Here is a 265,770-nt window from a genome sequence, read left to right on the forward strand (position 1 = left end):
CAACCTGAGCCTTCTTACCTTTTCCTCCGGCTGCTCCCACCCAGCCCCCTCCAAGTTGGGGAGAATGCTTATCCGGCTTCAAAAATTTCCACAGCCTTCCCCAGCTCCGGGCGTTTCTACCTCCCTTGTGTGCTGCAACGTGAGCTCCCCATCATTTTATTTTAGGCTCTATGGGCACAGACAGTCTTGTTTATTGAGCCCTGACTTTCACATGACAAACGCACAGTTTGCTAACGCTCAAGCCCTCGAGCTTGTACCATTGCACGTACCCACGTGGGCATGCCCGGAAACAAGGCGGAGTGAGGGTTTCTGTCCCTCCGGAAAGTTTCCTCGGTGCCCTTTTCGGGCAGTCGGCCTCGCCCCCTGCCAGCAGTGGATCAACAGTGGGTTTTTGAAATGAGAGATAGACAGACAGACAGATCAGATGGGGGGGGGGGGGGGCTGATTTGTCATGCGTGGCCTTTGCCCTCCCCTGTGGTGTAGACATTTCCACCGCGGCCACTTTTCGGCTACCAGGAAGCTGGAAAGGAAGGTAGCAATCAGCGTGCACGAGACAGGACGAGCTGGCCGCCGCCCACGACTCCCCTACGGACGCCCTAGCTTCTGGTTTCTCTCCCCCAGATTACTTCTACGTGTTCTAGAGCTTGGTGGAAAGGGAGCTGTGCCGCCTGCACGCCTCCGTGACCGACTTCTTCCGCACAGCACGCTGCATTCGTGCACGCCGCCACGTCTAACGGTAACGGGTCCTCTTGCTTCGCTACAGGATATTTCGGGGGTGTGGGTTGGGGGATGGCCCCAAGAAGAGTTCACATCTTTTCTCGTGTTGCCCCTTCCCCTCCCGGTCCACACTCGCAGCTTGAATAAAACAAACGGGCGTCCCTGTCCTGGGGGGGGACAAGTTTCCCGCTAATCACGTGGCGGTCACCACTCGATACAGAACGCGAGCCTTTATTGTTGAGATAACACTGCGGATTTCACGCCCTCTACCCTCCTATCTTTATTAACGAGCACGCTTTGCTCTGCAAACTCTGCCACTAACATATCTCTGTACTTATCACCGGTTCCAATCACACCTTTCCTAAGGCATGTGTTCCCTGGTCCCAGAAACGTGGGTGTCTCCTACATCCGTCCCCTGGCCCAGGAAATAGATTTCTAATCGTTTTGGTAGCTTCAACCCAAGGTGACATTTACCCTGTTCAGGCACGATCTGGTGTCACCATCACACATGTCCGCCCCTGCTATCTCAGAATGCACCCTGAACTTCGTCTGTCTTACCTGTGCGGTGGGTTAGCAAGAACAGTGGCTGACAGGCCCCCTCTGGGTATCTGGAATGCCCAGCAAATCTACTCTCAGGCACCTGGCCTAGGAAACTCTTGCCTCGTATAACTGGGAGACATACACACTAATGTTCTCAATGGCAGGAATCTGGAAGGTACACAAATCCAAATCCGGGGACAAATATGTTCTAGAATAGTCCCACAAATAAATGCCAAGCAGCAGAAAACTCACAAATGACAACAACATCAAAAAAAAAAAAAAAAAAAAAAAAAAGGTCTCAGGAGTATGGGACACCCGGCTGGCTCAGCGGGTGGAGCACGTGATTCTTGATCTTGGGGTCCTGAATTCGAGCCCCACGTTGAGTGTGGAGATTACTTTTTAAAAAAGTCTTAGTGGGGCGCCTGGGTGGCTTGGTCGGTTAAGCGTCCGACTTCAGCTCAGGTCATGATCTCATGGTCCGTGAGTTCGAGCCCCGTGTCGGGCTCTGTGCTGACAGCTCGGAGCCTGGAGCCTGCTTCGGAGTCTGTGTCTCCCTCTCTCTCTGCCCCTCCCCTATTCATGCCCTGTCTCTCTCTGTCTCAAAAATAAATAAAAAACGTTAAAAAAATTAAAAAAAAATAAAATAAAAAAGTCTTAGAGATATAGAGTTACAGACTATGTCTTTATGAGACCATATTTATGAAATGAAATTGGCTTGGCACCATTAGCCACTGGGGAATTGCCCAAAAGCCCCAAAGAGATACGACTACCACAGGCCATTAGAATGGCTGGGATAAAAAAGGCTGACAATACCAAGTGTTGGCAAGGAAAACAGTTTAGTGGTTTCTTAGAAAGTTAAGCAAATACTTACTATACGACCCGGCAATCTCACCCCTGAGGGCTCACCCAAGAGAAAGAAACTCTTGGGTTCGCACAAAATCTGAACAGGAGCGTTCATAAAAGCTTTCCTGGTAAGAGACCAAAAGCTGGAAACAACCCAAGGGCTCTTCAGTGGGTGACCGGAAAAACAAATTCTGGACCGAGCGAATAAAAACACATAAAAATAAAGTATGGATTAATCCACGCAAGGGAATACTGCTCGGTAATACGAAGGAATGAGCCGAATATGCACAGGGCCTTGAGTGAATCACAAAGGCATTTTGTCTGACGAAAAGAAGGCGATCTGAAAAAGTTACGTGATGCAGGGCTCCATTTATAGGAGGTCTCTAGAAGAGTATATTCATAGAGACAGGAAGTGGGTGCCAGCGGTGGGGGCGGGGCAATCACTTAATGGAGGGGAGCCTGGGTGGCTCCGTGGGTTGAACGTCCGACTTCGGCTCAGGTCACGATCTCACATTTTGTGAGTTCCGGCCCCGCGTCGGGGTCTGTGCTGATGGCTCAGAGCCTGTCGCCTGCTGCGGATTCTGTGTCTCCCTCTCTCTCTGCCCCTCCCCCACCCCCACTCTGTCTCTCTCTCTCTCTCTCTCTCTTTCAAAAATAGATGAACATTAAAAACAAAAGAACAATTACTTAATGGATACTGGGTTTCCTTTTGGGACGATGACACTGTTTTGAAACTGGGCAGAGCTGATGGCCGCGAGACATTGTGAATATATTGAGTGCAACTGAAGTGTTCGCTTTGAAACAGTTCATCTTATGTTGTGTGGATCTCATCCCTTCCAACGACACTACATTTTGCCCTTGGGTCGGCCTTTTATTTCGTTGTCCTCTATTTCCGTTAATACATCTCTTTGGTGGAAATACTGTGTGATGGTGAGCTATGTACGGTGTCTCTCTTTTCTTTTCTTTTTTTTAGTTAATTTTTTTTTTTTAACACCTATTCGGTTTGGAGAGAGAGTGTGAGCGGGGGAGGGGCAGAGAGAGAGGGAGACACAGGATCCGAAGCAGGTTCCAGGCTCTGAGCTGTCAGCCCAGAGCCCGACGCGGGGCTCGAACTCACGGACTACGAGATCGTGACCTGAGCTAAAGTCTGACTTTAACCGACTGAGCCACCCAGGCGCCCCAGGCGTTGTCTTTTTTACTCAATTTTTTTTTCTCTTTTTTAAATTAGGGCAGCATGTGCATAGTTCAATGGTTTTTAGTATAAAATTCACTGTGCTGTGCAGGCATCACCACGATCTAATTCTGGAACATTCCCATCATTCCAAAAAGAAACCCCATCCCCAGCAGCAATCAGTCCCTGTTCCTCACCGCAGCCCCCAGCCCCCACAAATCTGCTTTCTGTCTTTTGCCACCAACTTCTAACTGTATTAATAATAAAATACCTCCTGAGGGATGAATTCAAAATGGGGTTTTGATACGCTATCCTAATCACTCTGATCAAAGTCCTAAATTCAAGGTTTCTGGAAAGAGCAATGACTTTTTTTTTTTTTTTTTTTTTTTTACAGGGGCAATTAAAAAAATCTCAGGGCTTGGCAAGATCAGATGGGTGTGTGCAGATTTTCCCCTCAAGGTTGGCATCCTAGACGACCTTCGATTTGTGGAGGCACTTACTGGTCAGTCTGATTTCTGTGTTTCTTATAAAGCATTTGAAGTATTGTTGGGATCATCTCGCAAACGAGGAATCCCTTCAAGACTTGAGGTCTTGAAAAACTCCTTTCAACCCTCTGGGCCTCAGTTTCCCCTTTCCTCCTTTGGCACTAAAGCAGGGCTCCGCAAACTTTTTCTGTAAAGGACCCGATAATAAATATTTTCAGCTACTCAACACTGGCTCGTAGCCAGAAAGCAGCCACAGCCCGTATTCAGACAAGTGAGCGTGGCCGCGTGCCAATAAATTGTATTTATGGACACTGAAATTTGAATTTCGTATCATTTCTGACGCCAGAAAGTATTATTTTCTTTCTTTTGTGATTCCTTCCTCCCTGTCTCTCTCTCTCTCTCTCTCTTCTTCCTTCCTTCCTTCCTTCCTTCCTTCCTTCCTAAGTAAGCTTCATACAACACAGAGCCCAACACAGGGCTTGAACTCACAACCCTGAGATCAAGACCCAAGCTGAGATCAAGAGTCAGACCCTTCACTGACTGAGCCACCCAGGTGCCCCGTCAGAAAATATTCTTAAATTTTCTTCAGGCATTAACAAAATGTAAAAACCACTCTTAACTTGCAGGCCGTGCAAACACAGGTGACAAGCTGGGTTTGGCCCGTGGGAAGCCTACAAGGAGGGAAGAGGGCAAGGTTGCAGCTTAATTATTTTATTTTATTTTTTTAAGGTTGAGGTTTGAAATAGGATGCCAGAGAAAGTGGCATTTGGTCACAGGCGTAAGAGGTGGGAGGATGTCCCGCGGGGATGTGGGGGAAGGGTTTTGAGGCAGAGGAAACAGTCCGCGCAAAGCCAGTTGGATCCCCGAGCCATTTTCCAACCACTGGCAGAAAACGAGGTCAGCCTTCCAGGACGGCCACCCATCCCCTCCTCGTGCGCACCACACGGGGACTATTGTTTTTATTTTGTTTTTGTTTTTGTTTATTATTATATTTTTTAGAGAGAGAGCACGTGAGCGAGCAGGGGAGGGGCAGAGGGAGAGGGAGAGAGAGAGAGAGAGAGAGAGAGAGAGAATATTAAGCAGGCTCGAGGGTCGGTGCGGAAACGGAGCGGACCCCGGAGGCTTGGGTCTGGCGGGCAGGCTGGTTAATGCGCAGCGAGGGGTTCTGGGAGGAGGGAAACCCCCAGTGGGCGGCAGGTGTCAGTTCCTGTGGGGCAAGCCCCCCCACGGTGGCCGAGCTCAGGCCACCCAGGTGATGTCGCTGAGCGCGGAGTTAGACCGAGGTGCCACCGCGCCCGAGCCTTCCCTGCCTGGGACTCCAGGCCTCCCGGGGAGCCCGAGCCCGCATAGCATCATCCGTCCTAGTGCGTTACTGGGACGCAGCAGCCGGCCCTTGCAGAAGTCAGATGACATGACGCGGGCCGAAATACTCTGGGGGCACAAAGCACGGCGTGCGCGCAAGGGTCCGGATACAAAGTGTCTGCAGGAGTCTGCAGGTGCACGTCGGAAGGGCCTCTGGAAAAAAAATAACAAGGCCGTTCACGTGTGTTCGCATCCGTAACCCTAGCTGAGGGCGATGTCGTGCACGGTGGCAGAGGAGGAGCACGGACCCGGGAGGGGAAAGCGCTGGAGACCTCGTCCCGGGGCAGGGGGCAGAATGAGGGCGAGGAAGGGGCCAAAGAACGAGGACCTCGCCCCGCCCCGCGGAGATGCTGGGGAGGAGGTGGGGAAGCACTTGCTGCTAGAATCCACTAGAGGGCGCGCGGGACTGGGAAGCCGACCTCCGTGTCCCCAGCCTCAGGCCTGGCCCGGTGGGAAGAGAGAGAGAGGGGGTCCGCCGAGGATGCTGGGTGACCAGAACAGGAGGCGGGGGGGGGGGGGGGGGGGGGGGGGGGGTGTGGCCTGTGTCTTTGAACCTGGAGAGCCTTTCCTATGCTTCCAGAGTTGGGGGTTTGGAGGACAGGGGCTGACAAATTAGGGCCAGAGTCTGCAAACTTGTTTTTCTTCCTTCCTTCCTTTCTTTCAAGTTTGTTTATTTTGAGAGAGAGGGAGAGAACGAGTGCGGGAGAGGAAGAGAGAGAGAGAGAGAGAGAGAGAGAATCCCAAGCAGGTTCCATGCTGTCAGCACAGAGCCCGACGTGGGGCTCGAACTCACGAACCCCCGGAGATCATGACCTGAGCCGAACACCAAGAGTCAGACGCGTAAAGGACTGAGCCACCCAGGCGCCCCGGCAAATTTTTTCTTCAAGGGCCACAGAGCCGAAAGTTTAACCGCACTTGTCTGTCTGCCAGGGGCTCCGCTCTACCCTTCCAGCTCCCACACTACGGCACACAGCACCTCCCCAGAGGCACGGGGCTCTGTGCCAGTGACGTTGTGGGTTTGGGAGGCTGAAATTTGAATTTCATATAATTTTCCTGTGACACGAAATAACTTTCTCTGCCATGTTTTTTCAAAGGCATTTAAAAATGCGAAAACCGGGGGCGCCTGGCTGGCTCAGCCCGGAGAACACGTGACTCCTGGGCTCGCAGCCGTGGGTTCGAGCCTCACGTCGAAAAGCAACAGATGATAGTAACGAATGGCCGGGCAAGAAATACAGAGTGGAAATGTTTCTTTTTTATTGGACATCCCATGTATAGCCATTCCCATACCACAGTCCAACAAAGTACAGAGAGTAATGGACGAATATCTTTCCATTCCGGTGACGATTTTCTTTTAAAGTGAAACATACCTCGGGGCGCCTGGGTGGCTCAGTCGGCTGAGCGTCCGACTTTGGCTCAGGTCACGACCTCGCGGTTCGTGAGGTCGAGCCCCGCGTCGGGCTCTGTGCCGACAGCTCGGAGCCTGGAATCTGCTTCCGATTCTGTCTCTCTTTCTCTCTCTCTCTCTCTGCCCTTCCCCTGCTCACGCTCTGCCTCTCCCTGTCTCTCAAAAATGAGTAAATGTGAAAAAAAAAATTGTTTTTTTTTAATGAACATGGGTAGCTGAATCTCTGTGTGTGTTCTAGCCAAATGTATGGCACAGAGTTCTCCAAATTCTCTTCCAAGTAGGATATGATGTTTACCAAAGGAGCTTGTGTAAAACTTTTTTTTTTTTTTTTACTTTTAAGTCATCTCCATACCCAACGCGGGGCTCGAACTCACGAACTCATGAACCTCGAGATCATGCCGACTGAGCCTCCCAGGAGCCCCTGTCATGTTTCCTTTGAAGGTAAATGTATCAGGGGCACCTGAGCGGCTCAGTCAGTTAAGTGTCCGACTGTTGGTTTTGGCTCAGGTCACGGTCTCACGCTTCGTGGGATCGCGCCTCGTGCAGGCACCATGCGGACGGCCCGGAGCCTGCTTGGGATTCTCGCGCGCGCTCTCTCTCTCTCTCTCGAAATAAGTATATAAAACTTTCCAAAAAATGCATCGAAGGAAAAAGGCTTGGCACATTCTTCAACAGTGTCGAGAACTTTGTTTTTTTCTTCTTCTTCATTAAATTGATTTTAGAATGACAATCAGGGACACGATGATAAATTGAGACGGATGTCGGATGCCCCAAAGAGCAGGTGATCGCAGGAATGAATGCAACATAAAGATAAGTATTGTTCAATCCTGCCAAATGTGGGGGTGCGTAGGCTGGGCGACCTTTCCAGTGTTGTCCAACCTGGCGAGTGGAGGCGGGAGGTGTGGGGGACCAGCCTGCTGCGGGAAGGGAGTTCTGGGCACAGGTTCGTAGCGCGTCCCAGTGCAAGAGGCGGGACACGGGGCTTTCCGACACCCTTCTCACGCGTGGGTGGGCTTGGCCTCTAATTGGTGGGCTTCTCCCTGTGCCCGAACTCCTGGGCCCGTCCCTCCCATCGAAGGCCAATCCTGATCAGATTCTCCCTGGGATTAAAGATTAACCCCCATGTTTGGCCTTTGCAGGAGGCTTATATAACCTTCGAGGTCAGTCGTCACACTTTTCCGGACGGGGTCTCAGAGGGGAGACGCGATGTGGTGTCCCGGCTAAGCATACTGTGCCGAGCTTGGGGGGGCGCTGAGGTCCTGGGGCACGCAGGCCAGAAAGCCACCGGGCACGAAAGGGGAGAGTAAGTTAAGGACTGATGAGACCCGAGGCTGCTGTCCCAAGTTGGCCGAGAGCAGCCACACTTATTTGGGGTCCGCGGCACGTGCTGGATTGCGGGGCTCATTCCGCGGGTGCGTCTGGAGCCGCCTTGATGGTGGGGGGCCATCGGTGGCCGACACAGACACGAGCCCCTTTCCAGGTGGGAACAGAGGGAATGGACAGGTGATCAGAGCCCCCGCCCCCCGCCAGGTGCTCTGCTAGGGTGGCCGGGATGCTCAGGATGGTCCCTGAGGGAGGTGACCCTCGGGCAGAGGCCACCAGGCGTGGGTTTGGGAACATCTTTGAGAAGGCCTTGTGGGTTGAAGGACGTGCCCTCCCCAACCCCCCCCCCATTCAAAAGTTGGAACTGTAACCTCCAGGACCTCGGAATGTAACTCTATTTGGAGAGGGGTTCTTTAGCAAGGTGATCAAGTTCAGGTCATGAGGGCGGGGCCCCTGATCCCTAGGACTGGGTGTCTTTTACATAGAGACACAGGGAGAAGGCAGGGTCTACACCGCAAGGGGAGGCCTCGGAAGGAGCCAGGCCCGCCCACACCTTGATCTGGGATTTGCAGCCTCCAGGGCAGGGAGACACTCAATTCCGCCCTTAGGCGCCCTGTCTACGGGACCTCCTTCGGCAGGCTGGCGAAGGTGAAGGGTCAGGACAAATTCAGGGTCTGGAGACGTAGAAATGCCTCTGCACCCCCGCACTGTGGGCTCCTTTCCAGAACGCCCTGGGGTGGAGCCAGAGGAGACACGCCCAGCCCCCCCCACCCCCCACCCCGAGGCGACGGGAAGGAAGCTGGGATGACCGCATCCACAGCCAGTGGAGGCCTCCTTTCCTGTGAGAGCGTCGCTGTGACCCTTGGAACCGCCAGCCATAAAGCAATCACCAAGATTTGATGGGGGCTAGACATGGAGGAGGGGTGGGGACGGACAGAGCCCCCCCCCCTCTACCCTCAAGGCCCTCAGGGGGCACCGCCCCAGGGGCTGCCCATCCTCCTGGAGCTGGGGGACCACCTGCCTGCGCCCCAGTTAGGAGCGAGCCCCAGACGCCAGGCTTGGACAGCAGGGCCCCTGACACACCGGGCCTCCCAGCCCTGTCCATGCACACGTCCCACCCAGACCCCCACAGAACCTTCCAGAGCCATCGACGACTGGCCATCGCACCTGACCATGAGCCATCTCACCCTGGAACAGGCCCCCAGCACCCCTGCCCTCGCCTCCCCCCCTGCGCGCAACGCATTTCAGCCCCACGGCCCCTCCCTCCCGTCCCTCCTATCTCCACACCTGTCCTGCTCTGGTTTTCTTTCCATGGTGTCTTTATCTGACTTACTCACTTGCTTATGTGCAAGTGGTCTGCCCCTGCGGGAACATCAGCGTGCGGACGGGGGGAGGGTTTGTCTGGTTTGCAGCCTGTGCATAGCAGATGCTCAATAAACAGTGACCACAAGAATAGACGAGTTCTCGGGCACGGCGCCCTTCATCCTTTAGGGAAGCCGGAGGGCGCCCACCCCGGGCCAAGCTCTCCTCCCTTGTGGCGCTCAGAGACCACATCACCTGTGGCCACCCACCCCGAGGGCCTGGAACTTCCTGGACACGCTGTGGCACGTGATGTAGGAGGCACCCTGAGGATTAGGTGGTAATCATCAGTGGGCATTGCCCAAGAGGTGGGTCAGAGTCCCCCTGCCCCCCAGCCCCTGGCCTGCCCCTGCCACACCCGTATCACGAGGGTTTTACTCACTGCCCAGCCTGGCGGCACACCAAGGGAGGGTCCTGGAGGAGGAGGAGGAGGAGGAGGCGGAGGAAGGGGAGGAGGAGGGAGAGGAGGAGGGAGCAGAGAGTTAGTCAAGGGCTTGCTGCTCCCAGAACCCCCCTGCCTCTTCCTCCCAAACTGATCTTAAAGGCAAGTGTAGAGAGAACCCCCCCCCACCCAGGGAGAAGTCAAAGGAACGGGGAGGTGACATGGTGGCCGGGGACAAGCCCCCGCCTGGAGCAGGGAGCCCGGGCGTTGTCCCCGCTGTGGCTGACTCATGGAGTGGCACAGTGAGTCACGACCCCTGATTAGCCCTTCGGTCCTCGTGTGCAAAACGGGACCCGCTGTCCTGAGCAGATCTGTGTTGAGGCCAAAGGGCCAAGGCGGCCGGAAAGTGCCAGGCAGGCTTCTGCCCGCGTGTCCCGGGTTTGGAGCACGACGGGTTCCTTACGGGTGCACGTACTGCTCGTGATGGAAACTGACACAAAGAGCACAGGTTTGGGGACCTGGGTCCGTGGAGGTTCCTTCTTAGCCCCTCACGTGCTTTAATTTATGGGCTCCCGCCAACACCTCGGTGTGAGGAGGGCCTTTACCGCCTTTCACAGACAAGGAAACTGAGGCAGGGAGAGGCAGAGTCATTGGCCCGGAGTCACACAGCTGCACGGCAAGGATGTGAAGCCAAGCTCTGCCCTGGCCCAGCACCGCCTCGTGGAACAGTCACGCATCATGTGTCAGGGGCGCCCTGGGGGGCTCAGTTGGTCAAGCCTCCGACTCTTGGTTTCAGCTCAGCTCGTGATCTCACGGTTTGTGAGGTTGATCCCTGCATCAGGCTCTGCACTGACAGCACAGAGCCTGCTTGGGATTCTGTCTTCCTCTCTCTCTGCCCCTCCCTCGGCCTCTCTCTCTCTCTTTCTCAAAATAAATAAACCTAAAAAAATGTTCACGTGTCCTGTGAAAATTTCTAGCAGCTACATATAAACAGCACAAAGTAAAACTAAGTTTTGATTTAATAATATAGCCTGCTGGGGCGCCTGCGTGGCTCAGGCGGTTAAGCCTCCGACTTCAGCTCAGGTCACGATGTCACAGCTCACGACTTCGAGCCCCGCATCGGGCTCTGTGCTGATGGCTCAGAGCCCGGAGCCTGCTTGGGATTCTGTGTCTCCCTCTCTCTCTGCCCCTCCCCTGCTCATGCTCTGTCTCTCTCTCTCTCTCTTTCTGTCAAAAATAAATAAACATTAAAAAAAATTTTTTTAATAAAAAAATAAAAATTAAAAAAAAAAAGTCGGTTTGTGCACCGAAGCCGTTCCATAGGTACTAACAGCGGTCCGTGAACAGAACTGAGTATAGGTTTTCACAAGTAAATCACAGTGAAATAAAATTTCAACGTCACTTTGTCAGTCACACTGTGTACTTCGGGTGCTCTGATGACCGTGTGACGTGATCCCCGCGTGTGGGGCCACGCCGGTCTCATCCACGAAACCTGTGAATTACAGAGCACTTGTTCTCTAAAGGGCCAGATAGCAAATATTTTCTGCTGCAATGACTCAACTCTGACATTGTAGCATGAAAGCCGCCATAAACAACAAGCAAACCAAAGGGCATGGCTATGTGCCAATAAAGCTTTATTTACAAAAAACACACGAGGGCCGGAACGGGCCCACGGGCTCTAGTCTGTCAACCGGGCACTAAGCTCTGTGATTCTGTTCATACATCTTTGGTTGTTTCTTCTGCGAGCACCGATTAGGTGGCTCCTGTGTGCCAGGCGCTGGGGACACTGCATGCGGACACAGGTCTCGTCACAGTTTAGCAGACAGTCCTAGCTGGAGACTTTCTAGCTCTTCACTCCTCTTTCTTAAGGACCTGGACCGAGGTTGATGCAGAAGAGGATCCAAAGGCATTTTTGTTGGGACACCTGGGGGGAAGGGGGCTCGGTCGGTTCAGCGTCTGACTCTTGATTTCGGCTCAGGTCATGATCTCACGGTTGTGAGATCGAGCCCCACATCGAGCCCTGCATCGGGGTCCACAGCAACAGCACAGAGCCTGTTTGGGATACTCGGTCTGCCCCTCCCCTGCTTCGACTCTCTCTCTCTCTCTCTCTCAAAAATAAATAAACTAAAAAAAAAAAAAAAAAGGTGTTTTTTAAATGACATTTTTTGTTACTAAAACAGTGAATATATATTTTTTAATGTTTTAATGTTTATTTTTGAGAGAGAGAGAGAGAGAGACAGAGCACAAGCAGGGGAGGGGCAGAGAGGCAAGGAGACACAGAATCCGAAGCAGGCTCCAGGGTCCCAGCTGTCAGCACAGAGCCTGACACGGGGCTCGAACCCACAAGCTGTGAGATCATGCCCTGAGCCGAAGTTGGATGCCTAACCGACAGATCCACCCAAGCGCCCCAAACAATGAATATTTGTATCCCCCAGGAGGTGTCTCTGTGCCTGGCACAGATACTCAATAAACGGTTGTTGAATGAATGCGTGCCCTGATAAATAAATAAAATCTGTGGTGTGTCGGATGATCGTAAATGGCTGCGAAGAAACATAAAGCAGGATGGGGGGGGGTGGAGACTGAGGGGGAGGGGAATTGCAATTTTAAGGAAGGTGGTCAAGGGGGCTTCACGGAGGAGGTGAATTTGAGCAGAAATCCGAAGGTGAAAAGAGCCAGCCACAGGGAGATCTGGGAAAAGGAATTCCAGGAAGCGAGGACAGCAAGTGCAAAGGCCCTGAGGCAGGACGAGGCCGCGTCAGTGTGAGGCCGGTGTAAGGACTGTCGCCGCGTCATAGGACGAGGACCCAGGAACGCGGCAGGCAAGGAATGAATGTGTTTTGAAGGCAAAGCTGCCAAGGCTCACGGGTGGATTTTAATGAACATGAGTAAAGCCCACAGAGATAAAAATACGTACAGGCGAGTGGGATGTTAACGGAAGGGCGTAAGGGGCCAACATTCGGGAAATGTCTAAACTTATGTTATGTTATGTTATGTTATGTTATGTTATGTTATGTTTTGTTTTATCTTATTTTACTTTATTTTATTTTTATTTTATTTTATTTTATTTTATTTTATATGATTTAAACAATTGCACAGGCTCAGCTACAAACTAACGTTAATCTCATGCCATGAGATTAGACTGGCAGTAATTCAGTTATGGGACCTTGACGGTCAAGAAACAGGGAGGAAAAATAACCCAAAGGTGGGTGAGTAGGAAAGAACCTTTTGTGGCAGATTCAGAACTTGCCAGAGCTTCTTGGGTACCCATCATGCCCTGAGTAGTGTCAGGGGAGATGAGAAGACCGCCTTCAGGGGGCTCGGTCTAGTTGGGAAAGGACGAGGCAGACGGGTGAGAGCAGGGAGCAAACACCTAAGGAGAGGGTGCTAACGCGGGTCGCCGTGATCCACGCTCCAGCGTGTGGTTCGAGTCGGGGAGAGCTCTGTGGGCAGAATTAAGTAGCGAAAGTGAATAGCGTCCTGTCATACTCCCCTCCCTGCCGTGCAAGGGTCTGAAAATCAACTCGAAATTTTAAGCCAAAAGAGAATCCACCGGCTCACATGGCTGCCCTGTGTCTGGAGCCCAGGATGGGATTTCAGGTATGGCTGGATCCAGGACATCGGCCCGTGTTGTCTGGGCTCGATTACCCTCTAGCTGCTCTGCTGTGTTCTGGGCGGGCCTCATTCTCCCAGCCTCCCAGAGTGGGGGTAACGACGGCCAGCAGCCCCAAACCTACATTCCTTACAGGTTGGCATCCCCGGCGTGCCCGGCGTACCCATTCTACAGATGTGGAAAGAGGAGGTTCAGAGTGAAGTGACAACCCTTGTGAGGAGGGAAGGTAGAGTTCACACACTCGCTGGCCCATCTGATTCCAAACCCTGGGTTCTTCCCGCTGAATCGTACTTCCTCTTATGGACCTGTCCTCAGGCTGCAGACGAAATGGGTAACATTTTCTCAACTTCAAGAGTTCCCTGGGGGGGCGCCTGGGTGGCTCGGTCGGTTAAGCATCCGACCTCGGCTCAGGTCATGATCTCACAGTCCGTGAGTTCGAGCCCCGCGTCGGGCTCTGTGCGGACAGCTCAGAGCCTGGAACCTGTTTCGGATTCTGTGTCTCCCTCTCTCTCTGCCCCTCCCCTGTTCATGCTCTGTCTCTCTCTGTCTCAAAAATAAATAAACGTTAAAAAAAAATTAAAAAAAAAAAAGAGTTCCCTGGGGCGCCTGGGTGGCTCAGTTGGTTGGGTGTCCTGACTCTTGATTTCGGCTCAGGTCATGGTCCCAGGGTCGTGGGATCGAGCCCCGCAGCCAGCTCTGCACCGAGCGTGGAGTTGGCTTGAGATTCTCTCTCTCTCTCTCTGTCTCCCTCTGCTCCTCTCCCCCACTCACATTCTCTCTCTCTAAAAAAAAGAAAAGAAAAAGGAAAAAGAAAGAAAGAAACACACAGAGGGAAGGATTTGCCTTGGGCAAAACGTTAAGGGCTGATATAGATCTGAGCTGCGATGGAGAATGTAAATGTTCCCAGGAGAAACAATGTACCCACCTAACATCTGTCATCATATTTGAACTGGATCTAGTTATACCTAAGTAACACCTGAGAGGGGTGACTTTTGCCCTGGGAGGAAAGCTAAGAGCTAATCTTGGAGTTCCATTGCCTTCAAGTTCCATGAGAAAACGTAAATGCTCCCACGAAAAGGGACATATGAGCTCGATATCAGTTATTCACCTTTTACTAGAACTATTTATACCTAACAAACACGGAGGGGGGTGGGGATGAATTCTGCCCGGGGCAAGAGCGTTAGTGATGAGGCCTAGAAAGCCCTTCTCCTCTGGGAGCGCGCCCAGCCCTGAAAGCTGTCCCAAGTCCCACCTCCTCCGGGGGTGGTCTGTAACCGTCCCGCAAAGCGGCGTCTGTATTCACGTCTCCTTTTTTCACTCACGCAGGGCCTCCTGTGTCCCGCACCGTCCTTGTTCACTAACCTGGTGCATTTTCGATGGGGAGGGTATTGTCTTCACGGGGGGCTGAAAACCGGTTGTGTTATATCCTTGCTCAGGGGCCATGCTAATAATCTTCTCTGTATCGTTCCGATTTTAGTACACGAGGCGAGCACGAATTTTTACTTTTATTTTTTTTTAAATAAAAAATAAAAATAATAATAATAATAATAATAAAAAGTTTAAAAAAATAAAAATAAATAAAATAATAAAAAAATAAAAAAAAATTTAAATTAAAAAAAAATTTTTTTACATTTTTTTTAACGTTTATTTATTTTTGAGACAGAGAGAGACAGAGCATGAACAGGGGAGGGTCAGAGAGAGAGGGAGACAGAATCTGAAACAGGCTCCAGGCTCTGAGCGGTCAGCACAGAGCCTGACGCGGGGCTTGAACCCACGGACAGTGAGATCGTGACCTGAGCGGAAGTCGGACGCTTCACCGACCGAGCCCCCCAGGCGCCCCAATAAGTAAACATTTAAAAGTAAAGAGAACAAAAACAAGGTGGGGGGGACTTTCAGCACCCCAAAGAGTCCCTTCGCGCCGCGGTCCCCGCTACACCCCAGCAACTGCTTTCTGTTCCCGGTGACGCTTTGGCCTCCGTTCTGGATGTCGTATGGGTAGCATCGCGCAGCGTGCGTTCTTTGGTGACCGGTGTCTCTCGACACGACGTCCCCGAGATTCACCCCTGGTGCGCGTATTCGCGCCGTGTCCCCTCTCATGGCTGAGTGTGTCGCTTGGCTCGGCCGGTTTGCTTATTCCCCTCCCGCCGGGCATTTGACGTGCCCCCCGCTCAGGACAACTCTGCGTCAAGTTGCTGCGGACATTCACACGGTCACGTTCAAGGCTTGGCGCGAACGTCCCTTTCTTGCCGCGAACACAGGTTTGCGTCGCTCTTAGACAAACCCCCAGGAGCGAAATTGCTGAGTCATCAGGGACAGGCGCGTCCAACCACCCAATTTCCCAAACCGGGTAGATATGACCCCCATCAGCCATGCGGACTCCGCTGTGGGAAGGTCACGTCAGAGTCCGGCCCAGCCTTATCTTACTTGTTCAGATAGCTCTTCATTGGGGGATATAAACGCCTTCTAAAGTCCATAATTATAAAAACAAATTTTTTTTTTTTTAAATACAAACATCCTGGGGAGGGGCCCTACGGGGTCTAAATCTACAGGGAGGGGGGAGTGACTGCTGCCAGTCCCCTCCCTCCGGCGGGTTTGGGTAGGAGGAGGAGGGAGAGCTCTGTCTCCAGGGCACTGAGGTCCCTAGGGCCGCACCGAGAGGGAGGCGGAGGCAGGAGAAGCTTCTAGTCGAACCTCACCTGCTTCATGCACCTGCTGTGTAGGCAAAGCGCCGTATACAGCAGAGGCCGAATAAATATTATGACTGGGGATCACTCAAGCCAAGCGAAGCCAAACACGGCCCTTAAAAGAGCCAACACGGTGGTTACAGAGGCAGAGAGGAAGTGACACAGATTGGGAGGCTTAGGGAGATAATGGCACCAGCGTCCAGAGGGGACGGTGATTCAGAGACACCCCCCCCACACACACACAATGCCACCGGCGTGGGGGCTGGATCACTGCCTGGGGCAGGGGGAAGGACTGAACAGCTTCCCCGGCCCCACCCCCTCCGTGCGGGGAGCTCCCCTGTCCTTCCAGCCACAGGCATCCCCAGACGTGGTCCCCTGTGCCCTGGGGGAACAGCTGCTGTACCACATGAGGCATGGCACGTAGTAGGCCCTCATTAAATGTTTGTTCCGTGAATAAATGATGATTGGTCTGTTGAGAAAAAAACACACTGGGAGGGGAATTTCTTGGAAGCAAGGAGGGTGTTTCAGTTACCCCTGTGACCCTAGTGCCTAACGTCGCGCCTGACATACAGAGGCTCACTTTAGTCTTCCATTCACTGAGCTCCCAACACCTTCCTGCTGTATTGAGTATAAACAAAACCCTTCACCGCAGCCACCCCCCAAGGCTCCCTGATCCCCGCCTCCCCTCCCTGCCCTCCCCTCCTCCCTCTCTCCCCCTGCTCCAGTCACATGGGCTTCCTCCCCGTTCCCCCCAACAGGCCAGCCCGGGTACTACCCCAGGACCTTTGCGTGTGCTGTTTCTTCAGCCCGAAACACCTTTCCCCCAGATCTTCCCATGGCTGGCTCCTTCTCGTCCTTCAGGGTTGTACTTAAATGTCACCATCTTAAGGGGTCGCCTGGCTGGCTCCGTCGGTAGAGCACGTAGCTCCTGATCTTGGGGTCCTGAGTGCAAAAGCCCCCACCCTGGGTTCAGAGCTCACTTTTAAAAGTGGTGGGCACGCAGGAGGCGCTCCGTGAGCGAGAGCTGATTGAGCACCACTGTACCGGGCACTTTCCTAGATGCTGGGGGCCCAGCAGAGAACAAAAGAAACTCCATTCTAGCCCACAAGGCCCTGGGGGGGGGGGTGGGGAGGGGAGAAATGAGGGAAGACAAAAAACCAGGGAAACAAACGAGAAAATTTCCAACGGTGAGGGGTTCCGTGACAACCGTGATGTCACTAAGAGCCATGGGGCACGGCTCCTCTGTTGGGGGCAGGGGTCACCCACCGCCTCTCAGCCATCTGGGCTGGTTCACAAATAATCGAACACTTATGAACCTGTGAAGACCGTCCAGAGTCAGAGGGGGAGGGGAGGGGAGTTAGTCCTGGGCGGCGGGAACAGTCAGTGTAAAGGCCCTGGGGTGGGAACCAGTTTGGCTCAATCCACATTCAGTGAGTAAATGACCCATAGAAGATTCTAGCAGGAAGGGGGGGGGGGCGCTGCTCAAGTTTGTCTGTGGAGGGCTTGGAGGGTGGGTAGGAGGTTGCCAGCCCCGGGGGAAGGCAGCTTCTGGCAGGAGGGGGCGACTTCAGCAAAGGCCTGGGCCGTGCCTCTTGGCTTTGTCCTGTCCCGAGGGTGGACCGGACCCAGTCAGGGGCCCTGGGCTCTCCTGGAGCCCAACGTCCCGGGACTCAGAGGAGAAACAGTCCCTGGAAGTAGGGGAGAGGTCATGGCAAAGCTGAGGCACCCCAGACTTTGGCCTTTGCCCACTGCAGGCCAGGAAAGCACAAAACATCGAGATAACGGTCTTCCCTCCCTTCCCCCAGCCTGCCCTGGTGCCACTGGCCCTGAACCCTGTCCGTCGTGCCGGTCCCCCAATCGGCACCCGGGGACGGGCCGGGACCTCCCCACGCTATTTCAGCATCTTTTGGGGGCGGTTACAGAGCCGCAGAGAGGAGCGCGGGGAGCCTGGGAGCCCGGTTGCGGGGTGAGCTCCGGATCTGGGCAGACTCAGGAGGCGGCTGGGGGCAGAGCTGGCCGGCCTCATGAATGGGGATTTAGCAGCTGGAAAGGTGAGCCGTGCCCGGGGGGCGGCCACGGGAGAGGGAGGTCTCAGCCAGGAAACCGTCCCCAGACTCCCAGAGGTGGAAGGAGCCTCGCGCCCCCATTGCACGGATGGGAAGACCGGGGCTCGGGGCGAGCGTGCCACGGGGAAGTCCTGCCTCCATCCTGGGGCTGCCCTTGTCTTTCCTCCGGGAGGGGAGAGTAGGGATGGGCAGGGGGGAGAGGGAGCTAGTTTCATCGGCCCCCCCCCAGGGGTCCACCAGGCTGCTCCCCTCCCCCCTGCCCCCGTGCCCGCACCTTCTGGCACTTTTAAAGAAATCAGCTCCCATGCCCTGAGGAAGCCCGTGTCAGCTCCTGGCCCTTCTGGAGAAGGAAACTCCAGGGGCAGCGGTGGGCCGGCCTGGGGGCTCAGGGGGGGTGGGGGGCGGGGACTTGAGGCCCACGGCCCTCGGGGTGGTGTGCAGATGGGAGGTGGGAGGAGAGGGGGCTGCGTGACCCTCACGCCTGTCCCCTCCGTGCCCCAGATGGCTTCCTCCACCGGTCCCATGGGCCCCATTGGCAGCCTGGAGCTCCTGGACCTGCTGTTTGACCATCAGGACGGCATCCTGAGACACGTAGAGCTGGGCGAGGACTGGGGCCACCTCGAGGACCAGGTGAGGGCACGCCAGGCCTCAGACCGGGGCCTCGCTCAGCTCCGTGCAGCGCTTAGGGCTCACGGCGCCCGCTCTTAGCAAAGCACATCCTTGTGCTGAGCCTCTCAGCCACCCTAAGGGGTGGCTGACATTAGCTTCTTACAGGTGGAGAAGCCAAGGCCCAGAGAGGGGCGGTAACTCGTCCAGGGTCACACAGCAGTTTGGGGGTGGGTTTGGACTCCAACCCGGGGCTTGGGCCTCGGGTGGTACCCGTGCTACGAGATTGTGTTGAGGCTCCAACAACCCCAGGGGAAGGAGCGTTAGCTCGTCAGTCTGGCAGAAGGGGTAAGTGCGGCCCAGAGAGGATCAGTGGCTTGCTCAGTCACACAGCAATCAGGAACAAAGCATAGAGGGTTTAAAAAAAAATTTTTTTTTAAATGTTTGTTTATTTTTGAGAGAGAGAGAGACAGAGTGCTACGAGGGGAGGAGCAGAGAGAGAGGGAGACACAGAATCTGAGCCATCAGCACAGAGCCCGACGCGGGGCTCGAACTCACAGACCACGAGATCGTGACCTGAGCCGAAGTCGGACGCTCAACCGACTGGGCCCCCCGGGCGCCCCCAGCATAGAGGTTTTAATGCCCACCCTTCTCTCTCTGCCCCGGCAGGTCCTGCCCGGCCCAGACTCAGATGATTTCCTCAACTCCATCCTGGCTTCTGGAGACTCAGTGCCCAGCTCCCCGATCTGGTCTCCCGCAGCCAGTGACAGTGGCATCTCTGAAGACCTGCCCTCCGACTCCCAGGACACCCCTCCACGCAGTGGGGCAGCCACCACCCCCGCGGGCTGCCCCTCCTACCACCCGGGAGCCCCCTGCCTCGCTGGGCCCCCCGGACCAGTGGCCCAAGTGCTGGACGCGTCTGTGGCCATAGACTTGGGTGGGTCCTCCTTCTTTGTTCACTGCCCTTGCCCGTGCCAGGCGCTGGGCGCCCACACTCACACACAGATGCTGTCATGGGCCCATTTCCCGGACGGTGAAATGGAGTCCCCGTGAGGCGAGGCCGTGAGTCACAGCTGCTGAGCTGGGCTTCCAACCACATCTCTGTACCTCGATGCCGGGACCATAGTAGACGTTCAGTGACAGGGCGTGAGGTCCGGGGACCCCAGGCCTCAGACGCTCCCCTCCTGGATCTGGGGAAAACTGGCCCGATGCAGACGACACCCCTCCCCGCCGGCAGGGCCGTCCTCTGTCCCTTCAGCTCTTATTAGACTCGCTGGAGAGTTAACAAAACGGAAGCTCAGAGAGGTTTGGTCGCTTCACCAAGGCCACACAGCTCTGCACAGTCGGGATAAGAACCGAGAGCTGAGCACCCCCCCGGAGTCTGTGCTCTGGGGAGCACCTTGCCTCCAGGCTGCCGGGTGCCAGGGGGAAGGGAGCCACAGGTGAATCAGACCTGGGCGAGGACCAGGGGGAGATAGGGCCAAGCCGGCTGGAGACCTAGCCTGTAACCCTGGCCAATAACAGCCGGTCCCTCCTGGCTCGGCAGTGGGTCCCTCAACTGCCAGGACCCATCAGTGGGTCCTGATGAATCGGCTTCCCGTTTTCCATCGGAGGGAAGACCGAGGCACCGGTCGGGGATGCTCCCCTCAACCCGGGGCCTTGGGGCCCTAGCGCGTTGCGGTCAATCCTGGCGGCCTTGCTGGAGGAGGCAGGTAGAAGCGGGGAGCTCAGGGGCCCGCGCGTCACCCCTCCGCGTCTTTGTCTCTCCATCTGCCCTGCTCAGAAATGTGGAGCCAGGGCCTCCGTCGTGAGGAGCGGGCCGAGTTGGCCGACCTGCCTTCGAGCTGCAGCCTCACAGTGAAAGACCTCCTCCTCTCGGGCGGCGGCGGCGGCGACCTGGTGAGCAGCCCGGACCCCACGCCCCGGAACTTCAGCCCTTGCGGGGCTGCCGGGGTTCGTAGGGCCCCGATGCCTCCCATTTCGGAGACGGGAAGACTGAGTCACACACGGGGTGGGTCGTCGTAATAACGTTTTTTAAAACAGCTGAAACTTACCAAGTACCTACCACGGGCCACTCTTTTAAATGCCTTAAATGCGTCATCTTTTCCCGTTATTATTATCATTATCGGGGGGGGGGGCAGGGGAGAGGGGCAGGGGGAGAGAGAGAATCGCAAGCGGGCTCTGAGCTGCCAGCCTGGAGCCCCGACGCGGGGCTCGAACCCGCGAACCGCGAGATCGTGACCTGCGCCGCGGCGGGGCGCTGTTTCGCCCACTGGGTTCCCGGATGCGGAAGTGCCGGCTCTGGGGGCTGGTGCTCGCTCTCTGCGGCCCCAGGGCCAGCGGGGGCCCCACAGCAGACGCGCCCACAGTGTCCCAGGTCCGGTGTCTCTTTCGCCCCCGGGGAGGCTGTTTCCCCGCCCCCCCCAGCCATGTCCCCCTCCCCCCCTCCCCCACAGCAGCAGCATCACCCGGGGGCCCCTCACCTGCCCCGGCCTGCGACCCAGCACTGCCAGGAGCTGGTGCTGACAGAGGACGAGAAGAAGCTTCTGGCCAAAGAAGGCCTCACCCTGCCCACCCAGCTGCCCCTCACCAAGGTGAGCCCTGGCCCCGGGCCTCGCCCCCTTTTCTGCGGCCACCCGCCCTCGAGTGTTAGGACGCGTCCGTCCCTGGAGCCCCGAAATTCGTCCTTGAGCCCAGCTCAGCGGGCAGAGCCCCACACCCGGGGGGCCAAGGGTGGCCTTTCGGGCAGCAGCGGTTTGGGCCCCGGGAGGCCTCCCTTGTGCCTTTCGCGCTGCCTCGTAGCCCCTGGCAGGCCACAGCTCCCAAAAGGGGTGACCTGTGCCCCCTCCCCCAAGCCTCGACCCGCACACGGACTTCGACTGGGCCGCGCTGCATTTTTGTGAAGGCTTCAATCGGTCGCCAAAATGTCTCTGGCCAGGAGTGTTCACACACTGTTTCCATGGCCGTGGCCCCCCCTACGCCCACACTTCCGCCCGCAGCCCCCGCCCAGCCTGTTTCTCGCTCAATGTCAAGACCTGGGTTCGCCATCGCCACCGGAACGTCCGCGGGGCCCCAGAAAGGCGCTGTGCCCAGACATGGCCAGAAGGTGGCGCACTCGCACCAGCGCTCAGAGTGTGGCCGCCGGTTCCTACCTGGGACTGGGATCTGGGAAAATCCTCAGGGCCCGGGACCCCCCACCCCCCACCCCCGCCCACCCCGGAGACTTTGCACGAGTTCAGGGGGACGAAAGCGGTCTTCGAGTCATGGGGAGGCTGCCCCCAGCTCCCTGGGTCTGGGAGGGCTCCCCCCGGAGCAGCAGGGGTGAGGTCATGGGGGCCAGACAACAGGGTGGACCCTCCCCCACCCTACCGTGTCACTGTGCAGTATGAAGAGCGAGCGCTGAAAAAAATCCGCCGGAAAATCCGGAACAAGCAGTCGGCCCAAGAGAGCCGGAAAAAGAAGAAGGAATATATTGACGGCCTGGAAACTCGGTAAGGCTGGGGCCCCCGGGGTGCCCTTCTGGGGTGCGGGAAGGGGACCGAGACCCAGGGAGAGCCGTGCAATGGGGCTAAGGTCACAGTGTGGGGGGGGGGGGGCTGAGAAAATGAGAGGTTTCCTTTCTCTCTCGGGGAGAGGTCATTTGTCATGTGAATTACAAGCGTGGGAAGATGCCCGGAGATGGCAGAGGTCAGGCTCCGGGTCCCTTTATCCCCTGGAATGTGAGTCACCAAGAAAGGAGGATGTATTACCCATCTTGCCCTGGGGCTCTGCCTGGAGCTGGGGTGCTTACCCCCCTGCGTGAGCCCCACGGGTCCTCAGAGCTGCCGTCGTTTCCTTGATGGTGCGTGTTGTGTGTGGCAAGGACAGAGGAGAGATCGTTCTCGGCAGAACATCCGCCTCCGAAACCCCGCGCACCCCACTCTCACCAACTGCCGCTCTCTTAACTCTTGTAAGGGGACGGGCTCCTTTGCCTTCTTTAACAGAAGCAAAACGCGCGAGCAAACCCACTCTCTAAGCCGGGAGTGGCCTGACGGAAGGTTCCAGGTCTACCTGGGTCTTCTCTTTCTTCCCATGTCAGTTTTGGGATGCCGCACTTGTCCGGGAAGCTGCTCACTGCAAACGCCTCGACATCCAATGGTTCCCAGTTCTCTCGTTTTAGTTTGCTAGGCTCTGTGCTGTCGGCAGGGGAGGGACGGGGGACACAGGGAGACCCAGAATCCGAAGCAGGCTCCAGGCTCCGAGCTGTCTGCACAGAGCCCGACGCCCCGGGGCTCGAACCCACAAACCGTGAGATCTTGGCCTGAGCCGAAGGGGGACGCTCAACCGACAGAGCCACCCAGGCGCCCCTGCCTTCTTGATTAATCTTGCCAGAGACTTATTTATTGAATTATTCTTTTCAAAGCGTGGCTTTCTGGCTTTTACCTCCTACCCACCTGTGCTTCTGTATTCTTCCACTTCTGCTCTTAGATTTGGTATGCCCCCCCACCTTGATGTTTGATTTTGGAGGGGGGGTTGCTATGTTGCTCTCTTGCGAACTTTCAACACGTGTGCGTCCAGCTTGTTGAGCTGCGTGGAGGTTGGCGAAGGTCTGTCCCTCTCCGCACTGTGTTAGCTGCACCTCTCGAATCGTGATTTACACAACTGGCATTACCATCTGGCCCTTGAATCTTCTCTAATTTATGTCCTGGATTCTTATTTTTATCCCATGAGTCATCCAGAAGGAGGGCCTTTCCGTGGGGGTGGGGGGGTGTGCTCTCTTGGCTGGGACATATCGTCGTGCGGGGATTTGAGTATTTCAATCCCACATCTGGGTGGTCTGGGGCCAGACCACGCCCACAGATGGATACAGGTGGGAAAGATGGGTCCCCCAGCCTGGATCTGGGAACCCCCGGATGGACTCGGTCACCACTGTCTTAGTCCTCAGATGCAATCTGCGAAGCCCCTGATCAGCTTTATCTCATGTTGTTCTCCCAAGTGCCCTGTGAACTAGGTAATCGTAGCCCCTTTTTACAGGTGAGGGGACTGAGGTCAGAGAGCAGAGCGGCTTGAGGTCACAAGGGAGGGTGAGGACTGTAACCTGGTTCCCCGTGGACTCCCCATCACCCTCCCACTCAGTCTTCTGGAGGCATCGCTGCCCGAGTTTGGCATTCCACGGCCCATCCTCGGGGCACAGACCGGAGCGATGCCCCCACATCAGTGCAGACGTGGGGGCCCTGTCCACAGACTTGCTGGGTGGCTTTGGATGAGTGCCTTCCCCTCTCTGGCCTTGGGTCCCCTGCCTGTAAAATGGGGCCCCCCAGGGAGATGTCAGCCGAGCTAGTTGGTGACGCACGGGTTCTGGAGGTCACTGTGGCATTGTCCCTGCAGGATGTCAGCCTGCACCGCCCAGAACCAGGAGCTTCAGAGGAAGGTCTTGCATCTGGAGAAGCAGAACCTGTGAGTCTCGGTCCAGCTATGGGAGAGGACAGGGGCGCTGGCCCCCAGAGTCCCTTGCAGGAGGGGGGACAACGTGGGGGACAGCCTCTGCGATGGCAAAGCACAGCAGGGGGTAGGGGCTCCACCTAGCAAGGGTGTGGGCTGCACGGAGGAGGGCACTTGGAGTTGGGGAAAGGCGTCTGCGGTGGAGGGAACGGCAGACGGACGGCCAGAGGCCGGAAGCACGGCGCGGCCGTCTGTTCAACATTTGTTTAGCATCTCGTCTGTGCCAGGCATAGTTCTGGGCACTGGAACCACAGCACGACACAGACAGCCTCCCTACTTAAAGAACTCATGGTCTGGTGGGAGACGGACTCAAGGCAAAGGGCAATACGTAAAAGATAATTCACATAGCGATAGCCACTGAGGAGAAGAGTGAAGCAAGGTTAAGGCCCCGGAGAGCGAGTGGGGGGGGGGGGTGGCGCTACTCTGGGCAGGGAGGTCGGATGTGATAGCTTTTGAGATGAGACCTGATGGATGAGAAAGAACCAGCTACAAAAAGATCTGGGGGACTAATGTCCTTGGTGCAGAGGGAACGAGCCTGTGCAAAGGTCCTGGGGCAGAATGGGGTCTGACGCGTTGGAGTTACAGCCAGGAGGCCCGTGTGGCTGGAGCAGAGTAAGCGAGGGGGAGGGAGAAGGAGGAGGAGGAGAGGGCAGGTAGGGAGTGGGGCAGGTCATGCGGGGGGCTTTGGGGGCCACGAGGAAGACTTGGGCTTTGACCCCAGGGGCGTGGGAGCCCTGGCAGGGTCGAGAGAAGCCTGCTCACGTCTGAAAAGTGCCATCTGGCTGCTGCTTGGAGCGTGAACCCTAGGGGAGCAAGAGAGGCCTTGGGGGTCCAGAGTAGAGGCTGGGGTTGGCATTTTGGTGAGAGATAATGGCAGCCTGGGTCACGGGGGTGGGGTGGCAGAGAAGTCGGTGGGTTCAAGTGGGTGGGATGTTCAGGGAGATTTGTTGAAGCGACGAGGGAGAGTCTGGGACTTTAAAGACCATCCCATGAGGGATGGATGGGATTCAGACGTCAGCCGGGCTGGGGGGACCCCGGAAACGGATGGGGGCCAGATCACGGCCCCGGGGGGCTCAGCCAAGGCCTGCCCGTTCCTGCCAAGGTCCCTCTTGGAGCAGCTGAAGAAGCTCCAGGCCATTGTGGTCCAGTCCACCAGCAAGTCGGCCCAGACAGGCACCTGCATAGCGGTAAGTCCCGGTCCCCAGGATGACGGGCGTCCTCGGCCTTGGCAAAGGGGTCTGGGTGGCGAGATGAGCGCAGTGTGAGCCCCCGGTGTCTTCTGGGCCTCGGTGTCTCTGCTCACGGGGTGGGGGAGGGATGGGGTGACCTCCCCCGTCTCCGCCAGGTCCTGCTGCTCTCCTTTGCCCTCATCGTCCTGCCCTCCATTAGCCCTTTCGTCGCCAGCAAGGCCGAGAGCGCCGGAGACTACGCGCCCGTTCGAGGTAGGTGGGCCGGGGAAGCTGTGCCCTCAAAACCCCTCTGGGCTGCACCATGGACACAATCCCCTTGGTTCCCTAAGCCCCTGCACTGGGCCTCTGGGGCTTGGCAGGGGGAGGGGGGCTCCTTGCTGCTACTCCCTGAGACTGGGGTCAGAGAACGGAGGGACTCCAGTCCCCAAGCCCGTCCCTCGTGACCCTCCCAACCCTTGCTCAGTTTTCTCCAGAACTTTGCACAACGACGCTGCGTCCCGTGTGGCCCCCGACGCCACACCAGGCTCCGAGGTCCCAGGACCACGGCCCAAAGCTGGCGCGTCCCAGGAAGGGTCTCCAGGCAGCCCCAGGGCAGACTGGGAAGCTCAGGGCAGGTCGGCTCTGGACAACTTGACGGAGGTGTTGGACAACTCGACCCTGATCGCAGACAACTCGACGGAGAAGCTGAACCGGGCCACCCTGCTGGACTGGACTGCCCCTGAGCCAGCGCTCAGCCCTGGGCGCGGGGGACTGGAGGCAGCAGGGGAGGAGCTGTGAGCACCGTCCGGACGTGCCCCCGGGCCTCTCTGCTTAGGGGCCCTTCTGTGGACAGCAACGGGCATGGGGGTGAGAGGTGAGACCCTGGCGGAAGTGCCACGATGGAGATGGCACAATGTCACAGCCACACGCCCGCGGACCCAGGCACACACCGGACACGCTCAGACACAGGACAGGCGCAGGGCCACGAAGCCCGAGAAATACACACCCAGGCAAAGAAAGGAACGGGCACATACAGAGTGATCCACAGACTCAGACAGACACACGCACACACCACGCCTCGACAGCTCCCCTGCCCCGGGACTCCTTCCTGTCCCCTGCACGCTTGGCTGAGTCTGCGGGGACCCTGGCCCCAGAACCGCAGCCCACAGCCGCGCCTCTTTTCTAAGATTGCAGTGATCCTTAATAAAGTATTTTGACAGAACACGTTGGCACAAAGCGTTGTCTAGGGCTCCTCGGCTCTTGGAAGGAGCATCTGGGCCAGCCTCGGAAGGGAGAGTGGGGTGCGCCCCCCCCCCCCCACCCCGGGTGGAAAGGCTGCCGGCCAGGCGCCGGGAGTGTCTTCAGCACCTTGGAGAGCGGCCTCGAGCGGTGAGCGCGGCGCGCCTGGAACCCGAGGTCTCTGGGGGCCTCAGGAGGCCCTTCGTCCCGTCCTCGGACGATCTAGGGCAGCTGCCTTCCTGGGAGGGGGGCCGCGCTGCCCTCCTCGCTCGTTCTACGGACGAGGAGACCGAGGCATCGGAAGTGAAGGGATCTCACCGGAACCCGGCTGTGCCCGCGCTCTCCTAATGCGCCCCGCCCCACCCGCTTTGCGCAGGTGCAGGGAGGTGGGGGGCGGGCTGGGAACGAGGCCCAAGGCCACTGGCAGCTCTCATCGAGGGGCTCACAGCCTAGCAGTGGGGGGAAAATATCCAGAAACCACGCACAGGAGTATATAATCACAGAGGGCGCCAGGAGCTCCCGCTGCGGTATTGCCCTCCTCCTCCACGGGCCCCCCCCCAGGCCTGGATTGCAGGGAGGCCCAGGCAGACTCCACAGGGGGCAAGGGGACCGTGCATTCTGCACCCCCTGCCCCGCTCTCCCCGGGACTAGGACCCGGCACAAAGTCGTGGATGTTAAACACAGACTCAGATGCAAGAATTTCTGCTTTTATTGCATTGAAGACTTTTCTGGAAGTCTGGAGGAACCAGGTGGACACGCCTCTTTCTCCCTCTAGCCCCAAAGGCAGTGCAAGCCTCTATTGTCTGTGCCCCCAAGAAGTCTGGCTCCAAAAAGGTGGCTCTGCCCCCCCTTACCTTCCCGGAGGGATCATGAAGGCGATTTGGGGGAGGCAGGGGATGGGGAGTGTGAGGGCCCCGGGGCAGAGGGAGTTAACTCTTGCTTAGGCTGGGAACTAGGGAGGGCCTGGCCACACCTCCCCAGAGCATCCTGAGTCAGAGGCTGGGGCACAGGGAGGAGCAGGTGCCTGGGGTCAGCTCCAAGGTCAGCGTCCAGGGTGAAAATGCTCCTCCCCAGGCCCACACCACAGGCCCCTCAAGATAAAGAGACAGGCAGTGGGGGGTGGGCCTGCCCTGGGGCCTGGAGCCCAGCTCTCAGCACCCTGAGGTTGCCCCCCACCCGCAAGGGCGGGTACAAGTAACAAAGTGAGAACAGTAAGAAAAGATGACTCCATGGTCTCTACAAAAAGCCCCACCCTCCCCGGGCCCCCTGGTCAGCTGGGAACCGCTTCGGCCTTCACCCTCTTGGGGGGCCTGTGGGGTGCAGGACTGTCCAGCGGCTCCCTCTTGGGGCTGGTAGGCCCAGAGCCGTTGTGCTGGGTACAGGGCTCGGCGGAGGGCTCCGGCTTGGGGCTGGCGGGTGCTGGGCCATTGAGCTGGGTGGGGGCCTCCTCCTTGGGCTCCAGCTTGGGGGCAGGCGGGCGAGGCAGGGGGGGCAGCGCCCTCTCCAGCACTCGAGGGCCGTCCCAGGCGGGGATCTCCAGGCCCAGGTGCTCCATGAGCCTGGTCATGACCTCATCCACATAGCCATGGATACGCAGGTCGGCGTGGCGGTCCTGCGGGGGGGGGGGGGGGGGGGCAGGGTGCAAAGACAGGCCAGGCTTAGGCAGGGGGGTCTGGACGGGAGGAGGCTGGAGCAGGGGGTACGTCAGGGTGGGCTCAGCACATACGTGCTTGGTGGGCTGAAGGTTGACAATGACCAGTCGACCTCCTCGGCGCTTGGTGGCGAGTGGGAGGTTCCCGCTGGGCCGGATTTGCAGGGAGGTGCCCAGGGTGATGGACAGGTCTGCGTTCCTGGGACAAGAAGGGTGAGACTGAGCCCCTCCACCCCCCCCCCCCCAAAGGTCTCGGCAGCCCTACTCCTGCCCCACAAGGTGCGAGAGGCCGCCAGCCCCTCCTGGCTCGAGCCCCAGTGCTCCACCAGCCGCCTGGTGCTCCGGAACACGCCCAGACCAGCCTGGGCAGCTCGCTCCACACCCTTCTCTGCTCTCAAGGGCGCCCACGACCTGTGCCAGCTTCCCGTCCGCCCGGAGCAGCCTCCCCACCCGGCCAGAAGCAGGGCTGCCGATGCGGGCGTGACCTCCGATGCTTGGGACTCATGGGCCAGAGGCATCCGCCTGCTGAAGCCTGTTTCCCTGCCCGCCGCAGGAGACTGGCGTACAGGGTGTGAGAAGGCTCTGTCACCAATGGGGCCAGCGAGGCCCAGTGAGGGTGCAGCCACCCCTTTCGGGGAAGCCTTTCCTGATGGCTCCCTCCCGTGCTGGAACCTCGTGGTCTGGGCTCACGTGCGGTCAGACCTGCTGGCCTCGTCGGCGAGGGTGAGGTCCCGGTCAGGAAGGGCGTCTTCCCAGTCCAGGATGGTGTCCTTCAGCTCACCCCTGAAGGGGGGGGGGGGAGGGGGATCAGATGGAGACGCGCATCCTCCCCTGGAGCCCGGGCGCAGCAAAGGGTCACTTACCTGCAAGCACGCAGCCCCCTGGCCTTGGCCACGGTGCAGAGCCGGCCCGTGGCCTTGAGGCCCATACTGCCCACGACGGTGTCCCGGACATACTGCCTGTGTCGGGGGAGGAAGGGGGACCCGCAGGGGTTGGGTCAGCCCACCACCTGCTCCCGGGGCACCCGCTCAGGGGTCCCACTGGCGTGTCTCTTGTTCTTTTGGGGGGAGCTGTTGTCCCAGGGGAATGGGGGGGGAGGCCGCACGGCAGACTCTAAGCACAAGAAGACATCCCACAAACCCAGAGCAGGGGACGGGGGCCTTCCACAAAAGAGCTGGCTGGGCCGCACCCCAAAGCCAACAGCATGGAAGCAGAAGGGGCAGGGAGCATTCCAGACAGAGGAGCCTGAAGAGATGTGATGACGACATGCAAAGCGTGACCCTGGGCGGGATCCCGGACGAGGAAACAAAAAAACCAGAAGCCACTGGGAACACGGGCCAGGCCCTGAGTGATCACACTACCCTGACCTCCTTTACAGCTCGCTGCGGCCGTGCCAACGGGAGAGCGCAGCTCCTGGGAGGGAGGTAGGGTCTCGAGGCTTCTGGGGTCGTGGGCGAGGCGGTCTGCCACTTACCCCTCAACAGCACAGCAAGTACCAACAAAGTGTGGCAAAACGGTAACCTCTGTCACACTCTGGTATGGGTAGAATTGTGTCCCTCCAAAAAGATCTGTTGGGAGTCCTGACCCCCCAATACTTTAGAGTGTAGCCTTATTTGGAAACAGGATCATTGCAGATATAGAGTCAAGACGAGGCCACACTGGGGTAGAGTGGTCTCAATCTAACAGGACTGATGCCCCTGTGACAGACCCAGACACACAGCGAGGAGGCCACGTGACAACGGGGGAAGGCGGGTGGTTAGCCAAGGACTGTGAGAAACATCCAGAAAACACGAGGAGGCAGGAAGGAGCCTCCCCCACAGCCTCCCTTCTGGACTTCTCGCTTCCAGGCTGGGAGCTGTGGGGCACCTGGGTGGCTCAGTCGGTTGAGCACCAGAGATCGGCTCAGGTCACGATCTCACGGTTCGTGGGTTCGAGCCCCGCGTCGGGCTCTGTGCTGACAGCTCGGAGCCTGGATGGAGCCTGCTTCGGATTCTGAGTCTCCCTCTCTCTCTGCCCCTCCCCTGCTCGCACTCTCTCTCTCTCAAAAACAAAGCATTAAAAAAAAAATTATCAGGCTGGGAGCCGACAGATTTCTGTTTTACGCCTTTCAGCCTCTGGCTGTCTGTTACGGGTGCAGGGGACGAACGTCCCTCTCCGGGAGGAACTCGTGCCCCCAGCCTCACGGGCTGGAGGCTCAGGCCCCAGCCCTGCCCCTCCCTGGGTCCCTGGCAACGTCCGAAGCGACTCACAAGGCCCTTCCTTGTGATGGGAAGCGAAGCAGTAAGCGGCCCGGGCTGTCCACGCCTCGCCCCCCCGCCCCGCCCCCACCCTCCGGTGGCACTCACGTCTTACACTTGGCGCATTCCTCCACGAACATGTTCCCGTGAAGCTCCGCCAGCTTGTCCCTACGGAAGGAGAGAGCCACTTGGCCACGGCGTGGGATTCTGGTTCCTGAGGCTTCGGGCAGAGCACTGAGCCCTCCTCCTCCAGGAAGCCTTCCCTAAGCTTCAACCTTAGGATCAGCAGATTCCCTCCTTCCAGGGCCTCTGGACTGCTGCTGACCCCACCATCCACAGCCTTACAGATGGCCCAACCTCTCTGAGCCGGAGGGACTGCTGGCCCTCATGGCTGACCCTACCTCTGCACATGGGCAGACCATTCCCTTCACAAAAGCCATCCACAATTGTGTTGGAACCACCAAGTGTTACCAGGGGCTGCAGGACAGGAATTTTCATCCCCAGTTTGCAAATCAAAAGCCCGAGAAGAGGAATGTGGGGTCAACTCCGGGTTCCCTTGGCTTCCCAGCTGTGTGACCTTGGGCAGGTCGCTTAGCCTCTCTGGGCCTCAGTCCCCATCTGTGAAATGGGACCACAGTGTCCAGCTTCTGGGTTATTTGGAAGAACAATGATCAGAGCTGGAAGGCTCGTCCCCTGGCTCCCTCTGTCACCTCTCAAATGTCACAGCCTCCCTGACCTAACTGGTAGAGGCTTCAACTCCCGCCCAACTTTCCCCTTTGGGTCCACGGCAAGGATCACCGCCTGACACAGAATTTACTTGGCTGGTTTGTCTCGTCTTCTGCCTGTTTCCTCCCTCCTACATGATTCCCGGGAGGGTAGAGCTTCTGTCTGTCCTGTGCACTCTGTGTCCTATGTCTGGAACAGCATGTGGGCACACGGTGGACGCTGGGTCAAACAGTTGTTGGCTGTGACCCATCTTGCTCCTGTCCGCACACAGCGGGTGCTGGGGGATTAGTGCTTCCACACACACACACACACACACACACACACACACACCGGTGACGCAGTGAAGGCGTGGGCGGTGCGTGCCAGGGATGGCGGGGCACACGCGGGTGTGCAATCCACGGTGCAGGAGGTCAGAGGCACTGCGGTCCCCAGGTGGACTCCCGCCGGCCCCCCCCCAAGGCGCTGCCCTCCGCCTCCGGGAAGGAGCGTGCCAGCGGGTGGCTGTGCCCCACTCCCGATCTGCCGACGCGCCCCCACCCCACCGTGCTGTCCGGCTGTTTGGGGACACAGACGTCGCCGGCTTTCCCCACATGCCCGTAAAAGCCCTATCCTCCCGTGCCGCTGAACGTACTCACTACACAGTGAGCAAACGTTTGCTTCTGTTTCTAGAAATGTCTACACAGGTCCCGAGGGGCAGGCCTGTAGCCACGTGCCTAGTAAATCGGCCTGACCCGAAGGATAAGACGCCAGTGGTTCCGGTCCAGACCGGAGCCCGACGGTAACCCTGAGCCAGAGGGGGCTGGAGGCTTAGTTAGTTCCTGAGGTACTTACATGTCGAAAGGGTGAAGTCCCCAAACGTGGCAACATCTCTAGGTTGTGAGAACTGCCAGACTTCTAGAGAAATTTTATCTTTGGGGGCGGGGGGGGGGGTCAGGGCTCCTGGGTGGCTCAGTCAATTAAGCGTCTGACGATTTCGGCTCAGGTCGTGATCTCACGGTTTGTGAGTTCGAGCCCCTCGCCGGGCTCTGCACTGAGTGTGGAGCCTGTTTGGGATTCTCTCTCTCCTCCTCACTCTCTTCCCCTCCCCCACTCACTCACTCTCTCTCAACATAAATGAATACGCTTAAAAAAAAAAAAACACCTAAAAAAAAGTCAGTCCTTTGCCCTACTAGGGTTCACGTTCACTATGGAGGCAGTAACGAGGGATATGAAAACCCAGCTACGAACATTCTAAATTCTCAGCACCCTCCTCCCCACTCCCAATTTCCCCCGGCCTCGCCCCGAGGGGGATGTCATAGCGGCCCGTGGCCAGGCTGTGGGGCTGGCAGCTGAGGACCCGAGGGCAGTCTGGGCCATCTTCCGGGCCGCCGGACGCCCCGAGTGGTCAGGGCTGGAATCACCCCCCCGGGACCGGGAAAGGGCACCCCAGTTCTCGATCTGTGCCCGGGCAGCTCTGATGACACAGGACAGCTCTGGTTTCTGGGCTCCCACCCAGTGCCCAGCGCTGCTCCCGGCTGCCCCCCTGCATCGGCCCATCAAAACCCCCCCTTTTACAGACGAGGAAACCGAGGCCCGGAGGGCGCAGGGCCGGACGCGGGCGTCACCTGGGGAAGCCGGAGCGCACGTGCAGCCCATCCACGTTCTGGCTGACCAGGAAGCACAGGAGGCCCACGCGCTCCAGCTGCACGAGTGCCATGTGGGTCTTCGTGGGCCGCGCGCTCTCGAAGGTGGTGTCGAATTTGGGGGCCAGGCCCCGCTCCTCCATCGTCCAGACGCCGTGGGGGCCCCTGAAGGTGGCAGGCGGGGAGAGACACGGAGAGTCGGGGATCAGGGAGACAGAAAAAGAGAGAAAAGAGAGAAAGATATTTGCATTAGGAGCTGATGACCCCTAATACCAATCCTCCCATCTTCTAAGGTAAGAGGATCCCAATAGGCAGGCAGGTCCAGCGAGCCCAGGCAAAAGACTACATTCCCCAGGATCCCTTGCAGCTAGGTGGGGTCAGGTGACCACATTCTGGCCAATGGGGTGTGAGTGGAATGTGGCGCCACTTAAAGGGACACATCTGTAAGGGCAGGGTCTTTCCCGGCCCGACATCCCCCAGGGGGGGATGGCAGCAGGTGCGGCCTCAACCTCCCCTCCGTGCCCACAGACCTGAAGTCGGGGATGCCCGAGGCGGTGCTGATGCCGGCCCCCGTGTGGAACACCACATTGGAGGACTGCCAGACCAGCTGCGCCAGCTCCCGCACCTTCCGCTCCAACTCCTCCGGGGGGTCGAAGATCTGTCCGGGGACGGAGCAGAAGGGAGGGGTCAAAACATGTCCCATTGTGGCAAGGTGGCTAGCCACAGATGGGGATGCCCCTGCCTTGCCCAGGGCGGAGAAGTGATTGGAAAAGGTTGCTTGTTCTCATGTCCCTCCTCTGCCCACAGGCCTCCAAGGCTCCTGCATCCCTCAGGGTAGAAACCTAAGTCCTCCCGGTGGCCTGAGGCCTTACACGACCTGCCCAACTCCTCCCCCTCTCTGCTGCAGCCACTCGGGGCCTCCTCACTTTTCCTCCCAACACGCCAGGCCTGGTGCTGCCTCAGGACCTTTGCACAGGCTGTGCCCTCTGCCTGGAATTCTCCCACATGGCTCTTCCCTCATCCCCTTTAGGTCTTGGCTGAGAAGTCCTGTCACTTGCACACCCACGTTCATGGCAGCATCATTTACAACCGCGACAACATGGAATCAACCCCAGTGTCCACCGACGGATGAAGGATAAACACAGTGCGGTCCATCCACACACTGGAATATGATCCAGCCTCCAAAAGGAAGGACCTCCTGGCACCTGTCGCCACGTGCATGGATCTGGAGGACACCGTGCACAGTGACAGAAGCCAGACACGGAAGGACGCTGCGCGACCCCACGCACAGGGGGTCCCTAGAGGAGTCCCGTCCACAGAGACAGAGAGCAGATGGTGGGAGCCAGGGGTGGGGCAGGGGGCGGGGAGTCCGTGCTTCACGGGGACAGAGTCTCAGTTTTGGGAGATGGAAAGTTCTGGAGATGGAGGGTGGGGGTGGCTGCACAACAGCGTGAACGTATCCAGTACCACTGCGCTGTGTACTTAAAAAATGGGAAGATGGTACCTCTCACGTTGTGTGTTTCGCCACAATAAAAAAAAAGGAAAAAACAGAAGTCATCTGAGTGGTGCCTCCTGGGCCCTGGTTTCAACGCAGCCCCGGCTCTCCTCGCGACTCCTAGCCTTACGGGTCTCCCTGAAACTTGCTATCATCTGACTTATTGCATTGACTTGCCCTTTGTCTGTCTCCCCTCTAGAATGAGGAGTTTTTGTGTGTCTCGGTCCCTACTGGGGCCCCAGGGCCTAGGAAGTGCCCGGTGCACAGTAGGCGCCCCATAAATGTTTGTGGAATCCAGCTAATAGACTGGCAGGAAGAGGAGAGGGACTTCCGGGGGGATTCTGAGGGCTATTAAATACCTCACAGACCAGCCTTTGGGGGATGGGGGCAATCTTCCCCCCCACCAGCTTCCAGAAGGGGAGAGGGGACCCAGAGGGAAGGACTCGCCCCAAGTCCTGCAGTGGGCGAGGGGGTCTTTTCTGACACGTACCTACGATCATCCCGCCTAGAATCCTTGTCCACCACCCCCAGGATAAAGTGTCAGCTCCCCAGCCCGGCACGGGAGGCCCCTCCGGCCCTGGCTCTGGAAACCTCTGTGGCCTAGTTTGGTCCCCAAGCGTGTTTATTTCCATCTCCTCGCCTTCGCCCCTGCGGTGCCTTCCGCCGGCAACTCCGTCCCTGGCTTCCCCCACCAGAGAACTTCAGGACTTTCCACCGACGCGGGCCCCTCCCTCTATCCCGCCGGGCCGACCCGGGGCTGGGGGTGGGGGGCTGTTCCAGTCCCCGGGAGAGCAGGGGGCGTCACTTCCCGCCCCCTCCCCACTGGGAAGTCCCTCCCATTGTCTAGCCTCAGTGCCTCCCGAGATTCCCACAATGCCCCGCTCCTGCCCGGCCCCGCCCAGCCCGTGGCGCTGGGGGCGGCCTTCGGGCCGCCGGGCCGCGCTCACCTCGGGGAGGCCACACTTGCCCTTGTCCGCGTACGGCGACAGTCCCGCCGCGTAATTCACCGACATCCTCGCCGCCCCAACGGGAACAATAAAGTTTCTCTTGTTGAGGCCGCTTCCGCCGGAAACGGGGCAGGGCGGGGAGGAAGGAGGAGCCGCGTTCCGCCCTGCGCGGCCAGCCGCTCCCTCCAAGGCGCATGCGCCTCGCGTTGACGCCGCAGGCGCCATCTCAACTGCTGGCAGAGAGGAGCCCGCTTCCTTAGGTAGCGGGAAACGGGGCCAGCCGTCCACGTGAGAGTTCTGCAGTCACCTCTAAAGTGAGGGGCACAAGCGGCCGGTGCTCCCCTTTCTTCTTTTTGCAAATGAGTACATTGAGGTCCCCACGCCTCTCGGGACGACAGAGAGCTCGTGCTTCTAGTCAAGGCTCTGTCTGCTGCACATTTCAGAAGTTTACAAAGTCACGAATACCCTGCGGGGGGGGGGGGCGGGATGTGGGAGGGTCTTGGACGCCGCCCTGAATTACCCGAACGTTATCCAGGTGGGTGACAGTCTCCACCCAGCCGGACTGGTGCACCGCTAGAGAAACTGCTCAAGGCCATTGGGGCTGGTGGCCTTGAGGATGCATTTAAGAAACACGTGTTGAGCACCTACTGAGTGCCCGGGAAACACCGGGGAACAAAGGCGGCACCTTGCGGCGAAGATGGACACAAGTGACCGGGCAGTGGTGACTTAGACCGATTAAGGTGCCATGAGGGCCCCGAGCCATATAAGGGAGCTCAGCCTGGGTGCCTCCGGGAAGGCTTCCTGGAGGAGGCGGTGTTGCAGCAAAGATCCAGAGAGTGAGTAGGAGCGAGCAGAAATGAGATGGGGCGAGTGAGCCGGTTGGGAGTGACATGGGGCGCAGACAGGGCGCTGCTGGCGAAGACACAACGAGGACAAAGGCTAGGAGGAGAGGTGGAGGGTGGTGAGAGAACAGTAGGTGTCTTCCCGCCTGAGCTCGTCGGCCAGCAGGCAGCCCCGCAGCCGGCTCGTCTCCTCCCTCTGTTCACCCCCGGCCCCCTGGGGCGGCTGCCCTCAGAGCCGATCGGGTGTCAGAGCTGAGCGCTTGGAGCTGCCGGTGTGACTGGTGGCCCGGCTGGGAGCAGGTAACTGGAGCCCGCCGTGGGCGCGGAGGCCCGGTGCTGGAGTCACTGGCGTTGCGGGAGGTAGGAGAGGAGGAAGTGAGGGAAGCTTGGGATGGAGACCCCCGCCTTAGGGCCTCAGCCTCTTGCCTTGGAGCCCTGGTGTGTGGGAGAAAGGAGAGGTGTGTGTGTGTATGTCCTAGCTGTGCTGCTGAGCTACCCAGACACCCTGACCACACACACACACACACACACACACACACACACACACCTCCCACTTCCCAGCCTTTGCACTGTCTAGGGCACTTACCTTCCTTTAACGGCTGCCGCCCTGCTCAGCCTCCTGCCTGGCCACTAGGTCCTGCTTTATATATCATCCCCTCTTCCAGAAAGCCACTCTCGTCCCCCAAGCCCCTGGCTTCCCTCCTGCCCTGGCAACCTGTGGACTCCCCTTGGCTATCTTATTACCTCCTGCTCTAGGTTTGATTGAGACAGAGGCAGAAGAGAAAGGGTGGGGTGAGTACAGTGTGGGTAGGGTGATTGGTGGAGGGGTGGGGGAATGAATGGGTGGGCAGCGGATAATAGGGTGGGTAGGTGGAAAAGTGGATGGATGAATGCGGGGGGGGGGGGCGGTGGATGGATGGGTGAGTAGACAGATGGGAGGAGGGCTTCAAGAATTCACAGGCAGGATGGACGGGTGTGGGACATGCCTTCATAAAAATCCCACTCGGGGCGGCTGGGTGGTTCGGTTGGTTAAGCCTCCGACGACGCGTGACTTTGGCTCAGGTCACGACCCCGCAGTACACGGGATCAAGCCCCGCGTCGGGCTGCACGCTGGCCGCGCGGCACCTGCCTGGGATTCTCTCTCTCCCTCCCTCTCTCTCTCTGGAAATAAATAAACTTAAAAAAAGAAATCCCACTCAAAAGAGGAAGGAATCCCAAACAAGCCTTTGTGCCAAGAGGCCTCAGCTCTGGGCCTGGCCCCCAGGGGCCCCTCATTGTTCAGGAAGATGGTACCAGCCCAGACCACTTCCAGCCTACGAAGCCAGGGCTGGGGCACAGGAAGGGACCCAAGTAGGGGTAGGGGAACCCAGTTGGGGGAGTTAGAGTTCAGCCTGTGGACGACAGGCAAAGCTCATCAGAACACGGGATTTTGGAAATGGGCTGTGAAGGGTGAATAGGAGCTTACCAGAGACAATGGAGAAAAACGGGCACCCCGTGCAGGAATAACCACGCAGATGAGAGCTTGGAGACCGGAAAAGGCTTGAGCTGCTTCAGCAGGTGTGTTTCCTGCACACCTACTATAAGCTAAGGACGCCACTGAAAACTGACCACGAGTTGGTCAAGAGGGGATTGTGTCCGTCTTTTTAAGGGTGAGGAAAGTGAAACTCAGAGGGGACAAGAGACCTGCCAGAGGACACACAGCAGTCGGGATGGGGCGTCCTGTGTCCCTGTCCTGCTCTAGGGTCTGAGATGGCCCAGGGAAGAGGAAGCTGTCCTTCTGAGAAGGGGGAGGCAGGTGGCCCTCCTGCTCACGGGGTCCCTCATTCCCACCCCACTCTGGTGCTTTCCCAGGTGGCCTGGGCTGAGGAGAAACGCCAGACGCTGGCCATGAAGACCCTGCGGGCACGATTTAAGAAGACAGAGGTGAGTCTGAGGCCGCTGAGATGCTCGGTGCCCCCCATCTTCAGGCCCCTGTGCCCCGGGGCCTGGCCGAGGAGCCCCTGGGCCTTTGGAGCATTGTCCTCTGCCCCTCATCGCATCCTTTTGGTGGCTTCAGTAGGGACCAGGCCACCCCCCTCCCTGTTCGGACCCTCCTGTGGTTCCTCACCACCCACAGGTTCAAATCCCCCCCTTTGGCTTCTGTCCCCTCTCCTCCCTTTCCTGTCTACTGCCCCCTGCTGTCCTCATGTCCCCACTGCTTCCTGTTCAGTTTCCAGCCCCTCCTGTTCCCTCCACCAGGAAGCCCTCTCCTGCATCGCTGCCTGTCCGACCCTCCACGGCCCCCACCCTGTTTGGCTTCAGTAACACTCTTCTTTGTCCCGAAGAATCTCCATTCTCCCAAGCTCCAGTGACCGCTTGCTTTTCTGAGGACTCACTTTCCTGGGGGACCCCCATCTCTTGCTTTTGAGGGGTTCGTTCAGCAAATGCTTGCAGGAGGCACTGTGGTGGGCGTTGAGGAAATCCCTGCCCCTGGTGGAGCGGACAGCTGAGTGGGGGGTGATGGGTACTAAACAGGATAAACAGCTGAAAAGGCATGTTTGTTGCCACAGAGACCAAGAAAAGGAAAGGGGACTGGAGCATCTAGGGCAGGGGAGATGGCTGCAGTTTGAAAGCAAGTTGTCAAGAAAGGCCTCAGCAAGGAGCTGATAATCGAGCAAAGATTAGAAGGGAAAGAGGGAGGGAATTGCATGCGCATATTCCAAGAATTGCATCCCAGGCAGAGGAAGCAGGCAGTGCAAAGGCCCTGAGGTGGGCCGGAGCTGGCTCCCCATGCAGCCATTCCTTGGACTGTGAACTCCCCAGGAGAGATGCTCTGTCTTCAGTCGTACTCACTCCTCCCTGACACCCTCCCCCCAAGTCCAGGGCACAGACTGAGAGAATCCAGGGTTAGAACCCCCTTTTGTGCCTGGCCTTGGTCACGCGTGACCTCACCCTCGCCACAGGAAGAAACCAAAGTCTGGAGAGGTTAACTCGCCTCTCCCAGTCACAGGACCGAGACCCAGGTCAGCTGGCTCTGCTTGACTGGCTGGGTGACTGCGGGCCTGTCACCAGTCCCCTGTGGCCCCCTCAGTTTTCCCAACTGACGTTATTCATTTGTTAGTTATTAAGCTTAACGTCGCTTTTCCTTTCATTTATTTGAATTTAATTTTTAAAAGTTCAAATGTAACGTCAGTGAATTTGTTTTTATTTATTTCACCTAGCTTGGGTTTTATTCATCTTTTTTTTTTTTTTTTTTTTTTAACGTTTATTTATCTTTGAGAGAGAGAAGGACAGAGCGCGAGCAGGGGAGGGGCAGAGAGAGAGGGAGACACAGAGACAGGAATAAATGGCTCATTAGCCCCTATCAAAGGTGGCCCGGAGTCAGCCTGATTCATTGTGGAAGGATCCTAAAGTTCTTCATCCTGTTTGGAATCAGTTCCTAAGTTGGACTGTTCACACTTACCCCCCAAGAACTCCTGAGATGTTGTAGCCGGTGGTAAACCAAAGCGTATAATCGTTTAATTTCGAAAGGCAAATTATATCAAAATCAAATCCTTCAAAAACTTTGTGCAGTTTAAAACAAAAAGACAAAAAGCAAACCCAGACTCCTAATTTGGGAAGTGGGTGTGTTGGGGTCTCACACAGGTATGGGGGTGAGTGGTGGAGGGCAGACAGGTGTTAGAAACCTCAGACCGGGTGTGTGGGGGGTGGGGGTGGTGTCTGGGAGGCAGGGAGGAGCCTGCGGAGAGAGGCGGGAGGGCGGCAGGGGGGGCGGAAGGGGGAGAAGCTTGTGCTCCATCCCCCCCACCGGGCATCTCGCTGTCCCTCCCTCCACCGGAGGCTCCAGTTTCTGGGCAGACAGCTGGAGTCAAGTTCAGCTTTTGTTCTGCCCGCTCCCCTGAGGGAAGAAAGCAAACACCCGTGACTTCGTGACTGCAGACGCACAGACACCCCCTCCCCCTCCGCACCCCACCCCCCTTGTCTCTCGGGGCTTTTCATTCCCAATTCTCAGGACACAGTCCAGCCACCACCCTCTTGCTCAGTCCTTCCCCACTCCTTTCTGCTGCTGCTGCTGCTTTTTTTTTTTTAATGCCTATTTTTGAGAGAGAGCGTGAGCGGAGGAGGGGCAGGGAGAGAGGGGGACAGAGGATCCCAAGCGGGCTGTGCCTGGGACAGCAGAGAGCCTGATGCAGGGCCCGAACTCAGGAACCGAACCGTGAGATCATCACCTGAGTGAAAGTCGGATGCTCGACTGACTGAGCCACCCAAGCACCCCGCCCCTTCTGCTTCTTTATTATTTTTTTAAATGTTTTTATTTATTTTTGAGACAGAATGAGACAGGGCATGAGCAGGGGAGGGGCAGAGAGAGAGGGAGACACAGAATCCGAAGCAGGCTCCGGGCTCCGAGCTGTCAGCACAGAGCCCGACGCGGGGCTCGAACTCACAGACTGTGAGATCCTGACCTGAGCTGAAGTTGGACGCCCAACCCACTGAGCCACCCAGGCGCCCCCCAGCCCTTTCTGCTTCTTTAATACCAGCCTTTTCTCCAAGGCCCCAACACATCCTGATACCCGCTCTGAGCCTTCTTGGAACCCTTCCAGGCCTCAGTTTTTCTATCTGTAAGATGGGATTTAACTGGGAGCCGTGAGCCTAGTCCTGGGCTTCCCCCCCCCCCCCCTGCCTCTCCCTTATTTCAAGTTTTAGAAAAATCCCACAAGCAAGAAGATCGGAGTTTTTAGAAACCCATAGATTCCCAGTTCCTCAAGGCTTCCTGGAAAGTCTGTCTCGCGTGTTCATTCCCCAGAGTCACTATTTCTTTAATTCCTTCAACAGACATTGATGGGGCACCTACTATGCGCCAGGCCCTGTTGTAGTCACTGGAGATGAGGGCCAGCTTCACAGGACCTTCACTCAGAAGGGCCCCAGTTTGGTTTACTGCTCTCTTCTCGCCATCTTGAAACTCTCAATAATTTTTGAACAGGAGGCCCCCGCATTTTCATCTTGCAGCAGGCCTTGCAAAATCTGTACCTGGTATCTATCAGCTGCGGATACAGTAGTGACTGAGGTGGACAAAGATCCCTGCCGGTGCGGAACTGACATCCTAGGGGGCGGGGTTAGACCAAAGGGAAACAATGTATTCGGAAGGTACCAGTGTGGCATCAGCTAGTAAGAACAGGGAGGAAAAAAAAAAACCGGCTAATAAACCCTCTTCGGGCGCTGTCCAGTGCAGACGGTAGGAGAGGAACAGGCCTTGTAGACCGTGGGGGAGGGAAGGTGCTCCAGGCAGAAGGCACTGAGAGCGCCGAGGCCAGAACCAGAAAGGAGGCCACTGTGATGGGTCTGACCAGAGGAAATGGAGGGGAGATGGGCCCAGGAAGTTGCCAGGGGGTACTGTGTAGAGCAGGGGTGGGCAGATTCTCCCTGTGAAGGGCCAGGCCGTGATATTTTTGTCTTCAAGGGCCCTCAGACCTCAATTCTGCCAATGCAGCTTGAGAGCAGCCATTGGCTGCTCTGAATGGATGGGCCTGGCTCCGCCCCAAGAAAACTTTTATTTATGGACGCGCAATGTGAATTTCATGTCATTGTCACGTATCACCTCACGAGATATTACTCTCCTTTTGATCTTTTTTTTCCCCCAGCCACTTAGAAGTGTAAAAACTATTCTTAGCTCTTGGGCCACAGGAAACTGGGGGAGGGGGGCTGGGATTTGGTCCCGGGGACCAGTTTCTGTAGAACCTCTTGGGCCCTGAGAGCAGTCTGGATTTTACGCCGAGTGAGGTTGTGGAGGCTTTTGAGCAGGAGGAAGATGGGAGCTGACTGGGGCTTTAGGAAGCTGGGAGACAAGGGCAGGGGCTAGGAGACCAGGTATCCCCAGATGGAGCCTCCAGTGACAGGGCTGGCCCACAGGCAAGATTGGGTACGTTGATCGAGTTTGCAGGGTTGGCTGGTGGGTTGGGTGCGAGAGACAGGAGCCCTCAACACCCACCCCTCCCCAACTGCTTATTACCAAACCCTCCATCTTCCTGCCCCACCTCTCCTTCCTCCTGCGCAAAGGTGTCTAAGAAGAATGCCAGACAGATCTTGCCTCCCGAGCCATGTCTGGGGACATCTGTGGTGGTCACATTGGGGGGTGCTCCTGGCTTCAAGTGGGTGGGGGCCGGGGATGCTGCTCAGCCCCCACGGCACCCATGCCAGCCCCCCAGCAGAGAACGATCTGGCCCTGAAACGTCCGCGGTGCCTGAGTGGAGGAACCCGGCTTTACGCCGCCTGTTGCATTAACCGTCCCATCTAGCGGTTGGGGAATTGAGACCCAGAGGAGGAGCGTGCCTAGGCCAAAGTCACAGTGTGCAGAACATGACCAAGCTGGACTCAAGCCCCCTCCTCCTGTCTGCAGTCACTGCTGTAAACTCAGGTCCTGGAAGGCCATCGCTATACTCACCCCTACTCTCCCCTCTCATCCCTGTGTCCTCCCCCCTCCCCACCTCTGCTGGCGCCTTTGTGAATTTGCAGCCACATCAACAGGGTGGGCCATTTGGCAACCTTTAGTTGCTCCCCTGATGTCCCACATTCCTGGTTTCCCCCTCCTCCCAGGGACACCCCTCTTCCTCTGCCCTACCCTTCAGTTATGACCCTCATCCAGCTGGTCCTGGATCAGGGCACAGGTAACCGGGCTGGTTGAGGCGAGCGGTAACTTCACGATTCCTCCTGAACGTGATCTTGTCCTTGCCACCCCCTAACTCGGGGGGGATCCTGGCCGTCCTCTAAATTTCAGCTCAGATGCCCTCTCTTCTAGGAAGCCCTCCCGGACTCCCCAGGGTCAGGAGTCCTCTCTGAGCTCCCAGCCGGCCTGGACTGCCCCCATCGCAGCCCCAATCACCCTGGTTCATCAATCCACGGGTGTACCTGTCTCCCCAGGGACCCCAGTGATAACAGCGGCATCTGTCTTGTCGCCACTGGGCGCCAGGCCCAGTGCAGCACCAGGCATCCCGGTAGGACAAGCAGAGTCAGTAAATGAAATTCACATGGCCCAGAGGGCCTTGTGAGTCATTCATTCGCTCAGCAAACGTTTATCAACTGTCCCACCCCACCCTGGGGTGCCAGGTCTGTGCCAGGGAGGCCTCAGCCTGGCCCTGCGGTCAGGGGGCTCCCAGTCTGAGAAAACAACCAGCGAACACAGACCCTACCAGCCCCTTGGGAGGAGCTGTGTCCACTCTGCTTTCCAGTGATTTAACTGACCACCTACTATGGCCTGTGTCCCAGGATTCAGCATTAGACATGCACTTGGGCGCAAGCACACCTTTGACGAACGAATCCGTGTTTATCGCGCGTACCGGGCACCAGTGAGGGCTTTGCACAGAGTACCTCATTAGTCCTCTCGCTAACACCGCGTGCAGTAGCTACTGTTTGTTTTGAACCCCATTTTCCAGATGAGGAAGGCGATGTCCAAGGCAGGTAAGTACCTTGACTGGGTCGCACAGGCGTTAAATGTGAGGGGCCTGGGTGCAGGGCCCTGGTTTCAAATTCAAGTTCGTCAGACTGCTGGGTCCCACGGGTGCAAGAGTGAATGAATGATGGCAAGGCAGCAGTGGGAAGCTGCGTCCGCCGCCGAGAGGGCTCAGGCCGGAGTCACCTGCGACCCGCAGCCAGCTCAGACGAGGCGGAGACGACGCAGGCGGATCCCTGGAGATCCAGTGGGAGCCCGCGGGGGCGAGGGAGGCGGGCCTCGTTCGCCGCATCCCCCTCGCAGCAGGAAAGTCAGGTAGTGCCCGGGCGGCACTGCGCCCCCAGAGCCTAGCCCCCCCCCCTCCCCAGCACAACCCCTACCGTGGGGGCGCGGCCTCCGGGAGGGGGCGGGGCGCGCGGGCACCCCGGACCCTGACTCCTCCAGGCCCCCTCCAGCCCCTCCCTCCGGGTCCTTCCTGCCCCGCCCCCGGCCTCCTCCAGCCCCTCCCTCCCGGTTCCTCCAGCCCCGCCCCGGCACGACCCCTACCGTGGAGGCGGGGTCTCCGGGAGAGGGCGGGGCGCACGGGCAGGGCGGTGGAGCTCGGGCACTCCGGACCCTCACCCCTCCAGCCCCGCCCCCAGACCCCCTCCAGCCCCGCCCTCCGTGCCCTTCCAGCCCCACCCCCCGGGCCCCTTGAGCCCCTCCCCTCGGGTCCTTCCAGCCCCACCCCGAGCCCCCTCCAGCCCCGCCCTCCGTGCCCTTCCAGCCCCACCCCCGGGCCCCTTCAGCCCCGCCCTCCGTGCCCTTCCAGCCCCACCCCCCGGGCCCCTTGAGCCCCTCCCCTCGGGTCCTTCCAGCCCCACCCCGGGCCCCCTCCAGCCCCGCCCCCGGGCCCCTTCAGCCCCTCCCTCCGGAGGCCTCTACCCCTCCCTCCGGGTCCTTCCAGCCCTTCCCTCCCGGTTCCTCCAGCCTCTCCCCAGCACGATCCCTACCGTTGGGGGCGGGGGTCTCCGGGAGGGGGCGGGGCGCGCGGGCATTCCGGACCCTCACCCCTCCAAGCCCCGCCCAGACCCCCTCCGGCCCCTCCCCTCCGACCCCCTCCAGCCCCTCCCCCCCCCAGTCACCTCTGGCCCCTCCCTCCGCCCGACCCCCACGACGCCCCCTGCCCCGCCCCGGCCCCCTCCAGCCTTTCCCCCCGACCCCCTGTCCCTCTCTCCGGCCCCCTCCAGCCCCTCCCGCGGGCGTTCCTGCTCCTCCCTCCGGGCCCCCCTCCCAACCCCCCGCTCCGGCCCGGTGGCCTCCCGGAGCACCGAGCCGGGCACCTGGCGCCCTGGCCGCCATGAAGCAGCTGTGCGTGTGCGCCGCCGCCTCCTGCGCGGTAGGGCCAGGGGAGGGGGCGCGGGAGCGGGCGGGGCTCGGGCCCTAACTCTCCCCTCCCTGCCCGCCCCTCCCCGCCCCTGGCTGGGCCAGGACCGGACCCCCGCCCCCAGACCCGGGAAGGACCGGCAGTGAGGGGGGTGCGGGAGGAGGGGGGCAGAGGTCGAGGGATGGATATTTGGGGAGACATGGGGATGTTTGGGGAGGCAGCTTTGAGAACAGAAGGGGACACTGGAAAATGTAGAGGGCATTTGGAGGGACAGTTTCGGGGACCCGTTTTGGGTGAGTTCATTTGAGGGGATAATTTGGACTATGTTTTAAGGAACCATTTTCGGGAAAATATAGTGACATTTGGAGTATAATTTCAGAGAACATTCAAGGGATATTTTTGGAAGGACATTTTTAGGCCAGATGTTGGGGTCATTTGGGGGGATGATTTTGGAGAAACTTCGGAAATTAGGGGAAGACGTTTTGGAATGTGTTTCACGCTACGGTTGTTTAGAGCACGGATCTTGGGACATTTAGGGGACAATTGTGGCATTTCAGGGACCGTTTAAGAAGGATAGATGACAGATGGTTCTGGAAGACATTTAAAGGGACCCTTTTAGGGGTTCCCATGGGAAGATTTTGGAGGTGGGGGTGATGTTTGGAAAGGTGGCTTTCACTAAAGGGCTGGCTGGGGACAATTTCTGGAAAGATGCCGGGGGGGGGGGGTATTTAATGGGACATTGATGGTAGTGGCTGTTGTGTGGACCTGGGAGCGGACGCTGGGGGATGTAGGCTTGGGGGACGCTGTCTCAGACCCCCGCCCAGGACTACCTCCCCCTGCAGCTGCGGCTTAGCCCCGCTGACCTTGGCTCCTGCCCGCCCTGTGGCCCCTGCCCCATCCCGAAGCCGGCCGCCAGAGGCAGGCGCCAGGCAAGTGCCCAAGGGCAGGCAGTGAAGCCTGGAGCCCCGGCCAGGGGGGAGCAGGGAGGGGGCCGCGATCGCCCGGCCCCACTCTCCTCTGGGTGTGCCCTGTAGAGCCAGGAGTGGGGCAAAAGCGACGAGCGACTGCTGCAGGCAGTGGAGAACGACGATGCTGCACGGGTGGCCGCCCTCATCACCCGCAAGGGGCTGGTGCCCACGAAGCTGGACCCCGAGGGCAAGTCCGCGTGAGTGCCCGCACCCTGGGGGTGGAGGGATGCGGGGCGGCCATCCTGCAGCTGACCCCTGGCCTCCGACCTCCAGATTCCACCTGGCTGCCATGCGGGGAGCAGCCAGCTGCCTAGAGGTGATGCTGGCACAGGGCTCCAACGTCATGAGCACCGATGGGGCAGGTACTGCCTGCTGGGCCCCAGGGGAGGGATGAGGAGCTCAGACCGGGGGCTCAGCCCGCAGGTCCACTCAGGTCCCGCTCCCTGGCTTCAGCGACCTGCTGAAAAAGCGGGGGTTCCGTTCAGTGCCCCCCACCCCGGGAGGCACAGGGACTTGTCGGGCTGCAGTGAACAAGAAAAAAGACTGTATGTAGCTGGCAGCAATCAAGGTGAGTCGACAGCCCGTGGGCGGGAAGTGGCCAGGACCCAGATAGTGGTTAAGGCAGAGGAATTCGCTGGAACAGAGGATTCCCTGAGCTTGCGAAGTACCTGGGGACGGGCGAATAACAAGTAGAATTTGGGGGGAAGGGGGAGGCAGTATCTGACGTATGGGGAGTAGCTGGGGTTTAGGGGTAGCTGGGAGGAGCTGGAACCAAAGGAGAGTCTGGGTGTACGACCTAGCGAGGGCTCTGAGGGAGTGTCTGATACAGAAGGCGTGGCCAAAGGGAGTGGCTGGGGCTCTGGAAGTAACTAGGGGGGGAGCATAGCCCTGGCTGAAACTTCGGGACATCGTAGGAGGCACAGGCCGCCCGTGGCATAGCAAGGGTTTGTGGATTAGCGGGAGCATATGCAACAGCGGGATTCCGAGGGACAGGGCTGCAGCTGCATGTTGTCCGGCACGGAGGGTGGCTGGGGACGTGGACCGTGGCTGGGGCAATAGGGCCTGAGAAGCGGGGGGCTGTGGAGTATAGTCGAGATGGGAATGTCTGGGACACAGACTAGCTGGCGCCTGGAGAGTGTCCAGCTGCGGGGAGTAGCACGGTTTGGAGAAGTGCCTGGGGTTTGGGGCGTCCACGGGACACAGAAAGTCCTCGCAGATAGTTGACACAGATTTGGGGAGCAGCCAGAAGCTCCTTGAGTATGTGGAACCCTAGCGAACCCCCCCTGCCTTTCAGGTTACAATGCCCTCCACCTGGCGGCCAAGTATGGGCACCCACAGTGCTTGGAGCAGCTGTTACAGGTCATTCACCCCCTCGTGTCAGATACTCCCCTAACGGAGATACTCCCTTCCCCTGGCTACCCCTGACTTCTAGCAGTTCCCTGAACCGCGCCCCCCCGCCACCAGCTGCTCCCTGAACCCTGGGTGTGTCTTAGCCTCCTTTGCTCCTGAGCCCCAGCTACTCCCTGGACAACCAGATACTCCCTGAGTGTCCAGATACTTCACACACCCGAGATATGCTCCCAACACCAGGTATCTCCTGAGCCCCAGCTTCTCCTCAAACCCTAGGTGGTGGCTACAGCCACTCTCGGAGCTCTCGTCAAGCCCCCAAGCCCCCAGCTGCTCCTGAACTCCCAATGAGTCCCTCTGTCACCAATTTGCATGAAAAAGCGAAGAGAGTCACTTGGGAGTCCATGAAGAGGTGGGGTCCGCGGAGGGGGCACGGGGGAGGGAAGAGATAGGTCGGGAGCCTGAAATACAGCAGAGCCCAAGAAGGGGCAGGTCCCAGTTCCTGGAGAGCCTCCAACGACCCACACCCCTCCCTCCCCAGGCGTCCTGCGTGGTGGATATCGTGGACAGCAGTGGATGGACGGCCCTCCATCATGCAGGTGGGTGCAGCCCAGCTCCGCCCTGCCCACCATGACCCAGAGGGTGCTGGGCTGGGGATGATTCTACTCCGGGTCCTGGGGGACTGGCCGTGAGCGTTCTGCCTCCTTCCTCCTTTTTCCTCACCGAGTCCCTGCTGTGCGCGAGTCCCCCCCGGGCTCAGCATTAATCCTCAGGAACACTTTGAGCCCCAGTCACCCCATCGGACAGGCAAGGTGGTTGAGGCTCAGCCACGAGAAAGCGGGGGAGGCTCAGCCACGAGAAAGCGGGGAAGACTCAGGCCGTCTGACCCCCAAGCACCAGGCCTGGGCGAGAACGATGGTGGTGGTAAGGACAGTGACCAGAATGTACTTTCCTAGGGAGTCTCAGGAAGGGCAAAGATCCAAGCATCCTTCATAGTCCTTGAATCCAAACTCCTTCCTGAGGGAGGCCAAGGGACCCGCCCGCTTGAACCAGAACCCGACCCGGCATCTGTCCACCATGCCCATGAGATCAGGGAATGACTTTCGCTCATGACTCAAGAAATGCCTGACCTTTTGGAAACACAGAATAAGCTGGGATTTGCTTTGGGGGTTTTAATCGTGGGTTGAAACTTCCGGGCAGTTGGCGTGTGCTGCCACCTAGTGGTCACACTGTGGAAGCTCAGCCGGTTATTTCATTCAATAAATATTTAAGTTCCTGCGATGTGTCAGGCTCTGTTCTAAGCACTGGGATTGCAGTAGAAAACCAAATGCCGTCCCGCCTCGAGCACACAGCAGATAATCAGATAGGCCTTCTTGACATTTCTTTCTTTCTTTCTTTCTTTCTTTCTTTCTTTCTTTCTTTCTTCCTGAGAGAGAGAGAGAGGGAGAGAGGGAATCCCAAGCAGGCTCTCAGCTGTCAGCACAGAGCCCCACGCAGGGCTCGAACTCACGAACTGTGAGATCATGACCCGAGCCTTGACCGACTGAGCCCCCCAGGCGCCCCTCTTGTTGACATTTCTAGTGATGGCATGAAACCCTTCCTCCTTTGCGGCTCTGGACCCACAGTCCCCCCCTTCCTTGACCTTACAAGGCTGTTTCTCGCTTCACGGCTCCTAAGAAACCTCTACCCTCTTCCTTTTCACCTTCGAGACTCAGAACTCAGGTCAAACCCCATGAAGCCTGCCCAGGCTCAGCTGACGTCTGACCCCTCCAGTGAACATTACCAGTCTCTGTATGAGGCTTGGCCCATGGTAGGCACGTACTGCAGGCTAAAGCGAAGAGAGGAAATGCATAAAAATTAGCCCAAACTTCCACCTTAAAAGAGAGCCATGATGGGAGGTGGCAGGAACTCAGGGCAGGGAATTAGCAGACCTGATCCTAGCTCTGTCTCTTACCCTACCGGCTGACCGTGCACCTGGGTGGGCCTCAGTTTCCTCATCTGTAAAATAGGGAGGCGTACCTTTGCTATTGCCCTCCCAGGGAAGGTAGGAACTTCTGTCACAAAATAAGGGATAAGAATCACACCAGGCGGAAGGCCCGCCCCCCCCCCCAAAAAAAAATGTCTAAACCTTGCCCTACCTACCCTCCCTCTTTTTCCAGCGGCTGGCGGTTGCATTTCCTGCTCAGAAATCCTTTGCTCTTTCAAGGCACATCTGAGTCCCCGAGATCGGGTGAGCCTCCGGGAACTTTTTGGGAACCGTACTTGAGGTACGCTGTCACCAAGTGGCAGCATCCCAGGCGCCCGTTAAAAAGCGTCAAAAGGGTCTGGAGTGAAGTTCAGGGGCAGTCGTATGGGCTTCCCTACCTCCCAAGGTCGGCCTCTCACATTTTGTCTCGTCCTTCCCCTGATTCCCACCAGTCAGGTACAACGCCCCTTATCATAGCCGCTCAGATGTGTCACACAGATCTGTGCCGCCTCCTCCTGCAGCAGGGGGCTGCCGCAAATGACCAGGATCTGCAGGGCAGGTGAGTATCTCCCATCCCAGTTGGTCCCTTGTATGCCGTGTGACCTTGGGCAAGTCTCTTAGCCTCTGTGGGTGGGGGATCTAGTTGCCTCTTCCCCTCCCCCACGCAGCCTGGGTATGGAGGAGGGCCTGGGGGTTTGAGAATGCCCTCGCTTCCTCAGCAGCCCCCTCTCCTGGCAGGACAGCCCTGATGCTGGCCTGTGAGGGGGCCAGCCCCGAAACAGTGGAGGTGCTGCTTCAGGGCGGGGCCCAGCCGGGCATCACCGACGCCCTGGGCCAGGATGCTGCCCACTACGGCGCCCTGGCGGGAGACAAACTCATCCTGCACCTCCTGCAGGAGGCAGCTCAGCGCCCCTCACCACCCAGTGGTATGCACCCCCACCCCCCCCCCCCTCCCCAGGCGCCGGCCAAAGCGAATCTCCTTCCCTTTCTCCGCTGGAGACAGTTTCAAGGTATCCCTCTTTACTGCATCGTAGAAGCATGCCTCCGCCGATGCTGCTCAGAACAGTTTCGAGGGTCCCCGGAGCTTTTAGAATAATCTGGGGGGTCCACTCTGCTTTCCTGGGTCATCCTTATGCTCGGATATTTGCCTTTCCTAAGAATTGGCACCCCGTCCCTGCCCCATCCTGGAGGTGCCCCTGTCCTCCCCTTTTGAGAGTTTCAAGGTCCCTCCTATCAGCAGCTGCAAACGTAGTCGAGTCCTACTTTAAAAGTCCTGACTCTTGGGGAATTGGGAGCCCACCCCTGCCATAAGTCCCTTGGGCTCACTAGTGCCCTTCCTAGGGCTGGGAAGAGAGTCCCTAAAACGGAGTGCCTGACCCTGCTTCCCTCTCTTCCCTGCCCTCCTAGAGGATGACTCAGGCGAGGCATCGTCTCAGGTATGGATCCCTAAGCAGTGAATGAGTCGTCCCTCTGCACACGCTACCTTCCCCCTGGTCCCAAGCTTTATGGGGAGAGAAGAGGTGGACTTCTGTCCCAGGGTTGTGACCTAGGAAGATCTGTTTGGGATGAATGCTTCCTTCAGGGTATGCTGTTACCAAGTGATAGCAGCATCTACAGCATAACTCTCAGAAGTGGGTGAGAACACTGGGGGGGGGCGGGGGGACGGGGCCAAATCATGGGGCTGGGGCGGCGTGGTAGAGGGAACCGAGTTTGGTGAAGTCAGGGAAGGAGGCAAGTCCGGCCTCTTTCTCTCTCCCAGCCGTGTATCATCTCAGCTCCACGGGGAAAGGGAACTCGTAGACAATTTGGTCTGGTACCAAGTACCGAGGCACAACGAGACGCTGGGGGTAAAGCATAAGATCTGGAACGTTCCGGAGATGTGGCCCCTTTTATGCTGGGATAAGTGAGGACCGGGGAGAGGCAGGGTCTTGCTCGGGCTCACACGGGAAGTGAGGGCAAGGGCTGAGGTTGATGGCGGATAGCGGGGCCCTGCTGGCCCGGTGTCTTTGGGTGAGAGGCTGGCAGGTTCCCCACGGGCTTCCTCCACCCCTTCCCCCAGAACTCTGTGTGCAGCCACGAAAAGCGAGGGGCCCCCAAGAAGCGGAAAGCGCCTCAGCCCCCTGCCAGCATCCCCATGCCGGTGAGAGGTGTCCCGGCTGTGGGGGCGGAACAGGGGCGGGCGGGGGGGCGGGGGGGACAAGGTCTGGCTCAGATATGGGAGGGGACAGCCCTTGGGCCTCATGTGAAGATGGCGGGTCCCCGGGTTGGGGGGAACAGGATGATCGCGATGCCTACGAGGAGATCGTGCGGCTGCGCCAGGAGAGGGGCCGCCTGCTGCAGAAGATTCGGGGCCTGGAACAGCACCAGGAACGGAGGAAACAGGAGGTGAGGGGCCCCAGAGACACAGGCCTGGGGCTCAGCCTGGGGCGGAGTGCAGTTTTGTGGGGAAGACTCCCCCTCTCTCTCCTAGCTCCCTCCTCCCTCCCTCCCCCCCTCCCTCACTCTGCTCCAGCCACACGGGCTCCTTTTGGCTCCTCCAACACGCCTGGCCTGGTCTTGCCCCAGGACCTTTGCACGTGCTGAGCCCTCTGCTTGGAACACGCTTCCTCCAGATGTTCCTGTGCCTTCCTTCCTCTTTTCCTTTGGGTCTTTGCTCAGAAACCGCTTGCCAAAGACGCCTTCCCTGTCCACCTTATATAAAACTGTGACACCCCAGATTTACTTCCCAGTTCCCTTCATTTTTTCTTTCTTTCTTTCTTTTTTTTAATGTTTATTTATTTATTTTGAAAAAGAGAGTGAGAGCGGGCATGTGTGAGTGAGGGAGGAAGGGAGAGAGAGAGAGAGGGAGAGAGAATCCCAAGCAGGCTCCTCACTGTCAATACAGAGCCCGATGTGGGGCTCGATCCCACAAGCCACGAGATCATGACCTGAGCCGAAACCAAGAGTCGGACGCTCAAGTGACTGAGCCCCCCCAGGCGCCCTGAGTTTCCTTTATTTCTATTCAAAGCGCTTACTGCTATTGGACATGACGTACATTTTATTCATGGTCACCCATTTGACTATAAGCCTGTGAGCAGAGCCATGGTTGACCGGGATGGGCTCACAGAAGATGCTTGATGAATATTTATTGGATGAGCGAATATTTGAGTGAGGCAGTGAATGAATGAGCGGCCCCAAACAGGGTCTGACGCTGAATAAATACTTCGTGATGAGTCAGGGGGCAGAGCAGTGCCGGGTGCGCAGGAGGTGACACAACAGACGTCTGTGGTCGGTCGGGATGGAGGGCTACTAAGCAGAGGCGGGGAGGGGAGGTCCTTCTACCCGGATTCAAGCCCCGTCCCCTCTTCTTCCCGTCAGCTGCCAGAGACAGAGGCCAGCTCCCTACACAGCCTGGAGAGACAGGTAGGTGGGAGCCGTGGGGAGAGCCAGCCCCGCCAGCCGCCCCCCAGCGTCTCCTCCTGGAGGCTGGCCGAGCCCCCCACTGCCCTCCTTCCAGGTACAAGAGCTGCAGCAGCTGCTGGCCGAGAAGCAGGAAGAGAAGGAGAGCCTGGGACGCGAGGTCGAGAGTTTGCAGAGCAGGCTGTCCCTGCTGGAGGTGGGCGGGGCCTCTCCCCTGCCGGAGGTGGGCGGGGCCTCTCCTGCTGCGGCTACAGGACAACCACACCAATACATATACGGTCTCTCACGCGCACAGCCACACTCCCAACAATCAAACGCGGCGCAAACGTGCCATCACAGGCAACACGCCCACAGACACACGGTCCGGACACAAAACGGACACGTCTCAAAACGCGTAGTCTGTACGCACAGAGATGAATGACCAGGGTCATCCGCGCGTGGCCCTGCCCGTAAAGCTGGCAACCACAGCAAAAGTCTGTGAATGCATAATCACACACGCACCCTGGATACACTCAACGTGTGCCCAACAGACGCTTCTCATCCAATCACACGCGGACGACAGGGCCACAGATCCGTGTACATGCACGTGTATTCTCCAAAATACGTCCGTTCGCAAACATAGGTACATACACAAGCATGCCCGCGCACACGGACACACACACGTTGAAACACTCACAGACACGCCAGACTAAAACACAAGCACAAAATCACACGTATCCCAGGAGCTCACACGGGAGAAGCGGGGGGCGGGGGGGGGGGGCACGCTACACGCACGTGCTCACCACAAACCCACAAACCCTGAGCCACCTGATCCGGGACTCGCGCAGACACGTGACCCCAGCGTGGACTCGCAGACCCTGTGAGGACACAGCCCACACACCCAGGCCGCACATATGACTCCAGTCAGTGGGCTGTGGTCGCGTGTTTGGGCAGCGGCGGGGCTGATCGCCGCTCCTCCCCGGGGGCCCAGCGTAGCCCCACGGCACACAGTAGGCACTGAGTAAACTCCGTGGGCCAAACAGATCCCGTCTGATGCCCGGGGGCAGTGTGGGAGATGTGCACACCCCTGTCCACTCTGAATTTGGGGAGGGGAGGGGGACAGGACCCGAGCTGGACCCCGTCCCTCCCCCCAGAATGAGCGGGAGAACACGAGCTATGACGTGGCCACCCTGCAGGATGAGGAGGGTGAACTGTCTGACTTTCCAGGTGAGCCCCACCCCGTCCTCCCTCCCTGCCCACCTTGTCCCTGGGGTCCCCGGGAAACGGGGCCTTGACCCACAGGCACGGAGAGAGTGTGAAGCTGGGAGGGAGGTCGGCCCTCCTCCACTGCTCCAGACCCCCAGCTCCCGTCCCCGTGGCCCAGGACCCTTGGGGCTGACTCTGTGCGCCCACCAGGGGCCGAGGCTCTGCTCTCCAAACGGCTAAGCCCCTCGGCCCAGGAGCTCTTGGCCTCGCTGCGGGAGCAAGTGGCCGCACTCACCAGAGAAAACCAGGAGCTGATGGAGAAGGTCCAGGTGGGGAAACTGCGGCACCGGAGGGTGGGGTGGGGACAGATCTGAGGACCCCAGGGATCGTCCCCGGGGGGAGGCGTGGGCACGTGGTGAGTCTGAGGGCAGGGAAGGTGGCGGCAAGGCCGCTTGTGCCCCCGTGGCCCCAAGCTCCCACCGGCTCCCTGCTACCACCTCCCAGATCCTGGAGAGCTTTGAGAAGGATGAGATGGAAGTAAACGGGTCAGCCGAGGTCATCCCCCTGGCCCTCTATGACTCTCTCCGGGCTGAGTTTGACCAGCTCCGCAGGCGACACGCCGACGCCCTGCGGGCACTGGAGCGACAGGAAGCACAGCGCGGCCCTGGAGAAGGGGAGGCGGCCCCTGGGGAGGGCAAGGGCACGGGAGTCAAGACCACCAGGGACGACGGGCCAATGGAAATGGAGCTTAATGGCACCACGGCTCCGGGAACCAAAGTTAACGGAGGTGAGGCCACAGACGACGGGGCTGCAGGAGATGAAACCGTGGAAGCGGCATCCACGGGGGCCGAGGCCACGGAAACAAAACCCACAGACGCCGAGGCCACGGAAACAAAACCCACAGACGCCGAGGCCACGGAAACAAAACCCACAGACACCGAGGCCACGGAAACAAAACCCACGGGGGGCGAGGCTGCAGAAACAGAGGCTCCAGAAGAGGGAGGAAACCCAGAAGCCGAGGCCACAAAGCCAAAAGCCGAGGAAGCAGAGATGAAGGCCGCCGGAGTGGGTGAGGTGGAGGCGGAGCTTCCGGGCACAGAGACCACCCCCGTGGAGGCCACAGCCCCGAGGGGCCCCCTGGGCGCCGTCCTGCACCCTGGTGCTGCGGAGGCCTCAGAACAGCTGCAAGCGGAGCTGGAGACCAGGATCCGAGGCTTGGAGGAGGCCCTCCGGCAACGGGAGCGGGAGGCGGCCGCCGAGCTGGAGGCGGCCCACGGCAAGCGCCAGGCGGCGGAGGCCGAGGCTGGACGGCTCCGGGAGCGGATGCGCGAGGCTGAGGGTGGCGGAGCCTCGTGGGGGGGCGGCGGCGGCGGCGGCGGCGGCGGCGGGGACGCGGTGCAGCTGCGAGCCGCCCTGGAGCAGGCCCGCGAGGACCTCCGAGTCCGGGACTCCCGGCTCCGGGAGCTGGAGGCGACCTCGGCCCGGCTGGACGAGGCCCGCGCTGGCCGCCTGCTGGCCGAGGAGGAGGCCCGGGGCCTGCGGGCGGAGCTGGCCCGGCGGGAGGAGGTGCGGCTGGAGCAGAGCCGGGAGCTGCAGGTGCTCCGCGAGCAGCTGGCCACCGCCGCGGCCGCCGGGGAACAGCAGCGGGCGGTGGCCGCCGAGCTGGGCCGCGCGCGGGATGCGGCCGAGGCCCGGGCGGCCGAGCTGGCGGCGGCCTGCGAGGAGGCCCGGCGGGGCCTGGCGGAGCTGCGGGAGGCCTCCGAGGCCCTGCGTCAGTCGGCCGTGCCGGCCTCCGAGCACCACCGGCTGCAGGAGGAGGCCCTGGAGCTGCGGGGCCGGGCGGCCGGCCTGGAGCAGGAGGTGGTGGCCACCGGCAAGGAGGCCGCCCGGCTGCGCGCCGAGCTGGAGCGGGAGCGCGCGGGGAGCGTGGCCCGCCTGGAGCACGAGCGCGTGGTGGGCGCCTTGCAGGCCGACGTGGCCCGGCTGGAGGGGCAGCTGGAGGAGCTGGCGCGACGGCACGAGAAAACCAGCGCTGAGGTGTTCCAGGTGAGCGCGGCCGCCGCACCCCCACCCCCCTGGCCTTGGCAGTCTGACCTGCGGCCGCGGGGCGTGGCCACCCCATTGCTTTCGATCCTATAGACCCTTGACCCTCGGCGGCGTTTCCAGGTGGCTGGCCGACCCTGCAGCCGTTCGGATCTCTTGGGTGGTTCCGTTTGTGTGTCTTTTTAAAAACCTTTGGGCCATTTTGACCCCATCATTTGTCTTTTTTTTTGTTTGTTTGTTTATTTCCTTTTGTTTTTAAAATTAAAAAAAAAGTTTACTTACGTTTGAGAGAGAGACAGAGTGCAAGCAGAGGAGGGGCAGAGAGAGAGGGGGACAGAGGATCTGAAGCAGGCTCTGTGCCGACAGCAAACAGCTCAGTGCAGGACTCGGTCCCACAAACTAGGAGATCATGACCTGAGCCAAAGTCGGGCGCTTAACCGGCTGAGCCGCCAGCCCCATCATTTTTCGAAAGGTTAGGGCTCTCTGTGGTTTGTGTATGAAACCTCCGTGCACCCAAGGTCACAGTGTCTCTCAGAAACGTTGTTGCTTTAATTCCAGTCACATTTACCCTTCATCTTTGAACGGTGTGTACGGTGTGAGGCAGGGATTGGGGCCCACTCGTTGTTTTGTAACCACTGACGGTTTTACCTGACATCCATCTTCCCCGCTGGTTCAAAACATCCTGTGGTTCCCAGCGGGCTGTTTAGAGCTTGTCATTTTATGATCGTTCTCAATGCTTAAGCCCGAAAGTAGGAGGATGTTACACCCAGAGGCTTTTTTTCACTTCATTTATTTATTTTGCGAGAGGCAAAGAGAGAGTGACTGGGAGAGGGGCAGAGAAAGGGAAAGCAGGAATCTCAAGCTGTCAGCACAAAGCCCAAGGTGGGGTTCAAACTCACAAACCACGAGATCATGACGAGCCAGGATCAAGAATCAGAAGCTTAACTGATTGAGCCACCCAGGCACCCCTGCCCAAAGATTTTTTTCATCTAATATTTTGAGCCCAGTAGATGTTGGTGCTGAGTTATTGTTGCTTTTCTTTCTTTTTTTTTTTTTAATTTTTTTTTTAACGTTTATTTATTTTTGGGACAGAGAGAAACAGAGCATGAACGGGGGAGGGGCAGAGAGAGAAGGAGACACAGAATCGGAAGCAGGCTCCAGGCTCTGAGCCATCAGCCCAGAGCCTGACGCGGGGCTCGAACTCACAGACCGTGAGATCGTGACCTGAGCCAAAGTTGGTCACTTAACCGACTGAGCCACCCAGACACCTCTGATTTTTCTCTCTTAATTGTTAAAGTGTAGCCAGTCTGTACTGAGTAGAACCTCTACCTATTATCCTTGTTCCCCTGGAGCCAATATTTCTATAAAGGCCAAAGTTCTCCCAGCCTCCAGCCCACGACCAGTTTTTGTGAAGCTGACATTGCTCCGATCTTGGTATTTTTGTGAAAATGCAGTCATCGTTTGGATGTTGGTTTGCTTTTCCTCCAAAGCCTTCTGGTTTTCTTTCCTGTTGTAAGAAATCTATAAACCTTCACGACACGGAACGAAAAAGGAGCATCAGTAATGACGACAGTGCAACGACTCAAATATAGCACTTCCTGTGTGCCAGGTGCTATTCTAAGCAGATCTCCTGTATTTGTTCATTTTATCCCCGTTATCACTCTGTGAAGTGGGGGCTGTTATTACCCGTATTTTACATATGAGGAAACTGAGACACAAAGAAGTTAAGTCAGTTGTCTAAGGCCACACAGCTAGCAGGTCAGAAGTCTCTGGCAGAGTCAGAAAGTTCATGGTGCCCGGGAAGAACCAAACTGCCCTGAGTCAAAGTCCTCAAGGTCAAAACGGGCTTGACTGTCCTCAGGCCAGAATAGAAGCATCAGAAGACTCTGGGTTCCAGGCACCTGGGATCCACATGTCCTTGCGGTCACACATGGGCTTGGGCTGCAGGTCCAGAGGGAGGCGTTATTCATGAAGAGTGAACGTCACGCGGCCGAGGCCCAGCTGGCCACGGCAGAGCAGCAGCTGCGGGGGCTCCGCACCGAGGCCGAGCGGGCACGCCAGGCCCAGAGCCGTGCCCAGGAGGCCCTGGATATGGCCAAGGAAAAGGACAAGAAGGTGCGTCCCCTTCTCCTGTGCTCACTTGAGGGGTTCCCACTCAACAGAGGTTGGGGGAAATCCAAGAATGTCCCAGATGAAAGAGTCTTGGGAGGTCATCCCATTTTCCAGATGGGAGACGGAGGCACAGAGAAGGGAGGGCACAACTCAGACACACGGGCTACTGTTGTAACTATGAATTATAACTACAGTAACGTTTATTGAGCACTTACTGCATGCTGGGCCCCTGCCATGCCTTTGACATGGACTACGCATTTAATCCTCATATCAGCTTCCCATAAGATTGGTGCTTTTATTGTCCCCATTTGCGGAAATGAGGCACAGAGAGGTGATGCCACTTGCCCGAGGTCACACAGCCATGCAGTGGTTCGGGCAGCGTTTGAACCCAGGTTCCCAAGTTCTGGTCTTGGGACCAGATGTTCTGGTCCCGGGACCAGAACAGCGATGGCTAACAGCAGCCTGTGGCCATTGGGTGGAGCGGTTTTCACACCCTATCGCTTTTCCTTCCCTTCTAATCCCGAAAGCCAGAAGGCATCCTTATTCCTGTTTTCTAGATGAGCAGGCCGAAGGTCTGAGAGGCAAAGTGAGCGGCTCAAAGTCTCACATCGTGTCACTGGACAGCGGATGTGACTCCCAGAGCCCCAGGTGCATTGGCACCGGGTCACCCAGCCCTAGCTCACTGTGTGACCTTGAACAAGTCAGTCGACCTCTCTGAGCCCAATCCCGCCTCTTGCAAAATGAAAATAAAATTGTGGTAGAGATTATGGTGGATTTGTTGCAGGGTCTGTCCCTCTCCGCACTGGTGACACTCGGGACGGGTCACCGGGGAGCCGTCCTGGGTGCCGTGGGGGCTGAGCAGCATCCCTGGCTTCCACCCCCTCCATGCCAGAAGCACCCCTGGTATGACAACCACAGATGTCCCCAGACATCTCCTGGAGTCCCCTGGGGGCAGAATGGCCCCCTGGTTGAGAACCTCTGATCCACAGTAGAATAGTACAGCTCTGCATTTATTGAGCACCTGTTGTCTGCCAGGCAGAGTTTAGACTTAACCTCTGTTCAGAATCACAGTGACCCTCCAAGGTGAGAATTGTGTTTCCCCTTACATTACAGAGCAGGAAACTGAGGCTCGGAGGGGTTGAGTCATCTTCCCGAGATCTCCTGCAAGAAGGGGATAGGGAGGGGACCCAAACCCAGGGCTGCCTGGCCCAGCGCCCCCGCCCCCCCCCCAGGCCAGGCTGCTTTTGGCCGCCCTGGAGAGGTCCAAAGCCCCCACCCCCCACGCCCGCCCAGGCTCAGGGTGCCTTGATGCCCCCTCATGCCCCGCCCCCCCCCCCCAGATTACAGAGCTGTCCAAGGAAGTCTTCAGTCTCAAGGAGGCACTGAAGGACCAGCCGGCCGCCCCAGGCCTCTCGGAGGTGGAGGCCCTCCGTGGCCAGGTTAAGGCTCTGCAGGAGCAGCTGGAGGTGAGGGCACAGGGCAGGGGCCCCCGGAGAGGGACGGGCCGGCGGCCACGGGAGGAAAATTATTCAGCATTTTAGCAGCCGTCACCCTGGTGCGGGGGCTCTGGGTCTCCAGGGCGCGGTGGGGCGTGTTCTTGGGGAGGGTGGGTCCCGCTTTCTGAGCCCCCCTCCCCCATACCCGCAGCAGGCTGCCAGGGACCACAGCGCAGTGGTGGCCTCGTATAGGAGCCACCTCCTGTATGCCATTCAGGTGAGTCCCGCCTCCAGGGGGAGGCTGGTGGGGGGAGAGCTTCCGGGCCTCCAGGGGTGGGGAGGGAGGGAATGGGAAGACGGGGAGTGCCCAGGCTCTCTCTCCGCCCCCTCCCCACCCCGCCCCCCACCCCCAGGGTCAGATGGACGAAGATGTGCAGCAGATTCTGAGCCAGATCCTACAGATGCAGAGGCTTCAGGCTCAGGGCCGCTGAGCATCAGAACACTGGCCTTCCGCCCGCCAGGCCCCGCGCAGGGGTGTCCGGGCTCCCGCGCTGGCCTCCCAAACTCGCAGACCAGCCTGGGCCTTCCCGACCGCCCCTGGCTGTGTCCACTGCCCCACTGGCCCCCCTGCACACACTGGCCAGTGTCAAGGCCGGCCCTGACCGTCCCCCGCCCCCACCGGAGAATCTGTGGTCCCCTCTCCCGCGTCCTGTCTGTCCTGTCTGTCCCGTAGCCAGGCAGCACCCCGGACCCCAGAAATAAAAGCTCTTGGAGCCAAGGATGAAAGTGTGTGGCCTGATCGCTGCCCCCCTCAGGGAGGGGAGGGTGGCCACGAGCAGGGATGAGGAGGTGAGGTGCTCACCCCCCCCCCGCGCCAACCACATGGTCCCCGGAAGGAATGCTGTGTTCGTGGTGTCGAAGCTCATGAGGAACAAACCACCCAGATGTCAAGTGAAGACAGGATCCGCGTCTGCCCGGCCTGTGTCACTTTCCTCACCCTGAATCTTGCCTTGCTGGGGGCACCCCACCCCCAGCCTCCCTGCCCCTGGCAAGTCCCCAGAAATCCCCTGGGGTTTCTTGGATCTTTCTAGCTAAGGCAGGGGAGGCAGGAGTGTGGCTTGTCCCGGGGGTTTCCTTGGGTGTCCAGGGAAGGCACCATGTCTGTAGGGGCTCAGCCTGTCCCTTGGGATCCCTGTGGCTCTGATAAGGTCCGCAGGTGGGCCTCCATCCCCGGGGCCTGCGTTTCTGTCTCTCTGTGGCCTGGCGTGTGGAGCCCTGGCCAGGGTGGGTCCCCACCACTGCGGTCGGGCCTCTCTTCACCCTGTCTCCTTCCCTAGGTCTCTGTCTGTCTCTGTGTCTCTCCTCTGTTTCCGCCCCTGTCTCACGGTCTCCCATCTCTGTGTCTTGCTCTCTCCTCTCTGTGTGTGTCCCTGTGTCCCTCCCCACAGTGTTCCTTTCTCATCCTTCTCCATGACATTGTCCCCCTCTGGGGGTTTCCCCGTCCCCGTCCTCGCTGCAGGCGGAAGGAAGGACTGGCAGCCGGGCTGTTGTGGGAAAGGCCACGGGGTCTCCACTTCTCTCTTTCGTGGCCTCCTCTCCTGCCCGCACCCTCGGGGCCTCCAGAGCCCCGCTGGTGGCCGCGATAGTGAAGGGACCTCCTCCGCCACCACCGCCGCCCCAGCCCCTGCTCAGCTCTCCACTGGCCCCGCCAACTGGGTGGGGGAGTCATATCTGGGGAAGGAGAAGCTGGGGCTTTGACCCGGGGGCTGTGCTTCCCCCCTCGGGTGGGACTCCAGTCCCCTGCCTCCCCAAGGTGCTCCTGCCCCAGCTCATGACAGCAGAGCCCGCGGAGTCATGGCCTCAAGACTCCTTCTGGTGCTCGCCCTCTGTGTGGGCTGCTCACCCTGCATCGGGAGAGAAGGTATGTGGGACCCCCGGGGGCCTGGGAGGCCAGGGCAGAGGGACGTTCCCTGGGGCCTGGAGGTTGCCTGCCATGGAACATTCTGAGCTGGGGTGGGAGCTCACACACCTACTGGATACCCGGTGCAGGGGGGGAGGCCGTTACCATCCCATTGCACAGATGGGGAAACTGAGACACAGGATGAGTCCCACCGCAAAGTGGCACCAGGAAGCGGCAGCCACAGCTTGGATGGAGGAAGAGAGACGGAGGGAGGCAGGGAGGGAACGAGAGACGTTTTAATTATAGCATCCATTTCACTTGCTTCGAAACAAAGTTGTTACGAGAGGGGCCACCCAGGTCCCTTTTGAGGCTCCTTAAACCTCAGTCTGGGGCACCTGGGCGGCTCAGTCGGTTGAGCGTCCGACTTCGGCTCAGGTCATGATCTCACAGTTCGTGGGTTCGAGCCCCGCGTCAGGCTCTGTGCTGACAGCTCGGAGCCTGGAGCCTGCTTGGGATTCTGTGCCTCCCTCCTTCTCTCTGCCCCTCCCCCACTTGCGCCCTGTCTCTCAAAAATAAATAAAACATTAAAAAATTAAAAAAAAATAAACCTCAGTCTCCCCATCTGGAAAATGGGCTAATACTTCCTTCCCAGGTGCTAGAGAAGGTGGGAGATGAGGCAGGTGCCTTTCACTCACGCACTCATTCATTCATTTCACAAACCTTTATTAGGCACCTACTGTGTGCCTGGCGGGGAGGCTGGCGCCAGGCACACAGTAGGGCTCGGACCATCCCCAGGGTGACTTTGAAAGCTCACCCTGCTCCCTCTCCCTCCGGGGCCCCAGCAGCCCCCACCCAGCCCAGGGTGCGGTGCTGGGCCTCTAGGTACCCAATCGCCGTGGACTGCATCTGGACCCTGCCGGCCTCTCCGCTCCCCACCAGGCCCACTTCCTTCATTGCCACGTACAGGTCAGAGTGCTAGGGGGGCCTCCGGGGGGGGGGGGGTTTCCTGCTGGCCCTGAGACCAGGACAGCTGGAGGCTTAGGGAGACCTGAAACCCTCGGGACTCTGGAGCAGCACCAGCTAGGGGAAATACACTTCCTAAAATACAGATTGTGAGTCACGTGCCTTGTTTAAAATCTTCGAGAAGCCACGTTTAAAAAGGAAAGGGAAATTGTGAAGTTGACTTTGGTATCTTACTTCGGTAACGTCTAAATATCCCGAGGACTTCTCGTTTAATACGATGGGATGTAATTTAACATGCTTATGTACGATCCGTGTATTTGCGTTTATGATAGAAGTTAATATTACTTAAGAGGATTCAAGAATAATTATGTGAACGTGTAGTCAATATTTTAAAAATTAAGGAGATATTTCACATCGTTTTTATGCTTAGTCTTCTTTGAAATTCCACATGCATTTTACACTTATAGCACGTTTCAACTCACGTGCTAAACATTCACTGGAAATTCTCGGTCTCTGGTTATGTTTTATAAAATTTGTGGCTGGGAAAATCGATTCACCCAACTGGGAACTTGACGTTGAGGGTAGATGAAATAAATTAGAAACACACCCTCGGTTGCACCAGCCATCTTTCAGATGGTGGAGAGCCACTCGTGGCCGGTGACCGCTGCATCCAACAGCGTGGTCGGAGCCTGTGGAATATTCTGGAAGGCTCTGGAATGTTCTGGAATGTCTCTAGAGTCTGAAGTCTCAGGGCCTCAGAACTCAGCAGAATCAGGATCTTCTTATTTCCAAACCTGTGATTCCATAGACCTTGGGATGTTGCAATTCTAAGGCTGGAACTTTGACATTCCAGAAGCCTGTAGCATCCGAACCCTAGCATCTCCCTGTGGGGCGGTACCCCTGGCCCTGGGTCACCACAGGCTCTGCGATGTTGGGGCGAACGGCTCCCTCAGGGTCACCCAGCCAACAGCAGGATCCCAGCCCGTGGTCCTCGAGTGCAGTCCGCACGGGGTCCGGGGCACAGGCGGGCCGGCAGGAAGGGCCGAGGCCCTCATACTGTCCCTGCGTGTCCAGGCTGGGCGTGGCTGCCCACGGGGAGAGCCGGCCCTGCCTCCAGCTGACACCAGAGGCCACCAGCTGCACCATCCCAGACGTCCAGATGTTTTCCATGGTGCCATACATACTCAACGTCACGGCTGTGCAGCCCCGGGGCACCAGCAGCAGCTTCGTGCCCTTTGTTCCGGAACACATCAGTGAGTGTGGGCAGCGATGGGGGGTGTGGAGGCCATCAGCTTGCTCCTGCCCCTCCCCCCTCTCACCACCTGCCTCCTGCCACCCATCCTGGGTCCCGTCAGCCCCACCTTTGTATTTCTTCGAGAAGAGACCCACTTTTCCCCATCCTGAGCCCCTGTCTGGCCCTGCACCGGGGTCCCAGACTCCAGCCCTCACCCCCACAGTCCGTCCTCCCCACAGTGGCCACCAGAGGGTGCACACGAGCCTCCGAGTCGGGTCCAGCCCTCCTCTGCCCACAGCCCTCCAGGACTCCCAAGTCCTCCTCCCCTGGATCCCCAAGGCCCCGCGCACCTGCCGCATCCCCTCCCTGCCCTCCTCCCTCTCTCCTCCTCACTCCTTCTACTGCAGCCACACGCGCCTCCTCTGTCCCTCCAACACACCAGGCAGGTCCTGCCCCAGGACCTTTGCACTGTCTGTGCCCTCTGCCGGGAATCCTCTTCCCCCAGATCTCTCTGGGGGAGTTCACTCCCTCACCTCCTTCAGGCCTCTACTCATCTTCTCAGTGAGCTCCTCCCACCCCCGCCAACTCTCCGAGCACATTGCTGGATTGCAAACCCTCATATGTTGCTGGTGGTTATTAAGAAAGTCTAGGGGCACCGGGGGGGGGGCTCACTCAGTTAAGTGGTGATGGTTGCACAAGTCTGTGAACGTACTAAAAACCACTGAACTGGAGACACTTCAGGAAGGTGAGCTTGGCGGTGTGTGAATGACGCTCAGAAAAGCACTGCAACCCATTCTCCTCCTGCGGGCACTCTCGATCTTTCTTCCTTACCCTTCACGACCTACGGATTTGCTTCTTGTTCCTGGTCTTTCGCTCCAGGGGATTGACTGAGCTCCAAGAGGGCAGGGGTTGGGTTTGTGTTGTGTCCCCAGTGCCCAGGCCACCGCTGGACACTCAGTAGACCGTCGATAAGGATCTGGTTGCGTGAAGGAGGGAATCTTCCATCCCTTCCTGACCCCGCATCCTGCTTGCCCATCAGTCAAACCGGACCCTCCAGAAGGCGTCCGCCTGAGCCCCATCCCTGGGCAGCGGCTGTGGGTGCAGTGGGAACCCCCCCGGTCCTGGCCCTTCCCGGAGACCTTCTCACTCAAGTACTGGATCCGATACAAGCATCACAGATCTGCCCGCTTCCGCCAGGTGAGGAGGACGAGGGGAGGAGGGGAGGGTGGTCCCCGGGTAGAGGGCACCGCGGGAGCAGGCGGGCGCTGGGGCCTCAAACGCAGCCAGTGCGCCACGTGGGGGCAGCCCCGGGATTGGACTCCTGGCTGTCTACCCAAAGGGGCGGCAGATGGGAACGCGAACAAATCTTCGCACATACACGTTCACGGCAGCGCCGTTCACAGCAGCCGAAGCGTGGAAACTGCCCAAACGTCAACGGATGAATCAGAAACACACAGGCGTCCACCGCGCACGCGCGCACCCAGAGATGCACGCGTCCACCGCGCACGCGCACCTCCCCGGGTCGCGAGCAGGAGCGAGGCGCCCCCACCCGCCGTGCAGGGAGGGAACCAGACACGAGAGGCCACGTGGTGTGGGCCCACGTGTGTGAAACGTCCAGAACAGGCTCATCCATGGACGGGAGGGGGGCTCGTGCCTGCCCGGGGCGGGGGGGGGGGGGGGGGGGGGGGGAGGTTGCTGATGAGCCCGTGGCTTCCTTTTGGGGCGATGGGATGTTCTGGAAGGAGAGTTGACGGTTGCACAACAGTGGGAAGGTACTCAATGCCACTGGATGGTATCTTTGGATGGGTGAATTTCATGTCATGTGACTCTCACCTTGCTTGAAAACAAATCCGTTGTTTTGCATGCGTACAAAGTGAAAAAACAAATAAGGGCAGGGTACTGAGAAGGTCAGCTGTGTACCAGACAGCCTGGGAAGCGGGGACCAGGAGCTCAGGGCTTCTTCAGTCCTGTCCCGTAGGCCTTTCTGGGAAGATGGAAATGTTCTCCGTCTGCACCCACAATTGTACCGCGAACCACACGTGTCTGCAAGGGGGGGGTGGGTAGCCAAGGATCTGGCCTTTTTTTTTTTTTTTAAGTTTATTTATTTATTTTGAGAGGGAGAGGAAGGCTATGCACGCGCGAGTTGGGAAGGGGCAGAGAGAGAGAGAGAGGAGAGAGAATCCCAAGCAGGCTCTGCACCGTCAGTCAGGAGCCCCACGGGGGGACGGGGCTCCAGCTCCCAAACCGGTGAGATCGTGACCTGAGCTGAAATCAGAGTCAGATGCTTAACCGACTGAGCCACCCAGACTGAGCTAAGGAAGTGGCTTTTAAGTTTTATTTAGCGTTCATTAATTTGATTTTAAATATTTTCGCAATCCTTAAAACTGAGACAGAATTTGCATGCCATAAAACTCGCCGTTTTAAAGTGCACAACACCATACGAAGCCAGTGGCTTTGAGTGTATTCGCAAAGTTGCGCAACCTTGAATCTAAATGCGAAATGTCAATCACCACATCCTGCGACCATCAGGACAGGTCAGGGCAGAGCCGAGAGGGAGCCAGTCAGGTCTGGGGCTAGGAGGTTGCCTCTGGGGGCTGGGATGGGTCGTCCTTGAGGATGAGGGGGACCCGGCAGGAGGAAAGGGCCAGGAGGAAAGGGCCGGCTCTGGGAGGGAGGGTGGGAATATCAGGCCAGAGAATTGCTGAGTGTGTGCCTCCCTCGTGCCCATGGGTTGTCGTCTACGGAGGTGGCCAAGTGAGAATGTGGAGAGGTCAGTGCCTCGGCAAGAAGATTTAGTAGATTTCCCGACAGAGGGGGGCCCTGGGGCAACATCAGGACGGTCAGGAGGCAGAAACGGGAGCCCGGCTGTGCCTCTGTTGGGATTTCCACGGAAAGGCAAGGCAGGACGAGGTAGACAGCTCGGGGTTGGCGAGTCTGAAGGGCTCTGGGCTGCACCAGCCCCAGAGGCTTTGAGGCAGGGGGAGTGCCGGCTTGAAAGAGAGAGGAAGAGGGGTGTGAGTCCAATCGGCGGGTTTGTGGGTTTGTACGTGAGAGGCAGGCTCCTGGCCTGCTTGCGAACTCTGAGACTCGGCTGACCCTGGTCAGCAAGACGTTGAAGATCTCGAATCAGAAGATACCGAAAACTTAAAAACAAGGTTAACCCAGGGGGCCAGGAGGGAGCCCGGAGGGGGAGTGGGGTGCTGGGGTCTGGCTGCTGAGACAGCCTGGGGGCCCGTGCAGTCCCCCAAGGAATCCTGAACCCGGCGGCTCTGGGGCCAGGGATGGGGAAGGCCCAACGCGGTGGAGGGGCCACAGAGGACGTGTTTTTTGGATCGGGTGAGGGTCTGGGTCTTGCAGTTCTGTGCACAGCGGCCCCTCCCAGCCTTGTCCTTCCCACTGACCTGGCCCTCTCTTCTGCTCTCAGGTGGGGCCCATTGAAGCCACATCCTTCACCCTCAGGGCTTTGAGGCCCCAGGCCAAGTACTGCATCCAGGTGGCCGCTCAGGACCTCACCGACTATGGGGAAGTGAGTGATTGGAGTCTCCCTGCCACTGCCTCCATGATCTTGGACAAGTAGCAGGGCTTTCTAGGACCCCCAGAGGAGGGGTTGGGTCCTTGACGTCCAACCCTCCCCCTTCCCCACTGCCGCGGATGGGACCCAACTGGCCTGGATTCGCTGCTGCTGAGTTGCTGGGCCACTGTGGACAAATCACTTTGCGCCCCCCTCTGAGCCTCAGTTTGTCAATCTGTGAAATGGGGATGTACTTCTTTCTTAGACCCCAGTACAGGGCTTTATGAACTGTGAACGTGTGATGTCTTTTATTGTTTAACTAGAAAAAGACTGTTGTTGCTGGAATGAGGATTCCTCCTCCCTTCCTTCAGTAGACCCAGATGAGACCCAGAGAGGAGAGAATGGAGTGGGACACACACACAGCGACTCCCAGCATTTATGAATGGGGTCAGGGCTGGAACGGAGGCAGAGCCTGGGGATGGCGGAGTCCTGGGGCTGGGGGCAGGGGTTCTGCCTGGGATAGAGGGTGGAATCCGTTCAGTTCAGGCGTTCAGACCACCTACCTCCTGAAAAGCTGCCTGGGGGTGAGCCTCATTGTGGATGGACACAAAAATGACATGAATCTGGGAAGACTTCTCTAGGAGGGGGCAAAGCCTTGCGGACGAAGACCAGAGAAAATCCACGGACTTGTTTGTGAATTTCACTCGGAGGTCACCTTCTCCGAGAAGTCTTTCCGGACCACGTCGTCTATGGCCAGCAAAGTCATGGCCCCCCAAAGATACCCAACTCCTAATGCCCAGAATCTGTGAATACAGTACCTACCATGGCAAAAGGGATTTTGCAGGTGTGATTAAGAATCATGAGAATCCTTAATTTGACGATTAAGGATCTTTTATTAAGTTAATGAACACCGAGGCGGGTTATCCTGGATGATCCAGGGGGCCCCAGGATAATGACAAGGGCCAGAGGGAGAGAGAAAAGGTGACGTGACAACAGAAGCAGAGGCCAGAGTGATGCCAGGCCATGAGCTGGGGAATGTGGGTGGCCCCTGGAAACCGGAAAAGTCAAGGAAACACATTCTGCCCTGGAGCCCTCCTCCCATCCACTTTAGACTTCTGACCTCCAAACTGCAGGCTAGTAAACGTGTGTGGTTTTAGGACAGGGAGCTTGTGATAATAACCTCGCAGCAGCGACAGGAAGCTCATACACCATCTCAGGGAGCCCTTCTTTCCACTGTCCCAACACTGCCCTGTTGCATTATCCCCAGATCCCTTACCAGGTGTTTGGGTGTGGGAGCTGGTGTATGTGTGTGCAGGGGATGTGTGTACGGGAGCTGGTGTGCGTGCATGTGTGTCTGTGTCTCTGGTGTGTGCAGGGCAGGTGGCTTTGGAGCTGGTGTGCGTGCACGTGCAGGGGAGATGGGTGTGGGAGCTGGTGTGTGTGTGTGCGCGCGCGCGCAGGGGAGGAGGGTGTGGAGCCTGGTCTCTGAGTGTCTGCCGGGGACTCCAGGTAAACTTGGACGGGGTGGCGTCCAGGGTGCTCCTCTGCGGACACGTGCAGCCCGGGGGCGCTGACCCCAGTCCCCAGGTGAGCGGCACGGGAACACGTGTGGGTCCCCGCAGCCCAACACACAGCCTAAGCGCTCAACGCCGACCTCGGTATTCGCGCCAAGAAAGAGCAAACAGTAGGGAATGTCGCGAGCAGCGGCCACGGCGCGTCACGACGGAATACTTAGGAGCCCCTGCTCACCTCTAGGGGGCGGAGCGCCTGCCTTGAACTTCCAATCAGCCGGCTCCCGGAGCTTTTGTTGCCAACTTCCGAGGTTGCAACTCGGAAGAAGAGAGAGCCGGAGTCGGGTCTTGACAGGCGGGGATCTGAGCCAATGAAAAGGGAACCTGCGTATGCTCCAACCAATAATAGAATGAAGGAAGTGACGTCAGCGGAAATACGAGGGACGGTTAAGGAAGTTCGGCGAACCCCGAGCCTAAGCGGTCCTCTGGCCCTTGTGGGAGGAGTAGGAGGCAAAGATGTCGGAGCGAAAAGTTTTAAACGTAAGTATTTGGTGACTGGGGCTTTCTACCCGAGAGGGGACGTCTCGGAGCTCCGGCCTAGGTGGGCCTCCTGTACTTTCCTATTGGAACCTTTTTCTTTTCTCCAACGATCTTCCGCAGGGCGTGGCTTTCAGACACCTCCCAATCACCTTCTGTGAGGGGTGGGCCTTCGCGGTTTTTGGGGGCGGAGCTTAGGCTATTTACCAGGTCACGTCCTCTGATTGGATGTTCCGAAGGGAATTAGCCAATCATTTCCCCTGGGTGGGGGGGTTCGTCTTGAAGAGTATCGGTGTTTTCCCCACGCCACGCCCCAGGGCCGTGGCTCCCGGAAGCCCCGCCCACATACGGGTCTGGCTTTGCTCAGCCCTCGCGTTCTGCTGGCGGGGGAGCCTCCTGCCTGTATTGTGAAACGGGGACTTTTGTGAGGTGGAGGGGGGCTCAGAAGTCAGCATGCGGCTTCTGGAAAAGAGAGCTCTTGAATTTCCAGTTCTTGTCCCCACCCCCCACCCCTCAGAAATGTCAGGGGGTGAGCTCCCCAGCCTGGGGGCGGGGGGGGGGGGTAAGTCCAGGATGTCAGGCCAAGAGCCCAGATCTGCAGGGTCGGTTTGATGCTCCTTCCTGCGGCTCAGCGTTCTAATCTTTTAAACATTCATGTTAGGAATGCACCCCCAGCCCCTTCGCAGTCCAGTTCAGGTGCTGGACTTCGTGTCCCTGAAAGTCCTCCATCCTGAGGATCCAACTGGGAACCGTTTCTCTAATTTACTGGTGGATAGTTCTACGCGCCGGCCGTTGCGCGAGTGGCACGCACATCGCATCAAGGAGGCGGACGGGTTATGTCCATTCAGATGAGAATGAGGCCCAGAGAGAGGGGTGATAGCCACGGGGTGGAGGAGTCCAACCCAGGTCCCTGGATCCGTAACCTATGCACCACTGTACCACTGTTTCCCCCAGAGTCCCGTCCCCGCAGGGACTCAGTTTCCTCCTCTGTGAAATGGGGACGTCGCACCCCGTCTCCTAGAGTCTTTGCAAGGATTCTGTGGGACATGGCAGGTAAAGTGCTCCACGTGGCATCTGGCGCCTAGTAGGTGCCCAAAACACAAGCTGCTGTGTTTTCTGATTGTCCGTTGAAGTTGTTTTTATAACCCCAAACTGCCTTCCCCGTATGCCCCACCTCAGCCTCCCGTGCTGGGGTTAAGACAGCAGAACTGAGGCTGCCGTCGTCAGAAAGGCAGGCTGGCGAGGGTGGACCTTGGCTGGCATCCGGGAACTTGAATCTCAGGCTGGTTCCCACTGTTCCCTGATGAGAATGGTTCCCTGGGCTCAAACTCCGTACGAACAACGTGGTCTACGCTGCGCGTGGGCCCTCCTCCTGGAGTCTAGAACGTCAGAACCTGCGAGGCCGTGGGGCCTGCGTGAACTTCCCTCCGCGAAAACCCTGGGCGCTGGGTCCCCGTGAGCCTCCGTGGGAGACACCGTCTCACGTGTGTTGTCGTATTTCATTACTGGGGTAATCAAGCACGTCCTGTGTGAGCCCGTTGGGAGAAGACCCTGGAACAGTGCGTCTAGTCTCCCCGGACCCCCCCCCCCCCCCCCACACACACACACACACCCTGTTTCCTTTGCTGATTTCTCTCTGTGTCCTTTTGAGTGGTTGCCATAAGTACGAGCGTACGCGGAGTCCTAGGAGCCGTCACACGAAGTCATCAAACCCCAGGGCGGTCCTGGGGACCTGGGTCTGGCGGTCCCCAGAGCCCTTCCCTGTGGCTCAAACAGCTCCCTGCTGCTTTCACTTCCCACAGAAATACTACCCGCCTGACTTTGACCCGTCAAAGATCCCCAAGCTCAAGCTCCCCAAAGATCGGCAGTACGTGGTGAGGTTGATGGCTCCCTTCAACATGAGGTGAGTGCCCCCCCCCCACCCCGTGCGCCTCTTCATGTGCCCCCCCACACATGACAACCCAGTGAGCACGTGACTCGACCAGCCGTCACCTTCCTCAAAGTTCAGGATTAACCCCCCCGGATCTTGATCATTGGTAGTTAAGTGTGTTAAGCGGAGATGGGGCCCTGGGTACTAATTCACCTCCTCACAACAGCCACGCTCCTTCATACCCCAGGACCTTTGCACGGGCGGTTCCTTCTGCCTGGAACCCTCTTCCTTCTTCTCTCACGTGGCTGGTGCTTTCTTCACGCTTCAGGTCTTAGCTTAAATCTCACCCCCTCAGGGACGCGTGGCTGGCTCAGTCTGTAGAGCATGTGACTGTGGATCTCAGGGTTGTGAGTTTGAGCCCCACATTGGGTGTAGAGAATAACAAAAAAATAATAAGTAGCTTAAAAATATGAATATTAAAAAAACAAGAAACCTTTGGGGCACACGAGTGGCTCAGTCAGTTAAACATCTGACTTCGGCTCAGGTTATGATTTCAGGGTTCGTGACTTCACGCCCCGTGTCGGGTGAGCTCGAACCCCACTTGGGGTGAGCCCTGCTTCTCTCTCTCTCTCTCTCTCGCTGTCTCTCTCTTTCTGTCTCTGCTCCTCGTGGGATTCTCTCTCTCTTTCTCTCTCTCTGCTCCTTGCTCACTTACGCGCTCCCTCTCTCAAAAAATTAATTATTTACTTATTTTAATTAAATCTTAAAAAAACAATCTCACCTCCTCGGAGAGGCCCTCCTGCCCCCCATCTGACCCCTTCCGTGATCCCCTCTCCCTCGCAGTCCCCAGATCTTGCCCTCTGCCCTGCTTCCCAGCGACCGCCTCCCCAATGCTGAGTCCTACAGATTTTCACGTTTCCGCATGTAGAAGTTAGATATACCGACCGTCACAGACCCCTGGTTGAGTGAAATTCAGCGTTTATATATTGTTAGTCTGTTTCTCGCTCTCCTTCGTTCATTCGTTTTGTTTTTAATTCAGCAATCACTCTGGGTGCCTGCTGTGTGCCAGGGCCCAGGCTGGGCCCCAGGGATGCTGCGGGGAAGGAGACCGGCAGAGCCCCTGGCCCGCGGAGCCCACAGTCAGAAGCGGTGGAGATAATAACCCAGTGTTCGGGCACATTCACGCCCGGTGTACATGGGACGTGTGAATCAGGCATGAGGGAGGGTGACTGAGTAGGTGTCAGGAAGGGAGGCTGCTTAGCTGATGTGGTCAGGGACACGTCAGAAGACACGCCAGCAGGGCTGGGGTCTGAAAGGTGAAGGGTGTCCTGGGCTCTGTGAAGTGCAGGGCAGAGGCCCGGAGGCGTGTGGCTCCTGTGGCTTCCCTCCTGGTGGCACCGAACCTTGTGGAGGCTAGGATGCCCCATGAGCGCCAGCCAGGCTTCTGGGAGCGTGTGACTGGCGAGTCTCAGAGGGTCTGGATCGTCCGGGTGCTTCCCCAGAAGGGGACCCTGGGACCAAGACCCAGGCAGGTAGGAGGAAGAACGGGCAAGATGGGGGGAATCTGAGGCAGGCTGCCGTGGGAGGGAGGGAGCTCCCCGTCCCTGGAGGTATGCAAGCAGCCATCCGCCAGAATGCCCGAGCATCCGACCGCAGGAACCCGGGTACCGAGCTGGCACAAGTCCCCCTGTCCCGCCCCACAGGTGTAAGACGTGCGGAGAATACATCTACAAGGGCAAGAAGTTCAACGCGCGCAAGGAGACCGTGCAGAACGAGGCCTACCTGGGCCTGCCCATCTTCCGCTTCTACATCAAGTGCACGCGGTGCCTGGCAGAGATCACCTTCAAGGTAGACGCCAGCCGGGCTGGCCCTGCCCCCTCGGGGGCTCCCCGCCCACCCTCTCCCCCCAGGGAGTCCCCCTTTCACTTGATCCCCAGGAAACAGAGGCATTTTGGGGAGTTGTAAGGGCAGAAACGCAGAAGCAACCCACATGTACAGTAACGAGGGACTCGGGGAGCTAGTGACCATGCGGTGAGGAGCTGTACCGCCGGTGACCCTCACGACTGTGCGAGGATTTGGGGGGAGGACGAGGAGAGCCTCCCGCTCTCTCTTCACGTCCTTACGTACTATCTTCTCCCCATACGTTCTTCCCTTTGGGTTAATGAACAAGATTTGGGTAAAATGAAGAAAAAGGACATTGAAAGAATTACATATTTTGATGACTTTGTATTAAAAAATATTTTTTTAACCTTTATTTTTGAGAGAGAGAGACAGAATATGAGCAGGGGAGGGGCAGACAGGGAGGGAGACACAGAATCCAAAGCAGGCTCCAGGCTCCGAGCTGTCAGCACAGAGCCCGAGGCCGGGCTCGAACCCACGAATGGTGAGATCACGACCTGAGCCGAAGTCGGACATCCAGCCGCCCCTAAATTTTTAAAAATTTTTTTAAAGTTTATTTTATTTGCCTTTGAGAAGACAGCGCTAGTGGGGGAGGGGCAGAGAAAGGGAATCCCAAGCAGGCCCCCCCCCCCCCACGCTGACGCTGACGTCGCGGGAGCCGGAGGCGGGGCTCCCACCCACGCACGCGCTGTGAGATCACGACCCCCACCGACCTCAAGAGTCGGACGCTCGCCTGGCCGAGCCACCCAGGCGCCACTGTATGAGTTTGTTTAAAGACCAGAGGCACTGTGGCAAAATGTTCGAAACCGGGCTTCCTGGTGGAGAATTTCAGGCGATTACGTAGCGAGGGGGACATGGAGGGCGGGCGGGTCCCCGTATGAGGTAGACACAGCTCAGACGGGAGTACGGGCCCCGCACCCGCAGATCTGGCCCCCTCCTCTGCCCGGCCGGGCCCCGTGCGTGGAAACGGTCGCTCGGAGGTTTCTTGTACGGCGTCCAGGAGAAGCGCTGCGCGCGCATGCGCGGAGCGATCACCCTCTACCCGGCCCTTTTTGGTTTCGCGCTGCGTAGACGCCGTGTAGATTTCCGCGTTTTCCCCAATGCCACCTTTCCAGCGCGGGGGTCTCGTCCAGGAGCCCAGCTTACATTTCCTCCCTCTCTCCGTTTTATAAATGCAGACAGGGGCACGCTGTGCACGGACGCGATATGTGATTTAGAATTGTGAAAGGCGCGCGCACACACAGCAGAGGCATACGTGTGCGCGCACATGCACACAGCAGACAGGAAGACAGGATGTGCGCAAAGACCCAGAGACTCGTATTTGCAATCGCGGGGAGGGCGGCAGGGGGGCAGAGGGCGGGTAGAGAGAGGTGTGAAAGTCCAGGCTACAGAATTTGGCAGTTTTGGCGAAGAGGACAGGAGCTCTAGAAAGCACCAAACGAGCCGAGTGTTAAGAAAAGGAGGGGCGCCCGAGCGGCTCAGCCGGTTAAGCCTCCGACGTGGGCTCAGGTCGTGATCTCAGGGTGTGTGAGTTCAAACCCCGCGTCGGTCTCTGTGCTGACAGCGCGGAGCCTGGAGCCTGCTTGGGATTCTCTCTCTCTCCCAAAATAAACTAACTAACTAGCTCAACAAGTAAATAAACTTTTTTAAAAAAGGAAAGAAAAGAACAGGCGGGAGGAGGAGTGAAGCATGAGAGAAGGTGTCCCGGGCTGCGGGCTGTGGGCTGCCAGGATCTCTTGACGCCCAAGGACACAGGACTGACGTCTGTCCTCCCCCCCCCCCCCCACACTCCCCCCGCTTTACAGACAGACCCAGAGAACACAGACTACAGCATGGAGCACGGGGCCACCCGGAACTTCCAGGCGGAGAAGCTCCTGGAGGAGGAGGAGAAGCGGGTGCAGAAGGAGCGGGAAGACGAGGAGCTGAACAACCCCATGAAGGTAGAGCCCCCGGGCCGCGGCCCTCCAGGTCACCCCCGCCACCCCCTCCCTGCCGCTCGCGCACCCTGCGTGGTCCCGGGGCTGCGTGTACAGGACCCGACTCCTGGGATCCGCTTGCTAGATTGGCTGCCAGTCACCCTCCGGGAAGAGAGCTCATCCAGGGCCTGCCCTGCCGCCCGAGCCCCCTGATCTGGGTCCGGAGCACTTGGGCCACGTGTGGGAGCAAGCCCGGGGCGGGGGCCACCTGGCAGGCAGCAGTGGGCGGCCCCCAGGAGCTGGGAGCAGCCCCCCCATCCAACAGCCAGCAAGACAGCGGGGCCCTCAGTCCCTCGGCCGCAAGGAACCGATTCCGCCAGCGGCCTGAGCGAGCTCAGAAGAGCAGCCTGGGCCCCCGGTGAGACCACTGGCCCTTGCCGTCAGCCTGGTGAAACCCTGCCGGAGAACCCAGCCGTGCCGCGCGGCACCGGCCTCCTGGCCCACGCTAGCGGGCAGACGGGGAGATTCGTGCTGTTTTAAGCCACTGAGCTGGTGGCAGATGGTCATGCAGCCAGAAGAAGGTGATACAGGGAGGCAGGAGGTCGGACTGGAGAACACAAGGCGCCGTGTTAGCGCGGGAGACTCTGATGGCCGCGGGCCGTGGAGCCCAGAAGCGTGGGAGGCACCGTTCTCTTGAATGTTCGCTGGCTGTGTGGCCTTGGGCAAGGCACTTGGCCTCCCTGTGCCTTGTGTTGCCTTCCTCAGAAAAAAGAGAGCATCTGTGCCCCTTCCGATCTCCCCGACCCGCATGATGCCGGCTATTCCTGCGCCCCTCTGCCAGGTTTCTGAGCTGCCGCGGGGGACCTGATGCGACGGGTTCAGCAGGGTGGCGGGGGCGGGGAGGCGGGCTTGCCTGCGTGGTCGCGTCCATCCTTGTCCGCCCACACTGGCCCCGGGGGTTACAGCCTAGCGAGTCGCCCCAAAACTGCAACTTTACCTAAGAAACATCTGTGATCCTACAGTTTCTGAGGGTCAGGAGCCCCGGGGAGCTGAGCCGGGGTGGGGGGCTCTGGCCCGGGGTCTCTCATGAAGTCGCGGTCAAGCCACATCTTCTGAAGGCTCGACCGAGACACCAGAGGGGCTGTTTCCATGCTGGCGCCCTCAGGGAGCTGGCAGGGGCCTCCGTCTCTGCCACGCGGGTCCCTCCACTGCACTGCCCGAGCCCCCCCCCCCCCCCCGACACTGAGCACCCGCACCACGCAGCACCGCCCTCCCCAAAGCGAGGGATCCAGAAAAGCGGGAAAGGCGCCGCCCTCAGAGCGACAGGCCATCATTCCGTCTTGCTCTGCTCCCTAGGAGCGGGTCACGGAGTGCGGCCCACACTCGCGGGAAGGGAATTCAGGCTCTGCTCTTTCAAGGGAGGAACCTCGAAGAACCGGGGGATATACTTTCAAACCCCCAGGACCGCCACTTCCCAAAGGCTCAGCACAGGGTCACGCGGCCAGGAAGCGGCCAAGGGGGGGCCCCACACCCGGCTGTGCCCGGCTCCGAACGCCCCTGTCTCGGAGACGTGGGCTGGCCTTGCCCCTCCGAGCCTCGACAGAAACGGAGCTATCGCAAGGATTAAGTGACCTTCCGTTTGGAAACATCTCAGCCTGGCACACAACAGTGGCTCAGGGTGTCCGTTTTTAACCTTTTTTGTAACTATTTTTTCAAGTGGGCTCCGTGCCCAGCACGGGGGTTCAGGTCCCAACCCTGACATCCAGCCGCCCGCCCCACTGACTGGGCCGGCCGGGCGCCCCTCCTCTTTGCTATATACATCATTTCATGCTGGAGCCAGGCTGGCAGCCGAGGCCGACTGGCCCCACCACTGACCAGCCACACGGCCTCAGATGACCACTCCCCGTGCCCGGGCCTCGGTGTTCGGAGCTGTGAGATGGGTGCGGCTCGGGCAGGAGGCCCCCGAGCGGGCGCTGTGGATGGAGGCGGGGTGGGGGTGGGGTCTCTCCCGGGCGGGTGCCGAGCCCCACGGCCCCCGCAGGCGCACGCAGCCCGTGTCCTGCCCGCCAGGTGCTGGAGAACCGAACCAAGGACTCCAAGCTGGAAATGGAGGTGCTGGAGAACCTGCAGGAGCTCAAGGACCTGAACCAGCGGCAGGCGCACGTGGACTTTGAGGCCATGCTGCGGCAGCACCGCCTGTCCGAGGAGGAGAGGCAGAAGCGGGAGCAGGAGGAGGACGAAAGGGAGACCGCGTGAGTCGGCCGGGCGGGGCCGGGCGGGGGCCAGGGTGCTCTGACCCCCCTCCGGCCCTGCCTCTGCCTGGAACACCCCCCCTTCCAGGTCTTCCCGGGCTCCCTCAAAGGCCGCCTTCTCCGGGAGGCCTCCCCCATCCCCCCGCGTCTCACTTTCTCAGGGCGTCTGTGTCGGGGTCCCCAAGGCCCCGCCCAGGTTTGGTGATCTGCCAGGAGGAGCCTCAGGCCCGGCCTGCTGTGTTCACACTTTGTGCACGGCACCTACCACCGGGGAACCTTCTCCCGGTTTATGGCCTCCCTCCCTCCCGCCTCCAGAATCTGAGGTGGCTGGGTGTCTGCATTCGCAGGGCCTGGGACAGGGGCACGGAGTAGGTCCCCGTGGCGTGGGCGGGTCGGCGATACGGTGATCCGCAGTGAGAAGGGTGTATGTTTATCTGGCGCTTGCTGAGTGCCGGGCACTGGTTTGAGGTCGTCCTGATCGTTCTGGCAGTCGAGGGACTGCGGTGTGGGGCGCTCCAGGCGCGGTCCCGACCGAGTCACCCGGCCAGGGTTCGGGTTCAGGTAGCTGGTGCCATCGGCCAAGCACTTAACCACTCGCTGTCCTCCGTGGACAGAGATTTTTTTTTTTTTAACGTGTATTTATTTTGAGAGAAAGAGGGAGCACAAGCAGGGGAGGGGCAGAGAGAGGGAGAGCGCGAATCCCAAGCAGGCTCCATACTCAGTGCGGAGCCCGACGCGGGGCTCGATCTCACCGAGGTCAGGACCTGAGCCGAGAATAAGAGCCCGATGCTCACCACACTGAGCCACGCGGCACCCCCAGAGGAGATTGTTTTTAAGGCATTTGTGTGCCCCCACCCCGCCTCCGGCACTCACGGGTGTCAGGAGGGGCAGCGCGCCCCGGCAGGACGTCCCAGGCCCACGTGCCGTCCCACAGGGCCCTGGTGGAGGAAGCCCGGAAACGAAGGCTGTTGGAGGACTCGGATTCAGAAGAGGACGCTGCTCCTCCTGCCCCGCCGCGCCCGGCCCCGCGGCCCAACCCCACCGCCATCCTGGAGGAGGTGAGTGCACGCCCGGACCTGCGCGTGTTCTCGGGTTAATCTGAGAGGGTGGGCCGGGGGTCGGCCTAACCTGGTCTCCAAAGGCCAGACCGCGTGTGTCGTAAGGGCTCAAGTCCGCCGTCGCAGCCCCAAACAGCCCTGGATCTTGCGGGAATGAGTGGCCGTGGTCACGTGCCGGTAAAACTTCACGGTCAAGACGGGCTCTGCTTTACCGGCCGCTGCTTCAGCCGCTGCAACAAGTGAGACCCTCCAAGGTGGAGACCTAAGAACTCCGATGTTTGCCTGTCAGCCCCTCGAAGTTGTTCATTGGCTGGACTAACCTCCTGGCCACATGCAGCTGCAGAGAGCCCGGGAACTGGGGCCTGTAGGCGGCCTGTGCTGGCAGAAAGGAGGGGAGAGAAGGATGTGGCAGGTGGACTTTGCACCACAGCTGTCTTATCCACCAAGGTCAAGGCCACTCTTTTTTTTTTTTTTTTTTTTAACGTGTATTCATTTTTGAGAGACAAGAGACAGCACGTGAGCAGGGGAGGGGCAGAGAGAGAGAGGGAGACACAGATTCCCAAGCAGGCTCCAGGCTCTGAGCTGTCAGCACAGAGCCCGACGCGGGGCTCGAACTCACGAACCGTGAGATCGTGACCCGAGCCAAAGTCGGACGTTTAACCGACTGAGCCGCCCAGGCGCCCCTAGGCCACTCTGGTTTGTTAACTGAAGAAGGGGGTTAATGAGGGAAATCGTTTATTTTCATTTAAACGTATCCGTGGTCCGGCTTACTAGATTGCAAACCCCGCCAGTGGATAGGACCCCAGGTGACAAGGGTTTCAGCTGCACAGGGGTTACTTTTCTCTCCAGCGACAGTTGTGCACAGCCATCCGGATAGGGAAGGTGGCCCCACAGCACGGGGCCCAGGCACCTGCCTTCTTCCTGGTTCTGCTGTCGGCGGGGGTGGGGGGAGGGGGAGGGGGGGTGCCCTCATTGCATGGTGTCCCAGTGCCACCTTCACATCCTGGCCGGAGAGGAGAGGGGCGGGCAGGGGAGGGGGACTTTCCGGGGCCGCCGCACATCCTGCTGCTCACATCCCATTGGTCAGAGCCGAGCCACCTGACCACATCCTGCTGCAAAGGAGGATGGGAAAGGTAGTCTTTCCGTGGGGTAGCCATGCTCCCGCTGAGTTGCCCCTGACGGTCAGCAGAGAGAATGGTTCTGGAGGTCGTGCGCTGTCCTCCGTCAATCTTTGAAGGCTTCATTGATGTCCCGTCCCCCCCAGCCCCGTCACAGGCGTCTTGTTCACGCCTAGTGTGACAACCGACTTTCCTTTTGCACAATATGCCTCCGTCAAGACTTCCCAAACCTTCACCGAGACCCTTACGGAAGCTCATCTGTCCGTCCCTGTGTCCTTGGTTCAGTTTAGGGGCAGTGAGCGCAGCTGGCAGGGACGGGTTTCGAACGAGTGCTCACAAGCGCGGGCGCCGGCCTGCTGTTGGGGGCCGCGTGAGACCGTTCAGTGATGCCGGGTCAGAAAGCTGCTCTGTCCCCCGCTGGGCCGCGTCTGTCCTGGTCGCCGCTCTCGGGGCCCCGGCCAGCACGCAGATTGTGACAGGGCCGCCCGAAGCCCCCTTCGCATCTCTGCCTGTAGCTCCTCCTCCTCGCTCTGATGTCAGCCCGGGTCCCCTCTCTGAGGAGACCTGTCCCCACCGCCCTGTCAACAGTGGCTGCCGTTCTCTCCACTGTCGTGCCACGCTGATGTCCTTCTGTCAAGACGGGTGTTGTCCTGGTGACCTACTCTTGTCCCTCCTCCGTCCTCCCTCAGATGGTGGGCCCCGCGAGGGCAGCTACAGCACCAGGCTCAGACAGGACCTCCTGATCCAGGGGATTCGTTTCTCTGTTTCAACATAACTGACAAAAGGGGTTCCTCCCAGTACGATTGAAGAGCTGGATGTGAGGCTGAGCCCCTTTCTGCCTTCCCCTAACTAGTCCCGAAAGTGGGTGCCTCCGTTTCCCCTCTTTCCATCAAACATATTGATAGAGCATCTTCCTGCCAAGAATTACGTGTGGGCACTGTGGACCCAGTTGTGAACAGGACAGGAGCCCACAGCATGGATGGATGGGGGGGGGATACGTAATGAGGCAGAAAAGGGTGAAAGGGTGCTGGGGGTGTGGAAATACAGCACTCACTTGAGCTTGAACTGTGGAGAAAGGTTTCCCAGAGGAGCCAGTACTTGGGTGGGTATTGAAGGGTGAGTAGGAGTTCGCCAAACGCATTAGAGGAAAAGGGGCATGGCAGGTGGAGTGAACGGAGTGAGTAAAGGCATGGAGGTGAGAAGGTGTGTGACTTAGGATGTGCGGGAGAAGGGGGGATCTGGGACAGCTCACCCACTCGTGTCCCCTCCACTTACCCCCAGGCTCCAAAAGCCAAGAGGAAGGCGGAGAGCTGGGAACGGAGCGTCGGCACCCTTGGCAACAGGCCCCCGCTGTCGGGCCTAGTCGTGGTGAAGAAAACAGATCCGGGTCGCAGCACCAGGCAGGGCCAGGCGTCACCCACCCCCGGTAGGTGCTCCGGGGTCCCGGGATCCGAGCGCAGCACCTCAGAGGGCCGCCAGGTGGCAGCAGCGCCCCCAGTGCTGCTGCCGCGCGCTGGGAACCCGCGGAGGGGGGCGAGGGAGGGGCGCCCCCTACCAGGCGTTCTCGCCTCTCTCCCAGGCCCCAGGAAGAGCGGGAAGGCGGCCGACCCTGCACCCTGGACGCCCGGCACCTCCTCCCTGAGCCAGCTGGGGGCATATTCGGACAGCGAGGACAGCAGCGGCAGCAGCTGAGACCCCTGCCCAGGCCCTTCTCTGGGTCAAGGTCAGGTGTCCGTAGTCAGCTGCTGGTCGGCAGGAGGCCTTGGCACCAACCAGGGCCATGAGCGGACGAACACAAATGTTCTCGGAGGCTGGTCGGGCCAGCGAGGGCTTCCACCCCCGGACTCGGTTTCTCCCCTGTCCCCCCCACCTACCAGCCTTCGGGGCCCTCGGGGTCCCTGGCTCACGCTGCCGCCCTCCTGGCCCTCCTTCCGGGGCTGTGGCATCCCTGGAACAGCCCTCGGCTTCCAGCAGGCTTTTGCGGTACTCCCCGGCCTCCCTTGGATGGCAGGGAGGGGTGGGCGGTGTTTGGGGCCCGCCCCTGTTGCCCCGCCCACGCGCTAGCTCCGCCCCTCCTGCCCCGAAACCTGCAAACCAGTGAAAGGAAGCTGCCGCCTGGCCTGGGCCCTTCCGCCGGCTTCTGAGGCGGGGCCGCGGAAGCACACGTGGCCAGCGTGGGCGCCTGGCTCTCAGAAGCTGTGAGTCGATCAGGGTTTGTTGATCGGCCTGAGTTTGGGGATGATTTGTTATGTAGCGCTAGATAGCTGACACGGTCACGTGACTAGTAAACCTGGTTCCAAAGCTCACGTTCTTTCAAGGCTGCCGGCTGTCAACTCTGGTGTAATTCTCTTCTGCTTCAGCCTCGTCTAGTCGAAGGCCCTGTGTTCCCACCAGCTTCCTTCACAACCTGACACCCCCCCTTCCCCCATCTCTCCTGCCGCTCCTCCCGGGGTCGCGGACGTCAGCCCTCCTCTCACTCATTCACTCGGCATTTGATAACGAGGCTTTGTGCTTCTCGCTGTTTGCGAGATGAAAAGCCCCCACTTTTTCTTTTAATTAAAAAAATCCTTCTAATGTTTATTTTTGAGAGAGAGCGAGAGAACACGAGCGGTGGAGGGGCAGAGAGAGAGAGAGACACACACACACACACACACACAGAACCCGAAGCAGGCTCTGAGCTGTCCGCCCAGAGCCAGACATGGGGCTCGAACCCACAAGCCGTGAGATCGCCACCGCGGGAGCCACCCAGGCGCCCTGAAAAGACCCCGCTTTGGGGGGTCTGCTTTCTGCTTTCCTACGATGGTTTGTGTGCTTTAGTGTGACTTGAGGTGACCTGGGATCCAGCCAGGGCTTCCGATCAGGACCCGGGGGCCTCCGCTGTGAAGACAGGGCCGGTGGGGGGCGGGAGCCTGCTCACCCCCGCCTGGCGAGAAGTGGAGGCTGGAGCGTTTACACCCCGGAAGTCCACGCGTGCTGGGAAGCTGCACACCCCCGCCAGAGGCCGGCACTGCCTGCTTTCCCCACACTCCGCGACGCCCGCGACGCCCCCGACGTGCCTGTTCAGACCAGCGGTGAGGGTAAACCGTCCAGCCCGAAGAGGGCAGGAGGCTGGACCTCTCTGGTTCGCTCCGATTCCTCCCTGCAGACGTCCCCGTTCTGGGGCCACCCTACTTGTAGCCACGTACACGTGCCATCGGTTACCAGGGTGAAGAGTATCGACTCCATCCTCCCGCCTACCTTAGCGAGCCACGGTCGGTGGGCCAAACGTGGCCCACAGCCTAGTTTTGTAAAGTGTTATCGGCACATAGCATGGCTGCTTCGCTCTGCAGTGGCCGAGTTGAGTAGGGAGGACAGGGACTCTGACCCGCAAAGCCACCAGGTCAGCCCACCCCTGCCTGGGTCGCCCAGCTCTGCACTTCCTGCTCCGCTCCCCCAGCCTCCATGGGAGGGTGGCCGGGACCCCTCCTCACCCCGATCCCCAGGCTCACGCTGTGCCCGCGGCCCTGCTGCCTGAAGTCACCCTGAGGACGGCCGCCAGCCGCCCTCTTCTCAGTGGCGCACTGGACGGAGTACGCGGGATCCGGTTGGGTGAGTAATGGGAGCGAACGTTCGTGAAGGACTCAGCATTTGCTAAACCCGTGCCAAGCTGTTGGGCAGATCTACTCATTTAAGTTTCTGAGCTCACGTAGCTTTTTTTTTTTTTTTTTTTTTGAGCGCCTACTTTGTGCCCAGATCTGTTTCAGGCACTGGGACAATGGCAGTGAAGAAAAAACAGTCCCCACTCATAAGGGTGACATTATTTTTGGAAGATGGGGGATAAGATAGTAAACCCACCTAAATATAACAATAAGGTATGAAAGGAAATACGTGTGTGCCGGAGGCCGTGACAACTCTGGGCGAACACACAGCAGGGCGAGATGGCGGCCTGAGGGGTTGCCGGCCCGAGGTGTGTTTATTACCACCCCCCCCCCCCGTATATGCTAATGCCGCCTAACAAGATCTCTCAAAAGGTAGCAGCTGAAAACAACAGAAATGTGGGTGTGGTTCTGCCGGGTTCTCTGCTTCAGGGTCTCGTGGCCGCAACTGAGATGTTGGTCGGGGCTGCGGTCTCATCTGAAGGCCCGTCTGGGGCAGGATCCCCTTCCAAGCCCGCTCACGTGGCTGTTGGCAGGATCTGGCTCCTCACAGGCTCTTGGGCGGAGGCCACCCTCAGGGCGCTTGCCTACAGGGACCTCCGACAGCCAGCTTCAGAAAGCCACCACAGCAGGAGTCTTTGAGAAGTGGTATCCCATCACCTTTGCCCTGTCACTCTGGCCGCAAGCAAGCCGCAGGTTCCGGCCACGTTGACGGGGAAGGGATTACACATGGCTGTGACCACCAGCAGCTTGGGGTCACTGGAGGTCCGCCGAGGGTCTACCTGCCAGGCGCCCTGTCAACAATGAGCTTTGCAAGGGTAGCTGTGTGGACAGGTGTATCCTCAGCACCTAAGACCATCCAGGCACTAAGTAGGTGCTCAATAGATGTTTGTGGCCTAAGTGGGTGTCTCCCCATTCACAGAGGAGGGAGCGGAGGCCCACAGTTCTGCCCGCTCTGTAACCCCTCCCCACCCCCCACTTCGCTGGAACTTTCTTCTATTTCCCTGCAGGCCTTCACGCCTCGTTCTCCCACCCTTTGGCCTGGGAGCAGGTCTGCTCTTGGCCCCGGTTCCCGTGGGGGTGCCCAGGGTCCAGCGGCAGAAGGATAGCATACATCAGTGTCTGGTGTATGTGTGTGCTCGGATCCTGCAGAGCCTCGACCTGCCTCCTCTCCCCCACACCCCCTGCACCCCCCCTCCTGCTCTCCAGAGCCTGCCCTTCCCCCTTTCCCCACGCACTCGCTTGCTCGCTCACTAGCTCCGTGTCTGTCATCCTGGGGAGCTGTCAGGCCTCATCCAGAATCTCCTCCATCAATCCCCTGGGGGCTGCGGTACATCAGAGGAGTTGGTGGGGGTGCCCCCCCCTCCAAACAGCCCGCTCTGCCTGAGCCTGGACTGCACAAAGGGCCCATTTCCCAAGCTCTAACTGGCTCATTCCCGTGAGGGGAGGCTCCTTAGCCAAGGGCTCAGAATGAGCGAGGGACAGGGCCTGGGTTTGCAGCCGCAAGGCTCCAAGGCTATACCTTTAATGACCACGCTCCGCGGCGACTCCTGCAGACAGAGCCTCCAGGGGCTGGGCCGTGCCCCTCCCATCAGATTGGCCACTCGTGATGACACAGCTGTGTCTCTTCCATCGGACTAGGGGCCTTTGAAGTTGGGACCATGCCTCCCCCATCAGATTGGGACTCCTAAAGAGAGGCTCCCGTCTCCTCCATTAGACTAGGGGCACCTAAAAGCAGGGCCACATCTCTCACATCAGAGTAGAAGCCCCTGAGGTCAGAGCCATACCTCCTCCATCAGACTGAATGTTTCAGAGCGTCAGATCATGCCTCCCCTATCAGACTGGGAGCCTATTAGGCAGGCACCTATCCTCCATCAGACTGAGTCTTCTGAGGTAGGAGTGTTTAGGCCTCCCCATGAGCCATCCCCAAGGGTCCTTTCTTATCCTGGTGCCTTGGCTCCCTTCCCACCTCCAGACTGGCTGCTCCATGAGACAAGAGTGACGGGACAGCTCCCAGCCAGGGACCCCATCTGGCTGCTTCTTAAGATCCCATCCACCTAAAGCATATACTGAGCACCTACTGTGTGCCATGCAGTAGAGCATTATTTGGCCATCAGACGAGCGAGGCGCTCACACCTGCTACAACGTGGATGGGCCTTGAAAACGTGACCCAGACACAAAAAGCCACATAGTGTGTGATTCCTTGTGCGTGAAATGGCCAGGGCAGTTCACCCCCAGGAACAGAAAGTGCATCAGAGGTGCCGGGGCCAGAGAAGTGGTGAAAATAGGCAGAGGCTGCTGATGGGGATGGGGTTCCTTTTGGGGGTGATGGGAATGTTCTGGAATTCGTGCTGCCGGTTGCACGATCTTGAGAACATGCCCAAACTGAAACGCACACGCCAAGTGGGTAAACCGTAGGTATGCGAACTGTATCTCAAAAGGAAAAAAACAAAAACAAAAAACAACGTGCCACCAACGGTGTCCCGAAAGCGCTCAACAGAGGTAAGCGGTCATTGTCCCATCTCAGAGACGGGAAAACAGTTGAGGTCACCACCCAAGGTCAGGAGGGCTGGGATTCCAGACACTGAGCCACACCCAGGAGATGCCCCTGATACACTGCCTCTGGGACCACGGGTGCTGGGGGAAGGGAGGCACCCCCAGACCACCCCACCTGCTCCCCACCGTCCACACAGCGGGCCCCCTCCTCTCCCAGTCAAAAAGCGGAAACCCGAGAGTTCATGTGGCTCTTCAAGGGCACGCCGCAAGGTCGCCAGACCCCCAGCCTGGCTGTCGGCATCCACCGTCTCCCGCTCCTCCCTCCTCCCAGAACCCCTTCCCCGCTCCTCTCCTTAGGACGAGGCGGGGGCCGGCCCCAGGAGCAGCCAGCTCAGAAGCGCAGGAAAGTCAAACGCCGTTTGATTCTGCCTCCGGGGCCTCTAATTGCTATTTCTGACACACGCTGTAATTAGAAGGCCCCTTTCAAATATTTATACCTCAGACGGCTCGTATTTATCCGACCGGGAGAGGGCTCGGATTTGATGAGATCTGTCAACGGCTCGTCCCCGAGCTGGGAATTGCCTCGCGGCTGACAGAAAACAGGACAATTACCCGCCGTGCTCCCCGGCAGTCCCTGGGGGGGGACGCTGCCTTGTCGCTGATCGGAGAGGGTGGGGCGGGGTGGGGGCGACCGGATGGGCTGCAGGAGGAGGACCGAGTTCAACAGGTTCATGTGGGCCACACGGCCAAAGCAGAAAAGAGGAAGGCCCATGGGGGCCTCTGCTGCGCCGAGAGGCTTTGCCTCGTCAGCTCTGGACCTCAGTTTCTCGGCCTGCAGAATGGGGCTAACGGTGTGCATGGGGGCGGGAGACGGGGAACCACTAATTCCACAAAGACACTCTGCTGGGTCTCCAGAGCCACCCCGGCCAAACCAAATCAGGCAATGAGCTTGCGGGCTGGCTCTGAGCAAGTCCTCCCCCTCTCTGTGCCTCGGTTTTCCCATGGGGGAAAAAAATAACTCACTCCTTTCCCGCAAGCCTTCCTTGAGCTCCCTGGGGGGCTTCCTGTTAGAAGCCCCACTTTTCAAACCGGGAAAGCAAGGCACAGACAGCATAGACCTTGCTCGACCCACTGTCGTTCTCCAGGGGCATTTTCAACTGTCAGCTCCGGACTTCTCTCTGATCCTCCCCACCCCCCTCCCAGCCACAGGCACCTGCCCGCCCTGGGGGAGGGGGGCACTGGGAGAAGGGAACCTGGAGTCCCATTCTTCCCGATCACCCCTCTCTTCCTTCAGCATTAGCGGGAGCTGAGCAAGCCCCCTTGTGAGGAAAGAAAAGGCCTGTTTGCTCTGGAATTGGCCAGCAGCACACCTCTCTGCTCCCCTTGCCCCAGACCTCTTAGCGTCCTCACCAACCCCCCCTCCCCGCCCCGCACCCCCCCTCCCGGCCCCCGACAGCCGCAGCTGCCAACAGGCAGCCAGGCCAGGCGAGACCCCTCTCGTCTCCGTCCCCCTCCCTGCCTCCACCCCCAGAAGCCACAAAGGGACAGATGCTGAGGACACGCGCCAGGCACAGATAGCATCTCCCTTCCCACGGCCAGCTGCCCCAGCCCCCTTCCCCCAGGCTGCGATTGGTCCCCTGGGGTGGGGGGTGCAGAGAAGCGTCCTCTTGGGAAGGGGACGCCAGGCCCCCGTCCCTTCCCGTCGCCCCTCGCCTGCTTCCGCGGCATCAATATCAATTTCAGCCAGTGACCTCTGGAACAGTCTGCTGGTCAGTTGCGCCGCCAGAGGCTGGCTCAATTTCAACCCTCAACGGTGGTGGCTCTCACCCCCTCTGCCGGTCAGTTTCACCCCTTCTCGCGGCCAAATCCAGACCCCCGTCTCCCGGCCAATTTCCACCTCGCCTCCTCTCCGCGCCCCTCCCCTCCCCGCCCCGTCCCCCGCCTCTGCACCTCTCGCTCTCGTGAGCAAGGTCAGTCCCGTCTGTTCCCACCTCCCGCGCTCCACGCTCGCTCCTGCCAGCCGCGGTCCTCCGGGTCAGTGTCCAGCTGCCGCGGCCTCGGCCCCGCGACTCCCGCCCCGCACCCCCCCTCCCAGCGCGGGCAGCGGCTCCCCTCCCCTCCCAGAACAGCTGAAGGTCTCAGTCACCTCGGAGGGGGGCGCAGGGGGAGCGGAGGGGGCGGGGGAAGCCGCGGAGGGGGAGGCGGGGAAGCCTTGACGTCGCTGCCCGGGACGCGGCTGGGGGCCGGCAGGGGCTGGGGCGTCCGCCCGCGCGCCCCCTCCCCAAAGTCCCACCTCCCGGCCGCGGCGGGTAAAGTCTCTCCGAAAGCGTGAAGGGGGATTGGAGGAGGTTTTATTTCCCTTTGTGCCGGCGGCTGGGGTGGGATCGAGGCGGCCGGGCCGGGGGCCGCGGGACCCGGGCTCCCCCCGGAGCGGAGACGAGCGCAACAAAGGATGCGCCGCGCGGAGGTCACCGTCCCCGTGGCCCAACTTTGCGCGCGGCGCCCGCGCCCCGGGGGAGCCCGCCCGCTGCGCTGAGCACCCAGGCGTCCGGGCTGAGCCGGGGCTGGGGGCGCCCGCGGGCGGCGCTGGCCCCGACCCCAGACCCCAGAAGGGAATCCCGGAGCTTCCCGGAGGCGGCGGGCGGCCGAGCGGCGCACGGGAACCGCGCTTCCCGCGGAAACTCCGCGCGCTTCCGCGGATGCCCCTCGCCCTGGCCCGGCCACCCGGCGCTCGGCGTTCAGGGCCCTGCGGGGCGCCCCCTTTCCGCGCCGTCCTTGCCGAGCCGGGCTAAGGTGGACTTTTGCTCTCCTTCCTCCTCTTCCTCCTCCTCCCCCCCACCCGTCTCCTCCCCCATCCTCCCCGGGAACTCTTCGGAGAAAGGGGGCATGTGGGTCCCCCTCTGACCGTGGCCAGGTTTGGCGTGACACACGCACAAATGGCCAAGTGGCTACGCGACTACCTGAGCTTTGGCGGTCGGAGGCCCCCTCCGCAGCCGCCCACCCCCGACTACACGGAGAGCGACATCCTGAGGGCCTACCGGGAACAGAAGAATCTGGACTTCGAGGACCCCTATGAGGACTCGGAGAGCCGCCTGGAGTCGGACCCCGCCGGCGCCGGGGACTCCAAGGGCCTCGGAGACGCCAAGTACGACTCTCCCAAGCACCGGCTCATCAAGGTGGAAGCTGCAGACACGGCCAGAGCCAAGGTCTTGCTGGGCAGCCCCGGGGAAGAGGTGCGTGGCTGAGTCCCAGAGGTGGGGTGGCCCCAGGAGACCGCGGGGCCGGGAGGGCCAGGCTGGGCTGCCTGGATTTGGGGAAGCTTGTTTCATGGGGAGGCCAGGGCCCCAGCCAGGCCCTCCTCAGTCCTCCACCTGCTGAATGGAGTTTGATATCTGTGCCTTCCCGGTGCACGGCGCTGGTGGTCCCACTGCCTCTCTGGCCCCGCTTTGTCCCCCTGTCCTCCTGTCCCCTGCTCACACCTCTCGTCCTCTCCCCCCCAGCTCCCCAAACAGATCCGAGGGGGTCACCGCCGTACCGCCCTGCCGAGCCCTGGGACATCCTCACCACTATAAGTGCCCCTCCTCCGCTATTTTCCCATTTCACAGAAGTAGACGCTGAGGCTCACAGAAGCATCTGGCCCAAGGTTGCAGGGCCCTAGCTCAGTAGAACTTGACCCAGACCTGCCTCCAATGCCCATGCTTTTTTCAGTATTTTCCCTAGAGGATGAGGGAGCCGGCCCAAACCCTCCGTGGAGACCAAGAAGGATTTGAGGAGGGTTGCCAGAGACTGTGTGAAGAGCCCAGTGGTTTAAGAGCACAGAGAGAGGAAGGAGGGGGCGGGGATTCCGGGAAGCAGACGACCCTGCTTCCTACTCGCCTGCTGTGTGACCCTTAGCAAGTCACTTACCCTCTCTGTGCCTTGCTTTCCTCATCTGACAAGCATTAACTATTATTGAAGGAGGGAGGCAGGGCTGTGTGTCAGAGTCAGAACTGCAGGGAGGCAGAGAGGAGGAGAAGCTGGCGTCTGTGCACAAATCCTGGTGGGTAGGTGGAGAGGACTCCCAACCCCGGCGAAAATGAGCCACGTGGAGCGGAAGGGTTAGATGATTCAGAGAGGGGCGCCATCCCTCCAGAGGGGGTGTCCGCCGCTGGGCTCAGTCTCCCCACTCCCCTCGGGCCACTTCCTTACTTCTCTCTCCAGTCGGAACTCGACACCGAGTACTCAGACCCCTTCGATGCCCAGCCTCACCCGCCACCTTCAGATGACGGCTACATGGAGCCCTACGATGCCCAGAGGGCCGTGAGCGGTGAGTGGGGGGGGGGGGTGAGAGTTTGGGGGCAGGTGGCAGGGTCCCTGGTGGGTGCGGGCACTGACCAGTGTTCTCGGCCTCCCAGAACTGCCGTGCAAGGGGGTGCAGCTGTATGACACCCCCTATGAGGAGCAGGACCGAGAGCCAGGAGATGGGCCCCCTTCTGGAAGGAGACCTCGCCAGAGCCGGCTGCCTCAGGAGGATGAGCGGCCAGCGGATGAGTATGACCAGCCCTGGGAGTGGAAGAAAGACCACATCTCCAAGGCATTTGCAGGTGCCCCTCCGACCCAGGCCTTGCCCTTCCACGGGCCCTGAATGTCCTCACCCTTCCATTTCTTGATCTGGTCTTTTCCCCCTGCTTCAACGTACAAAATAGACCCCAGTCGCCTGCCGCCGTGATAGTTTACTCATTCTCACTGAAGTGTGAAGGACTGATAACCATACATTTCTCTTCCTAGGAGAACTTGTATCTTCCTTGGGAGCAGAAACATCGTTAGAGGGCGATGGAACCGACTCTTTATCCTCAGTGTTGTGCAGGGATAGGCTAGGCCTGGGTTTATGTCACTCGCTTGAGACTTTATCTTTCAGTCTCAGTTGCCTTACCCCTCAAACGGGGGTCATTCTGGCACCTACAGAACAGGGCGCGTGCGAAGTGAGTGGTAGAAAGTGCTGTTGGGGGAGAGGGTAGCATTTCTTAGTAACTGTCATTAGGTGGGCTTGGGGTCAGGTCCTGAGTGGGGGAAGCATGGCCAAGTCTCTGACCTCAGTTTCCTCTTCTGTAAAGAGGGTAACCGTACGGTCAGCTTTAAGAAATAAAATAACGTGGGCCAGAGAGAGTTGTGCAAACCCAGCTTGGCCCCAGAAGTTGTGTGACCTGAGGGACGCTGGGGCTCAGTGCCTCACTCTACCTGTCCATGTCTGGGTGGGGGCGGGGCTCTAGGCTCCAGGACTTGGCCAGAATCTACAGAATGACCACCCCTCCCCTCTAGCCCCGCCCCTTGCTCTCCGATTGGTCCCTCGTGGAGCTGCCCCGCCCCTGCAAGCCAGCACACCTGAGTGACCACACCCCTTTCTTCTGAAGGCCGATTGGTTGCTCCTGCGCCAATCCTGCCCCAGCCCTTAAGCCCGGCCCCACCTACTGGGGACTCTGATAGGTTGCCCAAGCTGGCACCGCCTCCCTACTGAGAGTGCATTGGCTTGCCCCGGTCCCGCCCCTCCCGGGTGGGGGTTGGACTTAACCGTTTCCTCTCTAACCCTCCCCCTCCCCCCTCCAGTGCAGTTTGACGGCCCGGAGTGGGAAAGGACCCCAGGCTCGGCCAAAGAGCTCCGGAAACCCGCACCCAGAAGCCCCCAGCCCGCAGAGCGCGTGGACCCGGCCCTGCCCCTGGAGAAACAGCCGTGAGTGGGAAAGCTCCAGTTGGAGGACCCTCCCCATCCCGTACCAGCTGCAGATTCCTGGGACTCATTCGTTCACTTCAGTTCTTTCCTCTGCCCATCTTCGCTGGGGACCGGAGCCTGCCCCCGTGACAGACACCTAGCTAGGCCATTCCCCCTGGCATCAGATTCTGGGTTCACGTCTCTGCCCTGCGTCTCTTGGCTGTGCAGCTTTGGGCAAGTCGCTTAACCTCTAGGTGCGCAAGCTGGGGGAGTCCGGGTCCTTTCTGTGCCTCTGCAGCCTAGCGGTTCCTCCGGGAAGTCCCTGACAGCCCGCCGAGTCCAGCCCTGAGGGCACCAGCCTGCATGTTTGTCACGGTTGTTCCCAAACCGTGACACAGAACTGACTGGTGAAGAAGGGGGCACCGGGGAGAAGGGTCTTTCTTTGCAAACAACCGCCGAGTCTGTTGGGCGCTCGTCTGCCTTTGAGCCCCCGGCTCGCCACCGCTAACCTCTCCCTGAGCACATTGCAGGGAAATATTCGGGAAAGGTTGCTACAGGTGGGTGGGGATACGGGATGTGGCAAGTCTCGTGAAAGCCCCACGCAAGTGGTTCAGTTTGAGGGATTAGGGAAGGGGACACAGGACACTGGGGACCTCGCCTGGGGAGGCTGTAGAGATCAAGGTCAGGTGTATCTGTTGAACTGGGGGGAGCGGCTCCCCGAGGACCTGGGCTCAGCTGCCTGGAAACCAGGCTCCCCCTGAGAAACCCCGGGGGGAATTTTTGTCACTTGTTTGCCTGGAGGTCACAAGTCCCTGAATCGGCTGTGCCTGCACCAGGCCCCAGGGTGCGTTTGAAGGGGGATGACCCTTGAGGAGACATCTGTCCCCACCCCCTAGGTGGTTCCACGGCCCACTGAGCCGGGCCGATGCCGAGAGCCTCCTGTCGCTCTGCAAGGAAGGCAGCTACCTCGTGCGGCTCAGCGAGACCAGTCCCCAAGACTGCTCCCTGTCCCTCAGGTGAGACCCCAGCCCCCCTGGAGGGACCGAGGGTCGCAGAACTGCCCGCCTCTGGCTTTCGGGTTAATTCGGTGGCAGCCAAGCCTGGGGCCAGCAGCCAGTGGGCGGGGCTTTCGGGGCTGTGGGGGGTGGGGGAGGGCGGGATTCAGGAAAGTGGAGGGGATTTATGGGACCAGTGGGGCGGGCCTTGTAGGGCCAGAGGGCGTGGTCTCCAGTAGATCTAGGATGCGGGTGAGATGTTTCCTTTATTTTTTTTAAGTTTATTTATTTTGAGAGAGAGAGAGAGAGAGAGAGAGAGAGCAAGCGGGGGAGGGGCAGAGAGAGAAAAACGAGAGAATCCCAAGCAGGCTCCAACGAGGGGCTCGAGCTCACGAGCTCACTGTGAGATCACGACCTGAGCCGAAATCGACTCGCAGTTCAACCGCCTGGGCCACCCGGGCGCCCCCAGACCTTTCCTTCCAACTCCTCCAGTCCAAAAGTTGAATTGTATCCGTTTGTGTTCATCGGGGCCAGACTCTCCCAGTGGCCCTTATGGGCATTTCAGTTGGAGATCCCGACTCTACGTGCGTCTCTAAGATTCTAAGTGTGTCGGATTATAACAAGCCCCCAAACTCTGCTGGGCATCCGAGCGTGAGATCCCTAAAAGAACAAGGTTGAAGAGAGCTTGGAGAATAGGTTTCAATCCTGCCCCTGCCACGAGCGCTTCCTTCATGCTAAGGATACAATGATTCTGAGGTTCAAGGTCATTCCATTGGGCAGACAGTTTAGAAAGGAGAGGGACCCCCCGACTGAAGGTTAAGCGGTGGGGAGCCCCGGAAGGGTAGGGCACGGGCTCAGAAGGTTTGTTGAAAAAGCACAGCCTGTGTTCCAGCCTGCCTTTAGGCTCGCAGAGCCTGAGCAGGTCTGGGGTGATCAAGCCGCTCTGCGATGCCTGTCCCCCAGGGGCAGCCAGGGCTTCCTGCACCTGAAGTTCGCACGGACCCGAGAGAACCAGTTCGTGCTGGGTCAGCACAGCGGCCCCTTCGCCAGCGTCCCGGAGCTGGTCCTGCATTACAGCTCCCGGCCGCTGCCCGTGCAGGGCGCTGAGCACCTGGCCCTACTGTACCCGGTGGTCGTGCAGACGCCCTGAGCCCAGGAGCTTCAGCCCCTGCCCTGCACCGCGAGGGCCCAGAGTCGCTGCTGGAGGGAAGCCGGAGGGAGACGCTCGCTGCCCCTCCAAGCCCTGGGCCTTCATCGGGGCCGCTTCTTGGCCCTCTCCCGGGGTCTAGGGTACAGAACTGCGTCTCCCAGCCCTCCTCTGGCCTGGAAAATAAATAAGTTATTGTGCGTTTCAAGTGTCCTTTCTGGGAGGCGGGGATCGCGGCCCCAGGGAAAGAAGGGAGACGGGTCTCCCCCACCCCGGCTGGGGGATGGACCACAACTAAGAGGGCTTGAGGGAAACAGGGAGAGTGAGTATGAAGTCAGATGAAAACCCGGAGAGAGCCGATCCCGGGCAGATACAAAGATGGAGAAACCGAGGGAGGGGGGGAGGCTCTCAGGCCAGCCCTGCCCCCACCCGGCCCCTCCTTTCCGCCGGGGCGGGCAGCCGTGGCCCGGATGCTGCTGCGAATGGACATCTGTCCCCATGGAAACAGCAGAAATGGGGGAGGGGAGCCGGTCCCAGCTGGTGTCACTTCAAGGTGACAGTGGAGCCAGAGCCCCCGGGGGCTGATAAATTCCAGGGACCCCCATGTCCCGCCTCGCCATCCATCTCCAAGCCTACCCAGGGAGGGCGGTGCCTCCGGCTCAAGGCGCCCGGTAGAGGTTGGGGGCATCACTTCTCTGCTAATTGGACGTGACCCTCCTAGGATAAGAGGAGGGAGCTGGCCTGTCATCACAGAGCCCCCTCACCACAGCGGACCCCTCCAGGCGTCCTGGGGCTCAGGGGCCCCCAGACGACCGCTCCGATATCTTTAACGCTCCCCAAGTCACCACAAAATCTGCCTTTCCTTTCTTTACGAGCCTTTGAGTGCCCAGAGGGCGAGGGAGGAATCCAGCCTCCTTGTGAGGACACGGGTCTTGGGCTGTGCGGCTGGGCTCCCCGACCCCTTCTGGAAATCAGTCACATTTTCACGTGGCCACTGGCGGGGGGGGGGAGGGGGGGAGTGGGTGTCTTTTCTGGGTTCCGATCCCTCTTCAAGGAGCCCTCTTGGCTTCTGCTGCCCAGAGGGGCGTGGGTCAGGGGAGACACCGACTGTAGAGATGGGGGGACCCGGGCTGGGGCTGGGGCAAGGCTTCTGGGCCAAACGTGGCTGGGGGTCTGGGGGTCTGCGGGAAAGAGATCGAATAGACCCGTCTGGACCTCCGTGGGGATGTCCAGCACCTTCCCCTCCACTGGCCACGCCTCAGTCTTCTCTGGGCGCCCCCGGGGCTGGTAGAGGACGTTACCCTAGAGAGGATCCCCTGCACGGGTGTGGGGGGGAGGGAGGGATGCCACAGACTAACAGGGGAAAATCCCAGGAGACCGCCTGGCTTTCTCCAGCCTTCCTCCGCTTCTGCAGAACACGAGTGTTGGGGCCAGACTTCTCCCTTTATTCTCCGTCTCTCCCCCCAACCCCGCAGCCCCACCCGCGCTCCTTCCAGAAGGGGCAGGTGGGGCTCCCGCCGCGGCCTCGCCAAGTAGCTGCAGTTCCCGCCTCCGCCACGCGGGGGCAGGGCCGCCGGCGGAAACCGCCGGCCGTCCTCCCGGCTACCTGCGCGGTTACCTGAGTCCCCGCGCCCGCGGCCACGGCCACGGCCACGGCCACGGCCCCTGCCACCGGCGGCGCGACCAGGAGTCCTGAAGAGGGGGGTGGGCGGGGCGGGGCGCAGGGGGCGGGACTCGCGGCGGGGGGCTCACCTGGGTGGCTGGAGGTGTGGTTCGCGTTGGGCAGCAGGCGGTCTGCAGAGGAGGAACCTGCGTGTCGCGGGGGTGGGGGTGGGGGTGGGGGTGCTCACCTTCGGGTCCAGCCTCCACCCTTCAGGGTCACAGCCTCCCTACCCCACGTGGGACCTCACGATTCCTCCCCTGCCGTGCTGCGGGAGTCGGGGCAGGTGCTCGCTCAGAACCGGTTTCCTCTTCTGAAAAACGGGGCTACCCACCTCTGTCTTGCTCGGTTATTGCAAAACAGTCGCCAAATGGATTTTTTTTTTTTTCTCGCCATGAGCCCCATCCCCCTGGTCGTGAGCTCCACCGTCCCCACCGTGAGTTCCACAATGCTGGCGATGGGATCCGACGCCCTCACGACTCCTGGGTTTTGAGCTCAATCCTGGTGTCTAGCCTATTTTGCATACAAGGGAACTGGGTCTCAGCCCCGCTTTGAGCAAAAGTGTTGCTCACCTCAGCTCCCCTTTCTCTCTCTGTTTCGGGGGGGGGGGGGGGCGAAAGAAAAAGAAAGGAAAGAAACGAAAGAAAAAGCTTACACTGGCCTGAACTTGTGAGTCTGGCCGAATGTAATCCACATAACAGATCGAAATAATCGCTGACGTTTCCTGAGGACTTATCATGTTCCAGACCCGGTAATAAACTCTGTAGATATGATTACTTCAAACTCACCTAACCTAACCCATCGCTGAGGAATCAGGCACAGAGGGGTCAAGTTACCTGCCCAAGGTCACACAGCAAGTGACCGGCCCAGTGGGGCTTTGTTTCCAGGGCTGTGTAATTGATGTGAACTCCAGCCAAAGTTGCTGCGACGAACATGAGGCCCAGTGCCCCCGACCTCTTCATCTTGTGTGTTCTCACACTGGAGTTGGTCCCTCCGGGCGGCCGAGAAGCTGTTCCAGAAGCCGTTCCGGGGTGGGGAAGCCAGCTGTAGGGAGCTGGACGCAGGCGTCACGTTACTAGAAGGTGGGGACAGGCAGGACAGCCTTAACGTACCGCCCTCCTGCCAAGGGGAGCGGAATGGGCATCGGGCCAGGAACTGAGCAGGCCGGGAGAGCAGGAGCCCTGGGTCAGCTTGAGTGTCCCTGCCCCGTGCAGGGCTTGGCCCAGAGCGAGGAGACCTGCAGAGTGGGGAGAACCTACGCGCTGGGCTCTCCAGAAAGCTGGCTGCACGTGCCTGGACACGTGTTAGCCTTCTCTGGGCCTCAGTTTTCTCATCTGTGACCGGAGGCAGCTGGCTTGACCGATCTGCGAGGTCCCTTCCAGCCTTGAGAGCCCATGGTTTTCCACCTGGATTCTAGAATTCCCTGCTCTTACACACTCTGAGACTGGAAAATCCTAAAAGCCTATGCAAACTATCTAAGCTACTGCCGTGCTAAGATTCCAGAATCGTCTATTCCTTTATGTCAGTGTTTCCCAACCCGTTTTCATGATCAGCCTCCTGAAGAGCTTTTATTTTTGATTTTTAAGGTTTATTTATTTATCCTGATAATTTTTTTTAACATTTATTTATTTTTGAGAGACAGAGCATGAGCGGGGGAAGGGCAGAGAGAGAGGGAGTCACAGAATCGGAAGCAGGCTCCAGGCTCTGAGCTGTCAGCACAGAGCCCCATGTGGGGCTCGAACCCATGAACTGTGAGATCATGACCTGAGCCGAAGTCGGATGCTCAACCGACTGAGCCACCCAGGCGCCCGTCTTGTATTTTTATTCATTTTTTTATTAAGTAATGTCTATGCCCGATGTGGGGCTTGAACTCACAACTCCAGGATCAAGAGTTGCATGCTCCGTGGGGCGCTCGTGCTGTCTCTCTCTCTCTCAAAAATAAATAAATACACTTTAAAAATTAAAAAAAAAAAAAAAAAAAAAAAAAAAAAGAGTCGCATGCACCACAGACTGAGCCGGCCAGGCGCCCCATCTGTATGTTGGATATACTTTAATAACACATTTTTAGAAAGATTCTGGGATTGTTTTTAATCTGAATTCCAGAACTATAAATATTCAAGAGTCTTTATGATTGCGATATTCTGGAAGAGGGCTCAGCAAACTGCAGACTGTGGACCAAATTAGGCCCCCTGCCTGTTGTTTTTTTTTTTTTTTAAATAAAGTTTTATTGGAACCTAGGCCCGCACATTCACGCATGTCCAGTCTAGGGCTGCTTTCCGGCTACCACAGCAGCCGGGAGTGGTGGCAACAGAGAATGTCAGCTCCACAAGGCAGAAAATAATTACTCTTGACAGAGTTTTCTGAGTCCTGGTCTAGAATGATCCATTCCAGCATATCTTTGGTTCTGTGATTCTAGAATTTGATGTTCTTGAGTTTGCAAGGTCTCTGTAAGAATCCGATCTGAAGGATTTCGAATTTAGATTTCTAGGAGTTTGAGATTCTAGGGTCTTAAGATTCTGTAAGTCCCAAGGGCCCACATCTTCCCTCCACTTGCCTCCTACCTTTGTCGGCCACACGCTTCGTGCCATTGCCCTGAGCCATCTCCAACTCAGGAATCTCCACGGTCACCCAGCCCGTGTGGTCCCTGCTGTCGTTGAGGGTCCCGAGGTCCCCGCAGGTTGAGGTTGCCACGCGACTCCCAGGAAAGCTGCCACCGGGGCCCGCGGACCCCCAGGCTGAACCTGCCTTTGGTGACATGTGAGTCACACAAGAAGACACCGTCCTTCTTCCCCCCAACACGGAGCTGCTGCCCCCAGGCTTGGGACTGCACCACCCGGCGGGCCAAGGTCACCTGGCTGTCCTCCCTCACCTGCGGCAGTTTGGGACCCTGCTGCACACTGAGGCCTGCAGTTCCTTGCAGGACTAGGGGACACAAGACGTGAGTAAGGCCTTTCTGTGTGTGTGTGTGTGTGTGTGTGTGTGTGTGTTTATGGGACTTACTCTCTTAGCCCACACAGGTGACACTACATGATCTTTGCAGGGTCACTTCTCACTGAGGCACACCAATCCTGCCCCGCGTGTGCCGGGTCCTGTTCTGGACACCACAGACACAGGCACAGAGGTGACGGAGACAGACAACCATTCCTGCCATGGTGGAGCTGACAGAGAGAGAGACCCAGGAAGTCGTGCAGTGAGAATCACAATGGAGGATAAGGATGAGATGAGGGAGAATCTGGTTGTGGAGGGTGGTCTCGGAAGAGGTGATGTTTGGAATGGTAAGAAGTAGCCAGTCGTGTGGGAAGAAAGGGAAATAGGGAGGAAGAGCGCTCCAGGCAGAGGGCGCAGTCCATGCAAAGGTCCTGGGGCACGATCACTCCTGGGAGGTTAAAGGAAGAGTGAAGAGGCCCTTGGGGCCGGAACAGAGTGGGCGCGGGGGAGACAGGGTGGAAGCAGAATCAGAGAGGGGATGGCCTATACAAGGCTTTGGAGGCCGCAAGGTGGGGTCTGGCTGAGGTGGGCAGGTGGGCATGTGGAAAGCAGAGAAATTTGCTTTTTAATCTTTATTTTAACAGTTTATTTTGAGAGAGAGAGAGAGAGCACAAGTAGGGGAGGGGCAGAGAGAAGGAGAGACAGAATCCCCAGCAGATCTGCGCCATCAGGACGGAGCCCAATGCGGGACTTGAACCCGCATGAGATCATGACCTGAGCCAAGATCAAAGGTCGGACACTTAATAGACTGCCACCCGGGCGCCCCAGTTTGCTTTTTAATCTGAGTGTGATGGGAAAGCAGGGGAGCGGGGAGGAAACGGGGTTCAGTTTAAGTGTTAAAAAGGTGGCCCTGACTGCCCTGGTTAAGGACAGAGTGTGGGCTGGGAGGATCAGGGCTGGCTGTGGGACGAGGGTCCAGGAGAGTGGCGTCAGGATCTGGACCCTGGGGAAAAGCAGACAGAATCTGAATAGATTTTGAAGGTTGCCCCCGGAAGGGCCGAAGAAGGACAGAATCAAGAGAGGGCGAGGTGGCCGATGGCCAAGGCTTTACCCTCAGGGACCGTGTGAATCAGGTGGCTTTCGGCCAATATGGAGGACACTGGCGGAGAAGCAGGGCTGGAAGAGAAGAGAAGAGTTTGCTTGGGGCCAGGAGAAGTCTGAGGTGCCCGTCAGACCCCCCTGGAATGTGTGCGTTTGCATCAAGTGCCTGGCCTTTGAGATGCCATGACAGCTGATGCTGGAGAGATGAAATCTGGGGAAAGGTGTTTCAGGTGGAAGGAACAGAAGGTGCAAAGGCCCAGAGGTGGGATCAACCTGGGCGTGTTGGGAAGGGAAAGAAAGGAAGAAAGGAAAAAAGGAAGAAAGAAGGAAAGGAAGGAGAAGGAAGGAAAGAAGAAAGAAAGAAAGAAAGAAAGAAAGAAAGAAAAGGAAGGAAGGAGGGAAGGAAGGAAGGAACAAAGAAAGAAAGAAAGAGAAAGAAAGAAAGAAAGAAGAAAAGAAAGAAAAAAGAAAAGGAAGGAAGAAAGGAAGGAAACAAGGAAGGAAGGAGGGAAGGAAGGAAGGAAGGAAGAAAGAAAAGGAGGGAAGTGAGGAAGGAAGGAACAAAGAAAGAAAGAAAGAGAAAGAAAGAAAAGAAAGAAGAAAAGAAAAAAGAAAAGGAAGGAAGAAAGGAAGGAAACAAGGAAGGAAGAAGGAAGGAAGGAACAAAGAAAGAAAGAAAAGAAGAAGAGAAAGAAAGAAAGAAAGAGAAGGAAGGAAGAAAGAAAGAAAGAAAGAAAGAGGAAGAAAGAAAGAGAAGGAAGGAAGAAAGAAAGAAAGAAAGAGAAAGAAAAGAAAGAGAAGGAAGGAAAGAAGGGAGGAAGGAAGAAAAGAGAGAAAGAAAAACAAAAGGGAAAGAAAGAAAAAGAAAGAAAGAAGGAAGAAAGAAAGAAAAAAAAAGAAAGAAAGAGAAGGAAGAAAGAAAGAGAAAAGAAGAAAGAAAAGAAAGAGAAGGAAGGAAAGAAGGGAGGAAGGAAGGAAGAAAAGAAAGAGAAAGAAAGAAAAAAAGAAAGAAAGAGAAGGAAGGAAGGACAGAAGGAAGAAAGAAAAAAAGAGAAAGAAAGAAAAAGAGAAGGAAGGAGGGAGGGAAGGAAGGAAAGAAGGAAGGGAGGAACAAAGGAACAAAGAAAGAGAAAGAAAGAAAAAAAAGAAAGAAAGAGAAGGAAGGAAGGGAGGAAGGAAATAAAGAAAGAGAAGGAAGGAAGAAAGAAAGAAAGAAAGAAAGAAAGAAAGAAAGAAAGGGAAGGAAGGAAAGAAGGGAGGAAGGAAGAAAAGAATGAAAAAGAAAGAAAGAAAGAAAGAAAGAAAGAAAGAAAGAAAGAAGAAAGAAAGAAAGAAAGAGAAAGGAAGGAAGGGAGGAAGAAAGAAAAAAGAAAAAGAAAGAGAAAGAGAAAGAAGGAAGGAGGGAAGGAAGGAAAGAAGGAAGGGAGAAACAAAGGAACAAAGAAAGAGAGAAAGAGAAAAAAAGAAAGAAAAGAAAGAGAACAAAGGAAGGAAGGGAGGAAGGGAGGAAGAAAAGAAGAAAGAAAAAGAAAGAAGGAAAGAGAAAGGAAAGAAAGAAAGAGAGGAAGGGAGGGAGGAAGAAAGAAAAAAGAAAGAAAGAGAAAAGGAAGGGAGGAGGGAAGGAAGAAAGAAGGAAGGGAGAAACAAAGGAACAAAGAAAGAAAGAAAGAGAAAAAAAGAAAGAAAAGAAAGAAAGAGAACGAAGGAAGGGGGGAAGGAAGAAGAGAAAGCGAAAGAGAAAGAAAGAAAGAGAGAAGGAAAGAAAGAAGGAAAAGAAGAAAGAGAAGAAAGAAAGAGAAGGAAGGAAAGAAGGGAGGGAGGAAGGAAGAAAAAAAAGAAAGAAAAAGAAGGCAAGAAGGAAAGAAGGAGAAAGAAAGAAAGAAAGAAAGAAAGAAAGAAAGAAAGAAAGAAAGAAAGAAAAGCCAGCAGGCCAGCCAAGGGCAAGAAAGAGAACGCGCAGGAGCGTGTTGCTGAGAGACTGGTGTGCAGGGCGTGGTGTGAATGTTCTCCTAGGGCCCCACTCTGAGGATCCCTGCTAGAACCTTCAACCCTTGTTTTGTGATGTTTTTTGGTTCGTTTTTTTTGTTTAAGTTTATATATGTATGTTGAGAGGGGGGCGGAGGGGCAGAGAGAGACAATCCCAGGCAGGCTCCGCATTGTCAGCGCATGAGTGGGGCTTGATCCCACGAACAGTGAGATCACGACCTGAGCCTAAATCGAGAGCCGGGTGCTTAATCAACAGCCCCCGGTCGCCCCGAACCTGCAACCCTTGGAAGGTTCTGCGTATCAGAGAGAAACAGGCCGTGTCTAGCAGAGCAGAGGGAGAGGTTTCCAGGGGTTCTGGGCCAGAGGGCAGGCCGCCGCGGTGATGGACAACAGGAAGGAGGGCAGGGGGGAGGGAGACCCCCGTCCTCACCCCAGAACTGCACCAGGAAGACCAGCGCTGTGCCCAGGGGCTCCATTCCTGGCCCATCGGGCAACCCCCTTCTCCTGGCTGGTGCGCACCCCCCATTCAATTCGACAGACCTCTGGCCACAATCTCCGCCCCTGCCACAGGGGCAGATGTGACGCCCAGGCCAGGCGGTAGATGTCAGTCAGGTGACCCATGCTTCTTAGGGCTCCACTTCCTCCCGTCTGTTGCCTCAGTTTCCCCCAAGATTCGTTTGGTTATTTATTTATTTATAATCTGAAAGGCAGCACGTGTACGTGAATGGGATAATGCGTCCCAGTGAATGGAAATCTTTCTGGCAGATTCTATATAAGCACACCTGAGCCGGGGCGGGGGGACACGTTGGAAGGTTAGGTGAGGTGGGGGGGGGGGGGCAGGGAGCAGGCAGGAGAGGCCTGAGCCTGGATTGAAGATCAGAATCCCAGCTTCAATTATTTTGCCCCCAAAATGTCGTCCTTTGAGGTTCAAAGGAATGGATTTGTGCTGAGGGTACCAGGTCCCCCAACGGGTACAGGGCGGGGGTGGGGGGGGGGGTTCCCCTGTCCCCATAGCTGGCGGAGAAGTTTGGGGGCCCAATTGAGGGGGTTCATAAGCCCTGAAATTTCTCCCAGCCCTACATCTGTCACTCGCCAGGGTGGGAGGAGGGGACAGGCCCTAGGCCTCAGCGTCTGGCTCCCGACCACAGTGTGACCTCTTTTGAAACCCGGAAAGAAGAGGGCCTGCGTGCGCCCCAGAATCGTTCCTGTCAACCACAGGATGGCCCCCGGCGGCAGCGGCGGCGGCACTCTGACCACACTGTCGTAGCAGATACACACAGTGTCCCAGCCTCCCCGGCGCAGGCTGCCAGCCTCCCTTGGACTTTCTCAAACTCTACCCTTCCCCCCACCCTCTGCTGAGAGGCGATGCTGGAGATCCTGGGGAGATCTGGCCCCGGGCTGGCCGGGAAGACCAAGGTGGACACAGACATCCTTGGCCTTGTGGGTTCCGGTCAGGCAGAGAGGCTGCTGGAGGCGGAGATGTGAGATGCCGGGGCTTTGCGGGATGTATAGGAGTTCGGCTATTTTTCTCGGAGAGAGAAAGAAGGCATTGGCAGGAGACCATCCTCTTGGACCTTGGCTTTCCAGTGGACGCAAGGAGCGTGAGCAGTGAGGGGCCAGATCTCGCGGGAGGGGTGGGCATGGCCTTCCAGTTTGAGGAGCAGCCACGAAATTGCGTGGGTGCCCGAGTGCGGAGACTGAGGCACTACGGGGACGAAGGATGGGCTCGAGGTCACCACCCGGGTGGTCGAACCCAGGCAAGCTCCTTCCCAGTCCCGGGCTCTCGCCAGCTCCGTCATCGCTACCGGCGTCGGCCCCCCCGCTCTGGGGGGGGTCCCGGCTCTCAGCGACCCCAGCGCAGGACTACGTTTCCCAGGCTGCCGCGGGGGGCGCGCCTGCGCGCTGCGGCCAGTGATGGAGCGCTGACGGGGGGCGCGGCGGCGGCGGCGGCGGCGGCGGCGGGGAGGGCTCGGCGGGCCATTGGCTCGTGGTCGCGGCAAAGGCGGCTTGAGGACCAGAAGAGCGAGCGGGGCCCGCGGGCCGGGCCGGGGACGACCTGGGCCGCGGCCATGGAGGACCAGAGGGTAGGAGCGGGGCGGGGCGGGGCGGGGCGGGGGTGGACCAGGGGAGGGGACCAGGTGCTGCCGCAGCGCCCCCCACCCCCACCCCCGCAGCTGCTCTGCGGCCGAGGCCCCACCCCCGCCGCCACCCCGCCGGGATCCAGCCCCCCAGTGCGGGACCCAGCACCCCAACCCCCCGCCCCCCGCCGTCGCCCCGACCTCTCATCATCTTGGCCCGGGTCCAGGCGCATCCCCTCCAAGCCCCCCACCGGCGCCCAGCATCCCAGCCCCAGCCTGGCCCATCCCCCACGCCTTCCATGCGGACTGCGGACCAGGTGTCCGGTCTCTGCCCCGCCCCGCCCCTGAGGACGCCGCTCCGGCTCCGCACAGGTGATCCCACCGATCCCGCACCCCCAGAAGAGGGGCCAGGAGGGGGTCCCTCCCGTGGGAGGCCCGGGTCAGGGCTCCAGGCCCCAGCGGGATCCTCCCACGCGGCTTCTCTTCTCTCCGTCCCCTCCCCCAGACCTCCCTGCCCCGCTCCCCAGTGGCCTGGGCCCTCTGGCCCCGCGTTCCCAGGTTCCTCCTTTCTTCTTCCCGATCCCTGTTCCCAAGGTGGCCCCTCACCCCAGATCATGCCCCGCCCTCAGGTTGAAGGCTTTGTGCTGAGGCCGACCTGGCTCCGGCCCAGGGTCGGCGCCTTCCCCAGAGGCTCTTTTTGAGCCTCAGTTTCCTCCCCTGTCAAATGGGCACGTGCCAGGCGAGGGGAGGTAGGGCCAGAGCTTCGCCCAGGGCCTGCCTCACGGTGGTGCCCAAGCTCACTGGCACGGTGGCTCCCACATCTCCTGGATCCCAGGAAGGCGGAGTGGGGAGCCCCAAGTTTGGGGGGGGGGGGTGTGTGTGCCGGGCCTGGCCGAGGGGCTTACCGGCTTTGGCGTGTGCCTGCTTCGGGCGGGGGCAGGAGGCTCTGCGGAAGATCATCACCACGCTGGCTGTGAAGAATGAAGAGATTCAAAGCTTCATCTACTCCCTCAAGCAAATGCTGCTAAATGTGGAGGTGAGGAAGTCCCCTCTGCAGGAGGGACGGAAGGAGGTGGGGAGTTCGTGGGCCAGAAGGGCTGGGGGGGGGGGTGGGGGGCAGCCACGGGAGTTAGCCAGCCTGTTGCCGCCGATGCCCGTCGGACTGTGCCCGGCTGCCGCGTCCGGGCCTCCGTGTCCCCGTCTGAGCCTGGGCTTTGGCCGATCCTGGCCGTCCTGACCCCACAACCTCTCCCCAAGGCCAACTCCACCAAGGTGCAGGAAGACCTGGAGGCGGAGTTCCAGTCCCTCTTCTCCCTCCTGGAGGAGCTGAAGGAGGGCATGTTGATGAAGATCAAGCAGGACCGTGCCAGCCGCACCTACGAGCTGCAGGTGGGGCGGCGTGGGGGGGGGGGGCGCTCCGGACCGTCACCCAGACCCTACCCCCGCCCCCACTGCACCCCTCAGACTCAGCAGAGCCCAGCTGGCCTCAGGGTCTCCCTCCACACCTGCTCCTCCTCCCACACCGCCTCTTGGAGGTGCCCCCGAGTGTCTCCCGGATCCAGAACAGACACCCCAGTGGCCTTGGCCTCACCTCCTCTGCTTCCTGGCCTCTGCTCTGCCCCTTCCCTGGCCGTGATCCGTGTACCCACCTGCTCTCCCTCTCGGTCCCTGCTCCCACCCCCACCCCCTTCTCCCTCACCACATCCACGTCTGGCTGCTCCTCCCCTCCTGTCCTCACCCAACGCGTCCGATTTCTCAGCCCCTCCCACGGGTCCCCAGATCTGACAGCATGGCCTCTTGCCAGCCCCCCCACCCCTGCCACGTACAGCCCCTAGGGGGTCTAGGACTCTAACTGAGGCACCGGGGCTGCATCAGAACCTCCCGGACAACTTCCTAACATCCCAGATTTCCCAGCGTGGGAGAAGTTGGGGCCCCAAGGCTCAGGTGGGGTCTGGGCGTGTGAGTTTTCAAGAAAGGGATTCCCCAGCCGATTCGGCTGTGCTGCCTGGAGTGAGCCCCGATTTCCCTGCAGCCTCCCCACGCCCGCAACCTGGAGTTGGAGAAAGGCGTGGTGTCCCCGATCCCACAAAGCGGGGGAGACCGCGAGGGTTTGGCGCAGTGGGGTGAGGTGTCTCTTCCCTCAATGCCATGCTACTCCTAGAACCAGCTGGCTGCCTGCACGCGGGCCCTGGAGAGCTCAGAGGAGCTTCTGGAGACGGCCAACCAGACCCTGCAGGCCACGGACAGCGAGGACTTCCCTCAGGTGGGCGCCTCAGAAGCCATACTGGTAGGACTACAAGCTAAAATATAGACACGCGGTTACATTTGCATTTCAGATCAACCGTGAGTGATTTTTTAGTGTAAGTGTGGCCCGGGCAGCATTCAGAAGTATGTCCCAAAGAGCACATGGGATATACTTATACTAAAAAATTCTTCGCGGTTGAAGGCGCCTGGGGGGCTCGGTCGGTTGAGCATCCAACTCTTAATTTCGGCTCAGGTCATGATCTCGCGGTTCGTGAGATCGAATGCCACCCACATCGGGCTCTGTGCTGAAAGGGCAGAGCCTACTTTGGATTCTCTCTCTCCCTTTCTCTCTGCCCCTCCCCTGATTGTGCTCTGTCTCTCCTTCCTCTCTCAAAATAAATAAACTGAAAAAAAAATTTTTTTTAACTTATTTGTGGTTGATCTGAAATTTAAATTTAATAATGAATAATTTTTGAATATAATATATCCCATGAAATATTCAGTATATGTCCCAAATATTGAATGGGGCCCATTTATACTAAAAAATCATTTTGTTTATCTGAGACGCAGAGGTAACTGGGCACCCTGCATTTTTATCTGCCGAATTGGCCAGCTGTATATACTGGGCACTGGGGGTGGGGGTAGGAGCCTGTCTTTGCCCCCTATCCCTTTGGGGCTCAGCCAAGTGTTTCTGCCCCAGTGGTGGGGGACTTTGCCAAATGGCCCACTCTGGGCCTCAGTCTTCCTGTCTGTGTAGTGGCTTTCTGATTCAATGAAGACAACACTTTGAATTTTATTCCGTCCCTTTTTCTAGGCTGCCAAGCAAATCAAAGATGGGTAAGATGCCGGGATCTGGTTCCCACCCCAGTGCCCTGCCCCTGGTGTGAAGGTGGGGTCCCTTGGCCCAGCGCACTGAACCAGAACAAAGGGGACTGGGTCTCCCGCGCCCGCTGCAGAGGCCTGGGCCCTTTTGAGATGCCTGCCGGCAGGCTGCCTCTATCTTCCTCCCTGCAGTGTGACGATGGCGCCTGCCTTCCGGCTGTCGTTGAAAGCCAAGGTCAGCGACAACATGAGTCACCTCATGGTGGACTTTGCACAGGAGCGCAGGATGCTGCAGGCACTCAAGTTCCTACCTGGTGAGAGGGGAACTTTCTCCCGGCCTGGATTTCAGGGAAATGGCCCAGGAGTCTAGGGTAGCCTGAGAAAGGCTGGGGTAAACCTGGCGTTGAAATCCCCAAGGCACCGCTCCTGGAGGTAGAGCCCTGAGGATACCCTGCCTGTGTGGGTGGGGCCACGAGGAGGCCCGCCCCTGGGGGTGGGGCCACGAGGATACCCTGCCTGTGTGGGTGGGGCCACGAGGAGGCCCGCCCCTGGGGGTGGGGCCTTGAGGATACCCTGCCTGTGTGGGTGGGGCCACGAGGAGGCCCGCCCCTGGGGGTGGGGCCTTGAGGATACCCTGCCTGTGTGGGTGGGGCCACGAGGAGGCCCGCCCCTGGGAGTGGGGCCACGAGGATACCCTGCCTGGGTGGGGCCACAGGAGGCCCGTCCCTGGAGGTGGGGCCACGAGGATATCCTGCCTGTGTGGGTGGGGCCACGAGGAGGCCTGCCCCTGGGGGTGGGGCCTTGAGGATACCCTGCCTGTGTGGGTGGGGCCACAAGGAGGCCCGCCCCTGGAGGTGGGGCCACGAGGATATCCTGCCTGTGTGGGTGGGGCCACGAGGATACCCAGCCTGGGTGGGGCCACGAGGATAACCGGCCTGTGTGGGTGGGGCCACGAGGAGGCCCGCCCCGGGAGGTGGGGCCACGAGGATATCCTGCCTGTGTGGGTGGGGCCACGAGGAGGCCCGCCCCTGGGAGTGGGGCCCTGATGATAACCCTGCCTGTGTGGGGGGGGCCATGAGGAAGCCCGCTCCTGGTGGCCCGGTCCTGAAAAGCCCTACCCACCTCCCATAAAGGCCGTGCCCCTATGAGAGAATTCTAGAAATTATCCTGAAATGGTGGTATTCCGAGAAGGCCCAGGCCTTTGTTGGCTGAACCCTGAGGAAGCTCTTCCCCACCACCCCACTCTGGTGAAACCCTGTGGAAGCTCCACCCCCAGGCCCCAGTGCCCGGAGGGGCCCCGCTCCCAAGGTTGGGCTCCAGAGGAGGCCCCCAAGAAGGCCTAAATGGCGGGTGAGGTTTCCGTAAGATCGCCCTTGCAGGCAAAGGACCTGACACCCCCCCTCCCCCCCCCCTCCCGTCCTGGACAGTGCCCAGCGCCCCTGTGATTGACCTGGCCGAGTCCCTGGTGGCAGACAACTGCGTGACCTTGGTGTGGCGCATGCCGGACGAGGACAGCAAGATCGACCACTACGTGCTGGAGTACAGGCGGACCAACTTCGAGGGCCCGCCCCGCCTCAAGGAGGAGCAGCCGTGGATGGTCATCGAGGGCATCCGGCAGACGGAGTACACCCTGACCGGTAAGCAGCTCAGCCCTGCTGCTGACACCCACCCCGCCCCCTACCCCCAGCCCCGTTGGGCTCAGCCCCCTCCGGGCTCCTTTTCCCCATCAACTGGGGGCCCCGCTGGGCTGATCAGGAGTAACGAAGCGATAATAATAAAAACGATATTGATGACAGGCACCGCGCCGTTTCCGGAGGGCTTACTATGTGCTAAATGTTGGCCCCACACGTAACGAACAACGGACACGCGTCTCACCGCCAGTTTACAGATGAGAGGACTGAGGCCCGGGGAGGCAAGGCGTTCCCCATCGGCGTCTCGCGTCTCCTATGCAGCGTTCATTCATTCATTTCCGGGCATTGAGCGCCTGCCGGTGCTGCCCTTGCCCTAGTGAGCAAGACTGGCGACAGTCCCGCCCTGGAGCTGGCATCCTCCCAGCGTTGGGGGATTTCCTTGGCAGTCGTAAGAAAGCAGAAAGCGTGGGGATTCCCCCCAGCCGGAAGGGGAGTGTCTCCAGAAGGGTAAAATCGGGGGTCCCTGATGAGTTTCAGCAGCCGTCTGCGCCGGAGGAAATCCTCAGTGGCGGGGAGAGCCGTGCCCACAAGATAACTGTCGCTACAGCTCTTGGGCTGTAATCAGCCTGTTCTTTATCTGTAATTAGCATGCATGGTTACTAATGAGCATGCTAATTGCAGGAAAGAAAAGCCAGCAGCCAGCAAAAGGGCCTGAGAAGCTACTGGTTTATTATCCTTTGCATGGGAATCAAAACAAACATATCTCACTCCCCCCCCCACCCCCCCCCCCCCGGCTTTGTTTTTATTTTATTTATTTTATTTTTTTAAACACTTATTCATTCTGGAGAGACACGGAGAGGCAGCGCGTAAGTGGGGGAGGGGCAGGAGACGCAGAACCCGAAGCAGGATCCGCCAGTAGCCGCTTCCGTAACTGTAGCTCGATATCTAAACCAAGGAACAGACAGGAGCCTCGTGGGTCCGCGTTTCGCTGGCGCTACGTGCCCTCGTCCGTGTGCGCGCGCGCGTGTGTACGCCCGTATGCGGTTTCGTCCCGTGTGCAAGTTCAGGTACCGGCCACCGCGGTCAGCGTGGAGGTCTGTCGCCTCCCAGGCTTCCTGATGCGTCACCCCCTCGCCACCCCCCTCTTGTTGCCTTTTGCAACATTCCTAGTGAGTGCGTTCCGCAGGGCAGGACGTTGAATCCACTGAAAGGCGTGTGATGTCCATAGGGACGAATGCTCTCATCTAGGCACCGAACCCGTGTCGTCATTTGTCGTCTGCGTTGCTTGGACAAGTCGGGAGGGGTTTGGTTTAGCGTTTGGTATGTACATGCCTCGACTCATCGCGTCCTCATGTGACCCCTGCTTGGGATTGGGCATTGCGATTGCCAGTTTGCAGAATAGGAAACTGAGGCACACAGTGAGTCCAGACCGCCCATAGGCACATGGGTGCCAGGTTTCAGAAGCTGAGCCTTCTGGTTGGTAATCTCTGCTCTGGGGCAGTAGGTGGTGTTGCTGAGTAATGTACTGGGAAGGGGATCCGGACAAGGGGGAGACAGTCTGGGTGGGCATCTGGAAGAGGTGGCAGCCAGGCTGAGGCCCGACAGAGGAGGGGAGGGTGGAGAGGAGTCTTCTAGGCAGAACAGCCTGATCTAGGGCTCAGAGGCCAGAGCGCTGAGCCTTTTATGTCTGAATTTGCATGCCGCCCTTCTGCAGGGGCCATGCTAACGTTCTCTATATCGTTCCAATTTTGTTTTATTTTTCTGAAGCTTATTTATTTTGAGACAGAGAGCTCAAGCAAGTGGGGGAGGGGCAGAGAGAGAGAGAGAGAGAGGGAGACACAGAACCCCAAGCAGGCTCCACGCTGCCGGTGCAGAGCCCGACGCGGGGCTCGATCTCACGCACGGTGAGATCATGACCTGAGCCGAGGTCAGGAGTCAGCTGTTGCACCAACTGAGCCACCCAGGGACCCCTGGGTGATTCCAATTTTAGTCTCCATGCTGCTAAGGTGAGCACTGCGAGCCTTTGTGTCCGGAACTAAGTTAGGTTTGCGGAGAGAACAACATCTGTGGGGACAAGTGAGAGGAAGAATGGGCCAAAGGGGAGCTATGGGAGGTTTTAGAGCAGGGGGCGCTGAGTACTGTTTTGGATGATCAGAGGACGGGCATCCCAGGGGGAACACTCAGGAGTCAACTGGGCATGCGGTCTGAGCCAGGGGTTGGGCAGTGGGTGCTCTGGTGGACGGATGGTGTCTGAGGTGCAAGAAGGGGACAGGGGCACGGTGACACGAATAAGAGCCCCAGACAGAGTCACCCTGACATTTAAGGGTGTTGAGGATGGAAGTACCTCCAAGAAGACCTAGGGAGAACAAACAGAGGGGGGAGCCAAGAGACGACAGTGCCGTGGATGCCAAGGAGAGAATGTTCCAGGAGGGAAGGAGTGGTCAGCCAGGAGGTCCTGCGAGGTGGGGGACCGACAAAGGCCAGAGGAGGGAGAGTGAGCGAGGCAGCAGAGAAGGGGTGAGGGTGTAGACAGCTCTCCAAAGAGGTTTAGCTTGAGGGGAAGGACAACTGGGTAGCTGCTTTTTATTTTTGAAGACTGGAAGAAACGAACCCAAAAAGAAAGAAAGAAAGCGGGGGACATATCCTAGAAGTAGGGAATATCTTTAAGTAACCAGGTACGGGGAGATCGAGGGGTTCCAGCAAATCAAATGGCTGGTTCGCCTTTGTTCCCTGCCTTTGTTGCGTGTGGACGCGACATTCTGAAGGAGGCTTGCCAAATGCACTGACAGATTTTCCCTAGAGGAGCTTCCTCCCGGCTGGCCAGCCTCAGACAGTAACTCTCTTCCCTATAATACCAGCCCAAAGTCCCAGGGAAGTTTCTGATTGGCCAGTTTGGGTCACGTGCCCATTCCTGAACCAATCGCTGTTACTGTGTCCCTAAGCATCCTGATTGGCCAGTCTGGATTGGAGGCGGAGCCAAGTACCCATAGTACCACAGGTAAATGAGGGCAAGGATGGTGTCTCAGGGATAAGATGTCGTTTGCAAGGTGCTCCTTAGAATGAGTACTGGGACCACCGTGGGACACAGGGACCTGTAGCCTTTTGCTCAAAGTGCACGCCACGCTGAGATCCCTCTGTTGCTCCTAGGTCTCAAGTTTGACATGAAATACATGAATTTCCGTGTGAAGGCCTGTAATAAGGCAGTTGCAGGCGAGTTCTCCGAGTCGGTGACCCTGGAGACACCAGGTGACTGGTTCCCACCCCTACCCTGGCTGTGACTCCATAACCCCTCGCCCTGGGGCCCCAGGTACTGGTGTGTAATAAGCATCTTCTAATCGAGGCTCTGTGACTCTTTTTGCTCTGGCTGCCAGGAAGCTCGGAGCTTAGTCCCCAGTAGCTTCCTTAACCTGAGTGTCTAATATACACCTGCCATGGTGTTTTGCTTTTGCAGTTGAGCCCATTATACCTGGATGGGTTTTATACTCTCTCTCTCTTTCTCACACACACACACACACACACACACACACACACACACACATCCTCCCTCTCTCTTTCTCTCTCCTAAAAAGTAGATAAGCGCTCTTAGAATTGGGGATGGGATATCAGTAGTGAAGCCCGAGCTTACTCTCCTGCAGCAACACCTTTGTGTGCTCTGTGAGGAGGACTTTCTAGAGTCTAGCCTAACTGTCGTGCTATAGCCCGGGCCCCTTCCTGTGATTACCCTCCAGCAGAAACACCACCAGTGCTTTGAAAATGGCTCCAGACCTAGGGGACCCTCAGGCAACAAGCCCTCAGCCTTCCCTCCCTTGGCCCTCGGCTCTGCCCCGTCTGTCTTTCTTGGTGTCCTGCTGCCTGTCGCTCTGTATCCGTCTGTCTCTGAGCCCGGCAACCTCTCTCGTTTTCTCTTAGTCCCTGCTGTCGCTCTCTGTTCTCCGTCCCTGTCACATGGTTTGTCTTGGTCACTGTCTGTCTCTCTGTCTCTCTCTCTCTGTGTCTCTCCGGGTTTCCCCATCTCTGTGACTCCCACGTCTGCCCGGCCCCAGCGTTCATGTTCCGCCTGGACGCGTCCACATCTCACCAGAACCTGCGGGTGGATGATCTCTCCGTGGAGTGGGACGCCATGGGCGGGAAGGTGCAGGACATCAAGGCTCGCGAGAAGGACGGCAAGGGGCGCACGGCGTCTCCCGTCAACTCCCCCGCCAGGTAGCCTGCCCCCTGGCCTCCCTGAGTTTCCGGTGGAGGAGGTCAAACGGGGCAGGGACACCCAGAGCCCAGCATGGTCAAGGCTGGGGTGGAAGGAGGGAGCCCGAGAAGGGAGAGGAGATTTGTTTTTATAATGTGTATTCATTTCCGGGGCGGGGGTGGGGGGAGGGGAGTGCGTGCAAGTAGGGGAGGGGCAGAGAGAGAGGGAGACAAAGGGTCTGAAGCGGGCTCTGCGCTGACAGCAGACGCGGGGCTGGATCTCATGAACCATGAGATCACGACCTGAACCGAAGTCAGATGCGTAACCGGCTAGCCCAGGCGCCCCAAGAAGAGAGTTTTAACTGGGTTTTGACAGTTGAGTAGTTTTCCAGACGAGGAAGCGTGTTCTGGAAGAAGGGGCCCAGTATGTGAAAAGAACCAAGTCCTGGGAAGGACTGACAGAAAGACCGCGGCGGCCGGCGGGTGGGGGCCAGGGAAACCCTCCTGTGGGGACAGTAAGGGCTGCTCTGAGCCTTGTCCCTGTCACTCACAGAGGCGTGCCGTCTCCCAAGAGGATGCCCTCCGGTCGTGGGGGCCGGGATCGCTTCACGGCCGAGTCCTACACGGTGCTGGGTAAGGAGGGGCAAAGACAGGAGGGCAGAGGGGACACTCTGGGCAGGGCCCTGATGGTGGGGGGTGGGGGGTGGAGAGAACTCCTTTGCTTGGGGAAACTGAGGCAGCCACCAACAAAGCTTTCTGGGAATGGTTCCAATAATGTGGTGCTGGATGAATTGAGGACCGGCCGGGGGGAGGGGGGAGGGGGTGGGCTTCCTGGGGGTGGGGGGGGCAGAACTTGTGGAGGCTGTGGCCTGGAGGTCGGCCAGGGGGCATCCTGGGGTCTGTGGAGTAGCTGGAAAGAATGGTCACCTACGGGGCAGCCGGGTTTGTGGGGGAGCCAGAGAGAGTCGCTGGTGTGGGAGACAGCTAGCGATGGAGTGAATGGGGCCCACGGAGGAACCAGGGTTCAGGGGGATCGTCGCTGTCCGGAAGGGGGCTCCCAGAAGAGGCTGGGGGGGGGGGGCGGTGCAGGAGTCAGTGCGGTCAGTAGTACCCGGGCAGGGGCGGGGTTAGAGAGTAGCCGCGTCCTGGGGATGAGCCAAGACCTGAGGAGAAGCTGGGGTTCTGTGGAGGAGCTGGGTTTTCCCGAAAGCATCTGAGATTGGCGAGAGGTGGGGTCCGGGGAGGAAGCAGGGGGAGGGGTGGGGGTTCTGCAGAGTGGCTGACACCTGAGAGGGGGCTACGGGGCCTCTGGGAAGACGGAGCCCGGTTGTGGTTGGGAAAGTAGCTGAGGTCGGGGAGGAGCTGAGACGGGAGAGGGCCGTGGGCCGTGAGGGAGGCGGGGGCAGGAGAGGATGTGCAGTCGGGCCTGGAGGAAGTTGGCCTCCACCAGGGGCTGGGGGTCCGGGGAGACCCTAGATTCACAGGGCAGTAGGAGAGGGGCCCGGCGCGCCGGCGAGACTCTGCGCTCCGGTGGGATTCGAGGCCCGCGGGAACACTTGGGAGTCCGCCAGGCGCAAGGGTTTGGGGGTGATCTGGCGTCTGAACACGGGGAGGAATTGTCTGCTCTGGAGGAAGCTTCCAAGGCCTGGAAGTATCTGGAACGAGTAGCCTGCACCGGCAGAGAACCCGAAAGGATGAGCTGAGGCTTGGCGAGTATCCGGGCCCTCGGAGCATCTAGAGGAGGCGGCTGAGGCCCGGGGACGGCCCGGAAGCCGCGGCCGAGGACTGAGGGGTACCCAGGTGGCCGCCCCCTGGCGCAAGGCCCCCCGGGACCCGACTGCACCCCGCCCCACAGGGGACACGCTGATCGACGGCGGGGAGCATTACTGGGAGGTGCGCTTCGAGCCGGACAGCAAGGCGTTCGGCGTGGGGGTGGCCTACCGCAGCCTGGGCCGCTTCGAGCAGCTGGGCAAGACGGCCGCGTCCTGGTGCCTGCACGTCAACAACTGGTTGCAGGCCAGCTTCACCGCCAAGCACGCCAACAAGGCCAAGGTGCTGGACGCGCCCGTGCCCGACTGCCTGGGCGTGCACTGTGACTTCCACCAAGGTGACCCCCGCGCCCCGGGCCGCGTCCCCAGCCGCCTCTCCCCGTCCCGCCTCCGCCACGATCCCCTGATCGGTCCCCCTGTCGCTCTGCCTCCGTCCCAGGCCTCCTGTCCTTCTACAACGCCCGGACCAAACAGCTGCTGCACACTTTCAAGGCCAAGTTCACACAGCCACTGCTGCCCGCTTTCACGGTGAGAACCCTTCCGTGGCGGGGATCGGGGTGGGTGGGGGGGGGGTGGCGCCGGGTGCCGGCTTTGCTCCTGAGCCCGCCTGCCCCCCTCCCCCTGTGCCCCAGGTGTGGTGCGGTAGTTTCCAGGTGACGACGGGCCTGCAGGTCCCCAGCTCCGTGCGCTGCCTGCAGAAGCGGGGGAGTGCCACCAGCAGCTCCAACACCAGCCTCACCTAGGCGCCTGGACCGCCCGCCCCGCCCGGCTGATCCAGAGGGGGGCCCTCCCAGGCCTCGGGTGTTTCAGCCAGCACCCTTTCCTCTCTTGCTGCTTGGAGCCTTAACTCCTGCGGGGGTCACCACTGGGGAGCGGCGGGCCCCGGGGCGGGCCCTCCTCCCCACCTCGCGTCCTAATAAAGGTCAATCACTGGCCAGGCCGTGCTGATGGTCCTTTGGGGCTGGGTGGCACTGAGTGTGCCCCAAACCTTTCTGGACCTCGGCTTTCCTGGCTGTAAAATGGGCTTTTCTTGTAGGGCCGGGTGGCAGGTTTTGCTAAGTGGGGCCAGCTGTGGGCAGACGTCTACCAGACCCTCACTGCCTCCCGCCCCGCCCCCCCCCCCCAGGCCAGACGCAGAGGCCCCGGGGTCACTTGAGCTTTTATTCTGGGAGGAGGGGTCCGCCTCTCTGGCTCACAGGTCCCCAGGGTGGCCGGCCGAGTGCTCCAGCGCCCGTCTCCTCCGCAGTTTCTCTTCCAGCTCGGCGGTCAAATCCGCCAGGCCTGGTTGGGGGGGCGGGGGGACTTCAGCCGCATCAGGGGTCCCCAGCCCACGCTGTCCCCCCCACCCCACCCGCAGAATCTGCGGGCCCCGTGAAAAATGAAAATCTATTCAAAAGCCTTGAGGGGTTTCAAGACCGCACAGCGTTAAGCCAAGCGTGGGGCCCTTCGGAGTGTGGGTCCCGCGTGACAGCACGGGTCACCGGCCACACGGACCCCCAAACGCCTCACCTGTCGTGGGGAAGAAAGCCTGCGCTGAGTTGACCACCGGTTTCTTGGCCAGGCCGCCGTGGAGGCCTTGGGGCTCTGGAGGAGGGGGCAGAGGAGGGACTGAGGCCGGCTCTCCACCGGACAAGGGAAGGGCTTGGGGGCGGGACCCCTACCTGGCTTGGGCACAACGGGTGGCTTTGGTAGCTTTGGAGGCTTTGCCTGAACCTTTGCCACATTCTTGGGCTTCCGGATGACTGGCCGACTAGGGGAAGGCACTGTGTGGACAAAGGTGTGGCACGTCACGTCACGTCCACCTTTCAGCCTCCTCCCCTGTCCCCGTCTCCCCCCCCCGCGCCCGCCTACCGTCCCCGTTCACGTAGGTGGCGGCTGGGGTGTGTGCGATGGGGATCACGTAGTTCTCGTCCTCGTTCGGGAGTGGGGTCAGCTTGTTCTGGCTCGACACAGGTGTGACGGGCACGGGAGGCAGCTGCCTGGGGCCACCCGAGGGGGGCGCGGGACCTGGTGAGAAACGCAGTTGCTAGATTCACGCGTGTGACCCTGCGCGTGCGTGGTTCTTACACACGCTCACCCAGGAGTCGGTGTCTGCGTCCCTGTGTCGCATAATCTGGCACACCGAGTGAATTTGCATAGTCAAATACAGGCAGAGGGTTTGTACACGCACCCGAATGCGTGGATACGGGCCTGACACCCGCGAGGGTGCTAGTATTTGTCTACGTTAGCGTGTGCACCCACGTGCCTGTACGTGTCCACATTTGTGCTCGCCAGTGAGCCTTCGTGTCCACACACGTGACTGTGGCTTAAGGTATGTGTATGTGCGCCACGCAGGACGGGAATCGTGTGACACGAGTGTTCGTGCGTGTGCGGAGCCCTTGTCCGTGCACGTGTCTGCACGTGAGCTGCTTGTGCAGGTGGACGCAATTCGTGTTTGTGAGTGTTCACGTGTGTATGTGTGCACATTCGTGCCCACTGTGCACAAGGGGCCCCCAGCGTCTGCTCAGCCCAGAGGCCTTCCTAGCATCTTCTTCCCGCCTTGTAAACGGGATCCGCCCCCCCCCCCCCACCCCTTTCTCAATAGCCACCCCGGTTCCCATCTCTGGGTAGATGTCGGTCCAGGTGAGCCCTCCGTCCCCTCCATTGCCCATCTCAACCTACTGAAATCCTTTGAGGCCTTAAGCAAACACCGCCTCCTCCAGGAAGCCTCCCCCCTTTCTCTCCCCAACTCTAGGCACCGCTGTCTTCAGCCCCAGGTTCAGCCCCACAGGGCTGGAAGTGTGTCCAGCTCTGTCCCCCCCCTCCACAACCCGGAGGGCAGGGTCTGGGTGATTTCTGGGTCCTTGTAACTCTGGGTCCAAGACTGGACAGGGGCGGCGCCATATGGGTCCCAGGTCTCTCTGCACTATGGCCCAGCGGTGGCTGCAGGGCGGGGGCATCACCTGGGGCTCGGGGCGCGGGGGCCTCGCGTGCCACCCACACACTCTCGCCGTTCTCGTTATCCGCCTCCACGTAGCCTGGAACAGAGAGTGGTCCTAGAGGAGGCGCGGCGGCTGGGGGTTGACCCAGGGGTGCCCCGTGGGGGCAGGGGAGGGAGAGGCACGTACTGGGTTCCCGGAGTTCCCTGAGGCCGCACTCACCTAGCACCTTCTCATAGTCCTCGTCTGGCAGGAAGGGCACCAGCGATTTCTTGGTGCGCGTCACGAAATAGTTGACCACTGCGTCGAGTGAGTCGCAGGAGAGCTGGAGGCGGGTAGAGGTCGCAGTTGGGGCTGCTGGGGAAGGGGCGCAGACCCCCACCCTGCGTTTTCCCGTACCCCAGCCCAACGCTCACCGGCTCCTCCACGTCGATCACATACTTGGAGCCCTCGTGCTTCACCTTGTAGTGCCGGACCACCGACGACCTGCCCAGGAAGTGGTGAGTGAGGGGGCGGGCGCAGGCCCAGGAGGAACCCGCCCCTCGTCCTGGCTCCGCCCCCACGGAGGGGCTAACCTGGTCCTCCGCACACTGACCGTGCCCCGACCTGGCGTGACTCTCCCGGGAGAATCAGGCCCTCTACTGACTGCATACCCCCGCCCCCCAGGAAGACCCCGCCGCTGTCTTGGCACTGCACCTAAGGAGGGCCACGCCCTCATGGCTCCACCCCCGGGAGCCCCCGCCCCTCCTCTGGCCCCGCCCCGTGGATTCTAACTCCGCCTTCGATGTGGAGGGCCACGCCCTGATGGCTCCACCTCCGGGAGGCCCCGCCCGTGGGTTCTAACTCCGCCTTCGATGTGGCCCTACCCTTCACCTGGCTATCCCAAAGAAGGATTTAGGGCCAGGCTCTGATCCGCCCCCAAAGTGGACCTCCAAAGCCTGATTCAACCACCCTGGTTCAAGGGGAAGACCGGCCTATGACTCCACCCACAAGTCCTGACTCCGCCCAAAGGGCTGGTTACCACCCCTGGGTTTGATTTCTTCCTTGCTCCGGAGGTCCAGACCCGGCCCCGATTCCGCCCCGAAGAGCCCATCCTCACCCAAGGGTCTGACCTCACCTATAGAGTCCCGCCCCCGCCTCAGGATCTAACCACTCCCCCAAAGGGGTCCTCCGTCCGGCCCTTGGCTCCGCCCCCAGGCGTGGACCCCACCCCCATTCCGGGGAGGGGCCGGCCTCGGGATCCCACGCCCCCACCCCCCCCGAACTCTGGCTCCGCCCCCCGGAGACCGCGTCCCTCCGCCCATCCCTGCGCCGCGCATGCGCACCCATTGAGCGTCTGGCGGGTGGTGACCGACACGCCGCCCGTTCCGTCCCCGCTGGGCCGCAGCAGCAGGTTTCCGCACTCGGGGTAGCGCTCCAGGAGCAGCTGCGCCTCCAGCCGGTTCACCTTCAGGAAGCAGCTGGGGGGGACGCGTCCCTCACTCCGCGCAGGCCCCGCCCCTGGGGCGCGGCCACACCCTCCCGCGGAGCCCCGCCCCCGGCACGTGGACCTAGTCCCGGAAGACGGGATTCCCCGCAGACCCCGCCGGCCGCCCCTTGGGCCCCGCGCCTCCGCCCGCCGCCGTCCCGGGGCTGCGCGGCCCGGCGGGGCACTCACGAGGGCACCTCGAGCGCGCGGCGCGCCTCCTCTTTGGCCAGGGCCTCGGCCATCATGTACAGGTGTCCGGGCAGCAGGGTCAGGTTGGACGGGATGCGGAGCTGAGGGGAGATGAGGCACCCGAGGGCGCCTGGACGTCAGGGCACGGGCGGCTGGTGCCCCCGTCTCCGAGGGGCACCCTGAGGTCGGGGTGCGGGCCCAGGCAGCCAGGATGGGAACCCGGGCCCGGGGGCTCCAGAGCGACCCTGCGCCTCCTCAGGGCAGGGGTGAAGAGACTTCAGGGAGGGGAAGGACAGATCAGATGCTCGAATGTAGGGTCTCAAAACTCTACAGGCTGCGGGGCCAGACAGGGGACAAAGGACTAAAGCAGACATCAGGAATGTTGACAAAAACTCCTGGCTCTTAAATAATGGCAGATCACTTTCACAGTTTTAACACTGTTGGCGAAAACAGAAGACGTCTGCGGGCTGCGTTGGGCTCAGAGGCCGCCAGCGTGAGACCCGTGTAGGAGACTCTGGGGGCCTGGTTGAGGACTGTGGCGTGGGAGGAGAAAAGAGGGTCTCCGAGGAGGCACCCAGTCTTACCTCTACCACCGTCAGGATGAAGCCTTTCCACATCTCCCGAGACTCCAGGCTCTCTACCTGCGGAGGGACAGAAAAAGAGCCCGTGGCGATGGGCCTCGGTCAACTCATCTGTGAAATGGGAGCGAGCAATAATAGTCACTGTTTTCCAAGGGTTCTTTTGAAGATTAAACGAGTTGGGACCCGGGTTACTTTAGGACGTCTGGACATCATAAGTCCTCAGGAAAGTGGGATAGAATTCTTTAATGTTACTACGTCAAGTTTGAAAACAATACAAATCAGATCCTGTATCGCCAGTGCTCTAAACCCTCCCCGGGCTCCCATCTGCTTTGGGGTAAAAGCCCAAGTCCTCCCTAGGGCCCACAAAGCCCTGCACCACACGCCCTGTCCCCTCCCTGCCCTCCTCCCTCCCTCTGCCCAGCAGCCTCCTGCTCCTCCCCCCTCCCCCCTCCTCTTCTTCCTCTTCTTCCTCTTCTTCCTCCAGGCTCTTCAGACACACACGAGCCTTTGCGCAGGTATCTACGTGCTGGTTCCCTCACCTGCGGGTCTCAGCGAGGCTTTCCCCGGTCGCCCTGTTTAACATGGTAACCCTGAGCGTGCTCCGTCCTTTCCCTAGCACTTTTTCCAAGCGTCTCCTGCCATCTGCCCCTCCAGATATGTTTTACACACTTGTAGTGTGTACTGCGTGCCTCCCCCGCTCGACTGCAAACTCCACAACGGTGAGGAGTTTTAACTGTCCTGTTCCCTGCAACCAGGAGAATGTCCGGCACACGGGAGGCGCTCGACAACCTTAGCTGCAAGGTTGAGCGATGGCCGGGGGTCCATCCTTGTGGCTCGCGTGCTGTTCTGGCTCCTCTCTGTGTACTGTCCCATTTTGCAGGCGAAGAACCCAAGGCCTAGAGAAGTCAAGTGACTCGGCCAGTGTCACCAACCCAGTGGTAGCCTCCGTGCGACTCCCTGCTAGTGTGTGTTAGTGGTAAGTGTGACAAGGAGGGAGGGGCCTACCTTGAACTTGATCTCCTGGTTCCGGAGGACCAGGCTGAAATGGGTGCCTGGGTCTCGGGAGCTTCCCCAGGGTGGGTCATCTGTGAGCTTCACAAGTGCCGTTAGGTCTAACTTCTCCACGTGCTGGGGATCCGGAAGCAGGGGTCTGAGCGCCAGGCTTGTGGCTCCCGAGGCCCTCTGGCTTGGCCGAAACACCCGCCCTCTGTGCTTGGTCCCTGAGGTCAAAGGAGGGGGGCGGGGAGGGGGGGGCGACCAGCTCATTCCCCTCCTTACCTGGGAGTCCCGATTGCTATTATAGAAATAGAGAGTGCAGCCCTGGAGGCCTGCCCAGAATTTCTTGTAATCCTGGGGACCAAAGGTAGGGAAAGAGAAGGAGGTGAGAAGGGAAATCCGGGTACCTCCATGGCACCCACTCCTGCCTCAGGACCTTTGCGCTGGCCGTTTCCTCTGCCTGGAGACTCTTTCCCCAGATCATCACAGTTTCCTTCATCACCTGCTTTGGGTCTTTGAACGAACGTTGCCTTCTCTGGGAGGCCCTCCCCATCCATGGCCCAACTTCTGGGGATCTGTTGTTCTTTGAGAAAGGACCAAAGAATCCTCCTTGATGGAATGGGGAATGCAGAGCGGCGCCCCGCCCCTGGCCAGTGTACAGAGGTAGGAGATCCAGGAGTAAGTTGAACTAACCGTCCACCCACCCACCCATCTATGTACCCATTTTCGCACACATACACCCCCTTCTCCTTGTCCACCCCATAAATAGTGATTGGGATCTCCTGTGGGCCTGAGTCTGCAGTCTCAGAATTTCACAAGGTTCTGGACTCTAGAAGTGTTGCCGATTCAGGATTTCCCCCCAGGATTCTGAATTATAAACGTCCTCACTCTCTGGTGGTCCAAGGGGGCTGATACAGCTCAGATGGTAAGAGAATGGGTTTGTTTGGGTTTTTTCCAGCAAATATTCCCCGAACATCTACTCTGCACCCAGTTCTGTTGCAGAGGCAAAATACTACATATGGGACATGGCTTCTGTTTCTAAATAGGTTGTCTTCCAGAAGAATATAGAAAGCATAGATACTCGGGCACCTGGGGGGCTCAGTCGGTTGAGCGTCCACCCTCAGCTCAGGTCACGATCTCACAGTTCGTGGGTTCGAGCCCCGTGTCGGGCTCTGCGCTGACAGCTCCTCGGAGCCTGGAGCCTGCTTCCGATTCTGTGCCTCCCTCCTCTCTCTCTCTGCCCCTCCCCCACTCACACACTGTCTGTCTCTCAAAAATAAATAAACGTTTAAAAACTAAAAAGAAAGCATAGATACTAAATCTTCCAGGGAAGAGTAATCAGTACCCCGAGAGGGACAAACCCTAGGCCTTGAGATCTGGAGAAAGGCCCTCCAGCTGGGAAATCCGGGAAGACTGTCGGGAGGAGGAGGTACTTTCATTAGTCCGTAATGATAATGAGGATAGTTTTCATATTGATGCCATCATCAGTCCACCTGTCCATCTGTCCATCTGCCTGCCCATCCATCTGTTCATCCACTTATCTACCCACCCACCCATCCGTCTCTATGTCTGTCCAACCATCGACATACCCATCCATCCACCTACCCATTAGATACATTTAACTGACATTTACTGAGGACTTACCATGTGCTCGGCCCTGGGAGCAGAGCAGTAAGTGATTAAACTCAGCAGGTCAGACCTGCTTTGTCCTATACCCACTATACACCATTGCACAAGGTATTTAAGCTCTCCCTGCCTCAGTTTCCCCACCCATGAAATGGCGATAAAGAGGAACCTACCGCAGAGGCCGCTGAAGGAATTGGGTGCGTTAATACCAGTGAACAGTGCTTGTGGAGTCAGGACCCCAGACCCCTGAAGGCTACCCCTTCTCTAGTAACCATGGTTACGGCCCTGCTATACCCATTGTGTAATAGAGAAAACCGAGGCACAACGACGGAGAGTCCCTTGCACAAGGCCTGGGAGTCAAGAAGACGTGGGGACCCCTGTGGCCTAGATGGTGTGTAGGCCTGAGGGGGGCGGTGGGGGGTGGGCACTTGGAGGCACAAGGAAAGGAGGAGGGGACCGCAATCCGCAATCCGCAGTGGCGGTGGGGGTGGCCAGGGAACTCAGTGGGTGGGTGTTTGGGGTTGTAGCAGAAGATGAGACAAGTGTGGGGGGTGGGGCGCCTCAGGGAAGGAGGGACTGGGCTTGTATCCGTCTCTGGTCCTGCCAGATGCGGCCCCCTCAGCTACCTCTCCTGGCCTTGACCACCCTCCCACCCCCCCCTGCAGCTGAGGCTCAAGTTTACTGTGGGGCTGGGACCTGGGAGCCAGAAGGTTTTCCACTTCCTGGGGGAAGTCCCTGATCTGTTTGTATCCAAGAGAAAGAGAAGAGAGACCAAGAGGGAGACAGAGGGAGGCAGACAGGGAGAGACACAGAGAAAGAGAGAAACCAGAGTCAGAGACCGCCAGATGGTGGGCAGAACCTTTTCCAGCACCCCCAGCAGGCGCCCGGCCCCAGCCTCTACCCACCCCGCCCCCTCGGCCAGGTGTGAAGATCCAGGCTCAGAGAGGTAAGTGCAGCCGCCTAGGAGCTCAGCAGTGCCTTACCCGGTCACAGGGTCCCTTCTTCTCCAGAAAGTTCTCGTAGTAGTGTGAAGGTAGAGCGCCTTTGGGTTTGGGGACCCGGGGTGGGCTTAGGGCTGAGGCCATGGTGGCCCGGGTCTTTGGCCTTGGCCTCTCCCCGGGGTGGGTGCCCCAGCTGGGCCAGGGAGCAGAGAAACCGGTTCCAGGGGAATTTTCTCTCCTGTCAGCTCCCCAGCTCCCTCCCCTGCCAGGTGCTGGGCGGGTGCTGGGCCGGGCAGGTCCTAGGGAAATCCCAGCCTCTCTGGTCTCCCCAAGAAGTCTGGGAGGCCCGCTGGAGTGGGGGACGACGAGGGAGCCACTGGGAGGCTCTCGGTGCTGAGCGGGGACTGGGCAGAGGGCGCACCGGGAGGAGGGACCTGGCTAAGCAAAGGTCTGGATGTGAGAAAGGGAGGAGCCTGGTGCCCGAGTGGCAGTGCGTGTGTCCAGAGGGGACACAACAGGGACATCGCATGAAGGTCTGCGTGCCCCTTAAGCTGCCTGCCTGCTGTACCAATCTTCCCTAAATCTACAAAAAAAAAAATCTTGCTGGGATTTTGATAGAATCGCACCTGTGTGTCAATGGGAGCAGACAGGAGATGTCAACTCTGACAAGAGTCAACTGAGCCACCAGCTGCTGAGCCACCCAGGCGTCTCCATTTTTTAAAAAAAATTTATCTGGGGCGCCTGGGTGGCTCAGTCGGTTAAGTGGCCGACTTCGGCTCAGCTCATGATCTCACGGTCCGTGAGTTTGAGCCCCGCGTCGGGCTCTGTGCCGACCGCTCAGAGCCCGGAGCCTGTTTCAGATTCTGTGTCTTCCTCTCTCTGACCCTCCCCCGTTCATGCTCTGTCTCTCCCTGTCTCAAAAATAAATAAAACGTTAAAAAAAAATTAAAAAAAAATTATCTAAGGGGCGCCTTAATATCTATTAAGGGGCGCCTGGGTGGCTCAGTCTGCTAAGTGTCCGACTTCAGCTCAGGCATTGATCTCGCGGTCCGTGAGTTCGAGCCCCGCGTCGGGCTGTGTGCTGATGGCTCAGAGCTGGAGCCTGCTTCCGATTCTGTCTCCCTCTCTCCTGCCCCTCCCCCCACATGCTCTGCCTCTGAAAAACGAATAAACCTTAAAAAAAAATTTAGAAGGTTTTATTTCAGGGGCTCTTGGCTGGTTCAGTGGGACGAGTACGAAGAGACTCTTGATCTTGGGGTCATGCGATTGAGCCCCACGTTGGGAGGTAGACTGTACTTAAAAAAATGTATTTATGGGTGCCTGGGTGGCTCAGTCGGTTAACCTTTGGACTTAGGCTCAGGTCAGGATCTCACAGCTCCTGAGTTCCAGCCCTGCGTCTGGCTCTCTGCTCGCAGCACAAGGCTCGCTTAGGATCGCTTAGGATCCTCTGTCTCCCTCCCTCTTTGCCCCTGCCCCCTCCCCCAAATAAACACTTTAAAAATCTTTGAAGCTTTTATTTAAATTTGAGTAATGTTAGTTTCAGGTGTACAACATAGTTATTCAGCACTGCCTTCCATACAACACCCAGTGCTCATCAGGACAAGTGCACTCCTTCGTCCCCAGGTGCGCCTGGGTGACTCTGTTGGTTGAAGTGTCCGACCTTGGCTCAGGTCATGATCTCAAGGTTCGTGAGTCCGAGCCCCACATCGGGCTCTCTGCTGTCAGTGCCGAGTCCGCCTCAGATCATCTGTCCCCCTCTCCGCCTCTCCCCCGCTCGCTCACTCTCTCAAAAATAAATAACATTAAAAAAAATTTTTTTTTAAAGGCGTCCGTTTCTTGGTTTGCCTCTCTCTCTCTCTCTCAGCGTCATCCATGAGGGTTGGAAACAACTTCCAAATTCCTGGTACTGTTAATAGTTTGCCCTCTTCCCATGAGCCACCAGAAGTATACAATGATAATGGAAATGTGTGGAATAGTACGAGAATTACCAAAACGAGACACAAAGTCAGCAAATGCTGTTGGAAAAGCGGTGCCGTTTGATGTGGGGTTGTCACAAACCTTCGATTTATTTTTTTTATTTTTTATTTTTTTTTAATTTTTTTTTTAACGTTTATTTATTTTTGAGACAGAGAGAGACAGAGCGTGAACAGGGGAGGAGCAGAGAGAGAGGGAGACACAGAATCTGAAACAGGCTCCAGGCTCTGAGCTGTCAGCACAGAGCCCGACGCGGGGCTCGAACTCACGGACCGTGAGATCATGACCTGAGTGAAGTCGGACGCTTAACCAACCAAGCCACCCAGGCGCCCCAAACCTTCAATTTATTTAAAAAAAAAAAAAAAAAAAAAAGCACTATTTGTGAAGCGCCTTAGAACGAGGTATTCCTGTTCGCATCTTGGCATTTTCTAGGAAGACCATCCTATCAACTGCAAACAGGGCAAGTTTTATTTCTTCCTTTCCAATCGGTATGCCCCTCATTTCCTTTTCTTGTCTTATTGCACTGGCTGGAATTTCCAGGACTGCGTTGGATACGGGTGGCGAGCGTGAACATCCTTGCCCTGTTCCCTCTGTTACGGGGAAAGCGTCTAGTCTTTCCCCATCGAGTACAATGTTAATTGCAGGTGAGTTGGTTTCCATCTGTTTCTAGTTTGCTGAGAGTTTTTACCATGCATGGGTGTTGAGTTTTGTCCAATGCCTTTTCTGTATCAGTTGAAATGATCTTGTCGGAGACCTTTCTTCCTTAGTTTGCGTGTTAGTTTCCTGTGGCTGCTCTGACAAATCACCTCAAGCGTGGAGGCTTAAAACGACACAAATGTATTATGTGGATCTCACAGAACTGAAATCAAGGGGTTGCCAGAGATGCATTCTTTTCTGGAGGCTCAGAAGATGACTCGATTTCCCTGCCTTTTCCAGTTTCTAGAAGCTTCTTGGGTTCCTTGACTCATGGTCCCCTTTCTCCATCTCCAAAACCAGCAAATACAGCCAGAATCCTTACATCACATCACTCCGAATTTCTTCTGTTGTGACTACTGTCGTCTGCTTTTAAGGACCCCTGTGATGGCATCGCCCCACCCAGCTAATCCAGGCTAATTTCTTTATTTTCAAGGCAGCTGATTAGAAATTTAAGTTCCATCTGCACCTTAAATCCCCTTTGCCGTGTAATCTAACATATTTACAGGTCCTGAGGATTAGAATATGAACATCTTTAGGGAACCGTTATTCCACGACCACAGCCTGTTAAATATGATGGCCAACATTGATTGATTCTTGAATACTGAACCCGCTATGCATCCCTGGAGTAAACCCCACTCACTCATGGTGAGTAATTCTTTTTATATATGGCCAAATTCTACTTCCTAATATTTTGTTAGCGATTTTGTGCGTGTGTGTGTGTGTCCGTAATCACGAGGAATATGGTCTGTCGTTTTCTTTCTTTTTAAAATGTTTTTGTATCGTCCTTATCTGGTGTTGGTTTCAGGGTAATGCTAACTTCATAAAGTGAATTGGGGGGTGGGGGGCGCGCGCCTGGGTGGCTCAGCTGCCTAAGTGTCTGACTCTTAATTTCAGCTCGCCCTCAGAAGGGATCTGTGCTGACAGTGTGGAGCCTGCTTGGGATTCTCTTTTCTCTCTCTCTCACTCTCTTCTCCTCCCCCGCTTACGCACGCACTCTCTCTCTCTCTCAAAAAAAAAAAAAAAATTAAATGAAATGGAAAATGTTCCCTCTTCTTCAAGTTTCTGGAAGACATTTTTTTTTTTTAAGTGGTGTTAATTCTCTGAATCTTTGGTACAATTTTCCATGTGGGCACGGAGATTTATTTTTGAGGAGTCTTAAAATTACAAATTCAATTTCCTTAATCATCATAGGGCTGCCTGGACTTTATACACGTAGCAAAAAATAGCCTTTGCAATCCACTCAAGAGCCGTGTGACTTGGCAATCTTTTCATCTGATGAACTAATAAAGTTAATAACAATGCCTGCCATAAAGGGATGCCATAGGGGCACCTGGGTGGCTCAGTTAGTTGAGTGTCTGACTTCGGCTCGGGTCATGCTCCCAGGGTCCTGGGATAGAGCCCTGCATCAGGCTCCACACTGGGCGTGGAACCTGTTTGGGATTCTGTCTCTCTCTGCCTCTCCTCGACTAGTGCTCACACTTGCTCTCTCCCTCAAAAATGAATATTTTTAAAAAATTAAATTTAGTTAAAAATTTTTTCAAAAGGGGGTGCCATAAATGGTTAATAAGGTCACAGCAGTTTGTTTTAATTGTATTTATCAAAGGCAATGGGAGCCATAGAAGGATTTAGAGTAGGGGAGGGAGGTGGTCACAGTTGTATTTGGTAAGATCCCTCTGGGGCCAGTGTGGAAGGTGGATGAGGTGGAGGCTGTGTATAGAGGTCTGAGGCTCAAGGTGATGACCAGGGCCCAGCTGGGAGGAGGAGGTCCGGTCCAGGATTTGGGGAACAGAGTCAAAGGAACGTGGGCAAGGACATGGGGGAATAAACTGAGGTCAAGAGTCCAGGGCTGCTGGGGAATGCCCAGTTGGTGGCTGGACCTGCGGTGGGGGGTGTCTGTGTGGGGCAACTGCAGCAGGAGGCGTGGGCTTGACAAAAAAGAGTATTAATTCCCATTTGTCCAGCTCTTAATTCTTGTGATGCCCCATTCGTTAACAACCTTGAGGGAGTCATTATGATCGTCGCCATGGTGAAACAGAGAGCGGAGCCACTTGGCCAAAGTCACAGGGCTGGGATGTGGTGGACCAGGATCTGGAGCCAGGTCCGTTGATTGCAGACCACCGTCCCATAACATCCCCCCCTCCCCCAACGTCCCGTCCCCGCTTTCAAACTGGGCGGAGTACACCGGTCCGGGGTTGAGCCGAGCCCGTAACTCCCAGCCGTTTCGGAAAGGCCCCACCCCCAGCTTGCAGCCCGGCCAGGGCCTGGGGACTCCTAGTCCTGGGAGGTGCCTCTGCGCCGCAGAGCAAAGGTCTTGGGCCAGGGGCCAGGGACAAAGGACGGCACTGAAACCGACCCGCGAACACCCAACTCGGCTCCGCCTCCGAGAGCCCGGCGCGAGGAGGCGTGGGAAGTCGGGGGGCGCGCCAGCCTGAGGGCACGTTCTGACCCGGGATCTGATTGGCTGGCACAGGACCTAACTCTACAACCGAATGGATACGTGAGGCCCGGGAGCTCCTGTGATTGGCCGAGGGCTACGCGCTTGGCGGAAGCAGCGGTTTAACATTGATTGGCTGGAGGGAATCCCACGACTGCTGCCTATTGGTTGAAGTTTAAATGACCCTCCTATAATTGGTTGTTGGGCTCCGCTTGGGCCCAACCTTGGAATCGGCCCAGGGGAATGGGAGTTAACCCTTTAGAGACTGACGTCCGGCTTAGGCGCTTTATTTATTTTTATTTTTACTTAAAATTTTTTATTTTTAAAGTGGTCTCTACACCCAACATGGAACTCGAACTTACAGCCCCGAGATCAACAGGCGCCTGCTTTACGGACTGAGCCAGCCGGGCGCTCCGCCTTGGGCGCTTTAGACCTTCCCCATTCGGCCTGCAGCCCCAGGGCGCTGTGGCTCGTTCTCCGGGGGTTTCTCCCCTGGTCTCCACAGCTGAGACTTCTGGTCCCTCAAGTGTCCCACCCCTCCCGGTCCTAGTGAACTGAGTCCCCCGCGCCCCCCAGCTCCGGGTCTAAATCCAATAACAGGCCGCCCCAGTGGAGCCACTAGTTCCCGGAAAGCGAAAGGCCCGGGGCCTCAGTTTCCCCGCTTGGTAGGTTGCCACGCGCCTCCCGCGGAAGGTGACCTCGAGCCTCCGTTTTCCCGATGGTCCCGGAGGGATGAGTCCCCGGCTCTGCCCGTGGACAGGCGCGAGGCCTCCGGGTCCCGGCTCCCGCGGGCAGGCCGAGCCCCCCTCCCGCCCCCAGGCTGGGGCCCCTCCCCCTCGGGGCGGAGCCGTGTCACGTGCCGGGAAGAAAGAGCCAGCGGCGCGCAAGTCGCACCGGGCGCGGGGCGCGGGGCGCTTGGGGCGGAGCGGCCATGGCAGGTACGGCGGGCCCGTCTGGGGGTCCGGGGGTGGGGGGCGGGGTGGGGTCGAGAGGCCGGGGCGGCTGGGGGCGCGCGGCCCCTTGCAGCTTGTCGCTGCCCGCAGCTCCGGAGCCGCTGTCCCCGGCGGGTGGCGCGGGCGAGGAGGCACCGGATGAGGACGAGGACGAGGCAGAGGCCGAGGACCCCGAGAGGCCGGCTGGAGCTGGCGGCGCGCGCAGCGGAGGCGGCGGGGGCGGGGGCGGGGGCGGCGGCGGCGGCGGCGGCGGGGCCGGAGCCGGGGCGGGCCCGGGGGGCTGCGGCGGGCCCGGGGGCGCGCTCACCCGGCGCGCGGTCACGCTGCGGGTGCTCCTCAAAGACGCGCTACTGGAGCCCGGCGCCGGGGTGCTGTCCATCTACTACTTGGTGAGCGTCCCCTACCCCCCATCCCGTCCTGGCTGGGGCAGGAAGGGGAAACTGAGGCCCAGAGCTCTCCTCCCACCGGCCAAGCCCAGGTGTGGGGAGGGGAAATTGAAACAAGCATCCAGACCCAGCACGGACCCTTCTGGGCTGCAGGGCATCGTTTACCAAACAGCCCATTCCACAGAGGAGAAACTGAGGCTCGGAGAGGACACCACCGCTTTCCTGGCTGTGTGACTTTACTCAACCTCTCCATATCCTGGTTTCCTCATCTATAAAATGGGTTTTTATTTTTCCTGTCGCGGGGTTGTAGGAGGGTCAAAGGAATACAGCGCCCAGCAGGCCGCCTGCTACACTATGTTTTACACGTTTGCTGCTGTTTCCTTGGGCCTTGTGAGTGGGGGCAGTTCATGAATGGAGCACTTGCTGTGTGCCAGGCTGTGTGCTGTGTGTTAGGGACCAAGCAGGCCCCGTCCCTGCCCTCTGGGGGCTCATGGTCCAGTGAGCGGGTGGGCAGACACAGAGCTGGGCAGTTTTAATCCAGGCTGATGAGGACTGACTGTGGACATACAGGGACCGGGAGGCATGTAAGCTGGTCAGCTTCCTGGGAGGGATGCCGTGGGCAGAAGTGGGTGCCAAGCTCTGGGGAGCAGGGCGGGGGGGGAGTCAGGGAGGACTTCCTGGAGGTGGCTTGGTGGGTACCAGGGCCCGGGTGGAAGCCAGGCTGCTGTTACTGCAGGGGAAGAAGTTCATGGGGGACCTACAGCCCGACGGGAGGATCGTGTGGCAGGAAACGGGACAGGTGTTCAACTCACCCAGCGCCTGGGCCACCCACTGCAAGAAGCTGGTGAACCCGGCCAAGAAGTCCGGCTGTGGCTGGGCCTCTGTCAAGTACAAGGGCCAGAAACTGGACAAGTACAAGGCGGCCTGGCTCCGGCGACACCAGCTGCACATTCCCACGGCTGCCGCCGATGAGGTGCGTCCCTCAGCCTCCTGAAGCGCTGTTGGATAAGGAGTACCCAGAGTGAGCACATTGGAGCTGGGCCCTGTGGGATGACGGGGAGTTTGTCAGAGCGAGGCGAAGGGAGGAGTTTTCAGAGGGAGCCGATGACAGCAGGGCCGCGGAGGTAGGAAGCCACGCAGCGCTTGGGGAACCGTGATCAGCGGATGCAGCCTGAGGCTCACGTGTCTTAAGCAGCTGAGGGGACTGGAGACAGTGGCAGGGACCAGATCGGGGAGAGTTTCTAACGCTATGATAGTAATAACATCTTTGAATATTCACCAGCTGGTGAGCTTGGCCTAGGGTCGTCTCTGGGTGCTAATTCTCCTTCGTATGTAAGTGAAGATCCTAACAGTATCCGTATGTGTCATATATGTATATCTTGCTGGCAGATCGGAAACCTGCAGGGCCGATGGCAGGCTGGAAACAGGAGGGGAGGACTTGGGCTTTTTCCCTGAGGTGGGTGGGAGCCCAGGAGGGCAGAGAGGTTGGGCAGACCTGACTCAGGTGCCCACACGCGCCCCCTGGTGGCCGCCGTCTGGCACAAAGACTGGGGGGTGGCCAGGGTGAAAGTTGGGGACCAGGATGCAGGTGACAGAACCGGTCCAGGCAGGAGATGATGGGGTGGACCGGGCGGACAAGTGATGGGTCAAGAAGCGGGCAAGTTTTGGCCGATTTTGAAAGTGGATCTCACTGGATTTGCGGTTGCATCAGATAGATGTCGGTGTTAAGAGATGAGGCTGCCATGGGGACTGGGGAGGATTGGGGGACAGTCAGGTGCAGCGTGGTTATAGAGCTGAGTGGAGGTGCCTGGGAGCACCCCCGCCCCCCCCGCCCCGCCCCCTCCCCGAGACTTCCAGGATCAGCCGGACGCTGAGTCTGGAGCTCAGGGGAGGCTTGGGCTGGAGACAGGACTGTGGGGGTGGTCAGGCCAGAGACAGGGTTCCAGTCCCAAGAGTGGAGGAGACTGCCCCGGAGGAGAGCAGGTAGGGAGACAAGAAACCCGAGGACCCAGCCTGCACACCGGGGAGGGGTGGGAGATGGAGGGGACTGGAGAGATGGGAGGGAAGCTGGGTCCCTGGGGCGCTCCCAGAAGAAGGAGCCGGGACCAGCCAGACCCTGCGGCGAGGAGGAAGAGTACAGCGACCATGTGCCTGTTGGGTTTTGGACACTGGGAGGTCACCCCAGCAGGGGCAGTTGAGGGCAGATCGGGAGAGATTATTGAGAGAATCTGGTAATGGATCGATAGGAGGTGTGCTAATTGCCTTGCAGGCATTATTTTATTTCACCCTGATGCTGTCCCTGTGCGCTGGAGGTCATTAGCCCCTTTTTACAGATGAGGAGAAGAGAGCTCAGAGAGGTTAGGGCGCTTGCTAGAAGCTGCACAGCTTGTAAAAGCGGAGGAGAGGTTTGAAACTCCGCCCGGCGGCTGCTGGAAGGTGCTCAGATCTGAGCGGCACCAGGACCTCAGGCCGCCTGTGCTCACTCGCTCCCTCTAGTGGGCCCCTGGGGCAATGGCAGGACCCTAAGGCCAGCTGAAGGTCTGAGTGGAACTTGGTGAGGAGGGTGGGTGGCGCCCAGCTGAGGGTCCTGCCGCCTGCCCCGCCCCGCCCCCACCAGAGCCCGGCCAGTGAAGGGGAGGAGGAGGAGCTGTTGATGGAGGAAGAAGAGGAGGAGGTTCTGGCAGGGGTCTCCACTGAGGACAAGAGTCGGAGACTACCTGCCAAGGGACCCTTGGAGCCTGCGCACCCAGGTGAGAGGCTTAGAGGAGGGCAGGAGGCGGGCAGAACTCGGGTGAGGAGGTGGCTGGAGGGGGGGGAGTGCAGATCTTGCGTTTTTCTCTGCACTCCCGACATGCCTGGCGGACTTCCTAGTTCTGCCTAATTTCTTTCTCGCGGCCTGACTTCTTTTTTTTTTTTTTTTTAATGTTTATTTATTTACTTAAAGACAGAGAGAGAGAGATCGTGAGCAGGGGAGGGGTGGGGGTGGGGGGAACAATCCCAAGCAGGCTCTGTGCAGTCAGTGCAGAGCCTGAGTCAGGGCTCAACCCACAAACACTGAGATCATGACCTGAGCCGCAATCAAGATTCTGATGCTCAACGGACTGAGCCCCCCAGCGCCCCCCACCCCCCTGCCTGGCTTCTTAAGCTCTAATGCTGGATTCCTTGGTCCCGTGGCCCGATTTCTTCACTATGCTGCCTGATTTCCACGCTCCCCTATAGGATTTCGCTGCCTCAGTGCCTGGTTCCTTTGGCCCCCCTGCCTGGTTTCCTGGGGTCCTTGCCTGATTTCCTAAGCCCTTCCTCTGGTATTTTAATCTCCTTTTTTCCAGTTTGTTAACCTGCCACCTGATCTCTCTGTTCCGGGGCCTGATTTTTAAAGCTGCCTCTGGAGGTTTTTTCTTAGGCCGCCTTGTCTTTGTTTTCCACTTCTGGGCTGGGAGGGATTGAGGCTGCCTTTTCCCCCCTCGCCCGCCCCACAGAGACCGTGCCCCCCGGGAAGCGGGTGGAAAACAAGATCCGGGTGCCTGTGCGGTATTGCATGCTGGGCAGTCGAGACTCTGCCAGGTCAGACACACCCTGTGCCCGCCACACCCCCGCCCCCAGATTTCACTAGCTCTTGCGGGGTGGGGGGGGGGGGGACACACAAGGTCTCACATCCTTAGCGCTGGCTCTGGAGGCCGGGGAGCTAGCTCAGGGCTGAGTTCCTGAAGCTGCGGGACCCTCTGGCTCCTACAGGAACCCCCACACCCTGGTGGAAGTAACATCCTTCGCTGCCATCAACAAGTTCCAGCCGTTCAACGTGGCCATCTCCAGCAACGTGCTGTTCCTGCTGGTGTGTGCCCAGCTGTCACCTTGTCCCTTGAGGGCCAAGGGCCAGACCTGGGCAGGTGGCTGGGGCACCTGGAAGGGGTCCCTGGGAGGTTGGCTCTTACGAGGGCAGGGACCTTTTCTGTTTTGTTCACTGCTGCTAAACAGTAGGCACTCAATCAGTGAAGGAAGGAGGAGGCCGATGGGGTGGTCCCGGCACATTGCAAGGGCTCTGGCCCCGAGGAGAGGCACTTGGGGCTGGGCCGCAGCCTGAGCCGCTCTTCTGGTGTCCGTCCCCTCCCCAGGACTTCCACAGCCACCTGACTCGAAGCGAGGTCGTGGGGTACCTGGGGGGCCGCTGGGACATCAACAGCCAGAGTGGGTATTTGGGGCCAGGTGGGCAGGGGGGTGTCTGGGGCTGGGGTTGATGTCTACACCTTCTCTTCGCCTCTGCACAGTGCTCACGGTGCTGAGAGCCTTCCCCTGTCGGAGCCGGCTGGGGGACGCGGATATGGCGGCCACCATGGAAGAGGAGGTGAGGGGGTGCGGGGGGTCAGGGCGTTGTAGGGAGGGCTCGTGTGGACACAGCTGTCCTGGCTACCCTGTCCCGGTGGCTAGTAGTGCAAAAACGAGTGTGCGAAAGAGTATGTGTGAGCGCCCGCCCCGTGGCTGTGACCCTGTCCGTGGTCCTGCTTCCTCTGCACAGGTGGCCCGCCCTCTTTACCCCGAGCCTCGGTTTCCAGGCCGTGCCTGGCACATAGTAAGAGCCCAGTGAATATTAGCTGCCACTGTCAATAGCGTTGTCATAGTGGTGCTTTGTATGTGCCTGGCGCTGTGCAACGTGCACCACACCCACCTTCTGGCACCAGCAGTGACCCATGGGGACAGGCGAATAGGTGCGGATTCTGCACGCACGTCTCTCGGCCCACCTCTTTCTTGCTCCTTACGCCAGCACTTGCCTCTGCTTGCTGAAGGCGTCCAGAAATGCCTGTTCCTGCCCAAGTGCACACACACATCCTCCTATCTGTTTAACTGTTTGAGTGCCCTCTGCGAGCCGGGAATTGGCGATACAGCCTGCCTAAAATAAACGTTTGCCTTTGCTTTGTGACAGGTGCATCTTTTTTATGTATTTGTTGACTGTTCCCCCTCCCCTGGCCTCCTAGAGGGTGGGGGCGGGCTCTGTCTTGGTACCGCTGTGTCCCCGGGCCAGGCACACAGCAGGCACATATTAAGTGCTGGCCTCGAATGGGGATGGGATGCGGCAGGTGCGCTGGCGGCTGGGAGGGGAGCCCCTGGCTCTACCGCAGCCTCGCCTGTGCCCCCAGATCTACCAGAGCCTGCTCCTGCGGGGCCTGTCCCTGGTGGGCTGGTACCACAGCCACCCGCACAGCCCCGCGCTCCCGTCGCTGCAGGACATCGACTCGCAGATGGACTACCAGCTGCGGCTGCAGGGCTCCAGCAACGGCTTCCAGCCCTGCCTCGCCCTGCTCTGCGGTAAGGCCTGGGCCGCGCGCGTGCGCACGCGTGCGTCCTGCGCGTGCGTCGGGCGCGTGCGTCTGTGCGCGCGCGCGCGTGGCGCTTCGGGGCCGCCGACCCCTCCAGGCCGTCGCCACTCTCACTGTCCTCCCGCAGCCCCTTACTACTCTGGCAACCCGGGCCCCGAGTCTAAGATCTCCCCCTTCTGGGTGATGCCGCCCCCCGAGGTAGGCGGGGCTGTGAGGGGAGGGCAGGGTCGCGGCGCTGCGGGCCAGGAGGGGCCGGTCGATGGTCCGTGGCCAGGACTCTGGTTCTGGGCTCATTTAGGGGATCGGGGACCTCCGTTTCCCCCCGTGAAACGGGACCATAACCGTCGCGCTGTCCCGGGCTCCCCAGAGGGCCTGGATGTTGAAAAGGCGCGGGCATCACGTGGAGCCCTTGATACTAACACGGCCTCCCTCCCAAACTCTGCCGAGTGCCATTCCCCACATCTGTCCTGGGGTCAGAAATCGGGCTTGGGAAGCCATTCCAGGGTGCGTGGCTCGCTTGGCGGCCTCTCTTGCTGGGGGCAGGGCCACGCTGCCTCCGGAGTCGCACGGCAGCCTTCCGTGGAGGACCCACGTGGCTCTGAACCTGGTCGCAGTGTGATTCTCTGACTGCTGGCCCAGGACACATCCCCTCGTGGGATCGGAGGCTGGGCGTGACTGGCTCGTGTCCCTGCCAGCAAAGGCCCAGTGACTACGGCATCCCCATGGACGTGGAGATGGCCTACGTCCAGGACAACTTCCTGACTAATGACATCCTTCATGAGATGGTGAGCTCACTCCCGGGCGGGGTGCACAGGGCCCCTGAGAGGGGCGGGTGGGGCTGAAGGACCCCGCTGGACGGTGGCGAGACTGCAGGACTCAGGGTGGCTGAAGGCGCCACATCGGGGCATAGGCCAGACTCCTCGTCCGGGGCTGAAAATCACCTGTGGCTTTAGGCTCAAGTCCCTGATCCTTGCCCACCTGCTCCCCCCACCTGGCCTTGCTGTTCTGGAAGTTACCTGAGGTGCCCCCGCCTCGGGCCTCTGCACCTGCACTGATTCTCCAGATGGAGGCACGTGAGGGGACTTGAGGTGGTCCCCCAGCTGTTTTTTAGTGTCGATGTTCCAAGTGGCGTTTGAAAAAAGCTAGTTGGTCACACCTGTGGGATCCCGGATACTGTTGTTTGGATGAGGCTGCGCAAGGGGTTCGTGTCAGGCTTGTGCGACACTCAGTGTGCCTCCCTCTGCCTGGGGCTACTTCGGTCCCCCTCCAGGGGCCTCCTGCCGAGCTCCCTGGTGGCACTCCTCAGTGGGTGGTCTCCCTTGGGGTCCTGGGCACCTACGTGCCATATGGGACTGAAGCCCCACAGGCTGCCCACCGCCGTATCCCCGGCACCTGGCACGGGAGGGAGGGCAGGAGCGAGGAGTCCCATCGGCCCCCTGTCCCCCAGATGCTGCTGGTGGAATTCTACAAGGGCGCCCCTGACCTCGTGAGGTTCCAGGAGCCCTGGAGCCAGGAGCACACGTACCTCGACAAACTGAAGGTAAGACTCGTGTCCCCTGTCTCGTGCAGACTCCGTAGGAAGACAATGTGGGGGGAGCCCTCGAGAATCCATCCGCGGGCAGCCTGAGAAACAGTGTCCTAAGTTCCGTATTATTTCAGCTGGGTGTCAACGCTGTCAACAGCATTGCTGGGTCACAGCTGGGTGGTGACGGTGACGGGGAGAGCTATTCAAGAGCAGCTAGAAAGGGGAGAACCCGCAGACCCTGGGCCGTGGGGATGGAGAAGCCATACTGGGCCCTATGTCACGGCGTGGGCGCCCACCCGAGTGCACAAGGGGTCTGACTCAGAGCCTCAAGCGCCGGCAGAGCTGAGGCGAGCAGAGGTCTCTCCAGCTCGCCGGCCCTACAGCCAGTGGGACGCGGCAGGGCTCGGCGGCCTCGGGGGTGTCTGACTGGCTTCCTGCCTTGTAGAGAAATGCAGTTTTGCACGTTTGCTTGTTTTGCTCAAACTTCAAGAGTGACCAGAGCTTCCGGCTGCCACGGGTCACTTCCACCCCGTTGCTGGGCTGGTGGGGCGGGGGGCAGCCCCCGGCGCAGAGGGTGTGAGAGCCTAGGCAGGAGGCAGCTAGGAAGAGAGTAGGATTTGGAGTGTGCAGATAGTCCTCCGCTCCCCAAACCCAGAACATTCCGCGTGAGCAGGCCTCCTCATTTAAACATAAAACTTTGTCTTGGGGACGCTACCATGTGAGTCGGTTAGGAGAGCCTCTGCCCGGATGGAGGGGAGCCGGTGAGGCCAGGACCACCGGGCACAGCCCTGAGGCACCAGCCCTGCTCCTTTCAGATCTCCCTGGCCAGCAGGACACCCAAGGACCAGGGCCTGTGCCCCGTGCTGGAGCAGGTTTACAGCCTTCTTAAACAAGGGAGCTGAGGCCCCGCCTGCCAGGGCCTGGGGGAGCCTCTTGGTCAGACTCTGATTCCCCCCCCCCCCCCCACCGTGGTTTGGGCTGAGGGGGACTGGGACCAGGGGGTTCTCTTGGGGGCTGTGCCGCTCTGTTCCCGTGCAACTTAGCTGTGCGGTGGTTGGGGCACGGATAATAAAAGACAGAAGCAAATAGCCTGGGTGTGTGTGTCTCACCCTGGGGGGAGGGGGAGCCCCCCCGCACTCGTCCCTGGGCACACAGGCTGCTGTCTGGGCAGCGGTGCAGGAGGGGTTGCTCGGAGCGCCCACGTTGCGGGCTTCCTGGGGCTGCAGGGACATCTGGAGGACGTGATGCCTGTGCTGGTGGCTGGGCAAATGACTTTTCCCCCTGCTCCCCTGGAGACTCACAGAGAGCCGGGGAGGAAGACCCGCCCTGCACCACACCAAGCAAGAGGCTGTAGAAAGAGACATTTAATACTTAAAAAAAAAAAAAAAATCAGGATTACATTTCGATCTGCCGATCGTGGCCCAGGTTCCACTGCTCATGTCTGCCGGGAGGTCTGTGCTTCCCCCGTGTAATGGCAATGAGGGGGCCTCAGAGCCAGGTGTCCCTGGGGCCTTTGCAAGGTCATCAGAGGAGGGGAATGTGATCCAGTCCCGAGGTCCCCTAGTTGCGCCAATTTTTGGGTTAGACAAGAGAGGAAGTAGCTGCGGGGCCCGGCTCTGTTGGTCAGGGCGGCTGCCTGCCTTGGTCTGTCTGTCGGAAGATGGCTGGGGCCGCTGTCAGCAGTGGGGACAGTGGCTGGCTTGGGATTGGGGAGGCGCCTGTGACCCTCCTCAGGGTGGTCCCAGGGGTCTGGGACCACCTGCAGGACAGAGGCCACAAGACTCCTGTGGTCCCGTCTGTGGTGCACACGTGTGCCGTGGGCACGGCTGGTGGTGGCGGTTTGTGCCAGAGGATCGTCCGGTGTGCTTATCTGGGGCGGGGCACCCTACACTTGGGAGGCGAGGAGGGGGTGCGGGGCAGGGTGGAGGGCACTGGAGGAGGGAGACGACCGCACCTCAGAGGCTGTTCAGAGAGGGCCGGCCTTAGGGGAACCCTGAGGACCCCAGGCTCATCTCTCCCCAGGGAGGTGGCATCCACGGGTGTGCCAGGGCCTGGGGAGCCCTGGAGTGCCCTGGAGTTGGGGCTGGGAAGGAGTGTTGTGGGTGAATTGAAAAGCAGGGTGGTGAGTGTCGGCCAGGGGTCCTGCTCAGAACCCCCATCTCCTCCTGTTCAGGGCAGGTCTCCTGGGGGGAGGGGGGGGGAGGGTGTGTGTGTGCACGCGCGTGTGAGAGTGAGGGGGCCCACCTGGAGTTACCCGCTCCTGGAGGCGTGGGAGGAAGTTAGTGTTTCTAAGAGCACCTTAGTGTTCGCCCCCTCGGGGCGGGGGGTCGGGGAGCGAAAATACTGCCCGGCCCCCAGACTGCCGCCTGGAGCGGGGACCGCGGGGTGGGGGGGGCCCTCGTGGAAGCGGGCCCCTCCCCGACATCCAGCCCTGCTGCCCCAGCGAGGCCTGCCTTCCCCCACGGGGAGCGCCCGCGGGCGCCGCCCCGGCTGCAGAGGGCCGACGTGGACGGGGCCGACGCGGTCACTGAGGCAGGGGCACCAGCACCTCCACGTAGCTGAGGGGAAAGAAGCCCGACTGGCCGTGGAGCATGCCCTCGTACCAGTTCTCGTCGATCTGGTTGGTCAGCGTGATGACGTCACCCTCGTGGAAGCCCAGCTCCCCGGCGTTCTCGGGCTCGAAGTCGTACAGAGCCTTGCAGCTCGGCTGGTCCAGCGGGGCTGGGGGTGGGGGCTTGGCTCAGACCGCTGGCTCCTCCCCCCCCCCCCCCCCCCGGGGGCTCCTGTCCCCCGAAGGGCAGCTGCTCCTTCCTCCTGCCCTCCCAGCTTTGTCAGCAAGAACCAGGGATGAGGGATGGGAATGGGCTCCACCAGCGGTCACCAAAACGCTCCTGGGAAGAGCTAGGGCTGCGCGGGGGCATCGGGGTGACAGAATGACCGTGCCACTCAGAGGGCCCGGAGCCTGCTGGACACTCACGCCGATGGGGGGGCGTGCCGCCTGGCCCTGGCGCCGAGCTCCCCCCCCTGCCCGCGACGGGCCGAGAGGACTGGCAGCAGGGGTGTCCACTCCTACCGGAGGAGGGGAGGAGGGAGGCCCTCCTGAAACAGACTAGCAGGCCGGGAGCATGTAAGGGCGGGGCCGCGCCTGCGGGGACACTCACGCATGCTCCTGCTGGGGGTCCGGATGGGCTTCTCAGAAGATCGGAAGGAAGACGAAGCTGCTCACACACAAAGCACAGAGGGGGTTAAAGACCCTGGGCGGGGCCTGGCTCTGCGGTTTGGGGGGGGCGGCCCCCTCCCCGCTCCTTACCTGTGATCTTGGGGGCCGTGGCACAGGGGAAGCCCCCGTTGGACTGCTCGGGCTCCCCAAGGTCGAAGGGCTCCCGGGGCTTGGGCTTGTACTCCCGCTTGGGGCGAGAGGAGGCTTCCCGCATCCTGTGTGCAGGGAGGAGAGCGGGGAGTGGCCGGCGGCCGAACCCCGTGTTATCCACGATGAAGGGACGCCTCCGCCTCCCGCCTTTTGTGCTGCTGCCCCCCCGGGGCCAGGCCTGGGCGCAGAGGCCCGATGGGTCTAACCGCAAGGCTCTCAGCACCCCCCCACCGGGCTCGGGCCCTTCTCAGAGCCTGCCGGCTGGCCAGGTCCTGCCAGACCTGAAGTCCCTTAGCATGCCCACCCTGCCTGGGAACATGGCTGCGCGAGGCTCCCCTTCTCAGGCACTGGACTAGGACTCTCGGGAGACAGGAGCCCTGCCCCCCCCCACCCCCCCCCACCCCAGTCCGAGGCCACTCCAGCCCTCCCCTCTGACAAGCGAGACAAGCCCGACAGGTCTTTCTCCTGGAACCTCCACCCTGAGTACACCCTCATAGAAGCCGGTGGCATGTCCCGGGTGCCCTGAAAGACCGGCCCAAAGCAGGACGGGGCTCACCTTCGCTTGAGCTTGTCGGCCAGCTCGTCCAGGATCTGCACGGCCTGCCGGTGGTAGTCCAGCTGGGCATCCACCAGCGCAGAGAGCTGGCTCACCTGCTCGATCTGCAAGCGACCGGCTGCTGAAGGGGAGGCTCTCCCTGTGACCCCTCCCCCCAAGGCCGCCTCTTCAGGGAGCCTCTCCAGAACGCTCCTGGCGCAGGGGGCCGGCCCTCTCCCCATCTGCCTGACCCTACCGCTGCCCGCGGAGGTGCCCAGAAAGCTTTAGGGGGCTTTGAGGGGAGGGTGGCTGCCTCCTTAGGTCCCGGAGGCTCCACCGGGCGCCGAACCCGCTGCGGGCGGGGCACACGTGACTCCGCCCACCGGCCCCGCCTTCCGGGCTCCCCCCAGTGGGGCCCAGACGCACATCCGTCTCCAGGAGGTTGTGCATGCTGGTCTCCGCCACCTCCTTGGACTCTTCAAACTTCTCCAGGGCCTGGCGCAGCTCCTCATCGGGGATCCTGCCCTGCCGCTTCTTCTTGTAGTCGAAGTCCAGGCGGCGGCCCTCCAGCTTCTTCAGGTGGTGCTGGGGTGGGGGGTTGTGTGTGTGAACTGGGGAGCCATACTGGGCAGGGCGCGGGGGGCGAGGGGGGGGGGGGGAGGGACGCGGGCAGCACCTGGATCTCCTTCAGGTCTTTGTCGCACAGATTCTGCAAGGGGTCGATGAAATTCTGCTTGACTTCTATGTCCAGGGAATCTTTCACCTCTGCCAGGCGCTTCATGGACTCCCCTGCATCCAGCAGGGCGTCGCCTGCGGCAGAACCCAGAATGGGCAAGAAACTGTCACAGGAGGCCGCAGCCTAGGGGCCCAAGACACCCCAACTTCTAAACTGTCCTCCCGCCCCGGGGCCCAGATGCCAGAATTCAGGACCCCATGAGGGACCCTATGGTCTGATCCTGAGCCCCAGCAGCCAGGAGCTGGCGAGGACGGGTGTCAGACGACCCCCCCACCGCAAGGACCGGCTTCCCCAGAATCAGCTGCGGCTGGAGGGCAGGCCTGCCAGCGGCTGTGGCCCTACAGCCAACACTGCGATCCTCGCTCGTCCCCACAGAAAACTCCGCAGCGGCAGGGAAGTGGCCTCCCGCGGCCCTCACCGAAGTTGGACTCGCCGCCCAGCTCCTTGCCATGGCGGATCATGCACTCGCCCAGCAGGCCCTCTGACTGCGGGTAGCCAGGGTTCTTCACCTGCCCGCGGATCTTGGACACCGTGTTGAGCATCGTCAGCTTGGCCCGTGAGGCTGGAACAGAACAGGCTGGGTCGGCACGCGGCCAGTCTCGCTCACGAAGCCCGGAGGCCTGCACTTGACCGGCCACCGGCTGCTCCTCTCTGGGTTCCTCCTCTCCCCAGCACCCTTCTTTCTAAAGCACTGCCCTGGCCCAAGGGACCTCGGTTCCTAGGCCTGCTGACAGCCAGGCTCTGCGAAGAAGCTCCCGCACAGACCTCCCCTTCTCTGCTCACCTCAGCCAAAAGGAGCCCTGGCGGGAAGCAGGAGGTGACCGGCTCCCCTGGGCCCCCCGGGCCTCCTCGTCCTGCGGCCCAGCTGTCATCAAGAAGCTGCCTTCCCTGGCCCGGGAGGAGCACCTCAGAGAAGGCGTGGGGGGCGGGCGCAGGTGTGCACAGGTGCCCCAGACACAGCCCTCCGCTGGGGTGGGGGGAGGGGAGCCACGCACTTCCCTCCGCCTGCTCCAGGCCGTCCGCGGCACAGGCCTCGAGTGGACGTGACTGGTATCGCCGCGCGTCCCACACCCATCACCTCCTGCTATGGGAACCGGCCCTTGGATTTCCCTCAGGGAAAGGTCCCGGTCTCCCTCTCGGACTAGGGGACCCCACCTCATGCTCCAAGGGTGGGCAGGTGGCTGGGGCCTGGCGCATGGGTGGGCGACCGATTCCAACTGGTCTAGTGAGTTGGTCATGTGGGAAAGACGCTCTTTTCTGCTGGGACTGTCAGCCGTAAGGGTGATTTAAGGCTAGGACTGCCACGCAGAACGAGAGCCGCCGGATGAAGTGGAAAAAGTGCAGGACTGAGGACATCCCTTGGACCCTTGGGATCCAGCCACACACACAACCTGCCCACCCTGGGCATTTCAGTTCTCTGAGCTCGTACGTTCCTCCTGCGAGCTCCAGTAAGGGGAAAATTCCAGACTAGCTGGCTGGTACCCCTACCTGGGTTGGGCTGCAGGTACTCAATGGTTCTGGCCAGCACTTCTGTCACAGCCTTGCTGGTAACGTCCACCTTCTGTGAAGGGAGGCAGCGTGTGGGGGTTTTATAACCATCATGCACCGGAGGCCAAACCCGGAGCCCCTGGACAGCCCTCGCCCCGCTCCCTCGCCCCACCTGCCTCAGAGCCCACACAAGGGCCGCCCGCCGCTCGGAGGGCTGCTGGCCTCCCTGCCTACTTGTGGTTCGCTACGCGGGTCCCCCGTGGCTGGGGGATCTGTCCATCCAGGAGCCCCACCCGCAGCCCAGATGTGGCGCTGTGGCCACGGGCACTTGGCAAACGGTGCTGAGCACCAGGCCGGGCGCACCACCTCCCCTGTACCTTCTCCATCTCCTTGAAGTCCTCATCGAGCTTGGTCCCTTCGGCGCCTCCGACCTTCTCACTGACCAGCTGGGGGACAGAAGGAGGGAAAACAGTGTGAGCCTCAGAGGAGGGAGAGGCCCAAGGATGCTTTCCAGCCACGTCCACCACCAGTGGGAGCAGACCGAGGGGTCAGCACATCCACGATGGCTCCCCAGGATGCCGAACATGGCAGCTGGTGGGAAGATGGGTGGCCGAGCAAGGCCCCGATTCCAAACCCACACCTTCAAACCCAGGGCTTTGCGGGGTGGGGGGGGGGGTGGGGGGCACCTTCTGCTAGAAGGCAGAAGCCTTCCTTGGCCATGCCTACTCGAGTGCCCCCCACCCCCAGAGACCTGCCCGGGGCCAGCCAATAGCTGAGTGACGTTCCCTCATGGGGCTGAAGTGCTCACATGCAGCCAGTGATGCCACGGTTCAGCTCCAGGCATGGGGAAGAGGTTCACCAAAGCCTCTTTGCTCAGGGAATCACACACCTCCCTCTTCCCACTTTCCCTGCATTTCTGGGAAGGAATCTCGGGAACCCTGGGCCTGACACTTCCCCGATATGGATTCTCCCTGGGCGCCTCTGGGAAACCAACAGATCTGCAGTGAGGAGGAGGTCCTGTGGTTGAACGGATGTGGGAACTGCCTAGTCTCTTTGTGGCCTCTGCCCCCCAAGCAGCGTCAAGAGGAGACGGGGCTGAGTGCCCCAGTGGGTCAGGGGCTTTCTACTAGGCTGAGCCTGGGAGTCCAGGAAGGGCCTGGGGTGCAGGTGAGGCCACCGCGGGGGGTGGGGGGGGCAGGAAGGAAGCGGGCTGGTGCAGGGCCCGCCCTACGACTGCTGCCACCTGGAGCGGCTTGGGCCTTACGCCATCCTCCCAGGGACCTCGTAGGAGGGGCAGGGGCCACCCTCCTGCTTCTGCTAGCCACTCGGTGAGGAAAGACCCTGGTGTCTCCCTGGGCGTTGACGGGGCGTTCCATTTTATTTCATGGGACGGTTTCAGTTCTTTCGACGATGATAAAACAGGACATGCTCAAATTCAGTGGTTGCCAGAGAGGGAAATGAGTTCTCTGCCTGACGTGAGACCAGACTCTTCTGGTGAACTGGGTGGAAGCTGGAGCAACAGTGCTCAAAACCACACCTTCCGGGCCCGGGTGCAGGACGACAGGGACACGGGGCCAACAGGGACAGGTCTCGGGGCAGGAGCCACAGCCTTCCCCCCAGGGGAGCGGCACGGGACGACCCTGCAGTCTTCCAGGGGCGCGGGGTGGGGGTGCCTCCCTTGGGAGCCCCCAGCTCCTCAGCACCATGCGTAGGGATGGGTTTTCCGGGCCATCCTTGCACCTGGCACACGGGAGGCCATGCTGGAGGCACCCGGGCCCTCCTAGCCTCCCTTCACCCGGCCCGGGAGCTCGGGGCTCAAGTCCCTCAGGTAGCAGGTGACTGTCCCCTACATCCTTTCCCTCCAGGGCTCGTGGTCTTGGAACCAGCTCAAACGGATGAAAGCATGACAAGAGGCCCAAAGGCAAAAGGGAAAACCAAAGGAGCCACACGGCAACGCAGCATCAGAATCCGCACCTCTGCGTGTGGGCTCGCCGGGCCGCGGGCCGCGTCCCGTGGACAGGCCCCGAGGGTTCCACAGGGAAAGCCGGAAGCCATGTCGGTAACGAGGAGGCACCCTTGGGTGTAAGGAACGGGGTTTTCTAGGAAGCACAGGCCTCCTGTCACTGAGCAGCCAGCCCCAGAAGCTCAGGGGCTGGGATGCTGTCTGGGTGGAGGGGGCTGGAGGGCCCCAAAGGGCCCGTCTGTGGGGAAGGCTGCGACCCCGACATTTCAGTGCCGCTCAGGAAAAGCGGACCCGACGAGAGCAGCAGACACCATCACAGAGACAACACCTCCGCCTGTAAAGTCTGCGCCCCAGACGAAGAGGAGCTCACCTTCCGTGCTCCCTCGCTCGGTGCTCACTACAGCCTGTCCTCCTCCCACGCCTGGTGGGTCCGCTCTTCCCCTCCACGTCTGAGACACAGCCGGGGACTCCCACGGGCTCACGGTGTGGAGGGACCGTCCCCCCACTGGCTGAGCCCCGCCTGGCTGCGGACCCGCTCCTGCAGCGCGATGGCCGCGCTGGTGCGTGGAAACCACAGCCTCCTGGGCCCCACCGATCACCAGCAGCGCTTCCGTGACGGCTGCCGCCGTGAAACCCGTGCTGGCACCTCCCGGGGGCCAGCACGAAGCCCAGCCCGGGCCAGAGCATCTCCAGAGCTCTGCCTCAGTTCAGACACAAGCCTGTGCCCCACGTGGCCCCCACGAGCCGAGACTCGGTGGGACCTGGCAGCGGCCTCCGGAGGCGAATCTCCGTGTCCACCCGCGCTCCTCGCCCACCTGGCCTGGTTCTGCCCGCACGGTGGGCCTCAGGCTAGCACTCGGGGACCGTGTCCACGGAGGGCCTAGGGTGGGGTGGGGTCTCTCCTGGGGGAGGCTGGGCGGCTGTGTTAATAAAGACCATGGCTGGGCCACCAGGCACCCGCTGTGTGAGTACCGTGCTCCGGGGCACCTCTGAGCGGTGAGGTTCCGGTGTCCGTCTGCTTTAATGGCTTTACCAAGATTCCGTGGGCCTATCCCACGAGCTGCCGGCCGTGAGTTACCCTTAGAGGAGTTTTAGTGCCAGCGCCTTGCCAGGCTTCTGAACACCTCCAGCAGGAAGGAAGTTCCCTCTCTTCTAGTGGTACCTGTTCTGGAAATTGCACGAATGGACGCTCACCACGTGTCTGGCCTGATACTACTCCCGTACTGCTTCTGACCCTCGGGAAGAGCACGCTCTGCCCCCGGCCCAGGTGGCAGGCACTCCAGGGCGGGACAGGGATCCGTGGCTCCATGCCCGAGTTCAGACTGCAGAGGCGCTTGCTGCCGGTGATGGAGGAAGAGACCCTGCTCCCTGTACGCCCCCCTGCTCGCCCGACCCCCCGCACTGCTCTCCGGGCACTCCCTGGGCCCAGATCCCACCTGGCCTTTCAATGATCGCATATGCAAGGCTGTGTCCACAAGCGGCTGCATCGGGCAGACGGCGGCCTGTCGCAGGATCTTGTGTTTATCAGCAGTGGACCTCACGGTGCCACCTGTGAACTGGGCACCTGGGAGGGGAGCGAGCTGGGGACGGAGCCGAATCCTCAGCCCAGAGCACCCACGTGACTCCCGTGGGTGGGTGTTGGCCTGTGGGCTTCAATACCAAAGACCAGTTGGGCAAGGGGCTGTGCTTTCAAAGACTGGCCTTATTGTTCCAGAGTCTTGGCCGTCTTTGGGGAGTGAGGGATCGGGACACTCGGGAGAGAAAGCGCGCGTATGCAGAATGATCCCCAGAGGGAACAGAGATGCCGTGTGCCATGAGCAGTGGTCAAGCGGAACACAGAAAGGCCAGGGCAGGGTCTTTCATGGGGGGTGGGGGAGAAGCACGGGGACAACTGTCCACACCGGCAGGCACATCTGTGTGCGGCCACTTGGTGGCAGCTGGGGAAGTGGCACGAATCCTGCTGAGCGGGAGGAAGCCAACGGCAGCCTCGTAACCGAATCATCTCTGCAAGGAAACCTGATCGATACACATGACACGGAAAATGAAGGGGCCGATCTGCAGGCTCAATGACCTGGGCAGGTGATCTGCTTTGATGATCTAAGGGCTTAAGGGGGAAAAAAAAAGGAAGAGGAGGCTGGCACAGAGGAGCGGGGAGAAGGGGGGACGAGCGGGGCTGCTCGGGGCCACACGGTCTCAGATGGGGGCTAACGTTTTCCTACTCGTGTCCTACACTGTGTCCAGCCACCTTGTGCTGTGGTGGCCTACTTGTGACGCTCAAGGACCACCTCCCAGGCTAACACTGGAAGTCACCTGACCTCTCCTGGCGCATGCTTCCCCTCCTGCCTCTGCCTAGCTGACTTGGTCCTGCCCATCTGTGGGCGTTAGGGTGACATTCCCCACACCATCCTCAGACGTGAGGGCGAGCTCAGGGCCAGGCGTGGAGGGGAGAAGCTGCCGGTAGGCACTGCTGGAGAGCCCGAGCGACTGGCCTGGAATAGGTGATGGAAACAAGGGGCCAAGGGGAGCCCGGAGGGCCCAGGCCCAGTCACTCTAGCCCAGCCACTAGGGCTGTGGCCCTCGACTTGCCATCCTGAGGATCTGGGCCAGTGACCAGGCCTCCTGGCTCTCAGGTGTGAGCACCTGCTGCCCCAGTCAGCGACGGCTGTCAGGAGGGGGTGGCAGGCCAGCACTTGCTGACCGCCGTGGTGTGATGAACTGTGTCTGCAGCAGGAAGAGGTATGGACCGGGCACGGGAGTCCGTCCTGGCCTTGAGGAGCGCCCCTCCGGCACGGGAGAGGAGACCGTCAGACGTAAGAGCAACGGAGAGAAGAACGTGGTAAGAGTCACAGAGGAGGTGTAAATACGCCCAAAGGGCAGCAGGTAGTGGCCGCAAAGCCAGTGCTGTCTGAGCCGGACCTGAAAGGCCGGGTCCCAAATGGCAGGGCCAGGCCGGGTGGGCAGAGAGAGACATGGGCGAGACGCAGGTTCGGGCCACGAGGGCTGCCGTTCCTGGACTACTCAGTGCCGGGCCCCGTATCTACTCGATGAGGACGCGGGGACCAGAGGGCCCATTTAACAGATGAGGAAACGAGGGTGACAGGCCGTGGAGCTGTATGTGGAGACGGGAGCTGTGCTCAGACCCACGGGACCTGCCGGTCCGCCTACGCGGTGCCCTGTACTGGACGACCGGTGAGCCACGGAAGGAGGGCGAGGCCCGGGGCCTACACAGGGCCTCCCGGGGCTATGAGGAGGGGTCAGAATGCGGTGTGCACCAGGCCTGGACGTGGGAGGCCCCAAGAGGCCACAGGCAGAGCTGAGAAATTCCTGAGCCAGGGTGACTTCATGGGGAGGGACCCGAGGACAGACACTCTCTCCAAACCCCTTCCCACTTGGCCCGCCCTCCCTGCCGCCTCCTGACATCTGGAACGCTCTGAGCAAACGCGGCAGAGCGGCCCCTCTCGGGTCTTCCGTCTCATGACTCAGGACCACGGCACGCGCTGCCCAACGAGAAACTGCGGGGCTCCTCCAAGCTCTCCTTCCTCCTCCCACCCCCCTGCGCCCCCACCTAGGGCGCCGGCAGAGACACAGCTGCTGTCCTCTCTGCCTAACGGGACTGTCTCTTTCTGAAAAGGCGAGGCGAGCCGAGTGTGCTTCTGCGGAGGCGACGTGTGTGGTGCCCCGGCTGCCCAGAGCCGCCTTCTCTCGATGTGTCCGTTCCCACCCGGAAACCTTCCGTGGCCCCCGGCGTGCCCAGGATACTCGGGACGGTTTCCAGAGGCCGGGCCCTCGGGGCCTCGTGAGTTCTCCGAAGAACCGAAGAACGGCTCGCTGACTGGGGCGGAGCTCCCACTGGCTCTGAGAGCAAAGGTCACAAGACGCAGGGCTGGGCCACCGCCCCGGGGGTGAGGGAGAGGTGCCACTGAAGTAGGGGCCACAGAAACATCATCTGTGCCCAAATGAACCTTCCCGCCCCTCGTGGGTGGAGCAGGAGGATGTGAAGACGTGTCAGCGACAGACTGGAGGTCTTGGCACCGAGCGACACGTTATCCGTCGCAGGCGCTTCGTAAATATTTGTGCGCTAAGTCGCCACCCCCTCTGGTAAACCCCACGGAGGGAAGGGCTCCGACAAGTCAGAACTTCCTTAGGCGTACCGGGAATTCTGCAATTTCCCCGTACCCTTCGGGCTCAGGGCGCACACTTCCTCTCCTCCTAGAGATCAAAACTCAGTGTTTCCTCAACTGCAGCTTTTGGTGAAACGGAGCAGTGGAAGCGATCAACCAGGAAAAGTCTCCCGACGTTACGTTCCACACAGAGGCTCCAAACTGGGCATGGTGGCCACCAGATCAGGCCCCGGCGAGCAGACACACTTCCGCACGCAGTATGGCAGGGCCTCACGGGAGCCTAGTATTGGTGCCAGAAGACAGTGGCCTCTGAAAGCCGGGGCGTTCCCTCAGCAGAAGGGGCAGTAGCGGCTGAGACGCTGGCTCAGAAGCAGAAGCCGGAGGCCCCCCAGACTGCAGGGACGTGCCAGCTGCCGGTCTCCCGGCCAGACGGGACTGGCTGTCGTCTGGGGAAAGAGCCAGGAAAGCTGTGCAGAGGAGCCTGGCATGGGGGCCCCGGTCAGACCTGGCCTCTTGCCATCTGGACCCCCGTGGTTTTCTGCCACCTGCAGGACCGGCGTTTAGGTCACGTCTCAGGCGGGCTCAAGCCTCCCACCTCCCCGTACCGCTTGGCTCCTCGAGACGAAGAGCAGGGCCCCCGGGCTGGCCCGGGAAGATCGACACTTTGCTGTCTGGAAGGCGGTGAGCCGAATGCCGCGTGAAGTCCCAGCTGCCGCTTCCCTGCCTGGCACATGCTGTTCAAATGACGGGGGAAGGCCCTGGAGTCACCTGTCTGGCTTAATCCAGAAGTCTGAGCTAGCCATGGCCACTGCACTGGGAGCAAAGCAGGAAGCGAGCATCGGGAAGAACTGACTGGAGAAGGAAGTGGCGAGGCAGACGGGGAGAATCACTCAGGGACTGTCAAGGCGGAGGGAGTGACGAGTCAGGTGACGAAGCTCTGGGTGTCGCTGTCCCCGAGACACAAGAGGGATGTCGCTGAGGCCTGGTCTTCAAGCCCGACCTCTGCTTCTGCAGGCAACACAGTCCGAGCACCAGCCGGGAGAGGCTCCCACAAGGCAGACGCCCAGGAAGCTGCCCCTTCGGCTCCAGCTAAAAGGATTTTTCTTCACTGACTGCGAAGTCCCGGCCCACCCTCCCCCACACGGTCACACGAATTTCCTAATGAGGTTCACGACACCTAGGAGTCTGTCACGAGGTCCCTTCATGCCCCCTCCACGTGCCTGAACCAGGCCTGCCCCCTCCCTGGTTCGGACTCTCCTCACCCCTCCCTGGGGCCCGGGGAGCCTCCACACTGGCCTCCCTCCCCGGGCCTTGCTCCTGCCTCCTGTCCAGGACTCTCCATGAGCCAAGTCAGGGCCTGCCACCCTCTCCAGGCACCTGCCCGGGCTTTGCCTGCACCCCCAGGACTGCTTCCGTGCCCCCAGTCCATCACTTCAGCCTAACTGCTGGGGGGGAGCCAGAGGCCCCAGCTTCAGTGTGATGTCCTGTTAGAGGCCCCCAGGCCCCCCCCTCAGAGCACTCTCCCTAACTCTGGATACCACGTCGGTCCCTAGCTGACAGCACACTCCCAGGGTGCAGGGACCATGTGTCTTGCTTTCTGCCCCAAGCCAGCAGGTTGCATGGGCTTGATGGATACCATCGGACTGGCTGGCCCCTCTTCCCACCTACAAAGGGTCGCTCTTGGACAGGACAGGGTCAGTGTGGTGTGCTGGCCGTGCCCCGGCTGCTTCCCTTCAGGGCCGCCCCCCCCCCCCCGCCCCGCCTCCCGAGGAGGGGCTAACGAAACACAGGCGCAGTGGCACGGACCCTCCCGGAGGCCAAGTGAGGGGCCGAGAGGAGGCAGAATGGGCACAGGCAGCTGCAAGTCGTCTCCTGTTGCTTCAGGGTCCCAGCCACCAAACGTACAGAGCTGGCCTCAGCCCTGCTTCAAGGAAGTGCCTGTCCCTCCCCCAAGGTGACTCAGCAGTCCTAGGAGATGGAGTAACCAGAAACTCGCCCTGCCAGGCCTGGGCTCCACGTGCATGGTGTGGGGACAGGGCAGGCTGAGTGTCGGCCTGCGGAGGGCCCAGGCTGGCCAACACTGGCCACAGACAGGGATTTCCCCTCCCAGTCCGCCTGGCCAGGAGCCACAGGACTGAGCACCCTCCCCACGCACCGTGGTGGAGCAGTGACCTCTAGTCCTAGTCTTGGCTCCTCTGGGGACCCTCCCGGTTTCCTTGTCAATGAAATGGAGTGTTGGCCCAGGTTCAACTGTAAAGATCGACAATCCTCGGATTTCCATTAAGATGCCAGAGCTTCCCCACAAGGAAGCAGAGGCCACTTAACAAAACTGGCCCTCCTTTTCATCCACAGTTAACCAGGTCGCTGATCGATTACACAGAATCTGGGGGAGGAAGTGGCCCTGCTGGGTGCTGGGGAAAGCCGGCTTCCAGCTGAAACACTCATGGCTTGGAGAGGAAGGCAGGACAGCAGGAGCTGAGAGTCACACAGCACAGATGATGACGTTCCGTGGTCCTTCTGTCATCCTTGAGACCCCAAAAGGAACGGAAAGAGCCACCTGAGACCTCCAGCAACCACCGGGCCCAGCTGCAGCCTCTGAGCAACTACCTTCACCTCATAAACAGGACAACTAAGGCCCAGGAGGCGAGGTGCCTTGCTCACGGCCAGGCAGTGTGGTGCATGCTGTGAGTGAGACCAAGCCGGGCGGAAGGGGTGACTGAGCCCCGAAAGTGTTAAATCACCCGTCTCCGGAGGCTGCCCCTGCACTTCTCTGGCTTGTTTCCTCGTTTTCTTTTCCCTCCCTCCCTTTCTTTCTTTTTATTTATTTATTTTAAGAGAGACAACACAAGTCGGGGAGGGGCAGAGCAAGTGGGAGAGAATCCCAAGCAGGCTCCATACCACCAGGGCAGAGCTCCACGCGGGGTTCGAGCCCACAAACAGTGAGACCATGACCTGAGCCAAAGTTGGATCCTCAACCACCTGAGCAACCCAGGCGCCCATTTTCTTATTTTCAGAGGCTGGGTGTCAGGGCTCTGGGTGCAAGGGAGCTGATTAATAACGAGCACTGGTCTGCTGGGGACTGAGGTCGGCCCTTGGGGTGGGCTGCAAACCCCAGCCCTCCCACCAGCAAGTGTGGGGCCGATCTTAGGCCCCTGCAAGCGGGTGGTCGGGAGGACCTTTCCTGCTCCTGGATGTCAGGCCAAGGACCCAAGTTACCTATGCTGGCCCAGAGGCAGGAGACCTGAATTCAAGGGCCGGCTCTGTCCTGAGCCTTCTGGAACTTGACACAATACCCATGGCTCAGGGCTGACACGAGGCCAAAGCTCCCAAACACCAAAGAGCCCTGGACAAATACCAGGGGTGCGCCAGACTGGAGCTCTCCGGGGAGGTCCACCAGTCTCCCTCATGCAGAACCCTTCCCGTGGCACGGTGTTGCTAACCTGGGAAGAACTGGATAGGACTCCCTCGCCCCCACCTGCTGACTGTGGCTCTGCCCAGAACACACCCTGGGAAAGGGAGAAGCAAAGCCACAGGCCCGGCAGAGGGACCAGCAGACTGGGGTGGGGGCTCAGGCTGTGAGCTCCCTCTGCCTCCTCCCAGGACAGGTGGAAGGAACCAGGCCCGCTGACGGGAGGACTCTGAGCTGGGCCTGATCCCAGCCGGCATCCCTGACCGTCCAGACAGTTTTTACCAACTACCAAGATGCCAGCAATTGTCTGACGCTCGTCTCCTTGGAAAAGGCCACACGTGGGATTCGTGACAGGGCTAAAATGTCTGGATATGTATCAGCCTTGTGCGTTTTATCGCCTCATCTTGGCGATGAGGCGGGAGGGCTGTGGGTCACACAACTGGGAAAGTCAGTTTCAGACGAAAACTTATAAAAAAGAAACACCCAGCCCACAGGCAAATGTAATAAATCCCCCGAGTCCTGCCTGGCCGGGCGGCGCCAGCCCCGCGTCGCTCAGCGGGTGCCGTGCGGTGGCCGCCAGCTGCCGGTCCACAGTCAGGGTGGCGAAGCAGGATTCTGCTCTGCGTGTGCAGAGACAACAAGGGTGTTCCACGAACTCCTCTTTTATCGATGGCAGAGCTGACGTAAGACTAACTCTTCAGGAAGAGACAGGAGATGAAGTTTGGAAATCCTGCTTGGAAGGCACAGACGCAAGGTCAGTATCAAACACCGGGAGCACAGCTTACCACACACGGGGCTAGGCACCCGGGCACAAGTCTCAATGAGGGGCCGTGAGTACCCCAACCACGACGAACTAAGGTGACCGATGAATCGATCTAAAGCCCAGCGCCCCTGCCTCCTGGAACACAGAGGCCGTCGCTCCTGTCTCTAAGACCCCTTCCATTTTTAAAAGCCTAACTGATGAGAAGCCACCTCTTCCAGGAAGCCCTCCTGGTTCTCTATCACCTGCCTCCTTATCTAGGCAGGAGCGATGTGGCCCCTGGCCACCTGTCCCCTGGCACTACTGGCCCTTCTTTTCTCAAGCCCCCACCCCCTTCAGACATCACCTTGGACCAGGTTCACTCGAGCTGCGTCTTCCGTTCGGTGACGGCACCGCCTCATCCCCATCTCTTTATGGTCCTCCTCCCGCCGGACTGTGAACTTGAAGTGAGCAACCCCATCGCTGCTGTGCCCACGCTTGAACCAGGAAGGACCTGACACGACCTCACACACCGCTCCGCGGTGGCAGCGGACTCAGGAGCTAGCGGACGGCAGCACCTGTCCGTATCCCCAACTTCCCCTTGGCGTCTGCTTGTGGGAAATTCAGGCCAGGCTGGCACTCTGGCTGGAGGCCGCCAGCCCAGCTCCCTGCTCTCCACCCCAGGTCTGCCCACAGCTGGCTCCCTCACCAGAGAGCAAAGGTTCGGGAAAATTTGCACAGAAAAAAATCTGAGCAAGCCAGGCCCGGGCTGGTTCGCATCCAGAGGACCCCACTCCCGGAATGGCAATGGTTTCTTATCGACAGGAACCCGCGTGAGAGCCACAAGTCTGTGGTTTGGGAGCACAGGACACAGGAAAGGAAGGCTGGCAGGCAAAGAGCCTCTAAAGACCAAAGAGAAACACGCCAGGCTGGAGCTGTGTGGGACCGGGGCGCCGAGGGCCGCTGTGAGGGCAGAGCTCCGACGCGCAGCTCCCTGACACAGCTCCAGGCGGAGGCTCTGAGTGCGTGCTGAGGAATGTACCCTCACCCGGCTCGACTGCTCGCCTGTCATATCAGGGCGGTGACAACAGGCTTGGCTAACAGGTGACTCACGGCCACGGTGGCCCACGGTCCCCAAGACCGGTTTCTTCCAGCGTGGCTACAAAAGCACCCGGGCAGGTGCTGATCCCAGGACAGCACGTGGCAAGCAGGGAGAGGTGAAGCCATCAGCAGCTCTCAGCCCGGGAGACCAACCCCTGCTGTGTGTTTATGGCCGTGACCCTGCCCGACCACTCCTCTCCCTACACACCCCCCCCATTTGTCCAGGGGCACTCGCCCTTCTCAACTGCAAAGTCAGTCTCGAGAACTCAGAGCTGGGAGGAGTCTCGGGATCTCGGCGCAGTCACCGCAGCACAGACCAGCAGGGCCGAGGAGAAGGGAGCGGCCGGGGTTAGGCCGGCAGTTCCGGCGGTCACCGGGGCAAACTGCTCCTGGGCCCCCAGCTGCCACCCACCCTTCTAGTGAACGGAGCAGGCAGACCTGTCCTTTCTCAGGATGCGCGGTCAGGCCTCGCACATGCACACGTGCGCACGCACACACACTCGCTGTCACCGTTCGTGCCCCGGCAGTGGGCGAGCACCCGGGGACCGTGCTGCGGGCCACAGACGGAGACGAGCCGTTCTCAGGGGCCCCCTTCTCCTCCCTCAGGGCTCATCGTCACTCCAGCAATGCCACCTGGGACAGCCTCACCCCCCTCCCCACCCCCAAACACCAACTTCCAGTGGGCAGTGTGCCTCCCGTGAGGAGCTGGGAGGGTGGCGGGGGCCTGGCTCCCATTAGGTACCGGGACAACCAATATCCATTGAGACAACAGATACCGTTAGCACGCACAGCCCGCCCTCCGGGAGCTCCTGGGAGGGCACTCTCGGCCCCATGACTCTATGCAAGAGGCAGCCCCTTCTGAGCCTCAGTTTCCTCACCTGTACCACAGGAGGTGGGGGCGACGTGCTGTGGGACTCAGTGTGAACGTGCTTTAAAAACCACAGACCACCCGACGCACGCACGCCTGCTGCTGGCTGCGGGGCACGAGACCCAAGGAAAGGCGGCCAGGAAGGCTGTGTGCAGGCAGCAGCCGTATGCAGGGCCCCACGACTCCGACAAGGCCCAGAAACAGGATCTGCCGTGGGGCCCACGTGACAGGGGCAGTAACGAGTCCGCGTTCCTGGGGTGAAAGGCCTTCTGGGGAGCCCTCCTAGGAGGGACCCATGGCTTCCCACACACCCAGGCAGGGATAAAAACCACGTCCACAGCAGGCCGACCTGACGGCTCTTCCTCTGCCACAGAAGCCCCACCCGAGGGGACAGTGACGGAACCTCGACTCCAAGAAATCTCACAGCACCAACCACACAGCTGATGGGCTGTACCCAATCCCGAAGCTCCACCTGTGGGGCAGGGTGGGCGGGGTACCGAGCTGGAAGGAATGGGTGGGAAACCCCCAGTGGAGAGGGGCGCCTGGCACACAACTGCTCCACCAGTCTCCAGTCCGCCCTCTTCTTCCCGCTCTCACCCAGCCAACCAAGCCCGCCTGCCGGCCGGCCCTCACCACCCCCAAGTGCATTTTTCTACCCTCCATCCGGGCTAATGGGATTCCTGCCCCCAGCGCCCCCACCCGAGATCCCCGTCCTCCCCATTCTCCCGGATGGCGCTGCTGTGCGCATCCAGGCCGCACTTCCACGCAGGGAACGGAGTTTCACCCCCACGACGTGGGGTCAGGGTCGTGCTGCATTGGCCAAGACGGCAGTGCAATTCTGACTCAAGGTACTCTTCAATGAGGCTGTTTTTATTTTTTGCAGGAGAAAAGCAAGCCTGTCCTCCCAGTCTGGTGGTCTTTCCCCCCGGCCTTCCTTCTCTGTCGTCACCCATGTGATACACGTCTGGCGTTGCCGCTTCTTAAGCTCGGAGCCGTAAGAGTGCTCAAATCCCTCTCCGCCTCGTGACGCGGGTCTAGCAGCCAGGGCCATGTCCCAGCACCCGGGGCTGCCTCCGCTTCCCCGGAAGGACCGACTCCACAGACTGTGTCTGGGCTCCCGGATGAGGGGTAAGAACCCAACAGGGCAGGCCAGTGGCCCTGAGGCTCCAACGCTGGGGCCTCACTCTAGCTGCGTGTGTCCTCTTTTCCTTTCTCCTTCCCACGTCCAGACGCAAAGCCAGCGCCCAGGGTCATCACCTTGGGAATCGTCCCTGGTCCCTCCCTTCAGTCTCCTGTCATAGGACCCTGGGTTACTGTATCAGCCCTATTTCAATCACTCAGTCACCCTGCAGACTCCTACCCTGAGCTGATCTGCTCTGTCCGGATGGGGATGGACAACTGGGGTCAAAGTCAGAAACCCGGATTCCTCCTTTTGAGAAACTTGCCCAATTCATTCAACGCATAATCATTAGATGTGCCAGATGTGGTAGAGGGGGAAAATGAATAATATAGCCACACCAAAAAAATGATAATAGAAGGGATCTATGCCAAGGGATAGGGAGAGGCCGCTTCCTCCTCGTGGGGAGAGAACCAGGCAGGGTTCACGAAGGAGATGGCCCTGAACTGGACTTTGAAGGATGGGTTGCGTGCAGAAAGGAGAAAGGGACATGGAGTGAGTAAAGGCAGAGACAAGGGGACACGGGGACCTGAACCAGTGCCGAGGGCAGAGGAGCTGAGGGCTGGCACGGAAACAGATGCCCAGGACGGGGTTCTGAAGCGCCCCTTCTCAAGATGTGAGGGGTCGTTAAGCAAAGGGTGTCTGGTGTGAGCTTCCGGGCTTCACAATGGGAAGAAAGGTGCCACTGGACTCGAGAGCTGCCAGCCTCCTTCTACACACCTGGCAGGAGCCCCGGGAGATGGAGACCCTACTGAGATGCTTCCTGTGCCGCGGCACCCTGAGGCTGACACGGTGGTTTTTGCGTAAAGCCTGAGCACAGAGCCAGTTTTCAAATGCACATTAAACAACGGTGACGGGGGATTGTCTACGAATTCACCAGCTCTTAAGTCGCCAAGGTGGGGGATCCAGGAACCAGGGAGTGACTCCTGCAGAGCTTCCGATTTGCTCCAAAGAGCACTTCAGTGGAAGCGGCTCTTGGAGGAACTGTTCTTAGCACAGTGACCCCCTAAGTGGACTTGGACAAGTGCACCAGACCTATTTTCTGGTGGAGTCTGGCCATCAGGTTGGAGGCGAGAGCTAACGGAGGAGAAAACACACATGTGCGTGTGTGCACACACCCACCCCTTAAAGACTGAGCCGAAAACCCGTCTCTGGACAAGGCTTTAAGGCGGGGGACCTGTCTGCATTCCCTCTGGCTGCCACAACAAATTACTGTAACCTCAGTGACAAAACAACACAAGTTTCTAAACAATACGACACGTTAAACGACCCGACGCTGACACAACACAAAAATCTTAAAGAGGTCAGAAATCCGACGTGGACCTCACCAGGCTTGAGACCAAGGTGCCGGCAGCTCTGGGGGTTTCCACGCCTCTCCTGGCTTCTAGAGGCAGCTTGCGTTCCCTGGCTGTGGCCTGTCCTGTCCCCAAAGGCTGTGGAGCCGACGTGCCACGCTCCATTCTCCCTGGTCCTCTGTTCTGCACTCACATTTCCCTCTCACCCCAGAGGGGACAGGAGCCTGCGTTTAAGGAGCCCTGATCAGCAGACGGGGCCCACCCGGTTAACTGCGAGTGGCCTCTGTATCTCCAGCTCCATGCTGTGGATCCCACCAGCAAGGGCTCTTGGCCAAGGCAGCACGCACCCAGGCTCTGTGGGGTGGGGACACCCTTGGGTTCACCCTGAGTCACTCCGCCTGCCACGGGAACTGCAGGCGGTTCTCGCCACTCATTCCACTCATTCATAGCAGTTCTGTTCTAGAAAGTCCCTGCAAACACTGAACTGCTGAACGTGAAGCCGCTGCTCCTGGGAGAGATACTGGGGTTAGGTTTCTGTGAGCCTCTAGTCACGGCCGATCAATACATCAGCTTGCATCACGTGCGTTTCTGTTTAAAGACACCATAGTTCATACACGCTATTGACTCATCAACGTTGAACTCAGCCAACAGCGCGGTGACCCCGTCCCGAAGGAAGCTCACGGCGCACACAGGTTTCCACTAAACACACTGCCACAGGACGCTGGTTAACAGCCGGAGCCGAAACCAGAAGGCACAGCTGGGAATCGGCACATCGGGAGACTCTCCCGCTCTGATGACTGCCAAGTGCCCACGTACAGACAGATACTAGCGGGCAGGTGAGCTCTGACTGGATGCACCAGCCCGAGTGGCCCCGTGTGGCAAGACCGGATGCCAGGCGCTTTCTGCGAACTCAGCCTCGCTGTGGAGAACAGGACTGAGGACACAGCTGTTGAGGAGGTGACAGGCCGAGGACCAGATTAATTCTGTGAGGAGGACACAGGGCAGATGCAGGGCTCTGGGCTGCCTCCCCGGGTTTACCCACGGTTCGCCCTCCCCCTGGACGACCCCCAGCTTAGCCGGTGCCTCGGAGCCTCCGTGCCCCCCGCTGAGCTCCCTGGGCAGCACACTTGAAACATCTCCTGAAACATCACCGTTGTGAGTGTTCAGACACGTGACTCCCGCCAGCTTTGGGCTCAGGACTCTGGGTCATGCAAACTGAGTACCGGTTTTGTTTCGTTTTCCAGGCTGGTACCGCCGAAAACCTATATGGCTTCATTAAACGAGGTATAAGTCCGGAAAAACTGAGGCACGTGCCGGAGGGGACACCTGCAAGAGAGCTCACTGCCACACGGTCCGGAAGAACAAAAGCGCGCAAAGCCCTAAGTGCCCACTGGCAGGGGCCGGATAAGTGCACCGTGGCACCGTCATACCGAGGAAAGCCAGCCGGCCGAGCAGCGAACCTAGAGTTACATGTGTCTGGGCACACACGCGAAGGGGACACGCCCACAGTGCTGAGCGACACGAGCACCTCACGCCACTTGGAGGAAGGGTGAACTCGCAAAAACGATCCTGCGCACTTTTGGCGTTACTTCTGTGCAATAAAGGTGCAAATGAGGGCGGGGGCTTTGACTGCGACTGTATTCGTGCTGCACGGAGCTCCTGTAGGCACTTGGCTCTTGCGGTCCTTCCTCATCTCTATGTCTATGCTTGGAACACGTCACGATCCGGCAGCGATAGCAGGGACACAACGTAAGACACGCGTTGCGCGTAACTTCACACGTAAGCATGTAACTTAACGTTAGCTAGATAACGGCTACTGACGGAACACGACGTGACGTATCGTGACGCAGAGCACGTTCACGTGACCACGTCAATAGAACACAACGATGCGATCAGCGAAAAGTAATCAATACTGATCACAACAGCAACAACTCAGCGAGGCGCCGGAGAAGGGGCGTCCCTCCGCAACACCCCAGCGGCGGCTGGCTCCGGCCCGGTGAGCGTGAGCCGTGAGCCACCGAGGGGAAGCTCCCAGAGGTCAACCCCGCGGGCTCTGCTGGAAAGCCGCGCCGACTCCTGGACTCCAGGGGCACGGTGGAGGCAACCGGGCAAAAGGACCGTCTCCGTGCCCTCCCGAGTCCCAGACACCCCTCCGGTCCGCAGCTTCCACTTAAGACTCCCACGCCTGCTCATCCCCTGGTGGTGGAGAGGTCCCACCGAGCAGCAGGGGCTGCCAGTGCCTCCCGGCCACCCTGAGCCGAAGCCGTGCTCTGGGACAAAGCCGGGGCCTGCTGTGGGAGGCAGGGAGAGAACACCCGGGTGCCCTGGAGGCACTGGAGCCAGAGACGCCCGGCTGGGAGCCTGGGACGACCGCCTCACACTTCTCCGCTGCGACGATGTTCCATGCCACAGCTGGAGAAGACAGACACCTGGATCTTCACGTCCAGGACCTCGCAGCCCGCCTCTGTGGGGGGCCTCACTTGCATGCGTTTGGGGGCCCTGACCCAGAGGCCAGCTTGGCAGTCAGTGGGGAGCCCCAGCAAGTCCTAAACCCCTCGAAGATGGGCAAAAGGCCGCCCTGCGCAGGGGAGCAAGAAGAGACTAACCACAGCAAGGGCTCCTGAGCTCCCGGGAGGGAAAGGTAAACCCTAGGCCGGGCAGGTGAGGTTAAGCGATGGAGAAATCCACCCCCAGCCCCTCAGCGGCCCTCTTCTGAACCACAAAGACTGGCCTTGAAGGGCCAGCGCTGCGCGGCTGCCTCCACAAAGCCCGGGCTCTGATGGGGTGAGGCCTTCGGGCTGACGGATGCCTGCCCGTTTGCCTTCAGGCAGCCATGGGGCCTCAAGCGGGGAAGGCGAGCGGGCGGAGGGGACCAGGAGGAGCTTTGGGTCCTTGGGGGTAAGAAGGAGCAGGAAGTTACCAGTTTCCTTCCCAAGGGGCTTCCTAAGAATGTGGGTCGTTGCTCAATCTCGGGGCTAAGGCCCAAAATGACAGAAAGTTCATCATCTGTTGCACTTTCGAAAAAGCAGGGCTGGGTGGAGGGCACTGGCAAAGATGTGAATTATGGGCCGAGGTGATGCTGGGGAACTCCTGGGGAGTAGCGACTGAATCGTGCACATTCTGTCGTGCCAATCTAAAGCCAAGGGGACAGTCTCTGAGCTCTGAATTATTTTTAAACCAGTTGGACCTGTTCCTGATGGAGGCTTGTCAGCCACTCTGCTCGCCTGGAGGTCCGCCTGGACCTGAGCAGGAGCCGCCCCCAGGGACACAGCAGCAGCCACGTCCCTGTCACTGTCCTGCCCCACTCCCGCTCTCAGAAGCCCACCATTTCCAACAACTTGGCTAGCAAGCCATGGCCCAGGCAAGCCCTGCTCCCTCAGGAGCTCGGGTCTGATGAGAAGAAAAGCACACTCTGGTGTGAGGCTGTGTTTGGCGGGTGGCACGTGGGTGGAGACCAGCGGGCCGGATGCTCAGAGCACGGACAAGTCTTCCCAGCGGGTGGCCGCAGGAGATGGCAAGCACAAAGACACAAACAGGAAGTGGACAGGGAGACCGGGCTGGGGTGGGGAAGGTAAGGTACAAGGCAGTACAAGGTAGCCGGCTGGGCGGACACACCGGTCGGACTGCAGTGTGCCACCCACAAAGGGAAGGGGTGGGACTTAAAACCGGGACCAGGCAGGGCTCCAGGAGGCCCTGAATGCCAGGCCAGCTGGGGATGTTCACATTTCCCGCCTGTCCCAGGCTCTGCTTCCTCTAGGCGTGCTGACACCAAAGCTCCGGCATCTGCACCCACAACCCATGACGCAACCATTTGCTCACTAGTGTGCGCAAACATCCGTCTGTCCGCCCATCCGATACAACACTGAGTGTCCGGGACAGGCCGGGGGCTGGGCTCAACTGGGCACACGGCAATGGCAGAACTACACGGGGCGCTACCCACAAAGACTTAGGATCCAGTGACAAAGATGTCAATCCCAGCCCTTGACTGGGAAGGCGACTACGCAGGAGTCTGAGAAACAGGAACAGGGGCTCTGACTGCCGGGGGGCTGGGGAGATGCTGTGGGAAGGTTGAAGGGACACATGGGAGGGGAACTAAGGCTCACCAGGCCAAGGGCAGGGAGGGCTGCCGGGTGTGGGAGAACAACCCACAGCCTCTGTGACCCTGGGTGGACACGTCACATCGTCTGGCTGGACAGCACTCCCTACGACTGTGAGCCCTGTGGGGACAGTGGCCACGGGGCTGGCGGTCTCAGACACGGGGTGTGTGAGGCCACTGGAGGTGCTCGATCCCCAGGTGTGGAACTCTGAGCAGCTGGGCAGCGACCCGATGCTGAGTCAGGTCCTTCGGAGGAAATCACACATCTATTTTCCTGCTGTGGTTGGGAGTCTCCGCGTGACCCCACTCTCAGGGCCCAGTCAGCAGGTTTTTTCTAGGAGCTGAGCGGAAAAGGAAGGTGGAGCTGTCCTCTGGGATCCTGCGTTCTGGAACCCTGGTTACTGCCTAACAGGAAACGAGCGGAAATGTACCCAAACTGCAGTGCTCCTGAGAAGTGAGAAGTGGCCACCCAACCCAGCCTGCGAAAGCTTGGGACGGGGGTAGGGCAGGGACCAGGCGAGGGAGGAAGGGAGGGGGGAGGGAGAGGAGAGAGCAAGGAGAGAAGACAGAAACCAGCTGCTGCCAGCCTGACACACTTCTCCACCCAGCTTGCCAGGGGCAGCCTTGAGAGAGCACCAGAAGAAGCTGCCCCTCGCACTTCGCCAGCCAGGAAACGCCATTAGGGTTGGAGTTCGAGGGTAAAGACGCCTCAGCCGGCCTGCACAGCTCCCAACCCCCGGGGCAGACAAGGTCTGTGGCTCGAAAACTTCAGCATCACACTTTGCCTACAGCTTACAAATTTTACAAATTTCACCTTCGAAATAATAAACAGAAGACTACTTTCCTCCCGCCAACCCCCTGGCTCCCACTTGCCACAGAGCCAGAACGTGCAACACGCTTGCTTCCGAAATCCCATGAAAGAAGTGGGCCACGGGGCCAAACTAAAAACTAAGTTTTGGGGTGCCTGGTGGGGGGGCCCAGGGGGTTAAGCGTCTGACTCTTGATTTCGGCTCAGGTCGTGATCTCACGGTTCACGGGATCGAGCCCAGCACCAGGCTCTGGGCTGACAGCTCAGAGCCTGCTTGGGATTCTCTTGCTCTCTGCCCCTCCCCCGCTTGTTCTCTCTCTAATAAATAAATAAAAGCCGAGTTTCCCCAGATTGGATCAGTTTCAAAATATTGGCAACAACAGAAGAGGAGAAGGGCTGAGACAGGCCAGAGCACAGCTAACCGGCCCGTGTCCTTGGGTCAAAGGCCATGGGACGCACGCCAGAGGCAAAGGGCAGGCCTGAGTAGGCCTGGTCACAACCGGTGTTTCCTCGGAGGAAAAACTCGAGCAGATGTGCATACGGGCACCTGAGGGGTGAACCGCTGAACTCAGAACCATCCGTACGAACTAGCGCTCAGATGGGGGCTCCACAAAGGGAAAGCTGGGGGGATGGGTCGAGGGGTAAACAGCACTGGCTCCTCGGTTCACTCGCTGAGTTCTGGGGTCTCAGAAATGTGACAGCCCCCAGTTTCTGAAACTGAGCAGGGAGCTGCTAGGAAACTCCTCACCTCACATGCTATTATTCAGAGGCACGTGGACTATAATTAAGTGTCCCATGGCTCTGCCTTCACACAGAGCCAGCTAAGTAGGGAGAAGAGCGCCCAGGCACGCTGACTGGTCTTTAATCAACACAGGGTTCTGAGTCAGAGGTGAACTTGCCACCTCACGCTCGGCGGGCACGGGGAGCAGAAGCAGAACACGATGCCCGCTTGAGAGGTCCTGGTTTGTTAACGAGAATACGCAGGATGCTGCCTGGTTACAGAGAGCCTCCGTGACGGCGAACAGGGTCCTGTGAAGGTGGTCAGGTTCACCCAGCTTCACGGACAGGCCTGGGAACGGTGGGGTTTAAGGAGGTCCCAGGTTCCTTTGGGGGAGGGCAGTCTCACACCTGTTCTGTAGCTCCCCAGTCCAGGCCTAAAACACCAGGCTGGTCTGTCCACCAATGGAGCGGGACGGGAACATCTCGGTCCAGGGTCCCACAGGGATGTTGCTAGTTCAAAGGTCTTCTTACAAGGGGAGTCAGCAGAGTTGCTTCCGGCAAAGTTGGACTTAATCCAGATCCCATCTCACGTGGACACAGTAACAACCAAAGCCATCCCCGTGTCTGCTGCCCCAAGGCAGAGGGTCTTCCGGCAGTTAGCCTGCAGCTGTGAGCTCAAGGGCCTGGGGCAGGGACCCCACTTTGCCTGTTGTGCTCAGCACACAGGTTCCGTGCTTTAATTCCCGCTGATGAGGGAGCTCCACGGTCCAGATTTTTTGCATCTAAGACCACTCCATGTTTATTACTTAACAGGCTAAACCCTTTGCTAGGAAATCAAGTGGGATTCCACACGATAAGGTTTAAAAAATAGGTCAGAGCAGGCAGGATCTGGGGACGTTCCAAACACCAGCCACATCTCCCTGATACTAATTACTCTAAAGGTTGGGGTCCTGGGTGCCCCAGCCCTTTCCCCACCTCATGCCTCTCAAAGGAAGTCTGATCTTTCCTCCTAGACACAAACCCAGGGCCTAGCAAGCATCCAACGAACTTCAAAGCTCTGGGATATGGCAGTCATGAATTTTCCTCCTAGCTCTCACAGAACCAATCTTTCAGTTCAAACTCTCTCCCTCCTTTCAGGCCAAAAAAAAAAAAAAAAAAAGGAAAGAGAAAGAGAGAAAAGAAAAAAAAAAAGTCAAGCCAGCATTCCAGGCGGCTGCCAACTCTATCCCTAGTTACACTCTCAAATCTGGCCCAGCCACAAGAAATATCAGAAAGCAGTTAGCGGTTTAGGTCTGGAAATTAATGTCATTTACAATGAGAAATGAACTTCCAAGTCTGGATCTTGTTAGTGGGGTCTCCTTACCCTCCTTAGGTCCCCAGAAATATTCAGACTAAAGCATCCCCCCCAGTTCTATATGTACATAAGTACCAGATGGGTGGTAGGACTGAGGCCTCAGACAGATGCCTGTTCCTTCCAGCATTTTCCGCTACAGATCCTTCACCGTGCCTCAGCCCAGCGGTGTCCAGTGTGCAACAAGAAAAGCTCACGAACTTCCCATTCAAGTCCAAACCAACCTTATGCGAGACTTGAACGTTGTCACCAGAGGTGAACTGGCACCGACTCTGCCGGGATATTGCCAGATACTAACAACTGGTTTGTTACCAGTATCCGCAGTGAGATCAGAAACTTTTAATCAATATCACAGCGTCAACTAGGAACCAAGCCTCTCCATTGCCCCTGGCTCTCCCACATCCACCTGGCTTCTAGTTCTCAATTTAGATACAACACTGTTACAAGCCTCTGCCGCGAAGAGCCTGTTTCAAAGCACTGTTTCTCAACCTCAGCGCTCTTCACATTTGGGGCCGGATAATTCTTTGTTGTGGGGAAGGCTGGCTGTGTACCGTGAGGTGTTTAGCAACCATCCCCGGCCTCTACGCACTCGATGCCAGCAGCACCCTCTCCCCAAGCAGTGACGACCAAAAACCGTCTCTGACATTGCCAAGTGTCCCTACGCGGGTGCATGGGGGTGGGGGGCAGAGGGAAGGGGGGCAGGGTTAGTCACCCCAGCTGAGAAGCAACGATGCAAGCTTCTACCTTCTTAAAAATACCAGGTGCCAGAAGACACTCTGGGGTTCTGACGACGTGGGATCTGGATGCTGAGTTTTACGTGCCTGTCTCTCTGGGTATATGCGGTTATCTGTGTTTTGAAAACTAAGAAAAGCAGGTAGCTATCACAAGAACGGCCCAGGAGAGATTTTGTTGTTGTTGTATTGTTTTTGTTTGTTTGTTCTGGTATAATTATTCTCAGTATTCTCAAATCTTAAAGCAGAGTTTCTCAATCTCAGCAGTAATGACGTCTGGGCCCAGATAATTCTTGGGGGTGGAGGCTGCCCAGTGCGTTACGGGGTGTTGAGCGGCATCCCGAGCCTCCACCCACTAGATACTAATAGGAACCCAAGTTGTGACAACCAAAAATGCCTCCAGATATTGCCAATGTCTCCTGGAGAGTAGAGAGAAATGTCCCCAAGTCTTTTTGTGTAAAAGGGGAGTGCATTTACGCTCAGGCCAGATGGAGACTGGCCGGCGGAAAGCATTATCGCCTGCTCACGCCGTGAGAGCTCAAGAGACATCAGCTGCCTCCTCATACCATTCTCCAGAACACCCTCTTCAACAGCTGACCCTCTTCTGAGGACAAGGGGATGAGAGGGGGGTCACTGAGCGCAGACAAGAAACCCACAGGGAGACGCTGGACTTGTCCTGATAAACAAGAGATGCTGGGGGACTGCGGAAACTATTGCAGAAGGGAATGGAGTGCGGCCAGCATGATTCTTGAGAGCACGACTCAGCAGAGGGATTCAGGAGGCCAAGACAACCGCTCCCAGAGTAGGACGTGGCCATCGCCATTCTTGGGGGACGGGCCTCACGGAAGGGTGAGATCACAAACCGATCCACACCGCGCTTTCCAGGTTTCGACACGCTTCTCACAGATCTGAATGCGGGCCACCTGCTTCCCCCTGAGAGAAGGAGCCCTGGTGGCTGGTCTGAGCGGCCTAGCTAGCTCCTCTGGCACAGTGTGTCTGCGTGGGACAGTCCGGGCCACCAGCATGGGCCCTGATAGCTGGGGGTTGGGAGGAGAGGGCTTCTCCTGCAGGAGGGACTACATCAAGGTCCAGACAGCAGGCAGCCATTCCCAGGTGCTCCGGTCAAGCCCTGGGGGTCCGGCGCCTGTTGGGCAGGGTCTACCCCAGGGCCGGGTCACTTGATTCCATCCTGCTGGGGCAAAGGGCTGTACCCTCAGCAATAATCCTAGAACCCTCTGGATTTAGTCTCTGTTCCCCCAGGGGTCAGCCATCATCTGGGGTTTGCCCCGAACACGAGGGTCATGACTTTATCCATCAAGGGACAAAAGGTACCAGCTGTGTGACTGTGGACTCGTTTCTCTTCCCTCCCACTGGACTTCTCCAAATTGTGGGAAAAGCCTGGTTGGCCAGCGGGGCCCACACAGTCCCCAAGACGGTCGCTCGTTCTGTGGATTCTACCCACACAAAGTCCACACCTACGGTTCTGAACCTGGGTTGGAGGAACCAGTGGGATTCAAGGAATCTGGGGCTTCCTGGATCTGAATTAATAAACTGAATTTCCCACGTGCCCAGCTCTCCGGAGACTGGCTCTGCAGCTTTCACCAGATTAATGAGCAGTAGGGCCTGGCCGTTCCAAAAAACCTATCCTTATCGGTCACAGGTAACGCACATCAACGACTGGGTTCGGCATTCCACCTCCAGGAATTTATCCTACAAATCCAATCCCACCCGTGACCAAAGACAGTCACTGGCTAGGGGCGCCTGGGTGGCTCCGTCAGTTGGGCGGCCGACTTCGGCTCAGGTCCTGATCTCACGGTTCGAGGGTTCGAGCCCCACATCAGGCTCTGTGCTGACATCTCGGAGCCTGGAGCCTGCTTCGGATTCTGTGTCTCTCTCTCTCTCTCTGCCCCTCCCCTAGCTCACGCACACTCTCTCTCTCTCTCCTTCAAAAATAAATAAAAACATTAAAAAAAAAATTTTTTAATTAAAAAAAAGATAGTCACTGGCTATTCAGATCAGTATTGTTTGTAGAAAACGACTGGAAACAATCTACATGCCCGTCAACAGACGCCTGGTATACCATGAGCCCATTAAGAGACCGAAGAAATTCTAGGGTATGTTCTAGGGCCGTAGTCCTGGGGTAGGGGTAAGAGGGGAGTTCTCCGGGGGCATCTGGTAGCACAGGGAGGTATCTGTGCTGTCAGGATGGGGGGGGGGGGTCTTCTGGAAGCAAGTGGGTGAGGGCCAGGCTGCCCCCACGGCAGGGAACCATTTGAGATGGCGAATTCCAGCTCTAATGTCATCTCCAAGACACTGAAGGAAAAGCACACAGGACTCTGTGTGTTTTTAAAGGAAAGGCGTAAGCATATCTTCGGAGGGAGGCAGGAATCGTCCGTGACCGTCTTTGCCACCGGGGAAAGGGACGGGACGCCTGAGGGACCAGAGGGGGAAACTGACTTTCCATTCCACCCTCTGGCACAACCTTGTACCGGGTCCATCAAAGGGGGGTTCTGTTTGTTGGTTTTTAAGTACCACTCCAGACGCAAAGTTTCCCTGCCCCTGGGCTCTCTGGCAAGAGTCCCGAGTCGACAGCCTCCGGAGGGTTTCTTCCCCTTCCTTCTTTCCTCCCTCTTTGACCTTTCAGAGGAGGGGAGGGGAGGCGAAGAGGGGTCCAAGTCCCGGGTCAACCTCTGGGTGCGTTTCTGCCCCCCCCTGGGGGTCTGCCCACCCTCCTCGAGGAGACTGGAGCCCACATGGCGGGCTGGGCCTGGGTCCCCTCGCTCGCAGCCCCTGTCCCTCCTGGGCTCTGCTCACCGAGCGGGGCACGCGTGCCAACGTCGCCCCCTCGGTGCCCGCGGCCCCCTCCCGAGTCGGGGTCGGGCCTGGTCTGACCCCCGACTCCGGGCAGCCCGGGGCCCGAGACTCACTCCCCGCCTCGGCCTCCGCTCACCTGGCTCGCCTTGTAGAACTGCTTCTTCAGCCCCGCCACCGACATGCTGCCTTCCGTCGTGGGGGCTCCCGCCCGAACCGGAGGGACCGCGCAAGCGACAAGCTCCCGGGCGCCGCCGACACCCCGCGCGCCTCAGCGGGCCCCCTCGGCGCCGCCTCCACCTCCCTCTCGCCAGCTCCGCGCCCGCCCCAGCGCCGCCTCAGCCCCTCGCGCGCCCGCGCGGCCAGGATATTACATGGCAACCGCACACTTCCGGTGCCGGCTGGCGCGCGCCCCGGGCCCCGACTGCGCACGCGCGCCCCCTGCCGGCCAGAGAACGCACGCGCACTTCGCCTGCCCTGGGGCGGCCGCCTCCGCCAGCGAGGAGACAGGAGCGAGCCTAGAGAGTCCGTGGAGGCTGCAGCGACCCCTGGGGTCGCGGAGGTAGTCTTAACGTTTAAAGGAAAGGCGCTTAAATCCTTCCGGGGAGGTTGGGAGGCTGAAGGTTTACAAATCTCCAGATACCTGTTTGCTAATCTCGGCTAACCCAGTTCTCCGCGCGGTTAGTCCCTCCCCCACACACCGCCTTCCACCCTGCAACGTGCTCATCCATTCAGTGGCCCAAGTCAGACATCAGCGTGTCACTTCTCCTTTCTATACCCACTGTCCTCCCTGCCCTGACCAGACCATCCCACCAGCCTCCTCTTGGTATGCCCACCTGCAGGTTCCCCTCTAATTTCCCCTCTAAAACACAGACAGAAAGATGCTCTATAACACAATTTCTATCATATCAGTCTACTGACCTCAGAATCCCCTCAACTTCCTAGCATGGCCTACAAAGCTTGCAAATTTTGGCTCTATCAACCCTTCGGACTTCAGCTCTCTTCCTTTTCTATAACCCATGATCCCTGTTTCCTGTTGACCTTTGCTAATGTTGTTCCTTTAATGCGTATTCTCCCCCAACCTTTCCCCCTGATCCTATGTGTAAAAGAGCAATCTGTTTGGAATGTCACCGGCTTCAGGAAGGAAGTCTTCCCAGATTGATACATGTTACTTGATAGTTTTTACATCAGTTTTTATTGAATTCAATTAATTGGAAGTTACTAATGAATTGGAATGAACAAGTTAATCCAAAAAGAGGAACAAGAAAGTGCTAGAGCTGAAGTGTTTGCGACTTCAGTACCGAAATCTCCGACAGATTTGGGTGCTTTTTCTCAAGCAAAGACTGCTGGAAGCTTCCAATGGCCTCAACAGAGGATATTGCACTAAGAGGATTGTTTCAGAATACATATGCCGCAACCTCCCTCCCAAAGGTCCTGATGAGACTGTTGTGAATAGTTTTTAAAAATTTCCCACGTGGGGCGCCTGGGTGGCTCCGTCGGTTAAGCGGCCGACTTCGGCTCAGGTCATGATCTCGCGGTCTGTGAGTTCGAGCCCCGCGTCGGGCTCTGTGCTGACAGCTCAGAACCTGGAGCCTGTTTCAGATTCTGTGTCTTCCTCTCTCTCTGACCCTCCCCGGTTCATGCTCTGTCTCGCTCTGTCTCAAAAATAAATAAACGTTAAAAAAAAAATTAAAAAAAAAATTTCCCACGTGATTCTGTGAGGCACTCTCAATCGTGATCCACTGGCTTAAAGCATTGCCTAATGCCAGAATGTCACGATTCATATGGGGAAACTCAGGCCTTGAGTAAGACATGACTTGCCCAAAGTGATATTCCTAAGTTCCCTCTGTCTCCACATTACTTCCAAACAATTCGGCTTTAATTATCCAATCTACAGAATGGATAGAATCCCAAAGTTGGACTAAATTTCAGTGTTCTTTCATCACTTCTCAGATTGGAGCTAAAGAAAACCTACTCTAAGGCTCACAGGTTGATAGAAGACCTCTGCTCTGTGGGAGGCTTTTAACCTACACGATCACACAGTCCAATCAAATGAAGTTTATGCATTTGCTCAGTGACTCTTTATTGAGTGCTTGCTAGTGTGTCAGTCACTGAGAGGTCGTGGGGGTACAGTGATAAGTTATTCCTGCTCTCGTGGAGCTAGTGACAAAGATAATAAATCAAATAAAGCCCTAATCAAACATAAGCTGTAATTGCTTCAAGGAAAAAAACTGTTTGTAAGGAACTTCCATCCGCCTTGTAGGGGGGAGGAAAGGCTGTCCTGAGGTGCCTATCCAAGATCCGAAAGTTAGGAAGAAAACCAGGCAGGAAAAGAGCTGCGGAGTTTTCTAGGCGAGGAAACCGTGTTTGCAAAAATCCCGAGGATTAAGTCAGTAAGATCCATTTCATTCATTCCCTCTGAACATATTTAGTGCATATTAAGTGCTTCTGAAGGGCTGCACAGAATTTACTTCTTTTTGCTGTACAGCCTTTTTATTGTTTTAACTTTTTTTCTGCATGTAACATCTTCTTTCTGTTGTTCCTATAAAAAGAAACTTATCATTCTAATTTCTGCTGCTATATTCAGTCGATGTCCAATTAGAAAAAACCAAAAACTTCGTTCTCGCTAAACCGCAGTTTCAGGTTGTCACCCGTCACCCTACGTAAAACGTTTCGTCATGACGTAGGAGCCTGGCCCTCCTCCTCCCGCAGACCTCGCCCACACGCTCAGCCAATCACAGTGTAGAACTCTCGGCTTGACATCTTCCGCCTCCAATCGCAGGGCACCTCCTCCCCGCCAATGACAGGCGGCCGAGAGGAAACCCCGGTCGTCCGCGGGAATATCAATAAGGGAGTCATGGGGAGGAATAGAAGCCTCGACTCTCGCGAGGATGCTCCCGGCGCTCCCTTCTTCCCGAGGCGGGCTGTCACGTGACGCGGCCTCGCCCAATCGCCGCGCGGGCTGCGGGGGTCGCCGCGGTTCCCGCCAAATACGAGCTCGGCGGCCGCGGCAGCAGCGGCGCGGGCGGGAGGGCGAGCGGCAGTGGCCGCCTGAGCGGAGCCCGCGCCACCGCTGCCTGAGGGGAGCTCGAGCCGCCGCCGGGGCGATGCTGGAGGAGCTGGAGTGCGGGGCGCCGGGCGCCAGGGGAGCGGCCGCAGGTCGGTTCGGGCCCGCGCCGAGGGGAAGGGGGGCCGCGGCGCGCGGCCTGCGCAGGCCGAGGTGGCGGTTGGGGGCGGACGGGCCTCCCGGCCCCGGGCCCGCTCCTCTTCGGCGGGCGTTTGGTCGGTGCGGCCGTTACAAGCTGAGCGAGGGCCTTCGCGACCCGCAGGGCGCCCTCCTTGACGTTATTGTTGCGCCGCGACCATTTTTTTTCCCGGCGCTTTTGCGTCAGTTCGTCCTTCCAGGGCTCTCTGCGGTGACGGGTCGGTGTGGCCAGGAGGGGAGACTGAGGCTCAGGGAGGCGAAAGGGCTGGCTTTGCAGGTTGCCGAGTGCGTTTGTGCCCCCTGAGCAAGTCGGACCGTGCAGCGGCCCTCTGGCCGGGTGGGGAAACTGAGGCCCGGGGTCACACGGGTTCGGGGACCAGAACGCTGCGTCTGCGGCTCAGGGCAAGCCCAGGTAAGAGCCCTGGCTGGTGGGATCGCCAGGGAGCTGGGACTCGGGGGTTCTTGATCCTGCCTGTCGTGCAAGGTGAAGACCTGTCTTCCCCTCCCCCACCCCATCTTGGAAGGGGGCTTTCTGGCACCTGGCAGAGCCTCCGAAACATGGGATGGCGAACCAAGGAAGACCAGACTGCCTGTCTACCTTGCTTGACTCCCATTGTATCCCTAGCCCTTGACGCAATGCTTGGCACATGGGAAGTGCCCGATAGATAAGGGTTGACAAGGAAATCAACTAGTCTAACCCAACACCTGGGCAGCGTTGACATTGGGGGCTATCCTGTGCACTCCTGGGGTGTTGAGTAGCATGCATGGCCTCCGCCCATTAGATCCCTGTGCCAACCCCTTTTCCCTATTTGTGACACCAAATACGTATCCAGGTACTGCCAAGGGGCGTCTGGTGGGGGGCGCAGAATCGCCCCCTAGTTGAGAACCATTCCTTCGATTGTTTCCCGACTTTGAAATTTCAGAGACCCAAAATCCCTATAAATAAAGCTGCGGCTGATTGTCATCGACAGTCACTTGGTCCCGTAAGAATGTTTAATTAAAAAAAAAAAAAAATTAGGGGCGCTTGGGTGGCTCGGTCGGTTAAAGCATCCGACTTCGGCTCAGGTCATGATCTCGCGGTCCGTGAGTTCGAGCCCCGCGTCGGGCTCTGTGCTGACCGCTCAGAGCCTGGAGCCTGTTTCGGATTCTGTGTCTCCCTCTCTCTCTGCCCCTCCCCTGTTCACGCTCTGTCTCTCTCTGTCTCAAAAATAAATAAACGTTAAAAAAATTAAAAAGCACTACCTACTGTGACCCTCCTCTCATAAAAGGAAGGGATGTTTAAAGGCTAGATAAAATTAGGAGGGGTGTAATCTTAGAATGAAGAGCATTGGTGACTACACACGAGTGTGTGTGAATTGAACGTGTACCGCTGAACCATGTGGATCCCTGGGTGGGCTACTGTTTTGTGTCAGCTTGTAGCTTTGGGGCCCAGGTCACTTGCCTGCCGCTCGCATCAGAGCTGGTGACTCGGGGCCACACCAGGAATACTTGGGGTTGTCCTAGAAGTAAATGTAAGTAGCTAGAGATCATGTATCTTCAGTTAAGAGGGGAAGAACATGACTTGGGTAACAGAACTTGAGGATGATGTTGTCTTGAATTGGGTAGAAAGGGTATGTGCATCCTCGGGGTACTTTTCTTATCTTCTCAGCTTGGGGGACAGCCGAGGTTTTTAGCTTTTTACAAATGCTCCCTTGTATGTATCTTTTACAAAACTTATGTAGCATGCCCCAGGTAAGTTTTTTCAAGCCAGATATCCTAGCAGGTGTCAGCTTTCAAACTTACTCTAACCGATTTAAGGATATTTTTTCCCAAAGACTTAGCTCTGTTTGCCGTCATTTCTGTATCAGCTCTGATATTATTATTAGATGCCTTTCCTGAGATTTTTTTTTTTTTTTTCATGCAGGAAAACATTCTCCTTTATTTCCTGACAGCACTTTAGCTCCAGCCTGGCAAGATTTGTAGATTCTTATTTTGAAACAATAAGCCCTATTCTGATTTTATAGATGTGGTAATGAGGAGGGGTTGGATTGGAGAAGAACATTTTGGGGTTATTAATGGTGAAATTGCTAACACATTATTTTCTCTCATCTTTGCTTGCACTCATTCCTTTTTTCTTTTTTTAAAGATTTTTTTTTTCCAATTTTATTTATTCTGAGACAGGGAGAGAGAGAGAGAAGGAGAGAAAGACAAAAGTGCAAGGGGTGGGGGCAGAAAGAGAGCGAGAATCCCAAGCAGCTTCTACGCTGTCAGCGCAGAGCCCGACATGGGGCTTGATCTCATGAACCAAGAGATCATGACCTGATTGAAATCAAGATTTGGATGCTTAATCGACTGAGCCACCCAGGCGCCCCATTGAAGATTTTATTCTTAAGTAATGCCCCACAACTGAGCCAGCGGGTGCCCCATCATTCCCCTTTCCACTGTCCCTATTACCGTACTCTTTGGTTTCCCACTGAGTGCCAGTTCTGAGCTAGGTGCCAGGGGTGTGGTATGGAACTCGTCTCCCTGTTGTTACAGGCTTCCTGTTGGGAGGGAGACACAATAAACAATGTAACTTTCAGAGCGATAAGTGCCACAAGGAGATGAGAAGATGTGACCGTGTCCAGAGCAGAATTTCTCGACCTATTAAGATTTGGGGCAGAAAATTCTGTCGTGGGTACTGTCCTGTGTATTTTAGGATATTTAGCAGGATCTGTGTCCTCTAACCCCTAGATGCCCCCCCCCGCTGCAAGACAACCAAAAATTTCCCTAAACGTTGCCAAAGGCCCTGGGGGTAGGGGTGGCAAACAAAAATTGCCCCCACGGGACAACCACTTTGGACATATTAGGTGCTGCATATGCATTTACTGCTTCAGGATTTCCAACTTTTAGTAACTTGTCCTTTGGTACTTTTATTCACAGCCATGGATTGCAAAGACAGACCAGCTTTTCCAGTCAAGAAGTTAATACAAGGTAGCTTTCCGGGAAGGGGTTATATACTGTTCACAATTTATATCCTTCATGGTCTCCTCGGTTGTGTTTTTACTTTCCTTCGAGCAGAGGCCTTCTGTTGGGGTCGTCGGCAGGAGCATCAAGGGGCCCGTGGGGGGCGTGGGAGATAAACGCTCGCACCTCCAACTGGAAGGAAACCCATTTGGTTGCATTCCTGATTTTCTTAGATTTCCAGGAGCAAATCCAGCGGTCACTGCCTTTTGTAGGGTTTCTCTACTTCAGCTCTGTTGACATTCTGTTCTGTATATCGTAGAGTTTAGCGGTGTCCCTGGTCACTTTGCCCATGTCATGACAACCAGTGACGTCTCCAGACTTCCCCGACAGGCACACCTTCCCCTGGTTGAACCACTGTACAGGAAGATAAATGCGTCCAAATCCTTCTGTGTGAGAAGGGTAGTATATCTGCCCTCAGGGCAGACCGGACCGTATACAAGACCGTGGTTTCTGGTTTTTAAAACTCGGTATCTGGTTCCCTGTAGCAGCTTCCCTCCTCCTGTGGGGACAGATAGCAAGTTTGGTGTTGAGGGGAGTCACGTTAAGGGCAGCAGTGTCGGAGGTGAAAGGGTTAGGGGCAGGGGCCAACTGGGGCACCCGAGGACAGGAGTGTTTTCTAGAGAAATCCCCCCCAGCCCCGCCTCGAGCCCAGCAAGGCTGAGAATTGCTGAGCACGTGGAATATTAGACTACTGATGGGCTGTTGCTCTCCACACTTCCCCTGTAAAGACGGCCCCCCCCCCTCTGTTTCAGCTCGCCTGCCCTTCAAGCGCCTGAACCTTGTCCCAAAGGAGAAAAGTGAGGACGCGTCAGATGACACGAGGAGCCCTGAGGGTGCCCCTGCACAAAGCCGAGTCCCTCATCTAGAGACCTCTTTGGACAACTTGGAGAACAGCTGTCATATGGGTTCTGACATAGATTTTAATCCAAAACTTGTCAATGGGAAGGGTCCCTTAGATAACTTTTTGAGAAGTACAGTCAAAACCAGTATTGACCAGACCACGGTCATCGCTGATTTGACGGAGGACTCGAGTGACCAGCTAGATGGCGTCGCGGCCCTCAGTAAACTAAAGTCTGCCTCCTCTCCCTCCGAGGAGGCCGTGAGTGGGGCCGGAGAAGAAGCTGGAGGTGAGAAGGGGCTGCCGGAGGCCAGTCTGAAGGACGAGCTGACGTGTCCTGAAGAGACCCTTTCAGACATTCCATGCAAAGCAGAGGAGGAGGGTGAGGAGGAGGGTGCTGCCTCCAGAGGTGCAGAGAGGAGTGGAGAGGGGCAGGAAGGCTCGCTCCAGAGCTGCCCCGAGCTGACGGGTGGTCTGAGAACATGCTCCGAGAAGGACCAGGACGGTTGGAGTGAAGCCAGGGGCATCCTGTTCAAAGGGAAGGTGCCCGTGGTGGTCTTGGAGGACATACTGGCTGCAAAACCTCCCCGAACCAAGTCTCCTCCCACGCCACCTGCAGACCAGGGCTTGCCCTCTGACAGCGAGATGCTGGAGTCCGGCCCCGAGGAAGACTCTGTTCTTAGCCACTCGTCCGGGGGTTCTTCCTCTCCTAGCAGCTCACCCGAGGGGCAGTCTGCTCCCAAAAGGCATCCCAGCAGTCCCGGACCCTTCCCCGCCTCCACACCCATCCGCAGAGTAAGTATCTCTGCTCAGTGCCAGTGTGGCAGTGCTGACAGGAGTCGCCTGGGACCGCCGTGTCATCCAGGTGCTTGGTGGCCAAGCAGGTGGGGCCGCAAGCAGATGCGGAATTCTTCCAGAACCATTAGGGGTGTTCGGGGGTGGCTCTGTTAGCCCCCAGTGTGTCAAGTGCCATCTTGGTAGCCGTGGTCGTTCACGAATGCTGCTAGTAACTCAGCAGTTTTAGCGACGGAATGGTTGTCAGCAGGCAACCATGAGCCCTCATGGCAAATGTGAGTTCCCTCCATTTCTTCTTCCTGTTCCGAGAGCCCCGTGAGGGTCTTGATGGTAAAAAGTCAGTCAGCGTTGGTGGAAAGGCCCCAAGGCCACAGGAAGGATAAACTGGGGGTTCTGTAGGGTCAGCCCTCGTCCGCCTAGCCAGCCATCTGAAAACCTCCCCCAGAGCAGCAAGAACAAAGGAAAAACCTGGCACCGTTTTTCAGGCCCACAGAAGGATGGCCTCTGAAATGCTTGTTGGTGTCACCGCTTTGCGATGAGCACGATGATGGCTGTCTCTGTTCTCATCTGCCCATAGGGTCTCGTGGTTGAAACTGGTAATATCAGGCAAGAATCCAGAGGTGTGTTTAACGGTGTTTTGTTTTGGGTTTTTTGGGGTGTTGTTGTTGTTGTTTTTTTTTTTTTTTTGGTTTTTTGTATTGGTAGAATTTTTGTTTACTTTAGGTTTTTGTTTTTGTTTTTGTTTGTTTTAAGTAAGCTCTACGTCCAGCGTCAGGAGTCACCCATCCCAAGGAGGCTCTGTGCTCTGAGCACTCTCAGTGCAGAGCCTGACGCGGCGCTTGGTGCTCGATCCCACGAACCGTGAGATCGTGACCTGAGCTAAAATTAACCAACTGAGCCACCCAGGCGCTCCCCTCGGCCCCCCCACTGCTGTTTGTTTGTTTGTTTGTTTGTTTTCTTAATGTAAATTAGATCCTGGTTGGATCATTCAATATCTACCCGCTTTGATTTGACCTTGCTCACTTTCTGAAGTTTGATCTCTGGAGGAAAAATTATTTTTCTAGACGGTTTCATGTCATTTATATCCTGAGAGGTGCAAGAGAGAAGAAGAAAATCGCTTTCACTTCAGGCTTTCAAAATATCAAAAGTGGAAGTCTTTTTTTTCTTCCAAGTTTCTAAATGTTGCAGATGGATGTCCATTTTCCAACTTCTGCCCGAGCCATTAATCAGACTCTCAGAATCAGGGCTGAAGCCCCTTTTTGTTGTCAGCCATCTTGTTTGGGCCAGCCAATCGCTTGAAATCCTTCCATTCTGCTGCTTCTGCTTTGCAGGAACACTGTCACGTGACACGGTGCAGCCAGTTAGCCTCGAGAACAGGCCGCGTACACGTGTTTCCATTCTTCTTAATCACTTCATTTTTTAAGTTTGTTTTTGTTCCCACAGCAAGGCCCCAGAATCGGGAAGTGACATAGTTGGGCCTTGTCATGAAACAATTCAGTGTCTGTCTGCTGGCCCACACAGCACTCCAGACAGCTGAGGGTGCTCAGCTAGGAAGGCCTGCACCTAAGATGCTCGGTCTGACTCTGAACGCAGGCTTGCACTTTTGAAATGCTCTAGAAGGCGGTGTTCTCACAGCTTTGCAAATAATCGTACGCTGTGAGTGGCCAAGGTTCAGATGACCCCAGAGCCTGTGGCAGAGAATTGCCCCTGCTACCCACAGGTGGGCTGGTCCATCACAAGAGTAGAGGTAGCGCCCCCTGATGGCGGTCGGCACCAAAAGGATGAGCAAAATGAGGTGATCATGGGGAGCCTCTGGGCGCCCAGAGGGCCACGCAGCCTGAGGAAGTGGCTGGAGACAGACCATTTGCAACGACACCCGCAGCCTTGTACTTTATCGCCTTCCCCTTCTGCAGCAGGAGTTTTCATACCACTGTAACATGTTCAGTTTTATTTGGCTCTATCATTCCTGGAGTCGGTACTGTAAGATTTTTGCATTGGAATCGCTAGGCATTCGCTGGCCCTGTATTGTGTGTGTGTGTGTGTGTGTGTGTGTGTGTGTGTGTGTGTGTGTGTGTGTCCCTTTCAGGGCACTTGTTAAAATGCAGATCCTGTTGTCTCTTCCCAAGGGAGTCTGATGTAGTCTACCCAGAGAGCTTCATTCTGTTGGGGTTTTTGTGTTGTTGCTTTAAGTACTCTCAGGGTTCTAGAGAATCTCTTTGAAAAAACAGTCATTTACGAACACCTATTTTAAGTAATCCAGGGTCAGATTACAAGTCAGAAACTAGCCAAACGGTTGCTATTTAGCAAGAGTGTTTTACCATTTGGGATAGAACCATTTCTCAAGTTTGTTTGCATTTTAACTGTAATTGATCCTCCTTTACTGGAGATTCAAGATTATCTTTCCATAAATGATGATGTTGATACAGCTGTGTTCCTGGAATCTTTGCATCTATACAAATGAACCCAGATCGCTGGAACTTTTCCCTGCAGAATTTAAATGACACGAGTATTAAGTTCTTCGTGTTTAAAGAACATAAAGGAAGCATGGCAGTCCTCTCTGGCCCCCCTGTCTCTCCTGGGAGGCTGTCATTTTACGTTTCTCTGTGTGGTGTATGTGAGGCCTCCCTTGGGAATATACAGTGTCATTTTGTTTCCTCACCTGAGCCATGTGCTGTAAATATGTTTCTTTTTCATTCTGGGGTGTGAAATCATTGGGCTGGGATGATGTATCTCTTGTTAGCTGCCATATCTTACACCTCTCGTGTGGACAAACTTTAGCTCACAGACTCATTCTGGTTTGTGGATGGTTCCATTTCTCATTGTCAGCCAAGACAAAACAATGTGCTTCCTTCTACACGTTTCCTTGGGCTGCTGTGGAGTAGAATTTCGAGGTCCCAGGAATGCACACACTAATTTTTTGCCTGCTTGCCCTCGACTATGGCTGGACCAATTTGGGTTGTATCTCTTCCCTGTGATTGGGTTTTTAGCTACTCCTGCATGCCCACTACTCTGCACCTCGTTCACTGCTGCTTATGAGCTAAGAAATGAGGTCTCCTTATGTATAAATTCAGAACAAGCGGCTCTGAGAGGATCCTGCCAAATAAAGTACAAGAATGTTCATGCATCTAGTTAAATCAGTATTGATGACATGGGATAGTTGACGTGTATATTTCAGCTTCCTTCTGGGATCGTGGATCTTGTTTTTGGCAGCTGAATTCCAAATAGGTAACACATACGGCCTAGACTTGGAGAGAGTTCCATGAGCACTTGGGCCAAATATCAAGGAGATAACATTATATCAGACCAGTAAGGTCCACCTGAGAGCCCAGGGAAGCAATAGATACGGGTTCTGCACGAAATCGTAATTGCTCTGATTGCTGGATGTCCTTAGTCGGCTCCTGGGAATCCTGTCAACTCTGCTGTGCCTGGACTCAGCACGGCGGGAGGGGACGTTGAATTTGCAACCGAAACTCACCAAGTGTGGGCAAGACTGACCCAATGTGCTTTCCCCAGGTGCTCTCGCACAGCAGTCTGGATCACATTCAATACTGTAAATTTGAACTCACAGGACAACGACAGATACAGCAACATGCAGATTCTGCTGTTCAGTCCTTTATGGTGGGGGTGAGGACCACAGACATGGCAGGCAAAGTGACTCTGGAGGAGGCAGGTGCATTCTCTCAAGCCCTTGGTAAAACTGCTTTGGTAACTGGGCGTTTGCACTGCTACGTGCTTAGGGCAGACAGGCTCGAGCACAGTGTGCGTGGCTTTCATATGCCTCTGCTCAGCCATTTCCTGAGGGAAGATGTAATTCACGGTGGGAAGGATGTCTTGTTGAACGTATTGGTCTGTAAGTTTTATTCTGGAAGAGGTTTTGGACTTTCCCGAATAGATCATCGCCATGCAGTTTTTGTCAGTGTGTCAGAGCGTTTCAAGAGAAACAGGCCTTTGGTTTTTCAGTTCCACGTCAGTCCCATTTTTTGGCTGCCTCTCCAAGGCTCAAAGGAGCCTGGGCAGTTAGTGCTTTTCTGGCCTGAGCTCTCTCTCCTCCTGTTCGGCCAGCTGATGGTTTGGGTTTCAGGATTCCCCGCTCTGGAGATAGCTTAGGCCAGTAGTCTGAACTTGCTCATACTCCTACCTGAGGCCACGCCGCCAGCCTGGTGAGTGAACCCAGCGGTGCGTCTTGGTGAGTCCTCCCAGCCCAGGCTCGCTTTGCAGCAGGATGGTAGGGAATGTCATACTCTAGGATATAGGGGACTAGACCAGATCGCCAGCTCTGGCAAGCCGAGCTTTTCTCCTGAACATTCACTCCACGTTCTCGAAGCCGCGCTAGGCAGAGAGTGCGGACTGGTGGCTCATGGGAATCCAGCCCATAGATGTGTTTGATTTAATTCACGTAGTGTTAATTTTTACATATTACCTACAAAATTTAAATACAGTTCCCAACATCAGCCACTCTTGGAAAAATCTGAAGGGGCAGGACTGCTGGGCTGCAGGCCATTAAGAGCTCTGTCCCTTTTGGACGGGGTGCATCCTCTGCCCTCTGTCGCAAACCCTTCTACTCCGTGTCACCTGCCTGACACCGAGGCTGGCTGTCCACTGCATTTAGTTTTGAGCCTGCCCTGTTTTTCCGTGGTTGGCCCCCTTCATTTTTGTCATCTGTCTCCTCAGTCTTATCCCCAGAGGCATGCATGTATGTGTTCATCGCAGGTCACGACCTCACTAGGACATTTTAGTGTTTTGGTTCTAATTGGTGGAAACTGGTCACTTGGAACATTGTAGCCTTTTCGTAAAGAAGTTCGTAATCGTGTGAAGCCCTTATCCCCGCCCCCTTTCTTGCCCAAAGAAGTGTGTGATTTGTTCTATGTGATGTAGTGACTGAAACAACCCGTATTGAAAGAGAAACGTCTCTCATTTCAGATAACTAAGAAACTGGTCAAAGCTTCTGCAGAGAAGGACAAGCTCAGACTGCAAAGAGTAAGACATTCCCCTTGAAGTAGAACGTTAACCTGTGCTTTTTGCATTAAACAGTAAGCAAGCGGGGTGCCTGGGTGGCTCAGTCGGTGAAGCGTCCCTCTTTGGCTCAGGTCACAATCTCACGCTCCGTGAGTTCGAGCCCCACGTCGGGCTCTGGGCTGATGGCTCAGAGCCTGGAGCCTGCTTCCGATTCTGTGTCTCCCTCTCTCTCTGCCCCTCCCCCGTTCATGCTCTCTCTCTGTCTCAAAAATAAATAAACTTAAAATAAATAAATAAAAGAAACAGTCAGCAAGGTCCTGTTGTCCCCTTTCCCCACTTGTCCTGACCATCACTGATAGTTGCTTCGTTTCACACAACTGTGCCCTGGGACTCGTGGGTCGCATCATTTTTAGCTTTGCTAAATCGTCCAAAGATTTTGCTCATAGACTTTTCTCTCGTTATTGTTGTTGTTACTACTGGCTGGATAGTTGGGCATCCCATTGTGGTTGAGCCTTGCCTTCCAAAGGATCCAGTCCCTCTCCCTGCGTCCCAGGCCCCTTCCCACCTGCTGTGCTGGTTTGGTGGCCCCGACACCAGACGGGTGATTCTTGTGCGGCGATCCCTTCTGAGGCTTCACTTCTGTTTTCTGGGGTCACCTCATGTCACACACTGCAAAGCAGAGCACTTTTTTCTCATTGCCGTGGAGGAGAGGGCCAGCGGGCGTCTCCCCCACGCCAGCTGGTGGAAGGGGCGGGCCGTGTGCTCACCGGCTGCTCCCTGTGCCGTGCACCTCACGGTGGCATTCGCCTTTGTGGGTCAGATCTTGACGGCGTTTTTAGGGTTTATCTCATTCTTTGTCGGAATCTCCGAGGTGGGGTGGGGATGGAGACGGGGCTCCAGCATGGCTGATTTCCAGAAGCCTTGTCTTATTTAGCAATGAGAAGCAGGGCATCCCCTTGCACAGACACTGTTGGTGTCATTCCATCCCCAGACCAGACACCTTCTTCAAGTGTCCTGTGCGTCACAGGAAGATGCAGAGGAAACGGTGTGAGACCTGGAACAGTCCAGACGTCTCTCATGGCATGCCGCCATGGCTTTTGTTAAAGCAACCAGGGGTTTCTCAGGGCAGAGGGTGTAGACAAGGGCATAGTCATATGGCTAGACGAAAAGTGAGTTGCCAGGGTCCTGATGTTGGGAAACCCGTTTCTGATGGAAATGGGCCTTGAAAGTGACCCGTTGCTGTGGCAAAAGGAAGCACCTCTCTGCCTGGCAGGCCAGCTTGTTCAGGAGGAGTTCAAGGTTACAGAATAGCGCAGTGCCTCGGGCCATGTACCAGCTGTTTGGAATGAGAAGCCGATGTAAAGATAAAGTCATTTCTTGGGTTTACTGTTTATTCTCATTTATTTCCCCCTTATTTAGCACATTCCTGCTCCTCATCTCATCCCATTCTTCCATTTCAGAGGAAATAAAACCCTATAATCTTACATGGTTTGGGGAGGAATGAAGGAAAAATGCTTTTGTTTTAAAGATAGAGAAGTAGAACCTATAGGCATTTCTGTCTGTATTTTATCACGGCTTTCTGGTTAAATAAATGTGGTTCAAGCCTAACAGCAGGTAGCCTGGAGGTGGCTCTTTTTTTTTTTTTTTAATTAAAAAAAATTTTAAATGTTATTTTTGATGAGAGAGACAGAGCATGAGTGGGGAGGGGCAGAGAGAGAGGGAGGCACAGAATGCAAAGCAGGCTTCAGGCTCCGAGCTGTCAGCACAGAGCCCGACGCGGGGCTCGAACCCACAAACCTGTGAGATCACGACCTGAGCTGAAGTCAGAAGCTTAACTGACTGAACCACCCAGGTGTCCCTGGAGGTTCTTCTTTAATCTTTTTTTTTTTTTTTTTTTTTTTTTTTTAACGTTTATTCATTTTTTGAGACAAGAGAGAGCATGAACGGGGGAGGGTCAGAGAGAGGGAGACACAGAATCTGAAACAGGCTCCAGGCTCCGAGCTGTCAGCACGGAACCCGACGCGGGGCTCGAACTCACGGACCGCGAGATCATGACATGAGCCGAAGTCGGCCGCTCAACCGACTGAGCCACCCAGGCGCCCCTTTAATCTTTTTTAATTTAGTGAAAAAGAGAGTAACTCTGGCCCACGTTTATACATGGTATTTTGAATGAATCTTAAACTTTTTTTAAGGTTTATTTATTTTTGAGAAAGAGAGAGCGTGAGCGGGGAAGGGACAGTGAGGGAGGGAGTCACAGAATCAGAATCAGGCTCCAGGCTCTGAGCCATCAGCCCAGACAGAGCCCGACGCGGGGCTCGAACTCACGGACCGTGAGAAGCCAGATGCTCAGCCCACAGCCACCCAGGCACACCAAGACTCTTACTTCGAATTGCCAGCAAGGTCCCTGACAAGTGGCTGCTGGCCCTCACCTTTCTCCCAGTCCGGGGAGTGGGGAGAGGCGGCTTGGGCGGGCAGCTGGCCCTCTGGGAGACGCGCAGGGGCCCAGCCGCGCCTTGTCTCTCGGCCGCAGGACAGGGAGCGTCTGGGCAAGCAGCTCAAGCTACGGGCAGAGAAAGAAGAAAAGGAGAAGCTGAAGGAGGAGGCCAAGCGGGCCAAGGAAGAAGCCAAGAAGAAGAAGGAGGAAGAGAAGGAGCTGAAGGAGAAGGAGAGGCGCGAGAAACGGGAGAAGGATGAGAAGGAGAAGGCGGAGAAGCAGAGGCTCAAGGAGGAGCGGCGCAAGGAGCGACAGGAGGCGCTGGAGTGCGTGTGCCCGGGGGGGGGGGGGGGTGCGGGCGGGGGGGCGCTGGGGGCGGGAGCGTGCACCCCCAGGCCGCCTGGGACCCTGGAGCGGCCTCTGGCGAGCTCAGGCTGGCTTGGTGTGCAACCGTGCCTCTGGGCTGAAGCTGTGTCTCACGTCTCCCAGGGCGAAGCTGGAGGAGAAGAGGAAAAAGGAAGAGGAGAAACGGTTGCGGGAAGAGGAGAAGGTAGGCTGTTCTCCCAGGACTGCTGAGTTCAGTCCGCTCGACTGCTGCCCGGTGTTCCTTCGTCTTGGGAAGCCAGGTGGCCCTCGCGGGGACTGCCACGTGTGCACATACCCTCCGGTGGCCGGCAGGCTCCCCATACTCCGCGCCTGGCATGGAGATGGGCTGGTGCCCGGCTGGGGGTGGGGTTGGTGGGTTTCGAGAGCAGACCTCAAAGTGATGCTTTCCGCTTAAAAATGCCGGGGCTCCCCTTCCGGGGGCCTTCGGCGTGTTTGCAGACACACACTGCTTCTCTCCATTTCTTCGTGCTTCTCTTTTCTTCCGTTGCAGCGCATTAAAGCAGAGAAGGCTGAAATCACGAGGTTCTTTCAGAAACCAAAGACCCCACAGGCCCCCAAGGTGAGCAGCCGGCCTCCTCTGGCTTGGCTTTTTGTCTTTGGCCTGCTCCTCCTTTTGAAAATATAAGGCTATCTTCTGGCCAGCTAGCTTCCCTTTCAGCAAGAGGAGGTCCCTGCTTGCCTCCTGGAGGGAGCTGTTATTTCTGGTAGAATCCGCAGGCTCAGTATTTTGTCGTTTCACCAGGCGAAAAGTGTCAGGTTTGCTCAAACCACTGCCAGGTGTTTGGAGGTTGCTTCCTAAACAGTTTTGCCTTAGCAGCTGTCGGGGAGGATGTCCGGGAAGAGCCAGTCGTCACCCTCAGGGAGCTGATGCTCCAGATGGGAGGCAAGACTAGGCATAAAAGGACAGTTCCGAATTCAGCACGGAATTCGGCTTCCTCAGCCTGGCATCTGTTCCCTTCTACCAGCGTCCGCCTCCAGAGACGCCAGACTCCCTTCCCCCTCCCTCTGTGCTCCGGACGGGACCCATCTCCCCTGGTGCAAGGGTGTCCGTCTAACGGTTTCTCTGCATTTACATCCCTTCATATGTTTGTGTGTTTATACACGTAATAAATCACAAACTGTCATGTCCCTGCTTTGTTTTTGTAGCCGTATCTTGGATTCTTTCTGTGCTGGTGCGCTTGGGTCTGCTTGTTCGTTCTATTGCCGCTTGAGCTTTCATAGTGTGGATGGTGTCACAGTTTATGTGTCCATTGCCCTGTTGATGCCCCATCAGGGGCACACGGAGTGTCACTAACACTCCTCTCTGTACCTGTACCTTCCTTTAGGACAACCACCTAGAAGCGGGCCAGACGCTTGGTTTTTTTAACTTCACTAACCCAATGGGTCAAAAGAAACCGAGACCCTTTTTCACTTTACATTTTTCCTTGGTTCCAGTTAGACACCGTTTTGTATTTGTTTACCATTTTCTTCCTTCTGTGATTTGCCAATTCCTATTTTTTACCCACTTTTCTGCAAGGTTGGCTTTTCCTCTGACCTCTGGGAGCTATTTATGCAGCCAGGATTTTCGTTCTTGGTGATACACACAGCAGATACTCCCTCTCAGTCTGTTACCCGCTGTCTAACCTGTTCGTGGCATCTTCTGTTGTACAGAGGTTTTTGTTTTAATGGCAACGTTTAAGATTTTTTATTTGCTTGTGGTTGCAGAGCCTTGTGTACCCTGTGGCCATAGACAGATACATTCTCTTTCCCAGTGTGTTTTGTTTTTTGCTTGTTTGTGGTTCTTTTGTTTTAGTTTTTGCTCGTTGTGCTTTTATGTGTGGTCCCTTAGCTTGGCTGATCTCTGTAGTTGTCGTGTGGGGCACGGCCCTAACTCTGTCCTGTGTGGTACCCGGTGTCCCAGCACGTGTTCGTCAGGGAGGCGGGCAGTCTGCTGCTTCTCACCTCGGGCTGTGAGTTGGAATCACGAGGGATTACAAAGTCATGGAGCCTGGATCCCGTCCCAGAGCATCCCACGAGCCCTGGCGTGGGCAGCGGGGATTTCGGCAGCCCCTGGACGGCCTGCTACGTGGCCGTGATGCAGGCTGTCCGCCGCAGCACTCTTTCCTCCGTGAGGTTGAAGCCTGGGTTTCTTATACGAACGTCACGGCCATGGACTGTCCTCCCCACTGCCCGTGTCTTCGTGCACTGCCAGCTTTGGGATCCACTGACAAACACATTGCTGGTGCCGAAGGAGCTCTGGGAGGGGACACTAAGCCCACCGGAATCTGCGGTGGATGTGACTTCGGACACAGACGCTGATGTGTCAGGTCCACGGCAGCCTCTGGTGGGGTCGGTGGGGGGATGGGCTCCAGGCCGTAAGCCAGGCTGTGGTGCGGCTCTGGGTAAAGTCACTCTCCCGGGTCTCGGTTTCCTCACCTGGGAGCTCTGCTTTTATCACTCGCCACCCCCCTTCTTTCTTTTCATTATTTAAGAAACTTTTTTTAATTTATTATTTTCATTTGTTTTTTATTTTGAGAGAGAGGGGGTGTGCATGCACAAGCAGGGGAGGTGCAGAGAGAAGGAGAGAGAGAATCCCAAGCAGGCTCTGTAGCTGTCTGTGTAGAACCTGACATGGGGCTTGAACTCTGGAATCGTGAGATGACCTGAGCCCAAGTAAGATGCTTAACCGACTGAGCCACCCAGGCATCCCTCACTGCTACTTTTTAAAGAGTCGTGTTTATTGAGGTGTTTATAGGAAAATTTGCCCGTTCAGTGAGGTTGACAACGTGTGGGACTCCACGGCACCCAAATAGTCCAGATCTAGAGGATTTCTATCACCCCATAGGGTTCCCTGACAGTCCACGGCCTCCTCCCCCCATCCCCAGCCCCTGGCACCTGCTGATGTGACCTCCAACCCCGTAGTTTTGCCTTTTCCAGAAACCCGTGTAGGTGACGTCACGTGGCATGTGGCCTCTTGTGTGTCTCCTGGGACTTCCCAACCCGGAAGAATCTGAAGAGCAGTGCGCTGTGTGTCCAGCGGCTCGTCCTCGCTGCTGCCGAGAGGCGGCCGTCCCAGCACGCGGGAGTGCCGTCACACCCTCTTCTCCGTTTCAGACCCTGGCCGGCTCTTGCGGGAAGTTTGCCCCCTTTGAAATTAAAGAGCACATGGTCCTTGCCCCTCGGTTTCGGACCGCCTTCGACCAGGACCTCTGTGATCAGTTGGACCAGCTCCTCCGGCAGCAGAACGGCGAGTTCTCCTTCCTGAAGGACCTGAAAGGCCGGCAGCCCCTCAGGTCCGGACCCACCGTGGTTTCCAACCGGAACACAGACACCTGTAACAGGTTAGTGGCCGGGGGGACGGTCGTCTGCCTGTTGGTGAAGTCAGAGCACGGTCGGAGAGGCCGGGAAGGGAGGGGCCCGGGACAGAGCCCTGGGTTCTGGTCTGCCGCTGACTTGGCTTTGGGCCACTTGTCTCTCTTCGGGCGTCCCATGAGCTCTTGCAGCCCCGTGTGCAGTGGCTTTGCAGAAAGCCGCTGCTGTGGAGTGCGGATTCCTGTCCTGGCTTCCCGGACTCTCGGGGCAGGGATCTTGGTTCCGTGCCAGCCTCCCTGGGGGGACGTTTCCCCGTTCTTGTTGGTCTGCTTATTCTGCACCACCCTACTTGTATCAATGCTGTGGGCCAGCAACTTAGCAATCTTGTTTCTCCCTCCTCCTCGGCGTTGTGTCCCTGGAGTAAACGCTCCTTAGCTTCGCTGGGACCAGGCGGTCACCCATCTTCGTAAGATGCTTACCGCCTGCTTCCTCGGGAAGCCTGGGCGGCAAGCGGGCGCGTTGCGGGGCAGGCGCGTTCCTGAGTTTGCTGGCTCCCCCTCAGCGATGTGGTGATCGTGGAGAGCAGCAAGGTCGACGGCGTTCCCGAGAGGAAGAAGTTTGGCAGGATGAAGCTCCTGCAGTTTTCCGAGAATCACCGACCGGCGTACTGGGGCACGTGGAATAAGAAGACGACCGTCATCCACCCGCGGGACCCCTGGGCGCAAGACAGGGTGAGCACGTGGCACACCTCCGACGGTCCAGGCACGCCTGTCTGCGTTTCCTTCTCGTCTTGCCTTTTGCACGCGGGTCTCCTGGATGCCACGAGTCTTGTCGCTTTTCCGCTCTGACTGACGCACGGTGCCTTTGTTTTCCCAGAAGCTCCTGGACTACGAGGTGGACAGCGACGACGAGTGGGAGGAGGAAGAGCCGGGAGAGTCCCTGTCCCACAGTGAGGGGGTGAGCAGCTGCCCGCGCTGGCTTCAGGCTTCGCCCGGAAGGCAGGCCCCGGGCTGAGTCCACTCGCACACACGGCCCCCGCGTGGCCCACGGGGTTGCCTGAACGTTTCGGGCAGCCTCGAACGTCCCCATTTCCAGCTTGTCTCAGGAAACCTTAGCTGGTGACACCAGCCCGCTTGGCAGTGGAGGCAAGAAGCGTCCCCCGCTGTTACCTGGGGCCCACTTGCCCCCTGGTCCACTGTGGTCTCCGCACCCCCCGTCCCCGTCTCGCATCTGGGCGGCTTCGCGCGCCGTGTGGTACCTGACGCCGGCCCGCTGTCAGCCACTGGGACTGGTCCCCAAGTTTCTCCCGGTGCTTGCGGCGTCCAGAAAAACGTCTGCCAGGTGTTCGCAGATTCGCGTTCCGAGTGAAATCGACACTCTGGGGCTGCGTGTCGTGAACGTCCTTTGTTTTCCTTTTGAGGATGATGACGACGAAGTGGGAGACGATGAAGACGAGGACGATGGCTTCTTCGTGCCCCACGGGTACCTGTCTGAGGACGAGGGGGTCACCGAGGTGAGGGGGCGAGCGGGGAGGTGACGGTCCCCGAGAGAGCTCGGCCGGGCCCCGGCCTGGGCCTGGGACAGTGATGCCACGAGGTTTGCAGGTCAGGGCACTAGACCGCGTCGGGTCTGTTTACGCTTCCTTAGCTAAGGTTAGAACTTACAAGAAGACGTGCAGTGAGCTTTAACAATTGGCATTTGTAAATCCATCACCCCAAATGAAGTCTCGGACTTCTCCGTCTCTCCAGGAGGTGCCCCCGTGCCCCTGGGTTAACCCCCAACCCCCACCACTGACTTTCTGGACCCTGCCAGACAGTGGAACTTTCGATGGCCTGTCGGGATGCAGTGTTTGGGCAGTGGAGAAACAGCCCCGGGCGGGGGGCGGGGGGGGTAGGTTTTGTGTCTCCAAGTCAGACTGGAGGGGTCGATGCGTCTTACGTGCTTCCAGCTAGCGAGGTAGGCACGTCTGAGGTGTCCACGAGCTCACCGGTGTTTGAGAATGGAGCCGGGCCTGGTGTGGAAGGTGCCGGGCCCGGCGGTTGAACTGGGCATGAGATTTGGGGTTGGTGATTTGAGAGCCTTGGCATGACACACTCACCAGGAAGTCCCGAGTGGCCTTGAGAGGCTTACTGGTGACATTAGGAAAATACCTGAGACTTTTGCCGGTCGTGGCCAGAGGGAATGCTTTCCAGACAGCAAGGGGCACACGTGCCAGTCACTGTTGAGTCTAGGAAAACACTCGGCCGTTTCCCGGCTGGTAGCGTTGGAAGAGGGGTGCGGGACGCAGTGGGGCCTGGGGGTGCGGCGGCCCTGACTGCGGGCGGCCCTGCGCTGCCCCAGCACGCTCTTCTTCCTTCTCACCGTTCCGGAGGCGGGATGAGAGGGCAGAGGGCCCCCCGGGGACCCCAAAGTAAGCATTGTTCTCCCACCCGCAAGGAGTGTGCCGACCCAGAGAACCACAAGGTTCGCCAGAAACTGAAGGCCAAAGAGTGGGACGAGTTTCTGGCCAAGGGGAAGAGGTTCCGCGTGCTCCAGCCTGTGAAGATCGGCTGCGTCTGGGCGGCCGACAAGGACGGGGGCGCCGACCTGAAGGTGCTCCAGCAGTTCACGGCCTGCCTCCTGGAGACGGTCCCCTCGGAGGAGGAGCAGACGCCCAAGGCCTCCAAACGAGAGAAGAGGGACCAGCAGAGTGAGTGCCGGTGCCTGGCGGGAGCGGGAGCGGGAGGGGGTCGGGCTCCCGGCTGTCCTGGGCCCAGGAAGGCTTTATTAGGTGTCTGGGTTAAACCGTGCAGGGTCTTTCAACAGACAACGAAAGCCAGTGCTCGCTGGGCGCGTCTGTTCACCCTTTAATGCACCAGCCGCACAGGGCAGCTACTTTAATTAGCACGCTTCCCCGGAGAGCCTGGCCGAGGCCACACACATGCCTGCCGACTGTGCCTCCTTGCTCCTCAGAGCTGGGGGAGGCCCGGCGACCCAGAAGGAGAGTGTGGCGGCCATAACTAAGGAGAAGTGGGCTCGTGGCGTCAGGCGTGCTGGTTCAGCCAGAGACCCCCCCCCCCCCCCCGAAGCTTGGCCTTCACAGACTTTCTGCAGCTACTTCCTGCGTCTTAAACCTGCCCTTAGAAGGCCACCCGAGGGCGCCTGGGGCTCAGTTAAGCATCGGACTCTTGGTCTCCGCTTAGGTCTTGATCTCAGGGTCGTGAGTTCAAGCCCTGCATCGGGGTCCACACTGGGTGTGGAGCCTGCTCTAGAAATAAAGTTGTGGTTTTTTGTTTTGTTTTTTATTAAAAAAAAAAAAAAAAAAGGCCCTCTCGAAGCTGACCGTGTGTCTTAACCTTGGTGACCGACCAGGGAGCAGCGTGCGATGTTTGTTCTCTTTCTCCTCGTGTCTCCCGCCCCCCCGTGTCCCCTTCCCCTGCCAGTCTTGGCCCAGCTGCTCCCGCTGCTGCACGGGAACGTGAACGGAAGCAAGGTGATCATCCGCGAGTTCCAGGAGTGCTGCCGCCGAGGGCTGCTCGGCAAGGACACGGGCAGTCCCGACAGCAGCTCCGCCAGCCCGCCGAGCCCCGGCTCTTCCCGCCCACAGACCCCCACCAGCAGCGAGGACGCCGCCGTCCCCTCCAAGGCCAGGCTCAAGCGGATCATTTCTGAGAACTCGGTGTACGAGAAGAGGCCCGACTTCAGGATGTGCTGGTACGTCCACCCGCAGGTGCTGAAGAGCTTTGACCAGGAGCACCTGCCCGTGCCGTGCCAGTGGAGTTACGTCACCGTGGTGCCCTCGGCCACCAGGGAGGACAGTGGCAGCATCCCGGCCGCGGGGCCCGGCCAGGGGACGCCCATGTCGCTGAAGAGGAAGTCCGCGGGCAGCATGTGCATCACCCAGTTCATGAAGAAGCGCAGGCACGATGGGCAGGTGAGGGGCGGGGCGGGGCGATCCCCCCCCCAAGGGCTTTCTTGTTTGCAATAAAGTGCGTTTTTTAGAGCCGTTTTAGATCGGCGGCAAGAGTGACCAGAAAGCATAGCGGTTTCCCATACGCCGCCCCCCCCCCCCCCCCCCGTCCCCAGCCGCAGTTTCCCCACTGCTGACCCGGCATCAGAGCCGTGCGTCTGTCGTCACGGACAGCCTACGTCCACGTGTCCCTCTCACCCAGAGTCCCGGTTGACATTAGGGGTCCTGCCTTGGTGCTGCGTGTTCTGCGGGTTTGGGCAGGTGTACGATGGCGTGTGTCCACCACAGAGCACCTCCACGGACCTAAACGTGCCCTGGGTTCCGTCTGCTCATCCGTCCTTCCCTCCACACTCCGGGGGACCACGCATCTGCTGTCCCCGTCGTTTTGTCTTTTCCAGGATCACAGGCTTGGGTGCACACAGCGTGTAGCCTTTTCGGATTGGCTTCTCGCGTCGCTCTGTGTGTGTCCGATTCTTCCATGTTTTTTCGTGGCTGGATAGCTCGTTTGCTTTTAGCACCCGACAGGGTTCCGTGCAATGACTTTTTAGTTGAGTTTTTTGTCTTGTTTTTAACTTTCTAAAAATAATTTTGAGAAAGAGCGAGCATGAGTGGGGAAGGGGCACTGGGAGAGGGAGAGACAGACAGTCGCAAGCAGACTCCCCCCACTGTCAGGGTGCGCGTTGGGCTCGATCCCACCCACGAACCGTGGCTGTGATCTGAGAAGAAATCAAGAGTTGGATGCTCAACCAACTGAGCCACCCAGGCACCCCCAGTTTTTAGTTTTTTAAATCTCTTTTTGCTTTTACATTCACTTAACGTGACTATTAAGCATTTATTCTGCATCAGGGACCCTGCTAGAGTTTGTAGGTGGCGATGAGCAGAACCCATCGGATGGGAGGCACAGATAGGAATTTGTCACAGGAATAGTGGCCTAATCACAAACAGGCAGCTCGGGAGCAAGTACCCAGAGCAGAGTGTGGGGACCTGGGGGGTGGTTGGCCTCCTGGGGACACCCGTGTGGAGTGGCCTCCGGGGCCCTCTGCGTGCCCCGAGGGGCAGGTGCCCCAGCGGCAGCCTTCGCTGATGTTGGGTGTGCCTGTTTTTTTCCTTCCTGGACGGTGAGTGTAAGGAGTTTCTTTTCTATCCCGCCTCTGAGTCTCACTGGAAACCTATTTTCACGATGAGCACTGGGTCCTCGTTTTAGGCAGGCAACTCAGAGTTAGAGGTTTTATGGGGATGAGACGGGGGGCCTTAAAAGTCAGGTCTCCTGCTCACGTCCAGTGTCCTCTGCAGGGGAGGTGTGGCTTGGGGAGCTGTGTGCCAAAGGCCGGATGGTGATGCCCCCTCACGCCCCGCTCCTGCCCACTGCTTCTCTGACATTAGTCACCATCTGGCTTAGGAAATAAAGTGGCCATTAGAACAGGGAAGCAGGAGAGATTACTCCCGGGGGGGTGTCAGCCCACCTCCCTGCTGGCAGCAGACAGATGAGGCCTTTGGTATGTCGGTTATTGTTTGTTTTTAAGTCTGTTTATTTATTTTGAGAGAGAGAGGGAGCACAAGTGGGGGAAGCGCAGAGAGAGAGAAACCCGAGTAGGCTCCACACTGTCCACACGGAGCCCCATGCAGGGCTCGATCTCGTGAACTGTGCGATCATGACCTGAGCTGAAGTCAGACGCTTAACCGACTGAGCCACCCAGGCGCCCCAGGCCTTTGACACGTCGTAAACCTTCCTTTCAAACTGTCCGTGTTACCTGTCCTCAGTGCAAGGCTGTGTGCGGGTCTCCGCCTGGCCTGTGGACACGGCTTATACCATGGGGAGCCCACCGGGTTAGGGTCGGGGCCTCAGACCCACGAACAACTTCCTTCCCTGGACCTCAGCCGAAATGAGACAAGAGGGACCAGCAGAGTGAGTGCCGGTGCCTGGCGGGAGCGGGAGCGGGAGCGGGAGGGCGTCGGGCTCCCGGCTGTCCTGTGAGATCTGTTTTGTGTTCAAGCTCTGCTTGAGCAGTAGGACCTTTTCGTGGTCCGTGCTGCTGTCACCCAAACAGTCAGGAAGAACCTGAGTGTGACTGGCTCTGGTTGAGAGCAGCAGTGGGAACCTGGCTTGAAAATGGCTGGGCTGGAAAACAGCCTAGTTTGTCCCCCTATCTGAGCAGCATCTGCAGGCCTCTGCCCTTCTGTCGTCCCTCAGGGCCCTGCTGTGTCCCTGTCTGTTTCACTGGGGTGGGTGAGGGTCACACGTCCTCGCGTGACGGTCACGGCTGCATCCTGAGCCCCACTGTGCTCTTTCACCCGTGGTCGTCCTCATTTGTGTTCATGACCCACATTTGCACGGAAAACCTTGATTTTAGCCCCTGTTACGCGTTTCGTTACATGCCAGGGACTGTAGTCGGCACTTTATATGAATCCCCGTGTTTCATTGGCGAGATGCTTCATCATCTTACTGAGACACCAGGAAAGAAAAAATGCTCCCAGTTAACCTAGGGTGACCCCCCAGGGGACTCGTGGATGCATGAGAAAGTGTGTGTCTGGGAATCCATGAAACGGGGAGTCTCATCTGATGATCCATGTGAACAGCAGCCCCGTGCTTCCGTTCCCCGTTCACGGGGGAGGCCTTGCAGAGGCTCAGCGGCGTGGGGAACTCAGCCGAAGGCCACACGGCACGTGAACCACGCTCCAGGCCCTGCGTGCGGCTCACCTGCTGTCCCTGGGGGTCTAAGACTGTTCTGGACAGAAGCACCACTCAGAGCAGACCAAATCTTTGGAGTCCTGGCCTTGCTGGACCCAGTGGTTCTGACTCAGTAGGTCTGAGGGAGGAATCTAAAGCCTGCATTTTAAAAACCCCTCAGGAAATGGCACGTGACGGGCCCAGGACCGCAGTGTGGGCCTGCACGGTGTGTGCGTCACGGGGTGAGAAGCCCGGAACACCTGGCTCTGGGGATGCTCTGGGAGTGGTTCCGTGGGCAGCTAGCCTCGCCCCTGCTCTGCAGAGTGGGACACCCTCCTCCACGGTCCCCTCGTGTCGGGCCACCGGTAACGGGGCCCCAAAGCCACGGCATCAATACAGGAGGGTTTGTCTCAGCAACGAGAGGTCCTCGGCTCCTGTGCTGACGGGCTCCCCGTGTCCCGCTCCCTCCTTCCTTAGTATGTGGCCTTGGTCCTCATGGTCACAGGATGGCTGTCGCCCCTCCTGCCCCCAGGACCGAGGTGGCAGAGGCTCCGTTCAGCTGGAAAGGGACACCGTCCCCGACAGACTTCCTCCTGAGTCTCTCTGGCCAGAATCGTTGGCACAGCCCATCAGCTGCGGGAGAGGCTGGGAAAGGGACTGGCCAGCAGCCCCCAACAACACTCCGGCTCTGTTTTAGAAGCCGGGGAGGGGGGAATGGCTTTGGGGCACGCGCTGAGCAGGCCCCCCACTGCACGGCACCCACATAAAGCGGGAGACCCGGGTAGACTTCTAGAAGGTAGTTTTGAAGGCGCAGGAGCACATAGTGCGTTTCGGTAACGCCGCTGGTGCTTCTGTACCCTGGGGGGTACTTGTCGCAAACCCTAGAGGTGTGCAGATAGAGCTTTTAGACTGGGTTGGGCTGTTTTCATTTGTGGGAGTTTAAAAGTCTGTGTGAGTTCAAAGTAGTCCCTGGTGTGTGGTCAGTGAGCTGAGCAGGCCGAGGAGGGGCGCCAGTCCTGCCGCCGGACGTCTCGTGCGGCCCGAGGGTGACGCGAGCTCTGCGCCTCGGTTTTAGTTTAAAGCGGGGAGAGGTTCTGTGTTCCCTCCGGTCAGAAGTCTGTGCTCAAGACGACCCGGAACAGGGTTCTTCCCAGCTGCCGAGCTTTGCCGTGGCCACACAGCGGGACTCAGGGTGTCCTCCCAGAGTCTCCCGGTGGAAGCCTGGCCCGTCCCGGAGGGCTGCGCTTGGTGGCTCATCTGAAAACCGGCGGAGCCGTGGGAAGCCTTGTTCACCTGCACTCGCGTGTCCCGTCTGCGGGGCCCGTGAGCGGGGACGATGGGCGGGTCCCTCTTGCCTGGCAGACCCCGCCGAGCACCTCCTGAGCGGCGTAGTTGAGGGCCGGGCCGTCTGCTGTCCTCAGCCCGGGGATTCTTTCGACACGGGTGGTTGGGAGTTCCCCTTGGTGTCCGGCCGCTGGCAGCACGGCTCGCTCTGGGGCCCTTGTCGTGTCCGTGGGGCTGCCCGGCTGGGCCCGGCGGCAGTCTGCACACCCCCGGTGGCCTTGTGCCGTCTGTCACCCCTTCTCCGGCAAAGGCAGATTTCTGTAGCGGAGAAGTTCCAAGAGTGTCGTGAGAAACAGGCCTTCTGTTGAAATAGGCCCACCTCTGCCTCGGCTGGTTCTTTGTTGTTCACAAAGGCGCCCGTGTGGATGGTTGGTGTTTAAAATCAGTCCTCCCTTTCACGCTTTCCGTCCTCTCTGGTGAAAGCCAATGGAAATGGCTCCAGGATGCCGACGGAAATTCTGCTGTCAGTGGAGGCCCTGCCTGGCCCCCCGCCCGCAGTTGCTTGGATGGTGGTGTCCCTGGCAGAAGTGACCTAAGCATGAGTGGACCAGAAATCCAGGTCTCTAAGTCAGAGACGGTTCGCAGATAATGCTGGTGGCAGTTTTCGGAGATCTGAGTGAGGTCTTTTGACAGAAGCTCCCCATCCCCCGGGGCTCCTTTGCTGATAGGCTCTCAAGCAGACTCCTCAAATTTGTTGCCAGAACAGGTAGAGGTGGGGGAGGGGGGGCGCAGCAGCCCCCCTGCCCCACCCGTGGCGTCTGCTTCTGCTGCTGCTGTTGATGGCCTGTGCGCCCTTGTCTGTCCAGGTTGGAGCTGGGGACCTGGATGGGTTCCAGGCAGACACGGAGGAGGAGGAAGAGGAGGACGGCGACTGTGTGATCCTGGACATCTCGGATGTTGGGGGTGAGAAAGGCCCAAGCCCTCCTCTTTCATCAGCCTGGCCGGAAGGGAAGAACGTGCCCTTTTGCTCCCACGAGCCTCTTGTCCGTAAACAGCGAGGCTGCGTGATGGGACCCCAAAAGGCACTGGGTGGGCCGGGGTGGGTGTGGGCAGTGGGTTCCAGCGCGGGCCCTGGAGGGTCTGACTGGTCTGAAAGCTGCCGTGGGCACATCAGGACTGGACTACGGTAGCCGTAGCAGAAACGGGTGCAGTAATGGTCTGGCATTTGGGTGCTGACCACGTCGTGGCACTTCCAGAAGCTTCTGAGAGAATCCACAGGGCCGCCCCTGTGGCGTTGACCTGTGGGCTGAGTGCCATGAGGCAGAGTGGTGGAGTCCTGGGGTGGTCTCGGCCGTAGACAGGGCTCAGGGAGACCCGGGGGAGAGGTGGGAGCCCGGTGGTTTTCCGGGGCGGGGGCGGGGGGCCGGGGGGATCGGAAGTACGAGGGTCAGTTGTGAGGACAGGACGCACAGCAGGGCTGGTATGGGTGGTGAGGGAGGCCGAACTGAGCTTGCTGAGTGAACTAAGGGGGGACGGGGTCTGAGGGCAGTGACTACAGCTGTCTCGAGGGGGCATGTGGGGGACAGCGGCTTGAGCCCCTGCCCGGTGCTGGGGTGCGGTCGGCTAAAGCCCCCTCCCTCTCTTGCCTTGCAGAGGCCCAGGCCCCGTGTGGAACCGCCTCCGGAGCTGGGGGGTCCGCGGGGATGGACAGCGGCGAGAGTCCCCCGCCCGCCAGCTCGCTCGGCCCCTGCTGAGTGCCCCACCGGCCCGGCGCGTGCGTGTAGGATGGTTTAGGGATTCACAAACGCCTCTCGGATACTTGAAAGTCCTGCGAGTCTGTGTGAAGAGCACTTTGTCCTGCTTCGCAGACCTCCCCTGAGGTCTGGAGAGTTTTATATAGGATGCTGGATTGGTTCCTTTTGATACTTGTAAAAACGTTCCCCCCAAAAGCTGCATATTAACCTGCCCTTTAATAAAGCATTATCGCGATGTGAGGACCTGTACAGGGAAAGCCTGGTCGCGCCCCGCGGGCCCCGGAGCAGGCACTGTGATGAAATGCTTGTAAATGAGTTGGAGCCCGCTGCGGCTCCCAGACCCCACGTGGGTGTGTATAAACTTGTCGTCCAGCCCTGACCCAGCACGTCTGTCATCTTTTCGGACACGTCGTTTCTCGTGAGCGGGTGTGTGCGGTTACCTGGGGCCTGAGCCGCCCCGCTGCCCGTGCCCAGCCGGCACCCCCCTGCCCCACGCGCGCCTCCGCCCTTCGTATGGAGGCCTGCACCTTGCGAAAGCCTCACCCCTGTGCTGACCTAGTTCAAGGTGAAGGCTTCTCAGAAGCTACGCACGCCAGCCAGTCCCCCCTGCCCGTCCCTGAGGTGAGCAGTCCAGTCCAGTCCGGCCGCCGGGACCCGAACTGTGCTTCCAGATCAGCATCGGGGTCGGGCCACGGCTTGGGAAGAGCGTGCAGCTGGCTGTGGGCTCCTGGGCGCCCCGGTCACCGAGGCCCTGCGGCGGCTCTACGTTGGGGCTGTCGTAGGCCCCCCAGAGGCATCTGAGCACATCGGAGACCCGGGGGAGCCGAGATTCTGGCAGAGCTCGTGGACTCCATTCGGCCTGGGCTCCCCGTTTCTGCTCCCGCCGCCCCCACGGGAGACGAGGGAGGCAGCTGCCGAGTCCGTGTTCTGCGTGGACCGGATGCGGCCAACACAGGGTCACCCCCCCCCCCGCCCCACCCTCGGGGCACTCAAAGGCGAGGGCCCCGTTTCTCCCACCCATTTGGGCGGGGCTGATGAACACCCCCGTCGCAGGGTGAGGGCCCGGGCCCTGACCGGGGCTCCCTGGGAGGGGTGGGCACAGCTGTAGTACATCTGTGAACGGGACCACCTCAAACCCCTCGGGTCCCCTGAAACCCGCTCTAATCGGCCACCCAACCACCTGCAGTCAGCTCGGAGTAGCAGTGGGGCAGGGAGGGGACGTGGGGCCCGGGGGACAGGTCGTGTTGGGTTTCCAAGATGGGAGAGCCAAGGAGGACAGTCCCAGGTCTTGCCGTGTGAGAACAGAGTAGCTGGTGGCCCAGGTGGGAAGCAAAGGCACACACGGGGGCTGTCCGCTGGCTGGGGGTCTACGGGCGACGCTTGGTTTTGGAATTCCATCCGGGGCCTCCGAGCTTCACGTCTGTCCGCCACCCAGCTGGCGGTGGCCGGAGAACCGGCTGCCACGGGCCTCTGTGCGGGGGCGGGGAGGGTCTCGGAAGGGCTGGAGCTGGGCCGGTCTGGCGGGAGAGGAGGGGACAGTGCAGGTGAGCGGTTACGGGCATCTCACCTTGGGGTGTGACCAGGGACAGCGCCTCCCCGTTTATCCATTTCCTGTGGCTGCTGTAACAAATCACTGCCACTTTGGCTTAAAACCAAACGTGCTTTTACAGTTCGGGGAAGTCAAAAGTCTCACGTGGGCCTCGGGTTACAACTCCGTGCCTCCTGGGCATCCCGGAGGGGGGCCGTTTCCCTACCTTCCAGCTCCCAGAGGTGCGGGTGTTGACTCGGGCCCCTCTTCCCTCCTCCCTCTTTGACACCTGCGGCCTGGCGTCTCTCACCTCCTCCCACGCGAGGACCCCTGTGGTGATGCTGGGCCCACCGGGATAGCCAGGACGCTCCCCATCTGGGGACCATCAATCACACCCACGGCCCCTCTTCTCTATAAGGTCACGATTACAGGGACTGGGACCGAGAACGGGCCATCTGCAGGGACCTTGTCCTGCCCAGCACAGGACCACAGTAAAACAGAGCCTTCGAGGGACCCTGGCCCCCTCACGCCGGGTCCCTGGGAGGCCTGCCATCAGCAGGTATCCATCTACCTGGTCCCATCCCACTGGGAGCCACGCCCGGGCCTCCTCCGAGGGCAGCTCCGCAGCCACTGCCCCTACCCTGTGTGGCACCAGCTCCAATTCACCACCAGGAGACTAGACACACGTCCCGTTTATTTGGGTTCGTAACTCAGTAATCACAGGACCGAGTCCCGACAGGCTCCGCGCCTCCCTCTTCCGTCGCCCTCCCCAGCCACCCCGCGGCTCAACGTCAGGGCCAGCGGCGGCCACCCGGACCACAGCACGTGGGGACAGGGCACGTGCCACAGGCCTACTCTCCTGCCGCGAGTTCTGCGATCAGGTGACAGTGGCCGTAGCCGGCTGACACCCAGTGCGGAGGGAAGGAGGACAGCCCGGCAGCTGCCTCCTGAGAGCCCTCTCCAGGTGGCGGTCCCAGGCCCCCGTCGCAGCCGACCAGCGCTGTGCCCCCTGCCTGCAGGGCTCTGTGGACCAGGGCGAGCAGTTCTGGAGAAGCGGGGTGCCCTGGGTGGTGGGAGAAAGGGTGGGGGGGGAGCGGAGCGGTGGAGGCCGCAGGAGAGCATGAGACAGACCCACGCGGGGTAAAGCCAACCCTGCTTTTATTTCACGAGAGCTTCTCGATGGTCGACAGGAGCTCAGGTTTCAGGATAGAAGAGTCCGGTTCCGCCCCTGCAGCCCTGAGGTCCTCCAGCAGGGCTGCGTCCCACGAGAAGGTCAGGAGGGCGGAGGGCACCTGCGGTGGGCCGGAAGCCTCAGCCTCGCCCAGGCCTTGACGTGACTCTCCCGTCTTCCCGCTCGACCTCCCCCGTCAGAGCCGGGACCCCGCTCGCTCCGGCTCGCTCCGGCTGCTACCCGTAGGGGACAACGGTCCCCGCCATCAGCCCAGTCCCGCAGCAGGGACCCGGCGAGAGCCGGGGACTAGAGGGCGGCACGTAGGCGGGAAGGTGGGACTTGAACCCGAGAGCCCAGCCCCCTCCCCGGACCCCTGGGCCGCGCGCCGCCCAGCGCTGGAGTTCGTGCCTCCAGGACCTCCAGAGACCCGCCCGCGGGCAGCCCCCTCGCTCACCAGCCCGCACTCGTCGAAGGCCGGGCTCTCCTCCTCCGACAACCTCTGCCCGCCCGAGGCCAGCAGCTCGAAAGGCAGCCAGTCGCTCTGCAAGGCCTCCCGGACGAAGGCATACAGCGCGGCCACCCGCTCCCGGGCGTAGAAGGTGCCTGGGTGGGCGGGACAGTCGGTGGGGCCGGAGTTCAGGGGAGCACCCCGGCCCCCACCCCAGCCCGCGCCCACCCGGCTCCCGAGGGAGGGAGGACGGACTGTGATGCCTCCTCCCAGGACGAGCACAGACCGGGGAGGCCTTGGGCTCCCGTCCCGCGGCACCCAGCCGGGCCCCGTCGCCCGCAGCCCCGGCCCCCCCCCCCCCCCCCCCCCCCGGGCGCACCCACCCTGGAGCAGGCAGCCGTCGGGGAAGCGGACGCGCAGCAGCGTGTAGGTGTATCTGCGCCGCTCTCTCTGCTCCTCCCTCTCCCGCATGGCCTTGGTCCGCAGCACACTCAGCCGCTCCACGGCCTCGGACCGGAGCCTCTGTTCCCGCCTGACCTCCTCTGCCGTGAGGTTGAAGAAGTCCCCGGGCAGGTCAAACTGGGAGGCCAGGGGCGAGGGCTGGAAGACGCGGCGCTGGCGGGCCAGCGTGGCCCGCACGGGCTCGGCGACCAGCAGCTGCTCCTTGTGCTTCCGCAGGCTCTGGGGCTGGGCCAGGGCGGCCTCGCTCAGCACGTAGAACTCCTCGGGGCCCTCTGGGGCAGGCGCGGGTCACTGCTGCGGCAGGGAGAGCCCCCCACCCCACCCCTGCCGCCCGGAGGGGCCCTCCCGCCCCTCCTCCCAGCACGGCCGGCGCCCTGCTCCACCTGCCTTACCCTGATCGGGCACCGGAAGCAGGGCCTTCTGAAAGCCGACGGCCTCAAAAAACTCGTGGGTCCCTTCCAGGCAGTTAATTCGCTCCTGGGAGTGGAGCCAGTGGTCACCAGGGCCCTGCTGGCCACCCCGCCCGGCCTCGCAGCAGCCGCTAGGCCCTGACGGGCGAAGCCGCGGAAGCTGCCCGCAGGGCTGAGCACGAACGCGCTCGCCTCAACACGGGCTGCAGGGCGCCCCCCCAGCTGCTCGCAGAGGGCACGGGACCCCAGGAGGTCACCGACCAGGTGAGGAAGGAGGCCGAGAAGCCACAGGACAACAGGAGGGGCCCAGGGGTGGGGGCGGTGGCTGCGTGGAAAGCCGGGGGCGGCAAGGGGCTGCCGGGAGACAGGCAGCAGGTGCCCCGCCAGTGGCGCAGGTAACACGGGCCAGGGTGGCGGGACCCCGAGATTTCTCCACAGAAACCAGAAGTCTGTGATCGCGGGAGAAATCTCGCCAGCGCCGACCTCCTCCCCGCTGATTCAAATTCAAGTCAGAACAGCCGGGGCGAGGGGGAGAGCGGGCCAAACACCACGACGCTCGCCCCGTGTGCCCGGGGCCCTCGCTCCCCTGCGGCTGCCTGGTCTGGCCGCCACCCCCACGCCGGGGCCGCGTGTGCACCTGAAACACGCGGTTCTGTAGCTTGATCTTCCTGTACTTCTCTTCCTCGGGGTGCAGGCAGATGTTGTCCAGGTACCTGGGGGGGCCCGCGGCCGTGTGGGAACAGTGAGTCCAGAGGGGGCCGTCGCCGGCCCCCACCCCCACCCCGTCCTGCCTCCCCTCGAGGGCACCAGCGAACGCACAGGGGGCTGTGGCAGGGCGAGGCTAACGGACCACTAAAGCCCGTGGGTGCCCCGTGGCGGGGGGCCGGGGCTCACGAGCAACGTGCACTTCCTGGCGCTCCCTGTCCCCCCCAGACCTGTTGGAGCAGACGAGGGGAGGGGATGGGACCCTGCCCCCTGCCCCCTTCCCACCTTCCTACAATGATCCCGGAGGAAAGCAGTGGGTGGGGACCTCCTGATTTGGTAAACCCCTTCGTTTTACAGGCAGGTCAACTGAGGCCCAGAGGGCCTGCGGGGTGGGGGGGGAGTGCAGGGCGGGGACTGGCCGCAGCCCCAGTGCCCAGCTCCTTCCGGGCACCCCCGGCAGGCTGTGGCGGAGGCCCGGGTGTCGGGGCGGGGGACACTCAGCTGGGAGGGCTGCGGCTGCTCACTTGGCGATGGTGTCCACACCCAGCTTCACCCTGTCCCGGTCTCTGTTGAACGTGTGGATCTTCATGATGGAAGCAGCCACGGGGTCGGTGGAGAAGTGCTGGGGGGGGGGGGAGGGGACGCACCGGAAGCGCTCACCTGGGGGTTGGAGGCCCGCAGGCACCTCTCCCTCCCCCAGCAGCTGGCCTCTCGACTCAGGTGACAACAGGTGACAGCAGGCCAGGAACGTTCCACTGAAGCAAACTCAACTGGACGCTCCCAGCCAAGAAAGGAGGAGAAAGCCCTTCGGTGGCCCCATCCTGAGCCTCAGCCCTGCCCTCGCCTCGAGGGAAGAGGGGCGTCACAGCCCAGATTATGCCTCCGGGGGTCCACCCATCTGACAACTCTGCCCGTGGGAGGGAAGAGGGCAGGGACACAGAAAGACCGAGAAAGCAGGAGGGGAAGTTCCCAGGCTTGTGTGACCGGCCCAGCCTCCTCGGGACCATCACAAACCCCCAGGGAAACCCATACGGGAATTCGCTTGGTGACAGAGACATGTGCCACAGCTATGACCAAAAAGGCGTCTTAAGTAAAAAAGGGGGTGTGCGTGCGGGGGGCAACACGGGGTAGGTGTCAGGGAACAAAGAGTGGTCCGTATGCCTCATACTCCGCAGGGCAATAGCTTCTAGTCAGATCAGAGTCTTTGGGGGGGGGTTTTCAAATTTTTATTTTGAGAGAGAGCCCATGTGAGTGGGGCTGGGGCAGAGAGAGGGAGGGAGGGAGAGAAGGAGGGAGGGAGAGAGACAGAATCCCAAGCAGGCTCCACACTGTCAGTGCAGAGCCCAGTGCAGGTCTCGAACCCACAAACCACGAGATCCTGACCTGAACTGATACCGAAAGTCAGGCCCTCGACCAACTGAGCCACCCAAGGCACCTCTAGTCGGATCAAAGCTTCAAACGTTAAAACAAACAACAGAAAGCAGGGCGCCTGGGTGGCTCAGTGGGTTGAGCCTCCGACTTCGGTTCAGGTCATGATCCCACGGTTCGTGGGTTCGAGCCCCGCGTCCGGCTCTGTGCTGACAGCTCGGAGCCTGGATGGAGCCTGCTTCGGATTCTGTCTCCATCTCTCTCTGCCCCTTTCCCCACTGGTGCTCTGTCTCTATCAAAAGTAAAGAAACATTTAAAAAATTAAAAAAACAACAAAAAGCAAAACAGAAAAGCACTAGCCAAGTGGGGAAGGCCTTTCCGAGCGTGCCACAAGAGCCAGAAGTCGCAGGACCGACACATTTAACCAGAGATCGAAAACTTCTACACAGCAAGGTGACCACGAGCACAACCGGAAAGTGCAAACCGAGGGGAAAATATTTACGCTGCATGTTATAGGCAAAAGACCAACTTCCCTAACAGGCGAAGGGTGCCCGTGAATCGGGGTGCCTGGGGGGCTCAGTCGGTTGAGCGTCCAACTCGATTTCGGCTCAGGTCGTGATCTCAGGGTTGGCGAGATCGAGCCCCCGAGTCGGACTCTGCGCGGACAGTGTGGAGCCTGCTTGGGATTCTCTCCCTCCCTCTCTTTCTGCTGCTCCCCTGCTCGCACATGCACGCTCGTGCTCGTTCCCTCTCAAATAAATAAACACTAAAAAAAAAAAAAAAGCCTAGAAATCGAGAAAAAGTCCAACTACACGACACAAAACCGGGCCAAGGGCGCATTCTCACAGGAAAATACGGCCAGTCCGGGCCAAACTGAGGGAAACGCACACGGAAACCGTCCCGAGATGTTCTCCACTGTCACTTCCGGCAGAAGACGAAGGGTCTGTGCGCCCACAGTGACGGTGTGGGGCCGGTGACGTGGGCACCTTCCCCGACGCTGCCGGTGCAGTGTGAGTCGGGACGGCGCCTACGCGGGTTCCTCGGCCACCGCCGTCCACACCCCGCACGCACGTCCCGCTTCCGCGCCCGCACCGAGCCCACGGCTCAGAGCAGCCACAGCCAAGGCTTTCCACCACGTGACTGCTGTCACTAGGGAAGGACGGGGAGCTTCCGACATGCTCATCGGCAAGGAGCCGGTCGGACAGTTACGGAGCAGGGCATACGGTAAGGCTGGCTAACAAGAACGCAGAACTTTCTCCCAAATGCTTCAGAACAAGCCAGAAAGGGACGACCGCGCGAACGGGGCGAAACTGTTAACGGCTGGCTGCACGGTGCGAAGGCATTAGGGAGGCTCACGGAATTAAGGCTGCTGATCAGTGGGCCTTAAAATAGCGACAGGAGCCTGGATGATCCCCGAGGGCCAAACGCAACCTCAAGGTCCCTTTACGGGGAAGAGACAAGAGAGGGGACAGCCTGAGCAAGGCGCCACGGCCACGGAACACAGACAAGCCTGGAAGCAGGAAAAGGCCCGGACGCGCGCGCCCCCCTAGAGCGCCCAGAAGGAAGTCGGCCCGGCCGCCGCCTTGAGTCGGGGCAGCCAGACCCACGTCACCCTTCTGACTCCCAGGGACTGTGAGACAATAAACGAGGCCGCCCGCTTTGCGACAACCTGTTCTAACGGGATCGGGAAACCCGAGCCCCGGGGGCGGGGGATGCGGGGGTTCGGCAGTTTGCGTGCACCTGCGACCGATCTCTCCCCGGAAGGGGGCCTGCACGCCTTACAGGGGCCGCCTCCAGGAAGGGTGGCCGAGCGGGGGCTTTTCTCTACCCACCCGTCTGTATCCTGAGCTCCGGACCCCACGGAAAGCCTGCCTTTGAAGAGAGACGGAAGCAAACGCGATACAGGCAGGCGCAGACGATACCGAGGGTCCGTGCCACCCAGCTCTCCCGGCTCTGGCGCCGGGACCTCTAGGTGGCAGGGCGGTGGAGGGGGGACACGGGGCTGCCACTCACCGAGAGAATGGCCTCTTTGATGTGCGCATCCCGCTGGTCCTTCCTGAGCGTGGCCCCCGTGAGCGGGCAGGTGAAGCACACCGCGGGCACTGCCAGGTGGGTCGAGCCCTCCTCTCTGGGCTCAGGCACCTGGGGGGACGGGGCGAAGGCGGCTGACGCCGGACTGCGGACAGAGGCCGGCCCGAGCCGCTGACAGCATGGCCCCGGCAGCCGCACGGCCCCGGTCCCGACGCTTCCCCCCTTTGCTTCTTTAGCCGTGGGACACCTTGGCCCAGTGACTGGGCCCCTTCTGCCCCGTAAATGGCTCTGCAGGGCCGCCGCACCCCAACGAGAAAGGGACAGAAAGTGTGAAGCCGCTTCGGACACGGAGCAAACGCTCCATCAACGGCTCTGGCTGTTCCCGTTTCCCTGGTGACGAAGGGCCTTTGGTGGAGGGCTCGGGAGTCACGGCGGCCCAGATGAGTCCAGACCTCCCTCTGGACCTCGATTCCTAGGCGTCGTCTAGGGCCGCTTCGGTCCTTAAGACTCAGTGAGACCTTGGGGCGGCGCCGTCTGTTAAGCGTCCGACCTCGGCTCAGGTCACGATCTTACCCTTGTGGGTTCGAGCCCCGCGTCGGGCTCTGTGCTGACAGCTGGGAGCCTGGAGCCTGCTTCCGGTTCTCTGTCTCCCTTTCTCTCTGCCCCTCCCCTGCGCTGTCTCTGTCTCCCTCTCAAAAATAAATAAACGTTAAAAAAACTGTCTTTAATAAATCAACATTAAAAAAATACTTAAAAAAAAATCACTCAACAGGGGCGACTGGGGGGCTCAGTCGGTTAAGCTTCTGACTTCAGCTCAGGTCATGATTTCACAATTTGTGAGTTCGAGCCCCACATCGGGCCCTGTGCTGCCAGCTCAAAGCCTGAAACCTGCTTCTGATTCTATGTCTCTGCTTCTCTCTGCTCCTCCCCTGCTCAAGCTCGCTCTCTCTCTCTCTTTCTCTCTCAAAAATAAACGTTAAAAACAAAACACAAAAAACCCTCAGTGTGACCTCAAAGGTCAAGCTGCTCAGAACACCCTTTCTGCCAGGTTCTCCTTCAAAGCCCACCTCCCCCAGCAAGGCCTCCCTGATTACACCAGTCTCTGAAGGGCCCCCCCACCTCCCGGGCAAGCAGCAGAGGGCAGGAGCTGAGTGCGAAGGTCCCAGTCAACACCACCTTCAACCACAACCTGCCTCCACTGTTCTGGCGTGCCTCACAAGCTTCCTTTTGCCCAAGGCCAGACGTGACCTCTATCCGCCCCGGCACCCACGTGCCTACTGCCCAAGGCTCGCCGATTTGACCAATGAGGGACAGAACCCGCTCCCTGCCCCAGGATGGCCCTCAGGTGTCCTGCTGCCCCGTGGATGTGCTTACCCTGTTGGTCCCTGGGGCCTCTGGGCTCCCGCTGACAGTGGCTTCGGCTCGAAGTTCCTTTCTCACTGGAGAGAGGGCAGAGACGGGTCAGTTGGGGGCCCTGCCCTGGCCCCAGGCACACTCCACCCCCGCCCCCGCACATCCCAAGGGGGTCAAGTTCTAGTCCTTCCCCCGGTCAGGCCCCCCTGCCTGAGCCACCTCTCCACGCCCCTAGGTTTCACCTGACGGCCCGACGACGGCCCCGGCTCCGCTCCCGTCTCCCCTCCTCGGCCTCTCAGACCCCAGCGCCCCGGTGCCTTCCACCCTGCACCCCCACTCTCACAAGTGAGATTTCGCGTGAGACCTTGCTTCACGTCCCCACGCCGCACCGGAAGGCGGCCACAGCTCACCCTGGTTCCGGATGGACTCCTGCGACGTGGGGCCCCGGGCCCTGGGCTGCTTCTGTTCAAGCCGGGCCAGGGCTGCCGCGGCTGCCATCTGGGCCTCATCAGTGGGTCCCTGGCGGGGCTGCTGGAGCGCGGGCTGGTTGGGTTTCCCTCTGGGGGCCCTCTCCCTGGGAAGAGACAGAGGGAAGGCGGGGTGACACGGGCTCAGGCGCAAGAGCCTCTGTCCCTCTCCCACTTCTGCCCCATCGGACAGAAACGTCCCTCTCTCCCAGGGACCACCCGCAGCCACGAGATGGTTCTAACGCAGAAAGAAAGGCCCCTGGAGACAGACGGCAGTTCCGCCTCCAGTTCCACCCCTTGGGGCGAGTCCCGCAGCGGCCTGGGCCTTGGGGTCAAGGCAGCTAAGGGGGGGGGGGGGGGGGGAGGGCGGGGACAGAGGCCCGCCCCCACCGGCCGCCACGGATGCACGTGAGAGGGCACCTTTCGCCTTCAGGAACCGGTGAGACTCAAAGGTGTCCCTCCCCTCCTCGATCCCTTTCCTTCCAGCCTACGACAGCCAGGTGGCACGGCTTCACTTAGGGAGCACCGACCGTGTGCCCGGCCACGTGCCAGGCCACGTGGCGGGGGCTGGGTTTCCTCTCCCCCCACGTGGCCACACACCAGCCCCCTGTGATTACTTAGTTCTACAAAAACACGGTTTTCAAGACGCCTCGCCTGCCCTCTTCGAGGCCCCGCTGGGCAGCCACGGGGACCGTTCTAAAACCTAAGCCGGAGCTCGTCACTCCTCTGCACCAAGCCCTTCGGCCCCACGCACAACACAATCCTGAAGCCCCCTTGGGCCTGCAGGCCCTTCACAACCCGCCCGCTCCCCTCCTTCACGCCTCCCTATCTACACTGGTTTCCTACTGCTGCTCCCGCAGGCCCAAGTGGCTCCCACCACAGGGCCTTTGCACTTTCTGGCTGAACTGTTCAGTCTGCAGATGGGGGGCGGGGGTGAGGAAGGAAGTCTGGGGGCAGCTGGGGCGGCTTCAGGGTCTGTGTGTGTGTGGTGGGGAGGGGGGCGGGGGGAGGCAATTTCCACTTGGCTGCACCTCACCTCATCCAGCTCAGCTCGAATGTCTCCTTCTCAGAGAGGTGTTCCCAGACCACCTAAGGGCCCCCAGCTGTTGCTATCTCCTGCCCCTGCTTATTTTTCTTCGTGGCCCTGAGTACCGACTGCTCTGTCACCACCCGTGTCCCGGTTTAGCTGTCCATCTCTCCCCACTAGAAGATGAGAGCCCTGAGACAGCAGGAACCTTCTCTGAGCCGCATGGTGACAGCGCTTGTCACACACCCCGAGCCTCGTCTTGCCCCACGCGCGTCACAGAAGTCTGGATCTCCACACTGCTCCCCTCTTCTCTCCTCCCGGGTTCTCATCTCCCACAGCCATCCCCCACACGGCCCCTGCGTCTTTCCTGTCACGCTCAGTCCCCGCTGCTGCACCAACCCCCAATACTTGTTCAACAAATGAATGGACCCCCTTGTCTGGCCCTCTCCCAGGCTGCCCTCCTCTCCCCGCTCAGGCTCCCGGGACCTGATCTTGTCCACCGGGCTTCCCTCCTTGACTCATGAACCAGGCCCTCGTGGGCCTCCTTCGGCCAGTCCCGGGAGCCCCCATTCCCGCGACAGATGCACTGATGTCATGCACCCACTCTCCCTCACCCACCCCTGCTACCCTGTCCTCCCTGGCGCCTCCCTGCCTCTCCCCCCCTACCACTCCGGGCCCCACCTCTTCACAATCCCTTCCATTATTCCTCAGGGGCCCCACCCCCTCTGCACTTCCTTTGCTCAATCCACCCCCGGCCCACCAGAGCCCTCACTGTCACACACCTCCCCCACTGGGTCTCCAGTCTCGCCCCCGCGTCCTTCTCTTCCCCAGGCCCTCCCCGGACAAGCCACAGAGGCCTGGACGTGCGCCCTGCCGGACCTCCCTCTTCTCCCCTCTCCTCCCACGTCTCTCTCAGGACCTGCCTTCGGCTTCAACCGTCACCCACAAGGCCCCCATCTCCTCCCTGTCACAGATGTCTCCAGCTCACCTCCACCCACTCCCCTCCTCTTCCCTCCCAGACCTTCCTCAGTCAATTCAACCCCCGCTCCCCCGACCCTCTGAGACCTCTTCCAACCCCGCCTCAGGCTCCCTGGACTTAAACTCTCTGACCCGGTCCTCCCTCGCGCTCCAGAGCCAGGGCCCAGACCCCGACGGCCACGGACGCGAAGCCTCTCCCCTCTCCCCGGCCCCAGCTGTACTTGACTCTCCAGGCTCTGTGTCCAATCTCTGTACACAGAGACCCCCCCCCCCAAAACTGGATGACGCCTCTTGGGGGCCCCTTCTCCGCCCGCCTACTCTCCTACGGTTTCTCCGCGGACCCCCAGCTGCTTGCAACCCCGCCCCCCTAGCCCCCGCCTCCAGCCCCTCCCCCTCGGGCCTCTCTCCCCCGTGCCCCGCCCCCGGAGGCCACCCCTCCCCCTTACTCCCACCCTTGCCCCCCGTGCCCCGCCCCCGGAGGCCACCCCTCCCCCTTACTCCCACCCTCGCCCCCCGTGCCCCGCCCCCAGAGGTCTCTCCCCAGCCTCGGACGCCCCTCCCCGCCCCTGCTCCCCGGATCTCAAGCCCCAGCGCCGGTCACGCACCCCACGGACTCCGTGAGCTTCTGACCAGGCCCCGCACTCTTGAACTTGATGTCAGCCTTGATCTCCTGGAAGAATTTCTTCATGGTGGCGGCGGGCCCGGCGGCAGGGGGCCGCGGGGGGCGGGGGGGGCGCAGGGCCCAGTCGGGGTGGGGCCGGCAGGAGCCAACAACCGGAAAGAAAATACCTCGCTGCCGGAAGTCCCACCTTCGCGCCGGCGCCCACGTGACAATCGGCCCGGTGCGCCTCTCTAGCTCTCCGCGCCTCGCTGGCCCACGGCGGCCGCTCTGCACCGTCGGCCGCGTCTCGGTGGTTAGTCGGGCCTCAGTTGCCAGGGGCGACGAGCTCGCTTCCAGCGGGTGGCTGTGCCCGCGCGCCCTGCACCTCGTTCCCCAGAGGGGTGACCGGAGAGGGCGGGAGAAGCCCGCAGAGCCCACGGAGACAGCGCTGGCCCTGACCTTTCCCCGGACCGAAAACCTTCCCTGGCTCCCGCATGCAGTGCAGGGTGGGGGCCGTGCAGGACCGTAACGAGCCAGCCCCGCGTCCGGCACCGGTGGTCAGGCGCACGTGGTGGGGGACGTGGGAAGGGGCGCCTGAGCCGGGGCCTGGGGACCCACGGTGGCGCATCCCCTAGGGGCCTGGGTTACGGAGCTCTGACGTCATCCTGAGGGCCTGCGCAGTGTTTAGGGGGAGAATCCGGTGCAACCCAAACCAACCTTCCTTTAACTTCCTACGCGCTGGGGATAAGAACAGCACCCACGTCCACGTCGTTGGAGGATTATAAGGGTAACGATGCCGTTAGAAATCATTCAATAAATGGAGCGCTTTAAGATGATCTACTCCGTTTTGTTGGTTTTTTGGGAGTCGGCTCTGTACCAGCAAGGAAGAAAACAAGGAAATCCTTGACCTCGCAGACCTCATGATGTTTTCCATGGGGTTGGGGAGGGAAGACAGACAACATGATAAATAAAGTTTACGGCCGAGGGGACGATGTTAACGTGCTGGAGAGAAAAAGTGGACAGTTTGCAACATCAACTAAGGGGGTCGGGTGCAAGAAAGGGACATTTTTCGGACCACCAGGGAAATGTGAATGTGTCTGGGCGGTAGATGATAGAAAGGGGCTGTTGTTGACCTTTTTTCGTTTATTTGATTTTTGAGAGGGAGAGCCCAGCGGGGGAGAGGCAAAGAGAGAGAGGGAGATACCGAATCCCAAGCAGGCTCCAGGCTCTGAGCTGTCAGCACTGAGCCCATCGCGGGGCTCGAACTCACGAACCATGAGATCATAACCTGAGCCGAAGTTGGACCCTTAACCCACTGAGCCACCCAGGCGCCCCACTTCTGGACTTTTCATAGGAGTGATAGTGGCGTGGTAGTTATGGTCCATTTGGGCTTTGTTTTATCTTTTGACCTTTTTCATCCATTTCTCCCACCCCCCTGCCTTTGGCAAGCACCAACCAGTTCTCCTTGTCTGTGACTTTGGTGGGGCTCTTTTCGCTTGTACTTTTGTTTGTGTAGATCCCACATACGAGAGAGATCATACTGTATTTGCTTTTCTCTGACTTATTTCACTTGATGCCCTTGCTGTCCATCTATGCTGTCACAAATGGCAAGATTTCGTTCTTTTTTGGGGGGGGGGGCTAATATTCCATTGTATGTCCATACCACATTTTCTTTATCCGTTCATCCATCGTGGCCACTTGGGTTGTTTCCATATCTTGGCTATTGTAAATCGTGCTGCAACAGGATTGTAGGACTGAGCCCCATGTGGGACTCTGTGCATGCTGGGCATGGAGCCCGCTTAAGATTATCTCATTCCCTCTGCCCCTCTCCCCGGCTTGAGCTCTCTCTCTCTCTCTCAAAAGATAAAAATAAAAAATCGTAGCCATTTTAACAGGTGTCAGGTGATAGTTTATGGGTGTTATTGGCATTTTCCTAACGATGAGTTGATCACCTTTTCACGTACCTGTTGGCCGTCTGTATGTTTTCTTTGGAAAAACGTCTTCAGATGGAGGAAGGAGGCCTGACCCAAGGAACGCAGGAAGCTTCCAGAAAGCTGGGAAAGGCAAGGAGATGGATTCCCCCCCAGAACCTCCAAAAGTAGTACAATTCAGCCAACAGAAGGATTGTATCTCGGTGGGTCTCATCTTGGACTTTTCCCGCCAAAATGGTAACAATAGACTTGCATTGTTTTAAGTCACTAAGTTGGCGGTAATTTGTTACGTAAATAGGTAGCAAAAGCAACCCCTAGGCCATATAACCCAAAGAAATAAGTCCTGCTATTTCTCCCCAATTTATAGAGGAGTTTACAAAGTTCCAAACACGCTTGTCCATAGCACCACAGCTTTCAGAGGGAGGATTCGAATCCAGGACCAGCAGATCTAACGACACTTCACTGAGGTGCTTCTCAAATTGTAATGCACACTCCAGGTCCATGGAGAGCTTCTTTAGATGTACATTCTGATGCATAGATCTTGAGGGGGGAAATTCTGCACCCCCACACCCCCACATGAGAGTGCAGGAGGCTGGTCTAGGAGGACTGAAACTTGCCTGGCACTGAGCAAGCCCATAATAGATGAATACGTTATGAGGCGCCTGGGTGGTTCAGTTGGTTGAACGTCCAATTTGATTTCAGCTCAGGGCATGATCTCACGGTCTGTGAGTTCGAGGCCGGCGTGGGGCTCTGTGCTGACAGCTCGGAGCCTGCTGGGGATTCTCTCTTCCTGTCTCTCTGCCCCTCTGCCTCCTCTCAAAATAAATAAGTAAACATTTAGGGTGTCTGCGTGGCTCAGTCAGTTAAGCGGCTGACTGGCTTCGGTCATGATCTCATGGTTCGTGAGTTCAAGCCCCGCATCTGGCTCTGTGCTGACAGCCCGGAGCCTGGAGCCTGCTTCTGATTCTGTGTCTCCCTCTCTCTGCACCTCCCCTGCTCATGCTCTGTCTCTCAAAAGATAAATAAATGTTAAAAAATTTTTTTTAATTAAATAAATAAACTTAAAAATAAATAAGTAAACATTTAAAAACAACAACAAAAAAAAAACCTATAAGAGACGAATATGTTACTATTACAGCTCAGGCAGGGAAATGTTCTTAGGTAAGTGGAATCCAACACTCTGTGGCGGGGGGCGGGGGGGGGCGTCCAAACCCCAGTGTTACCCTTCTGCCTCAGTTTCCCCATCTGGAAAGCAGGGATGACAAATAACTGATCTAGAAATGAAATGTTAATAACCTACTACATAAGGTGACCTGGGGGCACCTGGCTGGCTCAGTTGGTGGATCATGTGACTCTCTAACTTAAGGTCATGAGTTTGAGCCCCACATTGGGGGTAGAGGTTACTTGAAAAAATAATAATAATAATAATGTGGCCTGGAACATATTGGCTGCTCTATAAACGTTACCGATTTTTTAAAAACAGATTTTATTATTTTTTAAATATTTATTTATTTTTGAGAGAAAGTGCACGAGCAGGGGAGGGGCAGAGAGAGAGGCGGGGGGGACAGAGGATCTGAAGCCGGCTCTGGGCTGACAGCAGAGAGCCCAACGCGGGGCTCGAACTCACAAACCGTGAGATCATGACCTGAGTCGAAGTCGGATGCTCAACCGACTGAGCCACCCAGGCGCCCCAAGATTTTATTGTTAAGTAATCTCTACACCCAACGTGGAGCTTGAATCCGTGACCCCGAGATCAACTCAGCCAGCCCTGTGCCCCTAAATGTGACTTATTATTGTACTTGGCTAAGTGTGCGGTAAATATTTCCTAATGACAGTCCCCTGGTAAACTGGAGGCCAGGTCTGTAGCACACAGTAGGTGCTCAGGCCACCTGCTGATTAGAGGGGCCGTTTTCCTCTCCTGCCTCTGCCCGCCACTTTGGGGGGCCCTCCCCCACCTTCTGGGAGAACCCCAGCCCCAGCTCTCATCAGAGCCTGATCGTTTCCCAGCCGCTCCGTGTAGCTCAATGAATTCTGGGCCGGAAGTCTGGTTTTCTGCGCTGGTTCAAGGTCTGGGGGAAAAGTGGGCACCGAATCAGGAGGGCTTTGGAGGCAGGGCCCCAGAGAAGTGGCATCTGAGTCCTTCGACTTGAGGTATGACGTCAGGCAAATCATACCCCTCTCTGGGCTTCAGTCTCTCCAGCGGGACCTAATTCAGGCCCCTCTGCACCGTCTTCCTCATTCCCTGTTTGACTTCCACATTTGTCCCTTTTGTGACTTTGCAGTTACAAAATACAGGACACCCCATCGTATCTGAATTTCTGATAAAAACACGTTAACGTTATCTATGTAACGTTAAATGACAATTTTAACCATTTTAAAGAACTAGGAGTCAGATACTTTTATTTGATAATATTTACCATTATTTTTCTTACTGTGGTAAAACATATATATATATATATATATATATATATATATACATATATACATGTATATAAAACATAAAATTTATAATTTTCACCATTTTATTTTTTTTTTAATTTTTTTTTTAACGTTTATTTATTTTTGAGACAGAGAGAGACAGAGCATGAACAGGGGAGGGGCAGAGAGAGAGGGAGACACAGACTCTGAAACAGGCTCCAGGCTCTGAGCGGTCAGCACAGAGCCCGACGCGGGGCTCGAACTCACGGACCGTGAGATCGTGACCTGAGCGAAGTCGGACGCTTAACTGACCGAGCCACCCAGGCGCCCCTAATTTTCACCGTTTTAAGTGCACAGCTCAGTGAGATCAAGCACATTCGCACTGTTGTGCAACCACCCTCACCACCCGTCTTCCAGACTTTCTCGTGTCCCCAAACTGAGACTCTGTCCCCGTGAAACAGTGACTCCCCAGCCTCTGCCCCAGCCCTGGCTCCCACCATCTACTCTGTAGTAGAATGGAACTCCTCTGGGGACCTCCTATGAGTGGGATCCTACAGAAGTTGTCATTTGTGTCTGGCTTGTTTCATTGAGCATGATGTGTTCAAGGTTCATCCACATTGTAGGATGTGTAACAAATCATTTTCTAGTTTAGAGATATCACAAATCTTGCATGAGACAAAGAGAACATACTTACGGTGAAAAAGCATTTGTCGTGTATCGACAATTGAGATTTAACTGGGCATTCTGAATTTTATCTTTAAGGATACAATTCAACGAATTTCACTGTATATTTGCAAAGTAGTAAGACCCAGCACCACGATCTAAGTTTAGAACCTATCCATCACCCCAAAAAGAAACCTCATGGCCCTTTTTGTGGAATTATAACTTTCGCTCTGGATTTCTACCACTTGTTCAAGGCAACTGCTTTGTGTCTTGAAAGAATTGCCTCCCCCCCCCCCCCCCCCCCGCCTTTTGGACATTCCATCAAATGGCATATGACATTGGGATCAGAGAATATGTGACTTTTTGTCTGGCTTATTTCACTGAGTCTAGTGTTTTTGAGGCTCATTCAGGTTGTAGTGGGTCAATGCTCCTTTCATTACTGAATAGTGTTTTGTTGTCAGGATAGAGCACGTCTGGTTTATCCATTCACCTGTAGATGGAGACTTGGGTGTTGGTGCTTTTTGGCCGTTGAGAATCATGTTGTGGCGTCTACTGGCGTGCCGGTTTTTATGTGGAGTGTATCTTCATTTCTCTTGGGTAGACACTTCGAGATGGAACTGGTAGGTCACGTGGTTAAGTCTGTTTAACTCTAAAAGAAAAGTATTGGGGCGCCTGGGTGGCTCAGTCGGTTGGGTGTCCGACTTCGGCTCAGGTCACGATCTCGTGGTCCGTGAGTTCGAGCCCCGCGTCGGGCTCTGGGCTGATGGCTCGGAGCCTGGAGCCTGCTTCCGATTCTGTGTCTCCCTCTCTCCCTGCCCCTCCCCCATTCATGCTCTGTCTCTCTCTGTCTCAAAAATAAATAAAACGTTAAAAAAAATTTAAAAAAAAGTATTTTTGAGATATATTTCACACGTATAAGGAAGTATCTTGAGACTAAAGAATGATGTTTGTACCCTGCGATCAAATCTGTCCAATGTTTTCCCAAGAAGCTAAAGTGGGGGTGCCTGGGTGGCTCAGTCGGTTGGGAATCTGGCTCTTGGTTGCTGCTCAGGTCATGATTCGCTGGGAGTCCGCATCCAGCTCTGTGCTGACAGTGTGGAGCCTGCGTGGGATTCTCTCTCCTTCTCTCTCTGCCCCTTCCCTGCTCACACGGTCTCTCTCAAAATAAATAAATAAAAACTTGGGGTGCCTGGGTGGCTCAGCTGGTTAAACGTCCGACTTCAGCTCAGGTCATGACCTCACGGTTAGTGAGTTCAAGCCCCGTGTCCGGCTCTGTGCTGACAGCTCGGAGCCTGGATGGAGACTGCTTCTGATTATGTCTCCATATCTCTCTGCCCCTTTCCCCACTCGTGCTCTGTCTCTCTCTCAAATATAAATAAAACGTTAAAAAAATAAAAACTTAAGAACCCGAAGCTAAAGTAAAAGCTAAACTTCTCACAAATGTCCACAAGGCACTACGACAGGTCCTCAGTAGACCCCTAGAGCCTTACCTGCCTGTCCCATTCATTCACTCCATCATCTTTAGCTTAGGCGTTTGCACTTGCTATCAGCTCTGCCTTAAGCGCCCTCTCAGTATCCACTTCGCCGTATTGACCAATTTCTATTCATCCTGCCAGTCTCCAATTAGACCACATCCTGCAAAAAACCCTCCCTGTTCCCTCCCCCACTACTCAGCATTTTCTTAAGCTCTCTGGCTCTTTTGAGTTCCTACAAAGGGTCCTAATTACAAAGAAATTAAGTGGCTAACAACTTCTAGTACTCCCAGTATTTCTGATTGCCAGGCACACTTCACAGCGCTTTAGGGGTGATGAAATCACCCTAATTTTCACTTTTACGCCCCTCTAAGATAGGCACCCTTATGAGTCCCATTTTATAGGTCGGCAGACTAAGGCACAGAGTTTAAGGAATTTGGCCACGCAGTGCGCAACAGCTTTCTAAAATGAATATGCATAACGGGTATCTCGTGGCTCGGCTCAAGACATTCCCGGGAGGGAAGAAGTTCCTGGCCAGTGCGCTCTGTGGCTGTTACTCCAAAGAACACCTCAAGTCCCGCCCCTCCCAAGCCCCGCCCCTTAGGCAGGCAACGGCGCGTCCCTATTTTGAGTTGAACCTCTTCTATCACCATATCCAATGGCGAACAGCTGCTTTAGCCCCGCCCCCTGTGGTAGCCAATGACTGCTCCTTACCTTGAGGCCCTTTCGAGTGGTAGCCAATGGCCTGCGGCCCTCCGTTCAGCCCCGGCTCGTGGAGCGGGCGGCTTTCAGGGCCCCGCCCCCTGCATTGATTAGGCCTCCTTTCGGTGGTAGCCAATGGCCTGCCTCCTACTTTTAAAGCCCTCTTTCCGTGGCGGCCTATGGCCCGCCCCTCTGCCCTAAGCCCCGCCCTGAAGAAGCTTGGCTGGCCGCCTCACCACTCCCTGAAAGCCCCCGTTTCCCTCCTCCCACCTTTCCCCTTTCACCTCCCATAACCTCCGCCCCGCTCCCATTAGGCCTCTGGGTCACGCCTCTTGGCTCTGCCCGTTACCCAATCCCGTTAACTTGCTCTGCTCCAACCCCTCTTCTCATTGGTCCTCATGCTCCTCTATCCCCGCACGTGGTTCTGAGCGACGGCGTCTCCCGCCCGTGACGACCGGAGGGCGGGACTTCCGGAAGCCCGCAGTCCAATAAGCAGGCGCCGGCTCTCTGCCCAGGCGCCCGCCCCCGCCCCCTAGGCGCCCCGCTCCCGCCCCCGGCTTCGCCTCCCGCTGCCGCTGCCGCCGCCGCCGCCGCCGCCGTAGTCGCTGCCGCCGCCGCCGCCGCCGCTTCCTGCGGCCTGGGCCTCCCGCCGCCAGCATGCCGCATGCCTTCAAGCCCGGGGACTTGGTGTTCGCCAAGATGAAGGGCTACCCGCACTGGCCGGCCCGGGTGAGGCCGCGCGGGAGATGGGCCAGGCGGGGGGGTGGGGCAGGAGGGGCCCCGAGCCTGAGGGGCCGTGCACCGGGGGCCTGGGGGTCCCCGAGCTTTAGGGACCCGTGCATCGGGGGTCTGGGGCCCCGGGCCTGAGGGACCCGCGTAACGGGGCTCCGGGGGCCCCGGGCCTGAGGGACCCGCGTAACGGGGGTCTGCGGGCCCCGGGCCTCGGGGACCCGAGGAACGAGGGTCTGGGGGATGCCCTCGGGCCTGAGGGACCCGAGCAACAGGGTTTTCGGGCCCCCGGGCCTGAGGTACCCGCATAACGGGGGTCTGGGGGCCCCGGTCCTGAGGGACCCGCGTAACGGGGTCCTGGGGGCCCCCGGGCCTCAGGGACGCGCGTAACGGAGGGTTTGTGGCGGGGGGGTGGGGGGGGGGCCCAGTCTTGAGCAAATCGCTCCAAGGGTCGTGGGGTTTGAGGGACCTGGGGCTTGAGGGGGCAGGGTTCAAGTTCAAGTTCAAGTATTTGAGCGAGTAGGTGGTGTGAGGGGAGCGGAGGAAAATGGGGTTTAAAGAGCGGAATCAGACTGATGGGAAGGGGGCGCTTCAGACTGAAGGGTCTCATTGTGGGGCCGCAGGCTGTTTGTGCGGGTGGGCTAGGGTTGTGGGGCACCTGAGGGAGAAGGGTTGAGGGTCAAGGCTGAGGGGGGCTGAGGGAGGTCAAGGCTGGAAAGGGGGCTGGGAGCTGTGTTCACAAGGTCACTGAAGCCGAGAGGACTCTTCTGAGAATGCGGGGTATCGCGGCCCAGAGGTTGGAGTGGGACTTACTTGAACACTGGGGACCGGTGCTCTGTACCGATCCCCTCGCCATCCTCTGGTTGGGGTGTGGGGTTGAGGGAGATCTGGGGGTGGTCCCCCCCTGATGCGCGAAGCAGACACCTTTTCAGCTTCAAGCCCGAGAGAGGGCATCTGAGGGAAGGGGTTGAGCCAAGGGGACTCTGGGGGTCCCCTTTAGGAAAGGTTGAGATCCGGGGGACGCGGATGGTCCGCCGGGTGCAGGTCTGAAGGGCATCCTGAGTCTGGGAGTCCCAGAGAGTGGAGTCCCAGGCACTGTCTAGGGCAGGCCAGTGTGGACGAGGGCCTGGGGGTTGTCCTCCCCGGGTCCTAGGGGTAAAGTCGCCCCCGAAGCTAGGTGGGTGGGGTATGCGTGACCGGACTGACGGAGTTTGGGGGGGTGGGAGCAGCGGCGGCAGCGGGGGGCATGGGAAGGATCAGGCTGGAACGGGAGGAGCCCAGGAGTTGCCCGATGGCTGGAGATCTCAGCCGCGCTCCCTCTGGGTAGAAGTGAGCCGCGGCGGGCGGGCGGGCGGGCGTCTTGCGGCGTTGGGGGTCTGGGTGGGGAGAGGCTGCACAGGAGGTCGGGCAGGGGCCAGGGGCTGGAGCTGCTGCTGGCACGTCTGAGCCTCAGGCTCAGAGGCTGGTCCTCAGGGTGATGAAGTTGCAGGAGGCGTCTGTGCCGGGGATGCTGGCCATGGGGGGCTGAGGCCCAGCCACCAAGAACTTTGAAAAGTAGCCCAGAGAACCGGGCAAGGAACCTGGGGTGTGTGTTGCGGGGGGGGGGGGGCAGGGAAGGTTCCAGCAGCCCCCAGGCGTAGAAGAGGATGGGAAGGAATTGACGGGGACCAGAAAACTCACTTTAACCTGATTTGCTTGGGCTTGTTTTCCTGGGGGGACCCAGGAGCCATGAAACTTTACGGGCACTTCCCTTCTTTCCAGAGTACCAGCTTCTCCCTCTCCTCCACCCCCCCCCCCCCCCCACTCCTGCCGGCTCTCCAAGCCCGGAACATTTCCAAGCACCTGATTGGAAGTGAAGGGGCTGCTAGCCTCCTGTGGGGAGGTGACTGACAGCTGCCGGGGCCCATGGGCCTGTAGGGAGAGGGTGGGACTTCCTGGATGCTCAGGGCCTGTCTCCTGCAGCCCACCCCCCACCCGCTGCATCCTTGGAGCTGCCAGCTGCAGCCTCTGGGAGAGAGACCACCGATCGCCTCTGTGCGGGAGGGGGTCCCGAGGGAGGGTCCTGGGAGTTCGCAGAAGCTGAGCTTGGCCCCACCTCCTGGCTACTCAGGGCCCCGTATTTGGCTCTGCCCAGGCGCAGCACCTGCCTTGGAGGCAGAACACTCTGGGGGGAGGGGACAGGTGTGTATGGAGGAGGGGGGTCACGCAGAAGAATGCAGATGCCTAACCGGAACGAGCCCTGTCTCCCTCAGCTGAAGGCTCCCTTTCTCCCAGCATGCTTTCCCCAAGTAACTTGGCTGATGTCTTGGCCATTTCGTGGCTCAGGGGGTGACGCTGCCCCCCACGGCCACCCCCTGACCAGCGTCTCCCTGCAGATCGATGACATCGCCGACGGTGCCGTGAAGCCCCCACCCAACAAGTACCCCATCTTCTTCTTTGGTACACACGAAACGTAAGTGTCCCCAGGTGGGGCTTGACCGTCCCCCCTGGTGCCTCCCGGGTGGCCTGACTCACCCCGGACTGGCCCCGTGCCTCCCTTCTCCAGAGCCTTCCTGGGCCCCAAGGACCTGTTCCCCTACGACAAATGTAAAGATAAGTACGGGAAGCCCAACAAGAGGAAAGGCTTCAATGAAGGACTGTGGGAGATCCAGAACAATCCCCACGCCAGCTACAGCGCCCCTCTGGTGAGTACCTGGGGGTGGAGAGCGGCTGGCGTGGTGACCGCCGAGCCCACGTCACGCGGGGCTCTTACACACGCCGGGCACCGGAGGTGGTCTGAGCTTGCTCCGGAGGCGAGGAGGGCGGGCTCACTCCCCCTCTTGACACGGTTCACCTCCGGCCGATCCTTCTCTGTCTCCGTCGGGGCCTTCCTGGGCCTCGTGGGAGTTGCGTCGCGTCCCTGGCCCCACCCACTCCGTACTAGCGTCACCTCCCCTTCCCAGTCGCGACCACCAAATGCCTCTCCAGACGTTGGCGGGTGCCCCCCGGGTGGGGTGGAGGGGTGCGGGATCACCCCAGGTGAAACCCACTGCTCTGGAATTAGCTTGGGTTTATAATAGTGTTATTACAGCTCTGAAAAAGCCTTTTGTTCTGGGGGGGGGGGAAGTTGAAGTGAAATTCATGGAAAGCCTGGAAGGCTGCAGAAGGAGGCAGAGAGCTACCTCACTCTGGGCGTTTGGGGGTGAGGTGCAGATGAGGGGAGGCTGGGCTGCGGTTCTCTGCTCTGCTTTTAGCCACCGAGTTTGGGGTTTTCTGCAGGAGGCAGAGCGGTCTGGCCTCAGGAGGGGTGGGCTTGAGGTTGGCCGGGAGGCGGAGCTAACTGCCTGCCGGGGGCAGAGCGGCCAGCTGGGGAAGGAAAGGCCCTGCGGCCTGGCCTGGTCCGTGGGGAGGGACGCAGGAGTCACAGAGGCTCTGGTTCGAGGGAGCGACGGACCCAGGATGTCTGCAGCGTCTAGTCCTGCGTGAGAACTTGGGGTCTCCAGCCTGTGCTGTCCTGCGGCTCAGGCTCCCCCTGAGCCGGGAGCTCACGGTCCAGAATTTAGTAGATGTTGGTGGTGGTTTCCTCTTGCCTCCTGGGATGGGTCTAGGAGAAGGAGGTCCCCCGCTTTGCTGCCCGTTGTCTCTCCCGGTTTCCCGCCCCCCGCCCCCTTCCCATCATGGGGCAGTGGGTCAGAAGGTCTTGAAGGCATTTGGGTTCTGCGTGATCCTTTTCTGGCCCCGGCTCAAGTTCTGTTTGGTTACGCGGTAAGCTTCTCGCCTGCTGGTGAATCATCACACCGTTTAATATTTATTGCACACCAGCAGCTTGGTAAGTGCTGTGTGGATGCCTGGCCTCGAGGAAAGAAACTCAACCGTGGTGCAACCTTGACGTTGAACTGGCCCCACACAGACTCCCCGGGGTGAGAAGCGGCTGTAAGAGCGAGAGCTCGTCTTGCTGTTTGGTTTCCCACCGAGCCCGTGGCTCCAAACTGAACGTCTGTTTAAGATGCAGATTCCTGGGCCCCGCCTGCCGAGGTTTTGGGGTCAGCGTGAAGGGCTCAGGCCCGGGACCCCTGAGGTGTTTCTTCCCAAGCACCAGCCTGGATGTCTCCGGCAGAGCCAGGCCATAGGCGGGCTTCCGGAAGCAGCGTTTGTACGGGTACCTGGGCGTTCTATTCGCTCTTGACGTTTCTCGTGTATCTCTGCATCTTGAGTGGAAAGGCAGGCTCGGGGTACCAAATGGAAAAGGGGGTGTACGAGAGAGCGTGTCTATGGAGAGTGGGAAGTCAGCCCTCCCTCCCGGTCACGGTGCCGCGACGTCCGGTCAAGACCGCCACAGCTCCTCATTCCTGATACATTCTCCCAAGTATCACGTCAAGCTGTGAACACAGCTTTTCCGTTCTAAAGTCTAGAATATTATTATTATTTTTTAAATGTTTATTTTAGAGGGAGAGAGTGCTAGTGTGCACATGGGGGGAGGGAGGGGCAGAGAGAGAGGGAGACAGACGATCCGAAGCGGGCCCTGCACTAACAGCACAGAGCCCGATGTGGGACTCGAACTCCCAAACCGTGAGATCGTGACCTGGGCCCAAGTCGCACGCTTAACCGATTGAGGCACCCACGCACGCGCCCCTGAAGCCTGGAATTCTTAACTTTGCTTCTTGTTCTCCAAAATACATCCTTTTTTAATGTTTGTTTATTTATCTTTAATAATCACTGCACCCGTCGTGGGCTCAAACTCACAACCCCAAGGTCAAGAGTTACATGTTCTTCTGAGCCAACCAGGCTTCCCCCCAAATTTATCTTGACTGTTGGTCTCTGTGCAGAGAACAGCCTCGTTCTTTTCGACAGCCTTAACTCAGCTGGCTCTCGCACTAAGAGGTGACCACTAGCCCTGTTCCCTCACCCCCTTGCCAAGCCGGGAGGTGGAAATGGCATCTGAGTGTGGTTCCAACTTCATGGTCTTGATCCAGTGCTGAGGGTGGCCTGGGCAGGTGGCATCTTTTCCGTTTTATTGATGAGCAATCTGAGGCCCAGAGCGACCCAGCTAGAATCTGAGACATCTTACACCTAAACCAGGGTTTTTCAACATTCGTGCCTGGATCATTCTCATGGGGTGGGGGCCCTGGGCACTGTGGGGTTTTGAGCAGCGTCCCTGAGCACCACCCCCCACTCGATGCCAGGAGCACCCCCTGTCTCGGCAGCCCTAGATGTCCCCAGACGTTGCCAAATGTCTTCTAGGAGACAGACGTCGTTCCTGGTTGAGAACCATCGACGGAGGATTTTCTAGAAATGCATCCTCGTCCCTCGATAGGGGAAGAGGGAAAGAGACCTGTCTAGGGTTCTCAGCCTAGTGAGAGTGAGCTGGGACCGAAGCCCGGGCCTCCTGTGTCTCCGGCTGAGTTTCATCGGGCACGGGGGGGGGGCTGGGGGGCCCTGGAGGAGGGCCCAGAGAATAACCTGTACACAGCGGGTCTGAGGCGAAGCGTCCTGCTGTGGGAGCACAAGGACCTGGGCTCAAGTTCTGGGCCTACCAGACCTCTGGGCTCGCGCTGGCTGCAGGTTGGCCGGCTCTTGGCCGTGTTTCCTGGCTCCTCCCTGTGCCTCGTGCTTCTCCGTGGGGGTCACGTTTCCCCAAGGCTTTGCTGGCAGGCAGTGAGACCCCATGGGCTGACCCCCGCCCCGAGATCCAGCGTTCCCGGCCTTATGTACAGGCACAGCGTAGGGCCGGCCCCTTACCTTCTGGAGCGTCCACTTGCCCAGTTGTGGGACAGGCCCACCCAGCCCGGCCACCTGGCTGGACGTGAGAGGCACAGGCCGGACCCCGGTTGGTCAGGAGCAAGGAGGGGTTTGCGTGAGCAGTCGCTGCGTCCGGTGGCCCCGGCTTAGAGGCCAAGCCAGGCCCGGCTGGCATCTCGCCTCTGTCACACTCGCCGTGATCTTGAGCTGTTGTGTCACCCTTTGCTCGTCTGCAAAATGAGGGTGACGGCTCGCACCCAGGACGTGCGCACACACGCGCGCACACACACACACACACACACACACAGAGCAAGCTCGGGTAACGTCTGCCCCCTCGTTTTAGGTTTGGGGCCTGCCCTACCTAGCGTCAAGCATATCCAGGGTGGGCCCTGTTACGGTGCCTCAGGGGAGACAGAAGGTGCTGCGTGCTGAGCGCGAGGTCCTGTCGACAGCGGGCCCTTACTCTCCTCGCCTGTTAACCCGGCTGTGTGAAGGCCAGGGTGGGCTCAGGACCCCTCAGTCAGGGAAGGCCTGGGGGGCTTCCCGCAAGAGATCAGGGAACGGGGGATCGGTCGGGCCGGGGGTCCTCCCGTCTCCTCTCCGGCAGCCACGTCTCCCCTCTTCCGTGCCTTTCTGTGCTGATGTCCTACCAAGCGCTTGTCTGGTCCTGTGTCCAGCGCTGACCCCGGTTCCCTTCCCTCCCGGCCCCCCGGCCGCCCGTGCTCCTGCCTCCTTGCTCCCTGGTCCTGGTCTGGCCTCCTGTGTCCAGTCGGCGCGGCCCCCGAGGCTCCTCGCTCGGACTCGGACCGCTTTCTGTCCTCCCTGCTTGTATCTCGGCCGGCGTGCGGCCCCGGCCCGATCCGTCGATCCCCGGCTGTGGTTCCACCAAGGGAGTGTGCCTTTCTCTTGTTGTAAGTTTTTTTAATGAATTTGAGAAATTCGCTGTTTTAACTATTTTGAACGTGTCCTACAGTGGGTTTTATACATTTGTAGTGCCGTGAAATCGCCACTGCTCTCTAATCGAGAATACTCCATCACCCCACAAGGAAAACTCCCCCTTCCTGTTCGCTGTCACCCCCAATTCTCCCCTTCCTGTAGCCCCCGAGAACTCCTTTTTTTTTTTTTAAAGAAAGAGAGAGAGAGCTCGATTAGGGGAGGAGGGGAGAGAATCCCAAGCAGGCTCCATGCCCCGTGTGCAGAGTCCAACGTGGGACTCGATCCCACAAACCTGGGATCACGACCTGAGCTGGAGTCAAGAGCGGATGCTCAACCAACTGAGCATCTCCTGAGAACATCATCCCGCCCCTGAGAACTCCTAATCAACTTTCTGTTCCTATGAATTTGCATACTCCAGGTTTCATAGAAATGGAATTCTGTGTGCTCCTATGCTTCTGGCGTCTTTCACTGTGCGTGTTTCAGGGGTTCATCCACCCTGTAGCGCGTATCAGTTTCAGTCCTTTTCGCAGCTGAATAGTATTCTGTCCTATAGCTGCTCTGCACTTTGTCTATTTATTAGTAGGTGGAAATTTGTTTTTTTTTTGCAGACCGTAGCTCTAAAAAGTCACAGTCTCTGTCTTAAAAGAAATTAATTACTCGGTAAAGAAGTACCATGAAATAACGTGGTCAGATATTACCCTCGGAGTCGGCTGGGTGCTCCAGGAACGGAGCGGCACCCCCTCTCAGGCCGTGTCGTCTCTCTGTGTTTCCTTGTCTTTCTCCCCGTTAGACTGTGAGCTCCCCGAGGGCAGGGACCCTGTCTCACACCATCTCGCCCCCGCTGCAGCACGAGGCCTCAGGCAGTGGGTGTTCTGTGGCACTCACTGGATGGGTTTGACCAGGGCTCATCTGTGTTCCTCCTACAAACGAGATACCCAGAACGGGGTCAGAAACAGGCCCGAGAGAGCCCTGTGGCCTGACCGTCCTTGTGCGACTGCTGGGTCCCCTACATCCTCCATAACCCTGCATCAGCCCTGGCCCGGCCCTCCAGCCTTTCTTCCGCCACATTCTTCTCTCACCGTTGCCCCGGCCACACCGACCTCGCCCGGTTCTCAGGGGCACCGTCCCTCCCCTCGTGCTGTTCCTGTCCCTTTGCATGCTTGAGATGACTCATCAGCCGAGACGTCCCGCCCTCCGAGGATTCCTCCCCAAAACGCACTTCAGAACATTCCTGCCACCTTACACCCACCTCTCCCTGATTCCTCGGCACCCACGTACCAGTATTTTCCTCTCTCCCCGTCCCCACCGCGAGACACTGTTCTGCCGAAATGGCTGTTCTCTGCCTCTCCCGCTAGATGGTAAGCTCCCCGGGGGCAGGGGCCTCCCTGCCTTCACATCTGCGTGTGCTCGCTGCCTGCCCGCCCAGCACCGTGCCTGGCACCCGCCGCTGCGCGAACGCCCCCCGAGCGTGTAAAGGAGCCCGGCACGTGCCGAGCACGGCACAAGTGTTTCTGTGGCTGTTCTTGCCCGAGCGGGCACTTTGGGTAAAGCAGAAATAGCAGAGCCTGGAAGTTGCGGCCTGGAGGTCCTGTCTGCATTGTGATGGGCGTACCGACAGTGAACTGGCAAACTTTGGGGGACCTCTTGCCAGCCTGGGCACTGCCCTAAGAATGCCATGTGCCACTCCGGCCTCATCCTTGCCACAGCCCCGTGAGGCCAAAATCGTGCCACCCGTCTCCCTCAGATGTGGAAACTGAGGTCCTGAGAGGCTAAGTCACAGACTGGCCTGAGGTTTGATCTTGAACCCTGGCACCCACCGCATCTTGCCTTTGAGCCTCGATTCTTTAGTCTTTCCGGGCCGCCCCGTTTGGAAAGCCAGGGGGGGCAGACCCTGACATTTGAGACCCCGCCATGGGATCTGTCCTCGGGGTCCCCGTCCCGGCTGGGGAATCCGCCCAAGCCTGCTGGTGACTGGTCTGTGCCCCCCCCCCCCACCGTCTCGCCCCCCCAGCCGGTGAGTTCCTCTGACAGCGAGGCCCCCGAAGCCGACCCGGCGGGCGGGAGCGAGGACGACGAGGTCCGGGGGGTCATGGCCGTCACAGCCGTGACCGCCACAGCGGCCAGCGACAGGATGGAGAGTGACTCCGACTCAGACAAAAGCAGCGACAACAGTGGCCTGAAACGGAAGGCCGCAGCCCTGAAGGTAGGGGTGGGGCGGGAGCCCTTGGCCTGGTGGGGGGGCGGGGGGAGGTGGCAGCCCAGCCTCTCTCTGCCCCCCGCCCCCAGCAGCCTGGGCTCCCCCCCTGCCTTTCTTGTTTTCAATGCACGGTTCCATCATGATTTGTTTCATTTATTTTTATTTGTTATCATTTTTTACGTATGTCATTTCATTACTCTTTATAACGTTCCTCGGTAGATATTACTGTTTCCGCTTCATAGATTGTCATCTCGAGGAGGGGGTGTGCTTAGCCCGGGTCTGTAGTGTGAGCCGAAATGCCTTCCTGTATTATTAACCCGACCTTTTACTCAACACCAGCCAGACTGAACAGATCCCAGCAGAAGTAGAATGCACGTGCTTGCTCTTGGCTTTTCCCTCCCAGGAGCCTCCTAGCTGAAATTATGCCTGTAACCTGAATATGCAGATAATTTTTCTGGGTGTTTAACATGCTTTTTGAAAATGGAGATACCACTCACATAGCGCGAAATTCACCCTTTCAAAATACACAGTTCACTGGTTCTTAGTACATTCACAGAGCTGTGCAGCCGCCACCACCGGCGAGTTCCAGAACATTCCATCACTCCAAAAGAAACCCCGTCCCCCTTAGCAGTCGTCCGTCAGCCCCCACGAGCCCCCTTCCTGTCCGTGGATGAGCCCGTTGTGGACGTTTCACACACGCGGACTCACACCCCGCGTGGCCTCTCGTGTCTGGTTCCCTCCCTGAGCGTCACGTGTTCAGGGTTGGTCCGCGGGGCGGCGGGTGTGGGCGCCTCGCTCCTGCTCGCGGCCGAGGGACGTGCGCGTGCGCGGTGGGCACGTATTTACCAGTTGATAGACATCTGGGTTGTGTCCACTCTGGTCCGCTGTGAACACACTGCTGTGCACGTGCGTGTGCAGGTTTCCGTGAGGACGTGAGTTGTCGGTTCTGGAGACAGTCTTGCCCTTTCTCTTCCCTGCCTTTTGACTGCCTCTGAGCATCTGGGTGCGGGATGAAAAGGCCGGGACCTAGCGGCCACTGTCTTTGACAGGCTTTCCTACCATTACTGATAAAAATAACGTTTGCTTTTGGCTGCAATCCTCATGATAAGCCGTGCTTGTCGTCAGGTATGAGACGCGAAAGGTGCGGAGAAGCTGGTAGAAAATACCCGTGTTAGGTGCGCGGGCTGCCGTGCCGGGGGACTGGAAACGCCCTGGCGGGTTTGTCCGCGATCCCGAGTGTGCCTCACACGGGGTGCAGGTGTGAGTGCGGGTGGGGGTGCGGGTGAGGGTGGGGGTGCAGGGGTGGGGGTCGAAGCACAGAATTGGCAGCCGTCCACACGGTGTCTGTTTGCTGAGCATTTCTTGGTCACTAAGTACTGCTTTACGACGTGGTCCTCAGTGGTCGAGAAGCAGTCTGTGATTTCTCACCGGTACGTTAGTAAGACCGTCGGGCGTTCACGGGGGCACCTGGGTGGCTCGGTCGGTTAAGTGTGTGGCTCTTGATTTTGGCTCACGCCACGATTTCTCTGCGCTCGTAGCGTGGGGGCTGCTGAGGATTCTCTTGTCTCCCTCTCTCTCTGTTGATCCCCTGCTCGCTTGCCCTCTCTCGCTCTTTCAAAAGCGAACGCACAAAAGAAAAAGGAAAAAAAATTTGATGGGCATTTAGCTCCAGGTTTTTATGGTGTGCTTGGCACTGTTTTGTCAAATTCCCCATTATTTCTGTTTACGGTTGTTGGAGACATTAAATAGAAATGCGTAGAAAACAACCCTGCCCCGTGCCACCCCTGAGAGATAAACCCCTATTTGTTTTTTTGTGGTTTTTTTTATTAATAATTTTTTAAAGTTTATTTATTTTGAGAGAGAGAGAGAGGGAGTGCGTGTGTGAGTGCGTGGGAGGGGGCAGAGAGAAAGGAGGACAGAGGCTCTGAAGCAGGCTTTGTGCTGACAACACAGAGCCCGATGTGGGGCTTGAACTCATGAACCACAAGATCATGACCTGAGCCAAAGCCGGACGCTTAACTGACTGAGCCATGCAGGCGCCCCATGAATTTTTACTTACTTTATTTTTTAAATGTTGATTCATTTTTGAGGGAGAGAGACAGAATGTGAGAGCAGGCTCCAGGCTCTGAGCTGCCAGCACTGAGCCCCACGCAAGGCTCAAACCCACAAATTGTGAGATCGTGACCTGAGCCGAAGTTAGACGCTTAACCAACTGAGCCACTCAGGTGCCTCCCACTTAATTTTTTAAAATATTTACTTATTTTTGAGAGAGGGAGAGAGAGAGAATGATTGGGGGTGGGGCAGAGAGAAAGGAGGACGGAGGGTCGGAAGCAGGCTCTGTGCTGACAGCAACGAGCCCGACGTGGGGCTCGAACTCATGAACCTTGAGACCATGACCTGAGCCAAGTCAGATGCTCAACTGATTGAGCCACCCAGGCGCCCCTAAACCCCCGTTTGTAAGTCACTGCTTAGATTTTTTGGGTCACTTTTGCATTAAACCGGTACAAGTTCTTATCACAACCCCGTTTAACCACACCGGGGAACATTTAAAAGCGCTTTTCCCCGGGAGCCCCATCCCCCAGCCCATCCGCAGCTCTCTCCTTTCTCCGATCTGTGAGGGGCTGTGGTTTTCCCGCGGGGCCGGCTTTATACATTCTCTCTTCAGCCAGCAACTTGTTGGTGTTGTTCTATGGGTCTGCATCCTGGTCTTCTCATCTGTCCTCTGAGTGGTTCCACGGACGGCCTCCTTCGTGAGGCAGATCCCGACGCCAGCTCTTGGGGACGGGGTCCCGGCCCTGCCCGCCCAGCCGGGGTCTCTGTGCTCTCCGGGGCTCCAAGATCTCGCAGCTCAGGGCCCCTCGCCACTGCTTCCCCTGGCGTCAGGAGGGAGGGTCCTGGGTCACCCTGGTCTTTGTGACGCCCTTTGGTCTGGGGAAGGAGGCCACAGCCGGCTTGAAACGCTTCCCCTAGAACTGCCTGGCGACTCTGGCAGAACGTGAACTGCCCTCTAACTGGATCCCCTGAGCGCCCGCGTTGAGAGGGGAGAGCATACAGCGCCCCTAGGCTACAGGCCGTCTGTGTCCCGAGAGGGAGTACAAAGTGCCCCGGGCTTCAGCTCGGCCGCCCATGAAGGGGGGCCAGGCTCCACACACGACCACACAGCCCTGCAGGTCCGGCCCCGACAGTCCCCGTCCCTTCCCTGACCACTCACTAGCCACGCTGCCTTCCCCTGTGGGGCTTTGTGCTTGCCGTCTCTCCCGCCCCTCCGTCCCCCCTCCGTCCTTCCTCCATCCCTCTGTCCCCCCTCCGTCCCTCCGTCCTCCCTCCATCCCTCTGTCCTCCCTCTGTCCCCCCGTCCTTCCTCTATCCTCCCTCCGTCCCTCCATCCTCCCTCCGTCCCTCTGTCCTTCCTCTGTCCTCCTTCCATCCCTCCGTCCTCCCTCCGTTACTCTGTCCTCCCTCTGTCCCGTCCTGGTCCCCCATACGCGAGTAACCCTTCTCTCACATTTGCACGGAATGTTTCCGTTTGCCTCTCCTGGCTGGAACATGTTGTGCGACAGTAGGGGGCCTTATCTCTCCCCAGTGGGTCACTGAGTGTACATGTGTGCCGGCTGGCCTCACAGAGTCCCGTGCACTAGACGGCTTGCACACCAGTCAGTATTCCTGGAGGCAGCAAGTCTGAGATCAAGGTGTTGGCAGGCCTGGTTCCTTCTGAGGCCTCTCCCTGGCGTGCACATGCCGTGCCCCCATCCCGTGTCCTCACGTGGTCGTCCCTCTGTGGCCATGTCCTGATCTCTTCTTATAAGGACACAGGTCCCACTGGATTAGGGCCACTCCAGTGACATCATTTTAACTTAATTATATCCTTAAAGACCTGGTCTCCAAACACAGTCCCGTTCTAAGGTCCTGAGGGTCAGGGCTTCAACAGGTGAATTTTAGGGGGACACAGTCCAGCCCATCGTGCCCTGGACAGGGCACGGAGCAGGGGAGATGCTCTGGTGACAGTGGTTAGGAGAACCACCGCGTCTCCGATGTGACAAAACAGAGGCAAAGTGCCATAGAACTCAGCACTGGCTGGCTGGGGAGGCCTGGGTTTTCCCCGGGCTGAGATCTACTTCTAAAGCTCAGGTCTCTCTTCTTAAAGATTCTTACGTTGGCTTCTTTGGGTGGATGTCAGAGAATGTGTGGACCCCTGAAACTGAATTCAGGTTGTTTGTGTGTGTGTGTGTGTGTGTGTGTGTGTGTGTGTGTGTGTATTTATTTTTAATTTATTTTTTTCTTTTAAATGTTTATCTATTTATTTATTTTTTTTTTTTTAAATTTTTTTTTTCAACGTTTTTTATTTATTTTTGGGACAGAGAGAGACAGAGCATGAACGGGGGAGGGGCAGAGAGAGAGGGATACACAGAATCGGAAGCAGGCTCCAGGCTCCGAGCCATCAGCCCAGAGCCTGACGCGGGGCTCGAACTCACGGACCGCGAGATCGTGACCTGGCTGAAGTCGGACGCTTAACCGACTGCGCCACCCAGGCGCCCCTATCTATTTATTTTTGTTTGTTTGTTTTTTGTTTTGTTTTTTTTTTTTTTTTTTTTTTTTTAATTTTTTTTTTTTTTTCAACGTTTTTTAATTTATTTTTGGGACAGAGAGAGACAGAGCATGAACGGGGGAGGGGCAGAGAGAGAGGGAGACACAGAATCGGAAACAGGCTCCAGGCTCTGAGCCATCAGCCCAGAGCCCGACACGGGGCTCGAACTCACGGACCGCGAGATCGTGACCTGGCTGAAGTCGGACGCTTAACCGACTGCGCCACCCAGGCGCCCCTGTTTTTTTTTTTTTTTTAAACGTTTTTATTTATTTTTGAGACAGAGAGAGACAGAGCATGAATGGGGGAGGGTCAGAGAGAGGGAGACACAGAATTGAAACAGGCTCCGGGCTCTGAGCTGTCAGCACAGGGGCCCGATGCGGGGCTCGAACTCACAGACCGCGAGATCGTGACCTGAGCCGAAGTCGGCGCTCAACCGACTGAGCCACCCAGGCGCCCCCTCTATTTATTTTTGAGAGAGAGGGAGAGCACAAGCAGAGGAGGGACAGAGAGAGAGAAAGAGAAACACAGAATCTGAAGCAGCTCCAGGCTCTGAGCTGTTAGCATAGAGCCCAGTGTGGGGCTCGAACTCGTGAACTGTGAGATCATGACCTGAGCCGAAATCAGACACTTCACTGACGGAGCCACCCAGGCGCCCCTATTTTTTTTTTTAATCTTTTTATTGAGGTAAGGTTCACATTAAAAAATCAGCCATTCTAAAATGCACAGCTCTGGGGCGCCCGGGTGGCTCAGTCGGTTAAGCGTCCGACTCTTGGTTTTGGCTCAGGTCATGATCTCGCAGTTTTGTGGGTTTGAGGCCCATGTCGGGCTCTGCACTGGTGGCACGGAGCCTGCTTGGGATTCTCTCTCCCACTCTGTCTGCCCTCCCCCACTCGTGCTGTTTCTCTCAAAATAAATAAGTAAACTTAAAAAAAAATAAAATGTACAGCTCAGGGACATTAAGCACACTCACACTGTTTTGCAAATCCCCCCACGTTTTCCAGAACTTTCCATCTCCCCAAACTGAGACTCTATCCCCGTGAAGCACTGATTCCCCACCCCCGGCTCCCACCATCCACTCTCCGACTCTATGGACAGGACTCCTCTAGGGACCCCCTGTGAGTGGGGTCACGCAGGACGTGTCCTTCTGTGTCTGGCCTCTGTCACTGTGCACAGTGTACTTAAGGTTCAAGATCCCTGTTTTGTTTTATTTTTTTTGAGAGAGAGAGTGAGCAAGCGTGCGCACACGTGTGAGTGGGGGAGGGGCAGAGAGGGAGAGAAAATCTCCAGCGGGCTCCGCGCTGTCAGCACAGAGCCTGATGCGAGGCTCAGACCCGTGAACCATGAGATCGTGACCTGTGCCGAATTCAAGAGTCTCATGCTAGGGGCGCCTGGGTGGCTCAGTCGGCTGAGCGTCCGACTTCGGCTCAGGTCATGATCTCATGGCTCGTGAGTTCGAGCCCCGCGTTGGCCTCTGTGCTGACAGCTCAGAGCCTGGAGCCTGGTTCATATTCTGGGTCTCTCTCTCTCTCTCTCTCTCTCTCTGCCCCTCTCCCGCTCATGCTGTCTCTCTCTGTCTCTCAAAAATAAATAAACATTAAAAAAAAAAAAGAGTCTCATGCTTAACCGACTGAGCCCCCCAGGTACCCCAGGATCCCTGGTTTTTAGTCAGATCCTGCAAGGGGTCCCTGCCACCTCCCAAGGAGTCCAGAACCTCAGCTCTTCTCCGGGGTGTGAGCGGCCAGGCGGGAGACGGCTGTGCCAAGCACACAGGCGAAATTTCTGATGGCTCCTGTGCTCGGGCTGCGCTCTTTCTAGATGTCGGTCTCAAAACGAGCTCGAAAGGCCTCCAGCGACCTGGATCAAGCCAGCGTGTCGCCATCCGAGGAGGAGAACTCAGAAAGCTCTTCTGAGTCAGAGAAGACCAGTGACCAGGTGAGCAGGTGGCTGCCTCCGGGGGCGGGCGGGCGCACGCACAGAGGCCGAGCCGGGGCCAGTCCGTGGGGCCCACGCTGAGCACCTTCTCTCTCTCCGCCCAGGACTTCACCCCCGAGAAGAAAGCTGTGGTGCGGGCGCCTCGGCGGGGCCCCCCTGCGGGACGGAAGAAAAAGGTAGAGGGTTTTTTCGTGTCTTGTTCCCACCTGCCTGCCTGCCTGCCTGCGGGAACCCCCGAGAGGCTCTGTGTGGTCACCAGCCACTGCCCGTGGGTAGAGTCTGTCCTTTCTGGAGGAGGGTAGGGCGCAGGCCACGAGGGATCACCACCGTCCGCCTCTGCCTCCACCGATGGCTTCGGTGTGTGGTTTCCGAGGGTGGAGTGTGCAGGGCCCGTCTGTGGGCCCGGAGGCCGCCTGGCTGCCACCACTCCTGAGAGGAACGCAGAGGCCGGTGCAGAAACTGGGTGCTGGAACGCTGGCCTCAGAAGGGAGGGGGGTGTCCTTAGGGGCCCCGTGTGAGGCAGGGAGAGTGGGTGTGTTGTGTGTCCGCATCCCGCGGACGGTGTGCGTGTGTTCGAGTGTGTGCGTTACGTGCTTGGGTGTGTGTGAGCGTGCATGGGAGTGGGGAGCAGGATCGGGGCGGAGACAGGAGGAGGGCCCTCCTCTCACCGGGCCTCCCGCCCCTATTCTGCACTGGGAAGGGCTGTAGGGGCGCCTGGGGGCGGGGTCTCAGTCGGTCGAACGCCCAACTCTTGGTTTCGGCTCAGGTTGTGGTCCAGGGTCGAGGGATCGAGCCCCGCATCAGGCTCTGCACTGTGTGGGGAGCCTGCCCGAGATGCTCTGCCTTCCTCTGCCCCTCTCCCCTGCTCACGCGCCTGCTCTATCTGAAATAAAAAAATTAAAAAACCAACCAAGAGCTCTAGCCCCGGAAAGCGCGGCGGCTCTCCTCTGCCTCCCCCCCCCGCTTCCCCGAGGGGATGAGGCCCGGGACCCCCCACGCCGAGCCCAAGGAAGAGGCGGTTGTTTGCGGGGAGGGGGCTGCCCGTGTCCTGTGTCCTCACCTCTGCACCCCCCGCCTCTCAGAAGGCGCCCTCGGCCTCCGACTCCGACTCCAAAGCGGAATCCGACGGGGCCAAGGGCGAGCCTGTGGCCGTGGCCAGGTCCGCGCCGTCCTCTGCCTCCTCCTCTTCCTCCTCCTCCTCCGACTCGGACGTGTCCGTAAAGAAGCCTCCTCGGGGCCGGAAGCCAGGTAGGGCGCGGGCCGGGGCGCCCCCCCCCCCACCCCCCGCCCCCCCCCCCCCCGCCGTCCTGGGGGAGAGATCCCGCGCCGACCGCCCCCCCCCTCCTTCCCTGCAGCTGAGAAGCCGCCCCCGAAGCCCCGCGGCCGGAAGCCGAAGCCAGAGCGGCCCCCGAGCAGCTCGAGCAGCGACAGGTGGGCGGCAGGCCGGGGCGGCGGGCGGGTGGGCGGCGCGCCCCCGGGCCCTCTAACGGGCGCGCCTCCGCAGCGACAGCGACGAGGTGGACCGCATCAGCGAGTGGAAGCGCCGGGACGAGGAGCGAAGGCGGGAGCTGGAGGCCAGGCGGCGCCGGGAGCAGGAGGAGGAGCTGCGGCGGCTCCGCGAGCAGGAGAAGGAGGAGAAGGAGCGGCGGCGGGAGCGCGAGCGCGGGGAGGCCCCCGCCGGGGGCAGCGGGGGCAGCAGCGGGGACGAGCCGGGCGACGAGGACGAGCCCGTGAGGAAGCGCGGCCGCAAGGGCCGGGGGCGGGGGCCGCAGTCGTCGTCCGACTCGGGGCCCGAGGCCGAGCCGCAGCGAGAGGTGCGTCCTGCTGGCGCGGATGCGGCGCTGCCCGCTAACCGGGAGCTCGGGGTCGGCGGGTCCCTTCCCGCCGCCCGCCGGGTCGGCGCCGGTGGGGGTGGGGGTGAAGCGGTGAAGGAGACACAGAGACCTGCGCCGTGGAGGAGCCGGGGTTCGCGTGAGGGGGCCAGACAGGGGACAACGTGAGGTGCGTTCCAGCACGTTGGGTGCGAAAGACAAGAAGGCAGGTCAAGGGGCATGAGCCGTCGGGTGGGCTTTTCAGTTTTACGTTGGGTAAACCCTAAAGGCTTTAGCTGAGAAGATGCGTGTGCCATGAAGTAAGGATCTGAATGAAGTGAGAGGTGGTCTGGGAAGGTATCTGGGGAAACAGCACGCCGGGCTGAGAGCACAGTCTGTGCAAAGGCCCTGGGGCAGGACCAGGCCTGCTGTGTTGGAGCAACAACCAGGGGGCCCGTGTGGGTAGAACGGAGAGGTGGAGGGGGGAGAAAGAGGAGACGGGATGGGGCAGGTCGTCCCGGGCCTTGGGGTCTCAGGGAGGACTTGGGCTTTTCCCCCAGGGAGGTGGGAGCCCTGAAGGGCTGTGGGCCGAGGAGGGCAGACTTGACTCCTGTGTTCACAGGTGCCCTCTGGGTGCTGCGGGGGGCAGGACTCTGGGATGAGTGGGGGGCAGATAGGAGGCCTCTGTGAGCATGAGGGGTGACCCGCAGGCCCAGGGCAGTCCTGCAGGCTCGTCAACACCCCGCTTTCCTGGCACTCGCAATCTGCCTGGATCTGAGCCTCACTTCCAGGCCTGTCACCTTCTAGACCGAGCCCCACGGGACAGAGGACAACCTTACTCTCCCTGTTTTCCCTGGGTCACAAAAAAGGGCCCAAGATCCCTCCCACAGGAAGTGCAGATTGTGGGGCCGCCCCTCCCGTCGAGTGAGTGGTCCTTGTAGGACCTGAGACGCTGTCCCCTGGGGCACGTGCTGGACCCAGGGGTCGTTCTTCCCGTCCTGCCCGGTCCGCCAGTTCCCAACAGTGCGGTGATGGCAGGCGGTGGCAGGCTGAACCTCTAAAGGGAGCGCCCGCTGCCCGCCACCCGCCACAGCCCTGTCTCTCTCTGGACACCGCAGGCAAAGAAGGCGGCCAGACAGTCACAAAGCACAGAGCCCTCGAGGAGACCCAGCCAGAAGGAGAAGAGAGGGCGCCCCGAGGAGAGGCCCCGAGCCAGGTCGGACCCGCTTTGCCTCCCCTCCCGCGGCTACCTGGGGGCCCACCTGCCCCGTTCTGGTCCCTGCGGCTCCCGGCCTCCTGGGGATCCGTCACCCCTCACCCCGTACAGGAGGGACCCGACTTCCGAAATCAGTCTTGGACATAGATCCAAACCAAGTGGGGCCCCGTCAGTAGGAACCACTGCTCCAGACTGAGGTTCTGCCCCCAGTGGACACCACCCCACGTATCTGGTTGTTACGCTGGGGGTGTTCCTCGCGTTGAGGGGGTGGGGCCATCATGTTGCCCAGCCCCCCCCCAGGGCCCGGATGTTCCTCAGAGAGCGACCGGCCCCTTGTCAGCAGTGCTGAGGGGGGGACCCTGTCCCCCAGACCAGTGGTCCTCAGATTGGAAATCCAAGCCGGGGGGATACAGCCCATCCCCCTGCCCGCTTGCTAAGCGGGAATCTAGCATCAGCGAATGAACCTTCCCGATGCGAGTTTGGCGGCTGCCTAGACCGGGTCCCAGTGGGCCCTGATCCCTCCTCCTCCCCGACCATGCACACACAGGCCCCCGGGGGCAGGAGGGCCGTGGCAGGGCAGGGGGGCTACGCGGCAGGCGAGGGTAGGGCTAAGGGGTGTGACTCCACAGGCCCCCCAAGGTGGAGCGGACCCGGAAGCGGTCAGAAGGGTTCCCGCCCGACCGGAAGGTGGAGAAGAAGAAAGGTGAGGAGGGCGGGCCACCAGGGCAGGTCCTCTGCTCCCGTGCACGTGCACGGGTGGAGGAAGCTGGTCGGGGGGCGGGACCGGGCCAGGGTGGCTTCTGCGGCTGCAGTCACGTGCAGGTGCTGCGTTCTCTTCTGGCCGCAGAACCTTCCGTGGAGGAAAAGTTGCAGAAGCTGCACAGCGAGATCAAGTTCGCCCTGAAAGTCGACAATCCGGTGAGACCCTCCTCGGGGTGCGGAGGTTCCTCCGGGCCAGGCAGTCCCCCAGCCCCTCGTGTGTGGAGCCCCTGAGAAGTTCTGGGAAACTGAGGCAAACCCTGGGTCTCGGTTCACCTGGTGTCCTCCAGCAGGGGGCGCCACCCGGGCTGCTTAGTCCTCCAGGTTCTGGGTCTCAACCACCACCCCTGGGGGTCCCTGTCGCTCCGCCTGCCCCCCAGGGCACTCCCTAGGGCCCCCTCAGCTAGGTGCCGCCCCTCCTCCTCTCCCCACCCTGCAGGATGTGAAGAGGTGTCTGAATGCGCTCGAGGAGCTGGGGACCCTGCAGGTGACCTCACAGATCCTCCAGAAGAACACAGATGTGGTGGCCACACTGAAAAAGGTGCGGTGGGATCCTAGCAGCGGAAGGGCCTGGTGGCCGGCGGGGGTAGGGGTCCCGAGGGGCACGGCCTGGGCGGTGGCGGCCTTGGAGGCGGGGCTCTGGCGGGGGCGGCGAGACCCGCTGCGTCTCCTGAGCGGGCCTCTCGTGGGTCAGATCCGCCGTTATAAGGCCAACAAGGAGGTGATGGAGAAGGCCGCAGAGGTCTACACCCGGCTCAAGTCTCGGGTCCTGGGACCGAAGATCGAGGCCATCCAGAAGGCGACCAGAACTGGGACGGAGAAGGAGAGAGCCGAGGTGGACAAGGCAGAGGAGGCGCTGGCTGGAGAGGAGGCCCCCGCGGAGAGGGCGGAGGACGAGCTGAGCGCTGGTGAGGAGCAGGGCTGGAGCCCTCGTAGACCCTCCGAGCCAGACGGCACGGGAAACCGTGCGTGCGTGGGGGCCGCGTGTGGGAGCGTCGCGGGACGGGCTGGCTGGACCTGGGAGGGCCAGGGGTGGGCTGAGAGGAGAAAGAGGGTGTTTCTCGAAGGGACAGTGGTGCTGGGTCCCTCAGCGACAAAGGGGCTGTCGCGCTGTCCTTCCTGCTAGGGTTACGTGGTTCTGACGGGGGCTGCGGAGAGGCGCTCCTTCTTCAGACCTGAAGCCTCCGCAGCCCCAGGGCCGGCCTGCAGGGGGCGTCTCCTTATTTCTGTCCCCAGACCCCGCACACGTGTTTCCCCGCTCCTTTACCAGTCGCTCCCTGTCTCAGGCTTGTATGTGCGGGGGCCCGGAGCCGGCTGCAGAACCCGGCACATGCCCCAGCCTGACGGACGAGCAGTCCCGATGGGTCTGGGAGGTGTGGGCCGGGGGCATGTGGTGGGCGCTCTGCGCCGGGGCCCTCGAGGGGGCTGCAGGCTCCTTTAGGGCTCCTGTCCCCAAACCAGCTCGCTCGCTTGCTCCCGGCGGGCAGGGCCACGGGGTCACGAGTCCCCCTCTCCCACCCAGATCTCTCAGCCCCGGTGAATGGCGAGGCCACGTCCCAGAAAGGGGAGAGCGCGGGGGACAAGGAGCAGGAGGAAGGACAGAATTCCGAGGAGGGGCTGGGGTGCGGCTCCTCTGAAGAGCCCTTACACAACGAGTAAGTATCGCCGGGGGCCGCGGCCACGGGGGCAGCTTCCTGAGAAGGCGCCCACTGCGCGGGCTGCTCGCACCCGCCACCCCTGCCGCTGACCCGTGGGTCCCCCATCCGGGGAGCTGCTCTGGGCCCGGCCCCCCGGGAGGGCGGCTTCCTCCCGTCGCGCCGGGAACGGGCGCGTGGGCTCCTGGGTGCGGACGCCGCCGTGGTGAGGACCCGGGGTCCGCCCTGCGGCCCGGCTGGGGCGGCGGAGGGCGCTCCGGACACGGCCGCGCTCCCCGGGCGCTGGGTCTCTGCTGGCGGTGGAGGGCCGCGCGCTCACCCGCACCCGTGCTGTGTCCCCACCAGCAGCGCGCAGGAGGCCCCCGAGCTGGACGTGCCCGGGAAGGAGCGGCAGGAGCGCTCGAGGGTGCGGATAGCCTCAGAGTCCCTGGACGAGGAGGACAGCTGAGCCCCGGCGGCCAGGCCCACCCGTCGCACGTAGATGCCCCAGGCCTGCCCCGGCCCCCGCCCACCACCCAAGGAGCAGAGACCCGTTGGGGAAGCGCTGTGCTGTCCCTTTGTATCTGTCCCCTGGGTTGTTTTTCTGCCTAACTTCTGTGATTTCCAACCAACATGAAATGACTATAAAGGGTTTTTTTAATGAAAGTCACTTTTATTGACTTGGTTGTCTAGTGTTGCTGGGGCAGCTGTCCAGGACCCGTCCAGGGACGAAGGATTTAAGCCGTAGCATTCACAGCGAACGTGAACTTGGTTGCGAAGGTGCCCCTGCCTGGCCTGGCCCTGCAGGGCTGACGGTGAGGGAGAGTGGGGGTGGGGGGTGGGCCTTTATAGAAGTAATGGGGGCTCGAGTGGAGGCTGTGGTCTGACCCTCCTGCGTGCGGCCGCCCAGCACCCAGGCGGGAGCAGGGACCCAGCGGGCGGGCCTGGGCCCGGAGGGTGGAGACCGTGCTTCTCTGTTCCCAGCCAGGCTGCAGGTGGCTCTGGGACCCCCGAGGCAAGATTCAGGGTCCCCAGAAGCAGTGGCTCGGGGCATTCGAGCCATTCAGGCTTGGGGGCCGCTGTGGGCTGGCCAGTGTCCTTGATGTTCCAAGGGTGTGAGCACTGGGGGCGGGACTCGCTCTGTGCCCTTGGATGAGTGGCACTCCCACCCCGGGCTTCTCATTCCTCACCTGTGTAAGGATCCCAGGCTCACGGGGCCGTCACGCGGATTCAGACCGACACCCGCACTGGGCAGTTGCTGGCTAAACAGTGGCGTCCACTGTATGTGACTTACCCTGCCCTGGCCAGGAGCCTCCGTTCCCACCGGGGCCGTGGTCAGGGTGGGACTTCCTGAGCCTGGCGCCCCTCGTTTGGTTTGGCTGGACTGGAGCTCCAGCTAGCATCTCTTCCTGCGATGACAGTGCGTGAGGGACACCAAGGAAGGACGGGCCCGAGGGGCTTCCTGACCCGTTCCCCGTGTCTCACATGGCCAGCGCCCAGGAGCCTGGCGACCCTTTGGGGGAAGGCTGGTGTCGCGTCCTGGGCTCAGAGCACCGCATCGTGTGTGAGAAGGGGCTGTGGTCCTGGGGCCTGACCGGGGGGTCGAGGGTGGGATGCGGGTTCTGGGAAGCGGGGGCTTCCTTGGCCAGGGTCCCCCCCCCGGCCGGAGGACAGGTGAGGCCCAGGGAGGGCGCGCCTGGCGTCCTGTATCCCCACGTGCCACCCCGGCGTGGCTGCCCTGGGCATTTGGGGAAGTGTGGCCCGGAAGGACGGGGTGCTGCGTCACAGCTGTTCTCCAGCCTCGACCAAGTGTGGGGCCTACCTGAACGTGCTGAGCACCTGCGGTCACTGTCCCACTGTCCCCCCCACTGTCCCAGGGCCCCGTCCCCTGCGGGGAAGCTCTGCTGGTCCTTCCTCAGAGGCCTCAGCCCAGGTGCTTGGAGGGCCACAGAGCATCAGCTCCGGGTAGGCCCAGGTGGGAAGTGGCTGGTTTTATATCCGCCCCCGTCCAGTCCTCCAGCCGGCCCGGGGCATAGCCATGGCTGCTGGCTGCCGCAGCTTGACCCTCACGAAGCCCCTTGGCCACACCGAGCGTTGGCAGAGGCGGTAGGAGCCTGCCTCGGGGTGACAGTGGCCTTCTGGTACATCCGGCTGCAACGGAACATGGTTTGCTGAGGGCGTATGCTTCTAGAGCCAGGACAGAGCCGGGAGCCCAGGAGGGAGGAGCAAGCGAACTGGACGGAACCTTCTAGACTTAGGCACGTGTGCGTTCCTCTTCCTTAATGGGAGTGCTTGCTTGAGATCCTCAGGCAAACGCCCTCCGTCGGCGGTCTTAGCAACCCTGGGCCCCCAGACCCGGAGGAGAAGGGGTGGACGGTGCGGGCAGGCCTAGAGCCGGGTGCGTGGTGCCGCTGAGCTCACGGTCCTTGGTGCCCCCGCTGGGGCGAGGCAGCGCAGGGTCCAGACCTTCGGGGAGGAGGGGGAGCCGGTTTGGGGCCGGGGAGGAGGCCCCGCGGAGGGCCCCCGTGGGCCGGGAGCGGCCTACAGCCGCTGCCCGCCGGGCGGCAGGGCGAAGGGCCCCACGAGCCAGCAGAGCGGCGGGCCGTGCTGCACGCTGTCCAGCACCTGCTCCAGCTCTTGCCAGGCCCGGCCCACGCCCTCGTGGCTCCGGGCCAGGCGCTCTGCCGGCAGCTGCTGGACCGAGCCGGCCGAGGAGACCAGGCCATAGAGCTCACACAGGCTGTGCCGCGCCCGCCCCACACGCTGCTGGAGCTCCTCGGGGAGGCCCTGGAGGCCGGCGGCCAGGGAGCTGTAGGCCACGTGGAGCCGCTGGACGAGGCTGCAGGCCCTGGACAGGGCCCCGGCGTCCGGCACCTGCGGGAGCGGGGAGCGAGGTAAGCGGGGGCGGAGGGAGAAGAGCGGGAGCCTCGTCGTTCGGTCACGCACCTCGTGGGGAGCGCCTTCCTCCACGCTGCTGCTCGGACCCTGGTCTGGAGGTGACTGGCCCTCTGGAGCCCGCTCGGCCTTCTGAATCTAGAAAGAAAGAGACGCCAGCGGAGACATTACAGCTGGTCCCCTGGGGACGTTGGGGTCTGGCCCTGGAGCCTCACGTCTGGACCTTTCCCGGGCACGGTGGAAAAGCCACAAAAAAATAAAATCCTTTGATAAGAAACGAATGAAAAGGTCTCGGAGGTGCCTTACAGAGTCCCCCTCTCTCGTGTCCCCCATCCCTGCTTCGGAGGCACATTCTGAACCCGGTGCCTCTTGCTGCCATGGAAGCCACCCAGAGGCCCCACTGTCCGTCACGTGCCGGGAGTTTTGCAGGAATCTTCCGGGTCCAGCCCGTTCTCCCATCAGCAGCTAGTGACCCCCTAGAGAAACCTAAGTGGGGTCAGGCCACTCCTCAGTCCTGGGTGCTGGGGGGGTTGCTGGGGGGCATCCCTGGTCCCCACCTCCTCCATGCCAGGAGTCCCCCCCCCCCCCCGGTTGTGACAACCACAGACATCCCCACAGATTGCCAAGTGTCCCTGGGAACAGAATCACCCCCCCAGGGGACACTTCCTAGGTTAAGGGGTTCCACTGGCCCCCAGGAGCCTTTACATTATGTTGACCACCTCTCACCTGCTGAGGTCATGGGAGGCTGCACACACAGGGCAGTGACTTACAGACCTTGAGGTCACCCTGGGTGATGCCATCTAACCACTTGGAGATGCATTCCGGTGTCTGGGGTGAGCACGGCTTTACTCGTTATTTTTCCCCCATAATTAACCCTGGCTTTCCCCTCCGCGGCCCTGCTGACACTGGCACTGGTTCTGGATCATTCTGTGTGCTGTACTATTGGTGTCCTGGGCACTGGGGGTGGGGGGCTGAGCAGCGTCCCTGACCCCGCCCACTCAAGGCCAGGAGCACCATTTCCTGCAGTGTGACAGCCACAGATGTCCCCAGACATGGCCCAGTGTCCCAGGGGCCTGTTCACGCCTGTGGAGATCCCGCTGGATCGGACCCGCGGTCTTCGTGCTGTGGCCCACCAGAGACCGTGGGGCACCGACTGAAATCACCGTTGTGTGGGTGCAGCCTGGAGATCTGGATTCAGGCAGCATTGCTGAGCTCTTCACTGCACGTGCATCTAAACGTCTAAGAGCCATGACCTTGGAGACCGGGAGGTCCTCAGAGCTGGGGGAGCCTCGCCGTCTGCACTGGCCACAGGGGGCTGCCGCTGGACTGGGCTCAGCTCCGCCTCTGGCACAGAGCAGGAGCCGACACGTTAGCTGTCCGCCGTGGAGAAGCCTCCGTGGGGCTCAGTAGATGCCCGTCGGGTCACCACACGGGGATGGGGGAGCGTGGGGAGGGGAAGGCTCTTACCAGCTTGAAGGCGTCCTCCAGCTGGGCCAGCGCGGCCCTGGCCTGGAACTGGCCGTGTTGCAGGTGGCTCAGGGCGTGCTCAAACGCCCGCTGGCGGAAGCCGGGGGCCAGGTCGCCCAGACGCACAAAGTAGCTGCGCTGGTCGGCCGTGAGCACCCTCGGCTCAGGCTCGGAGGCAGCAAGCTGGGCTGCAGGGAAGAGGGGATCACTGGATCCGAGAGGCCCCGGGATGGGTTTTACAGAAGCCCAGCCCCGTGGGAGGTGGGCCGGCCCTGCCGTTCTTACCTTGCTCCTCGGCATCCAGGGGCCGGAAGACATCCCCCAGCTCCTTCAGCTCGTCCCGGAGTGTCGCGAAGCTCGTGGCTCCTTCATGGCCGCGCGCGGTGGCCACGTGCCCCGCATCCTCCCTGCCCAGGGTGGCCCCCTGGGGACGGGTTGCTTCAGCGGTGGCTTCCCGGACAGGGTCCAGGCCTGCACCAAGTGTGTCCGGGGCGCTGGATACTCCGGGGGACAGAGCTTCCCCTCCTTTGCGGGGGGCACTGGAACTGGTGAGTGCGCCCCACACAGGGTCCCGGGTGCCAGGTAACCAGTTCTGGATGGTGCCGAGACCAGTCTGCACTGCCCCCTTGGCCACGTTCCCTGCCCCTGTCACCCCAGCGGACACTGTGTCTTTGGTGCCTGTGACAATATTCTTGGTGGCGTCCAGGCCGGTCTGGACGGTGCCCTTGGCCATGCCCAGTGCGCCTGTGAGCCCAGTAGACAGGGTGTCCTTGGTGCCTGTCAGGACGGTCTTTGAAGTGTCCAGGCCAGTCTGGACGGTGCCCTTGGCCATGCCCAGTGCGCCTGTGAGCCCAGTAGATAGGGTGTCCTTGGTGCCTGTCAGGATGGTCTTTGAAGTGTCCAGGCCGGTCTGGACGGTGCCCTTGGCCATGTTCACTGCCCCTGTCACCCCAGCGGACACTGTGTCTTTAGTGCCTGTGACAATATTCTTGGTGGTGTCCAGGCCGGTCTGGACGGTGCCCTTGGCCATGCCCAGTGCACCTGTGAGCCCAGTAGATAGGGTGTCCTTGGTGCCCGTCAGGACGGTCTTTGAAGTGTCCAGGCCAGTCTGGACGGTGCCTTTGGCCATGCCCAGTGCGCCTGTGAGCCCAGTAGACAGGGTGTCCTTGGTGCCTGTCAGGACGGTCTTTGAAGTGTCCAGGCCAGTCTGGACGGTGCCCTTGGCCATGCCCAGTGCACCTGTGAGTCCAGTAGATAGGGTGTCCTTGGTGCCCGTCAGGACGGCCTTTGAAGTGTCCAGGCCGGTCTGGACAGCCCCTTTGGCCACATTCATGGCACCAGTCACCCCACTGCACACGGTGTCCTTGGTGCCCATCAGGACGGTCTTTGAAGTGTCCAGGCCAGTCTGGACGGTGCCCTTGGCCATGCCAAGTGCACCTGTGAGTCCAGTAGATAGGGTGTCCTTGGTGCCCGTCAGGACGGTCTTTGAAGTGTCCAGGCCGGTCTGGACGGTGCCCTTGGCCATGCCCAGTGCACCTGTGAGTCCAGTAGATAGGGTGTCCTTGGTGCCCGTCAGGACGGCCTTTGAAGTGTCCAGGCCGGTCTGGACAGCCCCTTTGGCCACATTCATGGCACCAGTCACCCCACTGCACACGGTGTCCTTGGTGCCCGTCAGGACGGTCTTTGAAGTGTCCAGGCCGGTCTGGACGGTGCCCTTGGCCATGCCCAGTGCGCCTGTGAGCCCAGTAGATAGGGTGTCCTTGGTGCCTGTCAGGATGGTCTTTGAAGTGTCCAGGCCGGTCTGGACGGTGCCCTTGGCCATGTTCACTGCCCCTGTCACCCCAGCGGACACTGTGTCTTTAGTGCCTGTGACAATATTCTTGGTGGTGTCCAGGCCGGTCTGGACGGTGCCCTTGGCCATGCCCAGTGCACCTGTGAGTCCAGTAGATAGGGTGTCCTTGGTGCCTGTCAGGACGGTCTTTGAAGTGTCCAGGCCGGTCTGGACAGCCCCTTTGGCCACATTCATGGCACCAGTCACCCCACTGCACACGGTGTCCTTGGTGCCCGTCAGGACGGTCTTTGAAGTGTCCAGGCCGGTCTGGACGGTGCCCTTGGCCATGGTCACTGCCCCTGTCACCCCAGCGGACACTGTGTCTTTAGTGCCTGTGACAATATTCTTGGTGGTGTCCAGGCCGGTCTGGACGGTGCCCTTGGCCATGCCCAGTGCACCTGTGAGCCCAGTAGATAGGGTGTCCTTGGTGCCCGTCAGGACGGCCTTTGAAGTGTCCAGGCCGGTCTGGACAGCCCCTTTGGTCACATTCATGGCACCAGTCACCCCACTGCACACGGTGTCCTTGGTGCCCATCAGGACGGTCTTTGAAGTGTCCAGGCCGGTCTGGACGGTGCCCTTGGCCATGGTCACTGCCCCTGTCACCCCAGCGGACACGGTGTCTTTGGTGCCTATGACAATATTCTTGGTGGTGTCCAGGCCGGTCTGGACGGTGCCCTTGGCCATGCCCAGTGCGCCTGTGAGCCCAGTAGATAGGGTGTCCTTGGTGCCTGTCAGGACGGTCTTTGAAGTGTCCAGGCCGGTCTGGACAGCCCCTTTGGCCACATTCATGGCACCAGTCACCCCACTGCACACAGTGTCCTTGGTGCCCGTCAGGACAGCCTTGGTGGTGTCCAGGCCGGTCTGGACGGTGCCCTTGGCCATGTTCACTGCCCCTGAGAGCCCCGTGGACACAGTGTCCTTGGTGCCCGTCAGGATGGTCTTTGAAGTGTCCAGGCCTGTCTGGACGGTGCCCTTGGCCATGTTCACTGCCCCTGTCACCCCAGCGGACACTGTGTCTTTAGTGCCTGTGACAATATTCTTGGTGGTGTCCAGGCCGGTCTGGACGGTGCCCTTGGCCATGCCCAGTGCGCCTGTGAGCCCAGTAGATAGGGTGTCCTTGGTGCCTGTCAGGACGGTCTTTGAAGTGTCCAGGCCGGTCTGGACAGCCCCTTTGGCCACATTCATGGCACCAGTCACCCCACTGCACACAGTGTCCTTGGTGCCCGTCAGGACAGCCTTGGTGGTGTCCAGGCCGGTCTGGACGGTGCCCTTGGCCATGTTCATTGCCCCTGAGAGCCCCGTGGACACAGTGTCCTTGGTGCCCGTCAGGATGGTCTTTGAAGTGTCCAGGCCGGTCTGGACGGTGCCCTTGGCCATGGTCACTGCCCCTGTCACCCCAGCGGACACTGTGTCTTTAGTGCCTGTGACAATATTCTTGGTGGTGTCCAGGCCGGTCTGGACGGTACCCTTGGCCATGCCCAGTGCGCCTGTGAGCCCAGTAGATAGGGTGTCCTTGGTGCCCGTCAGGACGGTCTTTGAAGTGTCCAGGCCAGTCTGGACGGTGCCCTTGGCCATGCCCAGTGCACCTGTGAGTCCAGTAGATAGGGTGTCCTTGGTGCCCATCAGGACGGTCTTTGAAGTGTCCAGGCCGGTCTGGACGGTGCCCTTGGCCATGGTCACTGCCCCCGTCACCCCAGCGGACACTGTGTCTTTAGTGCCTGTGACAATATTCTTGGTGGTGTCCAGGCCGGTCTGGACGGTGCCCTTGGCCATGCCCAGTGCGCCTGTGAGCCCAGTAGATAGGGTGTCCTTGGTGCCTGTCAGGACGGTCTTTGAAGTGTCCAGGCCGGTCTGGACCGTGCCCTTAGCTACACCCACTGCCCCTGTGACGCCACTGGCCACAGTCTCCTTGGCACCTGAGAGGGCAGACCGGGTCATGCCCAGGCCTCCGTGCACCACACCTTTAGCTGCGTCCACTACGTCAGCCATCCCGGAGGAGATGGTGTCCTTGGTCTTACTCATCTTGGAGCTCACCAGGTCCTTTGCCCCAGGGGTCATCTGATAAGAAAGGACACGCGTGGTCAAGAGGAGAGCCCGAGGCGCTCCGCACCCCAGACTTCAGCCAGCCCGATCCCTCGCGTGCATCAGGGCGAAGGACTGTCACCCAGAGAGTCTGCCCGTCACCTCCCGCCTGTACATACTCTGCTCTCACACTGTCATCCAGCCATGGCCTTCCAGGGCCCGGCCTGCGCCCCCAGTGGCAGGTCCCCACACCCCCAGAACCTTTGCCAAAGTCCCCTGGCCTTGAGCTCAGTGCCGGGTGCCGGGTGACATAGTTGGTTCGTCTTGCCTACTCTTCAAAGGGCAGTTTCTCTAATCTGGTCAAACTAACAAAGGGTTGTGGCGGCCTGAGTCGCCACCACTCACTTTCAACCACAAGTGTGCTGTCTGTAATCCAGAGCTTCTTAACCGGGGTGATTCTACCCTCCAGGGGACCCTGGGTGGCGTCTGCAGACATCTGTGGTTGCCCACGACTCGGGGACAGGGTGCCCCAGGCGTCGAGCGAGCAGGGCACAGGGATGCCGTGCAATCCCCCCCGCAGCGCCCAGGACGTACCACAACCAGGAGGGATCTGGCCGCAAACGGCCACAATACTGAGCTGGAGGGAGCCCCGAAATTTTGTTCTTACCTCTGCCCACCTGCTACCCTGCCTCGTTTCAAGTGGGCGCTTGGGCTGTGTGCCTGCAGAGACCTGAGTTCGAATCTCAGCCCTCCGCCCCTCTCTAGCCCCCCCGCTGTGTGACCTCAGGCAAGACACATCCCCTCTGAGCTTTTTGGCTGAAGCCTGGTGACTAACACAACTGCCTCCTTCAAGGATTGTGGAGGAAGGGAGTCAAGGTGCCTGAAGCACTTTGCAGGAGACTGAGACTAAGACGGGGAGGGAACAGGGTGTGGCCTTGGCTGTCCCGGTCTGTTGTAATCTGGGCCAGAAGGGCCACTGGCGTTCCTCGTTCCTTGAGCTGAGGGCAGAGGGGAGTAGAGTAAGACTGCAGGGGGGCAGGGGGGGGGGTGGGGTGGCGTCTGGGTGGCTCAGTCCGTGAAGGGTCCGACTTCGGCTCAGGTCACGATTTCACAGTTTGTGATTTCGAGCCCCGAATCGGGATCGGCACTGACGGTGCGGAGCCTGCTTAGGATTCTCTCTCTCTCTGCCCTTCCCCCACTCTCACTCGCTCTCTCTCTCAACATAAATAAATAAACTTTAAAGAAAAAGAAAGACTCCAGGATGGGCCCTTAAGCGTGCCCAGTGAAGCAGTCCTAACAGGGCTGTGGCGCCCTGCTGTGGCCCTTAGCGGTCGCGCATCAGTCACTCCGTCTGGCCCAGCCTTGGGGACGTGATAGCGAGGGGAGAGCCCCGTTCATCCGAGATGGATGGAAGGTGCAGGAAGGTTCCCTAGCCACGCCTGGCTGTGTGACCTTCAGCAAGCGGCTTGGCTTCTCTGTGCTTTTTGGCTGTGGTGTGGGGTACTCTCGCTCCCTTCCTCGCGGGGCAGGTCCACCAGTAAGCGGCACACAGAAAGCACGCAGCCCCGAGCCTGGCGTGCGCCGAGGGGCCCGTGTTCCCGGCCCGTTATCGCTAGACAGAGCGGGAGACCGTGCGCAGCCTTGCCGCGCCGGGCAGGTGGGCGGTGGTCGGCATTGCACCCATTTCGCAGATGTGGAAACCGAAGCTCAGAGGGGAGTCTACGCCTGGAATCCCACAGCAGGACGCACTGGGGTGTCTGCCCTCCCCTTGGCCTACGACAGCCCCTCAGAAGGCAGGAACCGAAACCTCCCCCGAGAAGCGCCAGAAGGAGGCGGAGGCCATCAGGCCTCAGGTCGACCAGCCCCTCTCACCTTATCTGAAGGCGGCGGCTGCTTCTCCCCGCCGGCCGTCTGCTCCAGGTTGGTGGCTGCTGTGGGCACAGGAGCTGGTCAGGCAACCAGGAAGGGCGAGGGACGTGGGCTGGCATCAGCCAACGGGCCTGGGGCCCGTTGCGTAATTGGTGGGCACAGCCTGAAAGGTCAGGAATGTCCCAGCCGCCCTGCCAGGGACAGCAGGAGGTGACCTCGACAGCCAGTGACTGAGCCCTGCCGGAGGCTCTCCTGGAGCCCTGGGGCTTTGGGCTGCTGGTACGGGAGTTCTCTGGAGTTTTCTATGCCCGGGTCCCGGGCCCTGGACACTCACCCCGGAGGGGACCCGAGGAAGGGTATTAAGGGCCCCGCCCCAGCCGCAGCTGCCTGTCTGGCCTGGGTATGTGGGGCAGGAGTCACTGGCCTGGGGCGCTGGGCCCAGAGTGAGCGAGCGTCCAGGCCCACGCTCCCCGGCATCAGCCCCCTGAGCAAATGGAGGATAGGGAGTCCCCCGCTCCCTCCCCCCCCAGCCCCTGCCGCCAAGGCTATGTGACCCCAGGGAAGCCAGCCCCCTTTGCTGGGAACCAGGATGGAAACCTTCAGTGAGCTCAGACACGGGGAGCACCCAGTCCCCGGTGCATCAGAAATGGGGTGGGATGCAGGGGAGGGGTTGAGAAAGCAGAGAGACAGGCTGTGTCCACACCCTCGCCGTTGCTGGTTATGCTACTTTGGGCCCCTCTCCTGCCCTACGTAGGCCTCAGTTTTCCCCATCTGGTGCCACCTGAGCATGCCAGCCTGGAGTGTCTGTTGAGGTGATGCTGGCACGTGTGAACCCCCCCCCCACCCCCCCCAAATGATCAAAAGTCCCTGCTCGGGGATGTTTATTCCCGGGACCCACCTCTAGAGCCGCCGCCCCCACGGAGCTGTCCACTCACCCTGAGCCTGGGGCTGCGCGGACGCACCCGCAGGGTCGGCGACCGGCCGGACCTCTCTCGCAGAACTGTGGGCGCTGGCCACCAGGTTCCGGGCAGAACTGAAGCCAGGCAGGGACCCCAAGAAACCTCCCAGGGTCTACACGGGGCAGGGGGGGAAGCGTTAGCAGGGCCAGGGTGCTGGGTGGGGGGAATGCTTTGGACAGCACTGGGTTCCTGCATCCCCTCGGGCCCTTCATCCTGGGTAGACCCCAGGAGGGTGTCTTAGCCTCTCTGAGTCTCAGTTTCTTTGCCTGGGCCACGGGCAGAGTCAGCCTGCCTCCCGTAGACAGAGGAAAAGTTCATCCTCCGGGTCTCCAAAGGCCTTTTCCCTCCACGGCCCCCCCCATTTCACAGATGGGGAAACTGAGGCCCAGAGAGGGGCCACGGCTGGTTCCAGGTCACATGGTAGGGCAGGAGCTGAGGGTTGCTTGTGTCCCCCCGCTCCCCCCACCCTTCAGCTTGGGACCGGAGGGGACAGTTGGTACCATGGCTCGCAGAGCCTTCCCACCCCACCCTTCCCAGGCCCTCCGGCCCCCGGTACCGTGAAGGTCACCTTCCCAAGGTTCCGGGGGGGTCCCCACGTCCCGGCAGGGATCTCCCCCACCGCACCTCCCCTCACCTTGCCCTTGGGTTTGGGAGGATCCCGGCCTCCTTCATCTGGGGCAGACATGGTAATGTTCTGAGCAGCTGGAAAGGGGCGGAGAGGGTGTGTGAATCGGGGGGCTCCCGGGCCTCCTGCCGCACCCCTCCCGCGCCGGCCACACCCCTCCGGCCCAGCCTCACCCTGGCGTTGCTCACCTGGGGTGCGTGAGGGTCCCTCAGAGCCACAGGCGGTGCAGCTGGGGGCTGGCTCTGCTCTCGGCTACCAGGCCTTATAGGGTCTGGGGCAGGCCCGGGCCCGGCCGGCAGAGGCAGGCGGCCAGCGGGCCGGGGGAGGGCCCTGGGCGGTCACGTGCAGCCTGCCCAGCCCAGCGTGGGCCCTGGGCCCAGGACCTTTCCCCTGCTATCCGCACCGGGCGGCCTCTGCCCACGGCACGCCCCCCCACCCCCAGCAAGGCCGAGGGATTTGCGGACCATCCCCTGCCCCCAAGGCCCTGCCCACAGGCTGTCTCGGCCTCCGGTTTCCACCCACGAAGCACACTTCAGAGCTCTGCTTTGCCGCGACCCCTTGGCCAGTTACCATCCACCGGCCTCAGGTTCCTCTTCCAGACGCCCTCCCCGTGGCCCGCAGGGTCCTGCTCTCTGCCTGCCCTCCCCTCCTCCAGCTCTCTCCCCCTCGCTCGCTCTCCCCCAGCCACGCGGGACTCCTCACGGTTCCTCCAGCACGCCAGGCATGGTGCTGCCCCGGGACCTTTGCACATGCTGTTCTCGCTACCCGCAGAGCCCTTCCCCACAACGCACAGCTCCCCTCCCTCAGGCCTGTTTCACTCCGAGCTACGTCTCCTGCGGCAGAAATGGACCTGGCACACGGTCAGCCTGTAAGGGATGTCTGGCTGGACGGGCCAGCTCATAGGATAGTTCCGAGTGTGAAATGTGGTCAAGCACGGGACCTGTTTACCCCAGTGCCGGGTACCGAGCAGGTACTCAACAAACGCGAGCTTCGCATCGTCCGGGCAGGGAGAGAGGAGCCCGGTCTCGCCTGAACAGGGAGGGGATGCGTCACTCTCCGGGAGGGACTTCCCTTGATAAATTAGGGCCAAAACGCGGATGGATACAGGGTGTCAAAAGAGCAGGGGGATCCTGGCAGTGAGATGCCGGCCCGGTGGGCTCGGGACAACCCAGGGTGGCTTCCTGGAGGAGGCATCCTGGGCCGGAGACCACAGAGCCAGGAAGTGGCAGGGACGGGATTCAAACCCAGACCCAGAGCCTGTGGACGGGGTGGGCTGACGGTGGGTAGGGGCACAGGCCGGCAGAGAAATGACCTCTCAACCCGAGCTAAGTCTCCCCCCTGCCCGCTCCTGGGACAGGGGCCCCAGCTGCACGCTGGTGGAGACCCAGTTGGCCGTTCCGGGCGCTGAGCTGGGAGGAGGGAGGGTTCAGACACAGCCCGATGACCCCCAGGTCATCTCCTTGGAGCAATCGCGTGTTTACCAAACAGTTGGGGAACAAAATGCGGATGTCCCCCAAACTGTCCTCCCAGCCAACGCTTCCCAAAGGTGGCAGGGGAGGCGGGAACCCCTGGGTGGGCCCCTCCCCTTCCCACAGGGCCGCCGCAGCACAATGATGGCGGAGAAACCCAGCAAAGACCATCAGAGAACATCGGAGTCAGGTCCCGCCCTCCTCTGCCCACAGCCCTCCAAGCCTCTGCCCTCCCTGGGGGAAAACCTGAGTCCTCCTCCCGCCCCTGGCCCCCATCACCTCCCTGTCCTCCCCTCTTCCCTTTCTCCCCTTGACTCACTCTGCTGCAAACACACGGGCCTCCTCACTGTTCCTCCAACACACTTGGCCCGCTGCTGCCCCAGGACCTTTGCACCGGTGGTGCCCCCTGCCTGGAACGCTCCTTGGTCTTTGCTTCTATCTCACCTCCTCAGACAAGTCTTCTTGGCCCCTTCGTCCCCGGTTAAAAAATATACACCCCTCCTCCTGCCCTCACACGCTCCCCATCCCTCAGCCCTGTTATGTTTTTCATCCCCTACTAACACCAAGATGATTTCCGTCTGTTTCTTGTTTATCGTCTGTCTCTCCCACTGTATTGTGGGGTCCCCGAGGGCAGGATTCGTATCTGGTTTGCTCCCTGCCGGGCACAGCTCAGCAAGGGAAGGAGCTTGCCCACCCAGGCGTAGGCAAGGCTGAGACTCAACCCCAGGACCTTATCTCCCGCTCCCCCCACTCCCAGACTTACCTCGACCCTTTATCTTTCCCTCCCCACTCTGTTCCTGTCAGACTGATTCCCCCACCGCCGTGCCTCTGCCTGAGCCCTTCCCTCTGCCAAAATGCCCTTCCTGTGTGCCATTCTGCCCATCCTCACCCAGCCTGGCCCTCCGGGAGCCCCCAGCCGCACCAGGGGAAGAGAAGGCAAGGTTGCCTGTGGCCCCAAGTGCAGGTGGAGGGGGCTTGGGGTCCCAAGAAGGTGGACTGTGGACTGTCAGAGCTAGGCCACTGGGGCGGAGTGAGGGAGAGCTTCCTGGAGGCGGCGGCATTGGAGCTGGGGCTCCACGATGGACGAGTCCGAGCGACGGGTGGGAGGGCGGGAGGGCACGGCCTCAGCAAAGGAGTTTGGATATTTGGTCTGAGGGTGAGTGGGAGCCATGGAGGTTTCTACGCAGGGGCAGGGAAGTGAATCCGGCCGGTGGGAAGTGGTCCAACCTCCCAGAACCGCCCCTGGGCCGGGTCCTAGGGAAGCCAGGGGCCACCCTGACCTCACCACATCAGACTGTGGTTTCCTAACACCCCACCCGGCCACAGGGGAGTCTCGGGGGCGGCTGAGAATTCGGTGAAAGGATGGGAGGGCCCCCAGGAGACTGGCCTGTGGCCCTTCCCCTACCTCGCTCGGCCCCATCGGGACCAGTGCGGCTGGAGGAATCACAGCACGACGAGCCCCCGCAGGCCCGGGGAGGAGTAGCACTCCTTTCAAACCTTGAACCCTGGCTTGGGCCTTGCGGCCCCACACGCCTGAGGCCCCCCGCACCCTGGAACCAACACCCACCCCGACCCGAACGGAGGCCATAGGCCTTTGGACAACACAAAGCACCTTTATTCTGGAGCGTGGACCCCAAAGGGCAAATCACGTGGATCCAGCAGGCCCAGCGGATGAAGCTGGATATTCTCAGGGACTCCCCCCTCCCCCCACCCCACCCCGTCCAGGATGTACAAGCTGGGGGGGTGGAGGGAGGGTGCCTACTTTTCCAAACCCCCAGACAGCCGCTGGGCAAACTGTGTTTCTTTGGGGAGTTTTGATCCGCTTTTTTGGGGGGTGCAGGGCCGGGGACCACAAACAGAGGCACCCAGCTTGGGGCTAATGAGACCTGAATTGGGTTCCAGTCCCCCTGTGTCCAAGGGAAAGACTGGGGCGCGTCTGAGATCAGTGAAGCTGGTCTAGGCGTCTGAATTTAGCCCCCCACCCCCACCGCGCACCTGGGCCAAGGCCACCGCGCAGTCCGTTAGTGCATATTCATGGCCACTAGGGGGCAGCGGGGACCTGGGGGGGGGCAGGGCGACCTCCCCCTTGCGGCCTGTTACTGCACGTGCATGGCCACTAGGGGGCAGCAGGGACCTCGGGGTGGTGGGGTGGGCGGGGGGGGGGGGGGGGTGCAGGGCGACCTCCCGAGGGCCGCGTCTGCTGCCCCGTGGCCCCATCTGGTCAGAAGTCCAGCTCTGTCATCAGGGTGTGCTTGGCGCGGCTGGGGGGCGTGGGTTCCTCCTTGGAAGTGTCGCCTGGGAGGGCTGGCCCGTCCCCGTGCTCGGCTTCCCAGGCTCTCTGCTGGGCCGGCCAGTCCAGGTGAGCCCAGCGGGGGTCAGGGCCCCCCACGACCTCGTCCACCAGAGCCTCCAGGTCAGGCGGGGGCGCGGGCCGCTCCACGAGGATGGGCGCGAACGGCCCCACCAGCCAGGGCAGCGGCACGGCCTGTACCACGAGCTCCAGGAGCTCGTCCACGCAGGCGTGGGCCCGGGCCACGCTGCCCCGGCCCTCGGCCAGCGCGGCCGCGGGCACATCGCCGAAGCAGCGGGCGTCGGCGAACGCGGACTGCAGGGCGTCCACGCTGCGCCGCACCTCGGCCACCTTCTCCCGGGCGCTGGGGGGCAGGCCCCGCACGCTGGTCTCCAGCGCGTCCATGGTGCCCTGCAGCTCCCGCATCAGACTCCGGGACAGGACCAGCGTCTCCAGCTCTGCCTGCGGGGGAGGGGAGGGGCCTCAGCGTCCCCGACGGGCGCGCCCCCCCCCCCCCAGGACCAGCGCCCTGCCTCAGTTTCCCCACAGGGCACCCCGTAGGACCATCCGGCCAGCTTCCCCGTGGACACTCCAAACCGCTGACCTCAGCCCTTGGTTTGAGACGGCTGGAGCCCGGCCCCTCCCCTCCCCCCCCCCCCCCGCCACCCTGGATACATCCAGAACGCCCCCTCGCACCCCCGCCCACCCTCTCGCCGCCACCCTACCTGGCTGCGGCGACGGCCGTTTTCTGGGGAGCGCTGGCTCCAGTCCTCCCAGAGCTCGTGCACCTTCCCAGGGCGGGCGGGGGCAGTGGGTGTGGCCCCACACTGCATGAGGTTGATCTGAGGGGACAGGGGCGGGGGTGCAGCTGAGGATCCGGGGGCTCGGGGGAGCCAGGACCCTAGCGTGGATCTGGTCTCCATAACCATGTAGAGAACATTCTTCCCTGCAACCTTCCTCTGCCGATCCAGCCTGGCCAACCGGCCCGTTCTCTCCTCTGCTCTTGGCCAGACGCCGCCACTCGCGGTTCCGCCGTCGCTCAGACTCACTTCGGCCACGCTGGCCGGCGGGCTAGGTGCACTCCTCCCTCCGCCCCACACCCCTGCCTGGCTCATTGCAGTGTTTCCGAGCGGACGGAAGTCTTCCCTCCCTGCCTCCTGGCTGGGCAGATGCCCCAGCGCCTGGTATGTTTTTTCATCATGACCTTCATTCCCCTACTGCGCTTTGAGCGTCCTGACGGGGCCACTGTGCCTTCGGTGCCCAGGACGGGGCAGGTATTAGAAGACAAACAGGAATTGTGGTCCATCTGTACTCTGGGGTATTATTCAGCCTTAAAAAGGAAGCCCGTTCTGACACCTGACCTTGAGGACTTGGTGTTCAGGGATAGAAACCCACTCGGGCGCTCATCGGCGCCCTCTGGTGGCCGCTGCGGGGACGACAGCCTGGGACCCGGACGGAGCTGGGGGACCAGGTGCCGCTTGGGGGGCTGGGCCTGGGGGTGAGGAAGGGGGAGGGGACCTGTGGGCGGAGCCAGCATCCCGGGTGCCTGATGTGAGTGCGAGAGGCGGGAAGTCGAGACCTGACCCCCCCCCCCCCCAGGTGAATGGAGGTTCAGATGCGGGAGCAGGTTGGGGGTGTCTGACGTCATCAAACTGAGCCAAGCGGGAGCTCCCGCGGGCCCCTGGGTGGCTCGGTGGGTTAAGCTCTGACTTCCGCTCAGGTCCCGGTTTGTGAGTTCGAGCCCCGCCGGGGGCTCTGCGCTGAGCGTGCAGAGCTTGCTTGGGATTCTCTCTCTCCTTCCTCCCCTCCCCTGCTCATGTTTTCTCTCTCTCAAAATAAATACAGTTAAAAAAAAAAAGTGGGGGCTCCGTGTTCCTTTGGAGCAGGGAGGGACACACAGTGAGGGCAGAGACTGGAACCTAAAAGCTGGAGTGGATTGGGATTGGTGGCAGGAAAGCAAGGGGAGGGGTGTTTTCTTTCTCTCCTGAACTACTTTAACTACCTGTGAATTCCAGCTCCTACTGGCTCTCCCCCCACCGAAGCCCCTTCCTGTCTCCCCAGGCTGAACCTCGACCCCCCTGAGCTTCCCCAGACCCATGTGCCCTCTCCGCCCCAGCCTTGAACACACCGGGCTGGAGGCAGCTGAGCCCGGCTTTGCCTCCCCCGTCAGACCAGCTCAGGACCGGGTCCCCAGCTGGCACTCGATCCACGCTCACCCGCCCGCATCACGGGGAAGGAGTGAACAGAAGGATCTCACCAACTCCAGGGTCTCCTGCAGCTGGGCCAGCGTGTCCTGGGCGTGGTGTTTCTTCTGCCTCAGTTTCCCCAGAGAGTGTTCATACGCCAGGTGGCGGAGCCGCGCCGACAGGGAGCCCAGGCGCACAAAATAGCCCTGTCGTCTCCTCTGCTCCTCCACGGACCCCACTTCCGGGCCCTCGGCCTCCGCTGCCAGGGCCGCTGGAGGACGGGACGGGGTGGGGGGATGGGGGTCAGCATGGCCGCCCCCTCCACGTCTGCTCACCCTCCTTGTGCGTTGACGAGCCCGCGGGCTCCCAAATTTATAGTTTTCCTTTAGGGACATCAACTCATTTCCCCAAACCCTATGACGTAGGCACTATCATTAGCCCCATTTACAGATGAGGAACACTGAGGCAAGGGGCCATGAAGCCCCACAGTGTGCAAGAGGCAGACCCGGGATTCCAACCCAGACACTCTTAGCCCCTCTGTGAAACGGTCTGTTAAGAATATACTATGGGGAGCTGGGTGGCTCAGCTGCGTAAGCGTCCGACTCTTGACTTTGGCTCAGGTCATGATCTCATGGTTTGTGAGTTCGAGCCCCGCGTCGGGCTCCGCGCTGATGGTGAGGCGCCTGCTTGGGATTCTCTCTCTCCCTCTCTCCGCCCCTCCCCCATTCTCTCTCTCTCTCTCAAAATAAACTTTACTACACTTGATCTTAGCCAACAGGCCAAGAAGCGATCTCTCAAAATAAACTTTAAAAAAATCCTAAGAAAAAAAAAAAAAGGGTATGCTACAAACGCTCGGCACACAGTAGGTGCCTCATAAATGCCTCCAAGCCTTTCTGCAGAGGAGGGAGTGCATCGGCATGTTCTTCTCGCCCCCCTAAAGCAGGGGTTGAGAGAAGTCAGATCGTCTCTGGGGTCAGAAACAAGATGTAGAAAACTGGAGAATGCTGTTTTTTTGTTTTGCTTTTTTAAGATTTTTTTCTTTTTTTTTAAGTAATCTCTACCCCCAACGTGTGGCTCGAACTTACAAACCCAAGATCAAGAGTCACATGCTCCACTGACTGAGCCAGCCTGGAGCCCTGTGACAATGGTGGGGCTACGGGAACCGTATGAAGGGGCAGATGCCGTTCAGCCCAAGTGTTTAGTTTTTGAGGACCAGCCACAAATCAGGACTTGTATTGAAAATCTGATTGTTAAATGCACATGATGCACTGAAGCATTTTAAAGGCACTGCTTAGGCCAGTGTGACCATCGGAGGGGACACCAGTTTGAGACCGGGGCCCTCAAGTCTGCAAGCCCCGTACAGCCCTAGGGTCTGCGTGGTCTGGTTTCTCGCAGGGGGTGGGGCGGGGGGCCGTGGGAATGCCCGGGGGGCTCAGGCCTGGGCTCCAGCCCCGGGCGGTTCCTCCTGAACTGCTGTGAGGCCCTGGGCAAGTCCCGGGCTTCTCTGATCCGTAATCTCTGGGGATGGGGAGTGGGCAGAAGGATTCGGGGGCAGGGTGGGCGCGAGCCGGGCTCACCGAGCTCGTCCTCGGTCATGGGCAGGAAGTGGTCCACCAGCTCCTCTGACTTGCCCAGCACGACATCCACGGCGTGGCTCACGGAGCGCTTCAGGTCCACACTCCAGCGGCGGCTCTGCCGGGCCAGGCCCACCACGCCCGTCACACTGCTGGCCACCGTGTCCTTGGCCGAGGTCACCACCTGCTGAGAGGGGTCCCCTTCCAGGTTTGGGCTCCCTTCCCTTCCCTTCCCCCAGCTCCTTGGGGCCGGGTGCCCAGGGTCCCTGGCCCTTCCTGGCTCTGGGACTCAGTTTCCCCTCTAAAACATGGAGGAAATTAAGAAAGTTCTCCCTTACAGGGTCGTGGAAGGCGTTACCAGCACCACCTGGCACGTGTTAAGTGCTCAGTAAACTCGGGTGCTGTTTATTATTATTACTTTTGGGTTTTTTTCAATTTCTTTATTCTACTCTACTATTCTATTCTATTCTATTCTATTCTATTCTATTCTATTCTATTCTATTCTTAAATGTAATTTATTGTCAAATTGGCTTCCATACAACACCCAGGGCTCATCCCAACAGGTGCCCTCAATGCCTGTCACCCCTTTCCCCTCTCCCCCGCCCCGGGTGCTGATTATTTTAATCTGGCTGGTGCAGTCCCGACCGGTCCGGTCCCGGAGGAGGTTACCCTGCTCCTTCCCACCCCCAGCCCCCTCTGGGTCCCCACGGCACCGTCTCCGAAGGTTGCTGGAGAAAGGGCAACTTCTCTTCCAGTTTGTCCAGACCCCTGCAGGCGAGATTGTTCACGGAGGCCACTGGAGGGGGGAGAGTCAGGGAGTGAGGGAGGGAGACGTAGGGAGAGGCAGAGGGAGGCCCGGGCCACCCTGGGAGGGGCTGGGGACCCTTAGGGTGTGGGTGGGTCACCAGGCCGGGCCCCACCTGCGCTTCCCTCCCCGCCTCAGCCCTGCCATCCGGCTGCTGCCAGCACCAAGGTGACTCCTCGCCCAGGGCCGGCTCAGATGCCCCAGAGAGCAAGCTCAAGGTCACGCACACTGGCTGAGAAGGAGGCGGGGGAGGCCTCGAGTGGAGGAGGTGACCCCCTTCCTGGGTCAGACGTGAGGCCAAGGGTCTTGTGCCCCCCACCCGTCTGTCAGGTTGGACCCCTCAGCTGATCACAGGAGTCCGGGGGTGGGGACGTGGGGCTCAGGACACGCAGAGGCAAGGACAGAGAGGCAGATGGGGAGGGAGATACCTGAGGTACGTCAGGCCACGAGGGAGGGCGTCAGGACACAGAATGAGGGGGCCACAAGCAGACAGCTAAGGGTGGAGGTCCAGGAGATCAAAGGCAGGACCCAGGGACGCGGTGGCGGGGAGGGGGGGTGCTCACGCTGGGGCTGCAGGTGGCTCAGGAGCGGCTGGGCGTGGTCCAGGGCACGGGCGGTCAGGTCACACACGCAGTGCTCGGCCAGGCGGCAGGCGGAGCCCAGCAGCGGGTGCCTGTCCTTAGCGGCACTGTAAGCCTCCAAGACGGCGGCGCACGTGGTCCTGACCAGGGGCAGGGCCACCACGCGCTGCACCACGTTCTGTGGGGACGGGTGGCATCAGAGGGGCCCGAGGGGGTGCGGGGAGCTCGGCCGCCCCTCGGTCCGCTGCCCTTCTCTGGGCCGGGTTGAGGGGCGAGCGAGCGGGTGGGCTGCACGCTTAGCTTGGGGCTCCGGCCTCCCCATCTGTAAAATGGGTTTCTAGAGCCGGGAGATTCAAGGAGCCGACGCGCGCGAAGCGCGGGGAACGGGACCGGTGCAGAGCATGTCCTGTGATCGCTGTCACTCGTGCTGCTGCCGTTGAGAGTGCCGAGACGGTGGGCACAGAGACAGACCCGGGGGCAGAGACCCCGAGGTGGGGGAGGGGGAGCCGGGTGTGGCGGCAGAGATGCTCCCCGCCCCGGGCCTCGCGCGCCCCTCTGGGAGGTGGGTAGCGTGTGCCAGCAGCCCTCCCCCGCAAGGTCCAGCAAGGATGGGCATGGGAGGGCGCCCCTGGCCCGAAACTGTCCCGGGAGAGACAGTCCCCCCACCCCTCCCTGTGCCCCTGTCCTCGGGAGGGGCGGCCCCTCACCTGCCTGTCCTGCTCCCACAGGCTGTCTCTGGGGGGCCGCACAGGCTCATCTTCTGACATGTCGGCTGCAGACATCCTGAGGGGCAGGGCCGAGTGGGAGGGCCTTCCAGGCCTTGGGCTCTGTCCCGCTGGGCTTTGCGACCTGGGCAAAGTATTGTTCCCTCCTGGAACCTCCGTTTCCTCAAAACAGAGTTATGATAGTACCCTTCCTCGCAGCGTCGTGAGGGACACGGACACTGGATGCACAGGGCTCTGCACACACTAGGTGCACACAGAGAGCCTCTGGCAAGGTGGGGACATTGCAGGGGTTCAAAGCATGGGCTCTGGAAAGAGAAAGACTGGGGTTCACATCCTGCCGTTACCTGCTGTGTGACTTCGGGCAAGTGCCTTCCCCTCTCTGAGCTCTTTCCTCTTCGGCAAAGGAGAAGAGGCCCCTTACCCCTGCGCACCCCCCAGCTCCCCCTCCCCTCCCCTCCCCCCCGCCCCGGACAGAACTGCACAAGCAGCCCCCTGCAGGGGTGGAGGTGGTAGCTGCGGGATCCCAATAAACCTAAAGATTGACAGGGAAACTGAGGCACCCAGAGGTGAGGTCCATGCTGCTTCCAGGACCACACATCTGAGCAGGCTCAGAGTGGGGAGTTCGACCCGAGACTCCCCGCTCGCTCGAAGTTCTTCCCCTCTCCCTACCCTGTGCCCTCAGGGCCCTGGTCGCCGCTCAACTGGGTCCTGAGCTTTAGCCAACTGGGCCAAGGGTCTCGGCCACCTGCTCCAGCCCTTCACCCCCCGCCCCTGTCACGCCACTGGGTCCTCTCCCGCCCACCCGATCAGGAGCCCCCAACCTGCGGGGTCCTCCCGGACGCCCCCACGTGGCACTCACCCGGGCGCGCGCAGCCACAGCCCCCGGACGCCGCCGCCGACCCCCGACTAGGGCTCGAGGCTCCGCCCACCGCCGGCCCCGCCCGCCTTATAGCCTCTTGGAGGGGGAGGGTGGGGCCTTCCCTACTGACCAATGGGGAGAGGCCGTGCGGAGGCGTGGCCCGGGGGCGGGGCTCCAGCGACCCAGCCCACCCGCCCACCTCCCGGCCCTTCCCTGGGGTTCTCGCCGCCGGCGGTCCGCGGTTGTCATGGTAACTTGGGGGGCGCTGGATGCCCCAGGATTGGACTACTTCCGTTGACCAGGTTTGGCCACCCGTCACCCTGCCGTTGCCACGCAGACGGTGGAGGGCGATCACAGCCCCCACCCCGTCGCTGAGGAGTGACTTTGGGCAAGTCTTCAAGGCGTTTTTATTTGGAAAAATCTGCCGTGGAACTCAGCCAGGATTCAGGCCGGCCCGTTCCCTTGGATCCCCATTTTACAGATGAGCAAATTGAGGAATCCGATTCAAACCCCTCTCTGCCAGACTCCAGGCCCCTCCCTGGCTTTTGTCATCATACCTGGAATGACCACCAACGACCCTCCTTCCAGGGAGCTGAAAACACTGGGCATGTCCCCCAAACACCCAGGGGTCCCCCAAGTCTGACTCGGGCTCCAGCATGCCCAGCCCTGTGTCAGCAGGTGGCTCAAGGTTGCGAGTTGGGAGAACACAGCCTTCAGCTTCGCCCAGCCTGCTCAGGCCTGCCCTGGGTGGCTATCCCCCTAGGTTGTCACCGGCCAGCATGATGAATTGTTTGGAGACCTGAAGCATCCAGTTTAATTTAAACCTTCCCCAGGACACAGCTGTGGCAGGAATCCACCGGTCAAATGACACTCTGGGCAACGGTCAGGGTTTTATTTGGAGTTAAGTCCTGGATGGGGGGAGGGAGAGGGGAAGCCACAGGCCATCATATCCCAACTGCAATCCCTTTAGAAGCTCTAGAAGCTTGTGTCCTGCGCCCCCAGGCCCTGGGTCTCTCCTCTTTCTTCTTTCCTTCTCCTTCCTCCTGGAGACCTAGGAAGTCAACTTGGGAGATGCCTGTAACACTGAATTCCAGTACGCCCAGTCCCTTTCCACAGTTATTTATTAACCCCCCCCCCTTCTGACCCCAAACTGAGTGATGCTGGCTAGAAGGCACCCCGGCCCCAGGCCCTGCATTCGGAGAGCCCCTCAAAGTGGGGGAGACAGAGCCAGACAGAGACAACCCCAGTGTGGCCAGGGCTGGGCCAGAGGGAGGCCGTGCAGGCTGGGGGCGCCTGGAGGCCAAGAGATCCGGAAAACAGGGAAAGGCTTTCTTGGGAGAGGGTACCAGGAGGCCAGAGAGCCCAAGGCGGGTCCAGCCAGCAGCTCTGGAAAGCTGGAGGTGAATTCTTTGCCAAGTCGCAGGCAGCGTGCTCCCAGGCCTGTCTCCCCAGCCCAGCCCCGGGCCTCAGTGGGACTCAGCTGCAACCAGGAGCGTCTGGCCCTTCCAGGCTTCAGGCCCAGCGCAGCGCGTCGCGTTCCGAGAGAACATCTTGTCTTTATTGGCCACAAGCCACCCGTAGAGGTCTTCCAGGTTCCCGTCACAGATCCAGGGGTTACCAGAGATGTCAAAGCCATCCTTCATGTCCCGGGCGGGCTGCCCCAGGGATGTCCAGAGCCCCTTAGGCGTGCCGGTAAGCAAGTTGTTGGACAGATCCAGGAAGCCCAGCTGCCGCAGACCCCGGAGGGCGCCCGCTGCCACGGCGGCCAGCTTGTTGTCATTCAGGAAAAGGTAGCGGAGGTCTGGCTGGGGTGCCAGGAGCCCCTCGCCAAGCACCTGCAGCCTGTTGCCTTCCAGGTGCAGCCTTTCCAACCGCAGGGGGCCTTTCAGAAGGTCTGGGGGCAAAGTCTTCAACTGGTTATTGCTGAGGTCAAGGATGCGCAGGGAGGTGACGTTGGCCAACAGCCCCGGGGGCAGGGTCTGGAGGCGGTTTTCGGAAAGGTCCAGATGCCGCAGGGCTTTCAGGCCGAGCAGCCACGAGGGCTCCAGAGCCTCCAGCTGGTTTTGCTTCAGCACCAGGGTGTGGAGAGCACCCGAGGCCTGGAAGAGGCCGCGGGGCAGGCGGGCCAGGCGGTTGCGGGTTAGATCCAGCACCTGCAGCAGAGGTGCGGGCAGCAGGAAGTTGGGCGAGAGGCTCTCCAGCTGGTTGCTGGACAGGTGCAGCTCCTGGAGGCGAGCGAGGCCCCGGAGGGTGTCGTCTGGCAGCCGCGTGACGTTGAAGAACTCCACCACCAGGGAGACGGTGTCGGCCGGGAAGCGGCGGGGGATTTGGGCAGGGGGGTGGCAGGAGACGGAGGTGCCGTTGACCGCATGGGACACCACGCAGGCGGCACGGTTGGGGGCGACCTCCTGGGTGGAGGCCGTAGACAGCAGCAGCAGGAGCAGCGTTCTAGAAAGCTGGGGGTCCAGGCCTCCGGGGCTGCGGGCAACGACAGAAGAGACACCCGGCTTGGTGAAAACGTCCCCAGAATCAGCCAGCCCGTTCCTGTCTACCACCTGGGACCATGCCACCGCATTGGTCCCCGGGACGAGTGCAGTCACCTCCTGTTCCTCTCCTCGCTTCCACCCTCACGCCTCACAGCTGCCAGAGGTAGCTGTTGTTCCAGAGAGAATTCGAACTCTCTGAAGACTGCGTTTCTCAGTCTGACCCATAAGTGTTACCCACCCCCCTGACTGCCAGCCTTGCCCCAACGGGTTGTTCATTATTTACAGTCACATGGGCTAATTCCTTCTGCTCTAGCTTGTTTTCTGGGTCATTTCTTACCTCCCCGGCTCCATATGTTGAAGGCCGGGGCAGCGAACTCCTACTTGTCCTGCAAAGCCCCGGCTCCGATGCGCCCTTTCCCGTGAAACTTTCTCCGACTTTCCCAAGTTGTCCCCTCTGGGAAACTTTCTGCCCTTTCTGCCCAGCGCCGGCCAAACAAGGTTACTTGCTGTGTCCAGCTCTATCTTGCTCCAAAGTGCTCGAGGGCAACCCAGGGCTCCAAAGGGAACCCTGAACACGGAAAGTGCATCCAGCTTTGTGCAGATCGGAGCAGGCATTTGGCCCTGGGGTGGGGTGGTTTACAGGCGGCACCATAATCCTTCCAGGGCTGGGCTTCTGCCCCTCACGGTCCCTCCGGCAGGCCTCCGGTGGGGTGTTGGTCGGGAGGCGTTGGTGGCCCTCCCGCTCTCTGTGTGGCCCGTGGAGCACTGCTGTAGCAAGGGTGAGTGACAGCGAGTCTGTCCACGGTTAGAGCCTGTCGCTCTGTTCCAGCCCGTGGGTCTACATCTCGCCCCGTGACCTCCATGCATCAGACGGAACTGCCTGGAATCCAGTTCTGCCCACCATGGGCAGGGTGGGGGGACTCACCTGTGCTTTCGCTGTGGCCTCCAAGAAGACATGATGGCCTCCCTCTTTTCCGTCTGGGCTTGCTCAGCCCGGTGAGGTAGCCTGATACCTGCCTGGACTGGGGGCAGGGCCGCCCGCCCCAGGGAAGTCCTCACCCACATCCTGTTCCCGTTGGTGGCTGGCCCTGAGCCAGGCAGGGGAAAGGGGGTGGTCAGGATTGCAAAACTGCTTCCTGGCAGGGGAGGGGCGTGCTCCCTTCTCCGCCTGCTTCTCCCTGGTGTTTCATCCCCCTGATTCCTGCTTTTGGGGGGTGGGTACTCCCAGAGTCTCTGGGGCTGAATCCTCACTTCCCCCCACTCCAGGAATCAAGGGTCACGTTTGCAAGGCTCCGTTCCTGGGCAGGGGAGGGACAGCTCTCTAAGCAAGAGCTAGTCTTTGCAATAAATCTAAGCAACCAGGAAGTTCAATGGAAGGAACAAAGAGGACTTGTCTTGAATTCATGACATATTGTTGTTGACCTTTTTTCTAAATGAAATAATTTCTGGGTGTTTTGTTTTGTTTTGTTAATAGTAAGAGAGAGCGTGCAAGCAGGAGTGAGGGGCAGAGGGAGGGAGAGAGAGAGAGAGAGAGAGAGAGAGAGAGAGAGAGAACCCCAAGCAGGCTCCACACGCATCACAGAGCCTGACGGGGGGCTCAATCCCACAACCGTGAGAGCATGACCTGAGTCGAAGTCAAGAGTCAGACGTTCAACTGACTGAGCCACCCAGGCACCCCCAAGTGAAATAATTTCTAAAAAATAGAATTCAAAAGGGAGTGATGCCTAAAGTCTCCACAGTCTTCAAACAATGGCCTGGGAGGGACTAAATCATGCTCCGGCTCCCAGATCTATAGAAACTACTCTGTTTTGTGATCTTAGGCGAGCGGCTTAACTTTTCTTGGCCTCGGCTTCCACATCCGTGAAGTGGAACTCAAGTCTCCAAGGGCCCCTTCTGCTCTTTCTTTCTTCATCTGAAGGCTAATGAGCTATTTGTTTGGGGTCTCCCTCATTCCCTAAGAAATGCATCCGGAAGCTACAAATGTGCCTTTGAGAACTGCTTTGGCTGCATCTCACGGGTTTGGTTACTCAACGCTTTCATTCTTGTTGGGTTCTAAACATTCAGGGGTGATGTGTTAACTTTACATGCACCTGGACTTTGGTCACGCCTGGCCATGGCCCAGTCTCTCCACAGCCCAATCTCTGAAGAGTTTTGTCTCGAGTGGTGAGAATGAATGTGAGTTCTGTCTTGTGGGCATACAGATTCAGAGACATACGTGCAAGCTGACCGTGGCAGGCGTAAAGAAAGACGGGTGAATACCCTCATGAATACACAGGTACAGATACAACACAGAGACACAGACAAAGCAGGACAGAATAACAGACTCATTGAGACGGACACACAAAAACAGATATGCACAAAATAGACAAAGGACCCAAATAATAGTTTCCCGAGGAGGACATGCAGATGGTCAACAGGTACATGAAAGGTTCTCAGCCTCACTCATCCGCAGGGAAATGTAAATCAAAGCCACAATGAGATACCACCTCACACCTGTCAGAATGGCTATTATCAAAAAGACAGAAGGGGCGCCTGGGTGGCTCATTCGATTAAGCATCCGATTTTGGCTCAGGTCATGATCTGTGGGTTCGAGCCCCGCATTGGGCTCTATGCTCACTGCTCGGAGCCTGGAGCCTGCCTCGGATTCCGTGTCTCCCTCTCTCTCTGTTCCTCCCCTGCTTGCACTCTGTCTCTCTCTCTCTCTCTCTCTCTCTCTCTCTCAAAAATAAACATTAAAAAACTTCTTTAAAATAAAAAAAACTAGAAACAGAGTAGAATGGTGGCTGCCTGGAGCTGGGGGTGCAAGAAATGGGGAGATGTGAGTCTAAGGGTACAAATGCATGGTTACAAGACGAATACATCCAGGAGTTGTAACGTACAGCCCGGTGACTATCATTAACGTTACTGTATTACATACTTGAAAATTGCTAAGAGAGTAGATCTTTTGGTTTTTTTTTTAATTTTATTTATTTTGAGAGAGTGGGGGTGGGGCAGAGAGAGGGAGAGAGAGAATCCCAAGCAGGCTCTGCGCTGGCAGCGAAGAGCCCAACTCAGGGCTGGATTCCATGGACCTTGAGATCATGACCTGAGCTGAAGTCAAGAGTTGGACGCTTAACAGACTGAGCCACCCAGGCGCCCGGTGGGTGAGTAGATCTTAAATGGTCCCATCAGACACACACACACACACACACACACACACACACACACACAGAAGTACCTGAAGTAATGGATGTTGTTAACATTTCATGGTGCGATATTGGCATGTATCAAACATCTGAAACTTACACAATGTTGTAGGTCAAACCTCTCACGCGTCCAGGAGAAGCTAGGCGATGTCCTCCCGGTGTTTCGCATTTGTTTACTAGGCTAACAGTCTCCTCTGGGACAAGGGGGAGCCAGATCTGTCTCGTCCACTGCTCCACCCCCAGAGCCCAGCACACAGTAGGTGCTTCATCGGAAGTGGGCGGGAAGGAAGGGGTGTGAACCCTAAAGGCAAAATGCTACAGAGATCTCAGAACGTGCAGAGCCCGCCCCTGCTTCAAAGCCTCGGGTGGTTCCCTGTCCCACTTAAACTCCATCAGGCTGGGGGGAGGAGGATGGGGAGTTAATGTGTAATGGAGGCAGGGTTTTAGTTTGGAAAAGATGAGAAAGTTCTGGAGATGGATGGTGGGGATGGGTGCCCAACAGTGTGAACGGACCTCATGCCACTGACCTGTGCACTTAAAAAAAAAAATTTAATGTTTACTTTTGAGAGAGAGAGAGAGACAGAGCATAAGCAGGGGAGGGGCAGAGAGAGAGGGAGGCAGAATCCCGAGCAGGCTCCAGGCTCTGAGCTGCCAGCATGGAGCCCGGCACGGGGCTCGAACCCACGGACCTTGAGACCATGACCAGAGGCCAAGTCAGATGCTTAACCAACTGAGCCACCCGGTCGCCCCCGAACTGTGCATGTTAAAACACTTCCCATGGTGCATTTGAATTCATGTGGATTTATGTGGATTTTGCCACAATAAAAACATTTTTTTACGCTCCTGATCTGTGGGGCCCTGCCTGCCCCGAGCCCTGGCCCTCCTCTCCCTCCTGATCTGCACCTGCTCCTGCCGCCTCCCCTCCCGGGGCCGCTGTGGCCACCTCGCCCCCTCCTCCAAGCATGTTCCCACGTCCCCCACACTGTTCCCTCTGCCCGCACGCCTCCCCACAGCTGCTCTCTCACTCAGCACATCTCAGCTCAAGGGTCACCTCGACAGGCCCTCCTTGGCCACCCCCCACACCCTCACCCTCTACCTAGCACATTACCTGGCCTTTTCCCCACTGCACGCATCACTCCTTCAAATCCAGTCCTAATTTGCAAGTGCAGGACCGGTCTCCCCAACTAGGCTACGAACGCCATGAGGACAGGGATCTTTGTCCCCGACGGTGCCTGGCATATAGCAGGTGCACAGTAAATATCTGCTCAAGAACGAATCGGGAACCGGCCCCATCCAGAGGAAGATGCCCCCCCATTTCCACACTCAGCTCCCCAGAATTCTGCTTTCCACCGCGAGTGACACAGGGGCTCCCAGCTGCCCCCGGGGCAACACCGCGGTCCAGGTCCCGCCCCGAGGAGACAGAGCAGAGCCAAAGCCTTGGGGTGCCGGTGGTTGTAAACAGTTTTATTGATGGGGAGGGGGTTGGGGGA

At 59.2% G+C, this 265,770-nt stretch overlaps 18 protein-coding genes, 1 long non-coding RNA gene, 1 other non-coding gene and 1 pseudogene across 41 annotated transcripts; 11 read left to right on the forward strand and 10 right to left on the reverse strand.

Annotated features, from left to right (window-relative positions):
• Window positions 1-515: 515 nt before the first annotated feature.
• Window positions 516-7,326, forward strand: LOC122213266. Its single transcript, XR_006199459.1, has 3 exons — window positions 516-736; window positions 3,666-3,773; window positions 7,246-7,326. It is a non-coding gene; the product is annotated as an uncharacterized LOC122213266 (long non-coding RNA).
• Window positions 7,327-14,603: 7,277 nt separating this feature from the next.
• LOC122214675 lies at window positions 14,604-14,690 on the reverse strand (annotated as a pseudogene).
• Window positions 14,691-17,738: 3,048 nt separating this feature from the next.
• On the forward strand, window positions 17,739-26,418 carry CREB3L3 (cAMP responsive element binding protein 3 like 3). The gene is made up of 10 exons (XM_042927387.1): window positions 17,739-17,932; window positions 18,449-18,577; window positions 19,223-19,490; window positions 20,337-20,452; window positions 21,010-21,147; window positions 21,938-22,044; window positions 23,921-23,989; window positions 25,137-25,221; window positions 25,380-25,476; window positions 25,688-26,418. Exons 1-10 carry the CDS (start codon window positions 17,906-17,908, stop codon window positions 25,999-26,001), a joined length of 1,350 nt encoding a protein of 449 aa, XP_042783321.1. The 5' UTR covers window positions 17,739-17,905; the 3' UTR covers window positions 26,002-26,418.
• Window positions 26,419-27,133: 715 nt separating this feature from the next.
• Window positions 27,134-35,234, reverse strand: SIRT6 (sirtuin 6). Its single transcript, XM_042928018.1, has 8 exons — window positions 35,121-35,234; window positions 33,209-33,336; window positions 32,661-32,843; window positions 30,439-30,498; window positions 28,957-29,052; window positions 28,796-28,876; window positions 28,169-28,292; window positions 27,134-28,054 (listed from the first exon to the last, which is right to left on the reverse strand). The coding sequence occupies exons 1-8, from the start codon at window positions 35,184-35,186 to the stop codon at window positions 27,713-27,715; spliced, it is 1,080 nt and encodes a 359-aa protein (XP_042783952.1). The 5' UTR covers window positions 35,187-35,234; the 3' UTR covers window positions 27,134-27,712.
• A 9,490-nt stretch (window positions 35,235-44,724) lies between these two features.
• On the forward strand, window positions 44,725-60,011 carry ANKRD24 (ankyrin repeat domain 24). The gene is made up of 20 exons (XM_042929091.1): window positions 44,725-44,763; window positions 45,786-45,916; window positions 45,993-46,081; window positions 47,014-47,078; window positions 47,608-47,665; window positions 49,226-49,296; window positions 49,485-49,591; window positions 49,771-49,958; window positions 50,440-50,468; window positions 51,092-51,172; window positions 51,310-51,417; window positions 52,390-52,434; window positions 52,529-52,627; window positions 53,565-53,637; window positions 53,827-53,945; window positions 54,121-55,662; window positions 57,607-57,774; window positions 59,112-59,237; window positions 59,419-59,484; window positions 59,621-60,011. The coding sequence occupies exons 1-20, from the start codon at window positions 44,725-44,727 to the stop codon at window positions 59,696-59,698; spliced, it is 3,282 nt and encodes a 1,093-aa protein (XP_042785025.1). The 3' UTR covers window positions 59,699-60,011.
• Window positions 60,012-60,817: 806 nt separating this feature from the next.
• EBI3 (Epstein-Barr virus induced 3) lies at window positions 60,818-67,089 on the forward strand. 2 transcript variants are annotated; one of them, XM_042927388.1, is made up of 5 exons: window positions 60,818-61,128; window positions 61,950-62,073; window positions 63,145-63,323; window positions 64,344-64,501; window positions 66,729-67,089. In XM_042927388.1, exons 1-5 carry the CDS (start codon window positions 61,062-61,064, stop codon window positions 66,879-66,881), a joined length of 681 nt encoding a protein of 226 aa, XP_042783322.1. In that variant the 5' UTR covers window positions 60,818-61,061; the 3' UTR covers window positions 66,882-67,089. The 2 variants fall into 2 exon arrangements, with proteins under 2 accessions (XP_042783322.1, XP_042783323.1); XM_042927389.1 differs by having other exon boundaries at window positions 61,953-62,073.
• A 1,593-nt stretch (window positions 67,090-68,682) lies between these two features.
• On the forward strand, window positions 68,683-81,282 carry YJU2 (YJU2 splicing factor homolog). Its single transcript, XM_042928019.1, has 8 exons — window positions 68,683-68,866; window positions 70,666-70,766; window positions 72,437-72,581; window positions 74,438-74,572; window positions 76,619-76,800; window positions 77,735-77,858; window positions 80,258-80,402; window positions 80,556-81,282. Exons 1-8 carry the CDS (start codon window positions 68,843-68,845, stop codon window positions 80,666-80,668), a joined length of 969 nt encoding a protein of 322 aa, XP_042783953.1. The 5' UTR covers window positions 68,683-68,842; the 3' UTR covers window positions 80,669-81,282.
• A 6,357-nt stretch (window positions 81,283-87,639) lies between these two features.
• SHD (Src homology 2 domain containing transforming protein D) lies at window positions 87,640-93,139 on the forward strand. Of its 2 annotated transcripts, none has more exons than XM_042928021.1 (6): window positions 87,640-88,340; window positions 89,308-89,413; window positions 89,502-89,690; window positions 90,691-90,814; window positions 91,690-91,809; window positions 92,752-93,139. In XM_042928021.1, exons 1-6 carry the CDS (start codon window positions 88,044-88,046, stop codon window positions 92,936-92,938), a joined length of 1,023 nt encoding a protein of 340 aa, XP_042783955.1. In that variant the 5' UTR covers window positions 87,640-88,043; the 3' UTR covers window positions 92,939-93,139. The 2 variants fall into 2 exon arrangements, with proteins under 2 accessions (XP_042783955.1, XP_042783956.1); XM_042928022.1 differs by having other exon boundaries at window positions 87,640-88,313.
• A 494-nt stretch (window positions 93,140-93,633) lies between these two features.
• TMIGD2 (transmembrane and immunoglobulin domain containing 2) lies at window positions 93,634-101,086 on the reverse strand. Its single transcript, XM_042929126.1, has 7 exons — window positions 101,041-101,086; window positions 97,244-97,517; window positions 95,573-95,670; window positions 94,688-94,744; window positions 94,417-94,627; window positions 93,994-94,116; window positions 93,634-93,652 (listed from the first exon to the last, which is right to left on the reverse strand). The coding sequence occupies exons 1-7, from the start codon at window positions 101,084-101,086 to the stop codon at window positions 93,634-93,636; spliced, it is 828 nt and encodes a 275-aa protein (XP_042785060.1).
• Window positions 101,087-102,631: 1,545 nt separating this feature from the next.
• On the forward strand, window positions 102,632-114,137 carry FSD1 (fibronectin type III and SPRY domain containing 1). 4 transcript variants are annotated; one of them, XM_042927391.1, is made up of 13 exons: window positions 102,632-102,694; window positions 103,629-103,724; window positions 103,946-104,077; window positions 104,850-104,951; window positions 105,747-105,769; window positions 105,947-106,068; window positions 107,182-107,391; window positions 110,533-110,631; window positions 111,429-111,588; window positions 112,121-112,200; window positions 113,423-113,674; window positions 113,776-113,864; window positions 113,969-114,137. In XM_042927391.1, the coding sequence occupies exons 1-13, from the start codon at window positions 102,680-102,682 to the stop codon at window positions 114,077-114,079; spliced, it is 1,491 nt and encodes a 496-aa protein (XP_042783325.1). In that variant the 5' UTR covers window positions 102,632-102,679; the 3' UTR covers window positions 114,080-114,137. The 4 variants fall into 4 exon arrangements, with proteins under 4 accessions (XP_042783325.1, XP_042783326.1, XP_042783328.1 ...); XM_042927392.1 differs by having other exon boundaries at window positions 111,429-111,564; window positions 112,100-112,200; XM_042927394.1 differs by having other exon boundaries at window positions 111,429-111,564.
• Window positions 109,054-109,156, reverse strand: LOC122214676. The gene has a single exon (XR_006200053.1). It is a non-coding gene; the product is annotated as a U6 spliceosomal RNA (small nuclear RNA).
• Window positions 114,138-114,483: 346 nt separating the features above from the next.
• STAP2 (signal transducing adaptor family member 2) lies at window positions 114,484-122,202 on the reverse strand. 3 transcript variants are annotated; one of them, XM_042927395.1, is made up of 13 exons: window positions 122,098-122,202; window positions 119,771-119,842; window positions 119,498-119,620; window positions 118,496-118,552; window positions 117,912-118,012; window positions 117,580-117,714; window positions 116,671-116,740; window positions 116,477-116,579; window positions 116,279-116,353; window positions 115,188-115,343; window positions 114,998-115,099; window positions 114,846-114,920; window positions 114,484-114,617 (listed from the first exon to the last, which is right to left on the reverse strand). In XM_042927395.1, the coding sequence occupies exons 1-13, from the start codon at window positions 122,197-122,199 to the stop codon at window positions 114,529-114,531; spliced, it is 1,260 nt and encodes a 419-aa protein (XP_042783329.1). In that variant the 5' UTR covers window positions 122,200-122,202; the 3' UTR covers window positions 114,484-114,528. The 3 variants fall into 3 exon arrangements, with proteins under 3 accessions (XP_042783329.1, XP_042783330.1, XP_042783331.1); XM_042927396.1 differs by lacking the exon at window positions 122,098-122,202 and adding an exon at window positions 119,991-120,065; XM_042927397.1 differs by lacking the exon at window positions 116,279-116,353.
• A 5,819-nt stretch (window positions 122,203-128,021) lies between these two features.
• Window positions 128,022-136,618, forward strand: MPND (MPN domain containing). 7 transcript variants are annotated; one of them, XM_042928053.1, is made up of 14 exons: window positions 128,022-128,097; window positions 128,203-128,501; window positions 129,235-129,471; window positions 131,116-131,248; window positions 131,978-132,062; window positions 132,234-132,330; window positions 132,611-132,683; window positions 132,764-132,840; window positions 133,012-133,065; window positions 133,631-133,799; window positions 133,938-134,008; window positions 134,506-134,595; window positions 135,258-135,350; window positions 136,151-136,618. In XM_042928053.1, exons 1-14 carry the CDS (start codon window positions 128,091-128,093, stop codon window positions 136,235-136,237), a joined length of 1,572 nt encoding a protein of 523 aa, XP_042783987.1. In that variant the 5' UTR covers window positions 128,022-128,090; the 3' UTR covers window positions 136,238-136,618. The 7 variants fall into 7 exon arrangements, with proteins under 7 accessions (XP_042783987.1, XP_042783989.1, XP_042783990.1 ...); XM_042928055.1 differs by having other exon boundaries at window positions 133,718-133,799; XM_042928056.1 differs by lacking the exon at window positions 134,506-134,595.
• A 66-nt stretch (window positions 136,619-136,684) lies between these two features.
• On the reverse strand, window positions 136,685-166,997 carry SH3GL1 (SH3 domain containing GRB2 like 1, endophilin A2). Its single transcript, XM_042928065.1, has 10 exons — window positions 166,794-166,997; window positions 141,842-141,910; window positions 141,465-141,537; window positions 140,395-140,538; window positions 139,917-140,050; window positions 139,667-139,825; window positions 139,262-139,365; window positions 138,646-138,770; window positions 138,497-138,553; window positions 136,685-138,056 (listed from the first exon to the last, which is right to left on the reverse strand). The coding sequence occupies exons 1-10, from the start codon at window positions 166,836-166,838 to the stop codon at window positions 137,860-137,862; spliced, it is 1,107 nt and encodes a 368-aa protein (XP_042783999.1). The 5' UTR covers window positions 166,839-166,997; the 3' UTR covers window positions 136,685-137,859.
• LOC122213793 lies at window positions 142,505-145,063 on the forward strand. 2 transcript variants are annotated; one of them, XM_042928067.1, is made up of 2 exons: window positions 142,505-142,631; window positions 143,330-145,063. In XM_042928067.1, exon 2 carries the CDS (start codon window positions 143,622-143,624, stop codon window positions 144,309-144,311), a length of 690 nt encoding a protein of 229 aa, XP_042784001.1. In that variant the 5' UTR covers window positions 142,505-142,631; window positions 143,330-143,621; the 3' UTR covers window positions 144,312-145,063. The 2 variants fall into 2 exon arrangements, with proteins under 2 accessions (XP_042784001.1, XP_042784000.1); XM_042928066.1 differs by lacking the exon at window positions 142,505-142,631 and adding an exon at window positions 142,646-142,792.
• A 2,638-nt stretch (window positions 166,998-169,635) lies between the features above and the next one.
• On the forward strand, window positions 169,636-195,579 carry CHAF1A (chromatin assembly factor 1 subunit A). 5 transcript variants are annotated; one of them, XM_042928028.1, is made up of 17 exons: window positions 169,637-169,813; window positions 172,761-172,811; window positions 173,597-174,477; window positions 177,991-178,143; window positions 179,398-179,454; window positions 181,964-182,193; window positions 182,357-182,417; window positions 182,745-182,813; window positions 185,348-185,574; window positions 186,108-186,276; window positions 186,422-186,502; window positions 186,966-187,058; window positions 187,982-188,234; window positions 188,968-189,017; window positions 189,132-189,458; window positions 194,313-194,409; window positions 195,100-195,579. In XM_042928028.1, the coding sequence occupies exons 1-17, from the start codon at window positions 169,762-169,764 to the stop codon at window positions 195,198-195,200; spliced, it is 2,952 nt and encodes a 983-aa protein (XP_042783962.1). In that variant the 5' UTR covers window positions 169,637-169,761; the 3' UTR covers window positions 195,201-195,579. The 5 variants fall into 5 exon arrangements, with proteins under 5 accessions (XP_042783960.1, XP_042783962.1, XP_042783958.1 ...); XM_042928026.1 differs by having other exon boundaries at window positions 169,636-169,813; window positions 186,425-186,502; window positions 188,968-189,458; XM_042928024.1 differs by having other exon boundaries at window positions 169,638-169,813; window positions 188,968-189,458.
• A 2,290-nt stretch (window positions 195,580-197,869) lies between these two features.
• Window positions 197,870-207,894, reverse strand: UBXN6 (UBX domain protein 6). Of its 2 annotated transcripts, none has more exons than XM_042928063.1 (10): window positions 207,754-207,894; window positions 205,087-205,250; window positions 204,698-204,762; window positions 203,306-203,434; window positions 200,449-200,546; window positions 199,857-199,932; window positions 199,202-199,286; window positions 198,731-199,081; window positions 198,354-198,502; window positions 197,870-198,020 (listed from the first exon to the last, which is right to left on the reverse strand). In XM_042928063.1, the coding sequence occupies exons 1-10, from the start codon at window positions 207,834-207,836 to the stop codon at window positions 197,892-197,894; spliced, it is 1,329 nt and encodes a 442-aa protein (XP_042783997.1). In that variant the 5' UTR covers window positions 207,837-207,894; the 3' UTR covers window positions 197,870-197,891. The 2 variants fall into 2 exon arrangements, with proteins under 2 accessions (XP_042783997.1, XP_042783998.1); XM_042928064.1 differs by lacking the exon at window positions 207,754-207,894 and adding an exon at window positions 206,180-206,787.
• Window positions 207,895-215,494: 7,600 nt separating this feature from the next.
• On the forward strand, window positions 215,495-237,122 carry HDGFL2 (HDGF like 2). 2 transcript variants are annotated; one of them, XM_042928050.1, is made up of 16 exons: window positions 215,495-215,664; window positions 218,040-218,116; window positions 218,210-218,348; window positions 224,330-224,521; window positions 230,916-231,032; window positions 231,137-231,208; window positions 232,115-232,280; window positions 232,388-232,463; window positions 232,537-232,846; window positions 233,962-234,059; window positions 234,689-234,762; window positions 234,907-234,977; window positions 235,258-235,359; window positions 235,513-235,726; window positions 236,341-236,473; window positions 236,819-237,122. In XM_042928050.1, exons 1-16 carry the CDS (start codon window positions 215,593-215,595, stop codon window positions 236,919-236,921), a joined length of 2,016 nt encoding a protein of 671 aa, XP_042783984.1. In that variant the 5' UTR covers window positions 215,495-215,592; the 3' UTR covers window positions 236,922-237,122. The 2 variants fall into 2 exon arrangements, with proteins under 2 accessions (XP_042783984.1, XP_042783986.1); XM_042928052.1 differs by having other exon boundaries at window positions 236,822-237,122.
• A 4-nt stretch (window positions 237,123-237,126) lies between these two features.
• PLIN4 (perilipin 4) lies at window positions 237,127-248,382 on the reverse strand. Its single transcript, XM_042928023.1, has 8 exons — window positions 248,309-248,382; window positions 248,130-248,197; window positions 247,472-247,607; window positions 246,540-246,598; window positions 241,100-244,703; window positions 240,815-241,002; window positions 239,399-239,485; window positions 237,127-239,326 (listed from the first exon to the last, which is right to left on the reverse strand). Exons 2-8 carry the CDS (start codon window positions 248,178-248,180, stop codon window positions 238,994-238,996), a joined length of 4,458 nt encoding a protein of 1,485 aa, XP_042783957.1. The 5' UTR covers window positions 248,181-248,197; window positions 248,309-248,382; the 3' UTR covers window positions 237,127-238,993.
• A 3,363-nt stretch (window positions 248,383-251,745) lies between these two features.
• PLIN5 (perilipin 5) lies at window positions 251,746-258,907 on the reverse strand. 2 transcript variants are annotated; one of them, XM_042928060.1, is made up of 8 exons: window positions 258,610-258,907; window positions 257,733-257,912; window positions 257,008-257,203; window positions 256,353-256,435; window positions 255,643-255,826; window positions 254,137-254,336; window positions 252,605-252,721; window positions 251,746-252,341 (listed from the first exon to the last, which is right to left on the reverse strand). In XM_042928060.1, exons 2-8 carry the CDS (start codon window positions 257,805-257,807, stop codon window positions 251,811-251,813), a joined length of 1,386 nt encoding a protein of 461 aa, XP_042783994.1. In that variant the 5' UTR covers window positions 257,808-257,912; window positions 258,610-258,907; the 3' UTR covers window positions 251,746-251,810. The 2 variants fall into 2 exon arrangements, with proteins under 2 accessions (XP_042783994.1, XP_042783996.1); XM_042928062.1 differs by lacking the exon at window positions 258,610-258,907 and having other exon boundaries at window positions 255,643-255,823; window positions 257,733-258,189.
• Window positions 258,908-260,075: 1,168 nt separating this feature from the next.
• LRG1 (leucine rich alpha-2-glycoprotein 1) lies at window positions 260,076-262,097 on the reverse strand. The gene is made up of 2 exons (XM_042929667.1): window positions 262,021-262,097; window positions 260,076-261,087 (listed from the first exon to the last, which is right to left on the reverse strand). The coding sequence occupies exons 1-2, from the start codon at window positions 262,050-262,052 to the stop codon at window positions 260,076-260,078; spliced, it is 1,044 nt and encodes a 347-aa protein (XP_042785601.1). The 5' UTR covers window positions 262,053-262,097.
• Window positions 262,098-265,770: the final 3,673 nt, after the last annotated feature.

Source organism: Panthera leo, chromosome A2 (assembly GCF_018350215.1).
Source record: "Panthera leo isolate Ple1 chromosome A2, P.leo_Ple1_pat1.1, whole genome shotgun sequence".
Lineage (NCBI taxonomy): Eukaryota > Metazoa > Chordata > Mammalia > Carnivora > Felidae > Panthera > Panthera leo.

What these genes read in the sequence shown, in the direction of transcription:
- CREB3L3 (XM_042927387.1), top strand. Translation starts at nt 17,906, where the DNA reads ATGAATGGGGATTTAGCAGCTGGAAAG. An exon ending in GCGGCGGCGGCGGCGACCTG is followed by an intron (nt 20,453 to 21,009) that starts GTGAGCAGCCCG and finishes CCTCCCCCACAG; the next exon opens with CAGCAGCATCACCCGGGGGC. An exon ending in AGACTACGCGCCCGTTCGAG is followed by an intron (nt 25,477 to 25,687) that starts GTAGGTGGGCCG and finishes ACCCTTGCTCAG; the next exon opens with TTTTCTCCAGAACTTTGCAC.
- SIRT6 (XM_042928018.1), bottom strand. Translation starts at nt 35,186, where the DNA reads ATGTCGGTGAATTACGCGGCGGGACTGTCGCCGTACGCGGACAAGGGC. An exon ending in TCGGGCATCCCCGACTTCAG is followed by an intron (nt 32,844 to 33,208) that starts GTCTGTGGGCAC and finishes TGCCACCTTCAG; the next exon opens with GGGCCCCCACGGCGTCTGGA. An exon ending in GAATGCGCCAAGTGTAAGAC is followed by an intron (nt 29,053 to 30,438) that starts GTGAGTGCCACC and finishes CCCCCGACACAG; the next exon opens with GCAGTATGTCCGGGACACCG.
- ANKRD24 (XM_042929091.1), top strand. Translation starts at nt 44,725, where the DNA reads ATGAAGCAGCTGTGCGTGTGCGCCGCCGCCTCCTGCGCG. An exon ending in CATGAGCACCGATGGGGCAG is followed by an intron (nt 46,082 to 47,013) that starts GTACTGCCTGCT and finishes CCTGCCTTTCAG; the next exon opens with GTTACAATGCCCTCCACCTG. An exon ending in TACACAGCCTGGAGAGACAG is followed by an intron (nt 52,435 to 52,528) that starts GTAGGTGGGAGC and finishes CCCTCCTTCCAG; the next exon opens with GTACAAGAGCTGCAGCAGCT.
- EBI3 (XM_042927388.1), top strand. Translation starts at nt 61,062, where the DNA reads ATGGCCTCAAGACTCCTTCTGGTGCTCGCCCTCTGTGTGGGCTGCTCA. An exon ending in TCCTTCATTGCCACGTACAG is followed by an intron (nt 62,074 to 63,144) that starts GTCAGAGTGCTA and finishes CTGCGTGTCCAG; the next exon opens with GCTGGGCGTGGCTGCCCACG. An exon ending in CTTTGTTCCGGAACACATCA is followed by an intron (nt 63,324 to 64,343) that starts GTGAGTGTGGGC and finishes CTTGCCCATCAG; the next exon opens with TCAAACCGGACCCTCCAGAA.
- YJU2 (XM_042928019.1), top strand. Translation starts at nt 68,843, where the DNA reads ATGTCGGAGCGAAAAGTTTTAAAC. An exon ending in AGCTGAACAACCCCATGAAG is followed by an intron (nt 74,573 to 76,618) that starts GTAGAGCCCCCG and finishes CCTGCCCGCCAG; the next exon opens with GTGCTGGAGAACCGAACCAA. An exon ending in GAGGACGAAAGGGAGACCGC is followed by an intron (nt 76,801 to 77,734) that starts GTGAGTCGGCCG and finishes GCCGTCCCACAG; the next exon opens with GGCCCTGGTGGAGGAAGCCC.
- SHD (XM_042928021.1), top strand. Translation starts at nt 88,044, where the DNA reads ATGGCCAAGTGGCTACGCGACTACCTGAGCTTTGGCGGTCGGAGGCCC. An exon ending in TGGGCAGCCCCGGGGAAGAG is followed by an intron (nt 88,341 to 89,307) that starts GTGCGTGGCTGA and finishes TTCTCTCTCCAG; the next exon opens with TCGGAACTCGACACCGAGTA. An exon ending in GACTGCTCCCTGTCCCTCAG is followed by an intron (nt 91,810 to 92,751) that starts GTGAGACCCCAG and finishes CCTGTCCCCCAG; the next exon opens with GGGCAGCCAGGGCTTCCTGC.
- TMIGD2 (XM_042929126.1), bottom strand. Translation starts at nt 101,086, where the DNA reads ATGGAGCCCCTGGGCACAGCGCTGGTCTTCCTGGTGCAGTTCTGGG. An exon ending in CTTCCTGGTGCAGTTCTGGG is followed by an intron (nt 97,518 to 101,040) that starts GTGAGGACGGGG and finishes TGTGTCCCCTAG; the next exon opens with TCCTGCAAGGAACTGCAGGC. An exon ending in CCCTTCTGGAAGGAGCGCGG is followed by an intron (nt 94,117 to 94,416) that starts GTGGGGCTGCGG and finishes TCTTTCCCGCAG; the next exon opens with ACCCCCAGACCCCCAGCCAC.
- FSD1 (XM_042927391.1), top strand. An exon ending in AAATGCTGCTAAATGTGGAG is followed by an intron (nt 103,725 to 103,945) that starts GTGAGGAAGTCC and finishes CCTCTCCCCAAG; the next exon opens with GCCAACTCCACCAAGGTGCA. An exon ending in ACAGCGAGGACTTCCCTCAG is followed by an intron (nt 104,952 to 105,746) that starts GTGGGCGCCTCA and finishes CCCTTTTTCTAG; the next exon opens with GCTGCCAAGCAAATCAAAGA.
- STAP2 (XM_042927395.1), bottom strand. Translation starts at nt 122,199, where the DNA reads ATGGCCTCAGCCCTAAGCCCACCCCGGGTCCCCAAACCCAAAGGCGCT. An exon ending in AGAAGGGACCCTGTGACCGG is followed by an intron (nt 119,843 to 122,097) that starts GTAAGGCACTGC and finishes TTTGGTCCCCAG; the next exon opens with GATTACAAGAAATTCTGGGC. An exon ending in ACCCGTTGTGCCCAAGCCAG is followed by an intron (nt 114,921 to 114,997) that starts GTAGGGGTCCCG and finishes CCCCTCCTCCAG; the next exon opens with AGCCCCAAGGCCTCCACGGC.
- MPND (XM_042928053.1), top strand. An exon ending in CTGGGACATCAACAGCCAGA is followed by an intron (nt 132,684 to 132,763) that starts GTGGGTATTTGG and finishes GCCTCTGCACAG; the next exon opens with TGCTCACGGTGCTGAGAGCC. An exon ending in ATGACATCCTTCATGAGATG is followed by an intron (nt 134,596 to 135,257) that starts GTGAGCTCACTC and finishes CCTGTCCCCCAG; the next exon opens with ATGCTGCTGGTGGAATTCTA.
- LOC122213793 (XM_042928067.1), top strand. Translation starts at nt 143,622, where the DNA reads ATGCTGTCTGGGTGGAGGGGGCTGGAGGGCCCCAAAGGGCCCGTCTGT.
- SH3GL1 (XM_042928065.1), bottom strand. Translation starts at nt 166,838, where the DNA reads ATGTCGGTGGCGGGGCTGAAGAAGCAGTTCTACAAGGCGAGCCAG. An exon ending in ACTTCAAGGAGATGGAGAAG is followed by an intron (nt 141,538 to 141,841) that starts GTACAGGGGAGG and finishes CTCCCTTCACAG; the next exon opens with AAGGTGGACGTTACCAGCAA. An exon ending in GGGCGGCGAGTCCAACTTCG is followed by an intron (nt 140,051 to 140,394) that starts GTGAGGGCCGCG and finishes GTTCTGCCGCAG; the next exon opens with GCGACGCCCTGCTGGATGCA.
- CHAF1A (XM_042928024.1), top strand. Translation starts at nt 169,762, where the DNA reads ATGCTGGAGGAGCTGGAGTGCGGGGCGCCGGGCGCCAGGGGAGCGGCC. An exon ending in GCAAAGTGACTCTGGAGGAG is followed by an intron (nt 178,144 to 179,397) that starts GCAGGTGCATTC and finishes CTCTCATTTCAG; the next exon opens with ATAACTAAGAAACTGGTCAA. An exon ending in GAGCGACAGGAGGCGCTGGA is followed by an intron (nt 182,194 to 182,356) that starts GTGCGTGTGCCC and finishes CACGTCTCCCAG; the next exon opens with GGCGAAGCTGGAGGAGAAGA.
- UBXN6 (XM_042928063.1), bottom strand. Translation starts at nt 207,836, where the DNA reads ATGAAGAAATTCTTCCAGGAGATCAAGGCTGACATCAAGTTCAAGAGT. An exon ending in GGTGTGGACACCATCGCCAA is followed by an intron (nt 199,933 to 200,448) that starts GTGAGCAGCCGC and finishes GGGCCCCCCCAG; the next exon opens with GTACCTGGACAACATCTGCC. An exon ending in TACAGAACCGCGTGTTTCAG is followed by an intron (nt 199,287 to 199,856) that starts GTGCACACGCGG and finishes CTCCACTCCCAG; the next exon opens with GAGCGAATTAACTGCCTGGA.
- HDGFL2 (XM_042928050.1), top strand. Translation starts at nt 215,593, where the DNA reads ATGCCGCATGCCTTCAAGCCCGGGGACTTGGTGTTCGCCAAGATGAAG. An exon ending in GGAAGGCCGCAGCCCTGAAG is followed by an intron (nt 224,522 to 230,915) that starts GTAGGGGTGGGG and finishes CGCTCTTTCTAG; the next exon opens with ATGTCGGTCTCAAAACGAGC. An exon ending in CCCTGAAAGTCGACAATCCG is followed by an intron (nt 234,978 to 235,257) that starts GTGAGACCCTCC and finishes CCCACCCTGCAG; the next exon opens with GATGTGAAGAGGTGTCTGAA.
- PLIN4 (XM_042928023.1), bottom strand. Translation starts at nt 248,180, where the DNA reads ATGTCTGCCCCAGATGAAGGAGGCCGGGATCCTCCCAAACCCAAGGGC. An exon ending in CCTGGATGCCGAGGAGCAAG is followed by an intron (nt 241,003 to 241,099) that starts GTAAGAACGGCA and finishes TCTTCCCTGCAG; the next exon opens with CCCAGCTTGCTGCCTCCGAG. An exon ending in TGGAGGACGCCTTCAAGCTG is followed by an intron (nt 239,486 to 240,814) that starts GTAAGAGCCTTC and finishes CTTTCTTTCTAG; the next exon opens with ATTCAGAAGGCCGAGCGGGC.
- PLIN5 (XM_042928060.1), bottom strand. Translation starts at nt 257,807, where the DNA reads ATGTCTGCAGCCGACATGTCAGAAGATGAGCCTGTGCGGCCCCCCAGA. An exon ending in TGTGGGAGCAGGACAGGCAG is followed by an intron (nt 257,204 to 257,732) that starts GTGAGGGGCCGC and finishes CCGTCCCCACAG; the next exon opens with AACGTGGTGCAGCGCGTGGT. An exon ending in CATGACCGAGGACGAGCTCG is followed by an intron (nt 254,337 to 255,642) that starts GTGAGCCCGGCT and finishes CCCGTCCTCCAG; the next exon opens with CGGCCCTGGCAGCGGAGGCC.
- LRG1 (XM_042929667.1), bottom strand. Translation starts at nt 262,052, where the DNA reads ATGTCTTCTTGGAGGCCACAGCGAAAGCACAG. An exon ending in AGGCCACAGCGAAAGCACAG is followed by an intron (nt 261,088 to 262,020) that starts GTGAGTCCCCCC and finishes CGTTGCCCGCAG; the next exon opens with CCCCGGAGGCCTGGACCCCC.